Here is a 246,057-nt window from a genome sequence, read left to right on the forward strand (position 1 = left end):
TTCATTCTGAATTTTGACATTTATAATGTTTTAGTAAGGTAATTCAGGTAATAGATAAATAGGTAATCATAAATAGATGCCTTTAAGACATTATTTGCTTATATAATATGAAAGGAGTCATTTGGTACTCAGTAGTGCGAGTTATCCTATTTCCCTTTTAAATACAAATGGAAAATGATCCAGTAAATTTCACATAGTTTTCATAATTATACTAACATGGTAATTAAATCGCGTCTTATTCACTGTGACTTTAGATCACCATTTACAAACATGGTCCCTGAAGGTCTTAATGAGATGCCCATTCAAAATGCATTTAAAGAGGGGGGGTGGAGCCTACTTTGTATCTATAAGAAACTTTGTTCTTAGTGGCAAATAGAAAAATGGATTCCTGCATTATTAACATGAGCTCATTGGCATTTACTATACTGAATGTGCCTGTTTCTGGTGCTACTGTTCTGATGAACATATTTTTTGTTTATTGTATGTTTTTTCCAGAGAACAGACCAGAAAACAACCTTAAACCACCCCTTAATGTTTTACTGGGATCACTTATTGGGTGCAACCTCACTCTTAATGTTTTTAACCTGTTATTTGTGTCATTTGACCATTTTTATCCGTATAAATGGATTACCACTACTGCAACTGCAGTAATACTGTATGCCACGAGGACCAGTTTTACCACCTTCCTCGGACTGAATATGTTTTACTACTTTCAGATCGTTCCTGCTCAGCTGCCTTTTTTGGTCTGGGTGAAGATGCACATCAAAACCTTTATGTACTTGGCATTGCTCTTTGACAGAATCTTCTTTTTATTTGAATGCATTCTTGGAGTTATGGACCCATGGAAAGATAATATTTCTGGAGTGAACTTGAATTCAACCAGTGATCAAATGAATATCACCAAAGGAAGCATAGATGTTCAAGATTACCTATTGATGGCACACTTTTGGCTCAGATGTGTCTATTTTTTCTTTTGTCTTATCATTATGCTGGCATCAAGCAGTGGAACTGTTCTCTACCTGAGGAATCACATGAAGAGTATGGAGAAGAACACCAGCTCTTTCTCTAGCCTTCATCACCAGAGGCAGATGAGAGTGACCATCATGGGCATTATACAGATGGTCCTCTTCTTTCTCTGCGCAGGGTGGCTCATGACAGAAGATCTCATTATTTTTTATTTTGATAAATGTTTTGATCAGAGTAACAATGCAACTGGCTCTGTTGTGGCACTATACTCTCTTGGAACAACTATAATTTTAGGTGTTGGTCAGGCATCATTACGAATTAGGATGATAGATATTGCAAAAAAACTTCTGCAAACCCTGACATTTTCATCTGATTGAAAAGCACAAACATCTTTCCTACTTGCCTAATATAGGATATTGGGTGTCTGGCAAAAGCTTCAAAATAACTTTTGAGCAGCGGTCCATATTTATCACAAACTGTACATTAGGATTAATTGACTGTTTAAAATCACAGTAAATGGGTAGACATGTAACATGACATAAAGATTTTAGGTGGAAATTTATATGTGTATTTTAGTATTCTAGGTGCCAAATAGAAGTTTTTCACAATTTTAATCACCTTTTTGTCTTCACTAGCACTGTGAAGCATTTATTTTAGTACAGTTGTTCTAGTTTCTCAATTATGGCATTGAAATGGAATGCATAACAATTATTAAAGGACTGGCAAAAAAACAAACAAACAAACTATTGTTTACATTTGTTTTAGTGTGTAGCATGCAGGACATGAGAACCTCTAAAAGTTTTTAATATCATCTGCTGTACCCAAATACAGAAAATTGAAAATGCTATTTTGTTTTTTCAAAACACATAATATAAATGCATTGGTTGAAATGTTGTAGTTCAATTTTAGTTTATAACCACAGCAAATAATCTGAGAACATAATTTGCAGAAATTTGAAATAATAATTATGTTTTGAAATTAAATGTGTTGATATTGGCAAACCACACAATCTCTCCTCTATATGTCCAAGGGGTTCAGGGATTTTTGCAACTCATGTAGGCCAGTTTCTACCTTTTGACATACATTTAGGTGGGAAATTTACATCATGTTTTCATGTATATGTTTGTTTGCATTTCAAATAGTTTTCACTGTATTTCCACCATGTGGCAAATATGATTTCTTTCACATGACTATACATATTGCAGTAAAATGCTTACTGTTATTTTTGTATGTTCTTGTGTGTGTGTGTGTGTGTGTATAGTGTTAATTTATTCTTTAAACATTTGCACTAGAAGTACATTATCTGTTGTTAACATGCTTGCCAGTTTTTCTTTTGTCAATGTTGCCATGCTGACATTGCCTTCGGTTTTACGTTATATAAAACATTACACTATTATTTAGTTTTAACATAATTATTTATTCTATAAAACATATTGTATAGGCTAAGGTCTTCAACATCGATAATTGTAATTACATGAAAAATTGGCATAGGGAATATGTATGAATATATGTATATGTAAATAAACACTTTTAAAATGTGAAAACTATAAGCCACATGAATACACAGTCAAATATCTGTGTTTAGAGAATGGGTTAATCTTGAACACTTGTTGCATACAATTTGCCACGGTCCCATCTGGTGGACTCAATGTATCTTACAACAAATTTATACTTATTACTTAAAAACTCAAAGGAAAACCATCCTTCTTTAGCCAACCTGGAACAATAAGTGATAGGGACATATGAGTGGTACTTCACTAGGAATACCAGACAACAAATCTTTCTAATTTACTTTAGAAATTTCACAGAAAGTATATGATAATCACACATTCCAATCTCTCCTTTTTTGTCAACATACTGTATAAGCACTGGAAATATGTGCAAAGGATAATTCCCCTGCCAGTAAAAAGTCAACTTTTCTTGGCAAGTGTGAGCTGCTTGATATAATCTCAATCACTGTAGGTGAAAGTGCATTGAGTGTCAAAAAGAACACATTTTTTCATTCCTCCTTTTCTTTAAAAAAGAAAAAGCAAAAATGGTGGTAACAGTGAGGTACTTACAATGAAAGTGGCTATTTTTTTTGGAGGGTTTAAAAGCAGCTTATAATTTTTTATAAAATCACATATTAATAAAATTGTTTAAATAATCATTTCTCCAGTTGTTTGTTGGCATTATATGTCATGGCAACAAAGTTGGCTATACAGCTTAACACAGAAAAGGTTATTAATTAATTTTATCACACTAAATTATGTTAATTTTGTTTATGTCTTGTGTATATAGCCCCATTCACTTCCACTGGAACCCTTTTTTTATGAAAAGGAGGGCTAGTTGAAATTTATTTTTGTGGTAATATATGCTACACGGAATATATATATCTCACCAACACTTATCATATTGCTTCAAAGGACATGGATTTAACTACTGGAGTCATATTGATTACTTTTTTGGTGAGTTTATGTGCTTTTGGTGCTTCAAAGATTTGGTACCAATTAACTTGCATTGTAAGAGCTTCAGAGCTGAAATATTCTTTTAAAATCTTTGTTTGTGTTCAGCCAATGAAAGAAAGCCATATACGTCTGGGATGGCATGAGGGTGAGTAAAAGATGAGAGAATTTTCATGTTCTGGTGAACGTTTCCTTTAATGACACAAATAGTATAATACAGAATTCCTAAATGTATTTCTATACTTTTTTCCTTAATTAGTGTAGTGTTGATTTACTCATCCAATAGTTCAGTTTGTCACACACACACACACACACACACACACACACACACACACACACACACACACACACACACACACACACACACACACACACACATGTTGTGTTTCCATGTTTTATGGGGACTTTCCATAGACATAATGGTTTTTATAGGACTACTGTACAAACTTTATATTCTATCCCCTAAACCTAACCCTACCCCTAAACCTAACCCTCACAGAAAACTTTCTGCATTTTTACATTTTCAAAAAACATAATTTAGTATGATTTATAAGCTGTTTTCCTCATGGGGACCGACAAAATGTCCCCACAAGGTCAAAAATTTCGGGTTTTACTATCCTTATGGGGACATTTGGTCCCCACAAAGTGATAAATACACGCCACACACACACACACACACACACACACACACACACACACACACACACACACACACCACTTTGGAAACTCAAGATATATAATCAATCAATCAATCAATCAATCAATCAATCAATCAATCAATCAATCAACCAATTTATCATTAATAGAGCACTATTAAAAACAACTACCCTTGACCAATGTGATGTACAATAAAACATAAATTACCATCAGATACAATCAGACAGTCACAAAGTCACACATAAGAAATACAATGTAATTATTAACCAGTGAGGACAATCCAAATTGGGTATTTTTTTTTTTTTTACAGTATTTAAACATTAGCATTAGGCTACTATGTCTAGGTTTATTTTTTAGGACGAGCCTAAACTTGTAAATATATTACGTAGCCTATTTGCAGTTTAGAGGCGTGAAATGAAAGTAATTTTAACTAAAATTAATATTAAGAAATATTAACTAGTAGTAACAAGTAATAGTAACAAGAATGACAGTAGAATCTCTCTCTCTCTCTCTCTCTCTCTCTCTCTCTCTCTCTCTCTCTCTCTCTCTCTCTCTCTCTCTCTCTCTCTCTCTCTCCGGCGTCGGCTGTTCTTCTATTCTTCAGCGGAGAAAAGGAAAACCAGACGGGATCGGTCGATTTCTGCTTATTAAACGGATCGATTAATATCTGTATAACTTTGGACTATATTTCAAATCATTTATAGAGAATCATCTTTTTCGGCGATTTTGTGGTTGAATCGAGCGGCTGTTAAAGGTGAGATTACGACACACGTTTTCAATCCTGCCGTTAGTTTTCATAATTTCACTCTAATCGCGAGATCAAAAAATAACTGAAATCTAACCGTTAAACCGTTTTTTTTCTGTTATAACTAGACAGATCGTCCTCAATTACGATTTTGTGATTGTTTGTTACAGATAAATTAAAGGTTCTCACAAAACATTCACTTTCTCACAACCATATTATTTATATTATGGTTGTGTTTACATTTATTTATTTATGTTTATATTATTATTATATTATTTACCACTTATTTATCTCTCTATGCCATATCTAATATACACATCTGGATAATTCTGAAGTCTTCTAATAAGTCTGTTTTCTCAATCCACAGTACTGTATAACCTGGAGTATAAAGAACTATCATTCTCAGCACACTGGACTGGAATGACACCATTGCTCCTCCAAACATCAGACTAGAGGCCATTAAATCCAGCTATATACTCGGTTTTGAGTGAAAATATGGACTTTAGCAGTGTCACTCTCAATGTGGATGTGGAGAATTCTGTAGCACAAAAGATTTGGCTGAACCTCCCTTCCTTAATCTCCCTAGACCTCATGAACTCTAAAGGTTCACCTCACTCTACAGAGATGATCCTGCCACCTGTATTTCAGGGCTCAGGGCCTGAAGCCTTCCTGCTATCAAGCCCAGAATCCCTGCTCACAATGCTCTCCATGAATATAAACTCCCCAACCTCTCCAGTAGGTGCTCCACAGATAACTTTTGTGGATGACGAAAAAGACGTGGCAGAGGCCAGTCACAACCCAAGTCCTCTTCAGCATGGTTATTCCACAAAGGATTATCAAGATACCTCCAAATCACTTTTCTCAGAGCAACACACCAATGGAGAGTATGCTATTCATACTAACAGATTCCTTCAAGCACATGCTACAATGATATCACAAGAACCAGACCCCAGCATGGAAAACAATACCTTAAACGAGATTTGGGATGGTTCATCACAAATGCAAAGAGCTGGCATGGCGGTGCTAGAGGAGGGACTGACAATCCAGTCTTTGTGGCTTCTCTCCCAGCACATTGCCCTGGCGGATCGAGCCAGTTGCTTACAGCAGAGGGTGTTGACAATTCTTGGCGAACATTCCACTCGCCACTATAGTCACCAACTGCAGGGTTTAAGGAAGAATCTTCTTGAAGTAAGCTGTTTCCCCAGGTCCCCCATGGCACCAGGGGATCTTTGTAGCCCTACAGGTAATGAAACATTTAATGCCATGGAGGTGCAGGATAATGAAGGGACTCTCAGAAGGAGCCTCCAGTTCCCTCAAGCACACAGGGAATCTCTGAAATCTAGAGACCTGCAGAATTTTGTATGCTGTGGGCATGCAGTTCTGCATGGGGTGCTGGAGTCTCTGGACTCAGATGCCACAGTGAGCAGCTCAGATGAGGAGTGGGACCATGAAGACACCAAAAAGACCTCAGCAGAATCACAGTGAGTATGATGATCTGGGGTTAAACGGCCTACACAATGTATGCTTGACCTCCTAATCAAGTGGAGTGCTATGACACTAGAAAATAGGCATTTAACACTATGCATTAGACCAACGTGTAAATTAATGCTTCCTGAAGTGTTGTCAGAGATAGAGGTCCAGCACATAGAAGATATTTATGTAATTTTTAATGAACAAATAGGCCTACTGTCTCAAATCCCATTTCTTACAGTTAGGCCCTATAGGTGTTTCTTCAACTTTGGGGACTTTAAGCACTGTAAACTTTTATGAAGTAAAGTCTCATTAAAACACTCTTAGTTGTTTATTCAATTTGTCTACTAACAATTCTCAACATTGTATATGCATTGTGATTTATGCGATTTTCGTATTTTTTTCCTGAAAGTCCACCACATCTCAAATTATGTATTGTGATCAGTATTCAGTGGTGGATATGACACTGATGGAAATACAATTTTTAAAGGTACTGTAAGTGATTTTAACCATTCTAGAATTTCCACAAACTGAGCCGTTGGATTAGCCATGCCTCCTCTTTCCAAAACCCTGCTCTACAAAGATACCAAATGAGCTCTGTTGAGACTGATATTGAGAAGAAGTGTCTGTCTGTGTCCTGCAAGACTACTACATGACACGCCCACTACAAGTCACGCCCACTAAAAGTTACACCTCCTTCAAATAACCGGAGAAATGCTGAAGTCTTGCAACAGTTGTTACATTTATACACTGTGTTAGTTGTGCCAATTAGGAGTGCCGCAGCAACCCTACACCAACACCTACCACAAAGTGAGAAGTGTGTAAAATTAATAAACATACCGCAACTTAAAATTTCTACTGAATACAATCATACTTACTTGTCATTAGGTGACGACAGAGGAGAAATTTGATTAAAATGAAGAAGAGAAGAATATAGCGGTGTGCTAAGCTAATAGGTTAACCGGTAAGCTTTTGAATTAACTGGAAAAAACAGACCAGAGAAATGTTTAATTTCATCATCTATAACTTCGTTTTGTAATATAATATGTGACATATAATTTAAAAGTTATTTTTGCTATATTTACACAGTAAAGACAACATGAATACCACGATTGCATAGGATTTTAAACATTCTTTTAGTTAATAGAATCTCATTCTGATCCATGGGGGCGTTCCTTGGAGTGGGCGTGTCGTGGGAGTTCCTTGTAGTCTTGTTGGATGCAGACAGTTACACTTGGGATCGAGCAGGAGCGGTTTTCAAAAACAACAGCAGCAAATATGTGCCCTGACCTGACAACTGTAATGAACAAAATGACATTATGCCTCAGTAATTTGCGGAAACTACAATACTATGAGAACGGTCAAAATTATTGACAGGCAGAGGCCGCGGCCCAAGGATACATTTTTGTTTGCTGTTTACAAAGTCTAGTGCTGTACCAGAAACAAATAAGATATCTCATGACACTTATTTAATTCTTTTCTTTCAGGGAGAAGGTGGAAATGATGTCACAAATGTGGAAAATGTTAAAATAATTTTTCATTATTTTAAAACCGGTTTATGTTTATATCACTCTTTGTTTAGATTATTTAAATTATTAAATGTAATAATTTTGATTCTTATAAAGTATTTTTATAGTTAAAATGTTAAAGTCGGGGTCTAGGATAAGGTTAAAACAGTAAAATCGATACATAGAAGGCATATAAAAAGTACCAAACATAAAGAATGAAGGCATGGTAAGTCACTTTTAATGTGACCCTCATATAACAAAAAGAAAACTGTCCAAAGTTGAAGAAGCAGTTGTGACAGGGTGGAGGGCAGGGCCGGGTCTTGATTTTACACACCCAGTCCCTTATCAGGCTAATCAAGCCTTCGAGAGGGATAAAGGCCGACTGCGGACGGTGGCGCGACAGAGAGAGAGAATGTTTATGGGCAGCTGTCCGTCCTATGTGTGTGTTTGTGTCTTTTGGTTTCAGTTTTACATTAATATATTATTTATATTGTCAAGCTGGTTCTCGCCTCCCTATTTGCCTTGTTCCCTTTACACTGGTGCGGAAACCCAGGAAGGAAGAGGGATACGTCTTAGTGGATTTCTCACTGCTACCATCCACCCCAACGGAGCAGCCGTGGCCGTCTTCTGGTGGACGGAGTAGCTCGGCCGCCTGGAAGCGGAGGAACTGGTCGCTGACCGCGAGGGGAGAAGGGTCTCCTAGCTGACCGCCTGGAGCGTTCAGGGCCGCTGCCAGGGGCGGTGGAGACCCCTACCAGCCGCTGAAATGCGGCGGGGTCTGAGACCGCCTGGAGTGGGAGAACCGCTGCCAGGGGCTGGGGAGACCCCTTCTGTTCCCCGAGAATGTGGCGGGGCATTCCGTCCGCCAGGGGCTGGAGGACTGCCTCCGATCCACCCGGGGAGGTGCGGCTGTCGTCCACCAGAGGGTGGAGGAGTGGCCGAGGACCAAGCTATGGTGTATCAGAGAATTGGCGAGTAAGTGTTTTTTTTCTTTCTCTCTTTCGTCTCTCTCTCTCCCACTACCACTCCGTGTTGGCCTTTTCCCTCTCTTTTAAATTTTACAGTGTTTTTTGTTGGGGTTTACTGAACTGTTTCAGGGAGTACCCCCTATTTTTTATTATTGTTTCCCTCCCCCTGTCCCCTCCCAGATTCAGGCATAAGGCACTCCCTCCCCCAGGGAAAGAGGGGAGGGGGGGTGTACGTCATGCCGGGGACTCCCCGGCCTGAGAGAACGAGGGAGGAATGTGTCAGGGCGGAGGGTGGGGCCGGGTCGTGATTTTACACACCTGGTCCCTTATCAGGCTAATCAAGCCTCCGAGAGGGATAAAGGCCAACTGCGGACAGAGGGAGAATGTTTACAGGCAGCTGTCCATCCTGTGAGTGTGTTTATGTCTTTTGGTTTCAGTTTCACATTAAAATATTATTTGTATTATCAAGCCGGTTCTCGCCTCCTCCTTTCCCTTGTTCCCTTTACAGCGCTATTTTATGCAGAGACAACTTGAAGCCATTTACAGGTTAAATCCCCACAAAACTGTAATCTCTGTGGCTCTGTGACATTATAAAAACATTGCCCTGTTTGTTTGAGCATCCAAAACAGCCCCACAAAGCAACAGTTTTGGCTTGGACTATTTATGTGTAGACCAACGGCAGACGGGGTAGCGTTCAGGAAACCTGTTTGAAAAAAAAAACATTATTTTTACAATTCTGTTTGGTAATGGAAGTGGTGCAGAAATGACACATTTTACCTATTAATTATGATCTCACTCTGTTGCATCTGAAGATAATCATCCTCATTTATTATTTTCTAACCAAAAACCAGTTTCAATAATATCCGTACACTTTCATGTATACAAAAGCTTGTCTACATATCTATTCACTTCAGTAAAATGTATAAGTATTCTAAGAACACAGCAGGTCTATCATTTTTCCTACAGTTTGTCGACTGCACACCAACATATAGGTAAAAAACAGGAGCTGATATTAAAAAAAGCTTTACATATTTAACACAGATGTAATAATCTGCTTAAATTGGCAAAAACAACTGATCAAACTGTTACCTCACAAACATACTTTATGAAAACTCATGCACTGACATAAACTCCACTTATAATGTGTGCCTAAAAGGATTGTCCTTTGTTTTTTCTGCAGTGCATTTCACGTAATGCTGCCAATCAAGAATGATATGCCGATAAATAACTCTCGTATATGTGTTCCTCATCTCTAGATTATTAGATTAGATCAACATTAATGCCGATAATAAACATGGATAAATGAGCATTGCTGAAAGCAACTTTGTAGAAATGAACGGAGCCACGATGATTAGACTGTCTGACTGATAGCCTATTACGTAAGAGTTGTTTCGGCTCATGAAACTCACCACCAAACACAAACCACCATTTGGACTCGGTATGGGTTTAGTTTGTAAAAGTGCAGGGGACAGAAATAGCCCTTTTTAAGGAGCTGCTATGCCTATGATTAATTCTTTAAATAATAGTCAAAATCCTTAATTTTGTTTTGCAGCAAAGTATTTTGTAGCACTGGGTAATTAATCTTTGTTATATGTTTGAATTTGCTAATCAGAAAGCTTAGTGATTATTTAAGGTTGATGACTGGCAGTGCCATATGTTTGAGCTTTGCTCTCACAGATTTGCACAGAGGTACTCTGTTTCATACGCAGCTGTTGAGAAATTGTCACAATATTTCTTCCTAATGTTGTGGATTTTGATCCAGTGTGTTCACGTGTAGCTGGCACTATCTTTTCCCTGGGAATATGAAATAAATAGAGATCTTTTAGAGTAGATCAGATCTCTCATGTCCTTCTCAATGATTTGCTCGCCCACTCTGCACTTACGCTGTGAGATTGCAACATAAGGCCAGCTTTACTGCCCCATTATAAGTGCTGTAAAAATGTATGGAGTATTGTTTTTTGTAAAGCTGCTACTGGCCCTTTATTGATTTTAAGGGCTGGGCTGGAGGAGTAGCTTGGGAAGTGTTTGGGACTTGTTTGCCCATCTTAAATGGTTAGTTGACCCAAAACACCATTAATTTTCTTTGGATCTTTTTTCTATACAATAAAAGCAATTGGAGACAGGCCTAACAGCTAAAAGCTTCCTTTGTGTTCCATGGATGAAAGAAATTCATACATCTATGGACAGACAGTGGCTACAAGATTTTAAATGAGATATTTGATTGAGCTTCAGCTGCGGAATTGCTTAAGGACAATTTGCATGAACTGAGAGACGGCTCTCAGGCAAACAAGTGCAGCTAATCAGATGTCAGTACTCTTGTTTCACAGATACTCCCAGTTTGAAGTGGTTTGAGCTTCAAATGTCTGCTTAGTTTTACAAGTAAAACAAAGGCAAAAAGATATTTGCTTAAAAGATAGAAAGGTATTTGACAACGTAAAATATCAGGGGCTCTATTTGTGGGCGTGTTTGCCCTAACTGTGGGTGTATGCCTGCAAACTGTGGGTTGTGTGGTAATTAAGTGGAAAAAAGCTATTTTCTATTTTTATGCGAAATAGGTCATTTCGCAAAGACGATTCAATACCACGTCTGTTTTCAATGCAAGGTCCAAAATCAGTTCCTGCATTTGCAGTTTGGAGAGTCCTTGATGCCAGGAGAGTGAGGTTTACTCAATGCAGAGCTACCTACCAGATGGCTACCATTACATTGTCTTAGTTTATTTCACTGGTGCTTGAGGGAATAGTCTATATAATAAGATGCAGATCCTGCAATAACTGTAGAAGGACCTCCAAATTAAATTGTACTTGACCCAGCCCATTAGAGCATTGCTCATGCGATGTCACCAAACCCAGTTCTGCCTAGACTTAGCGCATGCTTGCATGAAAATAATAAAACTTCATGAAGATGCCTACTGACTTTGGGCTTATGACTTATGGCATAGCGCTGCACTTAGCACTATTGCTCTTAATATAGGGCCCCATGTCTGTACACCACTGAGGTGTTAGCTATACAAAGACCAAAAGAAGTAAAAAGGCAATCTGTGTATTTAGGTATGATAATATATGGTTCCTTATCTGTTCTGTGAATTCCATTTGTTTTGTTTAGGCTGGACTATGCCCTGTGAATGTGTGGAGGGGGAGAGGGGTGGGGGGGGTAAGTAGGCTGAATAGAAAGGTAAAGTGTTTGTTTATAAAATGATCAGGAGGGATGTTGCCCCAGCAGGAGATCTCATGCTTTTCATTGTGTGTGACTGAGTTCACTGCTGCTCCACTGCACTGGAAATATTCCTGGGATTTTCCTTTTAACCAGCATAGGGGCAAGAGTCTGTGAATGTGAATATCTTAAAGGAAGACAGTTTCCATCAAAATATTTAACATTTTTAATGCACATTTCTGAAAATCTGACTAAATAAAATACAAAACATTGCATGAACTGTAAATGCGCATTATCTTGATGGAGCCCGCCTTTTTGCCAAGGAGCAGCTGAACAACCTCTTTGCTTCAGGGAGAGTTGTATTTGCTGTTATGAAGCAATTGTACACTATGCTATTAAATGCTGCCAGGGGACATCATAGAAGAAGTGCAATAGCTCATAAATAAGGGGTCAAATGGCTATTCCCATTCGCCGACAGCCTCCATGTACCAGGGAGCGCCCGTGCTCAAAACAGTTCTGGTGGATTTTGAGGACCTGCTGTAAAATGACAATCTTTGGGTGAAGTACTTTCGACTAACCAGGGCTACGTTTGAAGAATTGCGTGCCATGGTTGTACATTTCACGTCAAGCTCTCGCACACCTATACCATCTGATGGGCGCATTGCCATCGCACTTTACAAATGGTCAAGACACGTTATCGTTCGTGCGAATAAGCCGTTTCCATCACTTTAATGTGAAACTCTCGAAAATCTCAAAAAAATATTTTTTTGTTTATTCGCATATCAAGCGTTTAACACACTATAACATTTCCATCCAACTATTTTTATGGACATTTTGAAAATGCTGAATGGAAATGCAGAGTTCAAATCCTCTTCTGATGCCTCTGTTGTTTTGAAATTAGCTATAAAAAAAGGAATATCCTCTGTCTGATCATAACAGACATAATTTACTCTAAATATAGAAGTCTTTAAAGTACAGAAGCAAAAACAGCCTGTTTATTCCAAAAGGGGCTTGACCTGATTCGCATCGGAGCATCAACGCACTGCTCAACGCTAGCGTCAGGCCCCACTTCAGCCGGGCTCTCACTACCCAACAGTCAGAATTCCTGAATCACAGTACTGCAAGGTTTGTTGTTATCTGTCGTTTTCTTGTCTTAGCAGTGCTCATACAACACAACAGAATTCAACAGGTGCACAAACTACAAGATCTTTGGCCAATAGGCAACCCCAAACAACAGCAAAACAACGTCTTCTCACATAAATTCACACAAGAAATTAGCGATCAAGAGAATTATACAGGAATGAATTGTCAAGATTAGCTTGCTGTCCAAAAGTTGTATGTGCACTTTTTTTTTTGTCAGAAAAACAAAATAAGAGAAAAAATCGCCACCACGAGGACTGAGAGTGCATTGGGAATTGGGCATTCCAAATTGGGGAGAAAAAGGGGAGAAAAAAAAGAGACAAAAATAGAAAATATGGCAGCAAAAATGTTTGGAAAGATGTGGACAGGCTATCTGTGACTGGAGGTAAATAAAACAGCACATAGATGTCAAGTAGAGTGTAAAGACCATATATTTATTTGTTAAAAAGTCTTATTTATTACAATAAACATAATTATGATGAAATTGTGGCTTTCCATTCTTGCACATAAAGATGCATAATGTGATAAAATGTGATTGGCTGGAGCAGTTCGCACTTGTCCCTGCATCTCTCACACTACAAGATCATGTGGAGATAATATCAAGCATGGCATGATAATGTCCCTGCATCTGTAACTGCTCAAGTCTGGCTCAGATCACGTCAATGAACTGCTCATACTAAAGTTGTATCCTCGATCGTAGCAAGCACCAATTTGGCGGAGATCCGGCGTTTTGTGGCTGACATAGGAAATCGGTCTAAGACAGCAAAATCTGGCCAAAAATCGTGTAGTGAGAGCATGGCTTTAAGGTGCCTACACACTAGAGTTAACGCTGTGTCAGAGAATGCTGCGAATGCATTGATTTCAAAGGGGATGGTGCGTCGTAAGGATGGTGAAGGCAAAAGTAAGGGTTTACAATAGTGAAGCTCTGTCATGCGACCAAAATTTTAGAAGATTTCAGGTGTTGTGAAGATGTAAGCATCCGTTGACCAATGGGAATCTCAGAGAGGTGGGACTAATTTCACAGTGAAATAGAAAAAACATGATGGACAAACTCTAACAAGTGGTGTAGTCATTCACTGTCCTCTATTATCTTTCTCTGTCAGGCTAAAAAGATAGTAATTGTGGAGAGAGAGATTGGATAAGATTTTCAGTGTTTACTGATACATTGTCAAAGATATATATTTTAAATAGCCATCTCTATCCGTAACTACTTCTTCCATCTGTGGTACATGCCTTTTAAACAGACCTCTCGCAGTCCCATGTGTCAAACACTCCATCGGAGCTGTCCATAGTGTGTAAGGACACCTACACACTAGAATTAATGCTCCATCAGAGAATGCTGCAAATGTATTGTTTTAAAGGGGATGGTGCGTTGTAAAGACAAAGACGGAAAACGCAAGGGTTTCTGATAGCTCTGTCATGTGACCAAAAGTTGAGAACATTTCAACTTTTGCTGCATCACACTGTGGTGTAGGCATCCATTGACAAATGGGAATCTCGGAGAGGTGGGACTAGTTGCCCAGTGAAATAAATAAAACATGGCGGACAAGCTCAAACAAGCAGTGTATTCATTCCCTGTCTTCTATTATCTTTCTCTGTCAGGCTAAAAATATAGTCATCCATATAGTATATCCATCCATGCCCACCTCTTCCCTTCATGCCTTTTAAACCGACCTTTTGCAGTCCCATGTGTCAAATGCTCAGGCAGAGATTTCCCTAGTGTGTAAGCTCCCTAAGCGCCCTAAGATCCCTCCACATGTCAAGTGTTGCAGATAGTGCAACGGAGGTACGATTTTATGAGTTTGCCATGCAAGAAAGCAGGAGGTATGCACAGTAAACATTGGAAATGTATTTGGAGAAGAGAAAAAAGTCCTGGTAATGATACAATAATTTCAGAACGTAATTAGAAGACTTTAAATTAAGGTTTTAGAAAGTTCTTGGTGAATTTAAATTAGGACTGAGGCCTCTGGATGGTTGGAGACAATAAGGTAAATATTTATTTATAAAAATAATAAGACATTCAATATCTCTTCATAAATGTTGGCAGTTTTTAAATATTTCTTGTTGCTTTGCACTCTAAAAGACATGTGTGGCAAAAATGTGTGTGAAAGTCACTTTGCATCTGTTATTGCAAAGACAGACTTTGCTTAAATGCAAATTGCTCGGTAGTCATTAGCTGCCTCTTTGAAAGGTCAGTGTAAAGGTCAGCTGCAATGCTGACTCTTCACTCCATAGAGCTCAGTGTATTTGGATATGCGGATGTGGGAGCCCCTTAAACGTAACAGCCGGGGTAGAAAAATTATTAAACTAAATTCCGGTCTTATTTTGGTACAAGACACCTTGAGGAAAAGTCTACAAATGTATAGAATATGGCCTTTAAAGGTGGATTGTGTAATTCAGTGGTTTACAAAGTCTTAAACAGTAAGCCCCCCTTCGGACAAGATTTACAGGACTTGGCCCCCCTTAAGACCTCCATTTCTATCTATCTATCTATCTATCTATCTATCTATCTATCTATCTATCTATCTATCTATCTATCTATCTATCTATCTATCTATCTATCTATCTATCTATCAAATAATGTTGCACACTCACTTCTTAGTACTTTCTTAGGAACACCTGACCACTTACTTATTCATGCCATATCAGCAAATCGTGTGGCATCAGTGCAATGGATAAAACCATGTAGATATGCATCAGGAGCTTCAGTTAATGTTCAGCCATCAGAATGGGGGAAAAAAATGAGATCTCAGTGATTTTGATCATGGCATATTTATTGGTGCCAGACGGGCTGGTTTGAGTATTTCTGTAACTGTTGACCTCCTGGGATTTTCACGCACAACAGTCTCTAGGATTTACTCAGAATGGTGCCAAAAATAAAAACATCCAGTGAGCGGCAGTTCTGTGGATAGAAACGCCTTGTTGATAAGAGAGGTCAACAGAGAATGGTGAGGCTGATTGGCACTGACAGAAATGCTATGGAAACTCAGATAATCAAAATGAAGTAATGCCACTAGCCAACAGGGTAGTAGAGCATTAAAAACTTTACTTTTCTCTCTAATTCAAGTAATGGCATGGTCATAAGGCCAACACCCAGAACACAATGTTTCTGTGAACATTGAGAAATCAACTTTCCTTCGCAGCAAGGATCTGGGAAGAGAGAGAGAGAGAGAGAGAGAGAGAGAGAGAGAGAGAGAGAGAGAGAGAGAGAGAGGAAACTTCCAAGTTATAAATCCTGGCAAGGTGTTAGGGGAAGCCCAGCTGCAGCCAGCATTGCTGTATTTTCATTTTACTTGGTGAATTTATCATCATTCTTTGCGCCTCCCCTGACATGCTCTGCCACCCCCTAATCCCCACCCTCGTTGGTGTAACTGAATGAAAAGGAATTGCACGTGTACTGTATGTACTGTTTTCCACCAAGTTTTCCCCAAAAACTCCACCCATCTGCCATTTGTTGGAAAACAAGGTAGTCCTGCTCCAAACAAACATCATTGGTTTCCTCAATGTTGGATTGCTCAAACAAATGCAGAAATGTTGAAAGTGCCTACCGAGCCTCTGTCTTTACAATCTTCAGGGGATTTAATATAAAAATGTCTTACTTATAAATGTCTGGATGGATTGTAGAGCTGGGTTGGTCACCAAAGGTTGTGCGTTCAACTCTCGAAAGAGGTGATCCATTAACTATCACCACTGTGCCCTTTAGCAAAGATCTTACCCCAGGATTTCTCCAAAGGATTGTCACTGTATGAAGTGTGCTGTTGCTTTGGATAAAATTTCATTTAAATTACCATTTCTAATTCTCTCTCTCTATGTGGGAGTATAGCTGCCAAGTCTGTGAGTGGAGGTGGTTGACAGACAGAGCTGAATTGTGCAGTCGCTGGACGTGGCTGCAAATGAGACTGACTGAGCTGGACTTGCAGATAAAGCAGCTTGGTGGACTGCACCAGCAGATCCTTGCTAACAAGGTAAAGAAGTAAAACACGATAAGGACAAAAATTGGTTATCAAATTGCATTTTGTTATCATTGAGTTGAGCAAATCTCAGTAATTAGGAATTCTCTCCCTGTCAGTTAATGAGTTCAAATTTGAACTGAATTGGCCAGGCCCCACATGATGTTCAATTAGAGTGAAAGGATTTTTTAATGGGAATTTACTGAATTGCAATTCAAAGAATCTCATCAGTCATACAATTGAGGAATTTAAATAGTTCAACATATTAGTTTTGTATACAGTATATTAAAGCTGTCAAAATTAACACATTAACACAATCGTTTTTTTTCTTTAACGTGATTTATGCATTTACCAATTTGACATTAGATTATGACTTTTATTTAAAATGTATCATGACTTTTTATTCAGCTCCGTGTGAGTTCTGAACACTGGTTGGAGTAGGGTGGAACCTTTGCCATGTACACCACAGGCAATCACATTGCAATTCTATGTCAGTGATCAAGTGATGGGGAAAGGACCTCTTAAAGGTGCTGTAAGAGATTTTTTCATGAAAAGGTATGCAAAAAATGTTCCTACTCCCTGAAAGATATTAATGAAATAAGTGTTGTGAGTTATTTTACCAGACTCTGTAACAGCACTAGACTCAAAGGGTCTCTGACACTTTCTACCTATATATCATATTGCCTGTTCTCATAGTATTGTTGTTGCAGCGAATTATTGAGGCTTAATGCCATTTTTATGCCATTTTGTTCATAACAATTGTCAGTTGAGGACACTATTTTACTGCTGTTGTTTTTGACAACTGCTTCTGCTTGGTGTTGATCTCAGTAAAGCTCAGGGTTTTGGAAAGAGGGGGCTTGGGTAATCCAATGGCTCAGCTTGTGGAAATTCCAGAATGGCTAAAATCGCTTACAGCACCTTTAACGCTATTTGTTGTACAAAAACAAACCAGATTGTATTTGAGTCAGAAATCAAGTACTTTGGAGCCTCTGTAGCATGCAATTTAATTCCCATAGAAGCATGTCAAGTCTTTACTATCACCAAAATGCAGAATAAATGGCACTTATGAGGGACCGCTGCAGCCGGATCGTTGGAGTTCTCTCCTTGAGGGTCTGGCTTTTAGGGATAGGGACCAATTAGGTAGTGGGGAATAAGAATCTGTTGGGGAGTTAGATTTTGCCACAACACTGGCCGATTACTATTGCAAAGGACGAGTGTTTAAGAGATTTATTGTGCATTGCAATAGATGGCAAAATATGGGAACTAGTTCTTTCAACTTGTCAACCTCCCATTAAGACTTTGGGAAACGTTCAGTGTTACTTGAATTGGTGCTATTTTAGTGCATTTCTGTCTTTATACTGTGAAAGTCTTTTTTTGGAAAATGTAAATAAAGCATTATTGTAACATATTGTTTTATGTTCATTCCTAAGAAGGTAACTAATGCATTTTGACCGGAAAATAAGTATATTTTGAGTCAAATTTCAGCACATTCAAAATTGGCAATTAATCACGATTAACTACTAAAAAATCATGATTGATTGTGATTCAAAATTTTTATTGACTGACAGCACCAATATATATATACATATGTACAGCTATAATAAATTGTTTATTTAATATTCTGAATAAATTATAGCATTCTGGGAAATTATGCGTTCTTCCTCCATACTCCAGTAAATGAAAATGTATTTATGAATTTAAACATTGATTAATAATATCATCTAATGTTTCTGGAGAAACCTCATATGTTGGTGTATGATAACATTACATTTGAAATATTTTCTGAGATTACATTCTTTTTTGTATTTTGTATTTTTCCACATGTTTGCTAAGTAAATTCAAATTAATTCTCAATTCAGTTTGGAATGGCACACAACCCTGGTTGTTAAACAGATATAAAATGATTCAACTATGCTTTAGTTTTTTTAAATATACTGTATGTGTCCCTTCTGTGTCCTGCAGGGTCATGTGGTTTTGGCTAAGTCTCAGCCCCTGACAGACAGGCAGATCCAGCACACCTTGTGGACAGAGACTATGGATCTGTCAGTTACTGCTGGGAACATCCAAGATTTTCCCTCTGATCTAGAGATGGAACACAGCAGCCCCACACGCCTGCTGAGGAGCATAGAGAGACAAGTGAGTCTGAAGACAAAGCATCAAATCGTGTCTGGTTAGGACGCGGTATAAAACTAAAAGTTTACCGCATGGATTAAATCCACCCCCTCCATAGTACTCAGTGCATATTAGTTGTTAGTATGTGTTTGGATATGTGATTGTTTGTGTGTGCAGAGTGCTCAGCTGACTCAGATTGTGAACAGCCTGATGCCACCTTTATGTGCTTCCCCTTCTTCATCACCTGGGTTTAAAGGAACGTGCAGTCAATGGAGAGGCCAACGGAAGACAGCTTATAGCAGGTTAGGACAAACAGGGTCATTAATTTTTCCTTTTAAAACAAACCAAGCAATTATGATTACACTGAAAAACAGTTTTCTGTTATTGTTAATATGGAATGGATCATTTTACTAAAATAGCTAAGCTCCAGGACCATCTGAGGAAAAGCATTTTGTGTTTATTTATTTATGAATTTTGAATTAATTTGCAGCTCCCTCATTCTGATACATATTTGTGTATAGTTATATAAATCTCATGTGAAGGTCAGGATTAATCAGCTGGCGCAGTAAAAGAGTGAATGAGTAAGAATGATATCAAGAGAGGAATCAGAAAAGAGTGAGATTGAGAATATGAGAGTATGAGTTGAGAAAATAACCAGTGAACTCAAGAACTCAGCAGTCCTCTGCATTTGTCATATGATCAGATTTTTTTTAAAGATTATATCCCTCAATTTAAGTGAATGACCCGGGCATCTTTCTTTCCAACAGACCACAATACTTACACAATGTGGGACAGAAGAGGAAGCGAGCATGCCACAAACGACAGTGCCCTTTTCAGGTGGACATCACATGTGTGTCTGCCCGTACTCGCCCCCTTCTGACCTATCACAAGCCTTATCTTTTCATTATGGATCCATCTTCTCACAGAGAACAGGTTGGACTCCTTGTTCCACCCCAGGTTTTATTTTAAAGATCAATTCTGTGAAGTTATTAGCACATTGACTTTAGTCAGATCATGTCTTGTATTAAGCAAACATGTATTTAGTTTTGGGGTTAGAACTCCATGTTTAATACTGAATATGGTGATGGGCATTCAAATGGAACAAACCTTGTTAGGTATGCACACTGGTGAAAACAACAGCTTGTTTAGTTTAAGGATTAACTTGCATCATAAAATCCAAATCAGAGCCTGCCAGCAGGTGGTGTATAATTTTTTCCATGTCATGGATTAGTAGCTAATAAGCATAGCTGTGACTTGATTTTCTTAGTTAACAGCAAAATCTATGAATATAGATCTTGATTAGCATACATTTGTATAGACAATGGCTGTTTCTTATTGTTTGTGATGAACATAACATTTCCTCTTGACTTGAGAGGAGCTTAATGTTTCTGAACAATGATTGTTGAAGTAGAACATGACCACTTCTCTTTCTGAGTGGAGAGGAACACTAAGATAATGACTGCGGTTGGAGTGAAATACTAGCCTATTGCTTATTTCAATGTGCATTACTATAAAATGCATGGAAATTATCCAGGGGTCTGGGCAAAATTGGCAATGAAAGTGATAAAAACACCCCAGATATTTCAATTGTAAGGGCAAAGTGTAATATGTTTGTAAGCTAATCCAAATTTTTTTTTCACTCTGGTGAAAATCATGGCTACAGTTTGTCTTAATCTGATTGGTGTGAGGTACAGTATGGTTGGGTCTCTGTGTGATTGATCAGGAGGATTGGTGACATATTGGTTTTAATGTACTTTAATTCCAGGACCAAAGGGACCATGTACACTTCAGTGCACTAGGTTCAACATTTAGCTAGAGTATTTCTGCTTGTTTTCTCAGTACCCAGGGGAGCACAGATATAATAGCCTAGTTCTTGTTCTTCTAACCTTTCTCCTGGAAACCTCTAGCATGCAGTGCTCAGACCAGCTGCATTTTCATAAATGACAATAATCTTGTAATTTTTGCTGGCTGATTTGAGGTTCGTTCTGCTGTCCTTCAGTGTCCTCTAAGGGCAGCCAGGACTTGTAACATTTTAAAGGCCTTTTGTCTTGTTTCTTTTCTAAACCTGGATGCAACAAGATGATAATGCATTTGTCTAATTGAAATGCAATCATAGAAAACAAAAACAACCTTTAATAACTGCAATAATTCACCATAATTTACATGTATGAATTTATCACTTCTGTGGAACATAAAATTAAGTAGCTCATAGATGCTGTATTTCAAGTCTTCTGAAGTCCATACAAAAAGCTTTATGTGAGGAACAGATGTAATCACAATGTAAGTAATTATAGCCTCCACCGTAGCTACATAAATCTAATTTATGTTTGTGTTCAAAGCATTCAAACATATGACATTGTAATAGGTCACGAGAATCAATGACATTTGAGATTGTTAATGTGAAATATGGTGAGATATGTTTGAATATGTGCATTGACAGCACTTCAAGTCAAGTGTCAAGTCAAGTCAAGTGGTTTTTATTGTCGTTTCAACCATATACAGTTAGTACAGTACACAGCAAAACGAGACAACGTTCCTCCAGGACCATGGTGCTACATAAAAACAACAAAGGACCAACATAGGACCACATGAGACTACACAACGGAATAAAATACCTATATAAACTACCTATATATACCTATATAAAGTGCACGTGCAAACATGTGCAAAAAGTACAGGACAGTACAACAAATTACTGACAATGAACAGGACAATAGACAGTGCAGCGCCGACCAGTACTCAGTAGTGCAAAATGATGACAGTTTCTAAAAATGTAAACATAACATACTATGAGATAATGTTCTATGTACATAGCAGTTATTGAGGTAGCAGACGGTTATTAAAGTGCAACTCAGGACACGTGTGTGTCAAACCAGTCTCTGAGTATTGAGGAGTCTGATGGCTTGGGGGAAGAAGCTGTTACACAGTCTGGCCGTTGACAGACCCAGTAGTCATTTACTTTCACTGCATGTAAAAGTAGTCATTTACTTTAGCAACTTGTGCTAAATAAATAACTCTGTGTTCCACGGCACAAAATAAACAATTCAGGTTTGGAACAACATGGGTGATTCTCACCAAACCTGTCAAGAAAATGCCCTGGTCATATTTAACCCCCAAAAAATTAATTTAAAAGAAATTCAATTTTGCATAAAGAAAATTAAACCTACATTTAGAACCATTAAGATGTTCTGCATTGTGAAATTGTTTTAGGATAGTTAAAGGAATATTCCTGGTTCAATACAACTTAAGCTCAATTGTCAGCATTTGTGGCATAATATTTATTACCACAAAAAATTATTTTGACTTGCCCCTCCTTTTCTTTAAAAAAAGCTAAAATCTGGGATGCAGTGAGGCACTAACAACTGAAGTGAATCATGCCAATCTGTAAACGTTAAAATACTCACTGTTTGAAAATTATAATCACAAGATGTACACAATATGCGTGCTAACATGATTTTAGAGTGATAAAATCAGTTACTAACCTCAAATTTTACAATGTTGTTGCCATGACAATTTAATGTCAACAAACCCTAAAACCCTAAAATGACTGTAAAATTACAATTCTCACAATGAATTTTTATATTAAAATCAGCAAAAATTGAAGACAGTACAAATGGAGTCCTACTCTGATGTAGAAATACTTTACAATTTAAATATATATTCACCAGTCAGCCACAACATTAAAACTACCTGCATAATATTGTGTAGGTCCCCCTCATGTCACTAAAAACAGCACCAAACCCGCATCTCAGAACAGCATTCTGAGATGCTATTCTTCTCAATACAATTGTACAGAGTGGTCATCTGAGTTACCGTAGACTTTGTCAGTTCGAACCAGTCTGGCCATTCTCTGTTGACCTCTCTCATCAACAAAGCGTTTCCATCCTCAGAACTGCCCCTCACTGCATGTTTTTTTGTTTGTTTTTGGCACCATTTTGAGTAAACTCTAGAGACTGTTGTGTGTGAAAATCCCAGGAGATCAGCAGTTATAGAAATACTCAACCTAAATTGTCTGGCACCAATAGATATCCATGTGATTATCTAATCAGCCAATTGTGTGGCAGCCATGCAGTGTATAATATCATGCAGATACAGGTCAGGAACTTCAGTTAATGTTCACATCAACCATCAGAATGGGGAATTTTTTTTGGGACCGTGGCATTGTTGGTGCCAGATGAGCTGGTTTGAGTATTTCTGTAACTGCTGATCTCCTTGGATTTTCAAACACAACAGTCTCTAGAATTTACTCTGAATGGTGCCGAAAACAAAAAAACATCCTGTAAAGGGCAGTTCTGTAGACGGAAATGCCTTATTGATGAGAGAAGTCAACAGATAATGGAAAGTCTGTTTCAAACTGACTACGTATACAGTATTATATAGTCTATCATTGTTTTGAAAAATTAAGGCAATACAATGCTTGTGTGGCAGGGTGGAGGGCGGGGCCGGATCATGATCATACACACCCGGTCCCTTATCAGGGTAATCAAGCCTCCGAGAGGGATAAAGGCCAACTGCGGAGGATTGTACGGGAGAGAGAGATAGTTTATGGACATGTCTGTCATGTGTGTTTGTCTTTAAGTTATTCATTAAAATATTATTTATATTGTAAAGCCGGTTCTCGCCTCCTCCTTGCCCATTGAACTACGTTACAGCTTGAAATTGCCAAACAGCTGAAGATTTCATTCAAATGTGTACACTGCTGTGCAGTCTTCAAAGACAAAGGACAACTGACTCTACCAAGGACAGAAAGAGATGTTGAAGGCCAGATGTACAACTAAACAAGAGGATAAGTACATCAGAGTCACTAGCTTGAGAAATAGACGCCTCACATGTCCTCAGCTGACAGCTTCATTGAATTCTACCCACTCAACACCAGTTTCATGTACAACAGTAAAGAGAAGACTCAGGGGTGCAAGCCTTATGGGAAGAATTGCAAAGAAAAAGCCACTTGACAGAGGAGTCCTTGGTGGTGCAGTCATTGGTATACAGGGAGAAGTTTAGTGGAACTGTAGATTAGATCTAGAACTGTAGATTTTACAGGTACTGGATGTGAATTTCCCATCTCACTAGCTGCTGCCTGTCCGTCACAAAGCTGGTGATCCTCTGACAGATAGACATGGGAAAAGAGAGTTGGTGTAATTTAGTCCAGAGAATAGCTGGGATGATGGTGTTGAAAGCCGAACTGAAGTCCACTATAAGGATACTTGGAAATGCGCTACTTCAGAATCTTGAGTCCACTGCCACATGCCTGGTGTGTGTATGTGTCTCACCTAGTCCTGTGGGGAAAGCCGTGATGCTCCATATTGTTGTTGCTGTGATGATTCCCGTAGCGTTCCATTTAACTCGGAGAGTTGGAATTTCATCCTTTCAACTGGGGAAAGTGCAACAGAATGACACATTATGTTAGACTTCTAACTTAGAAACTTGTGCGGAATTCCAACCTTGGTGGAGGATCATTACCATTCCTCCACAAAATTTCACAGTGAGTGCGAGACACTGTGGCTTTTAGGCCTATCCAGGTCTCCGTCTAACCATTAGACAACTAGGTGGAGGATCGGTGATGATCTGGGGGTGCTTCAGCAAGGCTGGCATCGGGCAGATTCACCTTTGTCAAGGAAGCATGAATCAAGCTAAGCACAAGGTTATCCTGGAAGAAAACTTGCTTCCTTCTGCTCTGACAATGTTCCCCAACTCTGAAGATTGTTTTTTCCAGCAGGACTATGCTCCAAGCCACACAGCCAGGTCAATCAAGGTGTGGATGGAGGACCACCGGATCAAGACACTGTCATGGCCAGACCAATCTCCAGACCTGAACCCCATTGAAAACATCTGGAATGTGATCAAGAGGAAGATGGATGGCCACAAGCCATCAAACAAAGCCGAGCTGCTTGAATTTTTGTGCCAGGAGTGGCATAAAGTCACCCAAAAGCAATGTGAAAGACCGGTAGAGAGCATGCCAAGACGGATGAAAGCTGTGATTGAAACCAAATATTTATTTCTGAACTCTTCCTAAGTTAAAACATTAGTATTGTGTTGTTTAAAAATTAATATGAACTTGTTTTCTTTGCATCGAGCGAGGTCTGAAAACATAATTTTTTTGTTATTTTGACCAGTTGTCATTTCCTGCAAATAAATGCTCTAAATGACAATATTTTTATTTGGAATTTGGGAGAAATATTATCAGTACTTTATAGAATAAATTAAAACATTTAATTTTACTCAAACCCATAGCTAAAAATAGTATATCCAGAAAAACTGATAATTTTTGCAGTGGTCTGGTAATTTTTTCCAGAGATATATATTAATTTTTAATGACAATTTGGGGGGTAAAATGTGTAAGTGTCATAAATATAATATCACAATGTAAAAAAATATGGCCCTAAAGATATGCTTAACTTTTCTTGAAAGATTTTGTGAGAATCACCACATGTGAGTAAATTATTACAGAATTTTCCTTTTTGGAAGAATTAATCTTTTAATAAAGCTATTTGGTGTTATTTGCATGTGTGCCAGCCCTTCTCACATTGTACCATATCTCATACCATGTTCTGTGTTCTTTTCCCAGCTGGTAACTGGTGCATTTCCTTCAACATTGTGTTTAAAACTTACTTGATGGCTGCCTTATTTTAGCTACTATAATTTTTATGCAATGTTTATGTCATAATGCTTTCCCTAGAGCACGGTTTGTCATAGTTTTGGCCTCATTAAGTTGGTTTGATTATGTTTACATCTCTTTATTGTATTAACGCATAGTTGGACACATTAGCACATGGCCATTTAGATGCAAATTAAGTGTTTACTGATTGTGTTCCCCAGGATTTGATCCATCTCTATCCATCTGCCTATAACTTCCATGCCCTGATTTTGCACACACCCTATACCTTTTTCTCTCTCTCCATAGGTACTTGAGTCTTCCCCCGGTCTCTGTCCCAGTTTTGCATCCTGTGACCCTGCAACTGTATGCACAGATCTTGCATGTCCCCACAGAAAAGAAAGAACAGCTGACAAAGTGCATCCTGTCCTCTCACTGTCAGGTAGAAAGAGAAAGAGTGGCTCTTTTCCAAAACCAAAAAGCTGCTTAGCTGTCTACTGCCTACAGAAGCAGAAATAAAGCACCCTAACTTAAAGCTCATAAGTGTGTGCCATAGCTATACATAGGCATAGGCGCGAAAATCTGAGGGTTGTCCCCCCTTAAAATATCATTAAAATATGTGTATTGTAAATAATATAATTAAATATTCTTAAAATAATTGTTTAAGAAATAAAATAATACAAATGCAAATGGGGCAACAACAAAAAAAACCTTGGTGTCCCCTTCAAAAATTGCTCTTGAGAATTGTTATGTTTATTGTCCCCCCCCTAACATTTTGATGAAATTTTCGCCCCTGTACATAGGTAGCAACTATGTGTGTCATACAAATTGCGTTCCTCACACGAATTGCACAGGAGTGTTAACAAAAAAACTTCTTCTGTTTTCTGTTAGCATGTTGCTAAGCTAATGGAAATACTCTTATAAGCATATAAGCACATAGCACACACACAAATATTGGGTAATTGCAAATTTTATTTCATTATTTGCATTTTATTAATACTTTTTTGTATTCAGTTCAATACATTTATAATTGACATTTCATTACTTTGTCTGCCATACTAGTATGTTATGAATTTTGTGATCGTCTTCTTGCAATGATTAATGTTAATGCTGGCATTGACCTTTTAAGACAGCATAATCATGCCTCCTACCTTTTTGAAAAGCCTTCGTGTTGGGAACACGAAGGCTGTTATGATGCCATACATTCTGCCTGTGTATGCTGCTCACTAGATTTTCAAACAGAGCCTGTTTGTCTTGGGTACTAGAAGTACAAATTCGTGGTGCGGTAATTGGATGTTATGATCTTAGTTGTGCTGTAATGTTTATTACTACAGCACTCTATTAATCTCTATGCATTAGCCTGCATTAGTCCTCTCAATTGAGTCAGTACAAACTCAAATCAGTCTATCATCATCATGATGTCAAAATTGTGCTGTTCACTGCAGTTTTGCTGATTTGCGCAGAGTAGGCCAATAAAATTAGCCTTGATTGTCAGTGTAAAACCTAAGCATTAAAGTCATAATTCACGCAAAATTGTTTAATTCTCTCACCATTTTTCTCACCCTCATGCGATCCCAGATATGTATGACTTTCTTTCTTCTGCTGCTAGCTTTATCAGACTCGTATCCATCACCACATTGTTTAAGTCTATACTAACACAGACATTGTTTTCCTTTTGTGTGTCTTATGTAAGGTTTGACTGTGTCTTTTCTGCTCTGTCCCTCAGAGACCCCATCATCCCTCCATCTGCAAAAAGCTCTGTATGGTAACAACTTGCTCCAGCAATCTGTTTTCCTGAAAAGTGAACACTCCAGTTCCCACAACTGTCTCAGCTCTGGAGTTTCTCGTTCTTTATTCCGTAAGAATCAGCTTATGACATTTCACTATGTATGCTGTGTATACATTTGTTTAAAAGTGTCCAGTCTGAGGAGGGCTCCTCCAGATGAGTCTTGGTTCCATCTTTCTAAAAATGTTGGGAAATTTTGCCTTCCATTATCTTATTTGGCTTGCTCAATTTGGGTTTGCTTCCAAACAGTATGGAATATCTGTTCCAACACCTAGTGAGAAAGCTGGACAGCATTTATGTTTACTTAAAATTCTACCTACCGGTACTATATATAGGCAGCTTGCTAGGTTTTGGAACAGAGCCACTGTATTTTGAAAAGCACTATATAAATTAATCGAAACTGAAAATATCTGATTCATGAAAAAACAAAAAAAAAATGAAAAAAGTTACAGAATCAGTTTGCTTCATCTTCCCTACTGAAAAGATTTGCATAGCTGTTTACCAGCATATGCATGTTGTTTTTTGGGTGCTGTTCTCCATCATGGGACGATGGGGTGTGTGGATATTCATGCTGGTCTAAGCAGAAGTTCTACCTCTTTGCACATTTTCAGATTTTTTGTTGTTGTTGTTACTTATCATAATAATACCAATAAAAGCATTAATAACAATAATAACCAGACATGATGCAATAAGATTAATGTCTAAATTGAATGAACTGTTGCTGGGTAGTAACAGATTACATGTAACCTGGATTAAGTATATCAGATTAACATAATCGGATTCATTTTGTAATCAGATTACAAAACTCTAGTACTTGTAATTAGATTAAATTACATATGTAAATACTCGGAACGAGATTTCTTTTAATTTTTTCTGGATTACATGATTACATATTCATTAGGCAAAGACAGTAAATTGCACATACTGACATGATACTAGACACTAGCCATAATAACACTGAAGATGGAGCGGTAATCCACACATAAATGCTGAACCGATTGCATAAGTGCGGTAAAATTAGTTTTACTTTTACTTTTAGTTGTCGCAAATTGTTTTTGTACTCTTCTTGTACTGTACATGAATATGCTTTTGCTTTTGTGACAACTTTTTTAATGTTAATTCACAGATATTACTGGTCTGATTTGTTACCACACATGAATGGCATTTGTAATGCCAAAATTGCCAGAATAAGAACATTTTAAGTGCCTTTTTATTGGACTCAGAAACAGACAAATAGCGAGTAAAATACATACAAACAAAATCGTTAAAATTTCCATATTTTGATACATTAAGTAAGTTTCCTTTATTGCATTTAAGCAACATTATGTCAAAATGGCACAAGCCTATCCTAGTTCAATGCATGTGATAATCAGATAAACAAAAATTATGTCAGAAGTAATTCTAAAGTTATCCAAAATCAATCAAATTATATTACTTAAAAATTTAATCCATAAAATTACATTACAGACTACAATTTTAGTCATGAAATTTGTAATCGGTACCAAATTACAATTCAGAATTAATCTACCCACCACTGTGTGTGACGCAGTACAGTTACAGTCAGTCAGAATATATTTGATGTTTAGTATACAGTTTTGAGGAGTGGGATTTTGGACCAATTACAGTTTACAGTAGGCAGGGCTACTCAGAGTGTAGCATGGCCGGCCCATCCTACAGTCTAATAATAGACTGCCTGGGGCCCCCGTTGTGTCTGACTGCGCCCCGCTAATATGTGCAAAGCATATGAACAAGTCTTAGAATTTAAAACATTAATGACATTTAATTTGAAACTCTCCACAAACAAATGGTTTCCAGGGCACTTATACGCTGGAGAAAGTGCAACGTGCGTGGAACTGATAATTTAACATACAAATCACAATGACGTTGAAAACTAAAAACATCATATTACGTATAAAATGAGCTTTGAATAATCACAAAAAGACAAATAACTGAAAGTGACAAATGAAATAACAGCAATGTATCTAAAATCGGCAAGAAGGAAAGCTAAGCACTACACACTAATCTGCATAATTTATTCATAATGCAAATCGTTGCTGGAAATAGAGGGTGGCTTCTTTTAGTAATTCAGACACTGCCGATATAAAGATGCAAAAAAAAAAACTCACTTAGAGTGAAAATATGAGCAATTCATCTGGAAAATAACCAAACCATCCTATCTGCAAAAATGTCAGCTCTCTAAGAGGTATGTGCATTTTCTTTACATTTTTTACAAATATATATTTCGAGGTGTTGTGTAGGCCCTATTTAAAATGTGTAGTTTTATTTATAAATAATTATATATTATACATTGCTGTAGTTACCTTATTTTCCCTAATGTTTCTGGCCAACTTTTGGTTTTCATTGATTTTGTTGCTCAAAATAAACATTTCAAGCATTTTCAGCAGAATTTCAAGCATTGTCAGCAGTGTCCTATACAATTAAAACTATTACAAACTATTTTAAACAGCATTTTCTTAATGGATAACACTTTTGGTTGAATTTGTGAACATTAGTTAACTACATAATGAACAATACTTAATCTTATTTAATGTTAATTTCTACATATACTAGTCCATTTTTAACATGAAAAAACAATAAACAATTGTATTTTTATAAATTGACATTAGCCATGATTAATAAATGCTGGAAAATTGTATTATACATTGTTAATGATACCTAATGCAAACCTTATTGTAAAATGTTACCCAGAAATGACCATACTTGCAGTTTCCATGACCTCATTTTAACTGAGACACTAGTTTATTTGTACTTCTAGAAAAGTTGAAAGGTGATCAAAATAAGGCGATCACATTGTGACTTGTCAAAGCACCTAAAATTCACATACTCCTTTATGCATGCATGTACATTTTACAGAACATCTTCATGTTGGAAAAAAAAGCTATTGGAACACGGAACATCTACCGAGCTATATACAGTACAGTGCTTCTTTTTTAGAGGTTTCTGGAGTGTAGGCACAAAACTAGAAACTGTGTGATCGACAAAATGCCCTATAGCTCGTCTCAGTATCTCTTACATGCTAATATGTCTCTGTCTTAACCAGATGCTATTGCTTGTCACTTTATCATGTCGTATCTGGTGTAACAGTTGGATGGTTTACCCTTTTTAGTATTTGGATCAGATCTGAAGGTGATGTCAGTAACTAGTCTTAATGATCTAGCACTCCTCTCTACTGTTTTTTTTGGGGGGTGGGCGAATGATCCTTAAACAGCAACGTATTCTTACTAGAGAGAGATTGTCAGAGTGAGCGAGTTATTGGACTGGAATTGAATTGCGGAACAGGCTTCTACAGTAAAAGCACACCTCATGCTGTCTAGTTGATTCTCTGTTAGTGCTTTGCAGCCCCTCTAGAGTCAGTGACCGGACTAAACCCTCACATTTCACACCAAAATCAAAAGAAAAACAAAAAGAAATATGATTTTGCATAGAGTGAATAAAGCCTTTCATGACAGTTCAAACTTGATGTTTTACTTTTGATGTTCTTTTTTATATGCATGTTCTGAAGTGTAGGAATGTGTTCTTTTGGGAATGTTCCATTACAGATTGCAATCACCGTATGAAAAACTGGAGGCAGAGGAGTCACAGGAGGGAGAGAACACCCATACGATGGCCATGTACCCGTCGGGTCCACCACGGGGAGGCCAAGAGGAAGCGGCACTGCTCTGAGAGGCCAATGAGTATATGTGATAGACACTTGGTTCTCCTAATTAATTTGTGGCCAAAAACTCTGACTCTGAGATTAATAAGGTAATAATACTCCTTTGTTTTAGGCATGTATGGATTAGATGATATGGCCCAGTCTGATCTGGACTCCCACAGTTATGAAAGCCTAATGGAAGATATGCCCATCGCTTATGATGCACCCACACAACAGAGAAACGCACAGGTCTTCCCTATACTCCAACCTCATGATAAATATTGTTACCCTAAATTTGTTACCCTGAAGAGAATATGATACATTTATCTAGGTATAGGTTACCTTCTTTAATAACTTTCTAATTTCTCTCTTTTTGTTTTAGTTTCCATTGCGCAGAAGAAATGGTGAGAGTATTTTCAGCATTGATGATGACATTGTCATTCCCGTGTCTCTGGTTGCCTCTGTGAGAGTGGAAAAACTTTTGTATAAGGATATTTTGACACCCAGGTATTAAATATTTCACACAGCAACATAACATCTGTTTGTCTATTAAGTTCGAAATAAAAAGAGAACATAATCCAATTTAAAGGATGAGATTTGTAAAATAAAAAAAATACAAAAATAAACAGCTGTATTGTGATACTGTTATGGTGCGTTCACATACAACACGAAGCAAGCTTTCGCGTGACACGATTACATACACAGTCAATGCAAAGATGCGAATAGTCACAAATTCACACTGGCATGAATGAAGTGAATGATGTGACTCGAACATGCGAAATCGCTTCATTCACGTATTTGCAAAATTTTTCAACTCGAGCGAGAAATTCGTATGACGCTTTGTCGTGAAATCCTATCAGCATTGATATTGTCCGGACGTACTGACGTATTAGCAGAAGAAATCTGGATTTTTTTTTTTCAATTGTTGTAGAGGTGTATGGGCACCCGGAATTGTATGACACAATGGCATAGAGACAGGACAAAAAAAGACATCGCTTTTAAGTTGGACTACCTGGTAAGTTCTTAAAATATGTGCATCAACTTGATTCCAGCTATTGGTTGTACTTTACTAGTCGTAGAAGCCCTTCCTCCTGTCCTTTTCCGGAATAGAAGGGGGAATACTTGCGGGTTGGCGTTAAGCTGCGTTCACACTGCCAGCGACACAAAGCGACAAAACGACCTCATCTCATTAATTTTCAATGAGAGCTGGCGACTTCCGGCAACACGAGGGACAGCAACCATTGGCAACCGGATGTGGCCATGTCCAGCGACGTGACAAAGTTGAGAAATGTTTTACTTTATGCAAATGAAGAGTGACTTCTGGGAGCGTCAGCCAATACGAGAGAAGATAGTAGAGCTATCTCTCTACTGTTTAGACTCTCCATACACATGACTAGTGACCTAACTGCCAGCCACTGGCGGCATGCATTGACAAAGTAGCTGGCAGTGTGAACGCAGTTTTACTCGTTCGGATGCGAGTTTAAACACAAATTTATAATCCAGCGGTCAAACTCACGCGAGCAATGCGAGGCGAAAATTGTCTTTGCGTTGTATGTGAACGCACCATTACTGTGATATAAAATTACTCACACTGTGCCCAAACTACCTCTGGGTGCTTTAATAATTATGTTGGCACATGAAGTTGTGAATTAAGTTGAGTTTGAAATATTTCTCTTCTATATATGTCTTCTGTTCTCATTCCTCTCCTCAGCTGGAGACATGTGGATATTTCAGCTTTATTAAAGAGAGAAGAAGATGACCAGGAGGAAAGAGAGGTCAATTTGCTAGTTTATTTCCTTGTAGTTTTAAACTTAGGTCTTAAACATGGTGAAAGCCAGAATAGTTGTGCTCTGGAGTCTGGAGTAATGTCTTTATGCAGCTTTATTTATCTCATTCAGTCAGAAGCAATAGCAGATGAGGATTTTTCTCAGAGACACCAGAGTTATGAGCACAGAGAGAAATTCTGCTGGTCGTTCTGTGATCAGAGCAGGAGACACAGCAACAGAATCAGGTATGTGTGTGTTTATGTGTGTATTTGGGATTATGGTGTGACTCGATGCATTTATGCTGACTGTATTGAAAATTTGCACTCTCTCTCTTTGTCCTCTCAACAGGTCACCCATGTGCACTAGTGTATATGTCAGAGACCACCCTGCTCACTGTCACCCACCTGTACAGTCTCCTGTCCCCTCCACCTGGAACTCTAGTTCACCTGAAGACCACACAGAAGCCATTGTGTATGACAGAGAAGTAAATATAATATGTGCTCACATTCACAAACATCCCGGGACAATCGTAAAGACCAAAGTGACATCACTTTTGTGATGTCTAATGTAAAGCGTCTTGAGTTTACTGATAACCGCATCTTTTCTCTCGAGAAGCCTGCTCATTCATCCTCTTGTGAACAAACACATTGCGTAAGGTACCACTAATCTGCTGGTTAATTTAATTGCCTGTGTGGATGCCGAGTATCTCCCTGGCCCCTGTATGAGATTTTCATGATAGCCAATTTTATTGATTTTATTCCAGCAGTTAGGCCTACTTTTACATATAGCTCTTGTTAATTGTTTATGTGATATTGAATGTTGTCTACCAACTAAAATGCCTCCCAAGAACAATAAAGATTGAAAGTGAAAGTAACCATTAAAATAATAATAATAATAATTTCACGGTAATAAGGTGCATTGCAATGTTATTAATATTAAATAATAGACAATTAAAAAATATTTTTTATGACTGCGCTGCAATTGTTCTGTTTGATTCAGTAATCACATTTGTAATTTAATTTGATTCTAAATGGGCTAAAAATAAAGAAAACTAACATCACCGACATGGTAAAACTATCCGTTTTTTTTTCTTTAGACGTTATCATTTATTACAATAAAAAATGATATTATATTTCTTGGTGGTTTTCTTTTTTCTTTTCTCTTCTTTTTGGACTAGCGCTGCCTTTTTTTCAGTATGACTTAAGCACTTTTTAAACTTTAAAAATAAAACATATTAGTAATATACACATTGTATGTTAACTGTAGAGCTGCGATTAAGCATTGAGAAGCATCGTAATCTTTTCGATCAGGATTTCTACAAACTGTAAAATTGAAAATAAAAGCAATTTTTGGATAAAAACAGAAATGTATTATTTGCAACCTAATGTGTGGTAAAATAGCAATAAATAAATGTTATCGTTATTTTCTTGCCCTTTATAGGGTTAAGAAAATAAATGTATGAACAATCAGTTGGCCTGTCGTAAGATTGCAAGTGCTGTTTAGCAAGGCTAAAAAGCTTGGTAAAAGTGTATCTGGTTGTGTTTCTTAAGAGGTCTTTAGACTACCTACCGTATTTTCACTTAGCCTACATTCATCTTCGCAAATTCTGTGGAATGATGTTCACTGAGGTTGTTGGGGAGAGCAGGCACAAACTAACACTTTTAGGTTTTCTTAAGTTTGTGTAAATATACTTGGGGTTCAAAGTATTTTTATTTTTTGCCACATTAATTTTACACATGTCGGGTACAAATATATGGTCTTGTTTTATGAATACAGAGTGTAATTTCTTCGCCATCTACATGGGAATATGGAAAGTGAAATGTTATGGGGAACGTTGTAACAGGTGCTGGCCACATTATAAGATGACCAAATTACAGCATACAATCCCCCTCCAACAACTTTATCTGATCTAATTAAAATAAATAGAAGATAAACTAAAATATGATGTCAATTAAATGTATTAACTTTGTCAAGTATAATATAATAGCAGTAATTTTGTCACTTGACAGTGAATACACAATAAAGCCACATCTCTCCCCTACTTCAGGTTTGGAGTGTTTCCTGCATGAGACAGCAATTGTTTTCATCACAATTTACAAACTGTAACCATCATTATTATTTTTAAACACCCAAAGTGTTCCTACATCGCTGAGTTGAATCACACCATATATAAGGGGGGAAATAAAGTTCTGACATTCGGCATCCATCCATCCATCCATCCATCCATCCATCCATCCATCCATCCATCCATCCATCCAATCCTTTCTGTCATCAATCTGTCTGTCTGTGCACTGAACTTTTAGTCATTCGATTGTTTCCCTCTTGTGTTCCCTCTAGCCACTGATGCCTTGGAAGAGGCGTGTGTTTCCTCTAAGTGATGAAGAAGAGGAAGCTCTTAGGTGATGAAGATAATGTTGTATCTGTGTTCAGAGTCTAACTTCTCTCTGCCTTTCGCAGCACTTTCCCTCCCTCTACTGGACACATTAGGAATACTTCAGTCATAATCATACTTGGGACATAATTGGAATCATATGAATAATCCTAGTAAGACTTATAGTAAGACACGATAACTAAAATTTTCACTGGAAGAGAGAAATTGAAAAGAAAAAGAAAAATAGACTAATCTTGTTCTAATATGGCGAACTTAATTTAATATATAGTAGACAGTTATGTAATGTAGAAAAACTAAATGCTTTCCTTGTTTTTTCATCAGTTTGATTGATTATTCAGTGCTGTTTACAGACTTCTCAAACACCAAAGCACATCTTCTGGGATGGAACAGGAAATGACATCACACTGAGGAAGAATCTCATCCATCATGGTGCCACTCTCAGTTACATAAATAAATCGTTCATCATTTAAGCTTTTGTGGCACAAAGCAGTAATACAAAGTTTTTTTAATACCTATTTACAAAATGTGTCCAGTATAACTCTGGAGTGTTTCCAAAAGTCTCTAATATTTTTCGTTTTAACGATTTTAAACAGTGTTTGTATCATACTGTCATGGCTGTGTAATTTATTACTGGTTTAAAAATCTGTAGCGGGTTTCCTAAGTATATTGGTTTCATTATTTATTACTATAACCTATTTTTATGGTGTATTTTTGAAATTTTTAATACAAGTACAGTGTGTTGTTCTGCAGACTTTTTGTCTTTTAGCAAGGGTCTAATTTACAGGCTTCACCCATTTTAAAAGGATATTATAAATTTTTTGGGATATTTGGTAACTACAAGAAAAGTTTTGGAAAGATGTGTGAATTTGCCTGATTTTGCATTAAAGATATTTAGAATACTACTCTTAGAAGTGTAAACTGTCTTTATTTATGATCTTTTGCTCAACAACATAAAGGAGAGTTTCTCAAACTTTTTTTTAAACAGAGAACTCCTTTCACAACCCCCAAACTGTTCATGGATTCTGAATTTGTGGTGAAAAACTACTCTACCCACAATTCTGGAGAAATATACACCAATAAGGGAGTGGCCCAATAAACTTTGCAGTCACATTCTTAAAAGCCCCAAAATGCCACTTTATTGTGTATTGTATTATTAAAACTCTACATCATGCTGGCAATAAAACAATAATAGTAAAACAATGCTAAAAATTTGCCAGGCAGCCACGATTTTTCAGGGTGCTCCCGATGGCTTATCCGTCCCGGCGGAACCCAGTTTCAAAAATGCTGTCAGAGAGTACAAGAATATAATATTGATATCAACCACATAAAGGCGCTCATGTGTCACACAACTACTCATGAAAATTGCATTTGCAGGCAAGCAGCCTGTTACTGTTTTTCTCAATGTGGACAACACAGTAGCTGGAACACTTGATGATTCTTTTGACTTTCCCCAGATATGTTTTGGGTGTTCTGCTAGCCTATTTTTAGAAATACATTGAAAACAGTCTTGGTTTGTGCATGGCCACAGTATTGATCTGCACTGCTTTGAGAGCTCAATAGGCCTCTCTTTCTCTCACAGTCTCTTTTGTTATGAACTGGTGTAACGGAGATCATAATTTATAGCTCCACTGAGACCGATGCAGTGATTTACTTCTAGCTTCACAGGGACTTTGGTGCAGTGTGCTGATATACACAGTACACTGGTGCTGCTTCATTATTACTTTGTGTGTCAAACTACAATTATTTTATTTTATCTATCAAGTGCTAGAAAAACACCCTCAAACATATTTGCCAATCTAGCCTAGGTTTAGCAGTATTTATCACAGTCTTTCTCCACTACATGTCTCAAAGGTTAGGCAACACAATCTAACATTCATTGCAGTCACATTCATATTTGGGTAGAAATTAGAGATCCATAAATTATGAATAAACCTCAAGAGGGCAGTTAAAACAATTGACATGCTTGCATCAATGCATATTATAATGAATGGCTACATTGGGATTCCTGTTTTAGCTTAGTAGATAGAGATGGAGAGATAGAGAGATTTGTATTGATCCCAGAGAGGAAATTCAGTGCAAAACAGCACACAACAATGCAACTATATAAGCAGTGTGGTTGAACAGTTCACAGGGGAAAACTTTTGAGTGTTATTAAATATATGCGGTATATTTGCTTTACTGAAATGCATTTAAACAGGTAACTGTACAAAAACATTGCTTATAAGATGTTTTCCACATTCTCCCCAGAAATAATGACTGTTAACAGGGGTTTCCAGGTACATCAGAAAACCCTCCAATTCCTTTATCTTCCTTATGTTCAGCTGCTGGTTATTTTTCAGTGCACAACAAGATAAAATCTTCTCCCAACCTCTTGTGCTCCTACTCTTTGTATTTGTTTGATACATTCAATCATTATGCTTGTGTTATTTCATGCAGAGATGGTGCCCTCAAAAATAAAAAGTGTTTGTAGGTAAATAAAAGCTTATTTGAGTCATGTTGTCATAGAAACAATGATATAGTGGGGGCAGGTGAGAGTAGAGACACTCTTCAATCCTCTCCACTTTCTTAAATTAGAAAAGGTCTAGTAAAGACTCAAGAGCCCTTGTCACTAAGGAGACAGCCCCTGTGCTTCCACAAGAATCAAACAAGGGTGAAAATTGGGCGAGCATAGGTACTTGAGTAAGGAGGGGTAGTATATCACGTCTGTCCTCTCTGTATGGTTATATAAACTGTCAGCAGATTCCGACTGATAGATAACAACAGAAAACAATTCTCAGGAACCCTAAATCAAAACATTGTTTTTTGATTCCCAATGCCTCAAAATAATATGTATATATATATATATATATATATGGCAGCAAAAAGTTTGGAATAATGTACAGATTTTTCTCTTATGGAAATAAATTGGTACTTTTATTCACCAAAGTGGCATTCAACTGATCACAATGTATAGTCAAGACATTAATAACGTTATAAATTACTATGACAATTTTTTTTTTTCAGAACATCTTAAACTACTTCAAAGTGTTCTCATCTAAAACTCCTCCATGTGCAGCAATTACAGCTTTGCAGATCCTTGGCATTCTAGCAGTCAGTTTGTCCAGATACTCAGGTGACATTTCACCCCACGCTTCATGTAGCACTTGCCATAGATGTGGCTGTCTTGTCGGGCACTTGTCGGGTTAAGATCCATAGCACTCTTTTCCAATTATCAGTTGTTCGATGTCTGTGTTTCTTTGTACACTCTAACCTTTTCTTTTTGTTTTTTGTTTGAAAAGTTGCATTTTCTTTGCAATTCTTCCCATAAGGCCTGCACCCCTATGTGTTCCCTTTACTGTTGTACATGAAACTGGTGTTGAGCGGGTAGAATTAAATGAAGCTGTCAGCTGAGGACATGTGAGGTGTCTATTTCTCAAACTAGAGACTCTGATGTACTTATCCTCCTGTTAAGTTGTACATCTAGCCTTCCACGTCTCTTTCTGTTCTTGTTAGAGCCAGTTGTCCTTTGTCTTTGAAGACTAGTGTACACCTTTGTATGAAATCTTCTGACTGATGAGTTTCTAGAGAAAGCAGTTTTTATTTTTAACCTAATATTGGAGTGATGGTGGCATAGTGGGCTAAAGCACATAACTGGTAATCAGAAGGTTGCTGGTTCGATCCCCACAGCCACCACCATTGTGTCCTTGAGCAAGGCACTTAACTCCAGGTTGTACTGGGGGAATTGTCCCTGTAATAAATTCAAAAGCATCTGCCAAATGCATAAATGTAATATTGATCATAAGACATGCCAGTCTATTGCATACTGTGGCAACTCAAAAACAAACACAAAGACATTGTTATGTAACAAACAAAATAGCTTTCATCTGTGTTTTTGATATAATGGCAAGTGATTTTCTAGTATCAAATTAGCAATTTAGCATGATTACTCAAGGATAAGTTGTTGGAGTGACTGCTGCTTTTTTTTTCTCGTTTGTGTGCTATATGTAAGGTGAATCATTTGAATGCAAAGTTCCCTTTCCCAGAAATATACAAAGAGTGTGTGTCTGTCTGAGATTTACATTCTTATGACACAGCTACCTAATGATGTACCTGTCAATACATTTCTGATTCCAGTTCACACATTTAAGGGTCTAATTTCACATATTTACAACCAACTTTATCTTCTTCATCCAGAGTTGTTATTAGGGCCTTCTGCCAGGAAGACTTGGAGTAGGATTTGTCAGAGGAGCTTTGGAAGGAAATCATTAGAATGGTACACAAATCATTTATGTGTGCCAGACATGCCCTTATGCAGTGTAAAATTGTACAACACACTGACTATATGCAGGCCACATCTATAATTTATTGAAGTGAAAGGTATATTAGTGCCTATAGAGTTCTATATATGTAAGCTCCAAAGCCTTTGCTATCCTGACACAGGTTCTTAGAACCCAATCTTCAAATAGATTATACAGTACCATTAAAGGCATAGATCAATCAAAAATGAAAAATGTCTCTTCATTTACTCATCCCAGATGTGTATGACTTTCTTTCTTCTGTTGAACACAAATAGCTTTAGAAGAATATCCCAGCTCTGAAGGTCCATACAATGCAAGTGAATGGTGGCCAGAAATGTAAAGACCCAAAAAGCATATTAATGCAGCATAAAAGTAACCCATATGACTCCAGTGATTAAATCCAAATCTTCAGAAGTGGTATGACATGTGAGGGTGAGAAACAGATCAATATTGATGTCCTTTTTTTTAAAAAAAAATAAATAAATTCTATCCCCTGCCATGAAGAATGAAAATCACCAAAAACAAAAGCAGAATAATGTGAAAGTGAAAGCGGAGATTTATAGTGGATTAATTTTATGCTGCTTTAATGTGCTTTTTGGTCCTTCAAATTTCAGGCCACCACTCACTTGCATTGTATGGACATACAGAGATTAGATATTTTTATAAAAATATTTTTTTTTGATCAACAGAAGAAAGTCATACACATCTGGAATGGCATGAGGATGAGTAAATGATAAGATATTTTTTAGGTGAACTATCCCTTTAAGTCACGATTTTCTTTAAAGCTGTGCTGAAACAATATGTATTGTGAAAAAATCTATACAAAATCAGATTTATTTAGTCTAGCATAGGCCTAAATCCCCACAGATTTACAAATTATGTCTGGCCTTCTCTAATCATGTAGCTTGACAAACGTAATTTGATATAGAAAAGATAGTAGCTATTTCTAATAAGTTTCACTAATAATTTATTAACAAAAATAATATATTGCTACAAAAATGTGTAGTGTATGCACATTTGAATATGAACAGGCTGCAAATACAGTAGCCTATAATAATAATAATAATAATATATTAAATAACTATTATATTAAAGTTTCATGAAATGTTTTATTTTTTAAAGCTGCTTTGAAACAATATGTAGCCTATATTGATAGCACACATACATTTTATTACATTGAAATGTAATTATTTGAATCTACTTGTTTTATTCTTAAAGCATTAGCCTATATAATGTTAGGCTATAGGCTATATTTAATGTTTGGTCATATTAATAATGAAACCTAAATTAGCAGCAAAAATATAATAATGGTCATGTCTGTCGCTTAATTTGCTGTCATATAATTTCAATAAATCTTGTATAATCTTAGAATATCGTAATCTAACGCAACACACTGTGCACCAGTTGCATAGGGACGTCCACACTGTGATTTACGGTAATTATTCATCAAAGGGCGGGATTATGTATCAGTGGGCGGGATTTTGGGGTGGGCGGATCTGCACCCGCGGCTTTCACTGCGCTCCGAGAAGAAACCTGCAGCGGACGCACCACGCCGAATAGGTAAGCCGCTACATTTAATTATTTACAGAAAAAACTAAAACACACACACACAAAACCAGCATACTTTCAGAAAACGGTCAGCATGAATTGCATCTGTATATCTGCATCTACACTAAAGTTATGCGACACGCGGGTGTTTAAATTCTTCTAATCCATATAGGCTATTCGATGTAAAATGCATAGATAATCCCTATTGCTAGAGAAAGGGCGCATTGTTCCTCTCAGTACAATGGTGCTGATGTAGAGCATGCTCTAATTTTAAGTAATTATTTGATTCTTTTAGAAAATATATGTAACTTTTTATTGTGTATGCCAACTTCCATTTGATTATCAAAGGATTGCTTACATTTTTCCACTTATCACACTGTTCAAATTATCCTTTATGCTAAAATCCATTGATTTTCATCATTTGTCAGTATGGGAGTGTAACATAAATAACATTAATCTGATCAGCACATGAAAAAGAGGAGAACTGGTTATTGACGTGGTTTGATTTTGTCGCAGAAGAGATTTTGCAGTCCAGCAGAGATGGTGCTGAACAACAGCTACCCAGTGTTTAACACTGCTGAGTTATACTGAACCCACCTCTTTATCATTAATGATTTTAAATTGATTTTAAACCCTATTGTTTTAAGTTGACTTCCACTGCTGAAATGTAGATAGTTAAGATGGATGGCCATGGTTACATTTGATCAATGTCATTTTCCATCCTTATACATCTGCCATGCTGGTCATGCTCATATTCGTTCCATGTTTTGCACACCATCGCCTTGAGACTATATAAAAGACTCAACAGAAACAGCCTCATAATTGTTAAATCATTATAACATTATCCATTCTGCCCAGTCTGCCGGCTTTTGCTTATTCATTAAATGAAAGCTGTGAGGTTGAATGCACTGTGCTGGACGATGCAGTCCATGTTCTAATATATGTGCTATATATCTAGGTCCATTGGCATCCAAGTGTGTCTATACATTAATATTACCATCTGTTACAATACTACCCCCTTCATCAAATACAACAGATGTTCAAAAGGAGACAAAAAGTGTCCTGTCCTCACACACACACACACACACACACACACACACACACACACACACACACTATGACATGATCTATGACAATGGGCTTTTACTGATAAAATACTGATACTGGTAATTATTTGTAGGTGTTTGATAACTGATATGCAGCAGAACCAGTGTTTTATTTTTGCTTTTTGACACAACAGTAAGTTAATAATTTATCTATAACCTCTGAAGGTGAATGGTCTGCTTTATGAGACTAATATGGCACATAGTCCACAAATAATTAGTTTAACCCATTTTATTGGCAATATTATTTTTTTCCAAGGCTCAAACCTTAATGTAACTTAAAATGTCAAGTCTTTTGAAATCAATAACTCTGCATGATTTTAGGGATTTAACCTTTGATTTGAGTATATGTCTAACTGTTAGCTATCTGCCAAGCATTTCTGTATGGAGTCAATCAGATTATTTATGCAAACATTATTTAAAAACCTTATTTCACGTTGAATGCACTGTGGTGTAATGGCATTGTTGGATGCTATTTTTTGACAATAATAAAGAACCAAAATCTAGAAAGGAAACTTGAAATTTTAAATGCAAGTAAAATGGCAAGTGGATTTGATAGCCTTAACATGTGACCCTCTACATCCAGATTCGTGTTCCCTGCAAACAAAAGGATCCCAATTACATTAAACCCCTTGTTCAAACATTTCTTTAGCCTCCACTTCAGTGAATGTTGTGATTACATTAACATTTTAAAGAGAAAGCTTTTTGTCCTTGTCCATCATTTTTCTGCTTATTCTGGCTCAGAGAGCACATTTGTGTGACAGCCTGTCCTTGTGGAGTGGTTGTTGTCCCTGGTTTTAATATTTCTGTTGTGAACACTGCAAAGGGCTCTTTGTTAGGCTTCTGCAGCACTGCTCCATTTTAGAACTGTTCCTGTGAGCGGCCAGCAAATATCTGCAAAAGCACAAGTTGCGTATTCAAGTGTGAGATTGGGTCATACACAGGTACTCAGCCTGATTAGGTTTGCATAGTATGATGTTGTGTGCATTTCCATTGGCCGTGCACACTCTGCAGACCTACTTAATGCATCTTAAATTAAATCAGTCACTATAAGGTACTTATCCTGGCCACCTTCCCCAGTACCTCACGCTGGTTGGATCAATGATGCTATAGGGACTAGAACATTTCAGGCGGACCTGTGCTGTTCAGGTCCTGGCTTGATGAGTCCTCTGGGTGCCCTATACCTGAATGTTTCTCGAGGCTACTGTTGAACTCAGAGGAACCTGTACTGCTTTGAGCCTTGGTTATTGGTATTATATGCAGATTTACAGTGCAGAACTTTAAACATATCCTAAAGCAAGACCAATTGGCACTTACAATAGACTCAATGCAGATTGTTTGTTACATGATTGCTGTAAAGGGATATTTCAACCAAAAATGCACATTTTGTTATCATTTACTTACCCTCATATCGTTGCAAACCTGTATGCTGTTATTTTTTCTGTGGAACACAGAAGAATATACTAGTCACTTATGCAGTTATAGTGACTTCCACAAGCTTCAAAAAGGATGCAAAAGCTCCATAAAAGTAAGGTAAAGTGATCCATATGACTTGTGCGCTATATTCCAAGTCTTCTGAAGACATACAATAGCTTTGGGTGAGAAACAAACCAAAATTTAAATTGTTATTCACTGATAGTCATCCTCTCCTGTGAACTGTTATCTCAAGAACTACGGCTGGTTATTGATCGAGATTTCCCAATTTATTTCGATTCGATTTAGTTTTACAAGCTCTAGATTTGACTCTAATTCATATAGGAACATTTCAGAAATAATGTCAATTTTGCTTACATATGAAAGACATACTCTCCTAGCTTATGCTGATAATTATACGGGGGACTTTCTAACTAGGTACATTACGAAAATAGACATTTTACAAATTATATTTGATTTGTTTTTCATAATTTTGTTCATTTTAACTTTTTAAATACCCATATATTCCATTAATAAATATGATATTATATTGCATATATTATATTTTGTTACATGTTTATTGTTTAATGCATAAATTATACTATTTACAAGTATTCACACTGATTTTTAGAAAAGATGTTAAACATCAGTACTGTCTATTTAAGAAAGCAGGCAGTTCTGTAAAGGGCATCAGTAAATGAGCAAATATTTTTACGAGAGAGGATTCAAATGGCTTCTGTCCTCATCCATGCCTTTTCTGATTAGAATTAAATGTTTTAATTAGGGCTGTCAATTTAATGTGTTAATTCAGTGCGATTAATAAAAATAAAAATAAATAACGCATTAAAAAAACGCAATTAATCGCAATGCCCCCGGACCGTAATAAGGAAGATTCCTGAGAAATGCAAGCTTGTAGTACCACCTGTTTACTCCAGAGGCCAGTAATTGAAATTTCAGCTGTTTGGCAATGCACAGTTTATACAGTGAAGAAAACACTTCAGTAGGCAGAACAACACAGACATGTTACGTTCTTGCGTTCAAAACACTTGATGGAGCGCAAATTCAAACTAAGAGATCTCAAGATGTGTTCTAAGTATTAAACTATATTTAACTTGACACAGTGAACTAAAAATGTTATGTTTATGACGCAAGGCACCCGAGATGCCACACAAGCATGTCTGATGCAGGTGTAAATTGACAGGCCCTTAAACAAGCCTTCATAATAAATCTCGAACTGATTGACAAATTCACTTGTGAAATGGATTGCTGTGAACTGTATGCCAATGATTGACTTATGATCAATAATATGGTAGTAAACAATACATTGTATTCTAAAGCCACGTTTTGTATTGTCTTATCAATGATTAACTCTTCTGCTACAAGAATGTAATGCATTTTAATTATCTGAATATATATATATATATATATATATATATATATATATATATATATATATATATATATATATGAAAAATATTTAAAGATAACTATGTATAATTATTTCATCATTATATATTGAATTATTGCTATATGAGGGGCTTTCTCAGCAAATTTTTGTATATGTGATTAAATGCGAACATTTTTAATCGATTGACAGCCCTAGTTTTACTGTTAAATATTGTGGCTTTGTCTCAGCAGCACTGATAGCAGAAACAAGCTTGTGGTTTTTACCTTGCATTAGCACAGCTTGAAGTCACTGTAGTCATGGGGACTGAAGTATAATGGCTGCGACTGCTTACTGCCACTAAGATTTAAATCAAACCTTTTCCTTCTCCACTGTTTAAAATAAGGCAAATATAAGGAATTATTATGGCATTTTTGTGTATAGCATGGTTTTCTCAAGTAAAATTTAGAAAAATTCAATATAGGTAGTTTCTTTTACAGCTCTGAGCTTTGGTTTCGGATGCATTTACATTTATTTTAAACAGATACAGTTAGCGTGTCTATTTGGCTTGTGTTAATGTTGATCAAATTTTAACTGTATTCTGAGGGTAACTGTGGGCTCTTACATGGGAAATATCTCTGGAAAGTGAGCTGCAGTGCTGTGGACCCCACAACAATGATCTCCCTGTTCTCCCTGTGGACTCCCCAAAAGCAGGTCACCTCTACACCCGACCATCTCGCACTAGATAATGCACATTCCTTTAATGTGCAAAGAGTGCTGCCTCTGCCTACATGTTTTGCATTTTCCCATTATGTCAGAATTGAACAGCACAGGAATACATTTTAATTTAATTTATATTATTCATACTGGGCTATGCATGCATAATGCATGTAAGAATAATAATTAGTGAGCAAGGTTATTGGTAGATGCCAAATATTCTAAAGGTAGATGCCTAAACGGCCAAATATCGGCCATCAATAAAACAAAATAATAATAATAATAAATATAAGTACTAATAAAATTAAGGATAGTAGCTCAAATTGCTTGAAGACAAGTGACAAAAAATATTAATATTGAAACAAATTTTTTTTACCAAGCTTGACTTCCTAATATGTGCTGCATGGCAATTGGTCCACTTTGCTGGGAGAGTCCCAAGTTCGATGCTGTCAGTGAGGATTGCTCTAATCTGTCTGCCACTGTTTGACTCTGAGCCACCCATGGGCTCTTCTTGCTCTGTTACCCTCCCCCACTTCAGCGTCTTTCCCTATACCTTGAACCTGCTCTGCAGGCAGATGATGATGAGGAGACCAGTTATCAGCAGGACAACCTTCCCCCCATCTGATCCGTCGCCCTATAATTTCCCCAGGGCTCAAGGGCAGAGTTAGAAATAAAGGTCTTTTACACCCACTTTATAATCACCCTATGTGTGTGACCTCTGAAAGGAACTCTTCTATGCTGCAAATGATATCAGTTTCGGTTTAGGCATGATAAATGTGTTATTGTCATAAAGGCAGATGTTCTCTGTAAGCTCATCTGCCTGAAAAATTAATGTGTGTCTGTGAGTGTTTTACAGTACACGTGTTTCACAGCTCAATAATATATTGAGTTTGGCAACTGCAGTGAGTTACTCATAGCTTGGCTGATCTGACAATGGACAAGAATGCATTTAAAAGTGCACCATTGCCTTATCAATATGAAAACTAATAGGTCAAACAGGCAGTGTGTATGGATTGCCTGCTACTCAGGTAAGTTCCTGGCTGTCAATAAATTCACATCTAGAATTTAAGGAGATAAAAACGGTTTGAAATATGAAAATGGACCATGCCATGAAAAACTGAATTTACAGGGCACCTAAGGGGATTTGAAGACGTTTTGGTCAGCTGCTACATGAAAATATTGCACTCTGATTCTTGCTGTATGCAGTGATGGGAATTGTAAGCTTTTGGGCCTCTGGTCAAAGTTTGCTGGGTCTCATCTGGATCCAAAATTAATACGCACCAAGCACCAAAAATGCTAATACAATTTTAATTATTTGCGAGTAAATAAAACTGAATTACCTCTTAATGCATTGCATGAATTATCTGGATTACAATTACAGCTGCCACAATTATGTTCTGTAATTGTGAAAAAATATCCTATTTATTATTTATTTAACAGATTAGAGATTTGTAACCAATCCCAAACATGTCAGATGCTTACTTTCAGAGCATAGTTTATTGAAAATGTGTTTTCAGCACTAAAAAGATTGCCAATGTGAAGTTGATTTTTGTGACTTCACGGCAACTCTAATTGAAAGATGAGAAATAAATGAGTTGGATATACCTGCAATGTGTTTGTTACTAAAGTTTCGATGAACCGACTCTTGGGTTGTTCTGCGTAATGGTGTTTATTGACTCAGCAATAGACTGTGAAGTACCAGAGTGGAGCGCTCTAAAGAGATCAAGATCTGGCTGTCCCTGTCTGTTAAGCACATACAGCATGTAACGCTTATGGCATAGATTTACGTAACTTGTGATAGTGACGTACAGCTAATCCATGCACAGACACTCCCCTCCCTGCTTAACTATAGCCTCAATGATCACTGCCAAAGTCTTATGTCATGCTTTGTGTGTGTGTGCATTCAGCACAGTGCAGGGTCTGTTCCAGCAAACACTTTTGGAGAGACTTTTGAAGTAACCTGAAAATAAAGTATGCTAAAATAGATAAATATTATCCTATAAATATACTTGGGTGGTTGATTTTTAAGCATGACAAATAAGAAAATGAATCTTGGCAAACAAGTCATGAAATTACTTTTTATTAGTAATTTTTTTTTAAACTCTACGAAAATGTCATATGTTTTGGAAAATTTGATATATTTGACATATATAAAGGGCATTATTTTGTAAAAGAATCATACCAAATACTTATTTTCCAATTTCAGTGTACAGATTATAATTATAAATAAAATATTTAGTAGTCTATATTTAGTCAGCCATTTTAGTGTTTATTTTTTATTTATTTACAGTACTTAATTTTACGACAGCATGGAACACATCCAAACCTTCTTTATTTCTATATTTTATATATAGTTCATTTCTAATTATAGTTAAAAAGATTTTCATAATTATTTATTGTCAGAAGCATACTCTTATTATTACTTGGAATATAATGCCAAATGAAATAAATTTTATAAAAATTACAGAAAAACTATTTGAAGCCCTGCAATTTAATCTTCATAAAATCTGTTTTAGAATGCAAAGATACAAAATGTATATAGAATTTAGATAATAAACATTGTTACATGTTTATTGTTTAATGCAGATAAGGGATATCATAATTAATAAATTAGTGTTGGTAAGTGACTATAAATAGTGAAATAATAGAACTGTACACCTACTTATTCATAATCAGCCAATCGTGTGGAAGCAGTGCAATGCATAAAATCATGCCAGTCAGGAGCTTCAGCTAACGTTCACATCAACCATCATAATGTGGAATTGTTTTTTTATCCCAGTGATTTTGACCGTGGCATGATTGTTGGTGCCAGACGGGCTGGTTTGAGTATTTCTGTAACTGCTGATCTCCTGGGATTTTCATGATTTGTCTCTAGAATTTACTCCGAATGGTGCCAAAAACAAAAAAAATATCCAATGAGTGGCAGTTCTGTGGACGGAAATACATTTTTGATGATAGAGGTCAACCGAGAATGCCCAGACTGGTCTGAGCTGACAGAAAGGCTATGGTGACTCAGATAACCGCTCTGTACAATTGTAGTGAGCAGAATATCATCTCAGAATGCACAACATGTCAAATCTTGAGTTGGATGGGCTACAACATCAGAAGACCACGTCAGGGCACTTTAATAGGACCATAGTGTTAAATACCCTCAGCGTACAGTATATAATGTTTTATGTAGTTAGGCCAATTTGTGTACTAATTGAAATCAGCAAACAACCTGATATTACGACTTGGCAAATTGTTTATTTTTTACTTAATTCAAGATATGTTGTGAAACAATTTTGCTTAAAGGTGTTGCAAGCAATTATTTTCATGGAAAGGTATGAAAAAAGTTACTAGTCCCTGAAAGATATGAATGAAATAAGTATTCTGAGATAACTCGCTGGTCTCTGTGACAGCACTAGACTCTGTAAACAGCAAACAAAAATGTGTCATGTGCCAAGGTCAGTGACGCTTTCTGCCTGTCAATAACTTTCATATTGTAGTCACAGCGAAATATTGAGACATAATGCCATTTTTATGTTGCTTAGTCAACAGTTGTCAGTTGAGGGTGCTATTTTGCTGCTGTTGTTATTGACAACCATTTCTGCTCGAGTTGGTGTCAATAAAGCTCATTTGGTATCTTTGGAGTGCAGGGTTTTGGAAAGAGGGGGCATTGCTAATCCAACGGCTCAGCTTGTTGAAATGGCTAAAATTACAGCACCTTTAACGTAAATAAAGTAAAATATCTTTAAGTAAATATCTTATTTTAAGGATGTTTAGATGTGTTTACTGGAAAACAAGACAAAAAATAGTTGTCTAGTTTTTATCTGAGTAACTTCCAAAACTAAAAAGCATTTTCAAGGGGAGCCTGGGCAGCAAGTAAAGACGCTGACTTCCACACCTTAAGTCGCAAGTTCGAATCCAGGGCGTGCTGAGTGACTCCAGTCAGGCTTCCTAAGCCAATTGGCCCAGTTGCTAGGGTGGGTAGAGTCACGTTGGGTTAACCTCCGCATGGCGGCCATAATGTGGTTCTTGCTCATGGTGGGGCACATGGTGAGTTGTGTGTGGATGCCGCTGAGAATAGCGTGAAGCCTCCACACATGCTAGGTCTCCGCGGTAACCCACGTGATAAGATGCGTGAATTGATGGTCTCAGAAGTGGAAGCAACTGAGATTCGTCCTCCCACCACCCAAATTGAGGCGAGTCACTACGCTACCACAAGGACTTAGAGTGCACTGGGAATTGGGCATTCCAAACTGGTGAGAAAAGTGGAGAAAAAAAAGCATGTCACATCAACCACCCACTTTTAATTTATTTTACTTTCTCTTTTTATCTTTTATATGCTTCTTTTCCGTCCCCTTTATTCTTCTCCCCCTTGTTCCCACAGCTGATGCTGCTGGTCATTTATGAAGTGCTATGTGGGTGTTGGCTTGTGCTAGGAGCAGGGTGAGGCAAAAGCTAAGTCTGTCAGTGTCTGGGTTCCAGACAGCTTTTTCTGCTGTAGCTCAGCCTTCCAGGGAAGGAGTTAACCTGCAAGCCCTCTGACTGAGCTGTCAATCCAGTGGATGCTAAATCCAGAAAAATACTCTAAGCAATCACACTAATGCAGACACAAATGTTAGACCAACATAATACGAGTGCGGGGTTCAGTTGTACATACCTGACGTGCGTTATTGCGTTACCGTAGAGGTAACAAACAGCAGTACTCAAGGTGGCAATAGAGTTACTTTTAAAAGTATGTGCTATTAAACTGGATGTTCAGTGAGCTATCTATAAACATGTTCAAAAGATCTAACTTGCTCCTCAAGATTTTCTTCAAACTGTTTCACCGACATGGAAGAAGAAACTGGCTGTTGAAGCCAAAGAGGTCTGGTGAAATGAACACTAGTGGCACTACAACAGCTAATTTGATTACTTTCAGTGTCATAGAAGCATCACAAAGTTATGTGGTTGCTTCAGAATTTGCATTTTTCATGTCACATTTAAATTTTATGACACTATTGGCTAGGTTTAGATTTAAGGTTTCGATTAGGGAGGTTGGTTTTGTTGATTTATAAACCGATAGAGCATTAACATTTAAAACCTGTTTGGGAGAAAAATGTACTCTCTTCTAGTGCTACTCAGTGGACATTTCACCTTGGAATTGTCACGATACATATAAGGAACCTCATAATATAATTTAGCAAAAATATTGCTACAGTAACCTTATTTTCATGAGCTCAGTCTCAAGCTGGTGTAGCTAGAAGTATTTGCATTTATGTATTTGCGTGGAGAATGTTCCGGGCCTAATGTTGGAAGTCTGCATGACGTTTCTGCATGTGGTAGCCTATGTACTGAGAGTACAATATTCTCCTGTACCAGTAATGATAAGGGGTTGTGAAACGGACCAAGGAAGGGACGGAAACAGGCGTCAGCTTAAGGGGTAAGCTTTATTCTTTAAACTTAATTTCTGTATGTTTATGACACACGAGTATTCTCGGCCTTGTTGTCAGGCTCCCCCCTCGATGCTCTGTGGCTGCTGGCTTTTATCCGCTCTCCTCATGCTACTGCAATTAGAGACAGGTGTTAGACATAATTTAGCTCAGGTGTGAGCGCCCTTACCGCTTTTCTCTCCTGGACGGGCGCTTGACCACGCCCCCGCTGCCACATACCCCTCCGCCCGACTCAGGCCGGGGCGTCATCCGGCCTGCCTACCACTCCCCCCCATTTGTGGAGAGGAAGTCAGCGGCAGCCATCTGCACCCCCGGTCTGTGGACCACCACAGATACCAACGGGTGATCCAGGCGTTAGTATCTTTCATGCGGTGGAGCTACTGCAGTGGGGCATGATCCGAGCAGAGGGTGAAGGCCCGCCCCAGCAGGTAGTATCGGAGGGTGAGGACCGCCCACTTGATGGCCAGACACTCCTTCTCTACGGTGCTGTACTTAGTCTCCCTCAAGGAGAGCTTCCGGCTAATGTACAGCACCGGGTGCTCCTCTTCCTCCACCACCTGCGAGAGTACGGCCCCCAGCCCTCTGTCTGAAGCGTCCGTCTGCAAAACAAAAGGGAGAGAGAAGTCAGGTGCATGCAAAAGTGGCCCCCCACAAAGTGCAGCTTTAATCTGTGTAAACGCCTGTTGGCACTGCTCCAACCATTGGACCGGATCTGGAGCCCCCTTTTTAGTGAGGTCAGTCAGCGGGCTGGTGACATCCGAATAGTTAGGCACAAATCTTCTGTAATAGCCAGCCAGCCCCAGGAACTGCCTCACCCCCTTTTTGGTCTTGGGTCTAGGGCAAGTTGCAATCGCCGCGGTCTTGTCAATTTGGGGACGCACCTGGCCATGTCCCAAGTGGAACCCCAGATACCGTACCTCCACACGCCCAACCGCGCACTTTTTCGGGTTTGCCGTGAGCCCCGCCCGCTGCAGCGATCTCAGGACGGCCCTCAGATGTTGCATGTGCCGCTGCCAATCATTGCTATAAATGATGATGTCGTCTAGATAGGCAGAGGCGTAAGCAGTATGCGGTCTGAGCATCCTATCCATGAGACGCTGAAACGTGGCCGGTGCCCCGAACAAACCGAAAGGAAGCGTCACTAATTGGTGTAATCCGAACGGCGTGGTGAAGGCCATTTTTTCATGGGATATTGGTGTCAAGGGGATCTGCCAATAACCCTTCGTTAGATCCAAGGTCGAATAAAATCGAGCCGTACCTAACCGATCGAGCAGTTCATCAACACGGGGCATTGGGTACGCGTCAAATTTAGACACCGCGTTGACTTTTCTATAATCCACACAGAAACGTACAGACCCGTCGCTCTTGGGAACAAGGACGACCGGGCTGGACCAATCGCTGTGGGATTCTTCTATTACTCCCATCTCAAGCATCGCGTCCAATTCTTCTCGAACTACTTTCTTTTTATGTTCGGGCAAGCAATAGGGGCGGCAACGTACCACCACGCCCGGCTCGGTCTCGATATGGTGATGTATGATGTTTGTGCGGCCCGGTAGAGGAGAAAACACGTCCGCAAACTCCTTTTGTAATTCGGAAACCTCTGCGAGTTGGCGCGGTGAGAGGTGGTCTCCACAAGGAACCGGGGTGTTGAGATTGCGGGCTTTGTTTACCTCCGGTCCGAAGTTCCGCCCTCTCGGAACTACCGTGGCTAACGCCACAGAGGCCGCATCTTCTCTCCACAATTTCAGGAGGTTGAGGTGATATATTTGACGCCGCCTCTATCGGTACGCTTAACCTCATAATCGAGATCCCCTACTCGTCGTGGTGACCTCAAAGGGTCCTTGCCACTTGGCGAGTAATTTAGAGCTCGATGTTGGGAGTAATACAAGCACTTTATCTCCCGTGCAAATTCCCGTAGCTGAGCACCCCTGTCATACAGCCGGCCTTGGCGTTCTTGAGCCTGGAGCAAATTCTCCTGTGTTAATTTCCCCAGTGTGTGGAGTTTTGCTCTAAGATCAAGAACGTATTGAATTTCATTTTTACTATTGGAAGGTCCCTCCTCCCAAGCTTCGCGGATGACGTCGAGGACCCCGCGTGGGCGTCACCCGTACAACAGCTCAAATGGGGAGAACCCCGTGGAGGCTTGCGGGACCTCTCGTACTGCGAATCACAGAGGGTCCAGCCACTTATCCCAATTCCTAGCGTCTTCGTGCACGAATTTACGGATCATATTTTTGAGTGTCTTATTAAATCGTTCCACCAGTCCATCTGTCTGAGGATGGTACACACTAGTGCGAATCGACTTAATGCCCAAGAGTTCGTAAAGTTCGCGAAGTGTTCGTGACATAAAAGTAGTGCCTTGGTCGGTGAGGATTTCTTTCGGAACCCCCACCCAGGAGATTATCTTGAAGAGTGCCCCTGCAACACTACGTGCTGAGATGTTGCTCAGAGGCACTGCTTCCGGATATCGCGTTGTGTAATCCATCAGGACTAACACAAAGCGATGTCCGCGTGCCATCCATGCTAATGGCCTGACGAGGTCCATTCCAATTCTTTCGAAGGGAACCTCGATCAATGGAAGGGGGCGCAATGGCACTTTTGGGGTGGCCGGTGGGTTTACGAGCTGACATTCGCGGCACGCCGGAAGTGGTCCGGGTCTCCGCACCTCCAGCAGACCAGTCCAGGTGCCACGGCCACACCCGTGCTGGCGGGCGCCCCCACCTGAGGAGGAGAGCGGCTGAAGGACGGGGAAGGGGTATGTGGGTTCTCCCACGGCCGGGAGGTTGGTCTCACAAATCCTCCACGCCTGCGCGGGGCAGGAACGGACCCTGGAGAGAGAGCAGAGCGAGAGGGAAGAGGGGAGGGGAAAAAAACAGGGGAAGACACAGGGGAAGGAGAGAAAGAGAGCGAGAGCTCATCCGCCCTTGGAATCACCGCCATGTGATCCTCGCGAGTCGTACGGCTTCCTCCAGCGACGCCGGGCGGTGGCACTGGACCCACTCCGCTGTTCTCCTGGGCAGCCATTGTGCAAATTGCTCCAGCACCACCTGATCGATGACTTCCTCGACGTCGCGGTCCCCCGCGAGCAGCCACCACCGACAGGCGTCCCGGAGCCGTTGAGCAAACGCGACCGGGCGATCGGACTTCTCTAGCTTCATGCTCCGGAAGAGCTGGCGATTCTCTTCCGGGCTCCGACCGACCCGTTGCAGAATGGCCCTTTTCAGGTCAGTGTAAGCCAGGAGGTTTGTCGCCGGCAGTTGTTGTGCCGCGAGTTGGGCTTCCCCGGACAGGAGAGGGATTAGGCGGGCTGCCCACTGTTCGGGTGGCCAGCCCCAGATTTCTGCCGTCCGCTCGAACAAGTCGAGGAAGGCCTCAGGATCATCTGCTGCCCCCAGCTTCTGTAACGGGCGGGGTGGGTAGCGGGTGTCCGGGTCGCTGGGGCCGACGCAGTCTCCTGGCTGAGGAGGCTCCGGATAGCGAGTCGGTCCTCTGCCTGAGCCCGCATGATCTCGAAAAAACATCAATCTTGATCCTGCCGGAGCTCAAGCAGGGATTCTTGGTGGCCTTGATGGAGAGTAGCGAGGGACTGGAGGACTTCCGCCAGCTGGGAGGACTCTATGGGGCGACTCTGTTCCATAACTTGGAACAAAAAAAGGTGTTCCTTCTATTCCTGGGTTTCGGCACCAGTGTGGAACGGACCAAGGAAGGGACGGAAACAGGTGTCAGCTTAAGGGGTAAGCTTTATTCTTTAAACTTAATTTCTGTAGGTTTATGACACACGAGTATTCTCGGCCTTGTTGTCAGGCTTCCCCCTCGATGCTCTGTGGCTGCTGGCTTTTATCCGCTCTCCTCATGCTACTGCAATTAGAGACAGGTGTTAGACATAATTTAGCTCAGGTGTGAGCGCCCTTACCGCTTTTCTCTCCCGGACGGGCGCTTGACCATGCTCCGCTGCCACAGGGGTGATAACACTTTACATGCATTCTGAATTAAGCTTGTTTGATAACATTGCTTTGTTGCTTTTTTGTTTGGTTAATCAGTCTGTCAATTGTAGATTCCCTTCTGTTTAACACTCTTCATTGTGTTTGCGCTATAATAACCTCATCAAGTTTTGTGTGTTTGTTAATTATCAGCCCTTTTCATCTCATTGTTGTGAGGACAGTTCTTTCAGTTCTGCTGGTCAGGTCTTTTCACAGGGTATTGAAATGCTCTCAGTTTGTGTAACAGCTCTTATACATAAAAAGTGCAAAACCTTAAATGGAATTTGAAGAAACATAAGACTTTTCCTTCCTGTAATAATGAAGCCCTTAAGCATATAAGCAATAGTGCCATTGGTTAATGGTGCAAACCACTAATGGTTTGAATGAAGGTTCTTTCTCACCATGGCAACCACAGCCATGGAAACCATAACCATGTGACTCTGGAGTAATGAAGACGGTGGAACCCACAAAAGAGGCTCTTCAAAGATCTGTCCATGTGGAAGTAAGCTGTGAGGGCCCAGCACAGCATTTAATGTCTTCTCTCAGGTCTGGGCAGCAGAAGATAGCCTTGATTTTCATTTCAATGAGAGACTTCAGTACCAGGTTGGGTGCCGGCATCCCCAGGGCACTGGGGAAGCCTTTTCTTAAGCGAAATGAGGTTAAGGCATAGTACAACTGACAGTTGTGACCCAGTGAGGGTCCACTCGTCTATAATCCAGGGACTTCGGGTTTTAATAACCGTCAAGTTTTGTTCTGTTGACATGAGCACTTTAAATGCTGCAATACTAGTCTTCCTGCAAACCAGCTTTACTATTGGCACTGCACCGCGACAAGAATAGTATCTTAAATCAATATTTCTTAGTTATTAAAATGATGTCTTATCCTTAAAACAAAAATTTACTTTAAATGTACTATTAGATTTGTGATAAATATTTAAGTAGTTTTTTTTTTACTATAAATCTTCACTTTCACATTCTTTTTTGTTTTTGGTGATTCACATTCTTTGTGCATATTGCCACCTACTGGCCAGGGAGGAGAATTTATACTAAAAAAGGACTTAAATATTGATCTGTTTCTCACTTGCACCTAGTGTTGTCATGGTACTAAAATTTCAGTAGTCGGTACTGATACCAGTGAAATTTCATGGTTCTCTATACCAATTTTGATATCACAGAAACATTTTTGCTAATTTGATAATGTGCTATTGAATACACTCTTTTAGCCTATTTAAAGTTACATTTCAATGTAAATAATTCTGTGGTCTGAGGGTGTTTTGGGCCCTGGAGAAGTTTTGACATGCCTTGACATTTGTGCTTTTTTCAGTTGCTTAAAAACATTAATGGCTAAAGTCTGATAACACTGTATTCAGCACAAACTGGGCTACAATAATACGTGAGCAACATGTATGTACATGTTTGCATTTTTGAGAAAATAAAATGTATGCATGGTTTTTGAAAAAAAAAAAAAATGTAAGTCATTGAAATAAGGCCATATAACACATACAAAACATTTGTCTACAAGACTTTTGAGAACTGGATCTTGTAGCCTAGAGTTTTTGCTACAAAATGATGTGAAACCCATCCTGATCACTCATTCATACAAAACAGTAAAGTCATTTAACTTTTATAAGACACGTTTAGTGTTAGAAAGGTCATATGCGAGGAGGCTTGAACTATCACTGAATATTGATTGTAATTCACACCTGAGGACACAAAGACCCCTCGCTGGGCCCATCAATGAGGAATGTGACATAAAGAGAATGAATGTGAGGAGACTTAATGATCAAAATCAAGTTTTAAGTTAAAATAATTAATCTGACTATACATTTTCTTTACATAAAGACTTTACTTAAAATTTTTAGACCTACACTAACGTTTAAAGTTTTAGAAGAAGTCTCTTCTGCTCACCAAGACTGCAATTATTTGATCCAAAATACAGTAAAAACAGTGATATTGTGAACTCTTTTTACAATTTAGAAGAACAGTTTTCTATTTGAATATATTGTAAAATGCAATTTGTGATCAAAGCTGAATTTTCAGCATCATTACTGCAGTCTTCAGTGATCCTTCAGAAATCATTATAATAATAATATACCATATTACATATCATATTTATATAATACAGCATACAATATGAATGCCTGCTTTAGCCGAAACAACCTAAAATTAGCTTATTAGTAGTCATATTTCAATACTCTGAATCCTAGTTGGAATGTCTGGAAACAGTCCCACTAATAAAATATGTACATGTTTATATTAAATAGCATGTCAACTAATGTAAGTAAAATGACTTACTCATCCGAAATTGTATCCTTGGCTGGATCAAGTCACTCTTCAAAATGCAAACGTTACAGTAAACGGAGGAAAATGTTAACTCTTCGTCACTATCAATGATCTTTCTCAACTGTGTATCGTGACATCTTCCAAACATGCAGTAAAGTGAATGAAATTGATGCTTTAAGGCACAGTTGGGGGCGTTTACCCTTTGCATTGATCTTCTCACAATACACAATAGCGCCCTCTGCCCGTGGGTGTGATCACATTAGGGATAATTTGCTGAGCCAGGAGAAATTGTACATCGCTTTGTTTCATACAGATTACATTGCAGGAGAATATTTGTTTTAAATTTGAATGGTTTTATTTAAAAGTAGAAATCTTAAGCTTTCTTTAGACATATGTTTCATGTTTGTGTGATAAGTATTTGCGGAGTTTCAGTTTATTTTTGTGACCTGAAAGCGCACCCTTTTTATTTTCTTTATTTTACAAAAGCACAAGGTTTGTTGTTATTGTGAGTGTACACACATAAAAGTAGACCCTTTATAGACTCTAATGATGTTTTACACTTACCTGTATGCCCCAAAATGATGGAGTATTTTAATTTGTTTCCGCTGTAATGACAAAAAAAATCCAGCAGGACTTGCCGGCGAGCCCAGAGGTTTAAAAGATATGCATGTTTCCTTCAAGTATTTCTAACACTTGTTTGTTTTTAAGCAGGGCACAACTGAAATCTGTTTTATTTTCCCCCCTTTTTTCCTTTTAATTTTTTTCCCCAGAATTCCATGTTTTAAAGCTTAAACTAATTTCATTATCAAAATGGTGTCTTATCAAAAAGTGTCCTTTTTTTTGCCTTAAACTTTTAAAAATTTTCGAAAGTAAAAAATAGAACAATTACTTATCAACATATCATTGCACTTTTTTAACAAACTATTATTCAGTATAAGAGCACTCTTGCTTGTGATATATTGCTTAATTTTTTATTATTATTACAATCATTATTCATTAATCATTATTTATTATTATTATAGTACTAATTATTATTATTTCTTCAGTTTGGATTACATTTTACTATACAGTTACAATATATTTATATTTCAATTTCTTCAATTTCAGGCGTTTTATTATGAATCAAGCTTTAATTTTGACATGTATATTTGACGGAAGTTTAACCTCACCAGATAAACAGTTCGCTACATGTCCCAGTGTGATTGTTAAAGCACAAATGCTGTGATTTAATTATATAAATTATATAAAAATAACGCAAGTAAATTAGTGCTCTGCTCTGTCATCTCTCATACAATGTGAATGATTGTTATAGTTTATGGAGTTTGCTTCACACATTCATTTAAAGCTCATGCAGTTCTTACAGACTAAGATTGTAGCATTTTGTGGTTTAATAATCACACAAGGACATATGACATTTTTAATTGGATTAGTTGTGCATTTCAGTCTAAAAGGAGAAACAAAACATTTGATCGTGTGTCATTAAGGCAGTGTGCATGTACTGAAATAAGTAGGTGCTCGGTACTACCGGTACTGTAGAATCACTGGTTGTGAAGCGAATAATGGAAATGAGGAGGCAAGAACCAGCTTGACAATATTAATAACAGTTTAATGAAGAAATAAACAAAAAACACACAGATAAACACACAGAGCAGCTGCCTGTCATTCTCTCTCACGCTCGAACTTTCGTTACTGGCCGCCTTTAACCCTTGTGCGCCACCATCAGGCTGATTGGGGACCAGGCGTGTGTTGTTCCAGCCCGGTTCCCACCCTCCTCTACTCTACACTCCTCCCGGCGTTGCTTCAGGCCTCCTCTCCAGAGCGACGGAGCGACAGAGAGAGAGACATAGGAGAGAGAGGAAAAATAACATTACTCACCGGTTCTCTGATGCCCCGTCGCGGGGTCCCGATCACTCCTCCACCCTCTCAGGCAGACGGCAGCCGCTCCTCCCTGGGCGGACCAGAGTCAGAACGATCCCCAGTGGACAGAACAGCCCTCCGCGTTCTCGGCCATCCGTGGGGACACTCCTCTGCCCCTGGCAGCGGCCCAGTCCCCTCTCGCCTCGTGGACAGTGGCCATTCTCTGCTTCCGAGCGGTCGGGCTACTCCGTCCCACGGCAGATGGCAGCGGTACTCCGAGATATTCTTCTAAAAATCTTAATTTGTGTTCAGTAGAAGAAAGAAAGTCATACACATCTGTAATGGCATGAGGGTGAATAAATGATAAGAGAATTGTAATTTTTGGGTGAACTATCCCTTTAAGAGAATCAGTGTATCACAACAAGTATGGCAGAGAAAGCTAATATTCTCTGTTAATAAGATCATCAAAAGTAGCCTGTCATCCTTCACAGATGAAAAATAGTTAACTCTCCAATGTGGTCTCCAGTTGATTTTGGCAAAAACAAAGTGACCACTAACTGCCACTTTGTGGATGTTTTCATCGCCCACTGGATGGAAAAAGAAGCTAGCATCAGATGTTTGGATCTTTAAATGCTTTAAATAAAGAGCACTTTTGAGACCGATTATAGTGTAAAAAAATAATGGCATGATAAAAAAATCTGAAAACAAGAAAAAAAAAAAAAATTATTCAGAGAGGGCAACAGTTTTACTGTATGGTTAAATGCTTGACTTGTACAAAAGTGGTAACGCAGGCCTACTATTGAGTTGAAATGGTTGTATAAACTTTAGGGCTGCTTTTAAAGGGATAGTTCACCCAAAATAAAAATTCTGCCATCATTTACTCGCCTTTAAGTTGTGTAAGAATTTTAGCCAGTTACCATTCACTGCCATTACATCTATTTTTTCATACAATGAAAGTAAATGATGACAAAATCGTCATGTTTGGGTGAATTATCCATTTAAAAATATACTTTAAAATTGTCCTTTATTATTACATTAAGCAAAGGTTTAGATTAATGCTATGCATGAAACCAGACACTTCTCTTGAAGCGTCATTGTTCCCACAGTCATGATCGTCTTTTAAAGGGAGAGGAAGAAAGAGATTAGGATATATCTCCCCTTGCTTTATTTGGCCTATGAAAGACTTATTTTACTGTATTGTATGAAAGACATCTGCGAGACTGCAAGACATTAAGGATCAGTGATGGCAGGTGCTGGATGATCCTTAAGCAACAGGAACTAGTTGATTGTGTGTGGGCTTAAATCAGGTGTGTGTGTGAGATTAGTGTGTGGGCTGAAAGGAGCCTTGTACACGTTAATGTTACACAATGTGTCTGTGTGTGGGTTGTGAGTAGGTGTAGGTAAGTAAGTAGGAGGAGGAGCTGAAGGGGTACTAAGTGACCACAGTGACTCATTGTGCCAATACCTACAATTTCTCATTTCTGTTTGTCTCTGATTCCACACGGTGTGGCCAGAAGGGGTGTTAGAGTTGTACTGGGAGAGAAAAGATGTGACGCCCATGTGTAGGCAGCAGTGTATGGGCTGCTGCTTTCAAAGTGTGTATTGTTAAAGGGCCAGACCTACAAGATGAACTTGCGATCATCTGATGGGGGCGAACCACTCTCAAGCATGCCACAAGTGAAAGGTGGCTCGAGAGTTCTGCAAATCGTGACTGATTTTTCAGAAGGGAACAAAATCTGATAATAATTTGGTGGCACATAAACTAGTGTCTGAAAAACAGCAATTTCACAAGCTTCAATTGGAAAACATGTTTAGCTTTATTGTGTCTGTGAAGAGGCTCATGGTGAGATTGTAAACTGCTTAATGGAGCATTGCTCAGCTCTCTTGAGTTTAATTAGGCATGCTAAACTCACTTTCTTGATGCACAGAGAATAATGTCTTTTGCTGGTTGTGGCTTGTGTTGTCTGGTAAATTATGCATGTGTGCATTTGCAATTAGTCTAGTGTCAGGGTCACAAACAATGATAGACAGGTTATTCTCAGTGCAGGACTAGTTAATAAAATGTAAAATGTGTCCCATATTGAACTATTTTCTCATCATGTTTTCGGCTTTCGGAGAAGCTTTGAGCTTCTTTTTAATCTCTATTGACCTTATTCACAGCAGCTGCATCTTTGATTTTTGATGGGAATGACGACAAGGCTGTGAGGGATAGACGTACAGTCTCTGTCACTGATCATGATCAGTCAGTAATACCTAATACCTGGAAGAGGTATTAGGGAGGCCAGCAGTGTGTGCTCACCCTGCGGTCTATGTGGGTCCAAATGCCCCAATATAGTGATGGGGACGCTATACTGTAAAAAGGCTCCATCCTTCGGATGACACATTAAACCGAGGTCCTGACTCTCTGTAGTCATTAAAAATCCCTTCTCGTAAAGAGTAGGGGTGTAACCCCGGTGTCCTTGCCAGATTTCCCACATTGTCCCTTATCTATCATGGCCTCCTAATAATCCCAATCCATTAATTGGCTCTATAACTCTACTCTCTACTCTTCACCAATTGAGCGTACTGGCACACTATGGCTGCCGTCGCATTATCCAGGTGGATGCTACACACTGGTGGTGGTTGAGGAGAGTCCCCTGTTCACTGTGTAAAGTGTTTTGAGGGTAGTGTCAGAAAAGCGCTATATAAATGTAACATTCAGCTGGTAATACACTTCAATTGTTTCAAGGAATAGTTCTTCATCAGTGTTGTTTCGCCCCATATTTTTCTTCCTTTTGTTAAACACTAAATTAAAAGGAACAGACAAAAATGTAAAGCATTTTTCACTAATAATCTTTCCCTCTCTCATATGCTCAAGTGTTCAGTTAAAAAATGGTGCGTTTTGACGTGACGCACCAAGTAATTGATACCAATCTTTATTAAGTTTGAAAAATGTAGGGCTCTATGTAATCATTCATTTTATTTTTTACCAAAATTCCGTTCCCCCCCTCTGTGTTATCCTTTTTATTTTCTCTAAATTCCAGGTTCCTCTGAATTACATTTGATCATTAATACAATTGTCTAATCAAATTAATTCATAACATTTTAATCAAATGAGCACTGAACAATTACTTTTCAACATACCATTGCATTATTTGTTATCAAATGAAGAGCTTCTATACCTATCCTCACAGCACAATCTAAAACCCAAAATAGGATTTTTACAATTGTTTGGGTCAAATACTGTGCTGCTGAGTAGAGCATCAGTATTAATTAAAGCAGTGATCAAACTATTGCTTGTGAGATATTGCTTACATATAACGTAATTATTATTAATGTATTATTATTATTGTTATTACTACTACTAATACTACTACATTGAATATTACATTTTACTATACAGAAGTAATGCACACACAGAGTGCAAGTGATGTTAATGATACTGTTAGTGTATAAGCAGCAGCTTCTCACATTCACTTACTCTTGAAGTGTGCAGCTCATGCAAACTGTGTAATTGTTTAATTAAATCTCAGCATTTTGTGGTTTAAGCATCATACTTGGACATTTCATGATTTTTATTTGATTAATTTGCATGCAAACATTCATTTTATCCCAAAAATATATTCTGCATTTTCTAGTTAATTCCGTATTTTATGACTGTATTTTGCATTCCGTATGTGTTTTCTGCATTGCGTAAATACTAGTCCCTAAAAATGCAACTTCACTTGAGTTTTGATAGCTACAGTAGGAAATAGGAATTTTGGGCAGATCCTCACACAAAGCTATTTTAAGGCTTCTAAAGACTTGTAATATAGCACATGAGTCATTTGAACTCATTTTATTTAACTTTAATAGTGTTTTATTATTGTCCTTTTTGGAGCTTGGCAGTATAAATCACCATCCGCTTTCATTGAAACAAAAACGGAGGCGCAGGCATTCTGTCCAACATCTTTTTTTGTGTTTCATGGAAGACGGAAAATAATTCAGGTTTGGAACAACATAAGGGTCAGTAAATGACAACAAATTTTTCATTTTTGGGTGAATTATTCCTTGTTGAAGAGCCAAACCTTTCTCTGGACTGAACTTATAATCATTTATTTATTTCTCTAGTGGTTCTGGAGGAACAATGTATAAAGAAATTTCTTGACTTGATGATCTACACTTTTGTGCTTTGGGCTCACATAACTGTCAAGTGTCTTTTAGTTACAAAGCCAATCCTCTGTTGTGGTCAGCCAAAGCACATGTTTCTTGTACCATCTCCAGTTGTCAGTCCAAACAACAGAGGAAAGAGAAACCCTGAGAAAACCTGTTTGTGTTCTCCCAAGTCCTATATTTAACAGACACTGACAGGCCAAGCTGAAGAGAGGCTTTGAAATGAAATTGTTTCTGAACCAATCTGAGCTACAGTGATGTCTTTATGGATTATATCTACAACCCCCACTAAAGCAGAGAGAAAAATAAGATAAGATGAAAGTCACCATTCACTTTCATTGCATCACCTTTTGTGTTCTACTGACAAAAGAAAATCTTATTGGTTCGGAACAACGTATGTGCTGGTAATTTTTAGGGTCAAACGCATAAACACACTTTTATTTTATTTATTTTTTCAAAATTGTGGGACATTCTGTTCTATAGTTTTAAAGCATGAAATCCATCGAAGGGTCTAAAACCAGCCTGTTTTAAGTTTTGCACTGGTAAAGACATTTCACATTGTTCTGTTGAAGTCACTGCTGTGTGCTCTGCATGGTTTCCTGGCTGTGGATATTGACATATGCATCCCAGAGGCTTGGATTTGGACAGCTGACAGTGTTTCTCATGGAAATAAAAATGATCTCTCTCTGTGGAACATGTATTAAACTGGCCCTGGGGTCAGAAGGACCCGTGACCTTATGACCTCAGGGCACTTGTGACTCATGTTACCATCAGGTAATCTGTTTCCTGTCCCCTTAGGTGTTATTAAAGCAAAGGGTGTAAATGTTTTAAAGAGTGAGTGCACCAACATTTTTTATTTATATACTATTTTTATTTACTGTCTTTTCTAATTCATTATATATAATTACGCCATTATTTACTCACCCCCATGTTGTTCTATACCTATATGCTCTTTATTTTTTCTGTGGAACATGAAAGTAGACATTTTTGTAGAATCTAGCAGTTAATATTGGTGTCTCCATGCAACTCTCTGTGGAGGATGAGCCTCCTTCAGTGTGGAGAAAGAACTCAGAATTGCATGTATGAATGCAAGTGATTAACAACCAAAGATACTGTATAAAATTGCTTTAGACCAAAGCACCACAGTGGTAATTAGTGTTAATGCTATTGTGGCATTTTAATGAATACTCCATGCTGTTCCTTACAACTGGGCACACAGGAATCATAAAGAACTGGTCTCACTGGCTTTCAGTGTGAAACCAAGAGAGGACCTCACCAGATAGAATCAAAGTGATATTTGTTGACACATGTAGACTGATTTACATTTCTATAAAATGAAGACAGTCTTGGCACCCAAAAACACTGTGGTATGTGAAATTGAAAAAGGTTTAATTTGTTTAATAGCAATTGCCACCTGACTAGGAGAGCAATGGTAGATTCATTCAGCCCTGGAGTATCCAAACATCAAAGCAAGCCATCTCAGGGACATTCAGATTCTGGGAGAAAAGCTTCTCATGCAGTTCCTATTGCTGGCGGTTTTGTTTCCATCCACTCTCTGAAGGTCTTCCTAATGCTATTATTTGTTGCTATGGAGACTGACTCTCTACACGTTGCCCTGGTTACGGAGTTCTAGTTGCCAGCCACCCACATCTTGGAGCTGAGGAGAGTCTTTGCAGAAGCCTGTTTGCTCAGTATTTAGGAAAGGGTTAGTCAGCAGCTAAGCAGGCCAAAACAAACATGAACGTGTTTTTTCCTTTAAAAAGGAGTATGAAAGAAAAAGATCTCACTATGCTGCTTAAAAGACACCATGAAATCGCTTGACGAGTACAGTGTGGTGTTTACCCTATTAAAAATGTAAATTTGGGTGGGACATGTCTAAAGGCTTTAAAATAGCCAATGGGCTTTAGTTATGTCACAGTCATGAACCATGATTTGCTACTTGTTAGTTGGTGGTTTTAGAGGGAGGGAGATTCTAATTCTAGAGAGCATTTGATTGGACAAAAATATGTATAGTGTGAGGTGTCATCAATATTTTTGGTCTGTTTTCCCGAAAAAGCAAGACAGTAAAATTGTATATCTGCTCTATAGATAATTTTGTCAACTTTTAGGAGTAAACTAGCATATGGAGCTGTGTTTGCCAACCTTTTTTGCCATTATATACACTAAAACGTAATTTAGTTTGAAAAACGTAGGCTACTATGAAATCAGTTTTATTTTTTTCAAAATTTCGTTTTTCTTTTTTACATTTCCATTTTAACAGGGAAAACGCCTTTTAAACGCCTGTTGTTTTGGCCTGCTTAGCTGCTGACTAACCCTTTCCTAAATACTGAGCAAACTGGCTTCTGCGAAGACTCTCCTCAGCACCAAGCTGTGGGTGGCTGGAAACTAGATCTCCATAGCCAGGGCAACGTGTAGAGAGTCAGTCTCCATGGCAACAGATAACAGCATTAGGAAGACCTTCAGAGAGTGGATGGAAACAAAACCGCCAGCAAGACGAACTGCATGAGAAGCTTTTCTCCCAGACTCCGAATGTCCCTGGGAAGGCTTTCTTTGATGTTTGGTAACTCCAGGGCTGAAAGAATCATCCATTGTGCTAGTCAGATGGTAATTGCTATTAAACAAATTCTGTAAATTAAACCTTTTTCAATTTCACATACCACAGTATTATGTGGGTGCCAAGGATGCCTTCACCTTATCGAAATGTAAATCAGTCTACATGTGTCAACAAATATTACTTTGATCCTATCTGGTGAGGTCCTCTCTTGGTTTCACACTGTAAGCCAGTGAGACCAGTTCTTTATGATTCCTGTGTGCCCAGTTGTAAGGAGTGGAGTATTCATTAAAATGCCACAATAACATTAACACTAATTACCACTGTGGTGCTTTGGTCTAAAGCAATTTTCATACAGTATCTTTGGTTGTTAATCACTTGCATTCATACATGCAATTCTGACCTCTTACTCCACACAGAGAGTTGCATGGAGACACCAATATTAACTGCTAGATTCTACAAAAAATGTCTACTTTCATGTTCCACAGAAAAAATAAAGAGCATACAGGTTTAGATTGACATGGGTGTGAGTAAATAATGACACAATTATATATAAAAAGTAACATTAGAAAAGACAGTAAATAAAAATATTAAATAAGTAAAACATTTTTGGTGCACTAACTCTTATAACATTTACACCCTTTGCTTTAATACCACCTAAGGGGACAGGAAACAGATTACCTGACATTTACTTCTGGTAACATGAGTCACAAGTGCCTTGAGGTCATAAGATCATGGGTCCTTCTGACCCCAGGGCAAGGTTAATACATGTTCCACAGAGAAAGATCATTTTTATTTCCATGAGAAACACTGTCAGCTGTCCAACTCCAAGCCTCTGGGATGCACATGTCAATAACCACAGCCAGGAAACCATGCAGAGCACACAGCAGTGACTTCAACAGAACAATGTGAAATGTCTTTACCAGTGCAAAACTGGTAAAAACAGGCTGGTTTTAGACCCTTCGGTGGATTTCATGCTTTAAAACTATAGAACAGAATGTCCCACAGTTTAAAAAAAAAAAAGGGTGTTTATGCGTTTGGCCCTAAAAATTTAAGTACTGTTATCATACCAGTACTTACGTCTTTTTCCAGTAGAACACAAAAGGGGATGCAATGAAAGTGAATTGTGACTTTCATCTTATCTTCTTTCTCTCTGGGCTTTTATTGCTTGCCAGAGAATCAATACAATCAACGTTATGAGTGTGGAGAAGACACAGGGTAGTTTCTGTTATATTCCCAGGTTCTTGTTAACGCCAACCCCTTGTAGTGTTGTAGGAGACTACAGAAGATTATGGGATGACAAAATACACACATGTACACACAAACGTGTCAACATACATCGAATCATTTGATCCTAAATCAAGTTTAATTTCAAAGCCTCTCTTCAACTTGGCCTGTCAGTGTCTGTTAAATATAGGACTTGGGAGAACGCGAACAGATTTTCTCAGGGTTTCTCTTTCCTCTGTTGTTTGGACTGACAACTGGAGATGGTATAAGAAACATGTGCTTTGGCTGACCACAACAGAGGATTGGCTTTGTAACTAAAAGTCACTTGACAGTTATGTGAGCCCAAAGCACAAAAGTGTAGATCATCAAGTCAAGAAATTTCTTTATACATTGTTCCTCCAGAACCACTAGAGAAATAAATAAATGATTATAAGTTCAGTCCAGAGAAAGGTTTGGCTCTTCAACAAGGAATAATTCACCCAAAAATGAAAAATTTGTTGTCATTTACTGACCCTTATGTTGTTCCAAACCAAAGAGGACAATAAAAAAACACTATGAAAGTTAAATAAAAGTAGATCAAATGATTCATGTGATGTATTCCAAGTCTTTAGAAGCCTTAAAAAAGTCTGCTAAACCACGAGTCTGATGGCAGTCGAGTTCTTCAGACGAGATGATGTCAAATATGGGGAGGTGCACAAGAACATCCGTTCAACAGGAACCACTAACAAACACCAGCAGCAGCAGAGTCTGTTTGAAAAGAGACTCAACTGTGGCTGCAAAGGATCCCGTAGTGCTCAGGCTCTCAAAAAACAGGCAGCTGATGAGGAGAAGAGGGCAAGGCTGAGACATGATGCTAAACAGAGAAAGCGGGCCCTTGAGAGTCTGGTTCAGGCGAAAAATAAAAAATAAAAACAGACCCCTCTTACGCTGTGTGTTTAGTGGAATGACTTGCCTCCACACATTAAAATGGCCCCCATAATGTTCATGTGTTTTATGTGTTATTATATTTTCTATGTATTCTTTGTGCAGCACTTTAGTAACCTTGTTGTTTTTTAAAATGTGCTATAAAAATAAAGTTGATTGGCTTTCTTGGGTGGACTTGCTTTTATAATGTCAATTGGTATTATTAGCTGACTGCCACGTATTGTGTCATAGGCATATGGTGTCTTATTCATCAATAAAGATTGTGATTAATAAGAAAAAAAAAGTTAATCATAGCAAAATCCAATTATTTTTGCATACCCCCTGGAACCTGCTTGCTTACACCTGGTTGGGAATCACTGATATAGAGGAACTAATATAAAAAAATGGCATAAAACTCAAATTTTTATATTACTGGGTCTCTATTAGTATTGATTTAATAGAAGACAATATTCTCATTACTTCATATCTCCCTTGATATCTCTACATTTCTACCTGGTCTCATAGAATCTCATTACTATACCTACATTTTTGCAAAATTAATTTTGCGTGAGACATTGGAAGTATCGCGGCAGTACCCTAGTGAAACGAACACTAGAGGTGCTACAACAATGACTTTTATTCCTTTTCACACTAATCACGAGCTAAAGGGCATATTACCTCCCCACAAACAATTACTTTTTGCCATTTTTCTCACACAATGCTGTCTTACGGAGGTAACCACAGTCACATAATTTTCATGAGAGCTGGCTGCAAAATTTAGTAATTGGTGGAAGGGTTTCATTGTTCTTTAGTCACTTGTTTAAGGTCTTTTAATGAATAACCAAAGTGAAATTAAGCGAGAAAGGCTATAGGCAGGTGATGAATGCTAGACAGCCCCAGCAGTGGTTTAGCGTCTGGAGCTGCTGTGTAAATGATATCCAAGCTGAGCCTGAGGAGAAGATGCGTAAGCACACACCACCTGCGGAGAGCAGTACCCGCCGCTTGGATGGATGACTGGGTGGAGGAAGTCATGTGTAATTTGGAAACTTATGTATACATCCTGAGCCTTTTTTTAGCAGTCAAGAAGCTGCTGTCACTGGTCTCTCTGCAGATGGGGTACAGACCATTTGGCCCTTCAGGACCCTCAAAGCATACCTCCGTTACACTTACTCTGCAGCAAAGATCAGCTATGACCATCATGATCCTTCTGAAAAGACCAGTTTAAACCATGGTTTTCTGGTCTCTCAGCCTGACGAAGCTGATGTTCAACTGGTTTAGCTGGTTGGCCAGCTGGTCTCTTAGCCAAATACTCAGATTTCCTTTAAAACAAGCAAATCAGACCAAACACTTAGCATCCAAAACACAACATATGCTAGTGACCAGCAATGCTGGTCTCTCCAGTAGAGTTTGGTAGCATCAGTTGAGTTTAGCCTAGTTACAAACTCACCAACTATTAAAAATCCTTGATAGTGTCACCTCTCTGATTAATTCATAATGTGTGATGTGTTAGAGATTTTTTTTACAAAGGGTAATGATCTCACAATATGAAGCGTCATTGGCTGCCCACATGTGAGAGGAGAGGAGACTTCATTAGTTTGGCAGGCTGTAATTGCACAGCTTGTTTATGCTGGGTTCTGGAAGGCTTGTAAAATACTGTGAAATATCGTCCTCCTCTATAATGTCGCACACACCCACTATGGCTTCGAGCTTGTCCCAGTCCCTCCTTTTGGCCTGGTTAAATCGCTGTGTCTTTGTAGACCCTGGTGCTTGTTGCAGTGATTGTAGAAACATTTACAGAACCTCAACACAACAATGTGGTTACGTTTAGGTTTTTTCTATGCGTAAACATGTTCAATAGCCATGTGAATGGTCAGACATGCGATGAGAAGTACAATTGGTAGAAGTTTTTAGAGTTATATGATAGTAAAGAAATTCAGCATGGCAGGCAACCCCTTCTTACAAGTCTGTCAAATTATTAATTGGATCATTTTGCATTTAAGATTCTCATTCATGGGCTTGTTATGGAGCTCCTGAGTGCTATATTTACAGTTTGCTTAATTAATCGGATTGTTTTTTAGGATCCGTCAGTTATGTCCATTAGTTAGCCCTTATATAATGAATTCAGTCATGGATTGTTAAATGTTAATGAAGGTACTCGTGGATCTAATGTACTGGGTTCCCCTGAGAGGGTCCTGTAGGATTTGTTGATATCTTACTTTTGTAAATGCTCTCACCTTGCCTTTGACTTACTGTGGCTGACTCCTGGTGGATATTGGCAGGCACATTAATGAGATGCTGAGATGCAAAACAATCAATGGCTTTATCAAAACCATCCATCCATCCATCCATCCATCCATCCATCCATCCATCCATCCATCCATCCATCCATCCATCCATCCATCCATCCATCCATCCATCCATCCATCCATCCATCCATCCATCCATCCATCCATCCACTGTTCTGTTGTCAGGGGTGTACTGGCCATCAGGAGCAGAAATTTAAGAAAATCATGTTAAGTGTTTTAACTACACCTTTACTACTGTATTTTTATTTGGAATTAATGCAGTAATGCATTTTTTCTTAACTCTCTCTCTCTCTCTCTCTTCTGGAACGAGCTCTGACATATGCAATAAAATGTAATGGCATGTCATGAATAGGTGCATTTACTTGGGTTTTAAAATCACGTCAGATTTTAAAACCCAACATGTCAGATGAATCCCTCTCCTGTAACAAATAATGCCTTTGTTCCATGTAGGTTGATGGGATGTTGATAAATTAGTCAGCAACTATTGAAATGTGTGATTGCTATTGCATTGTGGGTGTAGATCAGTAGACAGCCTACATGATTAGTTTCCTGATGTTGAGGTATGACCAAAATTCTATATATCTTCATTGTGCTGCGCTGTTGGGTGCGGCAAAATCCAGCGGAAATTTTGTTTCTATTTATAAATCTTGAAAAGGTGATACTGCTGATTAATTACCAGAGCCAAAATTAAAAATTTCTTTCAATAAAGTTTTATCTTTTAAGTGACACGGCTTCATTTTGCCATTTATTCAGACATGTCAGTTATCTGTACACATGTCTACTATATTTATAACATAATCGAATCAGAAATGTGCATGTTGGATGATGCTATTCATAATACCCAGGCAGTAAAAGGTGTCATAATTGTAACACATTGTAATAAATAAAAAGCACTATAATGTGAATATAGTAGATATTTAATGTGTATATACTAATGTCAACACATCATAGGTCATGAAACACAGACTTTATTCACACCACCAGACCACAATGTAAAACACTAATATGCCTTGGTTGCTTTCTGTGTATTCTTTGTGAGTTAAAAGTAGCTCTTACAGTCATACAGCATTTTGTAATATTTTGACCAAATCAGAGCAGAAAGCAACACAAACATTTGTAACTTCTGAATTAGAGATGTTTACAGTGTGTTCTCGCCCGTCACAAATCAGACTCACCGGCGTACAGAGATAAATAGTGGATACAATATATGTAAATGTCGGCGAAAGTCAAATTTGGCAATATTTGTGCTGATCTCAGACCTGTATACACCTTTCATGGGCATTTGATGTTTGTCTTGAGATCGTTTTATGGGTGTTTTTTGATTCACCCCCATTGTTTTCTCCCGCTGATGGTCACAAATATGGCGGCTATGGGGAAAAAGTGACGTCACTGAAACAAGTCAATAGACAGATCCTTAGGAAAGAAAACTCAACAATTGTCTTATTTCTGTCCATTTGTATTTCTCCTAAGGAATTTTAGGAGAAACATCTGTAAAGATTATACTCAATGAAATGCAACTAAGAAAAACGTTTGAGCAATATGATTTTCCTGAATGGAAAATTAAGCTAAATAACTGGTAGAGAGGAACAGTTTAGGCACTATCTTTTCTATTTTCTCCAATAGCAGGAACCGTGAGTTGAAGTTTACCCTTTACTCCTTTAGGCATGCCTCACACGGTTATTGTCCTGGGCTGCCATCTTAAATAATTCTGTCCTCCATGTCGTTCTTCATTCGTTTTTGTGCCTCTGTCAGTCGTGTTCTTCTACATCCACCCCCTCTCTTGTTATTCTTTCACAGCCTGCGTCTCTTTCTCTCTGCCTCTGTTTGAGGGGGAGTCCATGTGAGGGGGATATGAGAGGAGCTTGGAGTGGAAGCCTATTTAGTTGTGAGAAGAGCGGTTGTTTACGCGGAGAAAACAGACCATGCTGAAAGGACCCTTGTCTGCTGTGGAGTGTGTGTGGAGGGGCTGTTAAACCATTGCAAACACACACACACACACACACACACACACACACACACACACACACACACACACACACACACACACACACACACACACATTTTATATACTTTAGTATACAAAATGTATGTTCTTAATCAGTTTTTTCATCTTGTTTTCCAGTAAATATATTTTAACATCCTCAGAACAAGATATATTTACTTAATATAACATTTTGTAAAATAATATGACTTGTTTTCAGGGAAGTATATCTTGAATTAAGTTTATTTGCCTTACACCTGTGGCAAATTGTTTTATCTTGGTTTAGGAATACACCTCACTAAATTTGTATGGATTTATGCTAAACAAGAAAAAACTATTTGCCAATGGGTTCAGAAAAAGAATTCAAGATATATTCTCTAAAACCTTTTTCTTAGTCTTATTATCTTACAATTTTGAATCTTAAATAAGTGTATCTTTCAAGGAGATTTAGATGTTTTTACTTGGAAAACAAGACAATGTTTTCAATCATGAATGAATTGCTCAACAAGGTGTTTCACTCAGTAAGTACATGTTGGCATTTGGCCTTCTATGTGTATTTGGTCATCCTGAGTATCTACATTTTGATTTGAGTGGGTTAGAAATGACAGTTCGGTCGGGGTCACATTTCCTGTGACCCCGACCGGTCCTCCAGGACAAAGCTTACATTATAGAGACAAAAATAGTCCCTAATTTTCCTGTCAAAAGAACAGTCAGGATAATGTAAGCCAACGTTTGAAATGACCAATTTTCCCACCAAGGAAAAGTTAACGCTGGGAGATTATTTTTGCTCTAACGCCTTTGAAAGTTCATTGAGTCAAGAGTTGGCAGTCTGGTGATTTGAGAAGACAAGTTTTGTTTGCAAACAGTATGCGTGAAAGATGAGTCAAGTAAATATTGCAGTAAGACTAGACCGCAAAGTGCCAGGAAGACACGTTCAGTTTAAAGAGATTAGGGATTTGCCTGTGGGTGAAATCTTTTGAAGTACTTGGAGTTCCTCAAGAAAAGAGGGCACATCTATTCATGTTCTTGAATGAAAGCAGGGTTTCATTTTTATACAGCTTTTTAAGTAATAGTTTTTGTCTTTTCACAAAAATGTCCATTCGTCATGTCATATTTGTACATTGTAACATATAATAATTTAGCAGATGCTTTAATCCAAAGTGAAAATTTGTTATTTGTTTATTTTAGCTCATTTTACTCAGTCTGAAATGGCATATAATTTTACTAAAAAGAAAAAAAAAGTATTTAAGTTGACGGTGATGTGCTAAACTTTAACAGAACAAACTTCAGCCATATTTTCAGATATTCAGAAAAATTTATAAAAGTGCGGTCACATTTAACTTTGCACAGCAAAATTCCACAGGCGAAAAACAGTCATTTCAATGGAAATCTGCACTTTAATTAGACGATATGGACTTCCGGTCGTGCAGAATCTTTCCTCACACATTTCGCAAATTTAAATGTGACCATGCTTTAAGGGTCAATGACATCCTTTTATTATTTTTGTCCAGATCTATTAAGTATTAAGTTCTACAAATTAGATATTGCCTTATGTACATAAGTTATAGCATATATTAGCATTATAGCATGTTAAGGCAATAGCATGTTCACAAAATGAGTTATATATATATATACATATACAAGAGGGAAAAACTAAAACAAAAAAAAGAGGAGAGGGAAAGGGCAAGGCGGAGCGACAGTGAGAGAGAGAGAGAGAGAGGAGAGTGAGAAAAAATTGCTCACCAGGTTCCCAGACATGCCGTCGCCTGGTCCTTGATTACTCCACCACCCTCTGGCGGACCGGAACAAGTCCTCTGACCCATGGAGGAAGGAACGCCCCTCCACGTTCTGGCGGCCGGTAGGGAGCCCCTCCTCCCCTGGCAGCGGCTCCACTGCTCCAGGCAGCCGGCAGCAAGCCCCTCCTCACCTTGCAGATGGCGACCGTTCCTCCGAGTTCAGGTGGCCAGCTGCGACTCCTCCATCTCCCGGCAGATAGCTGTGGCTGCTCCTTTGGCCTGATGGCAGTGGCGAGGACTCCACGACATCCCTCCTGGACTTCGGAACCAATGTAACGGTTCAAATGGGAAAGGAGGAGGCAGAAACTGGCTGAACAGTCCAAGTAATATTTTAATTTAAACTTAAACAAAAAGGCGCAAAACATAAACGCACACACGGCAGCTCTCTCTCTCTCGAACTGCCGCATCCCACTGCACTTATCCCTCTCCTCAGCTGATTAGCCCGATTGGGGGCCGGGAGTGTGTAGTCATGGCCAGGCCCTGCCATCCTCCATGTCACAATGATATAAAATCACTTTTATGTAATTTCCCCCGGTTGTACGCTGAAAGGGGGCCTCCGGATGGACGGTTGCTTGATGTCTCAAAAATCATTACCCCGCCCTGCTTGTGCTTTAAATGAGGAGTGATAGTTTTGTGCTTCACGGAGCATTCCAAAGCAGTCACTAAATACGTTCCTTACGTTAGGAAGCTGTTTTAGAAGTATGTAGACAGTAAGGCAGTTCACATGTTTTGGTGCAGAGCCTTTGTCTCATTTTACCCTTTAAACAGCTCTGAATGGCAAATTGGCAAGTTTTTGATGTCATTGTGTGGGTGTATGGGTGGTAACCCTTCATATGGATTTAATATCAGGGAATGACCTGTTACATGAGTTTTTGTATGGCACTGGAGAGGTCGCGCCGGCTGGGCACTGCTGCCGGCCACACCCTAGAGTTCAGTGATGTGGTCAGGGTGAACGCTGCTTTGACCACAGAGGCCATAATGGTGCTTGCCACTTTTTCCACTCTGCTTCTTATGAGCAAATAATGGTTTCAGGAGAAGACCTCCAAGCTGAAAGTCATCTTAAACCAGCCTAAGCAAGTTTGCTGGACTTATCTGCTCTTTCAGCTGGTCTGGTTTGCTGGTTTTAGAGGGGTCTGTGGCACTTACGTGAACTGGTTAGGTTTAAGACCAGTTGAACTAGTTTGGCCAAACTAGTAGACAATTTAGACCAGGTTAAACCACCTATTGTTACACTAGTTCTATTTTCATTAATAAACATTTAATGATCTAAAAATATTAACGTATATATAAAGGCAACATTTTCCCTAAGGTTTTCTGCTCTTTTCGTCATCATGTTCCATATCTTTCTCTCAGGCATTGCCCTTTTCTGCAGTCTTCTGCCCCCACATGTATACGTCTTTGGACTAAAGCCGCCCATGGGATAAGCATTTCACATGAGAGGAATTTCCTGTGTACTTCACAAATGCAGAATGGAGGGAGAGAAGAAAGGCAGAGAGAGAGATAGAGAGGAAATCAAATTTGGAGTTGCTTTTAATGCTTGGAATTTGTGCTATCTTATTGAATCCAGACTAGTGGTGGATTTCGACCCAAAATGAGTTGTAGGCCTGTTCTGATAAGGTCACAGATAGCATGAAAAATATAGTAATTGCAAACTATATAATGCAAATAACCATTTATATGTGTGCTGTTAGGATAGCAAAATAAATTGGTTTAATTGTTTTATCTATTTTGCTGTTGATGTCAATGGCCATGCAATAAATCTATTTATTTATAAATAAATTTATGCAATAAATCAAACTCGATATTTTAGTATAGATTAATTTGTCACTCGGTTGAAGATGCCAATATAGACAGGTTGCCATAATCATAACCATAATCTTAATACATTTCATAGATTCATTTGAAGGACATTTTTGTAAAATAAAAAATGTTGGTACTTCATTGGGTTGGCACTTGATCTCCAATGTTAAGTCTGGGTGTTGAAGCAAAACCAGTTGCAAAAGATAGCTTTCTCTTTCCCTTTTATATATCTCTCTCTCTTTTTAATAGAACAATTTAAGCGTATTTGTGCATTAGCTGTTTTTGCTGAATAGACAGGTTTTTCTCTAAAGCTTGATGACCTTTCAACTGCCCCGTCTCCAGTCATTTCGGTCCTGTCTGCCCTCACTCCCACTTACAACACTGCATTGTTCTTACAGCACTGACTCTGATGTGTATCTCATTTACAACTGCAGTTTACTCCTACAATTTACATTGAAACACAATGAAAACACAGTTCACACTGTAATCGATTTTGTCGCTAGATGTCACTAATCTCTGTACTCTGTGTCGCTAGTGGGCATGCTGTCACTCTAACGTTATAGAGTGCAACAGTTGGGTTCCGTAAGTAAATATCCCATTATTTTTTCCATAGACTAATTGATTTAAAACGACTTATAAACTTATAAACCTTTAAAGACAGACCTACCTTGAGCTCCGAGGTTGTTCATCGATGCTATATGCTTCCGTTGAAGCCATCAGTCTGCATTATTTCGGCGTGATTTATTGTATAAGAATCATGTTTGATAGCAGATTTTCAGGGAAACAACTACATTACCCTTGGTCCAGCAGAGAAAGCTTCACCAATCAGAGAACTGTGGCCAACAAAGCACACAAAATGTGCCTAGGAGTGGCCATCCACTTCCCAGATGCACTGCGAATGACGTAATCAAGTCTGTGTCTCTTCATACTTCAACTACTTATCTACATATCGAAATATTTTGCAATAAACTTATAACATATTGTTTCTTTACTTATAATCAGCAAGTCTAAAATCAATATTTGTATATTTCTATAATTTTTTATTCAATTACATTATCCGCAATGCTTCATGGGATTGTAGTCCATGCCCTCATGAAAGACGGTAAGTACACAGTATTGTACCTTTTGTCTTTTTTCTGATTTTCAAATACTTTTTTGGCTCAAAACAAAGATTTTGATGTTGTGATTCACTTTGGAGCTGGTTGGTTGGTTTGGCTCATGGCTTACAAACTCTTTTATGGAGAATTTTATGAAAAGCCTTTGGAAGAAATGAATGGCAAAAATACTTCCGGAACCCAGACCGCTGAAAAAGTGGGTGGGCACTGTTGTGCTCAATTTGTCGGCTGCACAAATGGCAATAGCTTTAGAAAATCTAATCACAGATGAGATATATTGCTGGTAAAACTCAAATATAATTCTTAATTGACTTGGATTAATTAGTTTTTATATAAACTGCAGCTCTGCTCAATGCAATATATTATGAAAAAGACAAACAATCTATGTATGAATGGAACTCACTCACAATGCCGAGGATTTATGATACATCATCCAGTCTATTATGGAGGGGAAAGTGTTATAATCTGCAGCAATGCTCAATCATATCAATGAACGATCAATGAATATCAATGAATATGAATGTAAAACATGACTCCACGCACATTATTTGAATGGATATGAGTGCAAAACCTGACTCTACACACATTATTTTAATGGATATGAGGCATATGAGATTTGAGTGGTACAACGGTTGGGAAGATTTTCAGTAAATAACTTAAATTTCCAATATAAAGATACTGTAGTTGAGTTGGCTTGGTGATGTGGTTGCCAGTCCAGTTCTGGATGTGCTTGAGCATCATATTTGTGGGTGGAGGGGTTACATTGAAAACATTAGTTCAAGTGGATTTTATGCACGGATTCACAAAACCAAAACAATATGTAGACGATAAGGGACAAGAAGAGCATGAAAATATTTCGGGTTTAAAGTGTCACGCTTAGGAATGCCTGTATGTGATAACATATGCACAATGCAGGAGCCATGCTTTCCTTTCAACCACAGTACATACCTCTCTACAGCTTAATATAGTCGAATTAGCCTGCAACTAATTAAGTATAATTAACAGTACGCATGCTAATTTAGTTAGTCTTGGATATTGTTATATGGTGCTACTAAGGCTTTATAAATAAATACATTATTAGAACTGAAGTGGGCCATTAGAGTTATTTTATAATTAATAAGTGTTGTTATGCCTACCTCTCTCAATTTAATGGCAGTCATGCTGTGGTATTAATTGTTGGCCTTGGGGTGTTACAAAACTGATATAGAGTTGTGGTTTTTATTCTCTTGTTATATCTACCATGTGGTCTGACATCGTTCTCTGGCTCCTTGGAATTTTTCGCAGCCTTGACTGTGGGCCATTTGCAGAGCTGATGTTTATCTCTTTAGGGCTGAGATCTCTTTATCTCAGAGACTGCAGGAGTCCAGGCAAAGCAATTAAGGTCTCAATCCTCACCATCCTTGTCTACAGTAAATTGTTGGGGAAACTACTTTGCAACAAAGCAACAAGCTACTTATAATTCAAAGTCAAGATACCCTTTAAAAAAAAAACACTTAGTTACACTACAAGCTTCTAACAGAAAGTAGCTAACTACATTGAAGATAAATAAGGGGGCACTTTCCTATGAATATACAGTATAATTATCACATGATAGAATTTTTACAATAAATGCAGTATTTATATGGCACAAAAAAAAAACAAGGATCACAATTAGGTTCACAGCATTACACTTGAACCGATAAAATGACACAAAGTACAACTATGAAAACTAGAGACATAATATTTCTCTGCAGAAACTCGTGAATTGTTTTTGAACCCAGTTAATTTACATGATCCTTCAGAATGAAACAATGTATTAAATTAATAACATTTCCTAACGCTACATATGAGAGAGACAGAGAAAGGACATTCTAAAAAATTGTGCTTTACTACCTCAGTTCGCCTGGCGGAAAAGCTGCGTGTGCAATACAATACAACAGCATCGTAGTGTTTTGCCACACAACGGCGCTTATTGTTGGAAAAGGTAAACACTCGAAACTGCCACAACTCTGTGGGGACTTTCACACAAGAATGTGATTTTGAGATAAAAACAGCTAGACAGAGATATATCTAAACACGTCTTACTACACAGTTTTGCTTCTTAAAGGGATAGTTCACCCAAAAATGAAACTTCTCTCATCATTTACTCCCAGATCCCATCCCAGATGTGTATGACTCTCTTTCTTCTGCAGAACACAAACTAACATTTTAGAAGAAAATCTCAGCTCTATGGGTATATGCAATGCAATTTAATGATGACCAGATCTTTGATGCTCCAAAAAGCACATAAAGGCAGCATAAAAGTAGTACACAGGACTCCAGTGCTTAATGACTATAGCTATATGATCGCTTTGGGTGAGAAGCAGATCAATATTTAAATCCCTTTTTTTACTATAAATCTCCACTTTCATATTCTTAAAGTGAAAGTGAAGATTTATTGTGAAAATGGAGTTATATTTTTTTTAGCCTGTACTCACCCAAAACTGATTAGATCACTTCAGAAGACATATTATAAGCCACTGGAGTCTTATGGATTACTTTTATGCTGCCTTTATGTGCTTTTTAGAGTCAAAGGTCTGGCCACCATTCACTTGCATTGTATGGACCAACAAAGCTGAGATATTCTTCTAAAAATATTTATTTGTGTTCTGCTGAAGCAAGAAAGTCATTTTTGGGTGAACTATCCTTTTAAGTAGTATGTCGTTTTAAGGATGTTTTTACTGGAAAACAAGAACAATGTCTTATAGATAAATGATTTTTTGCTGTCTTGCTTTTTCCTTGATTAGTCTGTCCATCCTGTTTGTGAAATATTTATTTGGCATTACATGTACTTTTTCTGAAAATGATCGAATTTTTTAAAATTAAATCTTCCAATTAATTCTGTGCAGTCTGTACCTTCTAATAATCACAAGCTTGGGTAATTTCATTTCTGAGCCTTATCAACTTAATGATGAATAAAAACTAACTGGATAATCTTCTCAGGGGCTTTAGTTGGAATCCATAACGTTGGCTCAATTTTCCATTTCCCTGATTTGAAAATGGCATGGATAACATCGCATTTGGGCGCTCAGAGCTCTCTCTGAGCTTGTTGGAGTTTTTAAGTGACTCTGACACTACATTATACATATGAGAATTTTTTTTATTTCAGCCACAAAACCACAAGACTAGAATCAGTCTGACAAGATTGATTTTGTTTAAAAAAAGAAGGCAATTTCAAGAAATGCTCTGTTCCATCTCACTAAGCAGCTGCGCCCGGACAAGACACAGTCATTTTCCAGTTGAAATGCCAAAAGAGGGGACATCCAGGAAGTCTTTTGGGAATGGAAGAATGCTTTTTAAGAAGAGCATGAGGAAGAGATGGAGTGGTATTTTAAAAAGCCACCACATTAGCAGTACAGAAAGTGACAAAAAGTACACTCAGTATGTAATCTTATTATCTTGTGGTCCCACTTAATAGAGACATGATAGAACCCTGCCCCTTGTTTGACAAGTCTTCTAAACGCTTTAGTTCCAGTGCGGGCATGTTTGTGTTCAGTGGTTACTTCATCCTTCAACGTAATGTTCAATGCACTTGAGTTGGCAGGAGTCATGAAATATTTACTGTCCCTCTTAATCGGGGTCAAATTGTGAGCTGTCCCAGAGGTCCAGGTGCAGGCTTTTTTTTTTCTTTTTGCGAGTGTAATGTTTATCATCAAAGTGAGGTAGAATTACTGTTTACTTGCATAAATAATTACATGTTCTGTCAAGATTTACATACTCATTCCAAACCCATATGACTTTCTTTGGTGGAACACAAAAGGAGATGTTAAGCAGAATGAATCAGCCTCAATCACAGTTCCCTTTCGCTGCATCATCTTTCTTCTTCTATGCAGTAAAACTGAATAGTGACTGAGGCTAACAACACAAAGGTGAATAAATAATGACATAAACTTCCTTTTTGGGTGAGCTAGTGTCTTGCAGGGTTCAAACCTACAACCTTTCAATCACCAGCCTAGATATTAAACCACTAGGCTACACCACACCTTTTGAAACACTTACTGTGTAGTTATAAATCTGCGGTGACACAAAATTGGCTGTGAAGTGCATAGATTCCATGTACCACCTGCTCTAAATCAATTAGTCAAAGCACTCGAGGCAGTGTATGTGTAATGCACTGACCTGTAGCTGGTGGATGTGAGAGGTGAACCTTCATCAGAAGAGATTAAGGTCAATGTTATGCTGATCGAGCTCCATCCTTCTAGCTTCAGAGAATTAGGGTACAGTTAAAGGCACATGGCATGGCATGGCTGCACCCCCCCTCGAACACTGCCTCATTCCTTCTAGGATGCGTAAGACTTTCTTCTGCTGAACACAAACGAAGATGTTTAGAAGAATATCTCAGCTCTGTAGGTCCTTGATGGGTGGGCCATTTTTTTTTTCACCATGGTGGCCAGACATTTGAAGCCCAAAAAAAATCACATAAAGGCAGAATAAAAGTAATCCATACTACTCCAGTGGGTCAATAAATGTCTTCTGAAGCAATCGCTTACTTTGAGTGAGAAATAGCTCAATATTTAAATCTGTTGATTTTTTTTTACTATAAATCTCCACTTTCACATTCACTTTTATGAAAGAATGTGAAAGTGGAGATTTATAGTAAAAAAGGACTGAAATATTGATCTCTTTTTCACCCACACATACCATATCTGTTTGAAAGGCATAGATATAACCACTGGAATCATATGGATTACTTTTATGCTGCCTTTATGTGATTTTTGGAGCTTGAAAGGTCACCATTCACTTGCATTGTATGGACCTACAGAGCTGAAATATTCTTCCAAAAATCTTTGTTTGTGTTCAGCAGATAAAAGAAAGTCATACACATCTGGGATGGCAAGAGGGTGAGTAAATGATGAAAGGATTTTCATTTTTGGGTGAACTATATCTTATATTAATACATAACACCAACCTTCGTGTCTTCTGAATGGTGTGATTTGTTGCACAAGCTAATAATTTTCTTTGAGACTCTTGGTCTCTCAACTTTTATTCAGACAGCGCAAATGCACCAATTTGTTAGTCAAAAGGCAGATCTCCATTTTTTTGTGCTTTGTTCCTGTGCAGTTATTATGTGATTGTGTGTAGTTAACCTTTATGTATTGATTAAAGACCTGGCTTAGATGAAAGCAAAGTTATGTTAATGCGGGCTGCATCAGTTTTCTCTCCATTCTCAAAAGCTTGAATACTGAAACACCTCAGAATCTCTCTCCATCCATCCACACTCGCCGGAGACCAATTAGCTTGTGTGGAGACTGAATGTAGATGTGCTTACTGACTATTTTGGAGGAGAACTTGGGGGATTGTCTTGGCAAAAGGTTTAATTAGTGTGTGTGAATACAACCACTGTGTCATTTAGCCCCAATGTCTAAAAGCCAAGGGATTCCACTTTTGCAAATGATCTTTAGCCTAACCACAGGAAAGAAAAATCGCAAAAGAGATCTTGTTAATATATAAATATTTTCTCCTAGACATAAATTAGATTAAACGTTGAACAATGGAGACTTTTGCTGCAGTCTGTTGCTTCTCAGATGTCACACACTGTTGTCTGATTTGCCAAAATTAATAAATAAATAAATAAGAATTCAATTATTTTCATCATATTCTTCAAAGACAAAATCAAATCTATCAGACAAATTTGATACTTAATTGAGTTCTCAGTTATGTTTAATTTAAGTCTCTTGAGCTATGAAAGATTAACCTCCAGTAATCTTTGGCAACTTCTTTGGTATTTGTTCTTTTAATCTTAGAATGGTCAAACATTTCCTGGAATTTTCCTTTTTGAGCTTTATATGGAATGTCATGTGGCCCATTCTACATGAGTGTGATGAGGAGGAGGGTGTGGCCAGGCTGTGATGGTTCACAGCTGTCACTGAGTCACATAATCAGTGGAAGAGAGCGATAAAGGAGAGCCGGAGACGCCAGTTCGAGAGAGAGAGACACACACGTGGCCGCTGTGTGTGCGTGTGCGTCTGTGTGTTTTATGTTGTTTTAAGTTTGTTTATGTCATTAAAGTTCTGTGGACTGTTCTGCCAGTTACCGTCTCCTCCTTGCCCATCCTGAGCCCATCCTGAGCCCATTACACTGGTACAGAGACCCGAGAAGGAGGAGGGATGTGCTGTCGTGGAGTCCTCGCCACTGTCGTCAGTCAGGGGAGGAGGACCTGCTGCGTCGGCCCGGGTAGGAGTGGCTGTCTTCCGCCAGATGGCGGAGGAGTAGCTGAGGACCAGGCAACGCGTGTCCTGGGACCGGCGAGCGAGTTTCTCTCTCTCTCTCTCTCTCTCTCTCTCTCTCTCTCTATCAATCCACCTCACTCTTTCCATCTTCCCTCTCCTTGTCTCTCCCAGGGCCCCAAAAAGGTGGGGAAGACCTGCCGGAGGTTTCCCCGGCCTCAGTCGGGTGATGCAGGAGTGTGACGAGGAGGAGGGGGAGGCCAGGTCGTGAGGACACATGCCTGGCCCTGAATTGGGCTAATCAGCCAAGATGGGGATGAAGATGAGTCGTAGGCACCAGTTCAAAAGAGAAAAAGAGAGAAAGAGAGAGAGAGACACGCGGCCTCGCTTTGTGTGTGTTTATGTTTGTTTTATATTGTTTTAAGATCAGTTACGTCATTAAAGTTATGTTGACTGTTCTGCCAGTTCCCGCCTCCTCCTTGCCCATCGTGAACCTGTTACAATGAGATAAATCAGAGAAATATTTATGTTTGCAAATGCAGTCCAACTTTTGACAGATTCAGATTTCGAAGGGAGGCTGTGTGATTTCATGACTGCATACATCAATCATAACTTCAGTGTGTTGCTGCCAGTTACTGCATGAAAATAAAATGCACAAAATGTACAAGATTAAAAAGAAACTGTGGAACATTTGCGCACCATTTCTGTCAGTTATACTTGGATTTAATTTAAGTGCAAATATGATGTTTAGTGCAGATTGTGAAGAAGGCTCAGCAGAGTTTGTACTTCCTTTACCAGCTGAGGAAGTTCAACCTGACACAGGAGCAGCTGACACAGTTCTACTCAGTCGTCATTGAGTCTGTCCTGTGTACATCTATAACTGTCTGGTTTGGTTCAGCCACCAAATCAGACAGAAGGAAACTACAATGGACAGTCAGGACTGCTGAGAGGATTTTTGTGCCCCCCTGCCCACCCTTCAAGTCCTGTAAATCTCCAGATTGAGGAAACTTGCAGGTTGAATCACACTGGACCCCACACACCCTGCCCACTCCCTCTTTGAACTGTTGCTCTCTGGCCGGTCTACAGAGCACTGAGCGCCAGGACATCCAGACACAAGAACAGTTTCTACCCTCAAGCCATTTTCCACATGAACAATCAAACTGCCTCAGGACTGCCCCATAGTACAATCATGTAAATACTTATCTCATGTACATATTTAAATTCACTCATATTTAATTCAATAACTGTACATAACCTTGCACATACATTACCACTTGCACATGTACATACATTTTGTTATATGTCCTATTATTTGTATGTTAATGTGGCAGGGCGGAGGGCGGGGCCGGGTCGTGATTCTACACACCTGATCCCTTATCAGTGTAAAGCAGTCAATGGAAAGGAGGAGGCAAGAACCGGCTTGTCAATATAAATAATATTTTAATATTAAACTTAAACAAAAGACAAAACACACACACGACGGACATAAACGATCCGTAAACGATCTCTCTCTCCCACACAATCCTCCGCAGTCGGCCTTTATCCCTCTCAGAAGCTTGATTAGCCTGATAAGGGACCGGGTTTGTAGAATCACGACCCGGCCCCGCCCTCCGCCCTGTGACAGTCAATTTATACTCTTACCTTGTTTTATATTCTGTGTCTCACTGTAATGTTTTGTGTGCACTTGTTTCTCCTATCACCCAAAAAAAAAAAAAAAACTCTGTGTAGGTGAAAACACTTGGCAATAAAATTTATTCTGATTCTGATTCTGAATTCTGAGTTATTTTAGTGGAGTTGGCTACCTGTATTATTCAGCTTTAAATGTAGGCTACATCATTCTCATCTGTGTCACTGCTTGCATGTTGATGGCAGACATTCTGAAAAAGATCCGTGAGGTCTTCTTGTCCATGTGAATGCACTATAAAGCCGCACACAGCAAGGTTTAAAAATGTTTTAGTGCAGCGGTTGAATGACATTTAGAACTTTCAACCTTGAAGTCACTGGTTTCACCAGCCATATGCTTGGAGAGTTAAAAAAATCTTCTAACCAATATCCACTATCGCATGCATATACAATTATAACAGATGCTATATCTCCCTAAATGTAGCCTTAGAACTAATATGGCGTATGACGAATAAAAATAGACCATGACGGAAATTTTACAACTCTGTCCGTCAGATTGATAAAGATTGTTCCCTATCGAGAGGTCTCTCCTATTGCGTAAGTAGCTTACGCTATGGGAAAACTCGAGAAATAATGAAGTCTTTATGTAAAACGCATTGCAGCTGCACAGCAGACAGTAATGAGCGAGGCAGCTCGGTCATTGGCTGTGCTGCGGCAACTGCTCGAACCAATGACGGGGCGACTCTGAACGCGCGACCAATGGGCGCGTGCCTCGCGTTCGCGCGCTCAGAGCCCGCCGAAATTAGCATAGCCAGGCTATATAATGGGCACCCCGTCATTCGAGTTCCTTTAGATTTAATCTCCTTCAGCGAAGACCTCCTCTTCGCTGGATCCTCCGGATTGTTGGAGTCTTTCGCCTGCCGTTGACAAGCCTACAGCAGGACTGCTAAGAGGACGCCGGCGCCTTCAGCCGCCTTCGAAGCCTTCTGCTACGCCATCCGGCGCGCATCACTATATCCTTTTTACTAAGCTACTTTGCAAGTGTTCGCCTTTGCGACACTTTTTGTATTTAGTAAAAGAGCAAATTCGAGGCGTTGTTCCAAATGCCTTCGACCTGCGCCTCGTGCAGAGGCCTTCTTCCTGACAGGGACCATCACATTATCTGCACTCGCTGCCTGGGACCTGACCACGCAGAAGCTGCTTTCACTCGAGGCGGATGCCCCGAATGTGACTCCCTGGGCCTCAACGAGCCGCGCTCGCTTCGCCGCCTTCGCTGCGAACTAGCCTGCTACCACCGTGCTGCCGTCCCCTCTGTTCGAGCCGCGCAAGAAAAAAGCAGCGCTCACGGAGGCCGCCAGAGCACGCGGACTTCAGTGACGTCACGCCGGGCCAGTCCCCGCGTGCTTCACCACCACCCGAGAACTCCCCGCCGCCAGTCCAATTCACGCAGACGGACCAGCACCCCTCCAACAGAGCGGTGGGTCTCATCTCGTTCGGCGCGCCAGGGGACGACGGTGAAAAGGATGACAGCCTTTCCAATTGGCGCTGCATCCGTCGACTTTAGCGGACACGAGCACGGACACCAGCACGGTAAGAGAGTTCGCTGAACGCTTCACTGCAGCGAGCAAAACGTGTAAAACATTACCCAGTCTCCTTACAGGCGGCTGGAAATGTCTGTACAGCAGTCAATGGGCCAGTCACAGAACTCGCTCACCTGCAATCAAATGCCGTTTTAATGGCAACACACAGAAATCACAAGAGTCATTTTCTGCCTGTGTCACTAAGGGGTCACGTGTCCACACTAAAGTGCGCACTCCCACATATCAATACTGTCCAAACAGTGCCGAATACTTTCCCAGCTCGAGCTGGACGCCCCATAAATGTAGATCGTGTGCCTATTGTCATGTAGGCACCACTACACACAAGCACTGTTCCCACAGTTATAAACACTTCCCCAGTAAAAGCGGGAAATACTATAAATGTAGCGCGCGTGCCTGCTGTCCTGCACGCACCCCTACACACAAACACTGTATGCATGGCCAAAAACCCCGCCGCTAGCGGGAGGCTTTATGAAAGTGGCGCACGTGCCTACCACAGTAGATGCACCCCCACCCATAAGCGCTGCCCATACAGTTCCAAACAGATCTCTGGCTCACACTGCGAGCATCACAGATGCGACGCGCGAACCAAGAAACGCTAAGAGCGGGAAGCTTTATGGAAGTGGCGCGCGTGCCTATTACAATGTATGCACCCCCACCTGTAAACACTGTCTATACAGTTTCAAACATTTCTCCGGCTGCAAGCATTACGGAGATAACGCGCGTGCCTGTAATCTTACACGCACCCCTGCACTCGGCACTCAACACAGCTGCTCAGCGCGCGCGCGCGCCTCTGAGAGCTGTAAGCTCAGTGTTAGCACAGTTTCTGCCTGTGTTACTAAGGGGTCACGTGTCCACACTAAAGTGCGCATTCCCACAGTTACAAACACTGTATGCATGGCCAAAAACACTCCGCCGCGAGCGGGAGGCTTTATGAAAGTGGCGCGCGTGCCTACTACAGTAGATGCACCCCCACCCATAAGCTGCACATACAGTTTCAAACAGTTCTCTGTCTCATGCCGCAAGCATCACAGATGCGACGCGCGAGCCAGAAACTCCCGCTAAGAGCGGGAAGCTTTATGAAAGTGGCTCGCGTGCCTATTACAATGTATGCACCCCCACCTGTAAACACTGTCTATACAGTTTCAAACATTTCTCCAGCTCACGATCGCGAGCATTACGGAGATAGCGTGCGTGCCTGTAAGCTCACACGCACCCCTGCACTCGGCACTCAACACGGCTGCTCAGCGCGCACCTGCGCCTCTGGGAGCTGTAAACTCAGTGTTAGCACAAGGCAATTTGCCGGTGGGGCCCATACGTCACTGCGACACGCCCCCAGCCAACATTCAGCCCATATCTGTGCGAGCAAAAGCCTGGGAAAAAATCCCCGACATGCCAAAAATGGTTTTTGAACATAATAAAACACGGTTACTCACTTCAATTCGCTCGCAGACCACCCCGCTTTTCAGCGGTGGTCGAGACGAAAGTGAGGAAAGATGTGTCACATGTTCTACACACCGAGGTGCTCGAACTGATAGAGAAGGGCGCTATAGAAACTGTTCCTCCCTCTATGAGCGAGGCAGGTTTTTACAGCCGCTATTTTCTCGTCCCGAAAAAGGACGGTGGCCTCCGCCCCATCCTAGATCTCAGACATCTGAACAAAGCTTTTATGATTCACTCGTTCAGAATGTTAACAACCAAACATATCCTCGCGCAAGTTCGCCCCGGGGGTTGGTTTCTATCAGTGGATTTGAAAGACGCTTACTTTCACATTCCGATAGCGCCTCATCACAGGCCTTTTCTGACATTCGCTTTCGAGGGACAGTCATACCAGTACACAGTACTACCATTCGACCTATCATTGGCCCCCGTACATTCACGGAATGTATGGACGCTGCACTTTCCCCTGAGACAGCGGGAGTGCGAATACTGAATTACCTTGACGATTGGCTAATCATAGCACAATCAGAGGGTCAGTTAACGACGCAGAGATCTTGGATTATCAGCCATCTAGAATGCCTGGGTCTGAGAATCAATTTTGCAAAGAGCGTGCTATCCCCAGCCAGAATATCTCTTCTGGGAATAGTGCTAGACTCAGTGCAGATGACAGCGCGCCTCTCATCAGAGCGTGCGCTCTCTATTCGACGCCTTGCAACATCATTCAGAAAGGGCGCGCGCGCCCCCGTCAAACGATTTCAAAGAATACTCGGTCTCATGGCCTCAGCATCAGCTGTACTCCAGCTAGGATTGTTGCACATGCGTCCTCTCCAGCGCTGGCTCAAGAGCCGTGTCCCCACTCACGCGTGGCACTCGGGCCACTTTTTGATCAGAGCGAATCACGGCTGTATAATAGCCCTGACGCCCTGGAAAGCCATCAACTGGTATCAAACCAGCGTGAGTCTGGGTGTGAACACGCGGAGAAAAATGATCACGACAGAGGCCTCCAAAATAGGATGGGGGGCCCTTTACGAGGGCAGGTCTGTCTCAGGCTTTTGGTCAAACCCGGAAAAGCGCCTACATATAAACTGTCTGGAAATGAAGGCGGTCGCCTTGGCTCTCAGAGCCCTGCTTCCGTACCTGAAAAACGAACATGTCCTGGTCCGAACGGACAACATGACGGTAGTTTCGTATATAAATCGCCAGGGTGGACATGCATGGCCCCTCAACGGGTTCCCGAGAACCTCCCCAGTGGAGTTTTGAGAACCATCACTGAGGTGCGAGCACCCTCTACGAGGCGCTTATATGCCCAAAAGTGGAAAGTGTTCAGTGACTGGTGTGATACCAAGAGCTTGAACCCCAAATCGTGTGAGATACCAAGTGTACTCGCCATAGCGGCGTCGCACAATCCTGATAAAGGACATTCATTAGGGGAAAACGATCTAATCATTCGTTTCCTAAGAGGCGCTAGGAGGATGAACCCTCCTCGCCCCCCCTCGGTGCCGATCTGGGACCTGGCCACGGTCCTGGACGCACTCAAGAGTGCCCTGTTAGAACCTCTCCGAACCGTGCACCTTAAACAGCAAAACTGCACTCTTGCTGGCGCTCGCTTCAGTCAAGAGAGTGGGCGACCTGCACGCGCTGTCATCAAGTGCTGCTTGCCTGGAATTTGGACCTAACGACTGCAGAGTTGTCCTTAGGCCAAAGCACGGGTATATTCCTAAAGTGCTCTCCACACCCTTCAGAGCACAGGTGATATCTCTGGCAGCTTATCGTCCCCAGCAGACGAAAGCGACTCTAATTTACTCTGCCCCATCAGGGCGCTCAGAGTATATTTGGAACGTTCTGCCCTGTTCAGACAGACGGAACAATTATTCGTATGCTTTGGCGGCCGCACTAAAGGTCTTGCAGTCTCAAAGCAAAGAATATCGCGCGGGATAGTGGATGCTATAGCGCTAGCTTATGAAGCCAAGGGCCTTCAATGCCCCTTAGGCGTCAGAGCTCACTCTATGAGGAGCATGGCCTCCTCGTGGGCTTGGTCGAGTGGGATACCCATTTAAGATGTTTGTGCGGAGGCGGGCTGGGCCTCGCCTTCGACATTTATCAGGTTTTATAACCTACAGGTCCCCTCATTGCATTCCAACATTCTATCAGAATTTGTTTTTCTAAAGATTGAGATAGTCCAAGGGATATCTGGTTTCGATGTGCTGTGCATTCTGAGATGCTATTCTGCTCACTACAATTGTACAGAATGGTTATCTGAGTTGCAGTAGCCTCTCTGTCAGCTCAAACCAGTCTGGCCATTCTCCGTTGTCCTCTCTCATCAACAAGGCATTTCAGTCCACAGAACTGCTACTCACTGGATATAGTTTTTGGCACCATTCTGATTAAACTCAAAAGACTTATTCTTGAAAATCCCAGGAGATCAGCAGTTACAGAAATATTCAAACCAGCCCGTCTGGCACCAACAAGCATGCCATGGTTGAAATAACTGAGATAAAAATTTTACCCATTCTGATGGTTGATGTGAACATTAACATTAAACATGTGTTCCTCAAAAGTGCTCAATGAGTGTATTTCAGATGCTTTAAGTTTTAAGACCGAAACTAGTGTAGTTTCTAAAAATATTTGTATTTGAGTCATCAAACTGGCACTGCTTTAGTGCTGCCTAAGCCTCAAAGGAATCATTCATAAAAAAAAAAACAACAACAACAACATAAGGTTCTTTTCCTTTCATTGAAAGTATTTAGTGACCAAGGGCTGTTTAAGCTTCAAAAAAGTAAAAAATAAAAAATAAAATAAAAACTCAGTAATAGTAGTCCATATGACACAAGCATTATATATAAGTATTATGAAGCCATATGATAGCTTTGTTTGAGGAACAGACCAAAATTTGTGTTGTTGTTTACTGGTATTGGGTGAGCTATTTCTGTAAGGAGAGCAGTTCCACCTAATAGGTCTTTGTTGCAAATGATTGATTGGAGTTGTTTTGGGTTTGTGGGCTTTGTTCTCCAGCCATGTCTCTGTGAGAGACAGGAGAAAAGTTCTGAATTAACAGACTCCGCATGTAAATGAATGGCTCATCTTTGTCCATGTCAACAGTTTAAACCCCCTGTGTGTGCTCTGTATATCTCTGTTTACACAAGCACTATGCACTGTAAAAAATGTATGTTGCTTACTCTTTCTAGGTCTTTTATTCATTTGTACCCAGTTACCCTTTCTGGTACAGTTCTGTACACTGTATATTGAAGGTTAACCTTGGTCACTATTCACTTTCATTACATATCTTGTCATATAATGAAAGTGAATGGCGAGTAAGCCTGTCATTCTGCCTAATATCTCATTTTGTGTTCCACGTGTTTTGGAACAATATGAGGTTGAGTAAATGATGACAGAATTTTCAGTTTTGCACATACTTTCCTTCAATATAAAAACTCAGCAGCACTATTTTATCATATTACCAGCTTAAACTGGATTGTGATTGGTTAGTGTATAAGAAAAAAATAATTTGCAAAAGTGGCGCAAATGTATAGTGAATTCACCCAAGGGAGACTAGTGTGCTTGTCCTTTCTTCACATGGCCGAGACATATGTGTTTTTGAATTGTCAATACCCACCCTCATCTTACTTCATGCGGCGCTGGCATGCCACACACGGCTAAGCCCATCAGACACGCTATTTTGGGAAGGCAGACGCCCATCTTGGTGTGGCAAAATTAACAAGGCTCACAGCCTTGGAAGCTACAAGCATGAAAGTGTATTCATTTAGTGGTTAGGGAGAACCATCTGTAGCCGGGTTTGGGGTGGGGAGGTAGGAGGGGAACAAGGTTCTCCAGGCATGTTTTGTGCCCCTCTGCCTCTCTGGCGTGTCTTCAGAATCCAATGTTTGCCCAGATAATCATGATGATGATAATGGAAGAGAGTGTGAACAGCCAAAGGGGAAAGAGGAATGAAGACGAATCTGTACTCTGTTCTGCCCTAATAATAACAACAGTCAGCAAAACATCAGAGAGCAGAAAGAGGCTGAGTAGAATGACAAAAAACACTGGTTTTAAAGAGATAGTTCACACAAGAATGAAAATTGTGTCATTATATACTCACTCTTATATCATAGAAAACCTGTATGACAAATTTTATGGTAGTATCTCTGATATGTTCTTTTCCATACAATGAAAGTAAATGGTGACAGATTCTATCAATCTCCAAAAACAAAATAATCATAAAAGTATCATAAAGTTAGTCCATACATCGCTTGCGCTAAATACCATCTTCTAAAGCCATACTTTATGAGAGGAACAGATAAAAAATATAGTCTTTATTCACTTTTAATTCCCCTTGCTCTCATATCTCAGTTACACTCAAGCCTATTTACATATAGAGCATATAGTTCCCCTTTCTAGAACAGTTCTGTATGTACAGTATAAAATAAAGCTGCAGCAAGCACATCAAATTATTTCTCAGGTTTTAAGACTAATTACAATAAAATACTTTATAAGGAAGACATTTAAGTTGTTATTCACTAATTATTCCCCCCAACTTTGCTCCCATGTCTCATTCATGCACAGGCATATTCAAATTTACCATACTGTATTGTGATCAGTTTCAACATATGTGACAACCAGGGAAGATTTTCATCAAATAATGGAAGAAACTTGGTGTAATTTTGTGTTTCGGAGTAATTGGGCATCATTATAAAATTTTGTGTGTCATTCAATATGTAAAATGCTAACTTTCAATCAGTGATGGTTCTGATCCAAAATTGCTGCTCATACTGTAACATCCTCTGTCCAAGCAGTGATGCCTGGAGGGCTGGGTGGAGATCCACGACTTTGTTCACAGTTGCTCCAGTGGTAATTTGCCCCAATAAAGGCATCATTCACCCCCACTTGTGAGCAGAGAGCAACTTGGAAGAATCACTGCATTGTGATGAGTCAGTCTGGGTGGAGAGTCAATATTGAGGCCGAAATGAACCGCAGTTACTGTCAGATTTCCAATCAAAGTTTCCTGTCTGTGACACTCTGGTATGTCATGTGGTAGTGACCAATTTGGGAATACTCTTGGAAAATATCTTTATTGTACAGTAGAATAAAAATGAGAAAATTAAATGGATGTTAGGTCCTGGATGTCCCTGCCAATGTGGGGAATGGAATACTAGCATACTACTTAGTGCATCCAGTTGTCATCTTGATTTATTTTTAATTTTTTATGTGAAAAAAGAGATTTTTCTCATCATTTTTTCACCCTAATGCAATCCTGGATGTGTATGACTTTCTTAATGCTGCAGAACACAAACACAGATTTTTAGAAGAATAGCTAAGCTGTAGGTCCTAACAATGCAAGTGAATGGTGACCAAAACTTTAAAGCCCCAAAATGCACAAAGTCAGCATAAACGTAATCCACAAGTCTCCGTGCATAATCATAATTAATCCATGCATTCTGAAGCGATCAAATTGGGTGAGAACAGACCAAAATATTATTACTTTTTCACAAAAAATCTTTACATCAACAGTCTCCTTGGCGATAATGATTTCAAGCTCGATAATATAGTGCCATCTTGCGCTCTGCGCATTTGTCAAGCACTAGGAAGTGTAATCGAGCTTGAAATCATGATCATGCCTAGAGACTGCAATGGCATGATGTACAGGGAAAAACAAGTTACATTTTGGTCTGTTCTCACACTAAACTGATTGGATCACTTCAGAAGACATGGATTAAACCACTAGAGTTGTATGAATTAATTTTATGCTGCCTGTATGTGCTTTTTGTAGCTTCAAAGTTGTGGTCACCATTCAGTTGAACTGAATGGACCTACAGAGGTGAGATCTTCTTCTAAAAATCATTGTATGTTTTTTGCAGAGTAAATACATTTTTGGGTAAGCTATTTCTTAAACATTTTGCAGTCGGATCAAATGATGAGTCCAGATAGAGATGTTAAAAATTGCTGCTGATATTACTTCTGGTTCACTTATCACACTAAAAATGTAAGGTGAAATAGCCTTTGTCTTGCTGTTTATCAAATAAAATAAAAAATTCCGCTTTTGACAAAGCACAGCCGATCAATGTTTGTTAAACAACAATTGACCAATCAGATTAATCTGGGGGACTAATTTTTTTGTGTACATTAGCAATGGTTTATGGGACTTATTGAACCTATGAGCACACCTTCTGTTCAATTTTATTGCACTGTAGATTTTTTTATGCAACATCATTGCGTCCTGTGTGAACTCCCCCTTATTGTAACTAGATCTTTAGCTTATAGGTAACTGCAACAATCCAAACTACAGTACTGTATTGAAGATTAAGTCTTCATTGTCTTATATGCAGGTTCATTCTTAAAATTACATCGTTCATATCCTCCATCCATTCTGTTCATGTATTCATTCATTCTTCAGTCCTGCTCTTACTTACATTCTATGAGGCTGTTAATTATATTACAATTCTCAGTGTCACACACACATAGCCCTCCCCCTTACCCATCTCCAGCTCTCACACTTGCTGGAAGGTGGCAGCATGAACAGCGAGTGCTATACTCACACATGTGCGGTCGGTTGCATCCGTGTCTCTGGTCATTGACAACGTGCATCTGTCGTGGCTTCCAAGGTCACATAACTGATATAACGGGACTCTGATGACACCTTGAGCTCACCTGCTACATTTGTATCTCTGTGTCTCTCTCCAGATTCATCTGTGGTTCTTTCCCCCTCTCTCTCTCTCTGTCTGTGCTACACTCCGAAGATCAGGATTCTGTACACCGATCCCATCAGGTAGGCACATCTACTTCTTTATCCTTCTTTCTTTTTTGTTGCATATTTTTTCTGTTTCTCTCTTTTCTCTTCCTTTCTTCTCGCTTTGCTGCAGAGATGCTGCGTCACTGTGTTAAATGCTCTGGCACATAAGGTGTGTGAGGATCTACCAGGCTGCTACCGGCAATACCGGCATTCTGCTGTCCTCTAACATCCATCTATGTTTTAAGATTTCCTTATCTATTTAAATTGATTTATAAACATAATTCATAACACTTCATTGATGATATACAAGGATGTAACCTCATATTCAGGGTTTGGAGGAGCCAAATGTACAGTAATAATTTTGCATGAATCAACATTTGAAAAATCCATATTGGTCGAGCTTTAATCTGAATATTGTGGGGACGTGTCCCCCTTAATGTCAATGGTTGTTATAGTCCTGATGATATATATATATGTGTGTGTGTGTGTGTGAGTGAGTGCGTGTTTATGTGCTCATATTCTTCTGCAGTTTTTAAGAGATCTCCTGTGCAGCAGTGTACCTGCTAACTAGTTGTGTATTCATAGCTCTATACACTGGACCTATAGAAGCAGATGTGTATTATTTCTGTGTGTGCGTGTGTGTTTTTGCGGGTAGGGATAGCATGCTTGTTGGTGTTAGGGTGACATGGCGCTGCCTGTCTAGACACCTGCCATTAGCACCCTGACTGTCCTGGTGCATGACAACAGTGATTCAATGATTGTGTGTGTCACTAGGTGTGAGTGGTATGACCAAAATATTACATCATGGTATGAGTACATTTTATATCTCAGTAATGGTATACTGTATATCATGATATAGCTATATTTGCTGGACAAGGGTATTGTATGAACTAATGTGCTGATTTCTTTTTTTTCATTATATAATTTTCTTCATTAAGTAAATTAAATATTTTACAAATTTTAATTTGGAACTTAATGGACACAAACCAAAATATCCAGTAGTACTTTACAATAAGATTCTATTAAATAACATTAGTTAACTATAATGGTTAAAATAAACTAACAATGCAAAATACTTTTACAGTGTTTATTAATCTTGTTAATCATATCAACATATGCATATGCATCGTTACATCACTTAATGCATTATGAAATAACATGAACTAACAATGAACAATTGTATTTTAATAAATTAACCAAGATTAATAAATGCTGGAAAAAAGGTTGATTATTCATTTATGATACTAATACACTTACTAATGTTAAGAAATACAAGCTTCTTATAAAGTGCTACAATGATTAATTCATAGTAAAATATTCATTCATATCAAATGAAAGATAAGTCTAACATCATATAACACCAGATAAAACCAAAAGACTCAAAACAGTAAAAAAGACTTTATGAAATGGTTATTTCTGTCTCTGAATTCTGATTGGAAGATCCACGTTTAAAGGCATTGTAAAATAGCAGATATATACAAATGCATTTGAATGCATATACTGAAATATAAACACCCCTCAATAACAGATTCATCCTTCAAATCACTGAGATTAGTGATATGCAACTGATATGGTGTTTTTTAATGGCCGATGCCGATATCCAGAAAACAGGGTGGCCGATCACACAATTTAATATAGTATATAACATTAACATAAAATTGCTACAAAATGAATAAACTCTGTATTTTAAATGGTAGATTGCATTGTCTTCTGATTTCAGTTTAGTCATCACATTTTTGTAATTTAATGCACATGAAGAAATATTTTAGATATTAGACAGAAGGAAATAACAGTACACACAGTAGTCCAGCAACCATGGATGGCATGTCCATGTTAGCAATCGCACTCAAAAATACAGAATCAAACCAATTGCACATACAGCGCATAGTGAATAATACATTTACTCATAGCACAAATGAAAGCACCAACAGTTTAAACGGTCTGGATCACCTGCTTGGATTGTCACGGACTGACCGTCATGATTTGTGAATCAGAGGAACTTTTGATCCTGATCCTGAAGTTTCTGATTCTGGCTGATAGAATACATGCTTCAGAGGAAAATAGCACTCTGTGGAAAGTGAATTACATCTGTTTAAACGAGATATCTGCATATTTGCAGATGGTTTACAATAGAAGTTTTATTTATATTAGCCTTTTATCATTAGAAAGAACTGATGAGGAGAGACTGTTAGACTACATGCTTCAGAGGAAGATTTATAAACGTTCCACAGGATGCTGGATCTGCTGAAGTTGTGTGAGGTTAGTTTATTACATCTGTTTAAATGAGATATATGGATATTTGCAGATGGTAAATTATATTAGTTTGATATTTGCCTTTTTATCATTAGACAAGACAGTTAAAAGTTACAGGGAACTGTTGAGGAGAGAGAGGGAGAATGATACACAAGAGCACTTTAACATTATGAGCTCTAATGCTCTGATATGCGGACCGTTTTAATAACACTTTGTTGCACAATGGTTTGTTATTGTAGATGGTACGTAACAACAAAATGAACCGTGACTGGTTGTTTACATGTCACAGTCGGTTCACATGCAACCAGGGGATTCTCAGTCCCCTTAAGAAACAAATCGGCCACTCAGTCAACCACTAATTGAGATGTTTGCGACACATCTCACTCTGTATTTTTGTAAAGCAGTCCTGCCTTCTTATAGACATGATTATAATTTTGCCACATTTCTACGAGGAGTATTGGTCAATGGTAGTTGTCGCATAACTTGTACATGGACTTTTTTCATAAAAATAAAGATTTTAAGTTAAAATGTATACATATATAAATGTATATGGATAGGTCAATGGATGTAGGTCCTGTAACTAGTCACCATTTCTTTTGTCAATTGTCGGTATATTATGGTCAAATCCAAATATTGTGGTCAACCCCCCCCCACACCTGTATTGGTAAAGAAAGTAAACTTGTGCTATAACATGACCTTTTCACATCAATTTATCTGTATCCCTCAGCCACCCGTGTGTGCGTGTGCATGTGTGTGTGTGTGTGTGCTGAATAAGGCCACAATACAGTTGACTGCTGCCTTCATGTATCACACCAGAAGGGAAGAGAAGGACAGGGGCAGAATTTCATCTGCTGTCCTGCAGTGCTGTAATGGCAGTAAGCTGCCATCAGTAATTCGGCTCTGCTAACTGCTGTCCTCAGTGACACCACAGCCAATACACCTCCGGTCACAGCCATACAGGAGTGTATTTGCTTGTTCCTTACTGGATATTTGAATGCACATTTGTTTTAAAGGGATAGTTTGCCTAAACATTTTAAATTCAGTCATTATTCAAACCCTTTCTTTATTTCATGAAACACAAAAGGAGATGTTATGCACAATGAGAGCCTCAGTCACCATTCACTTCCATTGTATGAAAAAAAAAATATATAATGAAAGTTAATGGCGACTGAGACTAACATCCTCTCCTTTTGTTTTCCACAGAAGAAAGAAAGTCATGAGAGTGATGAAATGATGACATGATGAAAATAATTTTATTTGTGATCTATTTCTTAAACGTGTTGATTCTGTGAAGAAATGGGTTCTGTTAAGATATTCCAAACACCAAGTGATGGGTGGGTGTTTGTTTATGGTCATTGCTGTGTCATACGCTCTTCAGTGCCATGTAGCGTGATGAGTTTAAATTCTGTATTGGGCAGGCACATAGTGTCTCTCTTACAATAGGATGCAATGCAGCAGGGAAAGCAATGATGTCATGCCCAAAAGGGGGGTAAAAAAGACAGACAGACAGGGATGGCATGGCTCTCAGCCTGCTGAGAGTGATGCTGTCTGTCAGTGTCCCATACTTGTGAGGGTAGAGAGAAATGAGAAAGCGAGAGAGACCAAAGAGCAGCATAAAAGAGCTTGTCAAATCTTAGACATGTCCGCTCTCTGAAAGCAGGCCTGATGACTCTGGCTGTTTAGCTCCTTTCTGACCAAACATTTACTGACATAAATGCCCTGCTGAGTATACCAGCATTATTGATCACCAGTGGGTTAAATGATTCAGTGGACATTTATACATTAAGGAAATGGCTGTATTTTGTGAATCTATGAGCACTAATTAGCAAAATTGGGGGTACGGTTTCAAATCTGTGAGTACGAATTGCTAAAATAATAGAACATTTTATACATTTTTGGGCATGATTTGCTAAAATGAAGGAATGCTTGAAATTATTTTTATAAGCTGAGAGTACAGAAAATCATGGGTACGGATTATCGGATCTCCAAACAGTACAGCTACATATGCGCTTTGTTTGTTTAAACCATAATTAAACAGACTTTTGTTGGAAGTGGGCCTCTTCAAACAACAGTACCATGTTCTCTTGATTTATCAGCGACTCTGCAAAGAAATCTGATAGATATTATCCCTCGTTTGTTAGCAAATAATGATGTTTTGAAAAGAAAACTGTATCCAGCTTTATTTCCAAGCCTTCATCTGCCAAACATTGGGATCTTGACAATCTCATAATTAAGACATTACGAAGGCCCATAACTCAGATAATATTACAATATAAAGAAAGCTAAATCACATTTCCATCATCTGAGATTGCAATTTTTATTGGTATGAATATGAGATGAGATGTTTGGTATTGGTTTAGTGATATATTTATTACCAATTACGATTTTCTGATTTACAGGATTCTTTAAAGCCACTTTTAAGAATACAAACAAACTCATCTTACTGTTAAGCACTCTAAGTAACAGTCATCTTTGACTCCTAAATTGTTCCCTCTACAGTGAAATTGCAATTTTATGGGCGTACTCAGAGGTGTGGCTCTAAAAGAAAAAACAGTACTTTATTTTTATAACGTTAAAAGTATCATTGAAATACTGTAGGTGGCCTGAGAAATCACACCTGCCTCTGTGAAAGCCCTAGGCTTTGTAAAAAAAAAGTGTCAAGGGAGTTGTCCATATATATATATATATATACACACACACACACACACACACACACACACACACACACACACACACACACACACACACACACACACACACACAGTATGGAACAAATATTTTTGGGCACTTGTGAAAAATGTTGCATAGTGAGGATGTCTTAAAAAATAATAACATAAATAGTTTTCATTTATCAGTTAATGTCATGCAAAGTCCAGTAAACATAAAAAAGATAAATCAATATTCGGTGTGACCACCTTTGCTTTTAAAACAGCACCAATTTTCCTAGGTACACCTAGACACAGTTCCCCTTCTGTCACTCACTCGACGTTGTGTCGAATGAAGTGACACAAGGGATCTTCCTTGGAAGCCTCGCGTACCTCTGAATTTGAGAAAAGGCCAATATGAAATTGGCAGACAGAATTTGCATGCCCTGCCCCCGGACATACGGGTATAAAGGGAAGCGGGCGTGCATCTGTCTGTCAGATTTTTTCTTCAGAGCCGAGCGGTTGTGCAACAGAAAAGCTGAGCTGACCACTGTTCCACTCACCTCTACTGGCGAGAAGCACTGCTGTTGGATCTACGGCGCGTTTCCAGCTGGCGTTCTCTCTCTCTGCACGCTGTGCAGTCCATACCCCTGGACACTTCGACAGTGCTTTCATTGCCTAAAAGAGTGTTCTCCTCCTAAAAGAGTTTTATTTTCTCTAAAAGAGTTTGAGTTTTCCACTCATAAAAGAGCAATACACAGCAGGCGTTGAACGTCCTTTTCAGGACGCGTCTTTTTCAAGATGCCCTTCCACCTCTGTGTAGTTCCTGGATGCGGTCGATATCTCTCCAAGACCGACGGCCAGAGACGCTGCCTCGCGTGCCTGGGTAGCTGTCACACTGAGGTGGCATTCATGGATGGTTCATATACTGACCATGTATATGAACCAACATGACCATGGCAGCGTTGCGGCTCTCCTTTCTCAAGGTGAATGCCACTTCAGCCGCCCCCTGCGTCGCTCCTTCTTCCCACAGGATTGCGGACGACCTGGCTGGCGATGAAGGCGATTTGGGGATGACGATGGGCTCGGTTTCACCGGGTAAATCCCCAAGAACCACCCGCCCCCCCCGACACACTCGCTCGCTTCCGTCTGAGCTCTGGATGAGAGCTGCTCACCTTACAGCCAGCCGGCATTCTCCCTTGAGCCCCTGGAACTGGATGATGACATCGCCGCTGCATCGGAGAGCATCCAGGCCTCTGACGCGGAGGTCTCAACTGGGCTGCCGCCTACGGGCAAGCCCGCCCAGTCTGAGGCTGACACACAGATGGCCAACATGCTTGCCCGGGCTGCCGTGAGCGTGGGATTGGACTGGAACCCTCCGTCCTCCTCACAGCCTTTGCTTGATGACTGGTACCTTGGCTCCGGGCGCCGCTCCCAGCCACGACCCCGGTACCATTCTTCCCGGAAGTGCCCATGTAGTCCCAATCCCGATGAGGTGCAGGAACTGCGCTCTGCCACCGACCTCGTTCTCAGAGCCATGAAGGTCACAGCGCAGGCACTCGGGCGGGCGATGGCCACCCTCGTGGTCCAGGAGCGTCACCTCTGGCTGAAGAGCGTCACCTGTGGCGACATTGACAAATCACGGTTTCTCAATGCCCCGTCTCCCAGCTTTCTTCTCTTCGGTGACACCGTCGATGACTTCACCCAGCAATTCTCGGCGGTGAAGAAGCATACGGAGGCAATATCTCACATCATGCCGCAGCGCCGCCAAGCCAGAGCAATCCGCCTGCTCGCCGAGGGCATCCCCATGCGACCAAACAACAGGCAGCTCCGCCTCAATCCGGGCACAGCTCTCAGTTCTGAAGATGCCTTTCCAGGACCTCTTCCTCAGTCTCTAACCCGCACACTGCCGGGTGCGTAGAGGGAGGTAAGTGCTTTGAGAATTTTCTCAGCACCCAAGCCTCTGGACACTCTTCTGCATTACCTGCTTCCCCCACCGTGAAGCCCCGCCCGGTACGTCAAAACGATCGTCCCGTTAGTGCCCCTTGCACGGAGTTTGACCATCACGCTGGTTGGCCAGGACCATCCAACTCGGCTACGTGATTCAGTTCGCCCGGCTCCCACCTAGTTTCGGCAATCTTGGACCTGCGAGTTCTCAACCGGGCTTCTCCCATTCAACATGCTCACGCAGAAACAGATTCTTACCTGCGTTTGACAGCTAGATTGGTTTGTGGCGGTAGACCTGAAGGACGTGTACTTCCATGTCAGTTGGCACATCAACTGCCTAGAGTTGCTGGCTGTATCTCTTGCCCTGACGATTTTTCTCCCACTAATTCGGGGCAAGCATTTCTTGATACATTCAGACAGCACCGCGACGGTAGTGTACATAAATCGCCATGGCGGCGTGTGCTCTCGTTATATGTCACAACTCGCCCCCATTTCCTCCTTTGGAGTCAGTGCGCCACTCACATCCCTGGCAACCGCAACACGACGGCAGACGCGCGGAGAGAGGAGGCTTCCCCCAGGTGGTCCAGCTGATTTGGGACCGATTCGGGACGGGAATCCTTTCGGGATAGACGCTGGCACACCCTATGCGAGAGACATACAGAGGGAAAAGGCTGCGGCTTCTGGGCTTGCTCTCATGCTAGTCATGTAGCACCTGTTCCCCCCTCAGGGGTGCTGGGAACGTAAGGTCTGTATATGACATCTCTTTTTGGGGGTGTTGGGGAGTGTTACGTGCAGCCGACACAGTTGCCTCTTGCACGCAGCAGCCTGCTTGCACCTGACTCGACAGTCCACGTAACATGGACTAGTGCGTGCGTGAATGGGACTCCTTGTGTCACTTCATTCGACACAACGCCGATTGAGTGACAGAAGGGGAACGTCATGGTTACTGTCGTAACCTCCATTCCCTGAGGGAGGGAACAAGACATTGTGCCCCTCCTGCCAAAGCACTAGACCTACCACGTAGGTCCAGACCTAAATGGCTGTGCCTTATTCTCGGCTCGTCAGTGCAAAAACCTTACTGACAGACGCACACCCACTTTCTATTAACAAAAGTAATGTTTGTGAGTCTAACATTTATATTTGCTATTGACACACTAAAGCTGAAGATATAAATAACCATCTTAAGACAAATAGACTTTTGCACAGTAGTACATATATATATATATATATATATATATATATATATATATATATATATATATATATATATATACATACACTCACCTAAAGGATTATTAGGAACACCTGTTCAATTTCTCATTAATTCAATTATCTAATCAACAAAACACATGGCAGTTGCTTCAATGCATTTAGGGGTGTGGTCCTGGTCAAGACAATCTCCTGAACTCCAAACTGAATGTCAGAATGGGAAAGAAAGGTGATTTAAAGGTGGGGTATGTGATTTGCAAAACGGCCGGCAGATTTTGAAAATACACAACTCATAAGGTCCTACCTTCTCTCCTCCAACGCTGGCCCTGACTCCACCCATTCGAAAAACATGGACGCGCAATCATGCACGAGCGAAAACTCAGATGCGCGAGAGCGAGCCAGGCTAGCATAGGTTGGAGTTTCTGCATGACGTCACCATTTACCTGCTAAGACCGTCAACATGGCACAACATTCAGCGGTAAGTTGCACCAGATATTATTAACATTCAACAGTCACATAAATCATTAGTATTGTTAGAAAATTGATGTTTTTGAAATGTAAATATATATTGTATAAATATAAAATATATAAAAATATATTGGACGTCCTGGTTGTCACCGAAGTTTATGGCTAAATATAGGGCTGACCGATATAACGTTATCAGATGAGATTGTTATGCGCATCTCGTCAGTAAAGCACATAACATAAAGTGCATTCATTGATTAGTAAATCGCCATCAGCTGCTTTCAGATGGAGCGGTATACTACACAGAGCCGTAGTTCACTATCAAGCTGGGCCGTGATAATGAAGGGTAAATTGCCCAGCTTGTCAGTGATGAACTACAGCTCTGTGTAGTAAATGCCGCTCCATCTGAAAGCAGCTGATGACTAACGGACACGCAGCGCCAGGGTGGTCGGGGAGGGGGCATGGTACGACTGTTTGATTGACACATTTTCTGTCCAATGATTCTAGATGGTCTTGAAAATGATCGGCTGGAGTTTTTCGAGTCCTGCCCGTTCCACAGATGATTAAATTGCTTAATTTTCATTTCAGTGCTTCTAATTTACAGCCAGTAAGTGGGTTAGGAATAGGATTTCAAGTTATTTTGAAAAAATGGTCAAAAAAGAAAATCACATACCCCACCTTTAAGCAATTTTGAGCGTGGCATGGTTGTTGGTGCCAGACGGGCCGGTCTGAGTATTTCACAATCTGCTCAGTTACTGGGATTTTCACGCACAACCATTTCTAGGGTTTACAAAGAATGGTGTGAAAAGGTAAAAACATCCAGTATGCGGCAGTCCTGTGGGCGAAAATGCCTTGTTGATGCTAGAGGTCAGAGGAGAATGGGCCGACTGATTCAAGCTGATAGAAGAGCAACTTTGCCTGAAATAACCACTCGTTACAACCGAGGTATGCAGCAAAGCATTTGTGAAGCCACAACACGCACAACCTTGAGGCGGATGGGCTACAACAGCAGAAGACCCCACCGGGTACCACTCATCTCCACTACAAATAGGAAAAAGAGGCTACAATTTGCAAGAGCTCACCAAAATTGGACAGTTGAAGACTGGAAAAATGTTGCCTGGTCTGATGAGTCTCCATTTCTGTTGAGACATTCAGATGGTAGAGTCAGAATTTGGCGTAAACAGAATGAGAACATGGATCCATCATGCCTTGTTACCACTGTGCAGGCTGGTGGTGGTGGTGTAATGGTGTGGGGGATGTTCTCTTGGCACACTTTAGTGCCAATTGGGCATCGTTTAAATGCCACGGCCTACCTGAGCATTGTTTCTGACCATGTCCATCCCTTTATGGCCACCATGTGCCCATCCTCTGATGGCTACTTCCAGCAGGATAATGCACCATGTCACAAAGCTCGAATCATTTCAAATTGGTTTCTTGAACATGACAATGAGTTCACTGTACTAAAATGGCCCCCACAGTCACCAGATCTCAACCCAATAGAGCATCTTTGGGATGTGGTGGAACGGGAGCTTCGTGCCCTGGATGTGCATCCCACAAATCTCCATCAACTGCAAGATGCTATCCTATCAATATGGGCCAACATTTCTAAAGAATGCTTTCAGCACCTTGTTGAATCAATGCCACGTAGAATTAAGGCAGTTCTGAAGGCGAAATTGGGTCAAACACAGTATTAGTATGGTGTTCCTAATAATCCTTTAGGTGAGTGTATATATATATATATGCATATAACCAATCAGAAAACTAGCCACTCAGAAACTCTCTGCCTCTCAGTCAATCATTTTCTTTCTTCTGCTGAACACAAACAAAGATAATCCATACGACTCCGTTGGTTAAATCCATATCCTCTGAAGCAATATAATAATATATAATAAGTGTGGGTAAGAAACAGATCAGTATTAATTCAATTTGTACTAGTGCTGTCAGCATTAATGCGATAATGCATGCGATTAAATTAAAATGTTTAACGTGTTAATTTTTCTTAATCTAAAGGCATGTATCATTTTGACATTAGATTGTGGCATTTTATTCAGCTCCATGTGAGTTATAAACACCGTTAAAGGGCAGGACCCTTGCGATGTGTTTAGTGGGGAGTGGGGACATAGTCTCACACAGCCAGAACTTTGACTTAAACAGCAAAGGTCAGCAAAGGCCCACTTAGGCGGAAATGCCATCTATCTGACATATAAAGTGACCAGTCACAGGCGGGTTTGTCATTACGTGATGTTTAGGGGCGGGGTTATTGGAGACTGCTCGTACCATAATAAAAGACCGGCATCGGAAATAAATAATTTATATAATGGTGCGTGAGTCTCTACAAGCGATTGCACAGAAAACACATGGGAAAATAACGTAAAATGTGTAACGTTTAAGTACAGCACAGAACCTTATTACAGAGTATTTTACAAACATAAAGTAAACAAAGCAGAATATACAGCTCTGCTCATGGATATCCACTTTACTTTCTGCTACGTGCCTCAAACCAATATCTTTAAAAGAGTTGATGTGACTAAATTGGCAAATTTGGGCAAATTCTGTGATTATTTAGTCCTTAAAAGCGTTTATTGTATCAACACAGAACCTTTTGAACTCGACTTATGCTTTCACCTGGACCAGCACAAACTAAGATCTCGGAAATCCTGTAGAAGTCAGCCAATCAGATTTAGTCTGACTGGATTGAGAAAGTGTTTACATAAGCATCAGATGGTAAGTACACAGACTGTGGGCGTGCCGTCTGAGGCTGAGACTAGTGCCGACATTACACTCATATACATACTACAAACAAACACACAACAGCGAGTCTATGCCAATGATCAAGTGCTGGAGAAAGAGTCTCTTATAAAACTAATGTTGAAAAGACATCGCGGAACTTCACTGAAGTCCCTCACGCGTCCTTTGTAAGGTGGCATTTTACCACATAAGCATGTCAATTCTTACAAGCCCGCTGTGCAGCTAGTTTTTCTCCCTGTTGAAGCTCCACTCAAGTTTATTAAACTTTATACTCATTGCTGCCAAGCTTTTGAAGTGTCAGCTAATTATCACCAGACAGTTCGGATTAATTATCTTTATATTGAAAGTGCCAACGCTAAAAGCATAGCAAGAAGCACTTTTCATATGGAGTTCATTGCAGCGTTGGGTGCCCTGACACAAATCATGTGCATTCCATATCCAAAGTGTAAAGACAGCCTGCTGATTAATTTATATTAAATGAGGGTTTAATGCACATTGCAACGAATACTATTTTTTTCAATTAGTCAACATCCCACTTAGACTTTGGAAAATGTTATTCGAATTGGAGCTATTTTAGTGACTTTAGTGAAGTCTTTATTCTGTGGATTTTGGAAAATAGTAATAAAGCATTTTTGTTACATGCTGTAATGTTTTGTTCTTTCCAAGTAAATAAATTCATTATGACAGGAAATTAGTATATATAGAGTAAAGTTTTAGTACTTTTTAAATTGCGATGAACTATGAAAAATAATTCTATATGATTATATGAATATGCTATATGAATATATGAATATTTTAATCTACTGACAGCCCTAATTTTTACAATAAATTCTCCTCCCTGCCCAGTAGGTGGCGATATGCATGAATAATACAAATAATTCAGTATATTCAGATCAGACTCATCCCCTCTACTCCTGCTTTGAGGTCCTTCCTTCAGGGCGGAGGCTACGTATACCGTTTGCCAAAAGGAACATTTACAAAAGATCATTTTTTCCATTGCGGTGACTGTTTTAAATCAAATTCTCAAATGAGGCGGGTACTATAGGTGTGTGAACATGTACATGTTGTATCAATTTGTTTTATTTATGTATGAGTGTTCAATCATTTATGTTTTATGTCATGATACCAGTGTCAAAGATGAATTTCTGTCCAGTAAATCTGAACAGACAATAAAGTCAAACAAACAAACAAACAAACAAACAAACATAACCAAAAACAAAAGAAGAATGTGAAAGTGAAGATTGATAGTAAAAAATTATTAAAATATTGATCCATTTCTCACCAACGCCTATTATATCACTTCTGAAGACATGGATTTAACCACTGGAGTCTTATGGATTACTTTTATGCTGCCTTTATGTCCTTTTGGAGCTTCAAAAATTTGCTACCCAGTCACTTGCATTGTATGGACCTACAGATCTGAAATATTCTTCTAAAAATTTTTGTTTGTGTTCAGCAGAAGAAAGTCTTTAACATCTGGGATGGTATTAGAGTGAGTAAATAATGACAGAATTTTTGGATTAACTATACCTTTAATTCTTATTGTGCACAATCCATTGGTGCCCGTTACTAAATATAACTTTTGTCTTTATACTATTTTATTACTAAAACTCTAGTAGCAACCCTCACTGTTCACGTTGCAATCAATTCCTAGTGGATAAAATCAAGCCACGTCACAACTCAAAATTTCATTTGTGAGGTTATAGATGTAAAATGTGCCACAAACTTTTTTCTTTTTTTCTTTTTTATGTTGACTTTAATGCATACATTAAACACGTGCCTATGTAAAACTCTGAGCCAAACCAAAAACCAACATGGCTTCCACCAACCAAATCCTGACATTTATTCCACACCCTTGAAACACTTGTCTGCAGCTCATAAAGAACCTCTGTTATGTTCATAGATTTGGGGTCACAGTGTTGGGGTGAGATAGCAATTCACTAGAAGCATATTTACACCATCTGCCAGTCTTCCGGCTTTAAACATGAAGATCTGATCTGATGCAACATCCATTCAGAAAGCAGCTATGCTGTCATGCCCATTTTTTTGTCCAGCTTCTGGCATTTTCAGGTCTTTGAATATTGTGCTTCTCCTGAAGTTAATGTAGATATTTTTAAGTTCTTGTTCTCTTTTTGGGTTGGGTAGTCAGTGAGTTTAGTCGAGGGAGGCACAGGGCTAATTATGAAACCGCTTGCTCTAAAAACACATAATGACATCCTGAAAAGAAAGTGAGATGGCCACACCAGAGCCTGCGGTTAACGTAGATCTTTTCCAGACAGCACTGGGTCCACCCTCCTCTCGCCATCTTCCTTCACTGCTTAGTATGCAGTGTACAAAATTAACACTCAACAAGTTCCAAATGTGAGTACAAATTGGCTTAGTAAATAAAAGTTAAAAGAGTTCGTTTTTTTTTTCCACCAGAACTTCTTGTGGCTATACATATGTGCATCGTTCCTGCCGTTAAGACACCCAAACAAAAATATAAAAAACAAAATCACGGTGTATCGTCTTCACATTTTGACAGTTTTACTGAGATGGTGACTAGCTTTGTATAAGATAGCTTAATGACCTGTGCTGATTTTTTAACATTTATGTAACTTTTTTATTGATAGCAGGAAACGGCAGTTACTGTAAATGAATTATATATTTTAATAAATAAAACATTTTGTTTTATTGCCGGTACCAAATAAAAAGTATCAACGTGATCTTGTGATAATCCATATGTATTCTTATGTAAAGTTTGGTTTTAGCAAATGTACATTCTGTTACCTTTGCATAAACACCCAAACATACCATTTTGATTAACTGATATCATCTAAACATCATCATTTTACGTATTAACACCTATAGAAACGTACAAATGTTTAAATGTACTGTTTGAATTGATTCATATTGAATTCCTAGAATGAATCAGTTATATGAATCAGTTAATTTATAATTAATGCAATCACATTTATTTAACACATTTGACATTATAATATGACATTTTAACAGTTTCATTATGTTCTGTGTGATTTCTGCTGCCGCATACAACGTTTTAAAGGATTATATCACTTTAACCAAGACTAGACTAGATTCAACAATCTCTGTCTCCATCTTCCATAGCGCTGTCATACACACCGTAACTGGAAACCTGCGTTGTTTGGTTTGTTTTTTCAAAATTAAATTGCCACCTCAAGAAGCATTACAACCACCTGTTTTAAGACAATGACGTAGAATGCTCATTGGCTCTCAAGTGTTTCGTGACCGTTCGCTGTTACATTGTGCGTAAGGAGAAGATTTACAGCAATTAATTATTAAAATTCCACTCTACCTCACACAATGCTATTGTATGCCTTCAGGGAGCACATCGGATGCATCACATCGCCTTTTGGAATACTTTTGTACTGAATTTAGCTATTTTTCTGAATCCAATATATTTGTAATGGATTAGTCAATATTTTATGCTTCTAAAGCTGTAAATACGTACAAATGTTTACGTTTGAAATGCTTTCAAATGTCCATATTGTTTGTTTAATGTCTATCCAAATGTACAAACATGTATGTTTAAATGTTAAAAATATTAACATATAAATAGCTACATATATTAATGAGATCAGATCTTGCCAGTACATAAGCTGTGATGTCAAAAGCAGCAGAGAGTGAAAAATGTAAGTAAATTTCACGCTTTTACAAGCCCCCCCCCCCGGCAAAATATATTACAATATAAAGATATATTTGTCAATGAAAAAACAAGCTTGTTGACAGTAAAATGGTGTTACTGCATCTACTAGCAACCTGCTGTCCTTGGAACTGTATGTACTTTGTATATATGTGTTTTTAGTGTGTATGCATAGCAGTTTTTGCCTCAGTATGGTGTTGTGTGTTATGTATGCATCCAAATGCCATCTGCAGCAGCAGTATGTCAGTTTGCTGGTTCTGGGACCCGTGCAAGGCTCTCTGTGCCCGCGAGGGCAGTATTACTCTGTCTTGTTTGAGATCTCAGTGTGAAAATGCAGCTGAGGGCCCTCTTGTTCATACAGTGTGAGTCAGTGTGTAGAGCGCTCGCATATTATCTGGTGGCAGAAAGAAAATGCTGTGTTTTCCACCTCATATCCCCTGAAGCATTCAGAGCTCTGGTGCTCATTGCTGACCCTCCTTAATAGACAATGGATGGAAGGGTATGGATGGGTTTAAATGGCATTGAAGATCTGTAAATATTTTTTTTTATGTGGAACTAATTTACATTTAAGACTCTATCTAGACCTGCTATTTTCTTTATTTTGCAAAGTTATTGAACTTTAACTTCAGGCTGCTATTATCACTGATAAAAAGCACCATGGTATATGTAAATTAAATTTGAGTACAATGTGAATACCATTAGTATTTACACCGCAGTGCTCACCTATAGCAGCGTGATCTCATTAAAGAACTAATGAGCTGATTCTGTGTGTTAGTAACACACACTCATGAAACGCAACACACATATATCTAAAAATCCCAGATTGCTGTTTCTTGACATGTCTGTGTGTATATAACTGTGCAGCTAACAGTGTTTCTTCATTTACAGGTGTTTGTCACACTGATTTCGTCTGAGAGACTCTTTAGGGCCCTGGTCCCTCCACCTAAACACGCCACCTATCATCACTGGAGTCTACCACAACCTAGACAGGTAACAGACAATCCCTCTACAATCTACACTGTATTCCAATTCACATTGTTCTCATTTGCACTAAAAGTACGTAAAAGTACAGTATGTATGTTGGTTATGCAAAAGCACATACATTTGAGTAAGTAATTAGACAGTGCGTGAGTGTTTTTTAACAAGTTACTATACCATAAAATTGTGTCTTGATATCACAGACCCCCTTGTCATGTACTGTTTGCATTAGCATGGAAGTGTTCGCATTTGGCAAATTTAATTTCCCTAAAAGTCATTTCTTCTGAAAATGATTGACAGCACTGCTGTAAAGACCAGCTTAACCAGCATGCAATTCCCATGCTGGTCTAGGCTGGTTTATGCTGGCTAGTGCTGGTTTGGTTCTGGTGAACCAGCATAGCCATGCATTTCACCAGCAAAACCTAGCTGTCTTTATGATGAAGCTAATTAAGCTAGTTTAAAAGCCTGTTGGGATCACAAGCATATCAGAATTCCATGCTGGAAGACCAGCACCCAAAACACAGCCTAAGCTTGTGACCAGGATGCTGGTCTTTTCAGCAGGGAGATAACTCCTTTCCTTCCACTGGGCTAGATATTGTGGGGAATATTAGCCCCATTAGCATGCACACATTGCAATTCCAACATAAACAGAATACCAGCTGTGCACCTTTTGCATTCTATTGATTTGGGACACACTCATTTTATTGTTGCATACAATTTAAGATGTTAAAGACCAAACTGCTGGGAAGTAAAGTGTGTTTACAAGTTTCCAAACTACTACAGTGTCCAATTTCAGATTTGTCTGCCCCTAACATTACTTAACAACCTTGTAATGGGTAAGTTTTAAATGTTGGTCAGATCTCTTCCTGTCTAAGCCGGCGGTTCTTGGCCAAAATAAGCTGCAATGTGAATCATACTTACTACCTCTGATCCACATCCATAATATGTGAAGTGGTGGTGGCGTAGTGGTTAAAGCACAGGGATGTTGACCAGAAAGTTGCTGGTTCGAACCCCACGGGCACCACCATTGTGCCCTTGAGCAAGGCACTTAACTCCAGGTTGTTCCAGGGGGACTGTCCCTTTAATAATTGCCCTGTAAGTTGCTTTGGATAAAAGCGTCTGCCAAATGCGCATAAATGTAAATGTAAAATAGCCAGTACATTTATTTACCGGTAAGTTTTTTCTCTATAGAACTCCACATTGCAACACTTATGTGGAATATTCCTTACAATAAGCCACCAACACAAACATTTGAGAGCAAAATCACGAAGTGGCTTGGCTCATGTCGTATTTGATACAATCTTTTCTTTTGTCAAAAATATTCAAAGAAAAACAGTGAAATAATTCCATTGTCATCAATGAAATGAATGAGTTTCCTGGCCGATAACTCATCCATTTTTGACTGTTGTGGCAAAAAGTTAAGGGATAGTTCTCCCAAAAATGAACATTCTGCCATTATTTAGATAGAGTGAATGTTTTTAGCTCTTTGCTAGAACACAGAAGCTGTGAGTGGGTTGAGAGGGAGGCAGAAAGAGCCCTTCAAGCTGCGAATGAGCATGATGCACACCCGCGGAACACCAAAAACAAAAGCCAGTTGATAAGCAAGGCTCTGCTTTTGTGAGTTTTCCAGCAAAGCTGCAGCAGAAGGGCTTTTCATTTGCGTCCCTCTCTCTGCTTTTGAATACACATCAGGCTCTCTGAAAAGACAGAAAATGTGAAGACTCTTCCTCTCGGTCTAATGAATGTTTACATGCTCCTGTTGATGGGTAGGATATGGCTTGGCGGGTTGATGATCCCATGAGCAAACGCCCACATAGAGAGGCGAGAAAGAGATGAGATTTTTGTCTTGTTTTTAGTTTCTTTGACTGAAAAATGTGCAGCTATTGATTTTTTACATATTTACATATACAGTTGGATTCAAATGTTTGAATGCACTTGTGAAAATGCTTCAATTTGGCTTTTTTATAATTGCACGCAGTGTTTTTATAAAAAAAAATATATAATTAGAATAACAATGAGTAAGAGTTATTTGTTATGTCCCCTTTTGCTTTAATGACAGCATGCACTCGAGCATGAACTCCACACGTTTGTGCAAAACCTGATAATCCAGAGATCATCTTGTGTGCTTCAAGGGGAACAAGGAAATCTGACATTTGTACAAAGGGTTTAACGTGGTCACAAATATACTTATTTGATTAGTGACCTAAAATTAGTGCAGAATCTCATACATTTCTTCTTCATTTTGCATCGTAATGTTTATTTGTTTTGAATCGATACATATTAATGTGTAATTGTTAAGCAAACACGTGGCTGATCTTTGCCAATAAAAAAAAAGTGGAGCAAAAGACTAATCTAATTAGCCACAAATTTGAAGATATTCTAGCGAATGTGTCGGGCACTGTGAATGAAGATTTGTCAGTAATATGGCATCCATGCAGCACATAAATCAATAACACTCTTTCTTCGTTTTAGTAGCATGTAACCCTTGCTGCCATACTTGCATCTATATCAAGCCTAAGGGAATGCAGAACAGTGCATGGTATCACGACCACACTTATGCAAGCTTGTTTTTAACGGGTTTCACAGCTGAAGCAGCTGTGTAATCCAGCCTGTAGGCTTTAATTACATGTGAAAAATCTGTAGCAATGTCATTTTTTATTGCAGATTCAATAGTCCCACTGCAAGTGTGAAATTTGAAACTCACCTACAGTACTCAAGTTCCCACAGCAAACAATAATTACTTTTCAAGTTTCAAAATTAGAGGAAAACCAGAAGGAAAACTACATAATAAGTCGCAGATAGACACTTGTCACTTGCTTGTAATAAGCTGGGGTGTCTTATGAAAGAAGTTATCTAGATGAGTGTTAGTTCTATGCCTAGTCAAAAAATCTTAAATGGATTACATTGGAATTTCTATCATAATTTGGTACTAATTCTACATTATCCTAATGGGGTAAATTAAGAATCCTCTTAGCATCTGCTAAGAATCAACCAAGATTTTATTGGATACACTAAAATTCTAATAAAATGGAAAACAATTCAGTTTTCACTCTCGGAAAGTCTTAGTATGCGGGTATGACATATTGATAGGATTTTAGTCTTGGCGGACTTGATCTGCTATGCTGCTGATGCTGCTGCAGAGCAAGTACGGAACCTTGCTTCTGCTAGAAAAACACATACTGTACATACCGAGTTAGCATGTGGACATTACCGCACAAGCTGATAGAAGGAACCCCCAGCAAACCACTTGAGCGATATTGCATTTTCAGAGAAAAAACTGTCACAGTGCAATGCAGAGAAACCAGAGTCACCATGCAAGCCGATTGGCTTAACATGTCACATGTGATCGAGCTGATTGGCTAACAGATAACAAATCAAAGAACCAATCAGCCTCTGTCACATAGAGTTGCATGGCTGAACTTTGGTCATTTTATTCACAATGATTTGAATTTGGAATGATATTTAATCCCATTAGGATTCTCAAATGAAACTTTGCACGCCATTTTACTTCCAGTATGTCATGTACTGCTGAGTGAAACAGGATATTCAGTCAGACAAAATGTAGAGGTGGACAAAACCATTGGCTTTGGGCTTATCTTATCCATTGGGAATTGATTGGATTGTGAAAGTTACTAGAATGAAACCAGACTTGAATGTAAGATTGTTGTCAATTGTGAGGTCATTATCACCTTGATGTATCTCAATGGCAACGCATCTTTTTCAAATCTATAGTTGCATTGCCAAAAACGTATTACATTAAGGTTAAACAGCATTAAGTAACCAACAGTTTTTTTAGAAAGAGATTAGAATATTAAATATTGGAAAGGCAGCATTACCTACAACTTTAGTCTTATACATTACCTAAATTGCTATTTGGCTAATGGTTTAAATAAATTCACTGCAGAGAACAATTGTTTTAGAGGCAAAGCAAGTTATTAGATTTTGGTGATTACAAAGACAAGCATATTTTCTATTGGAATAACATGGTCTGATGAATGATGCACAATAATACCAAGAAATTACAAACAGTCTATTTTGATTTCAGTTTGAGATTTTGAGTTTGATGTTAATGATCGCGGCCGACCCACCCGCCCGCTAGGTTCTTCCGATGTCCAGTCTGCCCCTGATCGGCCCCAAAGTGCCTCGGCCCTCCGGGAAAATGCCTAGTATGCCAGATTACCAGTCCAGCCCTGCTTTGTAGATTGAGTTTCTTAGAACTGTGACTGTCTGTGAATTATTCAAAAGGAAGTGCTACTTCAGCTGTGTTTTAGTAGAACTTGAATTATTACTCTTTAACCTTGTCCACTCCTTTTTGGGTGACAAGCTGTCTCTTTATCTAAATAAAGCCCACAGGTTTATGCTAACCTCTGCCTCTAGCAAATAGAAAAGCCCATAAAACTCACATAAACACCTGTTATTTAAACACAACTGTATCCTCATTCTGAAACATCAGCCATGTTGAATAACTTTGCAGTAATTCTTTGACAGCTTCCTGAGGACAGATCTCAGTCCACACCAAACAGACAAAGGCGACAAATTCACCAACTAGGTTAATGTAATCTAATTACTAATTACAAAAATATTGTAATACCTTACATTTTAAACTCTTGTAATCAGATTACAAATTCTGACTTTATATTTATGAACATATGGGTGTTATTTGTAACAATAAAAAATATTTGTATTTATGTAGAATACATTTTAAATGTGAATTCTGCCAATTATATATGTCTGTTTGTGTTTTTGTGACAGCTGAAGGCTCACTAAAAAGTAAGGGAGAAATGTGTGGTGCAACGTGTATGACGTGTGCAACAATGAACAAGGAGTAAATATAGACATTATTTTAGGCTTTGGATTGATGCTTTTTTCACGCATCGATAATCAGAACATTTTCCAGATGATTATCAATTATGTAGTGGCATTTTAAAAAAATATTAATTGGGCTGCTCGTTGCACAATAGTTATTGTCTCTTCAAACATATTTCTCAACACATTTTTGGTAAAGTGTGAGCAGCAGGGTAAATTAAAGGGGCTCGCACACCGGACACATCTGGCAAATGACATGGCCATTCTAAAATTTGAAACAATTATTTTCTTCGACGCTACACAGACTGCCGCCGTAGATGCTTGACCTCTTTTTAGAGGCTGCTCAAAATTCTGCTGTGCCACAGAGCTCAACTCGCATAGTTTTCCATTAATTTTGACCAACATCATTATCAAAGGACAAAGATTATTTACTCTAGACATCACTGTATGAAATATTGTGTATATGTATATTTCATATTGCCTACAAAATGTATTTTCAGTTATCAGTATTGTCATTGTGTCATTGTGAAACCTCTTCATGGCCACATACAGAAAATTGCATAATCATTTCTAATCATTCAGTTTGAGTAGTTACACCAGTTTTATACACTAACCTGCAAATTCATCAACATCATTTTGTTAATTCTTGATAACAAAATCCTTCATGTCGTTTGTGTGTATTGTGACTGGATCCACAGTTTGGACTTGATTGCCTTTTCCTACACATGACTGGCTTCAGTATATGTTATATCACTCCCTTGTGGTCTCCCAATGCTATTACACAAGACTACATTAAACAGAAGGACAAATTACAGTGAATTGGAAAGCTTGCAAATTAGGTTTCTTATTTAAAAGTCAGCTAATGTTAATATATTGATGCCTCAAAAACATATAGGTAAAATAATGTGCTGATCAATAGTCAATATATCTATAGTTTATGACATACCTACATTATTAGGATTTCATTTGTTGAACAGAAATGGTTTTAGAAAGTAACTCAAAAGTAAAGTAAATAGTAAAATGAAAACTTTTACAGTGAAGTAATGATTAAAGTAATCTCATTACAATTTTAGAAACAATTGTAATAATTTGTAATAAAAATATATATATATTTTCCCAACACTGGTGCTGTATTTAAATTATGTCCTTGTCATTCACAAAGCAGGTGGTAAACTGAATTTCATTTAAAAGAGATGTTTGTGTACATTTTCTATTTATAATGACAGCAGAATATTTGCACCATTATCTGATTTGCATAGATCCTTTAGTGATTCTATAATGAAATGACCGCAGACAGCACATGCAAATTTAAAATGCTAACAGCAAGCGCAATTCATTCTAACTGAACCCCCCCATAGTCTTCCTTTTGCCAGCTCACAAGCTAAGCTATATATGTGAGTGTGTGTGTGTGTATGCATGGGTTGAGAGCTCTGCATTGCAGCTACAGAAGGGTGAGCCAGGTATCCTCACACAAAGAGAGAGGGAGAATAGAGCATACTACTTATTTAACTGGCAGTTAACAAGAACTGTGGTATCAACTGCCAGCATACACATTATGTAGATTATACTTTAAATGTGTAGCAGTTGTTCAGTGCTTATCTTGGCAAGCTGATCATTCAAAAGATCCTTGTAAATGGTGCAGGTTTTTGTTATGTTTTGCATTCCCTTCTAGATTTCATTGGATTGTGAAAAGTTAAGCTATTATATCATTGGTAAAAAAATTATAATATTCCATGCCCACAGAAATAAAAGAGTCAGAGATGGAAAAAGCCTTTCGGTTAAAAGATAATGAAAACATTTCTTTACAGATTAAAATGACATCATAGAATCATGCACAACAAGGCCAGCAACATTTATTAAGAAAATATAAATAGGTTCAATTCTGATATCTTATTGTCTGATTGTCTCATTCCCAATATTTGGGGACATTTCACATTAACATAAAACTTGATCAAAACAGTAATGAATGCTTATGTGTGTACCTTGAAACTCTGAGAATACGCATACAATATCTGGTGCTATGCAATATTACATTCTATGTGTTATGCTGAGAAAGTTTTCTTAATATTTTTGGAAGGTTAGAAATGCTTTGAAATGTGTACAAAAGGGTTTTATAAGGGTTTAACTGGGGATTTCTTCTGTCATGTGGTTTCGGATTGAATGTTCATCCAAGCACAATTACTTTTCCAAGTATTCAAATAATGTTTACTGTCACTGTGTGCCATATTCCAAGGATTAGCTAATCTAAGGTGCTGTGGTTGGTCTTTTCAAATTTGTGATCTATCAGACATTATTTAGAACTTTGGAACAAAAAAGTAAAGTCTCTGAAAGTCAATGCAAATTTTCATCCTCTACAAAGGCAATTTAATGCATATCCAGTGGGATATTCTGACAGTAAGAACTAAATCCCTAAAAAACAGTCTGGGGCTTTGATTTCACAACTTCACAGAAACCCTTGAAGGATGCAGGGATAGGGTGCACATATCACTCTGTCTACCCAGGGACGTGTGAGGGCCAGGGGCGTTGGTGTCTGCCAACTGGCTCTGGTTAACCTAGGGAGAGATTTTTTTTCAGCTTCCCTTTCTGGGGAAAATAGGGTCAGAGCTGTCACTTCCATCTGTGTTTACTGAAATGGCACATCCAACTGCCACCCTCTCTCAGCCAATTAGAGCATGTTAGTAACTACAACACTTCATCCACCAATCACAGTTGAGATTGCAGGGGGCATTTTGGTTTGGCATGGTACCAGCTACAGGCAAGTTATCAGCTACAAGTGCAACTGGGTAAGTCTCATGAAAAATGTCAAGATTATGTCCTGTTCATATTGCACCCCAAAAATCATAATTAATAACCATGATAAAGAATGCACACACGTGTGTGTGTGTGTGTGTATGTGTGTATGTATATGTATGTATATATGTATATATACGTATATACATATACACACAAAAATTTGTAGATGACACTACTGTCATCTCCCTCTTCCAAGATGAAGTTGAGATTGTATACAAGAGGGAGGTTGAACGGCTGGCTCACTGGTGCAGTCAAAACAACCTGGATCTGAACATGCTCAAAAGAGTGGAGATTATAATGGACTTTAGGGGGAACACCCCAACATTGACCCCGCTCACCATTCAAACAGCACTGTGGCAGCAGTGGAGTCATTAATGTTCCTGGGCTCTACCATCTCAAAAGACATGAAGTGGGAGACCCACATTGACTCCATTGTGAAAAAGGCCCACAGAGGTTGTACTTCCTTCGCCAGCTGAGGAAGTTCAACCTTCCATAGGCGCTGCTGATACATTTCTACTCAGCAGTCATTGAGTCTGTCATGCGAACATCTATAACTTTCTGATTTGGTTCAGATACAAAATCAGACATCAGAAGACTACAAAGGACAGTTCTGACTGCTAAGTGGGTCATTGGTTGCCTCCCAGCCCACCCTTCAAGAACTGTACACTCCAGAGTGAGGAAAAGTGCTGGAAAAATCACTCACCCTGCCCACTATCTTTTGAACTGACGCCTTCTGGCCGGCACTACAGAGCACTGAGCACCAAAACCGTCAGGCGCAGGAACAGTTTTTTCCCTCATGCTGTCCATCACATGAACATTTAAAACTGGTACATTGAGCAATAATTATGTGAAATACACAGCTTACAGCTCACAGACGATAGGCAATTAACGTCACAGTTATAAAAACTTAGGACACTAAAGAGACCTTTCTACTGACTCTGATAAACACCAAAAGAAAGATGCCCAGGGTCCCTTCACATCTGCTTGAATGTGCCTTAGGAATGCTGCATAGAGGCATGATGACTGCAGATGTGGCTAGGGCAATAAACCTGCTTAATATTGTGTAGGTCCCCCTCATGCCATCAATTCAGCCCCAACCCACATCTTAGAAATGCATTCTGAGTTGCTATTCTTCTCGCCACAATTGTACAGAGCGGTTATCCAAGTTACCAGTTGTCAGTTCGAACCCATCTGGCCATTCTCTGTTGACCGCTCTCATTCAACAAGGCGTTTCCATGTGCAGAACTACCGCTCATTGGATTTTTTTTTGTTCTAGGGACTGTTTTGTGTGATCCCAGGAGATCAGCAGTTACAGAAATACTCAAACCTGCCCATCTGGCATCCATGCGATTATCTAATCAGCCAATTGTGTTGCAGCAGTGCAGTGCATAAAATCACATGGATTTGGGTCAGGAGCTTCAGTTAATGTTCACATCAACCATCAGAATGGGGAAAAATTGGGTCTCAGTGATTTTGAGTGTGGCATGATTGTTTGCGCCAGATGTATCTGTTGGTTGCCTGTGTATCGGGTGTATGCTTGCCTTCCAGTTTTGCTGCATGTCAGCTGGTCTTCCATGGAGGGTACCTCGTCTTTGCCCTTGTGTCGGGAGTTAAGATAACCCATCACTGCTGAGCATTGTACTGCACCTCACTAAGCTTCAACTGAGAAATCTATGAATCTGTACCTAACTTCCACAATGCACACACTCATCCCACAAACTCTTCTCTCTGCAAATTATAGGCAAAGGGTGACTACTTTGAAGATGCTAAAATATAACATAGTTTTGATTTATTTTGGATTTTGTTTAGTCACAACATAATTCCCTTAGTTCAATTTATGTTATTCCATAGTTTTGATGACTTTACTATTATTCTAAAATGTGAAAAAAGGTATATATATATATATATATATATATATATATATATATATATATATATATATATAAACTGTATTATTTAAATTGTAAAGTATTTATAGATAATGGGTATTTACAGATAGTGGTGTTTTTTGTTCAAATGCCATTCATTTTTGCTGATTTAATAAAAAAAATTTAATATTAATTTACAGTATTTTTAGTGTAGTATAATAAAATATAAGAATCGCGAGAATAATGGGAATGGCAAAAACCTCAAAAGTACAAGACCCGGATGCAAAATTTTGGGGGGAGATTAATTGTCAATCAAATTATGTCACAATGAAAACAATAAAAAAACTAAAAAACTAAAACCTAATTGTCCTTAAAATTGACTTTAGTTTTCAATTTCAAGGATCAAATCTCAATTAGATCCCGTAGGTATGTTGTAGTTCAATTTAAGTTAATTTAATTAGCACAAGATTGGATTAGGCAGTTGTTGACTAACACTTTATTCTAATAGTTGGTCTGAGTTTGCATTATGAAGGGCAAAAATAGCTTAAAATGAAGCTGGAGTGAAAAGGATGTAAATGGTTTGGATATCCTGTTGTTTCTCATGAGCAAGACTTTGAAGTGACACTTGTTTCCTATAGTGTCTTTTAAAAGCAATGCTCGGAGCATGGGTTATATGAGGGTAGTATAACCTTCACTGTCTTCTCAACAGCCTGGCCTGTGATTGGCTTAATCTCTGTGCAGGGGACCAGCAGGCAGGTTGGCTTCCTGTGGTGCTGATGTCCTAGAATGTACCACTGACATTTCAGAGAGCTGGCACTGAGGGAGGCGTGACGGGCAGTCCAGTTTCTGCAGGACTTCTCTGCCATACATTAGCCTAGCTAATGGAAATGGAAATGTTATCAATATTATTATTAATATAATTATTGTTGTTGTTGATGTTATTAGTATTACTACTTCTAGTATGTATACATAAGCCAAAGACACTTGTTGTCTTCAGTTAAGAGGATATTAAATGCTTTTCAATGTGACAACGAAAAGGTGCGAGAAACCGCTCCCAATGATTCCGTGAGAGTGCGGCCAGAACGAAATGTACTGAATCACGAATCGTTTCATTATTGATGAAATATTCTGATAAAATATTTCTCATGTCAGTCGGAGCACTCATGATAGGCACAGTGCGTATGGCTGCAGTCACCACTGGCTACAGTGTGTTCATAACAGGGACAGGAGGTGGCCACAGGGCCGAGACAGGGTCTGGAGGCCTGGGATGCCACCACAGGACTCACCAAAGGTTTAAAGCTTTCCCATTTTTCCTGTTTAATCAAGTTCTCTGTTGGGTTCTGATATGGTATCACTGATCAGACTGTAATCTCAGTGTATCACACTTTCAGGTCTTCCTGTAGTTGATTAGAAATTCAGTATGTATGACTGTGATGATATAACTGTACCACTCTTGTGGTCCTCTGGCAGTGACCTTATTGCTTTGAGTTAAAACACGCTAAGTGTCTTGCAAAATAAGATGTTATTCTAATTTGACAAGGAATTAGTGTTCTTGCTACCCAAAAAATTACATTCTGGAGGGGAAAGTGTATAAAAACTGCAGCAGTGCATAATGCATCACATCATGAACAATGATTATCAGTGTAAAAATCAAACTTACTCAGAATGTAACTGACATGTTTTTATAATGCACAATGTTTTAATTTATCCCAGATGTTGGTAGAGAAAAATCATATAGAAGAATACATTTTTTCACAGTAACACTAACTGTCTTGGCTAGTACTTTTCTGATGCTATTGAAACTTTGTAATTCAGCACTTTTTGTGTAACAGTCTTTGGATAAAAGCATCTGCTAAATTATTAAATGTAAATGTAAACTTCTCTTACTGTACATCTTAACAACTTGCACATTGAACATTCAAAATTCAATACAAAATAGTTTAACTTAAAACAATAGTCAGGGGTATAAAAAACTAGTCTTTAAAAAATCATACATTTGGAAAGTTATTCAAATCAATGATAAGTTCTTAGTTTGTATTTCTGCAAGAAATACATCGATATTGTTTTTGTTTTCCAACCATTTTATCTAGCCATATCTGGCTCATGTTTGCAGAACACACAATTATAATAACATTTTTGCATCTTATATTGTACTGATATCATCTCATATAACTGATAATATAATATTTGTCCTATGAATAATCTTACAACTTACACAGGAAGTCTTGTCATAATTTAGCCTCATAATTCCCTTTTAATGTATAAAAAAGGTTCAATGAAGGTGAATGGTGACTGAGGCAAACATTCTGCCTTTTGTGTTCGTTTTGTGTTCCACAGAAGAAAGTCTTATGATTTTTGAGTAACATTAAGGTGAGTAAATTCTTACAGAATGAACATTTTTGGGTGCACTATCCCTTGAAGTTAATAGTAAGTTACTCCCAAACACTATTGTGAATGCCCCTCATATGAATCATACATTCCTAAATGGGTCATTATATGCCTAAAATATCTATCTATATCTATATCTATATCTATATCTATCTATATATATATATATATATATATATATATATATATATTATTATAGTTTACAAAAAAACAGTAATATATTTGTAAAACATGGTAATGTTCCACCCTTGTTCTGACCTCAAAAATGTATTCTCCTTTAAGGCTTGACAACAAACAGCCACTGCTATGATTGGCTCTCTGCTCTTGACTTCTTTGGGCTTTGGAAGTGATATCATAAATTAGGCTTTGATTTGTTGTTTTGGAGGTGGTCAGAGGCAGAAATCTACCACAGTGTGACATCACAATGTGGATTTATTAGAGAACGAGAAAGTTTTAAACTTCTGAATCCTACTGTGTGTTATAATAGTACAATGACCTCTTAAATGTAAAAAAAATTAAATAATATATATATATATAGAAAGGAAAATTGATTTCCTCATGTCATGACCCTTTAAGAGGCAGATTTTGAAAGTTTTCTATAATCAACTGGTTGTACTAATCTTAAAAGCTCAGAGAAAATGCTTAATAACATAGGGAGAGGGATTCAGACTGAGAGGGAGGGAGAGAGAGAGAGAGAGAGAGAGAGAGAGAGAGAGAGAGAGAGAGAGAGAGAGAGAATAAAGGAGAGAAGGAAGCCAGCTTCCCTTGAGGGGTAACTGTCAGTCCGATAGAAGGAGGGAGTCCTAAATGATCAAAGCCTCCATCAGCAGTTGCCTCTGTTGTGAGTGCAGAGAGACTCCCCTCCACCCACAGCAGCACACACTGAACACTGATGCTGCTCAACAGTGCCACAGAGCAATTAAGATATCATGAACTTCTCTGGTGGCCCAAAGTCATCGGAAAATCTGCTAAAGTCGAACTGAGAGAGAGAGAGAGAGAGAGAGAGAGAGAGCGGACACAAGCAGACACCACAAATTAAGATTTACAAGCAATCGTTGCACTCTAAACTGCAGCTTTAATTACTGGCACTGTGAAGCCGCCTCTCTGTTCCTGTCTTTCGCTTTCTTATTTATGGAGGATAAATGCCCTTGTTGTGACTTATATTGTATATTCTTTGCCAAGGTTTTTGTTGTTTTTAATTTTTAATGTTGTTTTTCTTTTATTTTCAATTTGACCTTTCTATTTAGTTTAGTTTTTGAGTTTTCACTCTATGACTGTTTGTTTTAACTTTTCAATATTTTCTGGTTTTTGTTTAGTTTTTTAGTATATATGATATCATTTAAACGGGTCATGACATGAGGAATCAAATTTTCCTTGATATTTTGACATATAAGAGGTCATTATACTGTTGAAACACACTGTAATTTTCAGAAATCAAAACTTCCTCCTCTCTGCAAAAAAGAGCATTCGTTGAAATCAAGCTGCCAAAATGACTTGTTCTCTACTTCCTCTACATTGTGATGTCACACTGTGGTAGACATTTGCAACTGACTGCCTCCACAACAACACATCAATAGCCATGTTTCCATCAACATTTTTTTTTATGTGCATTTTGGGATATTGCATAAAAACTACTAGATGGAAACACCAAGATCCGAATAAATCTCCAAAATGATACATTTGTATTCAATAAGAAGAAATGCGCATAAACTATGATGGAAACACATTTACCGAATAAACTCCTATTGAATTTGTAAGGAATAAAAAATGCGCATTAAAAAGGTCATGTGACTGAAAAACTCGTTCATTACTGGACTAACCAGCACATCTGAAATGTTGCTCTGGTCATCCTGAAATAACAGTGTCTAGAAAATCCAAAGCCTACAAAGAGTTTGCAGGGCAAATAAGTTGAAAACAAACTTGAACTGTACGGAAGAAAAGGTACAGTATATTGACACTTATCATATAGATCCACAAGGTATAGTCATAAGGATGTATGAATGCACATAGTATAGAGCGCTCCCAGAAGACGCTATCACGCTGTCGCTCCCAAACATGAGACAAAGTTCTTTAGAATGTTTTGTCTGCCTGATTTAAACTAACAGTTTTTATTAATAAAACTCACATGGCTCCAATTTCTCAGGAAGTGACGATTTCATCCTTTCGAACACCCTTATGAAACGTGGTTTTATTCACACATTGTTTTTGCGATAATACGTTTTTTTGCATACATGTAATTTGCAACTTGGATGGAAACAAAGCCATTGTCTACTTTACCTTATCACTTCCATAGCCCGCTCAGTAGCGGTGAGCAGTGAGATGGCAAAAAGAGAGCATGTCAGTCAAGAGCAGAGAGCCAATCATAACAGTGGGCATTACTGTCAAGTCTTAAAGGAGAAGCAGCACCAAAACTGAGCATTTCTGACAGAGGGGCAGAATGATGGTGGCAAATTATCATGCTTTACAAATATATGTCTGTTTTTTGAGAAAGAAACTTTTAATATTATAAGTGAACCTTAAGGGACATATTAAAATAATAAAAATGCCATGTTATGACCCCTTTATATATGTTTTAAGCTGTTCAGGGTTATCTAGTTTTATTAATGTCTAGTGGTATTTTAATGTGTAAAATAGAAGAATAAAACTAATTTTATTTGTGGTAATTTTTTTTAGAAGAATTATAGTTTTCCAATGATGTTTTCATTTGTTTTGCGTACCTTACAGTAAGGTTCTATTTGTTAACAGAAGTAAATACATTAGGTATCATGAACTAACAATGAACAATATTTTACAGCATTCATTGATCTTGATTAATGCTAAATTGTTATATGAAAATAAACATTTTCATTGTTAGTTCAGGTTACTTCATAATGCATGAACTGATGTTAACATATACCATTTTAATTAAAAATTAGTATATTTTGAAATTTATATTAACTAAAGTTAATAAGTGCTGTAAGCATAAAATTATTGTTCATTGTTACGTCACATTAACTAATGTTTACAAATACAACCTTATTTTTAAGTGTATCCATTTTTTTTAAAAAGGTATTAAAGATAATGACACTGAATTGTCTATGAAAATTACATAGCCAGCAGGAGCTGATGGCATTTGCAATAACCCACCGAGAGGCACAATGTACAATTCAGTGGAAACAGACACATGATCTGTCAAGTGTATCGCCAAAACACAGGAGCAAATTTGCTGCTCTTTTGTCCTTCACCCTCATATATGAGATATATGCTGTGACAGGTGAAGAAGAAAAGATAGTGCTCTTCAATCTGCTGTTGTCCTTTCTAAGAGAATCTGCTGTCAGAGTGCATTTCTGATTTAGCTCAAATGATATCTGGCATCTACCAATGAAATGTCACAGCCTTTTTGACTTGCTGCAAAAAAGTCTGATCCATTTCACAACTTATTCTGGTCAAGAACTGACCCTTAAGACAGGAAGAGACCATCGTACTGACATATAAAGCCACCACAGTTTGTTTTGGGGTGTTGTTTAGGAGCAGTTTTATCAGAAATAGATTATTCCACTATAGACCGGTGTGGAAAAATACTTTGTATTTTTTTTAACACAATCGTGATCATTTTTCTTGATCTTTCAGGAGTAAGGAGTGACCCCCTCCCCTCTGGTTCAGATGGCAGACGGTCGGCAGCCTGAGGGCAGCGCCCCCCAGTGGTCATCTCCAGGAGCCCAGGGCTCATCCACCCCTGGTGGACATGGAGAGAATGGCTTCTCATCCTACAGGGCTTGTCAACCTGGTGATGCCCACGCTGGTTCTGCCACCTCCTACGCCAAAGAGAATGGCTTCAATGGAGACCTTACCTCTGGACACGCTGTGACTGCGGGTAAGAATCAGAAAATTATCAAAATAGGTTTTGCAATAATGCATTTGCAAGTTGAAGTTTGTTTTTATTTTTACATGCTGTCTCCGCAAACGGTGTAGTGTGTAGTGAAAGTGTGTGAAGAATTTGTGAATAGAATTTCTGTCCCTCCAGATGTAGTAAATTCTGATTATTTTAATCTTTGTGTTCATTGTATCAACCTAGTACCTTGTTAGCACGACTTTTGTTTCCAGATATACTCCTTGAAGTTGTGGAAAGTCAGTCAATCAAATTACAGCTGGAGATTTCATTGTTTGCCATTTTTGTGTGCAATATGCATCAGACAGGCAGTGAATGGACTGTGGGCAGTCTGAGCCTGCGACTAGAGGTCAAAAACAACTAGTAAGGCATTTCGACACATTGTTAAATTTTTGCTGGAGTGAGGGCGTAAAATGGTTGCAAACTCATAACATTTCTGTATCTGTATTGCTGGAGGCTGCTTCACATTTCTGAAATATTATACAGAATGTGAACATTCAGAGGAGGAAAACTGCATATTACCCACAGACAGTTGTTAATATTTGATGAAAAAAAAAACCCCACACAAGCAGGGGCGAAGCTCTTTGCGTTCCTTTCTGTATTACAGCTATTAATGCAGACGAAAGGAATGACATAATTAATAGAGAGTGAACAATTATCTTTTTTTTCCCATTGGAATGATAGACTAGGCTTAATAACAGGCTGTGTTACTGTGGCAGCGGGGGCGTGGTCAAGCGCCCGTCCGGGAGAGGAAAGCGGTAAGGGCGCTTACACCTGAGCTAAATTATGCCTAAACACCTGTCTCTAATTCCAGTGAGCACGAGGAGAGCGGCATAAAAACAGACACAGAGCCTCCAGATGGGGAGAGAGACCACAAGCAGACCCAGTGTTTGTCATTTGTATTGTGTGTGCAAATAGTGTGAGAAAAATATAATTAAAAAGACTTACCTTGAGAGGAAGACCTGTTTCCTGTCCTCCTTCACCAGAACGGTGCTACAGTTACCATTTTAAATGTCATGTTGTGCTGTACATTTGCGTGCGTTTCTCCAAAACTGTTTAATGTTGTTTAAGAAACCAGTGAATTTAGCCATCTGTGGTATGAGGAAGTAGGTATGGCCATAGCTGTTTTGTCTGGGTATTATAAGGCCTCAGGGGAGTACAAGGAGGAAAATGAGGTGCTCCTTCTCTCATGTTGGCAAAAAAAGAATGTAAAAGGAAAGATTGCAGGGATGCTGAACAAAGGTTTGGCAGAGTAAATTGTAGGGGAGCAGCTGCCATGGCAACCCTGTGATATTGAGAGTTGGTACTGTGAGCACTGCTCTGGGGGAGGGAGTGGTGTCGTTAATTACCCCTGTAATGACGGATCATATCTGCCTATTACACAAAGACAAACAATACCAGTGTCCTGCACATTTGTTAGGGTATGCAGTACACGCACACAACGTCACAAGAGCAAATGCATGATTATAGGGCATGTGAAGGTGAATCTCACAAAAAATTTCCAAAATCTCATTTTAATTACAGTAATTCAGTAACAAAAATTATCTTGTCTGGACACAATAAAAAAAGAAAATTGTATTAACATTATTTGAAGGAGAAGTGTATAATTTTTTGCACCAGTATCGTCACCATATGAAATTGCAAAACTAATTAATGTTACCAAAATTTCCCCCCATCTGACTTTAGTCAGACAGATAGTCCTGCCCCAAACTCACACCATTGGTTGAGCCAATGTGTTTGTGTCAGGCTAATCAGATTGGGCAAACAAACAGAGCAATGTTTTAATAGGTTGATATTTAGAGCTAATATTGAGATTTAAGAAGTTCTCAGTTATAGTTAATTTAAGTATAATCTTTGTTACAGATGTTTCTCCTAAATTCCTGCAGGGAAATGTTAAATAGTTTTTTTTTTTTATCTATAAAATAATTGTTGGCAAACGTTAAATGTATAGAGCTAGAAAAGTCATGCAAATAGCAGTCCATATCATTTGGTCCCAGAAAATGTTCTAGTTTCACATTGAAATCTCTAACTTTTGTTTTCAGACTGAAGTATCTTGGCAAATCTGAGAACATTTTTGAGATCTCTTCTGAAACTCTAGAGTAGACAGTTAAATTACTACCTGAAAGAAGGTCACTCAAGCAAAAGTTTCTATTTGCTCTCCATTTAACCTCTTTCTCTCAAGGAGAAAAAGTTTATGAATTTTCTTTCATATGGGTTCCTCTAGTCCAGTGTTAAGAAGAAGGTAGGCATTCTGGGAGCCCAGTCAGGGGAATAATGGCCACATCAGCAGAAATGTTCAGGGTTAAATGATGAATAGATTAAAGAATGGCACAGATGAAGAGACACGTCATCCTAAGTGTTGCCTCTCTGCACTCTGCTTATAGAGAGCAATTCACAGACTCATGCAGACAAGGACTGAATCACACGTTGACAGCTCACATGGATAAAAACTGTTAGGTGAATTTACAAAGAATGAATTGCACCTGCTGATAACATCATTTATCTGTCTGCTATGTTTTACCAACCAATTTACTCAACGAATTATGCAAATCAGGTAACAGTACTGAACAAAATTTGCATGATGCAATTCCCAATCTTGCTGGTTGGCTCTGAGTGCTGGGTTGTGCAGGATGCAGCAGACCACCACGGTATCTGGTATACTTCACTAAGACTGTAGAACATCGCTTCACCACTGCGCTATAAACACCTGAATCAGCTCTTTAAAATGCTGAAAGTGTGTTCTACACCACTCGTATATATATACACTCACTGATCACTTTATTAGGAACACTGTGATCCTAATAAAGTTCCCGACATGGTCTTCTGCTGTTGTAGCCCATCCACCTCAAGGTTCGACGTGTTTTGCATTCTGAGATATTATTCTGCTCGCTATACTTGTACAGAGTGGAGTTACCATAGCCTTTCTGTAGGCTCGAACCAGTCTGTCCATTCTCTGTTAACCTCTTTCATCAACAAGGCATTTCTGTCCGCAGAACTACTGCTCACTGGATATTTTTTGTTTTTGGCACCAAAATCCCAGGATATCAGCAGTTACAGAAATACTCAAACCTGGTACCAACAATCATGCCACGGTCAAAATCACCGAGATCACATTTTTCCACCATTCTGATGGTTGATTTGAATATTAACTGAAGCTCCTGACCCTGAGTGTTGTTCTCTATAACTAAACTTATCTATGTAAAGTTTACAGGGTTTTGATAAACGATGGATAGGTCGAAATTCCATTTTTGTGGTAATCAACAGTATGAGACAAATGCGGTTAAGTGAGCTTAAGTTGTATTGAACCCGAAATGTTGCTTTAAGAGACACTGTAGAATCCACTCAAATCAAACTTCAGAGCCTCGTTCTGAAGTCTCTGTCTGGACAGGTTCGCATATCATGGTAATCACCTTGGGAAATCTTCACAATTTTTTTTAAATAAAATCTATTTTTATGTTCCCAGTATCTATTTTGTCAGTTTGATACTGCTCCCTTACTGTACATTTTATGTCATCGCAGACACTTAAGTGGACATTTCTGAGGTAGCATATCATACATTTTTCCTAGTAGTTTTTTGTGTTTATGAAATCCCTTTACGTTCCAGTAAATTCTGTCCTCGGTATAAATCAGCACAGTTCCCCTGTCATCCCCATAAATACTTAATACACTGCAAAGCCTGGCAGAATGTATCACGGCCCCGATACCTGACAGTGAGTGATGGAGATGGACTTCCCAGCCTTGATGCTAATGATCCTTCAGTGTTGTGTTTACATTGCTCATGCGTTTCTCATTAACAGACTTGCTGTTGTAAATCACTTTGAGCCAGAAGAACAACTTGTTTCTTTTGCAAGTGTCTGGTCTGGGTGTTTAATTAATGATTCCAGGCAGCCTTGTTCTTATATTTCAAGTTCTGTATTAGGACTGGGTCATTATTGTTTTGTAGTTGTCCAACAACTGACGAGTCAAGAAATGAGGCTGAATTGTTCAGTGGTTCTCAATTGGTGTGTTACGACCACAGGGAAAAAACAATTCTAGATGCAAATAATAAAATGCAATTTACTGTATAATTGTGCATAAAGAAAATGTGAAAATAAATAGCATTTTCCCTTTTCTCAATGGGAAAACTTTTCCTATTTCTTGTTGATGGCATATTCAACTGTCATCTGGCTTATGCTAGCCAAATTAGGCAGATGCCAACATGGTCAGATGCGTGACATGCCTTCATTCTAAAACAGTGAACAAAATGCTGCAAGGTAAAAAATAAATGAAGATTACATTTAATTAAGCTGCAATGAGAATAACTTATTTTGTGCAGAAAATTATTGGCTGATGAGATTTATGTTGTTTTATTATTAATTTGATATCATTATTAATATAAATTATCAATAAAAATGATTAAAGAATAAAAATAATGTATTATTATCATAGACAAAATCACGTATTATGTTTCATTCTATTACTCACACCCTGCTTTGTTATTATAACACAACACATTTTCTCTAACGCATCTTTTGAAAAACGATAAATTTTAATGGTTGTATTATAGACGTACCTATATTTACACACTTATTCCAATGTGATTCGCTTCTGAGGTAGCTCACCTGATAGAGTGTTGGATTTTGAGACTAAGCCTGGAGCCCAGCCAAGAACACTTGAAATTAAAATAAAAGTAGAAGTGCCACAGTAAACATGCTGTTCATGTTGGATTTGCTTTTAAAACACTACCGGTTAGGTTTAAGCATAGGTTAAGGGTAAGGATGTCTGTTTTGTTCACCTCTCATTTGTTTTTTAAGACACTGTTGGTTAGTTTTTGGTTAAAGTTTTAAGTTAGGGTATGTTTTACTCATTAAATCATCCATCTAATATTCACCTTTAAAACCTTGTATGACTACAAAATAATTTCACCGGATTTTGGTGCCCCCTGCTGGACATGTCACTGGAAAACTGATTCCAAATGTGTAATACAACACAACATTTTGGTTTGAATTTTTTTATTTACATTTGTGTGATAAACAGTTTTGGTAGTGTGTTTGGTCATCACCTGGTGTCCAGTGTCTGAGTCCTGAAGCAAAACCAGTTGGGAACCACTTGACTAGTTTATCTAGATTCTTTCTTATATATATATATATATATATATATATATATATATCTTTAAGTTTATATATTTTAAGCCACTGTGCTTTAATTAGCATGCTGTGCTAGGGATGGGCAATAACCCTTATTTTCTTTTTGATCCGATACAAGTAATTTTAGGCCAGCATCAACGATATCGATACCAATACAGATACCTCTAATAAATTACATTTTTACTAATTCATTGGATAAAATTTGTAACTTAAATTATTACTTAAAATTTTGATATATTTATAGGCCTTAGCAGAAACATATTAGGCTGCTTTGTTTACCTTTTAAATATTTTTTAAGTATAAACAACATATAAACCCACAAAATGAGCCATAGTTATTATTAAATGGTTACTATTACTAAAACCAAGGTACAATATGAATACTACAGTAATATTACTACAGTAAATCTATGGTAAGTTTTCATAAGGGTATCATTTATTAACAAGGATTAAAGATCATTATCAATGTTTTAACACCTCTGAATTTAAATAAGCCTGTAAAAATGGTCACACAAGCCCAATATAATACATGTCATGTCTAGGTATGTCATTACTTAGTGTGAATAACTCCAGATGTTGTTTTTCTGTCATTATCTCAGGAAAGCACTGCTCTCTTTTGAACGAGCGCTGTGAATCAAAGGGTGGGCGCTGTCTGACTGCTGGTGAATCTTAGCATTTCTGCAATTCAAGATGAGCGGAACAAAAACATTTTCTGTGCCATGCAACAATTCGCTCATATAATTATTCTTTTCCACTTTGAAGCTTATGAGATGCATTAATAGTCATGTTATCTAAATAATAAGACCACTAGTTTTAAAAAAAACTTCAGAATCTATATTTTTGTGAGGACCGATATTCTTGATAAAACATCAGTATCGGAAGTAACGATAGTATCGATCCACCCATCCCTATGCTGTGCTTTAGCTGTTAGACGTTTGCAGAGTACATTCCCTTTATGGATAAAGTTGCATTGTTTTACTGGCAAGGCAAGGAAGGCAAGGGAGGCAAGGTATGACAAGGCCTTTTTTTAAAGTTTATTTATATAGTACATTTCATATACATGTACATATAGTACTTTACATATAAATTTTAAAGAAAATACAAGACGCATAAAAAAATTAAAACCAATTAACAACATGAAATAAGAATAAAAAGTAATACACACATTGAGAAAAAGTTATATAAAAAAAAATTAAATAATAAAATAGCATTAAAATCAGGAGAACAGGTATTAAGAGCATGACTTCAGCGAATTGAAAAAGCAGAGAACATGAAATGATCAAAATAATTTTTTTATTTATTTTTCCTTTAATTGCTGGTGCATGGGCATCCGCATACTCAAGTCAGACATCTTTGGCCATTGCATCATATTTCCGCTGTGTTTTTTGATAGTTTCTGGAACATGCTTATTCTGAGCTGATTTGAGCAAAACTGAACAAATGTAAAGAGAGGGTCTAATGATGTGTCCTTTAGGAGATCCAGAGAAAGACCTTGCCTGCAAATAGAATCTCTGCCTCTACAGTATATCTCGCTGCTGGGGAGTTTACAGAGCCAAAGGGGCATGGCAAGCCACACAAGGGCCCTTCAGACACACAAGAGGTGCTAGAACATGATGCTGACTGTGTGACATATGACATTGCTTTGTATTAGGAATGGGAGACTTGAGAACCACAGATAGATTGTTTGCTGTGGCAGCCATTGGCTTGAATTTAAGGGGCTGTACTGAAAAGTTTGGCGTCTTGAAACAGTGCACAAGATTGGTAGAGCTACATACAAACTCCTTTATTTAAGACTTACTGTTGTGTGTTTTCTGTAGGAGTGCTATGGCCTAGTTATTAAAGATTTGGGTAACTAAAAGTGTTGGTTCAAACTTCAAGTTTTTTGATATGTCACCATTTTTACCTTAGAAAAAAATGCACTGAAAGAGATAGTTCATCCAAACATGAAAATTATCTCATCATTTACTCTCTCTTATTCCATATCAGATGTGTATGACTTTCTTCTGCTGAACACAAATAAAGATTTGTTGAAGAATATCTCAGCTCTGTAGCTCTGTATATAATGCAAGTGAATGTTGACCAAAACTTTGAAGAATTTTAAGGCAACATAAAAGTAATCCACATTACTCTAGTGGTTAAATCAGTATCTAAATGATATGATAGGTGTGGCTAAGAAACAGATCAATGTTTAAATAAAAATAAATGATCCTCCCTGCCCAGTAGGTGGTGATATGCACAATGCGAATCGCCAAAAACAAAAGAAGAAGAATGTGAAAGTGGAGATTGATTGTAAAAAAGGGCTTAAAAATCACCCACACCTATCATTTCGGTTCTGATGATATGGATCTATTCACTGGAGTCTTATGGGTTACATTTTTGCTGCCTTCATATGCTTTTTGGAACTTCAAAGTTCTGGCCACTTGATTTGTGTGGACCGACAGAGCTAAGATATTTTTCTTAAAACCCTCATTTCTGTTCAGCAGAAGAAAGAAAGTCATACACATCTGGGAAGGCATGAGTCGGGGCAGCGAGTGTCAGTCAGGATTTTGCACTGAGGAGCCGAAAATAAGGTACGGCCGTTTACAGTGGTAGGTCTAGTGCTGTGGCAGGAGGGACACAAGGTCTCGTTCCTTCCCTCTGGGAACGGAGGTTACAACAGTAACCATGACGTTCTCCTTCTGTCACTCACTCAACGTTGTGTCAAATGAAGTGACACAAGGGGTCCCATATAAAAACGCCACGCACTGACCGCGTTACGTGAACTGTCGAGACAGGTGCAAGCAGGCTACTGCGTGCTAGAGGCACCTGTGTCGGCTGCACGTAGCCTTCCCCAACGCCCCCAAAGAGATGTCACATACAGACCTTAGGTTCCCCGTACCCCTGGGGGGGGGGGGGGACAGGTGCTACCTGATTAGCATGGGAGAAAGCCCAGCAGCCTTCTCTCTCACTATGTCTCTCACATAGGACGTGAAGCGGCTGGGGCTATCTTAACGCTATGAAATGCGTTGGGGAAGGCGGTCTTTCCCGGTCCTATTCTTTCAGGGGAAAAAAGACCCTGCAGAGGCCACATCCTGCCCGGTCTAGGGGGAGGTAACATATGGCAAATACACCACGAGGGTTGTGAAGCTGTACGTGGGAAATGGCACGGTGTTAGGTCAAGCCTAATGAGGGGAGACTATACAAGCATGGTGACCGGGGCAGCAGGGCTGCCCAAGGGAAACACGGGTCCGCAGAGAGGGGGACCGTTCCGCGGGGAATACATCACAGGGGAGTTTGCCTGAAAAGGGATCTAAGCCCGTGGAGCCCGACCCCAGTACAGAGCACCTGTGACTCGTAGTGGGTCTGGATGTGAATTGCTCAGCTGAATTCGCAGGCCAGAAGGCTAGGGAGGAGAACATCCAGGCAGCGACACTTAGTGGCTAATTTGGGATAGAAGACACACTGGATCAACTTGGTGAAGGGCGCTGTGTATAAGTGGAACACCCGGTCGGTTGTGCCGCGTTACCGAGTTCTACCGGCTCAGAACTGACAAAACGCGGGATGAGACCGACTCAACCCTGAGATTGTAAAATCTGGCAAAGGTATTGGGTGTTGCCCAGCCTGCTGCTCTGCAGATGTCTGCTAATGATGTGCCATTGGCCAGTGCCCACGAGGATGCCACACTTCTCGTAGAGTGGCCTGGGTGTGATAAGCTAAAGAAATAGCATCAACGACCCAGTGAGCTAACCTCTGTGTGGAGACGGCGTTCTTTTTCCGCCATCCGCCGAAGCAGACAAAGAGCTGCTCAGAACATCTAAAGTCTGCATGTGGTCCAAATAGATACGCAAAGCTCGTACCGGACACAGCAACGAAAGGCCTGGGTCTGCCTCCTCCCGGGGCAGTGCTTGCAGGTTCACAACCTGGTCCCTGAAGGGGGTCATAGCCCGGTCGCGGCCTCAGGATAAAGTTAGAATGTGCCGGACTGAACTCCAGAGAACTCTTGCAGGTACCCAACCCTCTTGATGGAGGCTAACGCGATCAGGAGGGCCGTCTTCAGGGAGAGGGCTTTGAGCTCAAGCGGCTCGAAGTGGGGTCTCTGGAGGCCCGAGAGGACCACTGAGAGATCCCAGGAGGGGAATAGGCTAGGCCGGGGAGGGTTCAGTCTCCGGGCACCTTTCAGGAACATGATAACCAAGTCGTGCTTACCTAGGGTCTTGCCATCTACTGCGTCGTGGTGGGCTGCGATAGCAGCTACATACACCTTCAAGGTGGAAGGGGACAGCCTCCCCTCCAGCCTCTCCTGCAGGAATGAAAGCACTGACTGAACTGCGCACCTCTGCAGGTCTTCGGCTCGGGAAGAACACCAATTTGCGAACAAGTGTCACTTTAGGGCGTAAAGTTGCCTGGTGGAGGGAGCTCTGGCTTGGTTGATCGTGTCTACGACTGCAGATGGTAAATCCACTAGATCTTCTGCACCTCGTCCAGGGGCCAGCCGTGGAAGTTCCAGAGGTCCAGAGGGTGCCCCGTCCCTGAGAAAGGGGGATTTTCCAGAGAAGTGCTGTCGCAAGGAGCGTATGATCCGAGAAGACCCGGATGGGCCAGTAAGGGGCCACCAGGATGACCTGTTTCTCATCCTCCCTGATCTTGTACAGCACCGGTGCAAGAAGACTCACTGGGGGAAATGCGTAGTTGTGCATCCCCCTGGGCCAGCTGTGTGCCAGCGCGTCTGTCCTGAGAGGAGCTCCTGTCAGGGAGTACCAGAGCGGGCAATGGGAGTTGTCTTGGGAGGCAAAGAGATCTATCTGTGCCTTGCCGAATTAGTCCCATATCAGCTGGGCCACCAGGGGGTGGAGCCTCCACTCTCTGCTGGGCGAAACCTGCCGCGACAGTGCGTCCGCTCGTTGGTGAGACGCGCTGTCACTGAGACTGTGTCTAACTCCATGCCGAGAAAAGAGATGCTCTGAACCGGGACGAGCTTGCTCTTTTCCCAGTTGACCTGAAGCCCTAGACAGCTGAAGTGCCTGAGCACCTGGTCCCTGTGAGCGCACAGTAACTCCAGGATGCCAGGATGAGCCAGTCGTCGAGGTAGTTAAGTATGTTGATGCCCACTTCCCTTAGCGGGCAAGAGCTGCCTCTGCGATCTTCATGAAGACGCGAGGGGACAGGGACAGGCCGAAAGACAGGAGGCAGAAGAGTGTCTCGAGGCTTGGGTGCTGAGAAAAGACTCAAAGCACTTACCTTGCTCCGCGCACCCGGCAGGGGGTGGGTTAGAGACTGAGGAAGAGGTCCTAGAGAGGCATCTTTGGAACTCATCAGCGCTGGCCTGCCGGGGCTGAGCAGTCGCTGGGCCGGAGGCGAGGGATCTGCCTCTGGGGTGCCGTGAATCGGCCATCTGCGCGTCCGCCTCAGACTGGGTGGGCTGGCCCGATGGCCGTAGCCCAGTCGAGTCTTCTGCGTCAGATGCCTGGACGCTCTCCGATGCAGCGGCGATGTCATCATCCAAGTCCAGGGGCTCAAGGGAGAATGTCGGCTGGCTGTGAGGCGAGCCGCACTAATCCCGAGCTCGGATGGAATCGAGCGAGCGTGTGGGGGGGCGGGTGGTTCGTGGGGATTTACCCTGCGAAACCGAGCCTGTCGTTATCCCCATATCGCCTTCATCGCCAGCCTGGTCGTCCTCAATCCCATGGGAAGGAGTGACGTGGGGGGCGGCTGATGTGCCATTCACCTTGAGGAAGGAGAGCCGTGACCGCAAAGCTGCCATGGTCATGTTCTCGCAATGAGTACATGAGCCATCCACGAACGCCGCCTCAGTGTGATCGCTGCGCAGGCTGCGCAACACAGGGCGGAAAGACATCTTGAAAAAGGACGTTCAACGCCGCTGTGTATTGCTCTTTTGTGAGTGGAAAACGCAAACTCTTTTAGAGAAATCAAACTGTTTTAGGAGGAGAACACTATTTTAACAGTGAAAAGCACTGTTATAACGCACCGTAGATCCAATAGAAATGCTTCTCGCTGACAGAGTTGAGTGAAACAGTGGTGAACTTCAGCTTGCTTGTTGCACAACTGTTCGGCTCCGAAGAAAAATTCTGACTGGCACTCGCTGCCCCGCTTCCCTTTATACCCATATGTCCGGGGCAGGGCATGCAAAATTCTGTCTGCCAACTTGACATTGGCCTTTTCTCAGGTTCAGAGGTACGTTTGGTGTCCCATGAAGACCCCTTGTGTCACTTCATTCGACACAACATTGAGTGAGTGACAGAAGGGGAACCTTGACTTCTCCAGAGAAATTTTCTCTGCAACGGACAAAGGCATAATCTAAAATCTCTCGTGTATAGACATTCATGATGAGTCTAGAAAAACCATTGGATGGCAGCACAGATGCATATGGCTGTGTGTCACTCACATAGCGAGGGCGGCAAAATTGAGGCATGCTGGGAGTCCATTCAGATTGGGGCCTGGCTGTGTGTTGCTGTGGTAACAGCTCTTTGGCGGGGGAGTCCTGGCATGGAATACCAACCTTCCCCCCTCCTTCCTCCCGGCTTGCTTTTGGCAGGCATTCATGAATAAGATTGCACAGGGAACAGTTGCCTCTAGACAACCAGATCACAGACACTGCACTTTTTGGTAAGAGATCTGATTTTTCTAATGGGTTGGATAGTCCTCTTTAGATTTAAGTGGCATCTCAGCACAAAAATAGCAGGTTGTTAGCATATTTGGACTAGTCATATTGTACAGATTGTGTCTATATTGTAGGATGAATGTGCACTTGCTAGAAGTGTATTGGTGTACCAACGAATGCAAATAGATTTTAGTTCATGTTGCTCAGCTGATGTTTGCAACATCTAACAAAATATGTTATGCACCACAAAGGTAAAACGCAGTAAATGGCTTCAAAGTTACTTGTTTTAGTGTGGATTTTGAAGTTACTGTTACTTTATGCAGTAAGTTTTCTATGAATTAGAGCATAGTTGAGTCAAACCTGTCTATTTTGACAGAATGTGTAGTTACTGCATATTGCTTAAGTGCACTGTAAATCGCTTAATTGGATAAAAGCATCTGCCAGATGCAAATGTAAGTTTGACCGAAGGTGGAATACGCCTCTCCATGTGAAAAATGGATATGTAAGACACTATATTCTTTACCTTCTGTGATGTGAAGCTGTCTTTGTGCTACATTTTGTGATATTTATTGTACTTACTGTTTGTGTTGATATCCCAGAAATGCAAGCTTTTGTGTTTTGGTGGCAATCCCATTTGATCAGCAGTCCGAGCACATCGCAAGCAGACGGGTGTGGACAGGCAAAGGGGGAGAGAAGGGGGGTGCTGGGTAGCTGTTGTGGCAGACACACAGACTCAGCTGTCAGACACAAAGACAGTGATGGACTGGCCAGTTTCGCCCTGAAAGGGAATCTGGATTGACACCACATTACAGAAATGACATAACGATGAAGATCAAAGCGGTCAAGGAGAGAGAGCAATCAGATATCTACTAGAAAACAAAAAGAAGAGAGAGAGGGCTGGTCATATACTGTAGTACTGCAATGTTTTTTCAAATATTGAGCAATACTGTATATTTATATATACAATTAATAAATTCTCTCTCTTTCTGGGCATATTCCTTGCCTTCCTGTTGAGTCATGCAGTAATTGGCTGTGCGAATCAGCTTATGTAATTTGTTATTGCAAATTTGTCATTATATAGCAAACATCTATTTCCAGGGAGTTCTAAATTATACCATTTGTCAGATCAGTAGCTGCCTTTCTTAAAAATAAAGCCTTAAAGTGAGATTTTCCATACAATTAACATTCTGTCATTAGTTGCTCACTCTCATGTTGTTCCAAACCATTATGTCTTTTTCGTCCTTGGAAAAAAATTAAGAACTTTTAAAGAGACCTTTTGCATGCAAGAACAGCACATAGTGACAGTGACTATCAAGCTCCAAAAAGGACAAAAACACAACAAAAGCAGAAAGTAGTCCATATACTGTAACTTTTCTGCTATATTCCAAGACTTTCAATGATGCTTTTTTTGTCCTTTTTGGAGCTAGAACTATGAACTTTTGTTGTGGTGAAAAAAGCAGTGTAAAGATCTTTTTTAGGGTTTGACAATAAATAAATAAACAGATAAATAAATAACCAGAATAAAGGTTTGGAACAACATGAGGGTAAGTAGTTGATGATAATATATTTAGTATTTTTTGGGTGAACTGTTCCTTTAAGGAATGTTCCAGGGACAATACAAATTATCATGAATCAACAGCCTTTATAACCTAACATTAATTACCACATAAAATAATTTCATCTTGTCTCTCGTTTAAATATAAAAAAGCAAAAATCATTACAATGTTACCCATCCATAAATGTTAAAATAGACATAGTTTCAAAGGTACAGTATAGCCACAAGATGTGAACATTTAACATGTTAACACAGTTTTAGTGTGATCAAATCTCAGTTCAACATGATTTAGTTTGATAAAATATCTTATTGGGGTTTACCAGCATAATATCGTCATGACTACAAAGTTGTAATATTAGTTGTAACTTCAAACAGTTAAGTGATTTTAACACACTAAAATATCACAATATCATGTCTATATCTTGTGACTCTACTTTAGAAACAATTTGTATTTGAATGTTTATGAACTGTTTTATTTATGCATTGCCTTCCGATACCGATTTTTTCTTCTGAGATAATCAATGTTGTGCCACAAATGCTGTCGATTGAGCATCATTTATTGAACCCAGAACATTCCTGTTTCCTCTAGAGGTTAATACTAGACTCGTCAGACCACAGGATGATGGCACACCACAAGCCATAGCTGTGTGGGTGAACTTTATTCTAATGGGATTTGAACAAAACTCTTTTCCTTTGTGTGTGTGTGTGTGTGTGTGTGTGTGTGTGTGTGTGTGTGTGTGTGTGTGTGTGTGTGTGTGTGTGTGTGTGTAGTGTGTGGGTGGATTCTGGGACTGTAAGGTGGGCGTAAATTTAGCTTAAAGTGCACAAGAAAACAAAAGTGATGCAGTGCTAACTCCCATCATGCAGTCTCTTTGCACTGGAGAGAGAGTGGGAGTAGCAAATGGCCCTAATCACTTCGCATCTCTTCAGAAAGCTTTGACGTAAGAGTTGCTGGGGATGTTTTTCTCCTGGTGCTAATATGTCGGTCTCATGTTGAGCACATTAGCTGATTATTGCAGTTGACTAGGATTAAATTGAAAGGTTTTGCCTTTTTCTTGTATTTTTAACTCTTAAAGGGATTCTTCACCCAAAAAATGATCTATTCATCCTCATGTTGTTGTTCCAAAGCAGTATGGTTTTCTTTCATCCGTGAAACACAACAGGTTTGTAGTCATAATCTTTGCCAAACACATGCTATGGGTGGCCATTACAACTCAGATGTGCCAGATGTGCTTCTAGTTTAACATTGTACGATCGATGCCACTGAAATTGAAGTTCTACATTTCTGATGTGTTATGTGTGAATGTCTTTAAGAGCTAAGGGATACTTTTTATAGAACTGTTTTAAATGGACATGTATACCTAGAAGACTGTTGGCAGCCAATCCGTGGGCTGGATTCAGCCTGCTTCTTAATTGGTTGCAGTTACCACTTAAACCTTCTCCTTCTGCTATTAAAATGACAATTTACTCTCTCGAAGAGCTGCCAGTTTTCTTGCCATTTTGAGCTTTTTTTTGTTTTGTTTTTTGGTGTTTTATGTTATGAGTAAAATTTTAAATCAATACCCACCAAAGAGAAAGAGTTAAAACTAAAATACAGAATGGAAGTGTAACCTGTAGTAATGAGATTTGGTTAAGAGATTTGGTGTCCAAATTAGGGCCTTGTCCTGGATATGTTTAAGATTTACAATAACTGTGTTGTATTGTTTTCACACAGCTTCTCTATAGATGTTCTTTTGGTTCCTTTGGCCAAATAAGACATAAACATACAACACAGATATGCAAATGGGGAAGCCTCTGAGTTGACCTTATTCATATACTTTTAAACCCATTTTATATTTTTTAATAAAACCAATAAAAACCTTACTAGTGCATAAGTGTTTGCATAACTTTTTTGCACTCATTATACAGTGCAACCTCATTGACATGGGTTCAGATCTCAGTGAATCCCAGCCCCTTTTGTAAGGACTGCAAAGTATAAAGTAGATGAAGTATGATGAAAAAAAATTGAGACATCCTATCTTAATCGATTCACATTTGAGCTAATCTGTGTATGTGTGACTATTTACCCGTGTGTTTATGTGTATATGTGAATATTTGCCTGTGTATATGTTGCACAGAGCAAGTGTCGGCGCGGATCGTGCAGGAAGTTACAGCTGAAGCGGTAGCTGTACTGAAGGGAGAGCAGGAGCAGCATCCAGACACTGCCGTCAGGCTGCCCTCAGGTAGGAAGGCAGGAGAGCACCCTGGGATGCTGGAGGTTTTACCATGCTCAGACCTGATCTTAAAGGAATATATTCCTGGTTCAATACAAGTTAAGCTCAATTGACAGCTTGAGTAGATAAATGCTAATTACCACAAATTTTTTTTTTTATTTCTCCCAAGATTACTCCCTTGTTTTTTGAATGGGGCCAATCCATAAATGCTAAATGCACTTAGTTTTAAAAGCATTGTCACAAGATGTGAACATTATAAGTGATAACACAATTTTATTGTGATAAAATCACTTGCTAACCTTTTCTGTTTAAAGTTATTTCCAATATTGCAACCCTTTTGCCATGGTGATGCAAGAGTCCTATAATTTTATCACTCTAAAATCATGCAAAACTTACATTTTATTATACATAGTAATATTACCATGTATAATGTTTACATATTGTGGATATACTTTTGAAAATGCATGTATTTGAATGTTTATGGACTGGCCCCATTCACTTTCATTGTAAATACCTTACTGTAAATGCAATTTTTTGGTTTTTAAAATATGTAAATAAACAAACGAGGAGAAGAACAGTGAAGTTAATCTAAAGCTAAAATGTAAGCATCAAGAACAGTGAAGTTTTTTTCTTCTTTTCTGCACAATATAACAGATTATTAGTAGTGATCAAAATATGGACCAGGATGATTGATCAGCTCATATTTGGCCTTTTTTTTGATAATTACATAACCGTGTCCTCTTGCCGAAAACTTTTTTTGTTGTTTTCATTTGTTTTCACACAGAAATTCTTATAAATACATTTAGGTAGCTTTTGGGGAAGTTGACATGTTCTGTGGTGTGACAGGCTGTATACTCCCTCTTAAACTATTCTAAACAGAATTTAGCTTTTTCTTTTATAATTATTATGCATGTAGCCTTTTATGGACTCTTAATTTAGACTATATGGACATTTAAAATGAACTACTGATGGCAAAAGGTGTTTAAAAATGGTAAAAAAGAAATGGTGGCCAGTTACAGGACCACAGAAATTCACTTTCCCTTATACATTCATATACATTTTAATCTGAAATCTTAAAGTTAAAAATATAATCTATGGACATGTTATGTGCAGACTACTCATATATCTGATGCCATTTATATCAACCACCCTACTCTCTAGATATCTGTATTGGCATTAGCTATTGAAAAACCATAGCAGTTTACCACGTCAATGGATTATTTGATGCAATCATAATTTAGAAGCAATTCTCTGGATCGGAACACTCGATTTTGCATAGTACTTGATGTTCTTTCAGTACAGCATAGTACCTGATAACTGGAATGTGTTTTTGCTGTTCTATCTCTGTGATATGTGGTCAGCGTTGTCATTTTGTCTGTCCGTTCCTCAATCTGTTTGTGTGTGACCTGATCAAAGTTGTGGAGAGTGTCACCAGGGCACTTTTATTTGCTTTATAATGACATATTCGCCCTGACAGCTGGCCTTTTCCAGCTCCTATCTGCTTGGGCTTTAAACCCACCACCCTCCCTTGTCTATCTATGTGTGTGTGCCAACATAGGGCAGAGAGGGTTAGAGTGAACCTTGAGTGCTCTCTCTCTCTCTCTCCCTCTCCCCCATGGCTGGATGGCAACATGGTAAAACGTAGAGGTCTTTGTTTTCTTTCTGGTTTCTGTGGTTGTAATGCATGTTTTTTTTAATGGTAATTTAATGTAGCCTTTCATGGTTTTATCCAAGCTTTCTTGTTTTTGTAAAAGGAAACTCTTTGTGTTCCATTAGTGAGTGTGTGTTGCCTGTGTGACTTAAATGTTTTTACTGTTACCAGTGACTTTATGATCAATGCATAAGGTTGTAAATGTATGCAACCTCTAAGGAGACATCTTATCAAAATTCACATACACTTATGTCATTTTACAAGAATTAATTAGTTTGTCACAGCATTACTGTATATTATGTAATTTCCTTCCACATTGTTGTTAAAACACATTACAAAATCAAAAGTGCAAAGCACTCTCAAAGCCAGAGTTGTTTTTTTGTCACATACACACATACAGTAGTGCACAGGCCAGAGGAACAATTAGCAAATTGTTGTAAAGATCCGGATACAAGATTGTTTCCATCCGGATCACCAATAATTTATTCAGGTATGCAAACTACTCACCTCAACTTGTCACATTTTTTAAAGATAATTTGCCCCAATTTTTTGGTAATTTATTTAAAATGTTCCTTATTAAAATAATTTGAAAGGGTTAGTTTAAACTTAAATACTTTAAAAGCCATAATATATATAGATTTTTCACCTCTCATGAGTTTTCATCCCTGTTATTACATTTATCAATTATTGTAATTATAAACAGCAAATACTAAATCATAAACTAATACTGATAGATAATACTTAAAATTATATGAAGTCAGACTTGTTTTCCATTTGAAATGCAATTCAAGAGATGAGATGCAAACATGAGAAATCTATGGCTCAGAGTTCTCACCAAAAGAACTTGTACTTGCTGTGCTGGAATTAGTCATCAAAAAAATAGATAATGTTTTCTGCACTCACACGCTTGATGTTGTGTAGGTCTGTCAGAAGAGATCAGAGGTTTAGAGACAGCAAAATATTCAGCATACCAATCCTAAGCCTCTCTCTGCTCAGCATTCTCTTGAAATAACACACACACACACACACACACACACACACAACCCTGCATTTTTGGGGATTTCACATGTACACTAAACGTATAATCTCCATCATTCTCTGGTGTCACTTTACAAGCTATTATGAGCTAATTGCATTTTAAAATACAAAATGTAGTCCCTTCAATAATCAATTTTTTCCTCGTGAAGACATTGCTATCAGGTTTTATTTTTCTCGTATGGACATTTAAAGATATTTTGCTTCAACAATAATAGAAAACACATCACATCGGAGTTGTGGGTAAGCACACATGCTTTGACAAATTTAATTGTGATTTTCAAATTTGAATCTGGCTTGTGTTATTTCCCGTCCACATTCACTTCAATTTTCCTCATAATTTCCTGTATAGGCAACAACATTCAAAGGTCGAATGGAATGATTTATGCAAATAATCGGTCATACAAATTGTATGGTACCAAAAATAAGGTATCTTATGGCACTTTTCCTCTGCACATTATGGTTCGACTCGACTCTACTTGCTTTACTTTTCTGAGCTTCCTTTTCCACTTCAGTTTACTGCCGTGACATCATCTAAAAAGCAACACAAAACAATAAACAATGACACGACCACTAGCTGTTAGCTACTAGCTCATTGTGCTGCATAAAGCAGTTATTGCATGGTGATTTTACACAAGTGCAACAGTTAAATTGGCCTGGTTGTTTTAGAAGCAATATTTCCATTAGCTGGTCAACTAAACAAAGTGAAGCTTTCAACCACACTTCAGCCGAGGCTGAGTCCAGGGCACTCTCCCTCCCATTGCTCGCCAGTCTAGATAGTGTCCATTTGGTTGAACCACTTCCACTTTTCCTTGATGGTTCTGTAGCAGTCACTTTTAGGTTTTTTTTTTAACTTTTCCCTACACTGTTGGTAGGTCCGGTGGTAGCCGTGTGCGCCGAACAGCTGAGACACGTCCTGAAATTCTCGTTAGCGTCATTTCATTCGTCGCTAACGAGAGGAACGTCTGCATCTCCTTTATTGACCAAGGCGTGGTTTTGCGCACAGCCATTTCTTTTTACAATTCGAAAGTCGTGTGAACAAAGGATACTGCTATCGCTGTAGCTAACTTTAAAACTAGCGGGTTGATGTCCCGTGCCGCAAATCCAGTGATGCTGGTAGTGACGATTTTCTCTGACCAATTAGTGATCTGCAGGGTTTTGAAGTCACATTTAGTATCGGCTCGGCACGCTTGGAACCTCGACCGAGAAGTACCAGGTACCAGGTACTATCTACAGTGGAAAACCCCCAAAAAGCGAGCAGAGTCGAGTCGAGTTGAACCGTGCAGTGGAAAAGCCCCATTAGAAGTATCTTAGGTATCTTTAGAAGCACACCTATGATGCCTCAATGCTCTTTACGTTAGCAGCTGACTAGGTATTTGGAACAGAGCCACAGTAAGTCACCTAAACTGTCTTGAACATTCTCTTAATCTCTAATTTTGTTGTTTGTCTGCAGTGGAGGACTCTGCAAATCTGCCACCCTCTCCTCCTCCGTCCCCAGCAGCAGAGCATTTCGGGCCCTTGGAGCAAGGTAGGGTCATACTTAACTTTGTGAGTGAGTGAGTGTGTGTAGAGAGAGGTGAGGTGAGAAACACACTGAAAGAGCTTGAAAACCTTCTTTTTTTGTGGTATATTTGGTCACTCTCTGACCCTGGCTTTAATGAGGGGGTTTTCTCGGGATGCGTGCTAGTCCTGCCCCTTCCAGGCTGATTTCATCCAAGCCCACCCAATCTGTGGGGCTGGTCCAGAGACTGATGGAGTTGTATTTGCAGGATCAACTTTGCCTCTTTTGTTGACATCATTCAAGTCGGCCTCCTCTTCCTCCTCTTCATCCAGCATCTCCAGCTCTTAAAAATGGCCTCATCTTCATCATGCTAACACCGGGAGCTTATCTTGATCAAAAACCCAATACAAAAGAGACCCCACCCCCTTCCTCTTCTCATAACCAATCAAACTCAAACCCTCATTATGCCCTGCCCAATCATGGGTCTTGACTCTGCCCTGCATGATAGCCCTGCTAACTTAAACTGAATACTGCTGAAGTCTCAACTACAGCCAACTTGTTTGGCTAATGTTCTTGCTGATGTTAGGCTGTTGCTGAAACTCTGTGGCATTCAGGTTGCCTGCTCATTCTCTCTTCAAAGCCCCTTTAGAGATCTGTGAATTGCTCCAAACCTCTCTCAGTTCCTCTGTACGTCCCTGTCTTTAGTTTTGCATGTTGTGTCGTAGGTGCTGTTGATGTTGTGGGCTTGTGCTCGTTTGTTGTTTTGACTGTGTCTGTATCTACTGCCTGTGGTAGGTCAATACCATGCCCAGATCACTCTCTAAAGCTACTAAACTAAACATCAGTGTCATTGGCACTTATCCAACCACTAACAGTTTTCAGGAGGAAGTCAACGTGAAATCAAAACTCTTTAATTTCTTGTAGGTGGTACAATTTCTGTTCCACTAGTGGCACCAAATAGAATTGCAATCTTTATGAAAGCAGTTTGAAAAAGTTGTTTCAAAAATCGTACCAATTTAAAAACTAAATTTGAGTAACATTACAGCAGTGACATTAAGGTAATAAAGGTTGCGGAAATAAATCCAAATAACGATAGATTTGGTTTAAGTCAAGATGCTCTTTAATTTAATGCTCTTTACTTTAATTATGTTTAACTCCAAAATAAATTACACAATTAAAATGGCTTGTGAATGCCCATTTACAGTATGTTGACTCTCATCAAACACTTCATAGTGGTACAGTTCCCTCAGTCTGCAATCTTCCTAAGTTTAGACAATTAGAATGTCTTCCTGTAAAAACTCTGGTTATGGCTTTGCACCGCTACAGTTGTACTTTGTGTTTCTTGACACTGTATGTCTGTGTTGTTTGTGTCTTTCTGTTTTTCGTACACATACACTTTTTTGTTTTATTTCTCTCCATCTGATTTTTTTAGTTCTTTTTTTCCTTATGCTCTCTCACACTTTCTCTCTTTCTCGTCCATTTCCCTTCCCTTCTCTCTGTCTCTTTTAACATTCAGATTTACCTTTTTACTTTCACTTGTGTTCTCTTTTTCTACATTACTTGCTAAAGCCTTTCTAGCTTCCTTCCTCTTCCCCTTCCCCTTTCTTTTCATCCTCTTTTTCCTTATCCCCTTTCCCTGCCTCTCTCTTCCTCTTCCCCTTCTTCTTTATTTTCCTCTTTCCTTTTCCTATTCCTTCCTTCTCTCTATTCCTCTTCTTCTTTCCCTTTCTCTTTCTTTTCTGTCTGTCTCTTCCTCTTCCCTATTCCCCATCTCTTTCTTATCCTGTTTTCTTTCCTTTTCCACTTCCTTGTTTCTCTCTGTTCTTCATCCTCTTTCCCTTTCTTTTCCTTCTCTCTCTTCCTCTTTCTTTTCCTCTTCCTTTCTTCTCTCTCTTCCTCTTTCTTTTCCTTTTTCTTCTGTCTCTTCTTCTACCTACTCTTTCTTACTCTCTTCTTTTCTTCTCTCCAATCTCTCTCTACTTCTTCTCTTTCCTTTTCATCTTCCGTCTCTCTTTTCCCCTTTCTGTTTTTTTCCTCTTCTCTTTCCTTTCCCTCTTCCACTTCCCTTTCCTCTCTGTCTCTTTATTTCTGTCTCTTTGTCCAGATTTCCCTGCAGTTCTTTTCCTTGTGTCTATTTGTAGATGTAGGGGATGAGGAGGAAGCAGGTCCTCTCCGCCGCTTCCAAAATTCTCGCGAGAGGTGCAAGTTCCTCGCCCCCTCCATCTCAGTGTCTGTGCCTGAGGATGACCCGTACCACTCTGATGAGGAATACTATGAGCACCCTTTATTCAGCCCAGAGTGGACGCGCTCTGGCTCTCGCCCCCCGGGGCAGGCCGCTGCGTTTAGACAGATCGAAGGTGAACCACGCATGGTTCCTGTCTGCCATTCTCTCCTTCCCTCCTTCTTCCCCTCTCTTATCTTCCTCTTCTTTCATCGGCTCAGCATCAACACCTCTCTCTTTCTCTCTGGTCCGCCTCCTCCTGTCGTTTGTCTCCATTGTGTCATGCCCATTCTGACCAAAGTGTGTCTTGTGGGTTGGTTTCTGTTTTTGTACATTGTTCTTGGTACATTCCAATTACAAGTCATTTGGATTTCATGAAAGTTTTTTTGCCATGCAGTACAAGGCACAAGCATTGTGTTTTCAAAATCCCTGCTGCTATGAAGTGCTCATTTAAAGGAGGAAAATCACTGGCTCTGAAAATGAAATCCGAATGACTTGCACCATCAGAAGGACATTTGTGCATGCTGTGCACATTTTCTCCTATGCCTGTTTGCTCTGTTTTTATCTCTGCATCTGTCTGCCTGTATGTGAGCCTCTCTGTGAGCCATCGGTACTTTTGATTGTGACTTCATCAAAGCTCAAAAACATACCCATGTGTCTGTAACCTACCCAACTCAACATGCCCCTCCTATTTCTCCAACCTGCTGATGTACACATGCTGTAGATCACAGGAGGACTTTCAGCTCTTCATATGATGGCCCAAACACACACACACACTTGCATACAAACGTAGATGGTCATCAGAATCTCTGACCTTAATGTATCAGTCAAGAAAAGTTAATCTCTTACTGTACCAAAATGATTACTCTGTGGGTTGTGTTTCCCTTTTTAATTAGAGTTGAGAATCAAGAACCGATTCTTATTCAGAAGTTGCATTCAGCTACATGACATACAGCGCAATCTGTGAATCATTGTAATCTGATTCATGAATTACTATATCTTGTGAGTTGGTTTGAATGATTTGATCAAACAGACCCAGAATGAATCATCCTACTAATGGCTTGTAGTTGTCTCTGTACTTTAAAGGAACAGTTTACCCAAAAATTTTAACTCTGTCATTTACTCAACTAATCACTTAACTTGCATTAAACACTAAAAAAGCACAAGTTCTCTCATGAACATACATGCCACTTTAAAAAGAACTTCTCTAATGCACTAGTATATATGCAACAGATGATATAAATTACAAGAAATTACTTACATTTCAGGTTGTTTTATTTTATTTCTCACCAAAACGTATCAGATGTCTTCAGAATACTTGCCGTGATATGATGCACAAATCGCTTGGAGTACATAAATTCTATTTTTGGCTCCATTTTCATGCCTTTTTCAAGTGAGGTACTATCCTCCACCATTGTATTGAAAAACACAGACTGAGAAATTTATTTTTTCCACATAAGAAAGAAAATCATATGGGTTTGGATTGACATAAGGGGGATTTTGACAGAACTTAAATTTTTGGGTGAACCTATGCTTTAATTTGGGTAGGAGAAGTGTCTCACATCACCTTTAAATCAGTGTAATGCTATACTGTTTGGTTGTTCAAATGACATTGTGTTGTTAAAAGTGCTGTCAGTCGATTAAAATATTTAATTGCGATAAATCACATGATTTTTCATAGTTTAAATCGTGATTAATGGCAGATTTGGAAAGTGCTAAAAATTGACTCTATATATACAGTATTTCTTTTCCTGTTAGAACACATTTATTTCCTTTTTAGAAAAGAAAAGAAAACAATATGTAACATTTTCCAAACAAAGCCTTCCATAGTATAAAGAAAAAAATGCACTAAAATTGCACCAAATCAAGTAACACTAAATGTTTCCCAATGACTGAGTGAGAGTGCCCATAGGTTGAATAATCATTAAATCTCTTAAACCCTCATTCTCCACAATATTAATCTGCTGGCAGGATGTGACTATCCACTTGAAATCCAGCGTCAAGTGCCGCTTTGAACTCCGCATGAAAAGCGCTGCAGAGAATAGGTGAGTTTAGAATGGCATACTACCCATACTCCTCTTACTGCTTTTGTCGTATCTATGTATGGCAGAAATAGCAAGAGTAGTTTGGTAGTATGCCATTCTGAACACGTCCAATGTCTTGTTCTGCTTTTAGAGCTGGCACTGATCACATAATGATACTTTATGTGAATTGTCTGGTAATCTGTAATTTTCCTACCACAGTGATTCCTCATCATTGCCATTTGTATGTTTGGCTTTTAGATGCAAGTTAAGACTTGAAGACGTGATTCTGTGGTTTATAAATTCCGCTTTACAAAGGCTGCAATGCACTTAAGTTTTGTCACAAATCCCATCTGTGTTTGTTTTGTAAGAGGTCCTTTCCCCATCACTTGATCATTGAAACGGATTTGCTGTTGTGTGTGTTTGTGATGTGCACGTCAGTGAAATGACCAGTGCAAAGATTCCTCCCTATTGCAGCCAGTGTTCAGAACCTAAACAGAGTAAAAAGTCAGAATCTACAGTAATGTTAAAATTGGAATATGCTAAAGATAAATTAACGTGTAGCTCTTGTTGTTTTGGAAATATATTCAGAACAGAGTTTAATTGATGTGGGAATTGCTACTTAAAATGTACTACAAGAATATTTTATTGAATCATTAGGGAAGCAGAGTTGTTAAATTACTTATGATTTCCAACCCCACATTTGACATTGAGTTTATTGGCCCTTCGTTCCCCTCTCCCTTTTTTGAGATATGACCTGTGTGGTCTACGTTGCCATATCTTGCCTGCCTCCCAACAGTGTCAGTTCCCTCTGCCTCTCTCTCTTTGAAAATGAACTGCATCCTAAGCTGCAGTCACACTTTGTTCTGAGCAGGATTTCTTCATCTCTGGTTTCATATTCATTCTTATGTCTCAGGAATGCTACTGCGCCTATCATTCTGTCTCAGTGACAGTGCAATTGCACAATGCATTGTGACGTGTGTTGTGTGCAAGTAATTTTTTCATGTTCAAGACTAAAATTGAACAAATGAAGGAGCTGATATGGAGCACTTTGCATAGACGTTAAAATTGTTCTTTCTTTGGAATTGTGAGAAAAAAATACTGTGTCCCTGAAAAGTATTTGGACACTTAAGCCACACTTTATTATCATTGCATGGAATACATTAAGCAAAACATTTCACCAAAAAGGTTAGGTTTTAAACAATACTGTTCAAAATAAAGATGAAAATGTATGTGGACATTTTCTGGTTGTCAAATGAAGTGAAAAATGGCCATAGTTAATGTGAAGAACTACACCGGTGGCTAGCACAGCTGTGTAAACTTGAGGGTAAATAACTTTATACATTCACTAAATTAGTGAATGTATAAAACAGTTAGTTAAAAGTAATTGCAGAAATGGCTGAGAGAAAGTTAGTTCTGAGAGATCTAGTATAATTTGTTTGCAGATGCCACTTGGTTTCATATTTTGTGAAATCTATCAAATTAAATTAATTAATTTCTTAGTGTGGCTTAAGGGTCTAAATACTTTTTGGAACCATTGTAACTATATTCTTCTCTCCTGATTGATTTAACTTTATATTTATAATACTATAGATATCAAAAGTCCTAAGATAGTAAAGTATTTGCTATAAATTAAGCTATATAAATATTGAGGCAGCTATGGAAGAAACACTTGCTGGCTTAAATTAGAATCTTGTTTGATGATGTGTTTCATTGCATGACCGTCTTCTGCATTCACCTTTATCTACCACCAATTTAACTCAAGGACAGAGACAACTCCTCCCTAAACTTACTGAAAAACTGTCATTCGAGATGTCCTCATAACTGAAAGAGCTGAAAGTGTCCCACCTTTTTCTTCCCCAGTAACCCAAGTCTGTGTTGTCTATAGTCTTGATGTTTCCACTTGTCTCCCTCTTTATGAAGAAGAGGAGACCATAGAGAGTCTCTCAGCTGGGGAGGAGGAAGAGGAGGAGACTTCAGAAGCCGCAGCAACAGCAGCAGCTCTAGAGGAACAGGAGGAGGAGGATGAGTGGAGTGTGGAGGAGCCTGAGCAGGAACCCTTACCTGAGCTCCTAGAGCATGCAGAGGTCATAGGCGAGGCCCAGGCTCTGCCTAGCCTGCAGCCAACTGCTGCCAACGAGGCCCCTAATGGGAGAGCTGAGGATGCAGGGGGGCAAGAAAGCCCTGCAGAAGGTGTGTCCATCCTTCTCACGACCTGCATGTTTTCTCTCTCCCTTTACAAAAAAAAAGCAAAGTGAAAGCCATGCAAGAGCTTTCTAAGGGAATGTAGGTGAATGGCTCAAATATCTCCTCTATCTGCTGAAGCTGCAAGGCAACACTGGCTTGATGGTGACCTGCTTTTGTGGCAAGAGCTGTGTGTGTCTGTCCTTCTCTTCCTTTCACTCTTCTTTCCTCTTAAACACTTTTTCCAGAGCAGCCGCTATCCGCTAGCTACTGTTTCTAATGAAGATTTTCTAAACCTTACTACTGCTTATTTCTCTATTAATGCTACTGCTGCTTGGTCAACCTCTTTCATAAATTGTCATCCATTGCTTGGTGTCTTTTATTTGCCAGCTACATTGCCAGTGCATTGTTGATTTTTGCTGCATGCTCCAAACTAGGGCTGAAACGATTAGTTGACGTTATCGAAAAAGTCGACAATAAAACATTGTTGACAAAAAATGTTGTTGTCGAATAGCCTTTTGATCTCATTTAACGCAACATAAAACTAATGGTGCTCCTAAGAGCAGCACTGCAGGTCTTGCCTGACTGAGGAGAGGAAGAAAACACAGCTCACAGTCCAGATGCACTCTAAACTTTCCAAACAGCTTCAGGTGATGTCGATCACAAAGTATGAGGAAGTTATTACAGATGCACTCTCATTGTGGAATAAGCAGAGCCGGAGCTGTCGATCCACTTAAGCAAAACTTCTTCGTTACATCTTTAATGCAGTTATATTTAATGTGTTATAACTTTCAAATAATAAGGAAGCAGGTCATGCAAATAACTACAAACTCCAAAAATGGCAGTTCTCTGTGTGGTCAGCACCTCTTCTATGAGTAGTGCAAAGTGTTCCGATCAAAGGGGGAGAGATTGAAACTGCACCTGATGCACCTGATGATCATCCCTCGAGTGCATGCTTGCTGCAGCTAGATTATAACGTGATGGCTCACGAATTATTGTATCATAATACATGTATCACTGTGCAAAAAGTGAGAGAAGAGGGTAGTCTTCACCCCATTATACACTGCAAAATAATACATTTTTGATTTGATTTGTTTTGCTGTGTTTTCCAATATAAATATCTAAAACTCCTTTAAAACAACGTACATTTACTTTAGCAGCTATACTGCAGAAGAAAAAATTGTTATATGAGAATGTTGAGAATGAGAATGCATATTCTTTTAAAGGATTTTTAGATAAAAAAAATTCTCATTCTCCTGAGGAACATGTGAGATATTTAGACTTGCTTTTAGAGAATAGATCTTGAATATAAGTGTATTTTGTCTGCACTCGCAGAAGTATAACCAAGTGAATAAAAATACACTTATATACAAATTACACTGATATTTAAGATAAATTCTCTTAAAGCAAGTCTAAATATCTTATATGTTGCTTCTCAAGTAAATATATCTCATTTTAAGGATTTTTAGACAATTTTAAATGGAAATAAATAAACACAAAAACACTTGATAACAATAGGAATTTTTGCAGTGAATTTTTTTACTGAATTATACAAAGTATTTTTTTCCTTTATTTCAGTGAATGCCATTTAGAGGTATTTTTAAAAGATGATTTTGCCCCGTTTATTATTATCAAGCATGTTTAATACAACCTTTTAAGTCAGGGCACAAGCTGAATAGTCAGTGAAGAGCTAATGATTAATCATTGCAATAATCGGCCGAATAGTTGAATATTCGTTCTAATAATCATTAGATTAGTCGATTATCAAAATAATCGTTAGTTGCAGCCCTACTCCAAACAAAATTAGTTTAAAAGGGATTCAGTGGGAATCCTCTGTTTCTGTGAATCAGTGTGTTCTGCTTTGTTTTCAAAGACATTTGGGTTTGAAAAGACAAAGATTTTTGATTTGAGTATCATTTAATTTTTACATTTTCATTGTTTTTTTGTCAAAGCATTGTCATGTCATCTTGGTTACTTGTGTGAACATTCTTTGTTCTAAAATGCTTTTCATTATTTAAAATGCAAATAAATCAATGAATAATTAAAAACGAATTTGTCTCATAGTGACGTTTTAAGACAAAGTCAACTTATTATTACAATTAGCCAAAGTTTAAAGTATAATCTACACATAATTAGTCCCTGACAACCATCTTCTAATCAAACAGTGCAGGCCACACATTTTGAGTCTAACAAACCACTATTAAATTATCTAATGAAAAGCTTAATGGCAATACAATTTTGCACATTTTCCATAATCACTGAATATTTATCTGGCAGACATCTTTATATCAACAACTCCATCTTTCTGCTGGGGTACTGATGTCAGTAGCATGTTTGGACTTCCTCTTTGGACATTTCATCTTCATTTTATGGACCTCATCCTCCCAACATGAAATGTTCTGGGTCTGCATGCTGGTCCTGTCATACCCATGCCATCACTCCATCACTGAAATGGTATGCGTGTCTCATCTCGGCTGCTGCTATTTGGAAATGGAAGTTCATTCAACTAAGAGCTTTGCCTGTCTGTGTGGTGGTTGGCCTGGCAAACACTTGTACTGTGAATAATTGTGATTGTGATGCAATACAATGCAGACTACTTGAGATTTGCTTTTAGCTGTGAAGATGGAAGAAGAGAGGCCAGACAGCGAGAGGACAGATCCCATTGGCATGGACTTCACTGAATCTGCAATGCATCTAGATGATCTCCCATCTTACCAAAGCCTTGTCAGAGATACAGATATGCCAGAAAGCCCCTTTGGTCAAACATACCCCATGGAGGATTTTGAAGTGCCTCCAAGTGGCCAGAGTCATGCCAAAGAGTCTCCAATTCAAAGGCTGGATAGTCAAAGTTGTATTGTGATTCAGCCTTCAATTGAAACACACGAATCTAGCAATACACAAGAGATAAAATCAGGACAGGAACAAGACAAACAAATGGAAATTGTAGCCTCAGCTAAACCTGATGAACAAGAAGGGGAGGTTAAGGACAAATCTGGAATGTCTGCTTATTTTGAGACCACTACAATTAAGACAGATGATGCCAGGTCTCAAGGGGAAGGGTATTATGAGCTTAGTGTTACATCAGAAGAGCAAAAGGACACTGTTGGTAACCTGCCACTTCCTGAAATCAGCTATAGCACCATGGTTCAAACACACTCTTTGGAAGTCATGGAAGATTTTCCAAAAAGTACTGCAGAAACAATGAAGACCCCATCACCAGTAGACAGAAGAGATGATTGCAGGCTATCTCCAGGAAAACTGGCTCTAGATCAAAGAAGCTACTCTTTAAATATCACCATTGGGGCAGTAGATCATGGTGAAGCCCAAGAATGTCCCAGAAACTTTTCTCCATTAGCTTCTGACATCCTGTCTCACACCAGTGGGAGCCTTGATGAATCTGCTGATTACCTTCCTGTCACCACACCTTCAGTAGAGAAGCTCCCTGAATTTCCTCCTCTGATCCTTGAGACAACTGCCTCTGCCACAGCTCCATCACCTTCACCTCCACATGTGACAGTTAGTGATGTAAAGACAAGTCTGCAAGCAGAGTCCCCAGAATCACCTGTCCCTTCTAAGTGCTGTTACAATAATGGCACAGTCATGGCCCCTGACCTACCTGAAATGCTTGACCTGGCAGGTAGTAGATCAAGGCTGACATCAGAAAGCACAGATCCAGAGATTATGAGGAGGAAGTCCGTGCCTATGGACATGTCTTCTCTTGTGAGTGATTCTTTTGCACATTTGTTTAAAGGTGACCAGAGTCAGATGGCTGCAAAGAGAGAAATACAGATGGAGGAGCAAGGGTATTGTGTCTTTAGTGAATATTCTGGTCCTATGCCATCTCCCGCTGATGTGCACAGTCCTATAGATTCTTCTTCTCAAATCTTTAACACTGTAATAGAGGAAAAGGAAACCGGTTTTGTTGCAGGTGGACAGGAGTGCTTATTGGCTGAGGATCTGACAACAACAGAGGTTGTCACACCACAGGCAAAACTAGAAGAAGAAAAGAACAGGGAGGAAGATTCCTTTGAAAGAGAAAGTACTACTGAGACTAAGAAAGATGAGTTTGATATTTTATCAAGAGACATACAGAGTGCAACTTTACTTGACAATGATAAAGGACAGTTAGACAAACAAGACGAAACCTTCATCACACCAAAGGTGACTATAACCCTGGAGGATACCAAGCCTGACCTTGATGCAGGTACTAATTTTGCAGCTGAAACCGAAGCTGAAATAGCTGACTATGAAAGGCAAATACGCAAGTTGGAGATGGAGGACCGGCCATTGAGTGTAGAGGAGGAAAGAGAGCTCCAGGAGCTTAGAGAGAAAGTGAAGAATAAACCAGACCTTGTGCACCAAGAAGCTTATGAGGAGGTGGACGCAGAAGATGCATACCAGCTCACTGGAGCTGCAAAGGACAGGATTGCAAGGCCCATTAGGCCATCCCCAGCATCTTCAGTTGAAAGTGCCACAGATGAGGATATGCTGACGAGACCTAAATCACCAGCAGAGAAAGAGGCTCTTAAAACAGACCCTAATAGATTATCTCCTGTTGGATCTTTTGAAAAATACTTTAGAGAAGAAAGACCTTCTGAACAGGAAGTAAAACAGAAAGATAAAAGTATTGAGGAGAAAGATAAAACTGTGGAGGATAAACCTCAGCAAGCTCCTTCACAGACAGAAGAGGCTCCTTGTGCTACCAAAATACCTCAAGGAGTAGAGGAGGGGGAGAAAGATAAAACTGTGGAGGAGAAACCTCAGCCAGCTCCTTCAAAGACAAAAGAGGCTCCATGTGCCACCACAGTACCTCAAGGAGTAGAGGAGGAGGTGGAGCTTGCTGAGGAGCCAAAGGAGGTTGAGCCAGAAACAAAACCAGCTTTGATTTTAAACTTGGAGGCAAAGCCGGTGGCAGATAAAACTGAGCCAGCTGAGGTTGCTGTCAAAAAAGAGGAGGTTAAAGTTGTCGAGAAAGAAGAAGAAGAAGAAGAAGAAGAAGAAGAAGAAGAAGTACAAGAAGATGAAGTCTTGGAAGGGGCCAAGGCAGCAGAGGACACTGTTGAGCCTCGAGCTGCAATTGAGTCTGTAGTTACAGTTGAAGATGACTTCATCACAGTTGTGCAGACCATTGATGAGCGGGAAGTCTCTGGACACAGTGTATGCTTCTCTGCCCCCTCTCAAGAGGAACCTCCACAACTCCTCCAAGAAGAGGAACAGTCTGTGGAAATAGCACAAAAAGTAGAGATGGCGGCTGCAAGTTTGGAGGAAGTCCAAGATGTCCCAGAACCTGTTGACTCTCCGGTATGTCCAGTTAAGGAGATAGAAGTACAAGAGAGTGAGGCTCCGACTCAAAGCTATGATGACTACAAAGACGAAACTACCATTGATGACTCCATCTTAGACAGTTCCTGGGTGGACACTCAAGGTGTGATTTTAATGTCTATTATGCATGAAATGAGATCAATAAATTGCAATAATTTTCAGGAGTTTCTGTATACTTAATTTCTATGTTTTAGGTTTATTGATGTTGAAACACTGTTTGTCGCACAATTCTGTTTGTCATTTTATAATTTCACTGTCCGTGAAGGTCCATGTATGATTTCAGAGTAGATCCATGTTCACAGGCTGATAAAAGAGTTGCTTGCCTGTTTCACCTCCTGTGCTCTGCAGATGATGATAAGAGCATGGCCACAGAGAAAATTGAACCTCTGCCCAAAGTGATGAGCCCTATCAAGAAACCATCTGCAGAGAAACCAGTCAAACACAGGACTAAGGGCGGCAGGGCCAAAGGACGAATTACCACACCCGAACGCAGACCTGTTCGCAAGGAGCCGGTACCCATCCAGAAGGAGGAGCTGAAAAAGAAAAAAGGTTTCTGTTGCTGGATTGACATAAAATAGTTTTCTGTGATTTCTATTTTTTTATGAATGTGAAGTTTCCTATAGCCTTATGCATGTTTTTCAACAGGTTAAACGTTTAAAATCTAATGTTTATTTCAACTTTGCTTAGGTATCATGTTTGAAACTTTGTACAGTATTGTGATTTTTTTTTACAGTATTTGTGTCATGTTTTATTCTCTTTTAGAGAAAACACAAGGCCAGATCATAAGAGATATTTCACCCAAAAATGAAAATTCAGTCTCACCGTTGTTCCACACCCACATTCTTTGGCAGAATATTAGGGAATGACATTATCAGTTACTATTCAATTTCATTGCAACTTTATATATACAATTAAAGTAAATGGTGACTGATGCTGTAATTCTGCCTAAATTCTGCTTTCATTTGACACAGATGAAAGAAAATCATATGGGTTTGAAACAACATAAGGGTTAATAAATGATGACATAATTATTTTTTTTTTGGGTAAACTATCCCTTCAATTTATGACGAAAGTGTACAAACATATGCAATTTTACTAGCAATTGAAAAAATTATAAATTGAAAAACAATACAAATTGCATGCATTATTTCTCACTCTTTGCAAGCAAACGTTTTGTTCATGATGTCAATGTTAAATCAGACTTTAGTGGATGATTTTAGGGGAGTGACTATATCATGTCACCCATTGTCCTGTCTTTTACTGCTTTTGTGCCTGTCCTTGACTCTGTGTCTTCCTCTTGTAGCTGTGATTAAGAAGTCTGAGTTCTCAAAAAAATCTGATATTCAGACATACTCTCCTTCCCGGAAGAGTGTTTTAAAGACTACCGTAAGGCATCCTAGGCCTACCCAACACCACGCGTGTGTTAAGCGGAAACCCACAGGTGATCTCTGTCACAAGGAGCAGTTGTGCAATGTGGCTGGCAAACATGGGCATTTGTATTTCCTTTTAAGAGTGATACTTGTCTATCATTTTAGTTTTTCTATGTTATGCTTTTTTGCCTTTTTTATTTATTTTGTTGTATACATTTTAAAAGTTGTATAAATACTCATGCGGTATTTGTATGGCTCACAGATATTTTATTCCATGTTTTGTATTTTATTTTATTTTTCTCAAAGCTTGACCTTTTGTTTTGATTTCCACGTTCATTGACACTTGTTTTTTTTCTCCATATATTGCTTAATATTGAATATTGTGAAATGTGGTGCATCCAATCATTGTGTGCGTATGTGTAAGTGAGTGCGTTAATTTTGAAGGATGTCCTTCTGATTTAAATATGTTAAACAATATATGAGGTGCAGCATACAGTTATCACTATTTCCTCTCCTTTTGTAATGTTCCTATTCTGTTAAATCATACATTTAAGGACCAGTTGCACTGGTTGCCAGGCAACTGGTGGTTTGAGTGTGTTCTGGGCTGTGGGTTTAGAGAAATGGCCTCCATCTTTCTAAAGTAGTGGAACTAACTGTGCCATAATGAAGTTCCACTGTTAGATGCATGGGAATTGTGATTTAATTGATGGTAGACATAATATGCATTGCTGCAATGCCCCAATTGGACTTTCCAAAAAAGTATCTTTTGTAATTCAGTTAATTTTCGAATTCTGTGTTATTCTGTGGCAAGTAGAATTGGAGCAGGGCTTTCCATTTGCATAATACCTTTCAGTTGTGGGTAAAGATCAATTCCACTTTGGCCATTAATAACACAATTACAACAGTGTTGTACTTTCTATGCCATGCCAATAGTGGTTATGTGATTTATAAATTTTTAAGGATCAAGTATACGATTAAATATATATATATATATATATATATATATATATATATATATATATATATATATATATATATATATATATATTATTATTATTATTATTATTTTTTTAAATATATTTTTTTTTAATGCTTGATTTTTTTGCTTGTCTAAAATAATTGTTCAATGTTTGTTTTTATTAGAAAGAATATAACCCAGTAGTCATGGCCGCAGTATGAATTGATTTTTTTTATGACCATTTCTTTATCTCGTAGTGTCTGCGGATGGGCGACTGCCATTCAGTGTGGCCAGGCACTCCAGAGATCGGGCATCTGTAAGTGCACCTTTACATTCGCTAGTGTTAGAAAAAAAATATAAAGGTGCCAGTTCAAGTCAGCAATGACCCGATCAGTAGGTTTTCAAAGATCAGTCATCTAGTTTAATGTTCATACTTCTAGACACAAGTAATGCCTAATTCCCTAATAAAAATAATAGACATACAGTACTGTACCTAAATGAGAAGGAGCCTGTTTATGCAGTTCCTTTGCCTGCTTTCTTTGCATTGTCTATACATCCCATCTCCTCTTTATTATGTTCATTTTACAAGTTCACTTTGGTTATTATTTCTTTTAACCATAAACGAATAGTTCACCCCATAATTACAGTACTGGCATTATTTATTCCCTCATGTTGTTGTTGTTGCAAACCTACATGCTGTTATTTTTTAGGGGAACACAAAGGGTGAATGTTTTGAAGTTCTTTTGAATTTCTGCATGTGTACCATGGAAATAATAACAGCAAATGTGTATGAACATGAAGGTAATGATGAGTAAATGACGACAGATTTTTCATTTTTGCATGAACAATTCCTTTGAAAGTGATACATTTCTGTGTCCCCTCAAGAAGTTTCTTTGCCCATGTACTAACATTATATTCATAGAAACTAAACATGTCCATCTTCTTTTGCTCATGCATTAACTTTTTTGATAAATGACCTTGAATCTCCTAATCTGTGGTCACATTATCAAATGTCGTTTTATTTGGTTAAAGATACATTTCATATCATTTTCTGTTCATGTTTTGGTTTCATCATAATTCCTTACATATCTTCATGTTTTGGTTATCTTCCTTGTGCATAAATCGTTCACCTTTCCATTTTTCATCATCCTCTCATCATAGACCTCCAACCCAACAACACTAACAAAGATACCATGCACCTCTAAAATGCGGGCAGCGGCCTTGGTGCCAGCCCGGCCAAACTCAGCCTGCTTAGCCCATAAAAAGAGCCCATTGGTTGAGGCGGATCTTTATGAGCCCCGCCCTTCTTCAGCGGGCCCACAAGAATCACTAAACATACATGTAGTGAAGGTAAGCAGGGAGCAAGGTTGATATAGAATAACAGTTTTCCTCAGCTCAAGATTAGAACTAATCTAGAACTTTGCAAAGAACACTTAAGCCACTTCATTGAAGTGTAAACTTAACTCAATTATGAATAATGTTGTGTTTACATCATGTCGGAATTACCGTAACTATGAGATTCCAACATGTTAGAACCGCTCATATCTTCGTAGAACTTGTATTTACAAGTTTGAAATGGAAAATTAAATGAAAGCTCCAACTTGACCACTGTGACATCATGTAAAAATAACTAAACCATTGCCATAGAGAAAAAAAGTTCTCGTAATTTCAGTAATTCCATCACCTGAACCCAAAATTATTTTACCACAATTCTGATATAATTAATTACTTTTTCCTCAGGATGGTGGTTCTCGGAGCCCGGAGAAGAGGTCGTCCCTGCCACGGCCAGCCTCCATCTTCACCCGCCGTTCACGCACAGCTGAGCACGAGGAGAGTTCCACTTCCATTACCAGCTCTGGATCCACAGCACCACGCAGGCCCACGTGTAAGAGGCACTCTTTCTATATCCCTGTCTATGCCCATACTTCTTGATGGGTGGGTGGTATGACATTATGGTAATGTTAATGGGTAATGTTAAAGGGAAAAATTATTTATATATTAAATAACAATGTGGTTATGCCTATTTGTGGATAATACATTCAATAAAATATTTTACAATTGAAAGATTCATTTTATATGATTATTCTTTTCTTTTTATTTGAAACTTGATTGACATAAACCAGTACTAATGCAGACACCTGCAGGACAATCGTGAAATTACACTTCATGCAATTTAAATACCAATAGGTACACTTTATGCTGAGACTTTAATATCAGAAAATGTGTTTTACTTATCTTCATTTAATAGACAAGTCTAATAATATTAATAATAATAAAATGCGTTTAATGGATAGTCTAATGTATAGGATGAATAGGTTAATTAGTAAACAAATAATGTTATTTGTGTGCACAAGTTGGTAACATCAAAGTGGTGGCATGACTGAGGCAGAAAAATGAATACATTAATATTAGAGAAAGAATAAAAATGTAAAATACATTTACATTTAATCATTTGGCAGACACTTTTATCCTCATCTCTTCTTCTTCTCTGACACCCAAAAGCTCTCTTGCCAGCACTACAAGTTGTGAAGCACCGCACATGCAGCATTGCTCTCAAATTCATCACTTTTGGGAGTAAAGAGCAGACCTTTGCTTTATTGGTGAATGTCCCTAAAGCACATATTCCAACCATCTCCTTATTTTATGCTCCGCGATAACACATTGAACTTCGTAATTTCCATTGAATAATTAGCAGGATCATACACAGGGCCTCCACTGTCTTCACTAATCTTGGAAGCTTCTATATCGAGAGGATTTGTGAAACAAAATATTACAAAGATTGTGTAAATGAAATGAGGACTGTTTTGCACAAAATTATTTTAAAAACAATATCTAAATATGTAGTTAATTAGGTTGAATATTAAAGAAAATATTTGAAAATTACAAATGATTGAAAATTATGCACAAATATAATGAAGTTACAATGACGAACAGCACTATATGGACACATTTCAGCACTGTCACATGGACAGTGACAGCGCATCCTTGCATGTTAATATTTAGTGCTGTTTTGGGAAACGCTCATAAAAATAACGAAAGTTCATAAAATTGCTCATAGAAAATGCTCTTATCTGCTAAGATCGTTATTGGGTAACGGGGCCCTGGGTAGTACGATTATTTGTAATCTGGATTAGGTTATCAGATTACAAAAATCAAGGATTTGACACTCAAACCTGATACTAGCCATTATTACACTAAAGTTGGAGCAGTAATTCACACTTAAATGCCGAACCAAGTGCATAAGTGCGGTAAAATTTGCTTTAGTTCCACCAATTGCTTTTGTACATGTACATGAATGCGCTTTTGCTTTTCTAACAACTTTTTGGATTCACAAATATAACTGGTCTGATCTGTTACTACACATGGATGCCATTTACAGTTTTTCTTACTCGCTTTGCTACTCAGATCACAATTGAAATTCTCAAAACTACTTGTTCAACCTCCACATCATAAAGTCACTTGTGCACATCAGAAAAGCAATTTCTCATTCTTTTCAGCAAAATGCCAATGCTTTGGTACATTCATGCAATTGATTATGTACAATTGTCTGCTGTTTCCTACATTATCAATTGCTTATGTCATGTTGATCAAAATATATTATACTGGTTCTCTGCAAAATGGTTGAACCAGTTGTCATAATCATATTTTCTATTAGACTTTTTTTGTAAATATGTCCTGAATTGATTGTATTTTTTTCCCTGTTTCTGTATCGCAATGACATAGTACTGTAATTTGTTGGCAGACCAACAGTAAAAGCATAAATGTGAATTCTGTCCAATCCCTTCCAATCAATATCCCACATACATTAATGTGTAACTTTGTACTGTTGAACAGAAAAATACAGAAAAAGTGCAGCCTTGTGCATTTTCAATCATTGTCATCCAAACCATAGCCATAGTTTACATCAGGAAATACTGACGGAGTACACTGTTATAATGGCAACATGACTAAGCATTTTAACAATCTTGTTTGTGAAGAATTACACAAGGACTTGTCATTCTGATGGCACCCATATGTTCAATGACATAAATATTTAATTTGAGAGATGAACTAAAGATTTTGATCAAGTTACAGGCTTTTGCTGGTAATCCACTGTGTGGTGCTGTTTGTACGAATTGTTTCGAGAAATGCACTTACTGGTTTACAAATGTTAAGGATGATTCTAGAAATGTACCAAAGCGACTGAGAAAAACTGTATAATGCAGAAATAAAATTTTAATTTCTTAAACAGACAACTTGCGAGTAAAACACACACACACACACACACACACACACACACACACACACACACACACACACACACACACACAAATCATATCAATTCTCAGATATTGATCCACAGTCAAAATACCAGCAAACAAGAAGAAGGTCATCTAAAAGCAATCTGATTAGATTACTTTTCCAGACAATACAGCACTCGGTACCAGCACTGCCCATACTGATAAGCCTGGCAAATATAGAATCCTTTATTTTTTTGGTCACACATTATACACACAGTTTTTTGCATATATACAGTGAAATGTATTAGTTTTCACATATCCCAGCTAAGCTGGGGTCAGAGTGCAGAGTCAGCCATGGTACGGCGCCCCTGGAGCAGATAGGGTTAAGGGCCTTGCTCAAGGGCCGAACAGTGGCATCTTGGTGGTGCTGGGGCTTGAACCCCCAACCTTCTGGTCAGTAACCCAGAGCCTTAACCACAGACCCACCACTGCCCCACCACTGCCCCTTATATAAATATACCCACAGCTGTATACAGTAAATGCTATAGCACAATTGACACATTTCTACCTTTGGAGGGTAAATACCTTTTTACTGCCCAAACATTTTTCTTTATATTTCTTGTTGTTTTAGTCTCTCTATTCTTCAGTTACTTTCCCCACTTTTTCCCTTTTTACTCCAGTATGGTGTATTTTCAATATCCGGGATATGGGACTTCTGTAAATTCTCTACTTCAGTTTCTGCAGGCTCTTTAACTATATATTCACAGCCCTCTCTTTCCTCTCCTTCCCGCTCTATTCTGTAGCATTCCATACTGAAGTCAAAGCAGAGCACAGGAAAGGCAGGTCTGCTAGCATGACAGGTAAAGAGTACTTGTCCCCACTATTTCACTCTTTACCCTATTTATCCTCATATTTCACACCAGCTGTTCTCAGTGAGGATACAGTCAGCATGAGCCACAAAGCCAATATAATTTTTTCACCCCTTTTGAACATCATATTTTGGTATTGCATGTAGTCTTTTGAACTGTTTACCACTCATCTTTAAAGGTTCTCTAACACAATGAAGAAGTATAACGAGGGTAAATAATTTTCATATGCATTGTTATACATTTTATTTACATTGTGCCCATCATACATTTTTCCATCGTTTTTCAGTGTGTATGTGTGATCACTTAAGTGATCTTTTTTTTATACATTTAAGTGACCTTTTTTCTTTGTCCATTTTTGTCATCATCATCTATTTGTTCTATGTGAGAAAATGTATGTAAACTGATATGCAAGTCATCCTCACATACAGTGGGGTCCAAAAGTCTGAGACCACTAGTGAAAATACTTTTATTAAAACATTTTCAAAAGTAATAAAAACATTTCCAAGTTTATATGAAAAAATCCAGGGCCTGTATTCACAAAGATTATTTTCTTACCACTAGGAGTTCTCCAAAGAGTTCCTAGCTAGGATTTTTTGCTTAAAACCTATTTTGTATATATATATATATATATATATATATATATATATATATATATATATATATATATATATATATATATATATATATATATACATATACATATACATATATATATATATATATATATATATATATATATATATATATATATATATATATATATATATATATATATATATACATATATATATATATATATATAACAGGACATCTGGCCACCCTAAATAGGGTGGCCAGATGTCCTGTTTTTCCCAGGACAGTCCCGTATTCAAGCACTTTTTCTAGTGTCCCGACTTATTCTGAAAAAAAATATGTTTTGTCCTGTATTTCCCCTCTCTATCACCTATGCGGCTTTCTCAGTCACGTGAGTATTCTAATCAAAGATAACCAAGGATACGGCTTGTAAAACCACACCATTTTATTTGAAGTACATAATTGGATTAAACTATCCTATCACAATCCCCTATCAATAGACATCCAGTTAGTGAACTGATTGAAGAGTCAGTTTGAAAGAGCACACAGAAGAAGCGTGCATGTTCATTTAATGAGGATCTTCAAAAAGAGTTTACTTTTCTAAAAAAGGAGTCAAAGACAGAGCCTAGTAAAGTGAAGTGTGAGATTTGTGAAACTCGCTTTTCCATCGCCCATGGAGACCACACCGACATCGTGCACCAAGTGTAGCCGAATTCTTTTGAGAAGAAAAATTCCGAATCTGACAAGGTGCATGCAGGTGAAGGACTTTTTGCTTATCATTCTGTTGTGCACGGCCATAGCTTTGCACGTTCATGACCTGAGAAAAGTCTTGTAGGCTAGGCTGGAGGAATCATTCATACCCTCTGACATTAAAAAGCAGTTGGATGCCCTGGTTGAAGCTGGTGAAATGTGAGCGGATGATTTATTTTGTGCAGTCAGAACATTTTATTCCACATCGGTAAATTACCTCCAAAATTGGAGCAGCTCATTGGAGAACACAGAAAAATTGAGTGGGCCCTACTGAGATACATCTCAGAGTGGAAAGACATTCAGAGTAGCCTCGAACACTTCTACTCCAGAATCCCTGCTCTCAGTTTGATTGACAAACCACACTCTTTGATGAGTGGGCTTGAGCAAAAAACATTGTCACTTGTCACATCACTGAGTGGACCATGAACAAGACGGCCATGTCTGAGAGATGGACAGATGTTTTCATGAGCTGGAGAGCAAGACGATCAACTTCGGTGTCTTGGCCAAAGTCGGGGAGTTTGTTTTATTCCTGCCTGGGACATTTGCATCTGAGGAACTTGTGTTCTCATTAATGTATGTAGCATGGACACCGGATATATCTCAACTCAGTGTAACAGTCATGAAGGCAATGCTTATCGTACATCTTAATTTTGGACTGCTCTGCATTTTATGATAAACTCTTGAAAGATGAGCGCACACTGAGAAAAATTGCTGCCGGTGAAATGTACAAGGTGACAACGGTTACTGATGCGGATGCACCCTCTATTTCGCATTGATCTGCGCCTAGGCAAGGATATGTCAATTCAATATTTGTTGGGAGGGGGCTGTCCTGTTTTCCACAAGCAGGAATCTGGACACTCACTCACTCACTCACTCACTCACTCACTCACTCACTCACTCACTCACTCACTCACTCACTCACTCCTAACCCCAACCTTACCTATAGTAGTTAATGCCACCTAATATAAAGTGTGACCAAAATTACTATTACAATTTGAAAAAAAATAATAATAATAATAATAATAATTTGAATAAAAATAATAATTTTTAAACTACTTTAAAGTGTTCCCATCAAAAAATCCTCCACATGCAGCAATGACAGCTCTGTAGATCCTTGTCATTCTAGCTGTCAGTTTGTCCAGTTACTAAATTTCACCACACACTTCCTGTAGCACTACTTTTCTGGCACTTCTTACATACCTTACAGCCTAGCTGATCCCATAGAAGCTCAATGGGGTTAATTCCAATTATCTTTTGTCCAATGCCTGTTTTTCTTTGCCCACTCTAACCTTTTCTTTTTGTTTTCAGAAGTGGCTATTTCTTTGCAATTCTTCCCATAAGGCCCAATGAGTCTTCTCTTTACTGTTGTACATGAAACTGGTGTTGAGTGGGTAGAATTCAATGAAGCTGTCAGCTGAGGACATGTGAGGTGTCTATTTCTCAAACTAGAGCCTCTGATGTACTTGTCCTCTTGTTTAGTTGTACATCTGGCCTTCTACATCTCTTTCTGTCCTTGTTAGAGCCAGTTGTCCTTTGTCTTTGGAGACTGTAGTGTACAGCCTTGAATAAAAACAAAAAATATTTTCCAATTTCAAGCCTTGTATACCCTTCATTCCTCAAAACAATGATTGACTGACAAGTTTCTAGAGATAGCTGTTTCTTTTTTGCAATTTTTTACCTAATATTGACCATAAAACATGCCAGTCTATTGCATACTGTGGCAACTCAAAAACAAACACAAAGACAATGTTAAGCTTCATGTAACAAACCAAATAGCTTTCAGCTGTGTTTGATAAAATGGCCAATGATTTTCTAGTAACAAATTATCAATTTAGCATGATTACTCAAGGATAAGGTATTGGAGTGATGGCTGCTGGAAATGGGGCCTGTCTAGATTTGATAAAAAAATATTTTTTTCGAAAAGCAATGGTGCTGTTTGTAACATCAGTAATGTCCTGACCATACTTTGTGATCAGTTGAATGCCACTTTGGTGAATTAAATCTATACATTATTCCAAATTTTGGCCGCCAGTGTACATACATACATAGAGTAGACAGACAGACAGACAGACAGACAGATAGACAGATATTTTTTTTTTTTCGGTTGATCAACATTTCTTCATCCTGTGTTGATGTAATGAAACAATCATGCATCCTGCCAACAGCATCAAAATAACGGGTAGCCCGCCTTTCTTTACAGCGAGCGCACCTCCACAGGCAAAAACACTATGAATTGTCAGACGATGTGCGGCCTGGAGAGGGCATATTATATATAGTTTGTTTATTCAGTTGATGGATGGCCAAAACTGTTTTTAATGTGGATTGTTGAAAGCAGCATGCTTCGGATCTTTTGTGAGTCAATCTTAAGGAGTTAGAAGTCCTCAGAAGTTCTAAGCTGTTGAGGGTTTAGGAGCTACTTTGAGGGTAAAAAGCTTCACGAATTACTCTTAGATAAGATGAAAAGTTTACGAGTCCTAGAATTAGTAGTGACACACCACAAATTTTTATGATTTGCTAAATTTTCGTGTTAGGAGCTACTTTTAGACTTAAGATTTTTTGTGAATACGGGCACAGATTTTTAATGTGGCTTTTGGACCTCATTGCATGTTTGGTGAGGTTGTGCTGTACTTTTTGTTGTGTTAATTCCTTGCATTTAACCTAAAATCCTAATTCTGTTTTTTAAAGGCACAGAGTCTGCTCGATCCCGCTCGGCCCGCAGTGGCACCTCCACACCACGCACGCCCGGCTCCATGGCCATCACCTCTGGCACCCCTCCCAGCTACTCCTGCCGTACCCCGGGTACACCTCGCACCCCGGGCACCCCCAGATCTCTCAGCCTGCTGTCCCAGGAGAAGAAAGTGGCCATCATCCGCACACCTCCGAAATCACCCGCGACAACCCCCAAACAGCTGCGTGTCCTTAACCAGCCACTGCCTGACCTCAAGAACGTTAAATCAAAGATCGGCTCCATCGAAAACATCAAGTACCAACCAAAGGGGGGGCAGGCAAGTTCAAATTCTATCAGCTCAATCTGATTGCATCCTGCTTCCTCAAATGCTGTTTGGGTCAATTCTGTCCCCCGTAGGCAAACTGTCCTCTGTAGTGTCATACACAGTGGTAAATTTGTCTGCATATTCCAATATACCATACCCATGCTAATGGATTCAAATAATTGTTGTTAGCAAAGTTCACTTGTCTTGGACTGACTTGATCATATCTCGATTGGAAGGTAACATAGAATGCTGTGGTGTTCAAAATTCCACAGTGATTTGGAATTCAAGAATTGGGAGTTTTAGGGGGGTTAGTATTTTTTAAATATTTAAAACAAAGAAAAGTTCTGAGGTAGAATGTAGATGATATCTTTAAGATTCTGCTCTATTTCTAGGTCACTATTCAAATTACACATTTTTAACCTTTACCATGTTAACACCTCTGTACAAAAGATTTCCATGCATCGAAGCACAACAGATGCTCTTTGGAACATTCTCAAATCATGCTGGGATAACATCAAATTTCTTGTAGAATCTGTGCCAGCTCAAGTGCATGCTGTCTTTATAGCAAATGGTTGACATAATAAATACAAGTCTTAGAAATTCTGAATGATTCATTTAAACTTTTCACCCAAATTACTATGCTGATATTATCATTTTTATTGAAAAACAGGAATAAGTTATATATAATATTTAAATAATTTGACATATTTACACAAGTGGACATTTTAACCTCACCATTTATATGTATAGCCACATGCACAATTGTCATTGTCCTCTTATATCTTAAGACAAAGGCACACTGGCTTTGTAGGAGGTTTGTTTTCCATGATGAATAGACCGCAGGAGCGATGTGGGCAGGCCCTTGATGCAAGCACTCCTGTGATTTTGGGTCATCTCTTGCAAGCTGCATGTTGGAGAGACATGTTTATGTCTGGCTTGTGGCAGAGTGCAGTAGTGCAGAGTAAAGTATCTCATCAGCCAGCAGAAAGGAGTGTAGAGGAAACTGGAGGGAATTTGAAGTTATTGAACACTGCAGACTGGAGCGGGACACTGCAGTGATAAAATGAAAGGTGCCAAGTGACATTGGAATAAATTAGCTGCTATATTTTATGTGTCTTGGGGACAGTGTGCCAGTTTCTGTTATTGAGAAATTGATTTAGAGATGAAATATAATCAAAACATTTTATTTTAAAGGGGTCATGTATCATATCATGGAAAAAATATTTGTTGTACTTTCAAAGTATGATCTGCTGGACAACATAAGTTTTTTTGTAAAGATAAAAGAAAAGAAAGGGTTTGCAATGAGTAGCAATATACAGGTAGAGATTGGATAATAAAAACTGTCCGTTACATACCAGAATGGAGTCAGGTGGTTTGGAAAAGAGGAGTTTCAACAGGAATTTGTGACATCATCTGAAAGTAGTTGTAGAGGAGGATCAAGTTTTTACTGTTATTATTTTTATAAAATATAAAAAAACTAAATGTGTATTTGGAATGAGATCACTTTTGATTTAATGTAAAGTAAGATTGTCTTCAAAGGTATAGTAGCAGAAACTGCCTGTTTAACTAATTTGAAGGCTCAAAGAGTGAATATATAATGATCATGTGAAACTAAATTAATGCCAGTAACTTGGGTTTTGGCAAAAGGAATCTTGACTAACATTTTAAGTGGACCGCAGGGAAATTGAAGTGCTGCAAACAGTGTAGTATATGACCAATTTTTAAGGAATAGTTCACCCAGAAATGAACATTCTGTCATTTACTCATTCTCATGTCATTCTAAACCCATAACAATTTCTTCTTCTTCTGCAGAACACAAAAGGATAAAGGATTTAATTTTTTTTGCGATGATTGATTTCCATACAATAGCAGTGGATAATGACTTTAAGTTGGTCAATTATTTGATTTGATTTAATTTGAGAGTGACTAACTTAAATTTCAGTCTGTTCCACATACAGAATGATCGCAGGTATACTTTTAAGACACGTTTGGGTGCTTTTTTTAGCATTAAAGTGAGTCATTACCAACTACCTTTGAACGGAAATCTGAAATTGCAACATGCAATTTTGTCCTTATGTGTTATGTGAGCATAAAACTATGACAATGTTTTAATTTTTGGGTGAACTCGTTTCAGAGGTGACTAATGAGACTTAATAGCACCAATGAAATCACATAATTTCAAAGTTTGTTACTAGTTTATCAAGTCTGAATGAGCCTGGTATGGCTTTACTGTGATTAATTATTGGTGAACTTTGTTAAACATGTATATTTCCAGAGATCTTTCCTAGTTGAAGTGCACTCAGAGGTCACATAAGGTTTAGTTTGGGGTGTTCAGGACACCCTGAGGAGGGGCATATTGTATAACCCATGCCACAGCCTCAATCTGTCTGGACCCAAATGCTTTCTCACCCCTGGATGACAGCGAGTGTCTCCCCAAAATAGTGACTCACAGAAAAGGTCTAAGTGACAGTGACATGAGCCACAATCTCTCAGGGTTGAATGACCGGGCATGTTTCGGCCACTGCCACTCTGTGTTTGCCCAAGGGTGAAACTTGGTAAGAATGCTGTGCCCATCTGTGCCTTCATAATATGTCCACTGAGGGGCAATGAAGTGGATTTGGACCATCTGAAAACTCTAAACCGTCTAATATGGAGGAAACTGTGTGCATGTTTAATGAAGACCTTGTAGTACTGTAGTGTGAGCTGTATATTTCTAGATTTTTTACCATGTTTTATTATAAGGTGTCTGTAGACATGGGTATGTTTGAAATAGTTAATTAATAAGATAAAAGAGAGATTGATTGTTTTTCTCAAAGCTGCTGTGTATCAACAGGTAACTGGACAAACAACTGGACAAAATCTTTAGAGCTGAGTTATCTAGTAGACTTGCATCTGCTCTCTTTAATTTTTGTCATCCATGAGTTTAGTTCTTTTGTAACTTCAAGAAGAGTTAAGATCAATTGACAGCCTTTGACGCATAATGTTGATTACCTTAAAAAATAATGTTGACCTCTCCCTTGTTTATTTTGAAACAGCAAAAATCGCAGTTAAACTAGGCACTTACAATGGAAGTGAATGGGACCAGTCCATAAACAATAAAATGTATAAAAGTATAGCCACAAGACATAAATATTGTTATATATGTTAAAAAATTTTGTGTAATAAAATCAAGTTATATAACCAATATTACACCTTTTTTGTCAAAACAACATAACAACATTAAACTTTGGTATGTGGTAACACTTACTCTTAAACGATTTTTTTAAATACATGAGTTTAAATTGTTTTCTTATAGTAACCAACATTATGCCACAAATTACATTTATGCATTTGGCAGATGCTTTTATCCAAAGTGACTTACAGTGCACTTATTACAGGGACAATTCCCCCGGAGCAAAGTGCCTTGCTCAAGGGACCAACAGTGGCATCTTGGTGGTGCTGGGGCTTGAACCCCCAACCTTCTGGTCAGTAACCCTGAGCCTCAACCACTGAGCCACCACTGCCCACAACTTTTTAATGTGATATTTTCACTGAAATAGTCTGGTTTAAACAGAAATTGAAGACAAACTACACCAGCTAGTGTTGTTCCAATAAAGTAGTGTGTAAAGATAGTATGGATGTAGTTTTCTCATGCGGACCAGGGTTCTAATCTGCCTTTTGTTGTGACGAGGCAGGCAAGGAATAAGGATCATTAAACTGAAAAACAAACATGTTAACTCGGAGCAAAAGGAAAAGAAAAACCAAGCACAGAACATGAAATCTAAACATGCAAGAACTGACACAGGAAACAGGGAAATCAAGGGTGTAAATACACAAGGGAACAAACACGGGAACGAGGAACACCTGGGGAAACAATCAGGGAATGAGAAATATCAGGGCGAACCAATCAAGGAATAAAACTACAAAGGACTACAAAACTAACAGGAACTAAACAATAATTTCAACATAAAACTACAAAAACAAAAGACAACAGGGAATATGACATTTGTCCCAGTTTTCCCCATCCTATTTCCTGTTTCCACTCTTTATATTTCCTTTAATACTACTTATAATAATAAATATAATGTAGTTAAATAAAGGTTGATTGCCTTGCAGTTCATTTTTTACAGTGACAGTCGGGGAGTTGAGACAAAGGTTTGATCCATGTACAATTAACCGTGGTTTGAATATAGTAATATTTTCGTAACCATGTTTTTGGCGGAGCAATAGTTTTAATGCAATTAACCATAGTGTTACTACAGTAATATGGTGTTAATTGTTACGCTCCTGTGTTGTCTGCCCTGTGTTCTCTGTCTCACTAGTCATGTTTATGTCACGTTTCCTTGTTGTCTGCTCTGTGTTTTATGTTTCACCGTCACCGATTGTTCCATGTCACGTTTTCCCTGTTGTCCGCCCTGAGTCTCACTGTCCTTGTATAAACTACACTTCCCTTCATTCCCGATCCTCTTCACTGCCGCCTCTGTGTTATTGTCCGCACCTGTTTGTTATTTTGTCATCATCGTGTCTATTTATTTAAACCCCGCTGTTTTCCCTTTCCTTTGTCGATCGTTGACGTTTCATGTCCGTGCCGATGTTTACTCTTTGTCACTCGTGTTCGTTCATGGTAACCCTGCCCTTCGTGGATGTTTTGTCAACCTGTGTTCACCTGTGTGTATTTTTTGTGTTTGAGTTTAGTCTTTTCCCAATCGTGGACTTTTCGTTTGTTCCTGAGTTTGTTTATTTCTATTTTTGCTTGTTAATAAAGTGCTGCGCTTGGATCCAAATCTCCCGTCTGCCTTCTCCTGCTTCCCACTACATAACAGAACGATCGACCCAAAATGGATCCAGCGGTACAGCAGGCAAACTACCGGCTGCTCTGTCTGAAACAAGGGGACCGACCGGTGGAGGACCACATTGGTGACTTTCTCGAGCTGGCTAACGTCTCTGACTTCCCGGACTCTGTCCTGGTGGTCTTCTTCAGGGGCAACCTGAACGCCTCACTGAGGGAGCGGTTGTCACCGGCAACGCACGAGTGGACTCTCTGCAGCTTCGTGGAGGTGACTTTGCGGGTCTGCGGCTCGCCGTTAACAGTGGCCGTCGCTGAGGAGGACCCTACCTCTCCTCCCTCAGTGGTGACTCTCCAGTCACCCATGGCGCTTCCTGTCACGCCTAGTCCCACCTGTCAGCGAGCTCACCCCCACGCCAGTCGCCTTCCACGAGCCAGCGCGGTCCACTTCGTCTGCCCGGAGGAGGAAGAGAAAACGGGCTTCCGCCTCCCGGCCCACGCCTGGCCCGGTCTGCGAGCCAGAGCCCACGCCTGCCCCGGTCTGCGAGCCAGAGCCCACGCTTGCCCCGGTCTGCGAGCCTGCGCCCATGCCTGTCACTGTGAGCGAGCCTGCGCCCACGCCTGTCACTGTGAGCGAGCCTGAGCCCTCGTCAGCCACAGTCAGCGAGCCTGAGCCCTCGTCAGCCACGGTCAGCGAGCATGAGCCCTCATCAGCCACGGTCAACGAGCCTGAGCCCTCGTCAGTCCCGGTCAGCGAGCCAGAGCCCGCATCACCCACGGTCAACCAGCCAGAGCCATTAGCACCCGATGTCAGTGAGCCAGCGCCTGTCGCCGCCGCCAGCAGTGAGCCAGCGCCTGTCGCCACCGCCAGCAGTGAGCCAGCGCCTGTAGCCTCGACCATCCCTGAGCCAGCGCCTGTAGCAACGACCGTCCCTGAGCCAGCACCTGTAGCCTCGACCGTCCCTGAGCCAGCGCCTGTAGCCTCGGCTGTCCCAGAGCCAGCGCCAGTAGCCATGACCGTCCAAGAGCCAGCGCCAGTAGCCATGACCGTCCAAGAGCCAGCACCCCTCGAGCCTTCCAAGGCTCCGCCTCTCGAGCCTTCTAGGGCTCCGCCTCCCGAGCCTCCACCTCCCAAGTCTCTCGAGTCTTCCAGGGCTCCTCCTCCTGAGCCTCCCAGGGCTCCGCCTCCCAAGTCTCTTGAGTCTTCCAGGGCTCCTCCTCCCAAGCCTCACAGGGCTCCGCCTCCCAAGTCTCTCGAGTCTTCCAGGGCTCCTCCTCCCGAGCCTCCCAGGGCTCCGCCTCTCAAGTCTTTCGAGCCGTCCAGGGCTCCGCCTCTCGAGCCTTCCAGGGCTCCGTCTCTCAAGCCTCTCAAGCCTTCCAGGGCTCCGCCTCTCGAGCCTTCCAGGCCTCCGCCGCTCGAGCCTCCTAGGGCTCCGCCTCTCGAGCCTCCCAGGGCTCCACCTCTCGAGCCTTCTAGGGCTCCGCCTCTCGAGCCTCCTAGGGCTCCGCTCCTCAAGTCACTCGAGTCTTCCAGGGCTCCGCCTCTCAAGCCTCTCGAGCCTTCCTGTCCGCCCTGAGTCTCACTGTCCTTGTATAAACTACACTTCCCTTCATTCCCGATCCTCTTCACTGCCACCTCTGTGTTATTGTCCGCACCTATTTGTTATTTTGTCATCATCGTGTCTGTTTATTTAAACCCCGCTGTTTTCCCTTTCCTTTGTCGATCGTTGACGTTTCATGTCCGTGCCGATGTTTACTCTTTGTCACTCGTGTTCGTTCGTGGTAACCCTGCCCTTCGTGGATGTTTTGTCAATCTGTGTTCACCTGTGTGTATTTTTTGTGTTTGAGTTTAGTCTTTTCCCAATCGTGGACTTTTCGTTTGTTCCTGAGTTTGTTTATTTCTGTTTTTGCTTGTTAATAAAGTGCTGCGCTTGGATCCAAATCTCCCGTCTGCCTTCTCCTGCTTCCCACTACATAACATTAATATACTGTAGTAACCATATTTAGTGTTGTGGTTACTATGATTGTACTACAAAATACTATGGTGATACTACATTTACTGTAGTAAAACTATGAGAAAATTTGGTTAGGTTAGATTAAATAAACACAAACTATTATTACTAAGTGATTATAATATTCAAGTTTACTATTTAATTATGAGTGCAAATGGTATCTGCCACTATTTGCCCTGGGGTGTAAATAGCATCTAACACTATTTGCACTTATTTCAAGAAGAAGCTTTTTATTGCTATTTACACTTATACACTTGTCTCTCTTATCGTTATTAACTTTTATTGTAGCCTATATTTTAAAAAGCCCAGATTGTTATTAACCTAAACTGAGAACTTGGAAAATGAGAACAAAAATTTATAAAAATAGAGGATGACAAAAAATGCACAGCTCAGACCAACAAATTAGCTGTTTTTACAGTTTAATTTCATGGAAATTGTCTTTTTTGGAAGTTAAAGAAAATTTTAGGTTTGTTACATTCCCACCATAAAGCAGTCTTGCAGTAGACTGGTGTGTGTGTGTGTGTGTGTGTGTGTGTGTGTGTGTGTGTGTGTGTGTGTGTGTGTGTGTGTGTGTGTGTGTGTGTGTGTGTGTGTGTGTGTGTGAGTGTGTTTTCAGGAGATTTCAGTAACATATAAGGCTGGGTATCGTTCCAAATAATTTGATATTATACCAATACCAATATCTTGACTTCGATACTGGTTCCTAAACGTTGCCTAAATATTACCTCAAATAAACTTTGGTTTTATTTTTTCAGTTTGTTGACTTTTTTTTCAAAGACTCATCTACTGATCCTTCTGGACTCCTCATGCCATGGTCGGCAGGGCAGAGGCATAACATTAATGTGAAGAGGAGAAAAAAAACAAGAAAGCTAAACTGTTTATTCAGACATCCCTAAGTATAAGTACAGTTTAACAAGAAAAATTGTTTAATTTGAGTTAAACTTGATCAGTTACTGTCAACCTTAAAGCATTTTTAGCATTGATTTAGCGAGCCATCTATAGCCATACATCCAAAAAATATCTTATGTTACGTATGTCCCAGTTTATAGGACTATGTCACCGCGCACAGAAACGTTAATTTAATATGTACACAAGCATGTACCACTACAAGTTAGCCGATTTTGTTTGTTGGTTTGTTTGCTAAACGTTAACCTACATGTCGGAGTCCCAGTCATAGCACCGCTGTATTCATCAGCGTCGTGAGGTGGGAATGTTGAACGAGGCTCTGTGGCAGGTGGACGCTGAGAGGATGACTGCACCGGCTCGGTCTTCTTGCAGTTGAAGACGGAGCAACTTTCTGCTCTTAAGTTTATTCCTTGCACTGTCAAGTGCTTCATCAGATTTGTCATTTTGCCTGTCTTGGCAGCAATTATCTTGTCGCAAATATTGCATTGCACACTCTTGGCATCGAGGCTGGTGAAATGTAGCAACACTTTTGATCTTTTCAAAATCTTTTACATCTATGTGGGTTGGGACACATACACACTACAGCCTCACATGTGAGCCGCATCTATGGGCGTAATCGGCTTAAACTAGTGTTTTTCCGTGATGTCTAACACAGTCAATCATCTGCAATTTTAGATTTGTGCACATCTAGCATGCTACATGCTTATCACTGACGTTGATGAGATTAACCCCTTAGGTATCAAATTTGGTACCGAACGACAAGACATTTTTTGATACTCGATAGTTAAGAGGCAATTCGGTCGGTGCCCAAAATGTATCGAACACGATACCCAGCCCTAGTAACATACACTACAGTTGCTTACTTTGACCTGCTTTCTAATCAAGCCCAGGTCCAAATACCTGTTCCTTTAAAAATTAACAGCTAAGTTCAGTTCACATGCTATCACAACAGCAAACGGGCTATTGAATTGAGTGCGCAGTTGAAGGCCAAGCAACTGCTGTTGAGATGAAAGGGAGTGCCTGGCCCGGGTGATGCTCGGCTACATCGAGCATGTTAAAACAGTATGTTTTCATGAGGTGCTGTGTGCCATTATATTACATAAATCCATCATTGGTGGCATTGTTGGGTTGTTGTCTAACCCTTCCTGGAAAACTGATGATCTCATCTATGCACAGCCACCACTTGTTTGTTTGTGCAAGTGCATGTATGTGTGTGCTCCATCTTCATTAAAAGAGGCACATATCTTTGTAATTTTCTAGATTCAAATTTTAAACAAGAAGCTGGACTTCAGTCACATACAGTCAAAGAGTGGAACCAAGGATAATCTGAAGCATTCGCCCCGTGGAGGCAATGAATGTACTGCTCCCTATGCCTGTCTATCTCTCCAACTCTTCCAAAGCCAATAGACCTCCACTGGCAATCCACTTTTATGACCATTACTCTGTCCATTAAGATTAAAAATTTATGTTTTGCTTCATGCGGTTTTAATTTTTGGATCTGAGGTCATACTTATGGAATGGTTCCAGGCATGGCACATAGGCTAGCCTTTTCTGCATTCTCTACTGCACTGCATGCTCAAAGCTACAGAGAATCGATACCTTTATAAAAAAAAGCCTACCTTTGCACAGAATCAAACATATACACCCAGGCAAACTTGCATGCACACCTACACATCAGATATACTTTCACATGTAGGCTAAAATGCAAAACTGAAGTCCCTTCTTGTTGTTCGTGTTGTGAAAATATATACAACCCCTCATGTATATATTTGCAGACTGAAAAGTAGGTGTTTGATTTTTACCCATCAACACTTGCATGTCCACCGTATGGAATATCATCAGTTTTCATTAGAAACAAATGTGAGGGTGTGTTCGAACGCCCATTTGGAGAGACAAAAAACGGTAAGGAGATCCACCTGAAATTAATTGCTACTAATTACCGTTCCTATGCTCGCAGTGAGAGATAGGGAGATAAAAAGTGACCCAGACCCAGCTGTGTCTCCTCTATCTTGGTCTTTTTCTGTCTCTCTTTCTGACTGTGTTCCAAAACCTATTGAGCTGCCTTGTTGTCTACTGACTACATAGTGTAGGTATATACCTTCTAAGGCAGCTTTCTAACTGAAGTGAAACCCCACTGTAATTGAACAATTTGGAATGCTCTTTATAGACAACAACATGCCTGATACAAATATTGCTCCTCACATGAAGTGGTGGGAGACTCGACTCAGGCTTGGTGTTAAGCTAGAAATGCAATTTTATAATGAACGTAAATATATAAAGCACTTACGAATATTGGGTAAAATAGTACATTCTTAATTATTTTTAACTATTTTTAACTAAACATTTTGGTATTGAATGAATTATAAGTATATTTACAGTATATTTTGTCTTCTAAGTATATTTATAAATTTATTGTAGAAACATGACACTCATGTGCAAGACATCCTTCTAGAACATATTTACATATAATAGTAATAATAATAATAATAATAATAATAATAAAAAGAAGTTGAATGATTTGACTAATAATAAATAAAAAAAAACAGCCCAGATTTGCGGGAAAAAACACATTCTGTTGGAACAGCCCCTTAGAACTTGGCCCAAAGAAGATATCTTTGAAAGAAAAATTATTATAATAATGCTGCCTACCCTTTGGAACAGCCTTTGGGTAGGTAGTGTGCCTATAATGCTTTAAAAAGCTGCCTAGGGAGGCTGCTCACGAGGTTTTGGAACAGTCTCTCTGTTCTTTCTGACTGTGCACATTGCATACTGAAATGTCATGACAGTTTTTTTAAATGTCAGAGCTGATTTTTGCTGAGTCATGTCTGTACTTCAATCAGGTCTGCTTTTTCTGCCCTGCACAGCAGCATCAGTCAGTCACTATAAGTTACTATATATAACAACAAATGTATAATGGCCACACATTCTCTCAGGTTATTAAGATCAATTGAAGGTTCCGGGTTCAATATAAGTTAATCTAGTTAAGTTGGTTGCCACAGACAAAATTTTTGTCCCTCTCAGTTTGTCAAGATTGTGTGTACAGTAATAAGCATACAGTGGAACAGCTTAAGATGTATTGAAACTGGAACATTCATTTAATGCAGGCCCATGCACTGTAATATAACAATTTTTATTTTAGAGTTCACAATTTCGATTCAGAGCTCATCATAAAGCTCTGCGTATTCCCACTAAAATGGAAAGTTCCCACTTGTCATTCGCAAAGTTCTACACATCCCCTGCCCCTTATATGTTCATTTATTTAATATTTTAGCTAATTTGATTGTGCTTTGAGCTAAAGTACCGATAAGAGAAAAATACTCTCAGCTCTGTTTAATACATTTCACCAATCCATTCTGCAGATTTCTTCCCAAAATTAGCACTGAAAATGTGGAAATAATTCTATGTATTATGATACTCAGTACAGTCATCAGGTCTTATTATGTTGTGTTTTATTCAGTTGTATCAGTTGTGCTTTATTTACTGCCCAGTTAGCAACATTTACTGTTTACGCTGTTCAACTCATACATTTTCCTGTGCTGTATTCTATAAATGTGCTCAAAACCTATTACCTGAAGCTTTTTTCTGTTGATATGTTCATTTTATGGTTGCCAATGCAACATCCATTTGTAATACCTTCTTATTAGGTGTAAAGTATGTAAAGCTATTGTAAATATGGTCAATTCTGGTGTTCCTCACAGGTGTATATTTCAACTAAGAAGATTGATCTTAGTCATGTGACCTCCAAGTGTGGATCTTTGGATAATATCCGCCACAGGCCAGGTAAGCATGCTAATGACTAATGGAACTATTGGGCAGTTAGGAATGTGCTGTGTTATGCAGACAGTTATTTAAAGGTGCAATATGTAACAATTTTAAGTGGCATGTAATGCAACTTAAAAAATGCCCGGACTGCCTATTAAAGCCTGTAGACTGATTTTCATGAGAAGGGAGTGGGTCGCTTTTGCCGGGAAAATCCAAAGGATGTGACGTTTATTTGCGCTCCCGAAAGCCTTGCCTCAGACAGTAATCGCTTCTCTTCCGCTATTCAATAGCGAGAACAAACTGCAACACTAGGTAACTTTATCTTAGAGATGGAATCCAGCAAACGTCCGGCTCCAACACAAACTCAGAGTAAGCCAAAAAAAAGCATTTATCTACTGAATCCTGTCTGGCTAAGCAGGAACGTGATCGTGGTTGAGTGAAAAGTAAACTAGAGTAAACATTGGCAGGGCATTTGATTAATGGAGGGACCTTTGTTTGGTTTTGGGGATCAAAACTACCCTGAATTGGTGTTCTTCATATTGTACAGGTAAGCCTACATAACTGTAAAGCATGTGAAATATAGTGCCATAAGTGTAATCTGTGTAATTTTAGCTAAACTACAATAACACATGAAATGAATGCTAGACAATGTTCAAGATAATGCAAAAAGATCTATTCATTAGTGTAACGTATCTTGGTTATACAGAAAATATATAAATTCTATTATTATAAAACAATAGTGCATTGATATATCAAAATGACAGTTGTGATGGAATCACATCAATACTGAATTATGTCAACATATTTATAATGTACAGTGTATTTTATAAACAGCTACTGTCATCGTCCACCAAATTTAACACTGACATAGGCTATCATATAAATGCAGTCAATGTATCATGCAAAGAAAAGTGATTACATCAAACTACAGTCTCGCATAGTCAGACCTATATCCACACTTTGTTTTAGCCCTGTTCCAGCACTGGAGAGTCAAATATAATGTACAGTCTCAACGTTTGTAGTAAAACAATCATAACTGTTTAATTTGAATTATGCTACCTCATCTGTCAGCAAGATGCCGTTGAATCACGTTCAGTCTCTTTGTACGTTACGTCATTGTTTTGGTCGATGCTCGCTCGCGTCCCTATGGAGTGTGTGTACAACACGAGCAACAGGTAGCTGGCTGCAGTTCATTTAACGGCCACAAGTGTCATTAATAACAAGGATTTCTGAATCTTACATACTGCACCTTTAAAGTGTTGAGTGCCTGAGAAGGCTATTGCATGTCACAACAGTGCCCTCTTTTGGAAGGTTTATTTTCCCATTTATTTTTCTCTTTTGAATTTCACATCCACATCAAATAATTACTTTGAACTAGATTCCAATTTAGGAACAATGTTAGGGATATTAAAGGAATAGTCCACACTAAAATAAATTATGTCATTATTTACTCACCCTCATGTAATTCAAAACCGGTATGCTGCTATAGTTTCAGTGTAGCAGATAAGGTTATAGTTATAAAATACACAATTTCAGTCGTTGTATGGAGCATGAACATTCTTCAATAATTATTTTATTTTACATTTTAAAAAAATAACAGCATATGGGTTTGGAATTGTTTTTAGGGGTGAATATTGCACCAGGGAAGATGCAAGAAATTGATAATACTGTATTTCTTTGTTCTATGATGCTCCTTGTGTTTTAGGGGGTGGCCATGTGCGCATTGAGAGTGTGAAGCTGGACTTCAGAGAAAAAGCCCATGCAAAGGTGGGCTCCCTGGACAATGCTCACCATGTACCTGGAGGAGGCCATATACAGGTGAGTTTATAAAAGAGAAAAAAAACAATAACGTTTGTTTAAACAAGTGTCTTGATTTTACGTCCTACATCATATTTGAAATATATAAAATAGTCAAATAATTGATTATTATCAAGAATACGATTTTTGCCTTAATATCAAAGGTCTTAGTGGAAAAAATGAATTATGATCCAATGTGAATTTTGTTGATTAAAAATACGATCGCGCCTGGTAACATGTGCATGTTAAATGGCTAGAAATAGCCACAATTATAATGCATTATAATACTTACCTATTCATAGGTATACCTTAAAGTATAATGCAATATAACACAAGCAACGTCCAATTTTATATGCAGAAGTTATAATGTACTATACTTTATATATTTGTAATATAAGTGACAAACGCAATGTCTTAATATAAACATCCATAAAATATGTTAAGTGGTTATAAGACATTACAAGTCATGATGGAAATGTATTGTAGTTTATAAGTCTCATATTTAAAGAATTATTTTATAAATATCTTCAATTATATCAATTTGAACTGTGATGTATTGCATGTTACAAGTTAATGTTATGTCTTTTTATAAAAAGATATTGCTTTTGTAACTATACTTATAATAAAATCACAACATAAAGCCTTTTTACTATTTACACTATGCTGCTTTTGCATGACAGCATTCATACGATTAACTTTATTAGCTTCCGCTGCTTGTGTTATAATGCATTATACTCTAACGTTTAACTAGGAATAGGGGATGTTTTATAATGTATTATAACTATAATTATTTATGAGAAGTTACAACTTATTATAAGGTGTATTATGAGACATCATGAATTCAGTACAATGCATTTATAATGTCTTTATAATGCATTTTAAATATGGGCTTCATAGAAAATATGTATGGCATAATATTCCATACAATGAATGTGAATGATGACTGAGACTGTCGTTCCACCTCTCATTTTGTGTTTCACTGAAGAAAGTGAGTCATACAAGTTTGGAACAACATGAGGATAAGTAAACGATGACAGCATTTTCATTTCATATAAACTATCCCTTTAAGTAACCATCACCAACTTGCTTTTGTCCTTATTGTCTAAGATCGAAAGCCATAAGCTGTCATTCCGGGATGCCGCCAAAGCACGTGTGGATCATGGGGCGGAGATTGTGATTGAGACGGCAGGGCTGTCAGGCGGCACCTCCCCTCAGAGGCAAAGCCACATGTCCTCGTCTGGGAGCATCAACATGCTTGAGTCTCCACAGCTGGCCACGCTGGCTGAGGATGTGACGGCCGCCCTGGCCAAGCAGGGCTTGTGAATCCCCCACCCCTATCCACCTGTCCCCAGTGTCTAGCAACATTGTTCAACTAGCCCTCTGCTCAATCTACAGTAGCTCCTCTTTCAATGGTTTCACAGTTGGCACAAATCCCTTCTCCCCCTGGTATTTATGAAAGACACTACAATTTTACTTTCCATGCACACCTCTAAACGCACTTCCCTCTTCATCAGCCAACAATCTTGCAGAACCTTATTGTGACTATCTAAACACAGAAAAAAAGGATTTTCTCTGTTTATTTTTTGATCATTTTAATGAATAATGACTTAGCTAGAGAGGTACCTGTGCTTTTTATTACTCATGTTATATGTTTGATTGACTTTTTATGGTGGTGTACAGACAGTGGACTCAAATACTGGACTAGGGTCAGCCTTACGTATGTTGCTTGAAGTCGGTTGGCAGGACCATGAATCAGAACTATTTTCTACATGAGAATATGACACGATGATTCCATGCGGCACGTATTTCTTTTGCCCATTCAGTGCATGAACTCGAAAATAAAAATTTCCCCTGCAAACAAAAAATATAATACTAGGGAATATAATTATGAATATACCAGCTCTTTATCTCATGCTCAATTGAAAAAGAAAAAAATATTACTACGATAACTTATACGTGTACAATTGCATTATTAAAAGAAAACGTAGATAGTATTACGAGCATGTAATAAGCATATAAGCATATTCTAGTACACAAATGTGGCTATTTTCTATTTCAAGGGATTTTAGTAAGTTATTTGCCGAAACATTGGATAAAATGAACACTTCATGTTTTTTGTAGATACTAGCGATGACGTTAAGCTTGTACATTATTTCAGATGACTGCACCGACATTGCCCGGGGGTCCATGTTGCACTCCTGCCTTTGCTGTTGGTAAGAAAAGTGGATCTTTGTTGGAACATTTGAAGTAGATTTGTGCTTTAAATTACACATGATGGCTATATAACAAACAGTATTACATTTAAAATGCTGTAAGTGATTTTTTTATGGAATGACACACTGAAAATGTCCCTATTACCTGACAGATATCACTGAAATAGGTGTCTTAAAATATATAAGAAAATGTAACTGCGGGCCGCTGTCAGATTCTTTGTTTAGCCAATCAGAAGACTTTGAGGCACTTTCTGCCTGTCAATCATTTTGCTTGTTCACAGGGCAGCCCATATATGGGCAGCATGAAGCTGAGAGTGCAGTAGTTCAAGCAGAACATTTAAGTAATGTAAATGAGACATTCAGCTTCATAAGCAGTGTTTGGTTTGTTAGTTGATAGTTTGTCGTGCGACAAGCATTGCTTTTGACAACGCTGAGATAACTCAATGTTTCTGCGATAACTTAGTGTTGCTCACCAGCTCCATTTCTGACCACAACAGTATCAACAGTTGTTTTGGACAGAGGTTGTGTGTCTAATTCTGTAGGAGTGTCTAAAGTCTGGCAAAAGTAAGTTCCAGAATGGCTAGCATTGCTTACAGCATCTTTAATCAAAGGAACAAAGAAAGGACAAGTACATGAATCATGGATTTTTTTTCAAAATACAGTCATGTGGCTGGGTCTAACAGTTTTAAAACTGCTGTCTTGAAGTGTGAACCAATGTACGGCCTCTTTTAGAGGCAAGTTGGAATTCGCTACACTTGGTTAGTGGCTGTCTGAGCGAGATGGGGCGTGCTGTGGCCCGCATTTTATTCTTAAAGGAATAGTTCACCAAATAATAAAAATTCTCCCTTCGTTTACTTACCCTCATGCCATCCCAGATGTGCGTCTTTCTTTCTTCTGCTGAATACAAGTGAAGATTTTTTTGAAGAATTTCTCAGCTCTGTAGGTCCATGCAATGCAAGTGAATGGTGACCGGATCTTTGAAGGTCCAAAAAGAATATAAAGGCAGAATAAAAGTTATCAATAAAACTCCAGTGGTTAAATTCATGCCTTCAGAAGCGATATGATAGGTGTATGTGAGAAACAGATACATTTTAAGTCCTTTTTAATGGTCTCCTCCCTGCCAAGTAGGTGACGATATGCACGGAGGATGCGATTCACCAAAAACAAAAGAAGAAGAACTCTTAGAAGAGAAGAGAAAGTGGACATTTTTAGTAAAAAAAAAAAGACTTCATTTTTTATCAGTTTCTCACCCACACCTATGATATCGCTTCTGCAAATATGGATTTAAGCACTTGAGTCGTATGGATTACTTTTATGCTGCCTTTATGTGCATTTTTTACCTTTAAAATTCTGGTCACCATTCACTTGCACTGAATGGACCAACAGAGCTGAGATATTTTTCAAAAAAACTTTGTGTTCAGCAGAAGAAAGAAAGCCATGCACATCTGGGATGGCATGAGGCTGAGTAAATGATGAATTTTCATTTTTGGGTGAACTATCACTTTAACGTAGGAGCAGCTACTTAGGACTCTGTTGGTGAGTTATAGGCCCTGTTTTTGTCTGCTGAATTCTGCTTTGATGCTTAGGTTACTTTTTTTTTGTATGAGTGAACTTAGGATGTGGAACATGAAACAAAGCAAAACATTAAAACAAACGTAAAAAAGGATACTCACTCAGCGTGCATCTGTTTGAACACAGTACTCCAGTATATGTTTTCTCTCATCATTTGTGGTTCTACCCCTTTTCGCTAGAAAGAGCTGTCATTTGTAGGCTTCCGTGTTTCCCCCCTCATAGCATTTCCCACCCTTCCCTTATTCCCACAGCTGTTGTAAATGTATTTAAAAGGTCACATAGATGTAATCAGTTTTTCTCCTATTGGTATGATATGGATTATAAATCCCCTTAACAGTTATGACAATAAAAATACAGAAAATAAACAAAACATTAGTCTGATTTGATTATTCTTACGTGTTTGTGTTGTGTCCATGTAGATGTGTATCAGCTAGATGTAAATAGGGTAATAAATTCCCTTTGGCTGGCAGTTCATTCACAGTTAGTCATTTGGTACATTAGAAATGGTCTCATTTTGAAAGATAAATTTAAATTTCATACATTTTTATTCAATAAGAGACATCATGACTTATTTAGTGATTTTAAAACATATACACCACTCACTCCGATGAGGGTTTTTAATGAGCATCAAAGATGAGCTGCTTGAATGAGAGGCAAAAACAAGGATTTATCTCCAAAATCTGTATATAATATATACTCTACATAACAAAAAACACATTATAACATCTTTAAATTTTGCCAGATATTCTTATATAACTTAAAAGAATGGATATCTTTTGATTAATTATTCTAAGGTTAACAATTTAAATTTGATATTCAACATGAAATCAAAATAGACCCTATTGTTTTCTCAATATATGTTCCTGTTTTTATTTCACAAAATTTGTAATCGTTCATTAAAATGGAAAAAACTTGCTCTGCCTCTGAAATGACTTTTCTTTTGTTGCCACTAAGCCCTCTTATTTTTCAACCCTTCTTCTCCAACCACCTTTGTTTAACATGTACTGCCCATTGTTTCACTCAGAAATACAGCACATTATGACTGAAATGCGTGGCATTCTCATGATTTTATGCAGTTCCAGTGAACTTAAAGGCCTTTGATGTTACTGCTAAGCTATTTAAATGATACTCTCACCTATCCACTTACCTGTAACGTGTCTTTCTGCTTTGAGTACAGGAACATTAATCAAGACAAGTTTGGTACTTTGTGAAAAGTTTATTATGAGAATTGACAGAGGCGAAATATAAATTAAGATTAGGGAAAGGGGTAAGGAAGTTATGTAGCCAGTCCACTTATGGCAGTAGATTTAGCACCTTTGACTGCAATCCAGGCAATGAGGGGTCAAGGGGGGTGATGTCTGTTTTTTATGTGTATATATGATGCCCCTACCTTCCCCCAAACCCCTCATAACATTCCGATACGGAGAGGCTTGTCCTGGCACAAACAAAAACATTTGCTGGAAATATCTGAATGGCTTCCAAGAATGAACAAAAGAAATTGGAGTCAAGTGGAAAAAATAGGAATAACAAAAAAACGAATAAAATGTTTATGACTGACATCCCATATTTCCTTTTATTCGTTTCTGAGTTGATGTTGGAAACGTTGCGTGGATGTCCTGACATCATGGAGTCTGGAGAAAGTTTTCAGTTTCCTCAAAAACTCTTCTTACACAGACATGATGTGTTTGATGAAAGCTATTCAGAATGAAAAGATTGAAAAGGGAATGTCCATGTGAAGCTTTATCAAACAAACATTATCTCAAAACATTTTACCCAGCACAATCATGAAGTCAGGGTTCCCACACTCTTTGAATTCATTTAAATGACTTTTCCTTGATCAAGTTATCATGAACAACTGGAAAGACATTGTCACACTGGCTTGGAAATAAGTTTTACTCTACACAACATATACTAAGAGCATTATCTAGAAAGATATTCATAGAAAATATATTATTTTAGAACACAGTAAAGACATTTCCATGACTAATACTCATTTATATGACTTTTAAAGACCACAGGTTATCCATAACTGTGGGAACTCTAGTCAAATAAAGTCGTTGTTGAATTTTTCGATGTGATAAATGTGTACTGGGACAATAAAAGGACATGCTGAACTGACCCTCAAAGTTCACACAGCCGTTTTCATCTTCCTGGCCTGTCATGAGAGCGTCAATCTCGGCTTCATTCATTTTCTCACCTGGAGGAGAGAGGGGGTAGGTTTGTCAAGATATAGGCCAAAACTATTTAACAGTCCATACCCAATTTAACAAGATTTGATTATGTCAAATTTACTACAGAAAGTTTTGGCCACTTATGTCACAAAAAGAAAAACAAAATGACTTTCATTGCATTGATGACAAAATATAAAAACAAGTGGCATCTGCAAGCATGTTTTTCTCAGAAGTAACCACTTTTATAACAAATTGTTGCAAGAACTTTAGAACAACTGATGTTTAGGTGATTTTTAGACGAAGTCAGTTCCTTGAGACTCAAGTTAAAACCTTTATTTTCTGAAATATTTTTCTTAAGGTGTTTGTGTTATATTTCTTTAAAATATATTCCTCTTGGTTTGATATTTTATATATATATGAAAAGCATTGACATTCATAGACTACATTTGTCAAGTGTCTCAAGTGTACTTTTGGGTGCAATTGTAGGATTGCAAGACTTCATGACACTCTTAAAATATAAGTGATTAAACAAGGCCAAAATCAAATTTAAAATATCTGTTTCATATGAATACACTTTAAATATGGATGCTGAACTAGAATTGCAGAAATGGCATCAAATAGTTCATTTTAGCACCTTACCAAGTGTTGACAAGACAATACGCAGCTCAGCACCCATTACTGTTCCGTTGCCCTCCTTATCGAATACACGCAGACCCTCAACGTAGTCCTCGAATGATGCCTTGTTTGGGCTGTTGATCACAAACTGCAGCATAGGCAGGAAGCCCTCGAAGTCAACTCTCTTGTTTGCCATGTCTGTGGGGTGTGGGGGAATGGAAAGCAGATGTAGTGAAACGTAATGGACTGCAATCACCTGTCATGCCACCGGCCTTTAACCAAGTACAGTGGCATCTGAAATATGCAATAGTGAAAGCTTCCTGTCAACGCTAATGTTGACTTGACTGCAAACTAATGCTGCTACAGGTACTAACACTTATGAAAAGCGAATGCTATGAATTAAAGGTATAGTTCACCCAAATATGAAAATTCTGTCATTATTTATTAAGTCACCATTCGCTTTCAATGTACGAGGGGAAAAAAGGTAACATTTTACAATAAGGTTTAATATGTTAACATTAGTTAATGCATTAGGTATCATGAACTAACAATAACCTATGTATTTTTTACAGCATTGATTAATCTTGGTTAATGCTAATTTCAACATGTAATAATACCTTTTTCAAATCAAAAGTTGTATATGCTAACATTAGTTATTGCAGTATAAACTTACAATGAACAATTGTATTTATATTAACTAGCATTAACAAAGATTAATAAATGCTGTATATATATATATATATATTCTCCATTGTAAGTTCATGATAACAAATGCATTATCTAATGTTAATGAATAGAACCTTAATGTAAAGTGTTATCATAAAAAGGTGAATGGTGGCTGAGGCTAACATTCTGCCTAACTTATCCCTTTGTATTTCATAGAACAAAAAAGTAATATGGGTTTGTAACAACACAAGGGGGAGCAAATGACAGAATTTTCATTTTGGGGTGATCTAAGTTTTGCTTTCAATTCTCTTACCATCAGCGCTGGGATTGCCCAGGATCTTTGCCACCTCTTTGTTGGTTGGGTTCTGTCCCAGTGCACGCATGATATCTGCAATCTGGTTGAAGGCCACCTTGCTGTCACCAACTCTGTCGAAAAGTCCGAAGGCCTCCCTGTAATCTGGAATTGTGATGAAAGATTATTATTCAGTTAAAGATGAAGTGTGTAATTTTTGCGCCAATAGCATCAACAAACTGAATTGCAAAAAAAGAGTCTGATTTAAAACAGGATTCCTAAACAGATACCAAACAGACCCCCCCAACACACACATACTTATACCTAGTTCTCTCTACACCTTTAATAGAGGCACTATAAATTCTGTATCTAATGCAAATGTTAAAATGAATGCGTATATCTGTAATTTTACATACTTTTATTTTTACAATAATAACATTTGCTACACTACATCTACAGCTAGGAAAATCCCTTTGATGATGTGTTTTATTAGGATCTTGCAAAGTATCAGGTGTCTACAACACTCACAGATTGCCTTTTTATTCACAAGACTATCGATTTGTGGGTTTAATGTGACTCAGTTCACTCATTTAATGATGCAAATCAGCTTAATTAAATAGACAGCTGTGTGCACACCTGGGGAGATTGGCCACACTGAGTAATAATCAGTGCTCACCATTTCTATGAACTTTATGGCAATCTATTGGATCACTGGAAGGTGATCTGCTGAAAGATTAATAGCTTCATCTGATTTCCACACAAAGCCAGCTGCCACCAATGGCGCGACTGGGGGAGACATTCAAAGAGTTGTCTTGGAATTGATATGCTCTCCCAAGAATATACCCCCCTCCTTATAAAGGCATTATCATGTGGGTCTAGAATGCTGACTGTGGTGTAACTAAAACCCAGGCTACTGAAAGCCTGCCCCTCATTGAGCAATGGCCACATTCTTCCACGTAATACTGGACAATAGTGCATATCTACTTTGAAGGTGCATTAAATTGGTTGACCTTTAAGGCCCATTTGAAGTAAATCCAGAGTGCTTATGGAATTTGACACAAGTCTTCTACTTAAAACCACTTGGAGTGTTCTAGGCAGGTTAATATTGCTGGGGCCATTATAAAAATCCTGCACAGGCACAACAACTAGAGCCATGAAGCTAGTTACATTAAAATAATGTATAAAAATGAATCGATAAATAGTAGCTTTTTTTCTTCATTATTTCAAGGACCACACACCCTGAAAATCCCAAATCAGTGTTTTGTGCAGATTTAAATGCTTATACTGTACATGTGTGTGATCAAGGGTTATAGGATAGTAATAATCTCACCTTCCATCTGGTCCGGGCTGAAATCAACCTATAAGAAAACAGAGGAACATTTTATTTCTTACCCATTTTTTATATTTTTATACTTAAACCTTAATATACTAAGTGACGTCAGGTAAGTCTATGTGCAAATGCTGTCTTTTATCTATAAAGGCTTTAATGACACATTAAAACAAGCATTGCAATAGACTTCATTAAGTTAAATACATTATACATTATGTATACAGACTATTATTTGTATTTATTTCTGTTTTATAATATTTCTATAATATTCATTGTCTTCGATATTTTAGCTTATTAATTTGATGATAATGACAAAGATATATTTGGCAATCATAGACATGGCTGAAGTGATGATTGCAAATTGGTTAATTAATTTTCCACTACATAATTCTCAAAGATTTTGAATGTTTTTCAAGATCTGAGAAAATGTATCTCATCACTAACAATCGTTAAGACAGGTGAGTCATTCACAACTGAACAGTGCAAGCCCAAGATCTCGGCATGCTTAATTTAGACAGTAAGGCGGGTAGACTGGAGCTCCATGTTAGGCTATGTTAACCTTCTCCTCATTTGGATATGCGTTAAATACCAGACATATGCTCATCTACGCAATTAGCCAATCGGCCAATCAGAAAAGCCCAGGGCGTGGCGGTCGATTAACCACCAATTGTATGCAGAAAACAAAAGCAAACCTGGAACTATCCATGGTGCTGAATCATTCTACAATAATAGATATTTTCAGAAGTAATTAAATGACAAGAACAACCTAAAGCAGCACTTTCTATTAACGCAATGCCTTAATAAACATTAAATAAAAAGTTTTACAGATCATTAGTCCATGTGCATTCAAATATATGGATAAAAGTTCCTTGATTTTTGTATTTTCATATGATCTGCAATTCAAGCTCTGCACATTGCATGGTGTAATTATGTTTGATAATGCTATTAATGCAGGTTAATATAAATTGTTACCCAAAGCCATTTTAGCAAGCAAATGCACTGAGTACCATCCTTCTGTTAAAGATATAGGTTAGTCCCTGAAATGTAAACAATATCAATATTCAGTAGACATACTATGCCTTAGGCTATTCTATGGGGCTGCGGAATGATATAGTGAACAGTTCACCAACTGACCAGCATCAGCATTTTATTATATTATATATATAATATAACTTTCAGCTATAATTAACTGAAATGCAAGCAAAATCAAGTTATTCTTGAAATACAGGCCTAAAAGCAAATCATGCTTTCTACAAGTAGCACTTTCTCACAGTCAAAAGTGAATGCCACTGGTATCTTAAGGATTTATTTCTACTTAAATGTGTAATAACCCTAATTACTTCCATTGGTGTAGCCCGATAAAGTTAGTTTTATTCTCTGTAAAAAGTGGTAACCTGCAATTGTTACAATAAGGTGCTATTTCTACATGATCTAACCTTAAAATTAGTTGTGTTGGTGTAAACTAATGTATTATAGTTGAATCAGTTTTGTTAAATAATGTTTTGACTTTAGGCTAACATATTTTGTTTTAAAATGTTAATGTCTGTTTAATCTCATCACACCACATGAATGGTCGTGTTCCGTTACCTTCACGGCAGACAGATCTACTGCGGCGGGTTTAGGTGGGGCCTCGGGCTCCTTCGCGGGAGCAGGTGCGGGCTCTGCCTTCTTGGGGGGATCGGGCTTCTTAACGTCCTTCTTAGGTGCCATTTTTCAATAGTCTCTTTGTCCAACGGAAGGGAAGTAAACACAGGGAGTGGACCACTGCTTGGAGGAAACTCAGCGTTCTGAAGGCAAGTATAGACGTTTATATACGCGTATAATTTACCCCAGAATTGATGTCATACCCGCATATGAGCGGATTGGGCTGTTGGGGACAGGGGGAGGGCTTGCGCTCCCCAAATGGAGATGGGGGCGCAAGGTCATAAATCTAATACCAAACTGGGATGAAAACAAACAGGAACTTTGCTTCACGATTTTTATTGTAATGTTGATGATTTAAATGTTTTCTCAAAGATGAGAGTGGGGAAGGAGACGTGCCTTCCATGGCAATCTTTATTACCTGGAGAATATGAGGAACAAAATAAAGTTGAGAAATTATGAATGGGAGTTGTGCGGGGTCACGAGGTACCGCGCGCCTCGTTTCCTTGGAGATGCCCCAATTCAAGATGCATTCACCGTTTACAGGTTTTATTAAAACATAAACACCCAAGTCATTTGCATACCAAAGTAAATTTGACTGTACATTTTTTTTATTCCGTTACAGGCCAGTTCAGTCTGTGGATGACCAACTTCAGTTTTATTGGACTCACTGTAAAACGTAAAAATGTACAAAAGGAGCTATTTCTTCCCAATTTTATAACTTTAAAATTACTTTTCTGGCCCCACTTAATAAAGTGAAGTTGATTCAGTCATATGAAATAATATTCATGATTTTACATTTAAGCTGACAAAATATTTGTTTACAGAGTGAAGATTTGCACCAGGTGTAAATAGCTGCCACCAGCTTGACTATTTGTACTCAAATAGCCTGATGGAAACAAAGAAATAAAGACAAACTGCAACACCAGGTATTGCTGCAATGGTGTAGTGTGTATACACAATGAAAGTATATTTTTTTTCATGCAGACAACCTGTGATCGATTCCCCTTTTTGTCCCACTTTTCCCCATTTTGCTTCCTTTCTCCAATCTTAATATTTCCTTTAATGCTGCTTATAATAATAAATACAAATTAGTACAACATTTGACTGCCTCACATGCTGACGGTCAGGGAGTTAAGAGAAAGTTTTGATTTAGGTCAAATTAATCATAATTTTACTATAGTAATATTTTCGTAACCATGTTTTTCTTTTCTTTTTTCTTTTTTTTTGGCAGAAGCCATAGTTTTAATGCAATTAACAATGGTGTTACTACAGTTATATTGTGTTAGTATAATAACCATGTTTAATTTTGTGGTTACTATTATTTTACAATAAAATACCATGGTGATAGATTCACTGTAGTAAATCCATGGTTAATTTATGTAAGGTAAGTGTAGGATTATGGGTTGGTCTAGGGTGTTTGTGGGATTTTAAATAAACACAATAAACATGCAACATTGATACATCTATACAGTATGTTAACATTTAATAAGGAATGCAAAAGTACAGGATCTGACACTATTTGCACTGGGATGGAAATAGCATCTAACACTATTTGCACTTAGTTTAAAAAAAAAAAAAAATAGGCTTACTTGGCTTGCATAATGATTATCTCTGTACAAATAATGTTTAGTGTCCTTTTTATGTGTGTAATATTATAGACCCAAAGGACTACATCCTTACATACACTATAATGTTGGAAAGGTTGGGGAATGGCACATGGCATCAGCTGGTAGCTATAAATGGAAGGACAGGTGGCTAGGATGCAACCACTTTCTCCAAAATCTTCTGGTATATTTACTCTTCAGTGAAAAGGGCTTTACTAAAACAAAACAATGAAGTCCTCTACAAACCAAAGCATGTGTTCCTAAAATATATTGGAGATTTCCCCTAAATTTTGTTTAACATGTAAGTTGAAAATGACAGCCTAAAGTGAAATTGCATTTTATATTTAGGCAGATTTTGGAAAGATAAATAAATAAGACCAATCAAAAGTTTGGACACCTGACTGAATTTATCTTTCTTATTAACTTAAAAACCTTTTCATCTAAAGGCAAATCCATAAATGCTTGAAATTTGAAAATCAATATAAATTGTGTTTATGTGTGAATTTCTTTACAAATTATTATCATTGTTATTATTATTATTTATATATATACACATAGTGATGGTAAAGCAGCCAACAAGTCCCCAGCATACATGGGAACTCCAATACTCTTTTAAAAGCATCCCTAGTGGCACCTCATAATTAATTACTTTATAAAGTTGGTGGAGAGAATGCCAAGAGTGTGCAGAGCTATCATCTGTTCTAGGCCAACTCACATGCACTGCATACAGACTGTGTTTGATCAGAGTCTCTATGTGCAGATATGGGTAATCTGAGCAAGGAGATATTTTTGTCAAGAAGTGGAAATTTGCCAACATACAAATTCGTCAGTGTCCCTCATCATGATGTTAAACCTACACTCACATGTTTATCTAATCAGCCAGTCATGTGGCAGCAGTGTAATGCATAAATCATGCAGATACAGGTCAGGAGCTTCAGTTAATGTTCACATCAACCATCAGAATGGGGAAAATGTGATCTCAGTGATTTCGACAGTGGCATGATTGTTGGTGCTAGACGGGCTGGTTTGTGTATTTCTGTAACTGCTGATCTCCTGGAATTTTCACGCAGAACAATCTCTAGAGTTTATTCAGAATGTTGCCAAAAAAAATGAAGAAACATCCACGAGAGAGGTCAACGGAGAATGGCCAGACTGGTTCGAGCTAACAAAAAGGCTACGGTAACTCAGATAACCACTATGTACAATCGTATTGAGCAGAATAGCATCTCAGAATACACGTTGAAGCTTGAGGTGGATGGGCTTCAACAGCAGAAGATAACGTTGGGATATTTAATAGGACCATAGTGTTCCTAAATAGGTGATTATTTAGTGTTGATGTTTGTAGGCAAAGTGCAGACTCTATGAGGTATGAGAAGCAGAGGTAAATCTGACTGTATACTTAATGAAAGCTGATATTAACAGTGTGTGGCTAAATGGACTTTGTTCATCTCAGGCTGAACTCTTGGGAATGGGGTTAGAGGAGTTGGAAAGTCTTAAGGAGGCCTCAGCTGCTGATGCCTGTTTCCTCACAGGGTGTACAGAGTGAGTTGTCCCTCTTCCACTCATCATAATCTGTCTTGTGGGCCCTTTCCCCACCCCCGGAGAAAGGCCAACAATATAGAGACTGGATGCCAGTGTTGGGGATTAACTAAATAAAATGAACCTTACAAATAATTTACTGTTGTATTTAGTGTACAATTAGAATGCTCTCACCTAAACTGAGGTCCTCATTTTTTTATATCAGATAAATAAATATCTTTTAGATTTGTATTGAATAATTTTGATCCCTTGAATAGCTTCAGTGTAGTTTTATACTTTATAGTAGCTTGTAGACAGTAGTTTACCTTCTTTTCCCTTTCACTGACCCCCTTCAGTTGTAGCAGAAGCAGAGAAACCCTCATCATCCCAGCTGTCATCAGGGCTCACCCCTGACATCAAGAACCATTTCCCCTAAAACCTGACCCCTCCCAACCCATTCACTTGTCATCAGAACCAACAACCCCCTTCAACCCTTAATTATTTTAGCAGATACATAACTTTTTGCCTACATGGTTATTTGGTTGTAAAGGGAAGGGGAGGAGTTGTTACATTTGACTGGAGTCACTATGTCCCAAGTTAACTTCTCCAGTATGTGTCAAGTTTATTTTTTTATTGAACCAGAGACATATCAGAGTTTGAAATTAATTCCATACATGATCCACAGGACTATGAAGCAGCACCTGTTGTTGCCACAGGAGCATGAAGAAAAGTTCAGCCCAAAATAAAAAATACTGTCCTTATTTGCTCAACCTCACTTTGTTCTAAACCATTACTTTCATCATTGGAAAACAAAAGGAGAAATTTTGTATAATATACTGACTGCTTTTTTCAATGTACTGTATTTACAATGATTGGGTAATGAAGCTTCCATGCATCAAAAAGGATGCAAAAGCACCATTACAGCATCACAAAAGTGATCTATATGACTAGTACACTACATTCTCAGTCTTCTGACACTATTTGTTTACTTTATATGAGAAACAGACATAAATTTAAGTAATTATTTAAAATTTCCCTCAAGTGAACTCTTAACTTGAGATCTGCGTTTTTCATTGAGTCAGTGAGTTGAACAGACCAGTCTGAATCTTTAATAAAACATTGCGAACAGTTTTGTGGACCACAACATATAATTAATTAAAATGATTTGACTCAATTGAACATTTTGTTCACAAATCACATCTTCTCTGAAGAACTCTCATAAACGTCCCAAATAGAGCTAGTGCAGAACATTAGAGTTACATTTTAGGAGGTAACTGAGCTTGTGAGTAATGCCCGTGATAAAGTTAAGAGCATGCAGAGTTTCATGCCAAGGTGACGCACATCTATGGATTAATTTAAGATCTTTTTCAAGAGAGCAAAAGGAAGAAGGCGCCTATTGAGAGGGAGGAGACAGACACAAGGGAAAGTGAAAAGGTCTCCCACTGAAACACATCTCTGTGTGTGGCAGAGGAAATGACTGTGAGTGCTTGTGAATTTCTTTGATGGCACACATTTTCTACCTGATAAATAACATGTAGCTTATTTTTTTGTATGGTTTAAATGTTTTTATATTAAAATTGTATTGATTCACAAAACAGGATTGAAGAAACAGAATGTACAAACATCCAGTGGTCCAACACAATTTTTATTTTTTTTAAACAGACAAGAGGAAACACTTTAGAATAGATAAAAAAATAAAATCATATATTCAAAACTACAAATCTCCCTTCACTGCCCCTCCCCGAGAACCCCACAAAGGCCAAACACCCTCCCCATTTTCCATCAAACATATCCATGCCACCTAGCCCTCCATACGACATTCCACCAAACACTACCACCCTGCCAATCTCTGCGTGCCATCTCTGAAACGAGAGCGCCCCAGCTGACCCCCACCCCCCAAGAATAACCTGCCCGCCAACAACAACACCAGCCAGGACCCAATTCCCCATGCATTCATCCCCCACATCAATGACCACCCCATTGCCCAAAACACAGAGCCTGGTGAAAAATTAAACCACTCCCCCATCCCCCGATTGGCACCGCCCCAAGACCAAATCCACACAATCCAGAGGGGTCCAACAGAACTGATGAAATATCTTAAATTGCACAAGGCACACACCTGCATCTCCAGATGCAGACCCGACGCCCTCCAGAATCCTAGCCCACACTCCCCTCTCAACACCAAGCCCAAATCCCCCTCCCTTAATCTAAAGAGAGAAGCCAAGGCTCCATCCCCGGACTCCGAACCAGCAGGGAGCAACTCACCGATGCCCCACTACCCTCTCCAAAGGCAGAAAAACCACTTCTATAGAACCTGCCACCCCAGAGGAGTGTATGCCACCCCCAAAAACAGCATAGAGCAGGTGGCACAGCTGCAAATATCTAATGAATTGAGACCTGGAAATCCCAAAATGCACGCAACCCACAGAAGTACAATCCGGGATGACCACCACTCCAAATGAAGGACACCGCCACACCACAAAACTGCCCGAAACAAGAGAGGGGACACCCACTTGTCTGCACCACTGCCACTGGGCGTCCACATAGCAAACCGATCCATCCAACAAAAGCACTCCCGATTCCGTACACCTACAAAATCCCCAAAAAACAATCCCACTCCACCACAGCAAACCGATCCATCCAACAAAAGCACTCCTGATTCCGTACACCTACAAAATCCCCAAAAAACAATCCCACTCCACCACAACTAACACCCCCCCCGGCGCCAAGCAAGATGGCAGTGGCCAGAGCCCGACCACCCACCACCGACCACACGAGACCGTTGAAATGCCCAGTGCCACCAGAAGACAGCTCCGAACAAACCCCACCTGATGCACATATGCAAGAGATGTCACAACTTCACTCAATCGGCCAGCCAGAAATTCTGACAACACTTCAACGTCCAGCCGGATCTGGAAAACCAGACGACAAATCCCACACACACCAGGATCCCATCCTCCCCAAGAACCAGACCGATCTGGGCCCATGCCTTGCTCCATGCCGGTGGAAGCCCCCCACCCCTCAACGACCCTGCACAAAACTCCAGCAAGAGAGGAGCCAGCTCTGCAGCACAAGATCCAAAAGAATTCAGCGGCGAAGCCATCCGGCCCCGGAGCCCAGCCTGCAGGCAAGGACCCAACCACCTAACCAAGGTCCCTCAAAGCCACCCCAGAACCAAGAGAACCCATTCGCTCAGCCGACAGTTCAGGAAGTTCCAATGGTTCCACAAAGCCCCCAACATCCTCATGAGTAGACAAGGACATGGAACCACAAAGATCAAGACAGAATTCTCCAAAAGCCCCATCAATATCAGTGGACGAGGTAAACATCCCACCACCAGCAGATTCCACCAAGGGAATGACAGGAAAAAAAAACACCCACCCCACATCCCTCCAAACCCCTCAGCTTCCCGTGGAGAAAGGTGCACCCCCCTGAAGAAACACCACACCACACCTTCTATGCTCAAGAAGAGAAACAATACTCCTTCCCTCCATGGGGTGCCCCAACCCATCCACACCCCACACAGAGAGAGACAACCCACCCACAACAACACCTAAAATCCCGACACACAAGAACAAAGAGATTACGTGTCAAAAACAGGACCACAAATACCACACTCCAACACCAGTGCAACAACCATACCCTGAACATCCCACAGAACAAAAAGAACAGAAAAAAGACAAATGTGCACACCAACCCCACGCACAACAGCGGCAACTGGCGTCCACCGGCCCGGTCTGCGGCCCACCCAGGGGTGCCAGCCTGAGCATGCAAGCACCCCCCAATGTCTCCAGAGACCGAGGACCCCGAACTCGCCGACATATCATCCTCCCAGAACAGTCACGGAATAGAGCGCATTGAACCTCACCGATCCATTTCCCCAAAAGTCACCAAAACTAGCAAAGTGCGCAGAGCTCGCTGCTCATATGTCCAATCCTCACATGGAGCCACGTGACCTCCAATGATTTACATTTTTAATCTTTCATCTAATTAGAAATGTGGACTTACCTTACCTTATAATTTACTTTTTTAATTTACAAATTTTTAGATCCACCTTATAGATAATTAATTGGAAAACACTGCATTGAGATGATAACATATGAAGTTTCAGTGACATATGAAATCCAATTGATTAGTAAGGACCCTGGAGTGTCTTCAAGATCATATCTAAAAATATTGAAAAATGTTTGAGACATACGTAATAGGTGTCATATTGCATTAGAAGAGACACTGATATGGGTAAGTGTATTCAAGAACGGCTCCACAGAATTTAAGCAATAAAGTGTGAGAGGCCTGGTAAATAAAAAAATAAGGACAACAATTGTATATTATTAGGAAAATTCATGTAGGGCCAAGCTTCTGCTAGAAGATCTAGTACTTGACATGTAAACAACAACAGAAGGGTATTCAGTGGGCAGACACAGTAACAAGATGAACAGCTGTTTCACATCATAGCTGTTTTTACAATATTTTTGCATCGCTGGATGCTTTTACACAATAAAGGAATATTTCAGGTTCAATACAAGTTAAGCTTAATCGACAGCGTTTGTGGCATAATTTTGATTACTGCAATCATCCCTCCTTTTCTTTAGAGAAACCAAAAATCGATTTTACAGTGATGCACTTACAATGGAAGTGAATAGGACCAATTTTGGAGGGTTTATAAGCAGAAATGTTAAGCTTTTAATTTGATAAAAACACTTATATGAATTCTTCTGTTAAAACTCATGTGTTATTCAAGCTGTAAAGTTGTTTATATCATAATTTTTACAGTCGATTAAGGGCTTTAGGGTTTGATGACATTACATTGTCATGGCAACAAAGTTGTAAAATTGGCTATAACTTTACACAGAAAAGGATAGTGAGCGATTTTATCACTCTAAAATCATGTTAACATGCGTATTGTTTATGTCTTGTGGCTATACTTTTGAAAAAGTGAGTATTTTAACATTTACAGATTGGCCCCATTCACTTCCATTGTAAGTGCCTCACTGGAAACCAGATTTTAGCCTTTTTTTTTTTTTTAAGAAATGGAGGGACGAGTTGAAATACATTTTTCTAGTAATCGATATTATGCCACAAATGCTGTCGATTGAGCTTATCATGTATTAAACTCAGACTATTCCTTTAACACCCAAAAATGCCTTTGAGAGCTGCTAAGAGCTTTTAGAACTCTTATGTCATGAGCAGCTCCAGAAAAATTATTAGTTTGAGGTATACAAATTGGATTAATTGTATATTTGCGCATGAATATGAATCAAGAGTTGAATAAAGGAGATACTGAAGGACAAACTAAACTGAGTGAATGAACCATGGTTTTGCTATCTTAAGAATAGAGCAGCAAGTGTAAAGCATGAGAGATATTTTCAGATAACCTTAAGGAGGAACAACAGAAGCATTTACTGTAGATTTAGAGGTCACAGATTCAGTATAGTTTGGACCTCAATGGTTCTGATGTGAGCCCTATAACTAACATTAACACTCACTCTCCTGGACCACCCTTACAACTTCCTTAAGGAATTGGATTGTAACTTAGCCCTTGGACAGATGGGCACTATTTATAGGCCTGTCTGAAGAGGTGCAAAGTTTTCTTGGGATCTCTCTGGACAGCTCCTTAAGGGGTTGATTCAGCATCATCTGCATACCCCTAAAAGCCCTCTCATAGCTCAGACATAAGTTATAAAGGGTAAAGCTAAACAAAGCATCAAACGGCCTTGGAAAAGACCAATAAGTGCCTTCCAGTGAGAGTCCCCAAGCAATCTTAACTCTATACCCTTAAAAGAACACCCATTATAGTTTCTTGGTATTAATGAAGTCACCAAGACTAATGTCATTAAAGAGCCGTGCCCCTCCACTTCTGGTCTAGCATTTCAAGGGTCATGTTAAAACTAAATAATAAATAATAATTCAAACATGCTAGAGGATGCTATAATGTAGCACTTCAAATAATCTAATGTGATGAAAGATATTAAAAAACATGTACTACAATTCCAGGTAAATAAAAATTTTATGTAAATAATAAATAAATCATATATAAATAATACAGTATATAACAACCTAAAACGTAGATGGTACATATAGCACATACAATTCTAAAGAATATTGTATTGTGTCAATAGACCCATGTGCATCCATTTCCTCCTGTTGTTTCCCAAGGAGTAGAGACAAGCCTACCGAGCATTTAGATACTGACCAACATGGCCTTGGCTATTTTTAGGCACTTGTATATGGCTTGGGATCTTTGAAAACAGCAAATGGGATGCCGGCCTAAATAGATTGACCTCCAGAAGAAGGAGAAACTAGCCATATTTGTTAAGCGTGAGCATCCAATGCTGAGCTCTAATAGAAAGCTATGCACTTCTCAATCACCTCATGCCCTCTAATCAATTAGCAATTTTCCATCTTATTATTGACAGAAGCCTCTAAGAATAGAAAAGGAGCAAAGAAGCATTGCAGGCTATCTTAAGACAGAGTGGTTCACTCCATTCAATTTCTGTTTTAGACAGAGGGATTGCATTGCAGGACAATTAGTTAATGCAAATACGATGATATCATCCCAATCCATACTTAAGATAAGAAATATTCACTCTGAATTACAATTCTAAATTAAAGCACTGTGTTGTAGTTTATGATCACACAAAATGTAGATCAAATATTTCTATATTGTGGAACTTCACAGTAATTTCTCAACTGATTCTATTTTCTATTTATTCAACATCAGTGGTGTCCATGTCTCAGGGAACCTCAATAGAAAATGCGCATTGTATGAAACAAGGAGGTAGAGCTTAGGCTGGAAAATTCCAAATACGGACGGGTCCTTGACGGCCATTCAAAAGTAGCAGTGTAATCTGATAAAACATTTGCTTAACAGCAGCATAAAAAGCTGAAATATTTAATGGTAACACTTTAGAATACTGTATCTTTCTTAATGCATAACTAATAAGGAATTACTGCAGAACTAATAAGTAATTCTTCATTAACACTTAAGTCACTACTATTAACTACTAAGGGAGATGTGTTAACTAATCAGTATGTAATAGCATTTTATAGTTGTAAGTAACAATTAGCTAATCAATAACTATTGAATTCAGTCATGCCTCCTGATTAACTACTTTTAATAATCTACTAATTCAGCTTCAGGAGAAATAACTATTGAGTAACTACTAATGAACAGTCGACTAATGAACTGTCTCGCACGCGATTGGCTGTTCGCTTCATTCGTGTGAACGTGCAAGTGAACTAATCATAACCTCAGGATACAACTCTGATTAGACAAAGTTGCTATGGAGCTTCTTGATTCCACTTAACCCTAATGAAGCCTGATTGGATTTGGTGAGTTTTGTCAAACTAAAACAATCCTGGAATCCAGAATTTGTTCAGCTTTTTTGTGATACCTGGCTCTGGAAAATCATAGAAACAAACGTAATCATGTTTGTATGATGAACCTTGTTTTTTTTACCGGCAAAATGTCATATTTACAAATGTAAATCTTCCTGCAATAAAAACCTGCTTTATCCACCTTATTTTTCAGCTATACTAGGGCACTGCCATTAACAGCATTGAATGTTGACCACTACTGGTATAAGCCAGTTCCAGCTATTTTAGCGATACAAAAATACTACATTATGCTTCTTTATATTACAGCCTGGCAATATATGACATCATATTATATCATTAATTATGATATATTACTCATTGAATTTGAACGCATAGGTTTACCATATATTGCATTTTGCTATTGTTTAATCACATTGTTGCACTGGGAGAATGAGTGAAATCAAGCGCTGACATGGACAGTCATCCGCACCGTTTGACATGCTTCCACAAACTTTACACAACCAGCAGAGAGCAGAAAGTCGCTGGTCAAATGCTGCTTTAACTTTCTTTGTACCAAAACATTTCATTTTGGGAAAGTAATAAATGCATTTTACTCTCCGTTCTTGTCAGAGAGCATTCTCTCTTTCTTAGCAGTGTATAGTAAACAGACATGCTGTTCTCACATTCAGCATGACTTATGAAAAATCACCTTTGGAAATAAAAAAATAAAGGCATCATTGGAAGTAATGCAGGTACATATAAATGGAGGTTTACACGGAGACAAGAAACACTGCATCGTCAAGATCTCAATGAAGTAAAAAGAAGATAGTGTATTACCATCTCTTCAATACAACACACAGTAACAAGTGAATTATTTACTTACTCTTTTACTATAAATGCTGAAGTTAGAAAATGATCTGATATTAGGCCATAATTCTGCTGTACATCCTGTAGTTAAGTGATAGTTTATAAACTTATATCACTAAATTCTGGTATTATTATCCTTTTGTTTATTTACATTGCGGTCAATAACAGCTGAACTTTTACACATTTGCGGGAAATGCAGCTGATGCTTATATGTCAGCATTGCAAAATAAGGTGGATGCTGTTTAAAAAGGAAATGGAACATTATTTTGACTACATTAGATTCTCTATGAAACAAAAGACAATCAAAACTGTTAACAGTTGTAAGTTCTTTAATATTTTTTATGCAGATTTATATTAAGTGTTTAAATATTGTATTACAATACAATCGGTGTTGCAAGTTTTATAGCATGTGATTTTGATGAAAGCATTTTATATATTTTTTTTAATAAAAAGTCAGTTCAACACCTGTATCCTAAACAACGTACATATTTACACAGCGTGGGGTTATGGTAAAGCATTCAACTGTGCTGTCTTCATTTAAGTTTTGCTAGTTGCTATATTCTCCATTAGGCCTATTTACAGTTGTTTTGTCAGACCAGCAACGCAGCCATAAACATAGCATTGGAAAAATACTCATTCCCCACAGATCATGTTACAGTGTACACAACGGAAATGATAGCAATTCTAATGGCTCTTCAGTGGGTGGAAGATATACATCCTATTGATGTATTGGTGTGTTCTGATTTATATTCAGCATCAGAAAATTTAAATAGTGGGAAATCAATCTCCAGGCAAGACTAATTATTTAAAATTCTTCAGAAATTGCACAGAATTTGCCAGTTAGGAATATTTCCTTTGTATAGGTACCAGCTCACATAGTGGAGGAGGGCAATGATGAGGTAGATAATTTAGCAAAGAAGGCAGTAAGACATAATGATATTGATATTACTGTTCCGCTGAGTAAAGCTGAAGTTAAAGGACTAATTATAGTGGCTCTAAATAAGATGTGGCAGGAGAAATGGGACAAAGAGACAAAAGGGAGACATCTATACAATATCCAAACTGAAGTTGGTGTTGAGTCAATATGGAAACAAAAGGTATATCCAGGCTCCATATTGGGCATACCTCCTTTAATCATTCTCTATTCATCACTGGGATAAGTGAATCTGCTTGTTGTGCTCAGTGTGGCCTCCAAGAGATAGCTGAACGTGTGCTGATGAATTGCATTGCAGATGACAGAGAAAGGATCCAGCTTTCAAAAGAACAAAGTAATATGGGAAATAACAATATGTCAGTAAAGAATATATTCCAAAATGCACTGAAATAGTCAAAGGCATATAATACCCTGTTACGATTTTTAATGTAAACAGTATTTTTTAGTATAATTTAGGTTTTTAAAGTGTTCCACTTTACCTGTATTCTCCCCTATGATTTTGAATCTCATTTACCATGGCAAATGAAATCCACTTCGCAAGGTACTGGGGTTTAAATGTGCCCATGGTCTGGTTTGTCTTTGAGTTCCACCACAGCTCTGACTTTTCATGTGCTATATTAGCTCAGGGGTCATTTGGGTCACAAAAAGTCTGTGATATTGTTCCTGTCTAAGGTCAGTGTCTTTGCTGAATGAAGCCACACATTATCTGCTGCTTCTGACAGACTGCTGAATCCAGCAGAGTGGCGGCCCTGGCACTGAGCCTTCCCAGCACGCTCAGCAAAGTCCTGCCGCAGCATTAATCCTCTGACAGGGGCTCTCGCTATTGTGAGGAGGAGAGGAAAAGAGAAAGGATTTGCTCACTGTAGCGAACAGTGGATTTGAGTTGCAAATGTGAAAGCATGGTTGGGAGGCACCACAGTTTCATCAGAAGCCCTTGTGGTGCTTCTTTTGAAGGCATATTAAGGCTTACATTTGGAAAAACAAAAAAAAATGTTGCCCTGTGGGTGCAAAGTTTCATCATGTTTGAGACAGGAATGTCATTATAATAATTTATTTTAAATAAGTTGCCTGAGCAACACGTATTCAAGATGTTAAGGGCCAGTGTGCTAAAATTCACCTCTCTTATTGTTATATTGCATACCCTTTGTCCTTCACCTTTTTTTTTTTTTTTTTTGTATCAGAACAAATTTTGGTGTCAGAAAATTAGAACATATTGTTGGAATAAAATGGAAAGTCTTTAAAATACTCATGACAACACATGATTCATGATTTCTATTTTACTAGTTAATAACTGTAGATGTTTGATTGTTGATAGATTGTTGTTCAGATCCACCTTTTCAATCATAGTTATACTATAAATCTGTAAAATATGAATGTTGCTACAGTACATGGCAATTCTGTACCACAATGAAATTGCAGTAATGCTTAAGCCTATCTATCGTCACTGCGAATACAGAAATTAGATTACAGTTATTTATTTACATGCAGTCATAGTAGTTTAATTGTCCTAAAGGAACACACACACACACACACACACATATATACATATATATATACATATACATATATACATATACATATATACATATATATATATATATATATATATATATATATATATATATATATATATATATATATATATATATATATATATATATATATATATATATTTTTTTTTTTTATTTATTTATTTTTTTTTTTTGAATGAATGTGATGAAAGAATGTGATGATGTTCCATCAAGTCAGAGATGACAGCAGTTTCCTTGTTTATTATAATAATAGAGTTGAAGAATAAATTATAAAGATTCATGCAATTTGAGTTTGTTGGAATTTCATGAGTAGAATTATATTGATTTATTTTTACTAACTTTAAGATTTTTTTTTTCTTCAAAAACCTTTAGATTTTTAGTATCGGAGCTGTTGTGGATTCATATTTTTCATAATTTTGGCGTTTTTAAATTGTACTAAAATAGTTCATTTTCTAGTATTTTTAATTTAGGTAAGCTATTTGCAAAAGTAACAATCGGCGTGCAGCGTTTTTATCCATCTAAGACAAATGGACCAATCATAGTACAGCGCGTTGATTAAGCGATGACAAAAAACATGTGGAGTGTGAGGAACCCGCGAGCTCGAGGGTTGCTCTCCAACTTGATGACTTGGTGCAGCAGGTGAACAGAGCGCACCTTATTCACCGGTACATGGAAGTGTTTTAAATCTTCTCCAAGCAGAAATTCACGCGTCTTAGGTTGAGAATAGCAAACATTGAAAACAAATTATTAAAGGGGGGAAGAGCCGTTTTGGACAGAATATGTCAAAAATCTTAACAGTCTGTGGAGTTGCCAAGTCACTGAAGCTGAAATGGCGCAACTGGAGAACATCGACCAGGTTGCTTAGCTTTAAGGTATGACTTTTTAGTTATTTAGTTAATGGTATTAATCACAGAGGATCAATTATTTCACAATTTCATATGACTGAGGTATTGCAGATTATTGGTGAGTTCATCGATACTTATTTGATATTTGCGCATGAGAGTAGTAGAAGTCTATGAATCTAATTTCCAGGCTCAGACTGCGCACCTGGTGCTTGATGATGGTACAAAAATGAAGGGCTACTCTTTTGGCCATTACCAGTCTGCAGCCGGAGAGCTGGTCTTCAATACAGGACTAGTTGGGTAAGAAGGGACCTTTGACATGTGCCTCTGAATATGGTTATTTGGGAATTTGTATTTTGACAGTTGTCAAAGTAAGGCCAAACTTTTATGCAGCAAAATGTTGATCCACTTGTGAGGACTCCATATAAAGGCTATATAGGCATATATTTTTATGTATGAGGACCCAATTATATGGTGTTGATTCCAAAGAAAAATAAGGAAAATGCATATTTCATTACACACTCAAAATGATGAAACAGGTTATAAATGATTAGTATTATCAAAGTATTATCTAGATGATACTTAGTTTTAAGTTGATACTACATTATCTTATGCATCTATGATCTTCAGATATCCCGAAGCCCTGACAGATCCCAGTTACAGAGGGCAGATTTTGACCCTCACCTACCCCATTGTGGGAAACTATGGAGTTCCCAACACACAGGAGCTAGATGAGCTGGGATTGAAGAAGAATGTTGAGTCCAATCGCATTCAGGTGATTCAAGCTTCCCTTACAATGGTATCTACGTACATACAGTAAATGTTGTTTTTGGCTCTATTGGATAAAGGAATAGTTCACCCCAAAATTTAAATAATCTCATCATTTACTCACCCTCATGCCATTCCAGATGTGTTTGACTTTCTTCTTTTGCTGAACACAAACAAATATTTTTAGAAGAATATCTCACCTCTGTAGGTCCTCACAATGCAACTGAATGGTGGCCAGAACTTTAAAGGTCCAAATAGTAAATAAAGTCAGCATAAAAGTAATCCATATGACTCCAGTAGTTCAATCTATATCTTCAGATTGATTTATTATGGATTCTCTTCCTTGCCCAGTATTTGTTGATAAGCACAAAGAATGCAAATCGACAAAAACAAAAGAAGAATGTGAAAGTGGAGATTTATAGTATAAAAGGACTTAAATGTGCACTCAGCGATTCCAGATAAACACTGTTGATATTTGATCTCAACTGCCAAAGCAAACACACCCCTCTCTTCAGTGCTCTTTTGGATGCTCCGCCCCCAAATTCATGCACAGGAGATGGTTTTACGCACACCAGCTCCAGACACTCACAACTCTCCTGCTACTAAATCTAACATCACAACAACAGCATATATGGGTTCTGTAAAACATAGCAAAATGTATCCCATCGAGAAGGAAAAGAGTAACTTCTGCATCCGTCTTCAAGCCTTTACCTCTTGTAGGTCTCTACACTGCTAAAAAGCCTTGCTGATGTTGACACGGCTCCTAGCCCTTGACTTATCATAATACTTCTTTTTCAGTTTATATTCATCTGATATTTTTCTCTTGGTCTGTTTGTCAGCCATTTGTCCTCCTTGGAGTTTAGAAAGTTTGCATCAGCCAGATTTGCCGTCGCTCTTCTCCTCTCGCTCTGCCCCCACCCTCCATCCTGTGCACATGCAAGAACCACCCCCAGTTGATGATTGACTTGAGTAGTGTTGTGTGGATTGGACTGTTCCACTTTGTTTTTTTTCCCATTTACAGAGCCAGGGCTGTGTACAAATACTAGATTGTTTTCAGCCCTCCCACAGAACGGACAGCTAGCAGACAGTTAGGAAATATTTGCAGAATTAGACAAAAAGTGTATTGGATTAGAATTACTGAGTGCTTGTACCTTTAAATATTGATCTGTTTCTCACACACTCCTATCATATCACTTCTGAAGATATAGATTTAACCACTGGAGTCATATGGATTACTTTTTTGCTGCTTTTATATGCTTTTAGGTCCTTCAATTTTCTGGCCACCATTTACTTACATTGTACGGACATATGTACAGAGCTGAGATATTTTTCTCAAAATCTTTGTTTGTGTTCAGCAGAAGAAAGAAATTCATACACATCAGGGATGGCATGAGGGTGAGAAAATGATGAGAGAGTTAAAATTTTTAGGTGAACTAACACTTTAAGGTCAGATAAAACCCTTAACTGCTTCAATATTGGTTTGTTTCCATGTCTTTTGTTGTTGGAAGGTGTCAGGACTTTTGGTTCAGGACTACAGTCGTGAGTACAGTCATTGGAACTCTGTGAAATCACTGGCACAGTGGCTAAAAGAAGAAAAGGTGTGTTTGCACATAGAAACCTATTTAATAACCTCTTACTTCACAAAGTCTTAAATACAAATCTTTTTTTCTTGTGTTTGTAGGTGCCTGCACTTTTTGGTATAGATACCAGGATGCTGACAAAGATCATCAGAGACAAGGTCAGTATTTGTGGTACTTTTATATCGAACATGCTTTAAAGACATTATTTTCATTGATTTGAAAGCTTGATAGTGTTTCTTCTTGTACGTAGGGCACTGTTTTAGGGAAGATTGAATTTGATGGACAGCCAGTGGAGATCACAGACCCTAACCAGCGAAATCTAGTCGCTGAGGTTTCAACCAAGGTAACTATCATATGCTTTGCATTTCCAGTAGGTTGTCAACCAATTCAAAGACTTGTCTCTTTCTGGTTTAAGGATATTCAAGTGTTTGGAAAAGGTAACCCGATTAAAGTAGTTGCTGTTGACTGTGGAATCAAGCACAACATTATCAGACTGCTCGTCAAGGTAGAACATTGTGGCTCTTGTAGACTTCTCCTTTACATTTGAGTGTAACCAATAGGTGTTATAATTTTTCATATTTCAATATTTGTTTTTGTATCTTAGCGTGGAGCTGAGGTGCGTTTGGTGCCATGGGACCAAGACCTGATGAGTTTGGATTACGATGGTCTTTTCATCTCTAACGGCCCTGGTGATCCTTCACTAGCAAAGACCCTAATTCATAATGTCCGAAAGGTACTATGATAATATTATAATTTTGTAAAAAACTATTTTGAATAATCGTAAATCTATATATTGTCATGCTTTTATATTACCTTCATAGTGGTTCATCCATCTCTTTCAGGTGCTAGAAAGTGACAGATCAAAGCCAGTGTTTGGTATTTGTATGGGGAATCAAATCACAGCTCTGGCAGCTGGTGCAGAGTCTTACAAACTACCTATGGGGAATAGGTACATATTAATTTTATATGTTAATATTAATATGAATATGTTACATAATGTTTCCAGATGCCTTCCTATTGATTTTTTTCCCCCCAATTTCTTCCTTAGACTAATAATAATGACAACACTTGCTTCTTGATCTTGTTTTGTACAGGGGCCAGAACCAGCCTGTTGTGAACATGATGACGGGCCAGGCCTTTATTACAGCCCAAAATCATGGGTATGGAATAGACAGCGAGTCTCTTCCTCCAGACTGGAGTCCTCTTTTCATCAATGCAAATGATGGAACCAATGAGGTTTGTCCTCTGTTTCACTTGATATAGTTTCAAATAGATTTTAAATCTAGTATCCCAAAATGAACATTCTGTCATTATTTACCCTCAAGTTGACCATTGCTGTCGAGCCCTAGAGAGGACCAAAAAATAAAAAATAAAAAAATTACAATAAAAGTAGTCCATATGAATTTTGTGCTATATCCCAAGTCTTCTGAAGCTATTCGATAGCTTGGTTTGAGGAAAGGACCAAAATTCGAAGGTATAGTTCACCCAATAATGAATCTTCTCCCATCATTTACCTCATGCCATCCTAGACTTTATTTCTTCTGCAGGACACAAACTAAGATTTTTAGAAAAATATTTCAGCTCTGTAGGTCCATACAGAGCAAGTGAACTGTGGCCAGACTTTTCAAGATCCAAAAATGACATAAAGGCAGAATAAAAGCAATCCATATGACCATCATTGGTTAAATACATGTCATCAGAAGTGATATCAAAGAAACAGATCAATATATAAGTACTTATTTACTCCATAATTTAAAAGTGAATGTGGAGATTTATTGTAAGTAAGGATTGAAATATCGATCTGTTTCTCACCCAATGTGATTGCATCTCATTAGAAGACATATATTAACAACTGGAGTTGTATGAATTACATTTATGCTGCCTTTATATTCTTTTTGGACCTTCAAAGTTCAGGCCACCATTCACTTGCGTTGTATGGACCTACACAGCTGAGATATTCTTCTAAAAATCTTTGTTTGTGTTCAGCACAAGAAAGAAAGTCATACACATCTGGGATGGCATGAAAGTGAGTAAATGATGAGAGATGGGGGAACTATCTCTTTTAAGTTATTCACTTCCCATTCAAATAGTATAACTACTTTTATGGTGTTTTTTTGTGTGTGTGTGTGTGTGTCCTTTATAGAGAATGAAAAACTTTAGTTGACAATGCGCTGCATAGATATTTTTAAAATTCTCCTTTTATGTTTTACAAAACGAAAATGGGTTTAGAACAACATAAGGGTGAGTAAATAATGACAGGATCTTTAACTCTTTTGGTAAACTATTCCTTTAATCTCAGTTGTGACTGACTGGCCACATAAAGATAACCTATGATGAAAAAAATATTATTAATGCCCAAGATTTTTTACTAACAATATTCTTGTACTTTGCTTCTGTGGTTTCTTGCTTTTAAAGTAGCATCCCTCTGCATTTAGCTTGACATTGGTCTCTGTATTTACTACTAATTAATGCTTATATTATTGTCTCTATAGCAAATAACCTTTGGCTTGTTTTTAGAAGAATCTGGGCTAATGTCTTCCACTGTACTTTATTTCTCTCAGGGTATTATGCATAACACCAAGCCAGTGTTCACAGCGCAGTTTCACCCTGAAGCCAAGGCAGGACCCACGGACACAGAGGTACCGCAGCACTTTCAAAAGATCTTGAAGCATCTGATTTTTTCATCACCGAATGTCCTCTCTTGATCATGTTGTGTTTATGGGAAGAATTCTCCTTAGGGATTCATGCATGCCTGCACTACACAGCAGGGTGCTAATTATTTCATTAAAAAACAGTTAATTTACTTGAGAACTTTCTTGTATTATCTTTTATAGTTCCTGTTTGATGCTTTCATCTCTCTGATAAAGAAGGGGAAGGAGGGAAGTATCACATCTGTGATGCCAAAGAAACCTGAAATTCCTCAGAGAATCCAGGTGGGGGAGACAAACCACATAAATTGGAGGCCCTCTCTGTAATATTGTACAAATACACTTCTGAACATGGGTATTTGAAATGAAGTACTTTTTAAAATGGCATGTCACTGTGATGTGGCATTCTCCATCTGAAACTATTTTAAACAACATTTTGCTTATTTATAGATATTATGCATACAGTTTAAATAACATCTTTAATTGAGAGACGACATGGAATCTTTGTACCTTTGAACTTATTTCTCACAACACAGGACCATTAAAAATGAACTGAAAGCAAAAAGCTGATTAAATTTTTTTTTAATTATTGGTGAGCAGTCATAGAACCTAAAATATACTCTTTTATTTATACATTCATTTGTTAATAATTTATATCTTGAATCTTGAAAAAAATGCTAATGAACATGTTCTGTGTGAATTACCCACACATTTGTTGTCCTTGTTTCACCTAGGTTTCCAAAGTTCTGGTGCTGGGATCTGGGGGTCTGTCTATCGGTCAGGCTGGGGAGTTTGACTATTCAGGATCCCAGGCTGTCAAAGCTATGAAGGTGGGATGTTGTATCTCTTTTCAATGACCAACTTCAATGGTTCTTATCTTTTCAGGCTAAGTACCACTTTTAATCAAATCAAACCATTCAAGTACCACCTACACGTAGTCATAACAATGTTCCCCCTAATTTTTGTAGCATTGAGCCTATTGACAACTCTTTGAGCGTTATGATGTCATATTTTGATTCATATCAATATTAATGTAGTTAAGATGAATCATTATGCTGCGAGACCCTCATCACAATAATAGTACCATTAAGAAAGCATTGCAATTGCATGTGTTAATATGCAAATTTTGCAGTCTTCTCTTTTTTACGTGCAGACTAAAATTGGATTGCACTCTGATCATCGCATCTGTGCCAGTATGCAGCTTGAGATCATTACTTATTCGTATTGTACAGTTCCAGTAGAATGTGGTTTGTCTTAGAGTCTTAGATGCACAAAGCTACAGTGCATTAATATTGTAAATAGATCAGAAATTAGAAATGAATCATTGAAAAAACAGAACAATTAAAATAAAATAAAATGTATATATTTTTTTATTTTACATTTCAAATGTCATGCTGCGTGCCACCTTGGGGCACTCCATGTACTTTACCACAGTTGGGGACCAAGGAACTACTTGAAGAACAATACAGATGATCTTTCTGACAACAGTGTGTCTTGTTTTTGTCTGCAGGAGGAAAACCTGAAAACGGTGCTGATTAATCCGAACATTGCCTCGGTACAGACTAACGAGTCTGGCACTAAGCAGGCAGACTCTGTGTACTTCCTCCCCGTCACTCCTGAGTTTGTGACAGATGTGATCAAAGTAGAGCGACCCGACGGTATCCTGCTCTCCATGGGTGGACAAACGGCTCTCAACTGTGGTAAGCATTCAGCATCACACCAATCAGCAATCAGGAATAGTACACCCAATGCAAATTTTTTCCGGACCACAAAAGGAGAAATCTTTAAGAATCTTCACCCAGATTTTCCATACACTTCTGAGACCTGAGCACGACTGCTGTGTGCATTTGTCATTTCCCTTTTTGATTTTTATCTAGTAGCCCCTAATAAACATGCAAAAAAAAAAAAAAATCAGATTGTTGTCAAACATAATCTGCATCCTGAAACTGAACATTTGACTGGATGTTAGGAGTGAATAAACTTTTCTGCATAGGAAAGCTATAGGATGCTCCCTTGCTGCTTTGCTCCCTATTTAGTGAATGGCTTAACCTCCAGTGCTGTCTGTATGCACTTGTCTCAGAACAGTTTGAAATGCACCTTATTTCAGGGTTCGTACAAGGTGCTTAAAGTTTTTGAAGTGATTGAATTTGGCTTTTTCAAATTTAAGTCCTGGAAAATCCTTGAAAATAGCAATTTTTTACTAAGAGGTGTATAAAAGGTTCTTGAATTATAGAAAATAATAAAATACGTTGCTTAAATAGTGTAATAAAATGAAATGTATTTGTTTGTTTTCGGAAAAACACAACGACAGACCACTAGACCACTGCTAAAGCAGGCAGCGCATAGACGGCGAAGTGACGTGGCACATGTTACTTTTGGCAGCACTGTTCAGAATGGGCCAATCACAATCAAGTGTTACTTGATTTAAAAAATAAGTATTTTATAGATACTTTTCTATAAAATACTGCTGTAGCGGATTTAACAAGTATGAATTCTTGCCATTATCAGTTTTAATTCAAAATTAATCTCCAGAGTGAATAAATTATGAGATGTAAAACATTGTGAGATATGGATGCAGATCAATGGAGGATTCTATTTTGGGAGTCGTCTAGCGCCCCCTTTTGTAAAGAAAGCTTTGTGTCTCACAAAATAGGTTATTTCTGACAACATTTAGGTCAGTATCAAAATATGTTGACAAACATGTCCCTTGACTTTTTTATTAAAATAAATAAATGAAAATAAATACTTTTAAAAGGTATTATTCTATAACCTAACCTTTAATGGTATGAATTGGCTTGACTCGGTTTTGCAATTTTTTATTTAAATATATTTGAAATTGTCCAATATATTTGAAAAAAATCCATGTCCAGTTCATCTGGTACACCACTTCTATGACATGTAAAGTTATTTATGTCTTTATATTTAATATAAACATTAGTGCAAGGCTGAACAAGTGTGCACAATTTTTATTAAAAATGTAAATAATTTAAAAAGAATGTTTGTCCCTTGATTTCATGGCATTGGTGTTATCAATGATGAAATATTTTTCTTTTCTTTTTTATGTTTTAAAAAATAATTAATTCAAACATTTTTGAAAATATTTTTTAAGGGTCAAAGTTCAGCGGCTGGTTAAAAATGCATATAGTGATTTATCCCCTGTATGTAAAAAAGTTATTAATTCAATTTTTAACTAATATTTTCACTCAAAAATATCTGGTGCTGCACCCCATTGAACCCTCAAAATGTGCTGTTGTAACTCATTTAACCCTTATTAGGGTTAACTTGCTTCGTTCATGAAAAAAATAATAATAATAATAAAACAACAACAGCCAAGTTGTACTTTATGAATATAAATAATGTCAACATGTTATAAAATGTTTATCCTCAGCGTTTATAGGCAAAAACTGAACTGAATGGAAAATTGTAATATTTTGTAAGTTGGTAAGTCAACATTTTTTGAGAATGACCCATTTGCAATTTGGGTCATTTCCTCACATACGTCTTTACTGTTGTTGGAAAGCTCCAACAAGCTCCTTTTTAAAGGAGCACACTACAATTGCTCATCAATTTAGTCATGAACCAAGAATTGTTACCGTGAGAATATGTAGTTAAAGATGCACATTGAGTTACGTTGTACTTGTAATAAGTGGTGCTTTTTAAATATAAATTAACTGAATTAATAAAATATTTGTATTTAAAATGAACAAATAATTAAATTCGTTTTAATGACATCTTCAGCATAGACCTTGAAAACAAATAAAAATGTGCTTGAAAAGTCCTTGAAAGTCCTTGAATTTAACTTTGAAGCATCTGTACGAACCCTGTTATTTTCATCCTCAACTCCATATACAGCCTCTGAAAGCAATATTTTCAAGCTTTTAGATGCATCCATTGATGCTCAATGTGATATTGCAGTGAAACTAGGATATTTTAAGGAAAATGAGCCTTTAGTCCACATATATGGTCATTGTGTTTAACAGCGTGCCGTTTTGCAGTAAATCGATTACATATTTTAAATGGCATATCGGATGAGACTAGAGACTACTCTTTAGACTCAAACAGATTTTAATGTAAAAGCTTAATGAGGTTTCTTGCCAGATTTAGTTTATTTTGCAGTTTCTCCCAAAGACAAAGACAAACACAAAGATCGGCACCATGTTGTTTTGTCACATGACTCGTGCGTTGAAAGTTTAACCCATTTAATGACAGCCTTGAGCAGGGGTCGGCAACCTTGTTGTCATGGAGTGCCATTTTTTATTTTCCTGGTCAATGATTTTGCCATTATTTAAATAAATAAAACATGCAAATGTATGTGATTTTCCAAAGGATGTGTCCACTTGTGAAAATGTTTCTATTTCGCATTTTTATTGTTTATTTTTCATTACAAATAATATCATCAACATAATGCATTTTGTACAAAACCCCATGATTATCATATAATCATGATCCTGCATGTTAATTTTCAGAGAGCATCTTAAGTGCTTTAATGAAAGAAAACCTGTCCTTTTGTACAAAATGTGTTAACATAGTTAATGTTTTAAAACAAATTTGCTTATTTGATTACTGATCATGAAATTGTGTGGAATCTTATATATTTCTTTTATTATGTCATTGTAATCATGTAATCACTAGCACACAAGCAACAGTGAGATCACGCAGCATGTTTTCATCAGCTGAATGGGAGGCTAAACAGTATTAAAGTGTGATGAGAGTCGCGCTGCACATGCAAGCCGGTCAACTGTTTAGGCCTTTTCGGTGAATTTCACCTGCAAAATCCTAAAACTTTATTTCCAGGTTTCATTTATATTTTGAATAGACTTGAAAAGATTTTTGAACCCCACGATGTGGGTTTATTTTTTTCTCTTTTAATTGTTTTATGTAATTTTTAGTGTGACTATGGTTTAAGGAGGGTGTACCTATATGCTGGGTTGGGGAACTCATGGATTAATAGTGGTGATTTATTTTCCTTATTACATCATGCGTTGTTCTGTAAGCAAAAATGAAACACGGAATGTCATCCACGAAGCCTGACCGAAGCAAAGCAGGCAAGTTTACTCGCGCGATTAACCAAAAGCGAAGTGCTTTTGCCCATGCTGCAAGAGTCTGTTGGGTATACTGCAGTCTCGTCACATTTTTACTTTTTGTTTAGCCTCCCATTCAGCTCATGAAAACATGATGAGTGATCATGAGGAAGGATTACATCAAGATGGAATGCAGGACTATAAATAAAATACTCTACTCCTCTCTCGCCATTGCTGGCGTGCCAGTGATTTCCCCTCCATGTGCCAATGCTGGCACACATGCCATAGGTTGCCGACCCCTGGCCTAGAGTCTTCTGAACTGAGATCAGTCAGTTTAAATTAAATTTAATGATGCATAAACTATAGCGAAGCCAAAACGTAATGTCTACGCATGTGAACGCGGGGTCTCGGGAGGTTAAGAATCTTCACCTAGATTTTCATTCAGATGGCAGATCCATTCCCATCCTTGACAGATGTGGTCACTATGAACTGCTTTATGGAAAAGAGCTGCATGAAAATTCAACCGAAATTCTCCTTTTGTTTTCCACTGAAAAATATAAAACAAATGGGTTTGGAGCTACATAAGTGTAAGTAAATCATGATATTTTTATTTTCGGCTGTTGAACTTTGCATAAAACAACTATTGAACTTTATGAAACTTATTTTAACTTAAGTATTGAGGTTTTGTCGGTTAGATGAGTGTTATGTTCCTGTTTGTGGTGTCAGGGGTGGAGCTCTTTCAGAGTGGGGTATTTCAGAAGTATGGAGTGCAGGTTTTGGGCACACCAGTGGAGTCCATCATGGCCACTGAGGACCGGCAACTATTTGCAGAGAAACTAATGGAGATCAATGAAAAGATCGCTCCCAGTTTCGCAGTTAATACGGTGAGATGGACACCTGCATATTGTGGCACTGTTCAAAGTAGTTGTTTTCTCTTTTGTGGTGTCAGAATTTTTTTTGACTATAGAGGTTGCAATTGAGATGCATTTGTTTGAATAGATAGTTGTAAGTTATTATGAATGAGCCTGTTTGTCTGGCAGGTGGCAGATGCTTTGATGGCAGCAGATGAGATCGGCTATCCTGTCATGTTGAGATCAGCTTATGCCCTGGGTGGTCTTGGCTCTGGTTTGTGTGATAATAGAGAGAAGTTAGAGGACACTGCTTGCAAGGTGAGTATTGTAAAACATCACACAACATGATGTTAATTCCTTCCATTAATATTAAGACATTCACAATAGATTTATGCATTTGGTAGATGCTTTTATCTCAAGCAACTTAAAGTACATGCAAGCAATACATTTTATCATTGCATACATTCCCTGTGAATCAAAACCATAACATATGTGTTGCTAGAACAATGCTTTACCAGTTGAGCTACTATCCACTTTATGATCAACAGATTATTTCTATAGGTTGGCATGATGAAGTGGGTTATGTCTATTCCTTTTGAAGGCCCTGGCCATGAGTAGCCAGATCCTGGTTGAAATGTCCCTCCTGGGCTGGAAGGAAGTGGAATATGAGGTGGTGAGAGATGTCGCTGATAACTGTGTCACTGTCTGCAATATGGAGAACTTTGACCCCCTGGGTATCCACACAGGTACACAGAAACCTTTTGACAATGACATGATGCAAATTTTTATGTTTTATTTTTATGTATTGTTCAAAAAAGCATTAAAATGCAATTCAAACAGGGAATTACTTGAATGCACCTCTTCTATGATGAACATCAATTTCTGAATTTTAAATGAATTTGGATATTTTTGTTGGATTTAAAAGTAAAAAAAATCCACATTGTGTTACTGTTCAATGATGTTACTGTTTAATGATGTAGTCAAGCTGTATGGAAAATATTGTATTACTTCTTACTTGATGGTTATACAACTTGACATGAAATGGAAATGTTTTTCAAAAACATATACAACCAATGTTATTACAAAGACTGCATTTCTAAGAGCATTACAGATAATAGCTCTTTCTGGTCTTCACAAAGGTGACTCCATTGTAGTTGCCCCCAGCCAGACTCTGTCCAATGAGGAGTACCACATGCTGAGAGAGACGGCTATTAAGGTGGTGCGTCATCTAGGCATTGTGGGAGAGTGTAATATCCAGTACGCCCTGCACCCGTCCTCTCTGGAGTACTGTATTATTGAGGTGAATGCACGCCTCTCCAGAAGCTCGGCACTGGCGTCTAAAGCAACAGGGTGAGACGTGCACACCTCTCACAGGAAACAACAGTATTATTGTGACATATTAGACCACACAGACAGGATACCCACATACAGATACACTACCAGTCAAATTGGTGACTACTTTGAAGAGGCTAAAATACAAAAAGAAATTGTATTTAACATGTTATAGTCACTTCATAATTCCTACACTTCCATTTGTGTTACTTCACAGTTTTGATGAATTTATTATTATTCTAAAATGTTGAAAATAGGTTTAGTCCAAACTGTATGGTTGTGAATGTCTTTAGAAACTTCACTATTTATTTTAGTTTATTTAATCACTGTATGCACATATTTAAGAGTGTAAATTGCTTTGGCTTGGTTTGAGTTTTACCTGCAAAACAGACATTTCCCCGTGATCATCTGAAGGTGTCAGTTTCACACCGTCTTTGTTTTTTGTTTTTTATGTCTCGAATATTTTGAGAAGTAACTGCAGCAAAAGTTCTGGGTTTGTTCAGAGCCAGACTTTTAAAACACCCACCCACTTCTCTGTCTGTTCAGTGTGAAATTAATCCATATTCTTTGAAAGCATTGATCCTGCATGCTCTGTTAGAAGAAAAACTAATTGTGTGGAATAAACAGAACAGATTTAGCTGTCTTATAAAAAGATTGGTGTGAAAAGGCAAAAATAGTTTTAATACCATTTGGGGCAACATTTCTTTCCACAAATTCTAATGAAGGCATTTTGTGGAGCGCATTACTATAGGTTGTTAAGCAATTGTAACATTTGATTGCTCTTTCATAGCTCAAGAGACATAGTAGTGTTTCAAGTAGGGCTGAACGATTTGGACAAAAATTTGAATTGCGATTATTTAAAAAATATTTCAATTGACATGCGATTTGATTAAAAAAAACAAAAAATAAAAACAACAGCATGTAAGTGATTTTTAACTGAAATGAATGTTTTACCCATGCTCTATTGCCAACTGGAAATACTTTTCTAGAAAGGATATTCACAGTTTAATCCTCTTAATAAGAACCAAACTAAATAAATTAATAAAACAGTGAAAGTGTGCGCTCACTTTTCATCATAATTTTTTTAAACCCTTGAATATTATATTATTGTCATATAATAATAATAGTAATAATGTTAAGTTAATAAATTATTATAGATATACATTATTTTATAGTCATAATAATTATTATTATTCAATAGTAATTTATTTCTATAATAAAAGCCCTCAAGCCTTTATTTTGGGAACGGAAGTTTCTGTAGTTTTTAGTTGACAACAGCATTTTAATGCTGTGAAATGCTCTCATCTCCCTTTCTGTCCACTTTGTATAGTATATATTAGCGGCCAAACATACTGTGTTAAATGATGCATATGTGCAATTAAAGTGAAACTGTAGTGCTTTAAATATTTTTTTATTTTTTTTAATTTTTTTTATTGTTGAGGATAATCCCTTGAGATGAAACATCTCGTTTTCGAGGGGGTCCTCAAATATAATGTGCTCAGTGCATGTTAGCACACCAAACTGACACTCTAGCCACCAGATAAATAGAATTCTTGTGTATCAAGCACAGAACCGCTCTGAAACCACTGAACACACGTGTAATAAATACACTAACCCTGTTTACATGTATTGAAGAAAGCACTACACAGTACGGACAAAACAGTTGTGCACATAAGCGCAACACAGGGAGCAGCACGTCAAAAAATACATATTTATTGAATTATACATTTTTATTTGAAGTATTAGATGTGTTTCAACTTTGTTTATCAAATTCCTTAGGAGGAATAAACATGAAAACAAATTAAATGATTGTTGACAAAGTGTTCCTTGAAGAATTTGATATGAAAAAAAAAAGGTTTGCAGCGATATTGAAATCATTAATATTTGATTGCAAACTTGTCTAAACTGGTCAGATTCACCAAGATACCATTATTGCAATCTCTTTTGAAACTCTAGAAGAAACACATGTTAGAATATTGGGGTCTTTTTCTCAGTATAAAAAAATCTAAGATACAGGACAGTAAAGCAAAAGCCTCCATTTAATCTCATTGCTGTATAGGAGAAGATTTGAGATAAAAAGGATATCTCATTTGGGATTTTTCTGTATTATGGATCTATTCTCATTCATTTATTTTGCAAAGCGCTTTCACAATACTAAAAATATTGTTTCAAAGTAGTCAGTGTTCAACGATTACAGTTTTTGTTGCTTGCTGAATATAAGCACTATGTAGAAGATAACATTAGCCTAATTAATCCTTATATCTTTGTAACTGTTTCTCATTAGATACCCACTTGCATTTGTAGCTGCTAAACTGGCACTGGGCATCCCTCTGCCGGACATTAAGAACGCTGTGTCGGAGCAGACCACAGCATGTTTCGAGCCCAGTTTGGATTACATTGTCACTAAAATACCTCGTTGGGATCTGGACCGCTTTCATGGAACGTCTCGGGAGCTCGGCAGTGCCATGAAGAGCGTTGGGGAGGTGCATGAGTTGTCATAGCGACTGAATATTTTTAGCACAGAAAATTTAGCACATTTTTAGCACAGATTAAAACTATTATTTGGACCAAATAATAATTTAGATTCTTTAAAACCAAGATCCTAGTCTAGTCACTTAATTGAAAAATTATTTTCATATTTTCTTTTAAAAATATGTAACCAGCATTAAAACGAGACAGATTTGCTGTACTTGTGAAGCAAAGTTGCAATGGATATTAAAATAATTCAGAGAATATATCTTACATTAATCAAATTTTTTTACTCCATTGACAAGTAGTTATTTTGCTAACACTTTACAAAAAGGTTCCATTTCTTAACTTTAGTTTACTACATTAGTGTAAAGCAGTTCAATGGAAAGGAGGAGGTGAGAACCGGCCTGGCGATGACGTACACCCCCCCGTCTACCTGGATGAGGGAGGGGACAAGGGGAGGGAAACAGAAATATAAAAAATGGGGGGGTACTTCCTGTAAAATTGTAGTACCCCCCCCAAAAAACACTGTTAAATTTAAACGAGAGGGCTCCTCCGTCCCCCTGCAGACAGCCGCGGCTGCTCCGTTGGGATGGATGGTAGTGGCGAGAACTCTACTATGACGTATCCCTCCTCCTTCCCGGATTTCGGCACCAGTGTAAAGCAGTTCATTTTTAATGATTAACTTAAACAAAAGACAAACACACACACATGACGGACATGTCTGTAAACGATCTCTCTCTCGTCGCACCACCGTCCGCAATCAGCCTTTATCCCACTTGGAGGCTTAATTAGCCTGATAAGGGACCGGGTGTGTATAATCATGACCCGGCCCCACCCTCTGCCCCGTCACAATTAGTTAACATGAACTAACAATTATCAATACTTTTAGAGCATGTATTTATCTTGGTAATGTTCCTTTCAACATATACTAATACATTTTTTTTATTAAATTTGTATACGTTAAGATAAGTTAATGAACTATGAACTAATAATGAACAAATGTATTTTTATAAGCTAACATTAACCATGATTAATAAATGCTCTAAAAATATTTTGTTCATTGTTAGTTCATGATACCTAATGCATTAACTAATGTTAACAAATGGAACCTTATTGTGAAGCATTACTGTTTTTTTTTCTACTTTTAGTTTTAAGCATAAATCTAATTCTTTTTGTGTGGATTATTATTACAAAAGGAAAGAAAAAGCTTAATTCAAGAGATATTATCTGAAAACAAGGCTTAATATATTCTGAAGTACATTAACCTTGTTTTAAGGATGCTTCAGTATTTTTTTTGGAAAACAAAATACTGAAAATGTCTCGGGTTACATGTGTAACCCTTGTTCCCTGAAAAAAGCGGAACAAGATGTTGCGCTGCTAAGCGCTACGGGGAATGCAATACCCACGCCGCCGCACTTGGGGCTGTCCGGACCCCTACGGTTGTGCAGTGTACTCACAAAAACGCGAGAGGTCTCAGACATGAGCTTCAGATGTCGACTCAAGGGCATAAGAGCACGGAGTAGCATAAACATCTAAACCATTCAATTTTGATGAATGTGTGCGGAGAGGACCAGCCTGCCGCATCACAAACTTGTTCAGACATGAGCTGAGATGTCGACTCAAGGGCATAAGAGCCCGGAGTAGCAAAGCATCTGGCCCGCGCAAAGTTAGGTGAGATGGCCGGCTCACTCAGGCTGTTTCAGGTAGGCCTCAGGCAGTGCAGGCAGTAGGGTCAATGGCAAATCAGCCTGGAGGTCAGAATGGAATGGACGGGATGGGATTGACGGAGGCGTCGGATGGATTGGATGGAATGAAGGAATGGATTGAGGAATGGAATCATTTCCGCTCCATCTCACTCACTCTCCTCTCACTGCTGTGGTCTGCATCACTTCCACTTCACTCATCTCGTCCTTCCTCCTTTTTTTGCTATCCATGCAGGCATTTGTAGTGCTATGTCGTTCTGTCCGCCCCTCCCGGGGGGACTGGGCGACTTCAGGGAGAAGTAGAGGAGAGCACTGGCTATCAACAGAAGCTGAAGGGTCCCCTTCTGCCCTGCAAGATCTAGCCATGAGCAGTTCCAAGTGGAGGGAGCCTAGCAGACTTGAATGGGCTCGATAATCTCAAGAGAACACCCCTGTGAACCTCATTTGTACCGCTTAGGGGCCAGACAGGGCAGGTTTCACGGTCGGGGCCAGAGATGAGAAAGGTCCTCCCTGGTGAGGGTGGCCCAGGCATGAGCCGTAGAGGAGAGAGATTAGCTCCTGAGGCTGCTCCATCCTGTTAGGCCATGGCGCCCAAGCAGTGGCATGGGAGGCAAGACCCGCGCTGGTGAACATCGCCAAGACTCGAGGAGCAGAGAGCGAGGAAAGAAATACATCAGGCGCATTCTGGGTCATGTATGTCTTAGCGATCGGGCAAGGGGCTGGGTGAGTTCAGGGGAGAAGTAGGGGCCAGCATTGCGCTATTCCATAGAAGTGAAGAGGTCCTCTTCTGCCTAAGATCTCACTAAACTTGTTCCAAGTGGAAAAGCCTGGCATTTAAAGGTCCTCGATAACCTCAGGGGAGAAAGCCTGCAACATCCTCAGTTGGTACCCGCCCAGGGGCCAAACATGAAAGTGCATTTTGAGGCGGGCATCGACGCTCCATCTCAGCCTCTGCACTCATCATCCCTCACTTCTCACCTTCCCTCCATCCCTCTCCTCGCTACTGCCTTGGTGGGTTCTTGCTCACGTTGGTATTTTCTGTGGTAAAATCTTAACCATGCGTAAGTCATAACACCTGGGCCTAAGGAGAATCTGATGTCAGAAATACAGCTGACCAGAGCGTGGTCTCATGAAGATTTATGTAAGAGGCTACCGTTGTATTGTACTTGCAAGACATAGCCTCAGGAGGAGGCTATTCAGGGCCAGAAATACAGCCATCAACCGAGACAGTGGCTGTGACAGCCCAGGCTGACTGACCTATCCTTAAACTGGGCTGACCACTTAGTCAAGCTGCAGCCCGTCAGGGAGGCGTCTGTGGATAGCAGTCTCCGACAACAAGGGCACCTGAGTGGGACCCAAGGCAGAAAGAGCCGGGAGATTGAACCCTCAGAAGAGCGAGGCCTGAGCGTATATTGTGGGGTTTGGCCTTGGAGAAATCCCTGGCTTTTGGCCCACAACAAAAAGCGGGTCTGTGGGCAGAGGTCCGGAGGTCACTGGTGAGACGTCCATCTCTCTCAAATATCTAAATCTGTCTCAGGCATGCTGTCGCCTCTCGATATCATCATAGGAAAGACTCCTGTCGCTCATGGGCTCTCAGTCCTGAATCATCAATGGACTGGGTGGGACTCGGGGACAAGGTGGGACTGGGTGGGTGTGGGATCCAGTGGTGAGGGACAACAAATAGGTCACTCGGCTCATCCTCAGTTCTATCTCACTCTCAGAAATCCCTGCGCAGAGAGTCCGTTGGGTGGTGGGGCAGCCTCATGGTTGAGTCACCAGTGGCCCTTCGACTCATGGTGCCGAGATCGGGATGGAGTTATGGAGTGTTCAATCGAATGGAATGGAGGAGGACGAAGGAAGAACTCCAGCTTTCTCATCTCAGCTCTGTCATCATGTGGCGTGGGGTAGTAAGACACTGGGGAAGAAATGTGTATTATATCTCCCCTCTACCCTATTTTTATTTTTTTTTAGGGGTTCTCACTTGGCGAAAAAGCTCTTCATGGAGGTTATCAAAAGGAAAGGGACCCATGAGCGTTCCTTTCTTAGACTGGAAGATAAAATCTATCCCTAATTTGGGCGTTTGGGGTCTCTTCTTTTGCGTGAGCCAGGTCCAATCTGGCAACGTACCAGTAACAACATCGAGCAATTCCTCCGTAGATTTTTTATCGGCGGACGAGCTTCGGGCGGAGAGAAGAATGCGATCCACCTCATGATCAGCGTCGGGCAGCCCGAGATCATGTGGAAGAGACCAACTGGGTTTGGGGAGAGTGAGGGAGAGGGGTCAGCCGTCCATAAGCCAAATCCGTACATTACCGAGCGATCTTTTAGGTAGTGTTGACTCGAGGCAAAGCGAGGCGAGCACGGCGTAGCGCAAAACCGTCGCCCGGTGCTGCCGGCCCATAACGCAGCCGGACCGAAGCGTGATCTTTGCCTGACAAACAGCCAAAGGCGGTGTGCGTGCCGGCTATAGGCGAGAAGGGGGGTGCGCGCGTTTGGCGACTTTCCGGTCATTGCTGTTCCTGGCGGAGGGGACTGCTCCGTCTCACTTCAGTATTGCTTGGCTCATGCGGCTCTTCGCCCGTCACTCATGGTGTCTGGCCAAAGAGAACTGTTAATTCAGTACCATTGATGTACATCACACAAAAAACACAAACATAGATGTTATCCTCTAATTCTTGCTTCCTCCCCTCACAGGTCATGGCAGTTGGCCGCACCTTTGAGGAAAGCATCCAGAAGGCTTTGCGGATGTGCCACCCATCAGTGGATGGTTTTGTACCACGCCTGCCTCTAAAGAGAGCCTGGACGGAGCAGCATGACCTGCAACGAGAGCTCTCCATGCCTTCAAGTACTCGCATCTTCTCTCTCGCCCAGGTATGTGGCCCTGAACACTAAGAGACATGTGTCAGAGCAGAGACTTTGCAGTATGATAGTTTCTGATTGTGTTCAACTCATATAGCAGCAATGTTTAATTCAGCCTTTGCATGATTTATGCATCAGGAAGTTTTAACATTTCATTCCTTTGGGTTCAGGATGGGTTAGGATTAGGGTGTGTACTGAATATGATATAATAATTTTATAATACAATCCTGTGTCCTGTTTCGGCTAGAATTATCTAGATTAAAATAATTCTCATAGCGGTCATATCATGAAGAATAAAATTCCTTGATTCTTCCTTGATCTTTTGAAATAAGAATTAAAAAAAATCCTGTAACATTGAAGGGGTCATGATATACTCTTTTTTAAATAATTTTTAAATCTTCCCTTGGTCCAACTTGAATGTTAGTAGTTTTTTTTTGTAAAACGTATTTTTGTTGTTGCACCAAACAGTCATAATGTAGTCATATATAATGATTTTCCACCCTGTCTCTGGCCCTCTGTCTGAATCACTCGGTTTTAAGGTGCCTGGCCCTTTAAGACTTCAATGTAAGTGCCAACTATTGTGATTGGCTAACATACAGCCCTTTCAATACAGGCATCTTTGAAATGCAATCCGAAGAACATGATCCAACTCCACACAACATTAAAACTACATTTCAGAATTAACACATAACGCACACCCAACACATTTCATTTGAATGTTTCAAACTGTTCTCTCAAGCAGCACTAAACAGTCATGACATATGTAATATTCATGAATGAAATAGGTTACTTTGATTTTTTAGTCCAATTTTATTGTGATTGTTTTACAAGACATTCACACTGAACTTTTCTGAATACACAAACGTAATACAAAATACGGTGATGTTTGGTGCTTTAACCAGCTTCAACAAGCCAAAGTAGAAACGCTGGTCTTTACATCTCACATTTTCCTGGTTTGTTTACACACAGAACTGCATGTGTTTCTCCCAGTCAGTGGCAGCAGCAGAATGAGACGTGTTTTTGGCACTTTTAAAATGCAGCACACATCGGAAATGTGTCAAAACGATCAAAGATATCCATCGAGTGCATATTTACAAAAGTTAAACAATTAATGGTGCAAAAATGGTCCAAACAGCACAACGGCAAGACAGCACAACAGCAAGACAGCACAACAGCAAGGCAGCGCTGCTAAATGACACAAAATGGGGGAATCCTTTTCAGAGTTATAACTTGACATTGCGTCTTTTAAAAGCAGCACATGATGTATGATAATGGCCAAAACCGTTAGTCTAGTGCACGTTTATGTAGAAAAATATTTATATCCAGAATCACATGAAGGTGTCCTGTGTAAATATGCTTTTGATGAATCTCCCATGACAGGCCCATCTCTCTGCACTTCAACTGTGTAACTGACTGTTAGAACCAATGGACGGGGTCCAAGGGTACAATGACAGAAAAATAGGCATTGCATATGCAGATGTATTTGGTCCTTGTGTTATCAGAATTTCACGAATTCCAAACGAGTAATGTTTGCAGTTTGGTTTAAATAAATGCTCTTTTTCTATTAATGAGGACGTTTTCAGTTCTGAAACTTACAGAATGTTTTTATAGTAGAATGGCGTCTTATATGTCAAAAGATCAAGGAAAATTAGATTCCTCATGTCATACCCCTTTAAACTAATATGAACAATTACCGAAGCTACAAAAATTTCGAAAACCCCCAGCGTTATACAGCAACAGCAAGTTACAGCTCATTGGGCTCTACTCTGTATAGGGACACCGCAAGCTTACAGCCAACAATCAAGAGCCATTTTTTCTCATGTATCAATGACCCAAACAATTTTGTAGATTGCAATCATTTATTATAATAGCCAGTTTATTTTCTTGATATTTATTTTAAGTTTGGTTGGCTAGTTTAGGACTGCATTGCAAAATCATTTTCTTAATCATTTTCTAAATTGATCTAAAGATCAGTAAGATAGATAACTGTTCCTTAAAGATATTAAATGAACAGTATACCCAAAGAAAAAAGTAACCTGTCATCCTTCACACATCCTGATGTTGTTCCATACCAGTATGACTTACTTTTTTCTTTAAATCACATGCAGTCAATGTTCAGTCTCAATCCCCAATCACTTTCATTATATGGAACAAGAGTCAATGAAAGTGAATGGTGACTGAGGCTGTCAGTCCCTATCATTTTGCAATCTGCTTTAGTGTTCTGTGGAAGAAAGTTATTTAAGTTTAGAACAACATGAGGGTGAGTAAATGAAAAGTTAATTATTGGGTGAACTGTACTTTTCAGTGTAGTTCTCATAGAAATCAATCAAACTTTTGTGAGACTTATTTTTTATTTTTTTTATAAAATACAATAAATCTTGTTAGAGTTTTATGGAAGTTTAGTAAAAAAAAAAAGAAAAAGAAAATGATTTTAGGTGTTGATTTTGATTTTTATAAGGCCCTGCACAGTGGTGTAACTGTTGATCAGATCCACAACCTCACTGCCATTGACAAATGGTTCCTGCACAAACTAAGGCATATTTCTGAAATGGAGCAGCACCTGGGACAGTATAACAGGTGAGAGAGCTTGATACACACATTCGAACTGTCATGACAGAAATACACACCACTTAACCTCACAAATTGTAGCTGAAATGAGCAGTGATTAGTGGAGATTTGTTTGTTTATTACTTTGGGCATTCATTTTTCCTGAAAATGCAAAGTATTATAAGTGATTGTCAGAGATTATCAGTATTAACAGTACAAGTGGGTGAATCTTCCAAAATCAGAACTTGTTATATATATTTTTATCATATTTCACAACAAAGTCAAAAGACATTTTAAATGCTTCAAGAATTTCAAGCCTATTTTAGGACATTAAGATTTTTTACATTGTGAAATTAGGTTCATAATGTCAATTAAGCCCATTTTCCCAAATTCCCATTACTGTGATAGCCCAAAGATCGCCGCTAGCTGTGTTTGAACCTGCAACATTTCAGTTACCAGGCTTTGATCTTTAACTACTAAGTTACATTAGAGAGTGGCATGTTTTACAGGTAAGAGTTGACCCACTCTGAGTGCACTATGGAATAAGGTCTGTTGGAGACAGTTGGTGTGTGGTATAGTGAGGATGGGTTTTTCTGTCCATCTAGACTGACACTCTGCTGTCTCACACTCCTGCTGTCTCATGCTGGTTTTAGTGGTTGCAAACAGTTTTTGCATTGTTTGTGCTGTGGAAGAATGAAAAATCTGCTCCTTGTTTATAAACACATAAATGTACTTAGTAGGGCTGTCAATTTAAGGTGTAAATTCAGTGCGATTAATTTGACAAAAAAATACAGCATTAAAAACATTCACGCAATTAATCGCATGCCCACAGACCATAATAAGGAAGATTCCTGAGAAATGCAAGCTTGTAGTACCACCTGTTTACTCCAGAGGGCAGTAAGTGAAATTTCAGCTGTATGAGCAATGTGTAGTTTATACAGTGAAGAAAACACTTCAGTAGGCAGAACAACACAGACATGCGTTACGTTCTTGCGTTCAAAACACTCGAAGGAGCGCAATTGCGATCTAAGGGTGTTTAAAGATTGAGTATTAAACTATATTTAACTTGACACAGTGACCTAAACATTTAATGTTTATGACGCAACACGCCCGAGTCTGACGTAGGTGTAAATTGACGGCCCTTAAACAAGCCCCCATAATAAATCTCCAACTGATTGACAAATTCACTTGTGAAATGGATTGCTGTGAACTGTATGCCAATGATTGACTTATGATCAATAATATGGTAGTAAACAATACATTGTATTCTAAAGCCACTTTTTGTATTGTCTTATCAATGATTAACTCTTCTGCTACTGGAATGTAAAGCATTTGAATAATCTGAATATTTTTTATATATATATAATTTTTCAATATTTAAAGATAACTATGTATAATTATATATCGATATAAATATGTATAATCATTATATATTGAGTTATTGTTATATGAGGGGCTTTCTCAACTAATATTTGTATATGCGATTAATCGCGATTAATTAATCGGGACACCATGTAATTAATTCGATTAAAAATTGTAATCGTTTGACAGCCCTTGTACTTAGTTATTACTGTATACATTGTTATTGCTGTATACTCACAGCTTAAACTTTCAATAAAACACTTTACACTTTTTTTATATGCTATCAGGCTAGACTGAATTTATTTTTCTCATAATCTTAAAAACAAAAGTTTGATCTAAAGGCTTATGATCAAATTCCTGAGATTGATCTGATTGGACGAGAGATGTTCCATGAGCACTGATGGTCTGACACCATCAGCACTCCAACGCTTCACTGTGTATGTATCACTCCGCTTCTGAGCTTGCCATTTTAACTAAAGTGTAAGAGCAGTGCAGATCTGATAGGAGCTATGTTTTATTTTTTACATTACATACATTAGCCAGCAGGTGGTGGCAAAAGATAACGTTTGTGTGTAATATGAGCCAGTTAGGTGATGTGAAGTGAATCCACATCAGCCGTTTACATACAACAGCTCTTCGTGATCACTTACTACACTTACTACACTGCACTACTAAAGCTAGGAAATACCTTTAAATGGCTTTAAACTAACAAGTTCAGCATTATAGCTCATCACAGCTGAGAGACACAACAATTGATTAATTACACAATGGGTTCTGTTTAAAATGGCGGAGGACATTGCGGTTTCTATAGTGATCGACTCTTGTGCACCGGCTACCGCAAAATATGGAGAAGTACCCCCGCTTGGATGCATTTTTTCCACTGAGACAGCGTGAAAAATCTTGTGCAAAATTTTCTTATAAGAAAAATAGCTTTTGTCATTTTACTTAAATTAAAATTCTCTCATCCTTTACTCACCCTCATGCCATCCCAGATGTGTCTAACTTTCTTTCATTTGCTTAACACAAACAAATAAAAAGTGAATGGTGGCCAGAACTTTGAAGGTCCAAAAAGCATATAAAGTCAGTATAAAAGCAATCCATAAGACACTTGTGGTTAAATCTATATCTTCAGAAGCGTTATGATAGGTGTGAGTGAGAATCAGACTATTATTTAAGTCCTTTTTACTATACTGTAAATCTCCACTTTCACTTTTACATTCTTCTTTTGTTTTTGGCAATTCACTTTCTTCATGCATATCACCGCCTACTGGGCAAGTAGAAGCATTTATAGTAAAAAAAAAAAAAGGAGAGTCGTGTAGATTGCTTTTATGCTGCCTTTATATGCTTTTTGGACCTTCAAAGTTCTGGTCACCATTCACTTGCATTTGAAGGACCTACAAAGCTGATATATTCTGGGATCTGGGATGGCATGACGGTGACCCCACGGTGACGGTGAGTACTGTATATATATATATATATATATATATATATATATATATATATATATATATATATATATATATATATATATAATACAAATGTATACAATACATTAACTTTTGCAAATAGAATTTAATGTTGGTCGTGTTATTATTGATTATACTCTAATCGATAAGTAATATAATGTATTATACTTGTGGTTACAATTACTTATGAGAAGTTAGAACATATTAAAAGACGTACTATTAAACATTACAAAAGCATCTTAATGTATTTTTAATTCCTATACAGTGCATTATAAAAATGGGCTTCATAGAAAGTGTTACCACAGTTTCTTAATAAAACGAAAATGGTGCATACATTGAAGACCTTCAATACTGTTTTAAAAAGTATCCCAGGTGGATAAATATGAAGTTGGTTGGGAGAATGCAAAGAGTGTGCAGAGTGCAATCTAGACAACAGGTTGCTAATTTGAAGAGTTTAAAATATATGATAGCCTTGATTTGTTTACATTTTTAAGTCACTACATAATTCACACTTCATATTTCATAGATTTGATTACGTCTTTGTTATTCTAAAATATGGAAAATAATAATAATAAAGAATGAGTTGGTGTCCAATCTTTTGGTTGTGTAGTTAAAATTTTTTTTAAAAACGTTTGAAGTGTTTTATGTACATGCAGAGCCTATTAAACATGAATTTGAAGGGAAAAAATCCTCTAGTTTTGATTTTTTTCCCCTTTGATCTCAGTCGCAATGTTGTATTGATTTGAAAATAGTCTAAAGCATCTTTAGCAAGCATGGCGGTTGGAGACATTTTTTTTAGGGTTTCTAATTCCTCCCATGTTCACTGGAGCTTAAACTCTCTGATGATCAAAGGTCCACAGCTTGTTATTTATCTTAAAAATAAAATTTTCCCTCTAATGATTTTGCATGTATTTACTAAAAACTTAAAAACAAGCCCAGAAAACACTATTTACCAAAACCAGTAAATAATAATAATAATTTGTTAACATTCTTGTAACTTTAGTAACTTCACTGACTGGGGTCAGTGCATTTGTGTCATGTTGACTTCCTTAAAGGAATTGTTCAAATAGTTAAATTTTTTCCTTTTTTTTTAAATTTGGATGTGAACATGGGCTAGATGGGAACTTCGGGGAAGATTATCAGGTAATAATGACTTCACACTTTATAGTTCACAAGTTGTATGGGCTACTTTTAAGATACTTTTATGATATGTTTTTGTTTGTTTTGTTTTTTTCCTTTTTAGAGCTTGACAGATGTCATGAACTGTCATTGAATGGCATGAGCTTTGTAAAGATTCTTTAAAAAAGCCCACTATTGGGTTCCATGAAAAAAAAAAAAAATGTCATATGTGTTTGAAATAACATGAGGGTGAATAAACAATGACATAATTTTCATTTTTATGCAAACTATTCCTTTAATGCTGTTTCAGCACCACAGTGCCGAGAGATCTACTCCTGAAGGCCAAGAGAGATGGTTTTTCGGACCTACAAGTTGGCCTGGCCTTGGACATCTCTGAGGGAGAGGCCAGGGCACTCAGGCTCAGACACAACATCCAACCTTGGGTCAAACAGGTTTGAAAATCCAGGTTTCAGAAATATCCTCTTCCCTTTATGATTGAGAATCTGTGGTCATGGTGACCTTAGCTTCATGACAAATGGTTTTCTTTTTCACTCTCAGATTGATACACTTGCTGCAGAATACCCCGCAGTCACCAACTATTTGTATTGCACTTACCACGGTCAGGTGAGTCACTCAGTCTCTGACAATTGAATTGTTGGGCAATGTTTTGTTCTTGTTCCTTGTCTAGATTTTTCTACAATAGCATAACATTTCTCTCTAGAATTATAGAACACAAGGGAAAGCAATAATTTATATAATTAACTCTAGAAAAAACCATGAAATTTAAAATACACACTATAGAGCACAACAGCCACCCACTTTTTTAGCTGTTTTGGTTCTGAAAGTATTTTTCAAATGTATTTTCTTTACAAAGCAATTTTTAAGAAATCCTTCATGAAAGAGTTCTACACTTTGAACCAAACCACCCAGCTCTAAGATGAATCACAATATTGCAACCTTTGTTTGAAGGCAAAAACATAATGAAATATTATTTTATAAGAAAATTAAAATCCCATGAAGCATTACAAATGACGCAAGCAAACTAAAAACAATTTACTTTCAGTAATGTGTAGTCATTGATTATAATTATAAAAACAATATTTAACGTTTATTGCAAAAATGTCATATATACAAATATATAACTAGTTTGAGGTTGTAGGTACAAAGACAGTTCTGATTGGTGGATCACATTTTAGGACTCTTCAGGGTAGTCTAGTAAAAAAAAAAACTTTGTATTGTTGCATTCTATTGGAACAGTTGCAGAAATGTTGTAATATATTGGAGCTATCACACTCTATTTCAACAGTTGAACTACATTTTGCACTCGTTGAAATGTTGTGTTCTATTGGAATTGCAGCACACTGTTGTATCTGTTGTACTCTTTTGGAATTGTTGCACTCAAATGTAACTGTTGCACTCTACGAAACCTACACTCTGTTGAAGTTTTTAGCTTATGAACACAATTGTTTTGTCTCTCTCAACAGGAGCATGACCTGGATTTTAAGGATCATGGTATCATGGTCGTTGGCTGTGGTCCCTACCACATTGGTGAGCACAAGTCAGGATTCTCCAGCAGTATATTTCCTATCATTACCTTTCTTTTGAACTTAACCATCTTCTGATTTTTATTTCAAACCAACCCATTCATGTATTGTCTTCATTAGTTTTAATGAGCAATTAGTGCAGGAGTGAGTCAGGGCAGCATTCCACTCTACTCCCCCACAGGCAGCAGTGTGGAGTTTGACTGGTGTGCTGTGTCAAGCATTCGTGCCCTCAGACAGATGGGCAAGCATACAGTGGTGGTGAACCACAACCCAGAGACAGTCAGTACAGACTTTGATGAGTGTGACCGTCTGTATTTCGAGGAGTTGACCCTGGAGCGTATCTTGGACATCACACAGCAGGAGGTAAGAGGTCAAAATTCAACCCATACACCTGGTGCCTTTGGGTAACTGAAAGGTATTATTCACTTTCATGTTTGTGGCGATAGTGGTCATATTTCTGAAAATGTAGCCATTTAAAATTTCCTTTTAGAAAATGGATGGTTCTTGCTCTAAAATTAGACTGGATGAGCCACACTCATTCGTAAATTAGCCGATATAGGAACTCCTGTGCCCACACATCTGTTGAGTTCTATATAGATGTGCTAGTTGCTCAGAAATTACACACATCCAATAAGCATCTAAGCAGTCTGTGGTAAACACGTTCATATATGCCTCATAGAAATATGCCATAGGAATAAAATGCATGGGTTCAAAATGTTCTCAGAACATATAAGAATGCCATATCATGTTCCACGGTCTGCTGTTGGTACCAGAGCTCATCTCAAAAACATCAAGAGAGAGACAGACATGAGTGGATACAAGTCTAGTTTAAATAATGTCTATATAGTGAGTAATAGAAAAGCATTGTGAATTAATGCAATTAATATGTAATGATTACAGTCATTCATGCCAAAACTGTGCTTACTTTGATTACAGCCTTCTTTGCTTAAAACAAACTTTCTTACATAAAGTGTTTCTTGGCCAGAATAAGTTGTAATGTTCAGCAGACATTATGCCAAAAGTCAATAGCCTGCCACGCCTGACTAAGACTGCTAAGATTAAATCTTTCCTTGCTCCCTCAGGGTTGCACAGGCTGCATTGTGTCTGTGGGTGGGCAGATCCCAAATAACCTGGCCATGCCCCTACACCTAAACGGGGTGACGATTCTGGGAACCAGCCCCCATCAGATTGATCGTGCAGAAGAAAGATCTGTATTCTCCTCCATTCTGGACAAGCTGGGAGTAGGCCAGGCCCGTGGAGGGCTCTCAGCTCTCTGGTAAGGCCAATTCCAATAAAAATTTTTAAACACGATTAACAATCGTATTTTATCTAATTACACAATGATGATTAATCGACATTATAGACATTCTAGTTTTATCTTCTGTTAATGCCTGATCTTCTGTAAAGCTGCTTTGAAACGATGTGTGTTGTGAAAGGCGCTATACAATTAAAATGTACTTGACTTGACAATTTCTTATACTTCAAAAACGTCTCGGATTACATGTGTAACCCTTGTTCCCTGAAAAAAGTGGAACGAGATGCTGCGCTGCTAAGCGCTATGGGGGGAACAACTCTAGCTGTGAACCGAGCTGAAATAGTGTGTGTAACACGTCAGTGAACATTGAATGGAATTTATAGCCTCGGTTGATGTAATCATTAGATGCACCTGTGGCCAGGCTATAAATGGATACGTCACCAGGTGTCGTCAGATACTTCTTTTTGAAGAGCAGTCCTGGGACGTCCTAGTGCGGCAAAGCAGCGCAGCATCTCGTTCCGCTTTTTTCAGGGAACAAGGTTTACACATGTAACCCGAGACGTTCCCTTTACAAAAAGCTTCACTTTGATGCTGCGCTGCTAAGCACTATGGGGAACGCAATACCCACGCCGCCGCACTTGGGGCTGTCCGGACCCCTACGGTTGTGCAGTGTACTCACAAAAACGCGAGAGGTCTCAGACATGAGCTTGAGATGTCGACTCAAGGGCATAAGAGCCTGGAGTAGCATAAACATCTAAACCATTCAATTTTGATGAATGTGTGCGGAGAGGACCAGCCTGCCGCATCACAAACTTGTTCAGGCATGAGCTGAGATGTCGACACAAGGGCATAAGAGCCCGGAGTAGCAAAGCATCTAACCCATAAAGTTCGATGAATGTGTGCGAAGAGAACCCTATCGCAACACAAACTTGTCATAAAAACTGATGAATGTGAGCGGAGAGGACCAGCCTGCCGCATCACAAACTTGTTCAGGCATGAGCTGAGATGTCGACACAAGGGCATAAGAGCCCGGAGTAGCAAAGCATCTAACCCATAAAGTTCGATGAATGTGTGCGAAGAGAACCCTATCGCAACACAAACTTGTCATAAAAACTGATGAATGTGAGCGGAGAGGACCAGCCTGCCGCATCACAAACTTGTTTAGGCATGGGCTGAGATGTCGACTCAAGGGCATAAGAGCCCGGAGTGGCAAAACATCCAAACTATAAAAATCAAATGAATGTGTGCGGAGAGGACAACCTGCCGCATCACAAACTTGCTGCAGAGGGAGACCTCTAGCCAAGGTTTTAGAGGAGGAGAGCCCTCTGGTAGAGTGCGCCCTGAAACCTACTGGCGAAGCTTGACCGCGCGCCTCATAAGCCCGGGCAATAATGAGGATGCCACTTTGAGGGCACCCCACCCACCAAGTCGTGGCAAACCGCAGTGGCCACATAGAACCTGGCAGTGGCGAGGCAAGTGCCCGCTGACAGTTCTTTCTACAGAAAATCCAGAACTGAAGCAAACTGGCAGTTAGCTGGTTCTGTAATAAGAACTTTAGTAGAAGGAAACGCATGCAGGCGCATTTGTGTTACTACGTTCAGCCCTCCCGAGGGGAGGGGGACTGGGCGACTCGGGAGAAGTAGAGGAGACATTGCGCTATCAACAGAGGCTGAAGAGGTCCTCTTCTGCCCTGTAAAATCTACCCAGATCAGTTCCAAGTGGAGGGAGCCCTAGCACTTGAAATGGTCTCGATAATCTCAAGAGAAAACCCTGTGAACCTCATTTGGTACCCTTAGGGGCCAGACATGAAAGGTTTCACAATTCGGGCCAAGGATGAGAAGGTCCTCCCTGTTCGGAATCGCCCAAGGCGAGCCGTCGAGGAGAGGAATTAGCTCCGAGAAACATATCCTGTTCGGCCAGCGCAGCGCCATTAATAGGAGGCAAGACCCTTGCTGGTGAACATCGCCAAGACTCCCGGGAGCAGAGAAACCAGGGAAAGAAATGCATACAGACGCATTCTGGGTCATGTATGTGTCTTAACGTCCGGACCCAAGGGGGGCTGGGTGATTTCAGGGAGAAGTAGAGGAGACATTGCGCTATTCATAGAGGCGAAGAGGTCCTCTAAGATCTCACCCAAACTTGTTCCAAATGGAAAAAGCCCGGCATTTAAAAAGGTCTCGATAACCTCAGGAGAGAGCCCTGTGTCCTTCAGTTGGTACCCTTAGGGGCCAAACATGAAAGATTCCACAATTTGGGGCAGGGATGAAATATTGCCCTGTGCCTGAGATAGAAGATCCTTCCTCTTCGGCATCGCCCAAGGCGAGTTGTCGAGGGAAGAGATTAGCTCCGAGAACCAAGCCCTGGTCGGCCAGCGCGGTGCTATCAGTAAGAGGCAAAAACCCTTGCTGGCGAACTCTGGGCAACTACTACCTTAGGGTGGAGTTCTTAACTCCCCCGTTGGTATTTTCTGTCTGGACCGTAAATCTGCTCCCATATACGGGCATCCAGGGATATAACTGACCTGAGTGACAGGAGCTTGCCCTGGGTCCTAAGGAGAACCCAACGTGTCAGAAATACAGCTGACAAGAACGTGGGTCTCCTTGATGATTTATGTAAGAGGCTACCGCTGTATTGCCCACCCGCACCAAGACATGGCAGCCTCAGGAGGAGGTATTTCAGGGCCAGAAATACAGCCATCAACCCGAGACAGTGACTGTGACAACCGAGCTGATGACCCTCCTATCCCCTTTAGCTGGACGACCACTTAAGGCTGCTACCCCGCCCATCAGGGAGGCGTCTGTCGTTAGCAGTCTGCGACAACAAGACGCACCTAGAGTGGGACCCAAGGCAGAAAACCGGGGTCTGAACCACATAGAAAGGGAACGAAGTCTGAGGCGCATAACCCTATTTAGCCTAGGGGTTTTGGCCCTTGGAAGAAATCCCCTGGCTTTTGGCCACAACAAAAACGGTCTCATGAGCAGAAGGTCCAGAGGGATTACTGTGGACGCATTCGCCCTGAGACCTGGAAATCGTTGATACTGATAACAGTGCAACCTTGACCTAGCCTGACTTTGCTCAGGGTGATCTGAATGGACTCAATACTAGCGGGAGACAATTGTGCCCGCATTGTGATTGAACTCCATACGATGCCCCGATAGACAGTGTTCTGAGTGGGAGAGAGGACGCTTTTCTTGGCATTGAGCCTCAACCCCAGAGAAACAGATGAGCTAAGACGATGTCCCTGTGCTGAACTGCCAGTTCCTGGAACTGCGCTAGGATCAGCCAGTCGTCTACATAATTCAGAATGCAGATGCCCCGGAGTCGCAAGGAGCCAGCGCTACATCATGCATTGTGAATGTGCGGGTAAAAAGGGCTAGGCTGAGTGAAAGAACCTGACCCTGGAAGACTTCGCCTCCGGAAGTGAACCTCAGGAACTTTCCATGTTGTGGCAGAACTTCTAAATGAAGTATAGAAGTGCGTCATAAGATCGATGGTGACCAGCCAAACGAGTTGTAGGGCTTGAGACACGACCCTCTTGACAGGCATCATCTTGGACTTGAACACCCACGGGTAGTTCAAGCTTTAAGATCTAAGCCAGACGCCACCCCTCACCCTCCATGGGAAACGGGAAGTATTTAGTGTAATAACCTAACTCTCTCTCTGGAAGGGGAACACATACCATGGCCCCTTTAACCAGGAGATTGATTTTTTGTTTTTACAAAAAAAGAAATCCGGTTGACGGTAGTGAGAACACGCCGTTGAAACACGGAAAAGCGGCGAGTGAATTAAATCCTGACGCCCTTATAAGACCCACAGAAAATAATATATCCGGCAGAAGTTTCCACGCTGCCAGGATCTCTGAGATGGGTATTATATTTGAACACTTCCTGTTGAGGGGTTGTCGGGTGTTTCGCGTCCTGAATAAAATGCAGGAACAGCGAAAACACCCAATTTTGACGGAAGCCTCTGCAACCCAAAACACCAAGAGGTGGCGGGATTGGAGGGGCTTCGAGGGGGTACCGGGAGGGGTGAAGTGAAGCACGCGCCCCATCCCGAGGGGAGCTACCCCCTAATCTAGGCGCAAGACCATCAGGGTTTTCTCTTACTAGAAATGATAGCCCTGAGGTCTTGCTTCGGGGGCTGGCGAGGGAGGCGAGACTGTCCCCAATCCCTGGGAGGAGGAGCACGACTTGCCACGCTTTGCTTTTGAGCCTCCGTTCAGACAGGACTGAGGCGGTTCTGAGACTTGCTCGTCAAGCGCAGAACCCACACTCAGGTCATCCGGGAGGTCATTCTGGTACGCCTGTAAAACAGCATGGTGTGCAGAGCAGCACCAGCCTGACCTCCTGCTTGATAAGCCCTTCCCACTAAAGTGGAGGTTGTCCTACAAGGCTTTGAGGGGAGAGAGGGCTTCATAAGTGACGATGCCGAGCCCGGCGAGATAGCTCATAGCGTCTCTTCGACCGTGGCATCACTGAATACCCCGTGCCTCACCCACGATGGTCAAATATAATGACGTCGAGGGTATGTGAATATGGAAGAAATATATATATATATATTATTTATATATTATTTATTTATTTATTTATTATTATTTAGGGGTTCCTCCATGAGCGAAAAAGCTCTTCATGGAGGTTATCAAAGAAGGGAAGGGACTCATGAGGCGTTCCCTTTCTTAGACTGGAAGATAAAATCTATCCCCTAATTTGGAGGGTTTGGTGTCTCTTTTTCGTGTGGCCAGTCCAATCTGGCAACCGCTTGAGTAACAACATCGAGCAATTCCTCCGTAGATTTTTTTTTTATCGAGGACGGAAAGCTCGGAGGCGGGAAGAGAAACGCGATCCTCCTCATGATCCGAAGAAGCATCGGAACGCGCTTCGAGATCATGTGAAGGACCAGCTGGGTTTGGGGAGAGAGTGAGAGAAAGGGATCAACCCGTCTCTTGCTCCTCAGCCAAATCCATGCAAGAGCCCCACGAACGATCTTTATATATTTTTATATTTTTTCTTGAGTGCTGACTCCCGGAAGCAAGCGAGGCGAGCATGAAGCACTCCGCCTGTTAAAGCAAATCGCAGTGCTCGCACCCGCCCTGCTGCAACGCGAGAGCAGCGTGCTCTTACCCCCAAACAAACAGAGCAAAAACTGATGTGTGTCCTCTTCAGCTATAGAGCAAGAAGAGGGGAACACGCACCGTTTGCAGCTTTCAGTCAGTCTCTCTTTTTTTTTCTTTCTTTTTTTTTATATATATATATATATATATATATATATATATATATATATATATATATATATATATAATATTTTCTAAACAGAAGAGAGAAGAAAAAAGATAACAAATAGAACAACGTTCACTGCACACTGCCTAACTGATTCTAACTCCTAACAGAGGAAAGAAAGTTTTGACAGGGTTTGTGAAACACACAGAAACAGAATCGCTCTGAAAAAAGAGTTTCTGACGACACCTGGTGACGTATCCATTTATAGCCTGGCCACAGGTGCATCTAATGATTACATCAACCGAGGCTATAAATTCCAGTCAATGTTCATTGACGTGTTACACACACTATTTCAGCTCGGTTCACAGCTAGAGTTGTTCCCCCCATAGCGCTTAGCAGCGCAGCATCAAAGTGAAGCTTTTTGTAAAGGGAACACTTAATTTGCATCTTACTTTCACTATTAATATTTGTATATAAACCTTAAGAGAAACATTTTCCATTAAATTCAAATGTATTTGTATAGCGCTTTCACAATAAATATTATTCTGAAGCAGCTTCACTAAGAATATGGCCTTGTGAGGGGATTATAAAATATGCATATTTAAACCCCTTTCTTTTTTTTTACTAGTGCTGTCAGTTGATTATCATTTGTAATCACGGTTAATAGCATACGTTTTTGTAGTTAATCAAGATTAATCGCAGATTTTGAAAGTGCGGAAATTAGATACTTCATATACTTTGATTAGGTGAAAGAACTAGTCTCCCCATAGGTTGCATATTCATTGCAATGGGCATTATATCTCTTAAACTCATCCTCCACAATGTTCATCTACCAGTAGACAGTGGCTATCTGCTTTGTTACAGCAATTGTGAAGCTGCGTTCATAATTTGCTTAAGGGTGTCAGTGCCGCTTTGAACTCAACTTAAAAAGCGCTTTCAGACAAAAACGTCTCATTCTACGTTTTGGTGATAGTTAAGACTAGATTTGCTTTTGTGGTAATTAAAATGATTCCAAGTCCTATCTGCGCTTGTTTTGTACATCATACAGCGCTAAGAGCTCCTTTCTCCATCATTTTATCACTGACAGGAAAGCACTGTCTTTCTTTTATTTAATGAGATAACAACCTCCACGGCTCTATCATAGGAGAGTATTACGACCAGGGACTAAAAACAAAATGTTTTTCATTTCGGTTCGTTCTGAGTAAAAACAGTATTTTTCATTCCGGTTTAGAAGTCCCGCAGCCTCCTTTCCAAAAGGTTACTGGTTAGAACAAAATAAAAGAACAGTTAATTACGTTCTTTCAAAAATTATAGTACTCAGTAGTGCAAAGGGGTGTATGAAATACCATTTGCGGTGTTGCCAGATCACGCAAGAGAAACAAGCAACATGATCTGGAAAAACAAGCCCAAAATAAGCCACATGCCTCACCAAAATAAGCAAAAATAAGCAAAAATCCCCTGTTATTGAAATAGAAATCAAAACAAGCAGTTAATTAACAGTTAAGTATAATTTTATTTACAGATCTGCTTCTGAATCAAAACCCGGCAGCATCAAATCTGTATTAATACATCATATCTAACAATAATTCAGGAAAGACATGGACACAACTGAAAATTGTACTTTTACCTCTAATAATGATTTCCTTGTACCTGGATTAGCTGTGCAAGTATACAGAGTGTAGTAATTATACATAGTTGATAAAAAGCTCTTCATTCAGAGAATGCATCATCATTTTCTTTGCACTTAGGCTTGATTTAACCAATACACTTGATTATTGCCCAAAAACGTTTCAGGATCCAGTCAATTCCTGATGGATAAAATCAAGTCCTGCCCTACACATTTTCTCATTCTCTTGGAAAATACATGTGTTTACAGAAGTTAAATGGGTTGCTAACTGCATTTCACTGTAAGGTTGATACAGTATGTGAGATTTTTTAAAATTGTAAGAATTTTTTCTCCCTGATTCATAAGAGAGCACATTTAAGTATCCATTTGTTCAATAAATAGCATTTACAGGTACTCTCGGACTGATATACTGAATCACCTCACACAATGCAATTGGCATACAACAAGGGCAGGAGGGTTGTTTGATATATATTATAGTATTTCTCTCTGTGAAGTAGCCATTCACAAAGCATAATAATTAAGTGAGTAGATGTGGTCAGTGGTAATCCACAGTCTGAGTCAAATATAGAAAGGAGCACAGAACAGCCTGACCTCATCAAAAGCACACTCAGAAACACATCTGTGACAGACTGGGAATTTTTTCCAAACTTAGAATTTCAACTATTAAAAAACATTTACTGATACAGTTCAAGTCAGAAGTTTACATACACTTAGGTTGAAGTCATTAAAACGAATTGTTTTCATATGAGCAAAATATAGTTTTGGCAAGTGCTTTAGGACATCTACTTTGTGCATGACATGAGTAATTTTTCCCAACAATTGTTTACAGACAATTGTTTCCCTTTTAATTGACTAAATCACAATTCCAGTGGGTTTAGAAGTTTACATACACTAAGTTAACTGTGTCTTTAAGAAGCTTGGAAAATTCCAGAAAATTATTTCCAGTCTTCAGACAATTAGCTTCTGATAGGAGGTGTACTGAACTGGAGGTGTATATGTGGATACATTTTAAGGCCTAACTTCAAACTCAGTGCCTCTTTGCTTGACGTCATCGTTCATCCTTGGGAGCAATTTTCAAATGACTGAAGGTACCACGTTCATCTTTACAAACAATAGTACACAAGCGTAAACACCATGGGACCACGCAGCCATCATACAACGCAGGAAGGAGACGCATTCTGTCTCCTAGAAATTAACGTTGTTTGATGCGAAAGGTGCAAAATGAAGTGCAAATCAAGTGCAAAGGACATTGTGAAGATGCTGGAAGAAACAGGTATACAAGTATCTATATTCACAGTCAAATGAGTCCTATATCGACATAACCTGATAGGCTGCTCAGCAAGGCAGAAGTCACTGCTCCAAAACTGCCATAAAGATGCCAGACTACAGTTTGCAAGTGCACATGGAGACAAAGATCTTAATTTCTGGAGAATTGTCCTCTGGTCTAATGAAACAAAAATTTTACTGTTTGGCCATAATGGACATTGTTATGTTTGGAGGAAAATGGGTGAGGTTTGCAAGCCAAAACATCATCCCAACCATGAGGCATGGGGGTGGCAGCATCATGTTGTGGGGGTGCTTTGCTGCAGGAGGGACTGGTGCACTTCACAAAACAGATGGCATCATGAGGAAGGAAAATGATGTGGACATATTGAAGCAACATCTCAAGACATCAGCCAGGACATTAAAGCTCGGTCGCAAATGGGTCTTCCAAATGGACAATGACCCCAAGCATACCTCCAAATTTGTTTCAAAATGACTTCAAGGAATTGGTGTGGTCATCACAAAGCCCTGACCTCAATATGATGGCAAATTTGCAAGCAAGGAGTCCTACAAACTTGACTCCGGTACACCAGTTCTGTCTGGAGGAATGGGCCGAAATTACAGCAACTTATTAAGAGAAGCTTGTGGAAGGCTACCCAATTTGACCCAGTTTAAATAATTTAAGACAATGCTACCAAATACTAATGTTTTAAGTGTATGTAAACTTCTGACCCACTGGAAATGTGATGAAATTCTCTCTACTATTGTTCTGACATTTCACATTCTTAAAATAAGTAGTGATCCTAACTGACCTAAGACAGGGAATGTTTTCTATGATTAATTTTCAATTGTGAAAAATGATGTTTAAATATATTTGGCTAATGTGTATGTAAACATCTGACTTCAACTGTATGTGTAACTGCATTTTCAATGATCTGTCATTCACTCCTGATCAAAACACAATATCTACAATTAATTTCTGAAATTTCAACTACACATACTATGTCAGCAGTGTCACATATCAATCATTTTTCTGATCAACAATACCAAGTCAAATTCCTTATATGTGTAAGCATTCTTGGCAATAAAGCTGATTCTGATTCTGTTACTAGTGCAAATATCCATTAAATTACAATGAGTAAAAATGCTAATATTTGATATCTGCTATCAGCGGTGGAAATAGTAATGAAAAATTATCAAGTAAAAGTACTGTTACTTCCCAAAAAATGTAGTGTGAGTAAATGTACCTGTCCTAAAAACTACTCAAGTAAGAGTAAAAGAGTAGCTCATTTAAAAGTACTTGAGTAGTGAGTATTGGGTTGTGAAAGTATATGCCCCCTTATAATAAACAATGGTGCATTTTAAAAATGTTTCATACATATAATAATTCACATTCCCTTTTATGGCTGTTTGTCAGAAAGAATGACAAATCTATGTATCCTCCAACAATTTTAATTTTGAGTACCAACTTTTAAAATACATCACTTATCTATGATAAAAACATGTATCTGATTTAAAAAATAATAATAGAGACATGATTACAGAGATGAAAGTTATTTTCAATTCACTGATCACCATCTTGAATTGTAATGTATGAAACAATTACAATAAAATCCATT

At 38.9% G+C, this 246,057-nt stretch overlaps 4 protein-coding genes across 15 annotated transcripts in view; 3 read left to right on the forward strand and 1 right to left on the reverse strand.

The window, feature by feature from the left end:
• Positions 1 to 4,666: 4,666 nt before the first annotated feature.
• On the forward strand, positions 4,667 to 36,153 carry kansl1l (KAT8 regulatory NSL complex subunit 1-like). Of its 4 annotated transcripts, none has more exons than XM_052141793.1 (16): positions 4,667 to 4,821; positions 5,180 to 6,293; positions 16,872 to 17,013; positions 18,961 to 19,134; positions 19,288 to 19,412; positions 19,878 to 20,043; positions 26,012 to 26,144; positions 27,429 to 27,560; positions 31,049 to 31,183; positions 31,277 to 31,392; positions 31,526 to 31,650; positions 32,855 to 32,918; positions 33,042 to 33,154; positions 33,258 to 33,393; positions 35,247 to 35,308; positions 35,623 to 36,153. In XM_052141793.1, the coding sequence occupies exons 2-16, from the start codon at positions 5,308 to 5,310 to the stop codon at positions 35,696 to 35,698; spliced, it is 2,685 nt and encodes an 894-aa protein (XP_051997753.1). In that variant the 5' UTR covers positions 4,667 to 4,821; positions 5,180 to 5,307; the 3' UTR covers positions 35,699 to 36,153. The 4 variants fall into 4 exon arrangements, with proteins under 4 accessions (XP_051997753.1, XP_051997754.1, XP_051997756.1 ...); XM_052141794.1 differs by having other exon boundaries at positions 35,640 to 36,153; XM_052141796.1 differs by having other exon boundaries at positions 35,652 to 36,153.
• A 4,914-nt stretch (positions 36,154 to 41,067) lies between these two features.
• On the forward strand, positions 41,068 to 187,526 carry map2 (microtubule-associated protein 2). Of its 9 annotated transcripts, none has more exons than XM_052141783.1 (19): positions 41,068 to 41,138; positions 94,611 to 94,695; positions 110,476 to 110,577; positions 126,030 to 126,273; positions 141,683 to 141,787; positions 145,918 to 145,992; positions 148,107 to 148,322; positions 152,131 to 152,400; positions 155,006 to 157,816; positions 158,062 to 158,262; positions 159,017 to 159,154; positions 160,299 to 160,357; positions 161,203 to 161,391; positions 161,782 to 161,926; positions 165,065 to 165,121; positions 169,139 to 169,458; positions 180,828 to 180,909; positions 182,597 to 182,709; positions 183,796 to 187,526. In XM_052141783.1, exons 4-19 carry the CDS (start codon positions 126,063 to 126,065, stop codon positions 184,009 to 184,011), a joined length of 5,208 nt encoding a protein of 1,735 aa, XP_051997743.1. In that variant the 5' UTR covers positions 41,068 to 41,138; positions 94,611 to 94,695; positions 110,476 to 110,577; positions 126,030 to 126,062; the 3' UTR covers positions 184,012 to 187,526. The 9 variants fall into 9 exon arrangements, with proteins under 9 accessions (XP_051997743.1, XP_051997744.1, XP_051997745.1 ...); XM_052141784.1 differs by having other exon boundaries at positions 152,134 to 152,400; XM_052141785.1 differs by lacking the exon at positions 165,065 to 165,121.
• A 143-nt stretch (positions 187,527 to 187,669) lies between these two features.
• On the reverse strand, positions 187,670 to 193,337 carry myl1 (myosin, light chain 1, alkali; skeletal, fast). The gene is made up of 6 exons (XM_052141802.1): positions 193,135 to 193,337; positions 191,548 to 191,575; positions 190,239 to 190,382; positions 189,284 to 189,457; positions 188,593 to 188,670; positions 187,670 to 188,168 (listed from the first exon to the last, which is right to left on the reverse strand). The coding sequence occupies exons 1-6, from the start codon at positions 193,255 to 193,257 to the stop codon at positions 188,140 to 188,142; spliced, it is 576 nt and encodes a 191-aa protein (XP_051997762.1). The 5' UTR covers positions 193,258 to 193,337; the 3' UTR covers positions 187,670 to 188,139.
• A 14,259-nt stretch (positions 193,338 to 207,596) lies between these two features.
• Positions 207,597 to 246,057, forward strand: part of cps1 (carbamoyl-phosphate synthase 1, mitochondrial) — a 75,310-nt gene continuing 36,849 nt past the window's right edge. Inside the window, 27 exon segments of the mRNA XM_052142549.1 lie at positions 207,597 to 207,835; positions 207,996 to 208,105; positions 208,436 to 208,580; positions 210,082 to 210,171; positions 210,255 to 210,311; positions 210,404 to 210,496; positions 210,569 to 210,658; positions 210,758 to 210,886; positions 210,996 to 211,102; positions 211,248 to 211,389; positions 212,715 to 212,792; positions 212,988 to 213,086; positions 213,536 to 213,631; positions 214,312 to 214,501; positions 218,549 to 218,706; positions 218,863 to 218,991; positions 219,275 to 219,419; positions 219,813 to 220,023; positions 222,290 to 222,488; positions 226,875 to 227,051; positions 229,498 to 229,616; positions 233,844 to 233,985; positions 234,092 to 234,157; positions 235,018 to 235,081; positions 235,259 to 235,440; positions 236,160 to 236,328; positions 236,331 to 236,353. Of these exon segments, the coding sequence (XP_051998509.1) occupies positions 207,743 to 207,835; positions 207,996 to 208,105; positions 208,436 to 208,580; positions 210,082 to 210,171; positions 210,255 to 210,311; positions 210,404 to 210,496; positions 210,569 to 210,658; positions 210,758 to 210,886; positions 210,996 to 211,102; positions 211,248 to 211,389; positions 212,715 to 212,792; positions 212,988 to 213,086; positions 213,536 to 213,631; positions 214,312 to 214,501; positions 218,549 to 218,706; positions 218,863 to 218,991; positions 219,275 to 219,419; positions 219,813 to 220,023; positions 222,290 to 222,488; positions 226,875 to 227,051; positions 229,498 to 229,616; positions 233,844 to 233,985; positions 234,092 to 234,157; positions 235,018 to 235,081; positions 235,259 to 235,440; positions 236,160 to 236,328; positions 236,331 to 236,353 (3,303 nt within the window). The 5' untranslated portion in view covers positions 207,597 to 207,742.

Source organism: Xyrauchen texanus, chromosome 14 (genome assembly GCF_025860055.1).
Source record: "Xyrauchen texanus isolate HMW12.3.18 chromosome 14, RBS_HiC_50CHRs, whole genome shotgun sequence".
In the NCBI taxonomy this organism is placed as follows: Eukaryota; Metazoa; Chordata; class Actinopteri; order Cypriniformes; family Catostomidae; genus Xyrauchen; species Xyrauchen texanus.

What these genes read in the sequence shown, in the direction of transcription:
- map2 (XM_052141783.1), top strand. Translation starts at nt 126,063, where the DNA reads ATGGCAGACGGTCGGCAGCCTGAGGGCAGCGCCCCCCAGTGGTCATCT. An exon ending in TGGACACGCTGTGACTGCGG is followed by an intron (nt 126,274 to 141,682) that starts GTAAGAATCAGA and finishes TATGTTGCACAG; the next exon opens with AGCAAGTGTCGGCGCGGATC. An exon ending in GCAAGAAAGCCCTGCAGAAG is followed by an intron (nt 152,401 to 155,005) that starts GTGTGTCCATCC and finishes ATTTGCTTTTAG; the next exon opens with CTGTGAAGATGGAAGAAGAG.
- kansl1l (XM_052141793.1), top strand. Translation starts at nt 5,308, where the DNA reads ATGGACTTTAGCAGTGTCACTCTCAATGTGGATGTGGAGAATTCTGTA. An exon ending in AAGGATATTTTGACACCCAG is followed by an intron (nt 31,651 to 32,854) that starts GTATTAAATATT and finishes TCCTCTCCTCAG; the next exon opens with CTGGAGACATGTGGATATTT. An exon ending in AGACACAGCAACAGAATCAG is followed by an intron (nt 33,155 to 33,257) that starts GTATGTGTGTGT and finishes TCCTCTCAACAG; the next exon opens with GTCACCCATGTGCACTAGTG.
- myl1 (XM_052141802.1), bottom strand. Translation starts at nt 193,257, where the DNA reads ATGGCACCTAAGAAGGACGTTAAGAAGCCCGATCCCCCCAAGAAGGCA. An exon ending in GGGCAATCCCAGCGCTGATG is followed by an intron (nt 189,458 to 190,238) that starts GTAAGAGAATTG and finishes CACACCCCACAG; the next exon opens with ACATGGCAAACAAGAGAGTT. An exon ending in CGGCTGTGTGAACTTTGAGG is followed by an intron (nt 188,169 to 188,592) that starts GTCAGTTCAGCA and finishes CATTCTGAATAG; the next exon opens with CTTTCATCAAACACATCATG.